Source organism: Emys orbicularis, chromosome 7 (assembly GCF_028017835.1).
Source record: "Emys orbicularis isolate rEmyOrb1 chromosome 7, rEmyOrb1.hap1, whole genome shotgun sequence".
Lineage (NCBI taxonomy): Eukaryota > Metazoa > Chordata > Testudines > Emydidae > Emys > Emys orbicularis.
In genome coordinates, this window is record NC_088689.1 from 77,622,536 (window position 1) to 77,909,361 (window position 286,826).

At 50.6% G+C, this 286,826-nt stretch overlaps 4 protein-coding genes and 1 non-coding gene across 5 annotated transcripts in view; 2 read left to right on the forward strand and 3 right to left on the reverse strand.

Annotated features, from left to right (window-relative positions):
- Positions 1–67,529: 67,529 nt before the first annotated feature.
- On the forward strand, positions 67,530–73,152 carry LOC135881771 (uncharacterized). The gene is made up of 3 exons (XM_065408478.1): positions 67,530–67,605; positions 71,020–71,619; positions 72,548–73,152. Exons 2-3 carry the CDS (start codon positions 71,067–71,069, stop codon positions 72,937–72,939), a joined length of 945 nt encoding a protein of 314 aa, XP_065264550.1. The 5' UTR covers positions 67,530–67,605; positions 71,020–71,066; the 3' UTR covers positions 72,940–73,152.
- Positions 73,153–124,140: 50,988 nt separating this feature from the next.
- LOC135881995 (U1 spliceosomal RNA) lies at positions 124,141–124,303 on the reverse strand. The gene has a single exon (XR_010561553.1). It is a non-coding gene; the product is annotated as a U1 spliceosomal RNA (small nuclear RNA).
- Positions 124,304–129,668: 5,365 nt separating this feature from the next.
- LOC135881555 (zinc finger protein 773-like) lies at positions 129,669–227,490 on the forward strand. Its single transcript, XM_065408218.1, has 6 exons — positions 129,669–129,946; positions 135,538–135,595; positions 136,241–136,367; positions 166,866–167,486; positions 225,811–225,928; positions 226,293–227,490. Exons 2-6 carry the CDS (start codon positions 135,554–135,556, stop codon positions 227,488–227,490), a joined length of 2,106 nt encoding a protein of 701 aa, XP_065264290.1. The 5' UTR covers positions 129,669–129,946; positions 135,538–135,553.
- Positions 227,491–242,195: 14,705 nt separating this feature from the next.
- Positions 242,196–244,341, reverse strand: LOC135880942 (probable protein BRICK1). Its single transcript, XM_065407353.1, has 3 exons — positions 244,172–244,341; positions 243,858–243,940; positions 242,196–243,267 (listed from the first exon to the last, which is right to left on the reverse strand). Exons 1-3 carry the CDS (start codon positions 244,287–244,289, stop codon positions 243,241–243,243), a joined length of 228 nt encoding a protein of 75 aa, XP_065263425.1. The 5' UTR covers positions 244,290–244,341; the 3' UTR covers positions 242,196–243,240.
- A 1,284-nt stretch (positions 244,342–245,625) lies between these two features.
- Positions 245,626–286,826, reverse strand: part of FANCD2 (FA complementation group D2) — a 183,633-nt gene continuing 142,432 nt past the window's right edge. Inside the window, exons 37-43 of the mRNA XM_065408219.1 lie at positions 285,535–285,606; positions 261,785–261,823; positions 260,933–261,007; positions 258,795–258,869; positions 250,241–250,387; positions 247,976–248,059; positions 245,626–245,706 (exon numbers count right to left, since the gene is read on the reverse strand). Of these exons, the coding sequence (XP_065264291.1) occupies positions 245,626–245,706; positions 247,976–248,059; positions 250,241–250,387; positions 258,795–258,869; positions 260,933–261,007; positions 261,785–261,823; positions 285,535–285,606 (573 nt within the window). The remainder of the gene's footprint in view (positions 245,707–247,975; positions 248,060–250,240; positions 250,388–258,794; positions 258,870–260,932; positions 261,008–261,784; positions 261,824–285,534; positions 285,607–286,826) is intronic.

Genomic DNA, 286,826 nt, shown 5'->3' on the forward strand with positions numbered 1-286,826 from the left:
GCCTGGTTTAACACGACCTTTTACAGCCGCCTGTAAAAATGGATGCCATGACCCCTACCATAAGGGAGTCTCAGATGGTTCATTCTTCCATTTTGTTCTTTTCGGCTTGAGATCTGTGTCTCAGACATGAGCAAAAACAGCTGACGCACGATATATTTACTCCCACCGGGCTACCGATGTGTAAGTTCTTAAAGGCCTCTAAAAAGGCATAGTCGAGCTGTTGAGAGATTTTCAGAAAAGAAACCGTGTAAGCACCGCCACTGCTTGTTTTTTAATTTACGCAACCCCCGGTTCCTAACCCATTACCCACCCCTCGTCGACCGTCGCTTCTTAATCATTCATTTTACCTGAGCGCCGTCTTTTCTGTTCGCCTTGTCCGCCGGTGCCTCCCCCGAGCCGCGATCACCTTCCACCTCTGAGGGGGTGGACAAAGAGAGGCCGTCACGCTCATTGGGATGCCTCACGAGGGTTTCAGGGTCGGGTTCTGGCGTATCCATCAACGGTTGGGTCAAAGGGTCCTCCTCGGAACTGTCGCTGTAGCGCTTTCTCCACACAAGTCCAAAGGTGCTCGGGGCTAAAACAAAGTCTGAAGTTCTCACGGGAGTGGTGAAGGAGTCCATGTTTCCTCTCAGCAGCCTTTCCGCGATTTCGAAAACATGTGTCCTTGGTAAGAGATGGCCGCCTCCTCTGTCTGGCGCTAGGACTTAGGGGGTAATGGTGCTGCACTCTGATTGGCGGAGGGCCTTGGGAGGAGTTCTTAGTGGGGTCACACGACTCACTTCCGGAGGGGTCACCCCAACCCGGAAGTCACCCTGATTGGTCAAAATCTCCTCTCGGGGAGGTCCTGTCGGGACGAAGCCCCTCCTGATTGGTAGAGGGGGGAGGGGGGAGCTCTTAGAGGGGTCACATGACCCACTTCCGGACGGGTCACCCCTGCCCCAGAAGTCACCCTGATTGTTCAAAATCTCCTCTCGGGGTGGTCCTTTTGGGACGAAACCCCTCCTGATTGGTAGAGGGTGGTGGGAGGAGTTCTTAGAGGGGTCACATGACACACCTTGCTTCCGGTCAGGTGGCACCTTGACCCCGGAAGTAATACCCCCATGGGGCGGGACTTCCGATGACAGGTGGGAGTGCCCAAGTGGTCAAGGGGCGGGGCTTAAGGGGTCAGGGGGCGGGGTTAGGGTTTGATTGACGGTAGGGCCCTTATACTACTTATGGACCTTGCTGTGTCACACCGGAGCTGTCAATCATGAGGTATGCTCTTAATTATCATTATTTTGAGTTGTTACCAGGAGTATTCGCAGCTGTTTCTTATTTGTCTCTTTGGCTCAATTCCTTATCTTGTCCTTGGGGTTTATGCCTTTGCTTTAGGGTCGTTAATCTGCCATTGGGTGATTGATAATAAAGTTGGTTCCTCTTGTCTCCTCCACTCCCTTCTTGACCATCTGGCCCAGTTGTCCTTTTTCAGTTAATTACCATACATTCTTCACTCACACCAAACAGTAAATAAGGCAGTTACAGCCATAAAACTTTTATTCTTTTAAGAACAAATGTTAACACAATCAGCAAAGAATAAACTTAGAACAATTTCTTCTTTCTAATTTAAGGCTACAATTTCTTTTTACTAATTCAAAGCTAGCAAAATGGAGTATAATGCAAAATGGAGGGCAATTTTACAAGACAATTTCTTTCCATTAGGCTTTTGGCCTACAAGGATGGGGACCATACACTATTCTGGAAAAACCTAATGCTAAAACTCACTTGCCAGAAGATGTTGAACACGGGAAGACTTATGTTTATCTGCAGAATGTGGGACAAACAACAGCTGTAATAAAGAGGAACCAGCATCTAGCTTCAGTTTCAGTAGTCTACAGCATGACTAGCATGCACAGCAACTTAAAATATTCTTCAGGACAAGAACTGAGGGATATGGCACAGGCCGATGCTGCTGTGCCAGAAGTGGACTTGAGTCAGGTAGCTGTGCATGACCCAGCTCAACTGAAGATACTGGAAGAATTGCTGAGGTGAAATGCAGAGGTATTCTTTCAAAATGATCTCGACTTGGGCTGCACTTTCACAGTCAACCATGAGATACCCCTGATTGATACTATTCCTGTGAGGCTACCCTATCGGAGAATACCTCCAGCACAATACCAGGAAGTCCGCAAACACTTTCAGGGGATGGCAGAGGCGGGAGCAATCCGACCGAGTCAAAGCCCTTATGCTTCACCAATGGTGGTGGCAAGGAAGAAAGATGGTTCTATATGAGTGTGTATTGACTACAGACAGTTGAATGCTAAAATCGAGATGCATTTCCTCTGCCCCATATTAAAGAAGCCCTGGATGCCCTAGGAGGATCCAGATATTACTCCACAATAGATCTTACCTCAGGGTATTGGCAGGTAGAAACGGCAGAGGAGGATAAACCCAGAACCGAATTCATCACCCCTATGGAGCTGTTTGAATGTAATCAGATGTCTTTCGGTCTACAGAATGCCCTGGCTACCTTCCAGAGGCTGATGATGCTTGTCTTGGGGCTTTAAACTTCTCAGCAGTACTGATTTACATTGATTATGTCATAGTGTTCTCCCATACCTTTGAGGAGCATCTGCAGTGCCTGGAGATGGTTTTTGATAGACTCCGTCAACACAATCTCAAGCTGAAGCCCAGGAAGTGTCACTTGCTACGAGAAGAGGTAGGATACCTTGGGCACATAGTGTCTTGCATACTGATCAATGGCAAAAATTTGAATCATGCTTATTCTAAGGGGTGTGTGACCTCCTTGAGATAAATAAAACCTGCACTACACCTTACCACCCGCGGTCAGACACACTGTTGGTGTCAGGAATCAGGGGCTGCAGCAGAGTCGGTCTCTGGGCAACCTAACAAGCGCAGCTGGCCTGCGATAGGCTGCCTGATTAGCTACACCACCTGACTGGTTGGAAGAGACAGCGGACCAGCTCTTAAACCCAGTTGCAGCAACAGTTTGGTGGCTACTCAAAGCATTTGCCCATGGTCGTGATAGCTCCTGCTCCTGCCTTGTTCCAGCCCTGCTCCTGCCTTGCCAAGTAACCGGCTCTGTCCTTTGGCTCCAATTCTTGACTTTTGACTTTGGCTCTGGCACCTGGCCTCTGGGTCTGACCCTGGGCTCCTACTCTCCTAATCCTGGCTACCAACTCCTACTCTAAGTAGTAGTCATGACCAGCCACACCCAGGTCTCTGCCAGGTGGACCGTCTGAACTGTACACTCGCAGCTATGTTGAAGATGCCAGTCAACAGAACTGGGACAGTTTTCTTCCCTAGGTCATGATGGCCTACATGACTAATGTGCAGTTGTCCCCGGGGTACACACCATATAATGTGATGTTTGGGCATTTGACCACCCTCCTAGCAGAATTGCTGGATGGGGAGGGGTAGCCATGACAGATGAGTATACTAATCCCACAGAATACCTAGCACTTGACAGGCATCCTCAGCACTGCTGTCCAAGCAGTAAAGCCTCACCAGGGTCACCTAGAGACAGAAGAAGCCCTAAGATTTAAGGGGGACTGCCCAGATATACCAGGAGGGTGAACTGGTTTGGGTCCACAGAAGGAAAAGGAGTTTGAGTGCTAAATTGCAGCAAAAGTACAGGGGCTTGTACAGGGTGGTCAGCCAGACATCAGAAGTATTTTGTGCACAATCCACTTCCTCAATGGAAACAGTTTTGTCCTCCATTACAACAGGCTAAAACCTACTTGGGTCCTTACCCAGAGGAAGATATGATCAACTTGCCACAGCAGGGCCGAGGCAATAATTGAGAAAGCCACAGTCAGCTGAGAGGTTGACTCCCAAAGCACCAGAGAGGACTAGGTCAGGGCGAACACTAGCATGTGTCTCATTGAGTAGCGGCAAACCATCATATGGCATATCCAGGTGTGGCCTTATCAGAAGGAACCGAAATGGATGACAAAGAGAACCACCAACAGTGGGAGGTGAACCTATAACAGAGATGGTAGAACCAGTGGGGAGAGAATTCTGTAGTCTGGGCTGAGGCGAGCCAATGAGTGAGCAAAACACAAAGACCCAGCAATACAGGAGAACCTGAGGCACAGGAAGAGCACAGCCCTCTGCTGGCACCAAGACTGCCAAATGGACTAGCACTATGTGTGAGGATGCATCCTTCCGCAGAGAGGAGGGTAACATGATGGATCTGCTAAACAGGGAACTACAAGTCCCATTGGCCACCTCCCAACTGCACTTGACACTTCCCTTTCCCCTGGTCAGGTAGGGGGAGAGATCCTGAACCAGGAAGTGGCCAGGCTATGTTGGAAAGCAGCAGACACATGGCAAGCGAGGAGCTGTGGAGAGGTTGTATGCAGAGAGGAACCCCCAGGAACTGTGGACAGAGTCCTGTGTGAAACAAGCTGCCAGACATTGCAGCTGGGGGCAGGTTGATGGTAGGGTTGCCAGGTTGACCGGAACATCCGGTCGAAAAGGGACCCTGGTGGCTGGTGCTGACCGGGCCATTAAAAGTCTGGTTGGTGGAACAGCGGGGGCCTGGGGCTAAGACAGGCTCCCTGCCTGCACTAGCTCCACGCGGCTCCTGGAAGTGGCCACCATGTCCTTGCGGCCCCATGGCTCATGGGTGACCAGGGAGGCTCCACATGCTGCCCCTGCCCCTAGTGCCGGCTCCATAGCTCCCATTGGCCAGGAACCGTCACCAATGGGAGCTGTGGGGGCAGGTGGTGCCTGCGGACGCGAGGGCAGTGCGCAGAGCCTCCCTGGCCACCCATGCATGTAGGGGCCACAAGGTCCTGGTGGCTGCTTCCTGGGAGCCGTGGTAAGCGCTGCTGGGACCCCGCACCCTCTCCCACACCCCAACCCCCTGCCCCAGTCCTGAGCCCCCTTCTGCACCCCAAACCCCTCATCCCCGGCTCCACCCCAGAGCCCACACCCCCAGCCGGAGCCTGCACCTCCAGCCAGAGGCCTCACCTGCCTCCCACACCCCAACCCCCTGCCCCAGCCCAGTGAAAGTGAGTGAGAATGGGGGAGAGTGCGCGACAGAGGGATGGGGTTGGAGCAAGCAGGGGTGGGGCCTCAGGGCAAGGGATGGGGCAGGGGTGTTCAGTTTTGTGTGATTAGAAAGTTGGCAACCCTAGTCGATGGGGGAGCAGCAGCAGCTGGGCAAGGAGCCCAATGAGAGACACTAACGGAGCCTGGCTGGAAACCTGAAAGCTCCTATTTGCTTGAACAGAGACTGCGCTGGAGAGGGTGTGCCAAGCACTAGCCCTGAAGGACCCTGAATCTTGCCTGGACTGCCCCAGAGCCACACAGCAACCACTAGGCCTCACTGGAAACTGTAACTGTTTAAGCCTCTGTACCTAGTGTACCTGCACCCTTTGCTGCCAGCCCTGACCCCATTCCCTTTCCCTGAGCCGTGTGTCTGAGTGGCTATTGAGCCCCAATAGGGCTAGCGCCTACAAGGCCTTGCTGCTGAAGGCCTAAAGTGCTTGCCTCCGAATCATAGTATGCCTGGTGCACTATTGGTACTTTGGGGCTTTGGTGTACTCCAGCTCTGAGGAGCCCAGATAATTACAGGATTGTTTTCCCTATTTAAGAAATGGAAAGCTGAGACACAGAGATGAAGTGACTTGCTCAAGGTCACACCTGGGATGTCTGCAGCAGAGTTGGGAATTGGTCCCAGATTTCCTGAGACCCAGGCCATTGCCTTAACCACAGACCATCCTGCCTCTTGCAATATTTAATGCAACACTAAGGGCTAAACTGAAGTTGGCTCTGCCCATCTGGGAGAATTGTGAGTGGAAGAGGAGAATGCACTGAGACCCTTCCCCACCCCTGGTACCACGTTAGTGCTGCTGCTGCTACTAGTGCACCCAGAGCCAAGGGGCTGCTGTTGGGAATGAGTCTCTAAGAGTATTGATGGGTGAGGGACACAAGCAAGGGTCTGATGCCTGAAGAAAATGCTGCTTCTGGATGTTCCCCATGAGCACTGTGGTCTCAGGTTAGAGGGGTGAACTCTTGCCAGGGCTGGCTCTAGGCACCAGCCTAGCAAGCGTGTGCCTGGGGCGGCAAATGGGAAAGGGCGGTCTTAGGGCGGCACTGCAGCGGCTTTAGGCGGCATGCAAGCGGCAGCTCCTCCAGCGGTTCCCTTGGTGGCGGCATGGCGGCGGCAGCTCCTCCTCTGGCTCCCTCATCGCCGGCATGCCAGCAGCAGCTTTTTTTTTCCCCTTCACTGCTTGGGGCAGCAAAAAGGTAGAGCCGGCCCTGACTCTTGCCAATAATTCCCAGGAATGTTGTTCTGCTCCCTCTGATGCTGCAGCCCCAGGTTAGCTCTCAGTTACCAGCCCCGTGTGTTCCTTGTGCTTATGAGGAAGGAAGAACCTGAAACGGAAGCTAAGATGTCACTGGTGAGCCAGTGGGAAATTCAGCCTCTCCAGCTGTGTTAGCTGAGCTATGGGGTCTGCTTAGTGCACACTGAAGGCAGAAAGCAGACCCATCCCCCATGCTGTTGTGCTGGGAGCCTTTATTAATGATCTGGATGATGGGATGGATTGCACCCTCAGCAAGTTCATGGGTGACACTAAGCTGGGGGGTAGAGGTAGATACGCTGGAGGGTAGGGATAGGGTCCAGAGTGACCTAGACAAATTGGAGGATTGGGCCAAAAGAAATCTGATGAGGTTCAACAAGGACAAGTGCAGAGTCCTGCACTTAGGATGGAAGAATCCCATGCACCGCTACCGGCTGGGGACCGACTGGCTAAGCAGCAATTCTGCAGAAAAGGACCTGGGGATTACAGTGGACGAGAAGCTGGATATGAGTCAGCAGTGCGCTCTTGTTGCCAAGAAGGCTAACGGCATATTGGGCTGTATTAGTAGGAGCATTGCCAGCAGATCGAGGGAAGTGATTATTCCCCTCTATTTGGCACTGGAGAGGCCATATCTGGAGTATTGCATCCAGTTTTGGGCCTCCCACTACAGAAAGGATGTGGACAAATTGGAGAGAGTCCAGCGGAGGACAACGAAAATGATCACGGGGTTGGGGCACATGACTTACGAGGAGAGGCTGAGGGAACTGGGCTTGTTTAGTCTGCAGAAGAGAAGAGTGAGGGGGGATTTGATAGCAGCCTTCAACTACCTGAAGGGGGGGTTCCAAAGAGGATGGAGCTCGGCTGTTCTCAGTGGTGACAGATGACAGAACAAGGAGCAATGGTCTCAAGTTGCAGTTGGGGAGGTCTAGGTTGGATATTAGGAAACACTATTTCACTAGGAGGGTAGTGAAGCACTGGAATGGGTTACCTAGGGAGATGGTGGAATCTCCATCCTTAGAGGTTTTTAAGGCCTGGTTTAACAAAGCCCTGTCTGTAAATACCAGGGGAGGAAAAATGAGAAACCAAAAAAGTTTGTTTGTGTCTTTTTGGTTTTATCCCAAAACTGGATTTTGAAAGGCCATTTTAACCATAATTACTTCAGTTTAAAACTGTCACCCAGCTCTAATACTAAATGTTGTATCATAAATAAACCCTTAAAATTCAGCAGTAGAGTTCTTTGGTTGATTCATTTACAACAGGCCAACGGAGGAGCACCTCTGCAGTACTCTTGGCCAATGATGTGTTTTGGAGATTTCTGGGTTATTGTACACAGCTGATGCATTCCCAGCCTCTTATAGGTTTTAAAATAATGCAGGTGTTAAACAATCCTTTGAAAGGTCCAAAGAAGGTGTCTTTCAAAACCTCTTTGGATTGTTTTCATTTTATGGCTTCCCTTCCAACAACTTAATGGACAAGGTCAAATGAAAGGAATTTGAGACCTTGGAGATTTAGAGGCTCATTCATGAACAAATTTTGAGACCTGGCTATATTAGAATCATAGAATATCAGGGTTGGAAGGGACCTCAGGAGGTCATCTAGTCCAACCCCCTGCTCAAAGCAGGACCAATTCCCAACTAAATCATCCCAGCCAAGGCTTTGTCAAGCCTGACCTTAAAATCCTCTAAGGAAGGAGATTCCACCACCTCCCTAGGTAACCCATTCCAGTGCTTCACCACCCTCCTAGAGAAAAAGTTTTTCCTAATATCCAACCTAAACATCCCCAACTGCAACTTGAGACCATTACTCCTTGTTCTGTCATCAGGTACCACTGAGAACAGTCTAGATCCATCCTCTTTGGAACCCCCTTTCAGGTAGTTGAAAGCAGCTATCAAATCCCCCCTCAGTCTTCTCTTCTGCAGACTAAACAATCCCAGTTCCCTCAGCCTCTCCTCATAAGTCATGTGCTCCAGACCCCTAATCATTTTTGTTGCCCTCCGCTGGACTCTTTCCAATTTTTCCACATACTTCTTGTAGTGTGGGGCCCAAAACTGGACACAGTACTCCAGATGAGGCCTCACCAATGTCAAATAGAGGGGAACGTCCCTCAATTTGCTGGCAATGCCCCTACTTATACAGCCCAAAATGCCGTTAGCCTTCTTGGCAACAAGGGCACACTGTTGACTCAGATCCAGCTTCTCATCCACTGTAACCCCTAGGTCCTTTTCAGCAGAACTGCTTCCTAGCCATTCGGTCCCTAGTCTGTAACAGTGCATGGGATTCTTCCGTCCTAAGTGAAGGACTCTGCACTGGTCCTTGTTGAACCTCATCAGGTTTCTTTTGGCCCAATCCTCTAATTTGTCTAGGTCCCTCTGTATCCTATCCTTACCCTCCAGCGTATCTACCATTCCTCCCAGTTTAGTGTCATCTGCAAACTTGCTGAGAGTGCAGTCCACGCCATCCTCCAGATCATTAATGAAGATATTGAACAAAACCGGCCTCAGGATCGACCCCTGGGACACTCCACTTGAAACCGGCTGCCAGCTAGACATGGAGCCGTTGATCACTACTTGTTGAGCCTGACGATCTAGCCAGCTTTCTATCCACCTTATAGTCCATTCATCCATCCCATACTTCTTTAACTTGGTGGCAAGAATACTGTGGGAGACCGTATCAAAAGCTTTGCTAAAGTCAAGGAATAACACATCTACTGCTTTCCCCTCATCCACAGAGTCAGTTATCTCCTCATAGAAGGCAATTAGGTTAGTCAGGCACGACTTGCCCTTGGTGAATCCATGCTGACTGTTCCTGATCACTTTCCTCTCTTCCAAGTGCTTCAGAATTGATTCCTTGAGGACCTGATCCATGATTTTTCCAGGGACTGAGATGAGGCTGACTGGCCTGTAGTTCCCCGGATCCTCCTTCTTCCCTTTTTTAAAGATGGGCACTACATTAGCCTTTTTCCAGTCATCCGGGACCTCCCCCGATTGCCATGAGTTTTCAAAGATAATGGCCAATGGCTCTGCAATCACATCCGCCAACTCCTTTAGCATCCTCGGATGCAGCGCATCCGGCCCCATGGACTTGTGCTCATCCAGTTTTTCTAAATAGTCCTGAACCACTTCTTTCTCCACAGAGGGCTGGTCACCTTCTCCCCATACTGTGCTGCCCAGTGCAGCAGTCTCGGAGCTGATCTTATACGTGAAGACAGAGGCAAAAAAATCGAGTACATTAGCTTTTTCCACATCCTCTGTTACTAGGTTGCCTCCCTCATTCAGTAAGGGGCCCACACTTTCCTTGACTTTCTTCTTGTTGCTAACATACCTGAAGAAACCCTTCTTGTTATTCTTAACATCTCTTGCTAGCTGCAACTCCAAGTGTGATTTGGCCTTCCTGATTTCATTCCTGCATGCCTGAGCAATATTTTTATACTCCTCCCTGGTCTTTTGTCCAATCTTCCACTTCTTGGAAGCTTCTTTTTTGCGTTTAAGGTCAGCAAAGATTTCACTGTTAAGCCAAGCTGCTCGCCTGCCATTTTTACTGTTCTTTCTACACATCGGGATGGTTTTTTCCTGCAACCTCAATAAGGATTCTTTAAAATACAGCCAGCTCTCCTGGACTCCTTTCCCCCTCATGTTATTCTTCCAGGGGATCCTGCCCATCAGTTCCCTGAGGGAGTCAAAGTCTGCTTTTCTGAAGTCCAGAGTCCGTATTCTGCTGCTGTCCTTTCTTCCTTGTGTCAGGATCCTGAACTCGACCATCTCATGGTCATTGCCTCCCAGGTTCCCATCCACTTTTGCTTCCCCTACTCATTCTTCCCTGTTTGTGAGCAGCAGGTCTAGAAGAGCTCTGCCCCTAGTTGGTTCCTCCAGCACTTGCACCAGGAAATTGTCCCCTACACTTTCCAAAAACTTCCTGGATTGTCTGTGCACCGCTGTATTGCTTTCCCAGCAGATATCAGGGTGATTAAAGTCTCCCATGAGAACCAGGGCCTGCGATCTAGTAACTTCTGCTAGTTGCCGGAAGAAAGCCTCGTCCACCTCATCCCCCTGGTCTGGTGGTCTATAGCAGACTCCCACCACAACATCACCCTTGTTGCTCACACTTCTAAACTTAATCCAGAGACTCTCAGGTTTTTCTGCAGTTTCATACCGGAGCTCTGAGCAGTCATATTCCTCTCTTACATACAATGCAACTCCCCCACCTTTTCTGCCCTGCCTGTCCTTCCTGAACAGTTTATATCCATCCATGACAGTACTCCAGTCATGTGAGTTATCCCACCAAGTCTCTGTTATTCCAATGACATCATAGTTCCTTGACTGTGCCAGGACTTCCAGTTCTCCCTGCTTGTTTCCCAGGGTTCTTGCATTTGTGTATAGGCACTTAAGATAACTCGCTGATTGTCCTGCTTTCTCAATCTGAGACAGGAGTCCTCCCCTCTTGCACTCTCCTCTTCGTGCTTCCTCCTGGTATCCCATTTCCCCACTTACCTCAGGGCTTTGGTCTCCTTCCCCCGGTGAACCTAGTTTAAAGCCCTCCTCACTAGGTTAGCCAGCCTGCTTGCGAAGATGTTCTTCCCTCTCTTCGTTAGGTGGAGCCTGTCTCTGCCTAGCACTCCTCCTTCTTGGAACACCTTCCCATGGTCGAAGAATCCAAAGCCTTCTCTCCGACACCACCTGCGTAGCCATTCGTTGACTTCCACAATTCGACGGTCTCTACCCAGGCCTTTTCCCTGCACAGGGAGGATGGACGAGAACACCACTTGCACCTCAAACTCCTTTATCCTTCTTCCCAGAGCCACGTAGTCTGCAGTGATCCGCTCAAGGTCATTCTTGGCAGTATCACTGGTACCCACGTGGAGAAGCAGGAAGGGGTAGCGATCCGAGGGCTTGATGAGTCTCGGCAATCTCTCCTTCACATCGTGAATTCTAGCTCCTGGCAAGCAGCAGACCTCTCGGTTTTCTTGGTCGGGGCGGCAGATAGATGACTCAGTCCCCCTGAGGAGGGAGTCCCCGACCACCACCACCCTCCTCCTCCTCTTGGGAGTGGTGGTCGTGGAACCCACATCCCTAGGACAGTGCATCTCATGCCTTCCAATCGGTGGAGTCTCCTTCTGCTCCCTTCCCTCAGATGTATCATCTACTCCACTCTCCGCATTAGTACCTGTGGAGAGAACATGAAAACGGTTGCTCACCTGTATCTCCATTGCTGGTACATGGACTCTTTCTTCTTCTGGAGGTCACATGCTGCCACTTTTCTTCACCGTCCCTCAGTCCCCTCAAGGCCCACCTGGAACAAAGCACTCCCAATTCACACTGTTCAATCAAACAATCAAGCACACGGTCAAACTGACAAACTGTCCCCTGCAACAGACACTCAGATACTCACCAACACAGCCCCTCCAACAGACACTCAGATACTCACCAACACAGCCCCCCTAATGCAGCACTTAGCGTACCTCTTCTCTGACAGATCCCAGGCAAACTCCCTCTGTTAGCCTCTGCTGTTCGCCGCTCAGCTGGTTCACTGCTGACTGCCTTTTTATACCAGTCAGGCCCACTCAAGGCCCACCTGGAACAATTATGAGAGGGTGATGCTTGGTCCAGCTAGTGACTATTATTTGATGGGAGACTAGTATACTAAATGTTATGGGTGGTTGGCACCAGGGGCGGCTCTATGTTTTTCGCCGCCCCAAGCATGGCAGGCAGGCGGCTTTTGGCGGCGCACCTGCGGGCAGTCCGCTCATCACGCCGATTCAGCGGCATGCCTGCAGGAGGTCCGCCGGTGCCGCGCCATCGGCGACCCCGCCGCCGAATTGCCGCCAAAACCGCGGGACCGGCGGACCTCCCGCAGGGATGCCGCTGAAAGCCGCCTGCCTCCCACCCTCACAGGGACCAGCAGGCCGCCCCCTGCGGCTTGCCGCCCCAGGCACGCGCTTACTGCACTGGTGCCTGGAGCAGCCGCTGGTTGGCACCCTCTGATGCTACTCCCTGCTAGTGAATAAAGTTTTCTGGGACACAAGTGTATTTTAAAATGTTCTGGGTAGATGGTGCCCTCTATTGCTTGGTTTGGCTAGTGAATGTTCGTAAGCTATGAACTTATTAAACGTGGTGATAGGACGCTGGTGCCCCCTGCTGCTTAGTCCTGCCAGTGCTAGGACTTCTTGCAACCAGAAGTCAACAACATAGTATAGAATTATAACATCCTACTTTTCCTACTCTTTCTCTTTTTTTATGCCAGTTAATGCTAGTATCAATTTATATGCTGGCTTCCTTGGGGTTATAAAAAGAGTCTGGACTCTTACCTATTCCTCTTCCTGTCTCAAATTCATAAATTACCTCTCCCGTCTTCTTTCTTGGAGAAATGAAATTAGTTGTTCCTTTCTAGAGGTTTGATTCTGCATATGTGGTCATAAATTAGAGCATTGCCATTGACTTTAGTTGGGTCAGGATTGGGCTCTAAGACTGTTGTAAATATGGCTGTGTGCATCCACCTCTTGTGTTATTGTAAGGGGGTTGTCCCCTTACAGCCTGATTGACAGGACAGGCAGGCTAATCAGGGAGTCAGGAGGCCAGGGTGGATCCCGTTCTCCATGTGAGCTGGAATTGCCTGGGTCAGACAGAGTGGGGCCCAGCTAAGGAGAGAGGAGGGGCCCAAGCTGAGCTAGGGAACAGAGCTGTGCCAGCCAGAGGGGCCAGAAAAGCAGCCCAGGAAGCAGGTCAGAGCTGGGAGCAGAGTCACGGAAGCAGCCCACAGAGCAGACCCTGTGCTGGGAGCAGGGCTGCAGCCACAGAGCCAGAGACACAGCCCAGGGAGAGCAGATCCTATGCTGGAAGCAGAGCTGCAGCCACAGAGCCAGAGGGGCCAGAGAAGCAGCCCAGGGGGCTGGAGGCAGAGCAGCAGCATCAGTGCCGAGGCAGAGTGGAGCCGGAGCTAGAACAGTGGAGCTGGGGCTGGAGCTGGAGCAGTCTGGAGCCGGATGCGGTGAGCAACTGGGGCCAGCCAAGGGGGGACCCTGGGCAAAGGGCCCAGCGCAGAAAGAGACCCACAGCCAAGGCTACTTGCAGGCCAGACTGGGAGGGGGATCTTAACCCAACGGGGGGCTGACGCTGGGAAGAAGGGTCCCACCACCCAAAGCCTGGAGGTGTGTGGCCACCACCAGAGCAAGTGTCCAACCTGCAGCATCCCTGCAGCACAGCCAGGGCCTGAGAAGAAGGCCTGGGACCTACAAGGAACAGACTGTGAACTGCCCTGACATTTCAAAGACACTGTTTGTAATGTTCCCTGCCACAGAGCGGTGTGATGTTTTTTCCTTTAACCTTTCCTATTTTTCCTTATTCTTTTTTTTTAAATTAATTGTTGATTAAATAACTTGTATTTGCTTTAAATTGTATGTAATGATCAGTGGGTCAGGGAAGTGTGTCCAGTGCAGAGAGCACCCCGGCGGGGGACACCCTAGCCCCTGTGACCACAGCAGGGTTGGGGGTCGAGCCCCCCAGGAATCCTGGGCCCAGCCTTGTTGGGGTTATGAGGACTCTGCCAGACAGGAGAGTGGAAGGGGAGTCCTCGAGGGCAGGGAGGCCTCTGGGTAAAGGAAGTGGGAGCGAGGACTCAGATCCTTCCGCTAGCCCATTTCACCGGGGTAGTGCAGAAGTCAGGAAAGTTCCCCACAATAGCGGGACCATTCCCCCACTTACATTATGCTGCTGAAGTACACTGATTCAGACATTTCTGTGTTTGAAACAGAAGGAAGAGGTGTATTCTTCACCCCGTGGAGAAAGATATCGGAAATACACATAAACCATTTATTGCTCTGTTTCTGTAGTTCTGAAAGAAATTGTGTTAAAGGGATATGCTGTTTACAGATGTATGTACATTTTTGGAGAACTCACATCTACTGTTTCTCTCTCTCTCTCACACACACACACAGACACACACACACAGAGCCGAGAGTGGTTTCCATCAATAAGTCATCATTTACCAACTGTTTCTGTACCTGTTGTAATAGCACCCTATTTCTCTGAACATGGAATTGGAAATAAGTGGGTGTCTCTGATGCCACTGTGTTAAATGTTGTTTTTTTATGGCAACCAGTCTATATCCCGTCAATGGGTACTATGAATGTTGCTGTGGCCCACTGTAATATGAACCTATGCCCCCCGAAGAGCCCACTCCAAGATCTCTAGAATACCTATTATAGGGCAGTCTCCTAATGGTCCCTAAGTGGGTGTTCTGCTGTAGACAAGTCACTGTTCCAACATTCCATGCACTCCATTCATACTTTGGAGCAAAGACATACAGACAAGCAAATCCCATTACTGCTGCTACCTATGGACAAACTTACACAACCCCTTTCTCCACATATATGAACAGTGTGGGAGGGGGGGAAAGGGAAGAGTCATTACAGGTGGGTCTGACGGCCGGCAGGACACATTGTATTTCCATGTGTGTCTCTCAAAAACTAACACTGACCACTGTGAACGTAGCGAGGCTAATTCCTGGTCCCACTGAAGTCAGTGGCAGATCTCTGACTGATGTAATTGAGACCAGGACTGGGCTCAGGGAGAGGAAGATATTTTCCCATTCAAGTTCTGTGTGTTGAATAGAATCATAGAATCATAGAATATTAGGGTTGGAAGGGCAGTGATCATGAGATGGTAGAGTTCAGGATCCTGACACAAGGAAGAAAGGAGAGCAGCAGAATACGGACCCTGGACTTCAGAAAAGCAGACTTTGACTCCCTCAGGGAACAGATGGGCAGGATCCCCTGGGAGAATAACATGAAGGGCAAAGGGGTCCCGGAGAGCTGGCTGTATTTTAAAGAATCCTTATTGCGGTTGCAGGAACAAACCATCCCGATGTGTAGAAAGAATAGTAAATATGACAGGCGACCAGCTTGGCTTAACAGTGAAATCCTTGCTGATCTTAAACGCAAAAAAGAAGTTTACAAGAAGTGGAAGATTGGACAAATGACCAGGGAGGAGTATAAAAATATTGCTCAGGCATGCAAGAGTGAAATCAGGAAGGCCAAATCGCACTTGGAGTTGCAGCTAGCAAGAGATGTTGAGAGTAACAAGAAGGGTTTCTTCAGGTATGTTAGCAAAAAGAAGAAAGTCAAGGAAAGTGTGGGCCCCTTACTGAATGAGGGAGGCAACCTAGTGACAGAGGATGTGGAAAAAGCTAATGTACTCAATGCTTTTTTTTGCCTCTGTCTTCACAAACAAAGTCAGCTTCCAGACTGCTGCACTGGGCAGGACAGTATGGGGAGGAGGTGACCAGCCCTCCGTGGAGAAAGAAGTGGTTCGGGACTATTTAGAAAAACTGGACGAGCACAAGTCCATGGGGCCGGATGCACTGCATCCGAGGGTGCTAAAGGAGTTGGCGGATGTGATTGTGGAGCCATTGGCCATCATCTTTGAAAACTCATGGCGATCGGGGGAGGTCCCGGATGACTGGAAAAAGGCTAATGTAGTGCCCATATTTGAAAAGGGAAGAAGGAGGATCCGGGGAACTACAGGCCAGTCAGCCTCACCTCAGTCCCTGGAAAAATCATGGAGCAGGTCCTCAAGGAATCAATTATGAAACACTTAGAGGAGAGGAAAGTGATCAGGAACAGTCAGCATGGATTCACCAAGGGGAAGTCGTGCCTGACTAACCTAATTGCCTTCTATGATGAGATAACTGGCTCTGTGGATGAGGGGAAAGCAGTGGATGTGTTATTCCTTGACTTTAGCAAAGCTTTTGATACGGTCTCCCACAGTATTCTTGCCGCCAAGTTAAAGAAGTATGGGCTGGATGAATGGATTATAAGGTGGATAGAAAGCTGGCTAGATCGTCGGGCTCAACGGGTAGTGATCAATGGCTCCATGTCTAGTTGGCAGCCGGTTTCAAGCGGAGTGCCCCAAGGGTCGGTCCTGGAGCCGGTTTTGTTTAATATCTTTATTAATGATCTGGAGGATGGTGTGGACTGCACTCTCAGCAAGTTTGCAGATGACACTAAACTGGGAGGCATGGTAGATACGCTGGAGGGTAGGGATCAGATACAGAGGGACCTAGACAAATTAGAGGATTGGGCCAAAAAAAAACTGATGAGGTTCAACAAGGACAAGTGCAGAGTCCTGCACTTAGGATGGAAGAATCCTATGCACTGCTACAGACTAGGGACCGAATGGCTAGGTAGCAGTTCTGCAGAAAAGGACCTAGGGGTCACAGTGGATGAGAAGCTGGATCTGAGTCAACAGTGTGCTCTTGTTGCCAAGAAGGCTAATGGCATTTGGGCTGTATAAGTAGGGGCATTGCCAGCAGATCGAGGAACGTGATCGTTCCCCTTTATTCGACATTGGTGAGGCCTCATCTGGAGTACTGTGTCCAGATTTGGGCCCCACACTACAAGAAGGATGTGGAAAAATTGGAAAGAGTCCAGCGGAGGGCAACAAAAATGATTAGGGGTCTGGAGCACGTGACTTATGAGGAGAGGCTGAGGGAACTGGGATTGTTTAGTCTGCAGAAGAGAAGACTGAGGGGGGATTTGATAGCTGCTTTCAACTACCTGAAGGGGGGTTCCAAAGAGGATGGAGCACGGCTGTTCTCAGTGGTGGCAGATGACAGAACAAGTAGCAATGGTCTCAAGTTGCAGTGGGGGAGGTCTAGGTTGGATATTAGGAAACACTATTTCACTAGGAGGGTGGTGAAGCACTGGAATGCGTTACCTAGGGAGGTGGTGGAATCTCCTTCCTTAGAGGTTTTTAAGGCCCGGCTTGACAAAGCCCTGGCTGGGATGATTTAGTTGGAAATTGGTCCTGCTTTGAGCAGGGGGTTGGACTAGATGACCTCTTGAGGTCCCTTCCAACCCTGATATTCTATGATTCTATGATTCTATGATCTAGTCCAACCCCCTGCTCAAAGCAGTACCAATTCCCAACTAAATCATCCCAGCCAGGGCTTTGTCAAGCCATGCCTTAAAAACCTCCAAGGAAGGAGATTCCACCACCTCCCTAGGCAAAGCATTCCAGTGCTTCACCACCCTCCTAGTGAAATAGTGTTTCCAAATATCCAACCTAGACCTCCCCCACTGCAACTTGAGACCATTGCTCCTTGTTCTGTTATCTGCCACCACTGAGAACAGCCGAGCTCCATCCTCTTTGGAACCTCCCCTCAGGTAGTTGAAAGCAGCTATCAAATCCCCCCTCATTCTTCTCTTCTGGAGACTAAACAATCCCAGTTCCCTCAGCCTCTCCTCATAAGTCATGTGCTCCAGACCCCTAATCATTTTTGTTGCCCTCCGCTGGATTCTTTCCAATATTTCCACATCCTTCTTGTAGTGTGGGGCCCAAAACTGGACACAGTACTCCAGATGAGGCCTCACCAATGTCGAATAAAGGGGAACGATCACGTTCCTTGATCTGCTGGCAATGCCCCTACTTATACAGCCCAAAATGCCGTTAGCCTTCTTGGCAACAAGAGCACACTGTTGACTCATATCCAGCTTCTCGTCCACTGTGACCCCTAGGTCCTTTTCTGCAGAACTGCTACCTAGCCATTCGGTCCCTAGTCTGTAGCAGTGCATAGGATTCTTCCGTCCTAAGTGCAGGACTCTGCACTTGTCCTTGTTGAACCTCATCAGGTTTTTTTTGGCCCAATCCTCTAATTTGTCTAGGTCCCTCTGTATCTGATCCCTACCCTCCAGCGTATCTACCACGCCTCCCAGTTTAGTGTCATCTGCAAACTTGCTGAGAGTGCAGTCCACACCATCCTCCAGATCATTAATAAAGATATTAAACAAAACCGGCCCCAGGACCGACCCTTGGGGCACTCCGCTTGAAACCGGCTGCCAACTAGACATGGAGCCATTGATCACTACCCGTTGAGCCCGACGATCTAGCCAGCTTTCTATCCATCTTACAGTCCATTCATCCAGCCCATACTTCTTTAACTTGGCGGCAAGAATAAGGTGGGAGACCGTATCAAAAGCTTTGCTAAAGTCAAGGAATAACACATCCACTGCTTTCCCCTCATCCACAGAGCCAGTTATCTCATCATAGAAGGCAATTAGGTTAGTCAGGCATGACTTCCCCTTGGTGAATTCATGCTGACTGTTCCTGATCACTTTCCTCTCCTCTAAGTGTTTCATAATTGATTCCTTGAGGACCTGCTCCATGATTTTTCCAGGGACTGAGGTGAGGCTGACTGGCCTGTAGTTCCCCGGATCCTCCTCCTTCCCTTTTTTAAAGATGGGCACTACATTAGCCTTTTTCCAGTCATCCGGGACCTCCCCCGATCACCATGAGTTTTCAAAGATGATGGCCAATGGCTCCGCAATCACATCCGCCAACTCCTTTAGCACCCTCGGATGCAGTGCTTCCTGCCCCATGGATTTGTGTTCATCCAGTTTTTCTAAATAGTCCCGAACCACTTCTTTCTCCACGGAGGGCTGGTCACCTCCTCCCCATACTGTGCTGCCCAGTCCAGCAGTCTGGGAGCTGATCTTATACGTGAAGACAGAGGCAAAGAAAGCATTGAGTACATTAGCTTTTTCCACATCCTCTGTCACTAGGTTGCCTCCCTCATTCAGTAAGGGGCCCACACTTTCCTTGACTTTCTTCTTGTTGCTAACGTACCTGAAGAAACCCTTCTTGTTACTCTTAACATCTCTTGCTAGCTGCAACTCCAAGTGCGATTTGGCCTTCCTGATTTCACTCTTGCATGCCTGAGCGATATTTTTATACTCCTCCCTGGTCATTTGTCCAATCTTCCACTTCTTGTAAGCTTCTTTTTTGCGTTTAAGGTCAGCAAGGATTTCACTGTTAAGCCAAGCTGGTCGCCTGCCATATTTACTATTCTTTCTACACGTCGGGATGGTTTGTTCCTGCAACCGCAATAAGGATTCTTTAAAGTACAGCCAGCTCTCCTGGACCCCTTTGCCCTTCATGTTATTCTCCCAGGGGATCCTGCCCATCTGTTCCCTGAGGGAGTCAAAGTCTGCTTTTCTGAAGTCCAGGGTTCGTATTCTGCTGCTCTCTTTTCTTCCTTGTGTCAGGATCCTGAACTCGACCATCTCATGGTCACTGCCTCCCAGGTTCCCATCCACTTTTGCTTCCCCTACTCATTCTTCCCTGTTTGTGAGCAGCAGGTCAAGAAAAGCTCTGCCCCTAGTTGGTGCCTCCAGCACTTGCACCAGGAAATTGTCCCCTACACTTCCCAAAAACTTCCTGGATTTTCTGTGCACCGCTGTATTGCTTTCCCAGCAGATATCAGGGTGATTAAAGTCTCCCATGAGAACCAGGGCCTGCGATCTAGCAACTTCTGTTAGTTGCCAGAAGAAAGCCTCGTCCACCTCATCCCCCTGGTCTGGTGGTCTATAGCAGACTCCGACCACGACATCACCCTCGTTGCTCACACTTCTCAACTTTATCCAGAGACTCTCAGGTTTTTCTGCAGTTTCATACCGGAGCTCTGAGCAGTCATATTCCTCTCTTACATACAATGCAACTCCCCCACCTTTTCTGCCCTGCCTGTCCTTCCTGAACAGTTTATATCCATCCATGACAGTACTCCAGTCATGTGAGTTATCCCACCAAGTCTCTGTTATTCCAATCGCATCATAGTTCCCTGACTGTGCCAGGACTTCCAGTTCTCCCTGCTTGTTTCCCAGGCTTCTTGCATTTGTGTATAGGCACTTAAGATAACTCATCGATCGTCCCTCTTTCTCAGTATGAGACAGGAGTCCTCCCCTCTTGCACTCTCCTGCTCTTGCTTCCTCCCGGTATCCCATTTCCCCACTTACCTCAGGGCTTTGGTCTCCTTCCCCCGGTGAACCTAGTTTAAAGCCCTCCTCACTAGGTTAGCCAGCCTGCTGGCGAAGATGCTCTTCCCTCTCTTCGTTAGGTGGAGCCCGTCTCTGCCTAGCACTCCTCCTTCTTGGAACACCATCCCATGGTCGAAGAATCCAAAGCCTTCTCTCCGACACCACCTGCGTAGCCATTCGTTGACTTCCACGATTCGACGGTCTCTACCCAGGCCTTTTCCTTCCACAGGGAGGATGGACGAGAATACAACTGAGGAAGTAATGATTCAAGATAATGTAAAGCAGAAAAAAGTATCATCGGAAGCAGTTTGTATAGCATTTTTTGCACCAGGTGCCATCAGAGCATGTTGTTAGCAAGAAAGAAGCTGCATTTTGCCAACCAGCTTTCTTTCTTTGTGAGAGTTCACCTTCCTGATTGTGGTACATGTTAATTTCTTGGCTCAAACAGACGTATTGCTCAACTTCTTCTATTTATTCTCCCTTGACTGTTATTTGGGCTTTTGGCAAGACATCAGACCACATCAATTTAGTTTTGGAGCGGTTCATTTTCAGTCTGACTTGGCCACTTTTTGTGTTGTGTTCTCGCAGCATTTTCTGTAGTTTGGTAGTATTTTCGGCGATCAACACGATATCGTCCATGAATCTGAGGTGGCTTAATTTCTCTCCATTGATGTTGATTCCACCCTTTCAATTCATCCGCCTCATTACCATTTCGAGGCAGGCTGTGAAGAGTTTCGGTGAAACCGTGTCTCCTTGTTTCACACTTTTTTTAACTGGGATGCAAAGGAGAGTGTCAATAAAAGTTATAAGGAATCCAGTGGCACCTTAAAGACTAACAGATTTATTTGGGCATAAGCTTTCATGGGTATAAAACCCACTTCTTCAGATGCAAGAGGTGAAAATTACAGATGCAGGCATTATTATACTGACACATGAAGAGAAGGGAGTTACCTCATAAGTGGAGAACCAGTGTTGACAGTGCCAATTCAATCAGGGTGGATATAGTCCATATCCAATAATTGATGAGGAAGTGTCAATTCCAGGAGAGGGAAAGTTGCTTTTGTAGTGAGCCAGCCACTCCCAGTCCCTATTCAAGCCCAAATTAATGGTGTTAAATTTGCAAATGAATTTTAGTTTTGCAGTTTCTCTTTGAAGTCTGTTTCTGAAGTTTTTTTGTTCAAGTATGGCTACTTTCAAATCTGTTATAGAATGTCCAGGAAGATTGACGTGTTCTCCTACTGACTTTTGTATGTTACCATTCCTGATGTCCAATTTGTGTCCATTTATTTTTTTATGTAGAGACTGTCCAGTTTGGCCAACGTTCATGGCAGAGGGGCACTCCATGCATCTGAAGAAGTGGGTTTTTTACCCTTGAAATCTTATGCCCAAATAAATCTGTTAGTCTTTAAGGTGCCACCGGACTCCTTGTTGTTTTTGTGGATATAGACTAACATGGCTACCCCCGATACTTGAAAAAAAGTTATATCTGTAGTGCAGTCAGAATTTTCTTCCTTTAGTAATTTGATGTAGTTTGTGTCAATGCCCTGCTCTGCAAGAGCTTTCAACACTGCAGTGATCTCTACGCTGTCGAACGCTTTTTCATAGTCGACGAAGGCAACGCATAAAGGGCATTTGTATTCCCTTGAGCGTTCCAATAGCTGGTTTATAGTGAAAATATGGTCCATTGTGCTGACATTCCTTTGAAAACCTGCCTGCTCTCTAGGCTGCTGCTTGTCCAGACTCTGTGAGAGTCGGTTTGTTATTATTTTGATGAACAGCTTGTAGACATGTGAGAGCAGGCATATTGGACGATAGAGCTTTAGATCTTTACGATTGCCCTTCTTGTGCAGAAAAATGGTGTTGGACTCCTTCCAGCTAGATTGTATCTTCTGCATTTCCAAGTAATGGCTAAACCTCTGTGCAAGGGTTTCCCAGAGGTCTTGGCCTCCAGCTCCTATCATTTCGGGTGTCAGTCCATCTTTTCCTGGGGCTTGCTTTTCCTTCCTTCATTTGGTAAACTGCATGTCGAACTTCGCTGACAAGAACTGGGAGTACGCACTTGGTCTGTTGAAGTGTTGGTACTGGAACATTTATTTGAGACGCGAACAGTTCGGTGTAGAAATCTTTGCAGACCACTTCCATCCCTGTTTTGTCAATTACTGCTTTTCCGTCTTTGTTCTTCAGTGCCATTATTGTTGATGTGTACAGCATCAATTCCCTTTTGCATTTTTTGAGGCTTCTGCAATCTTAAGCATTCTTTAACAGCCTTTCATTTCGGTATTTCTCGAAGTCCTCCTTTAGTCTTTTTCTTATCAACTTGCAGAGCAGGGAGTACTCAAGTTTGTCACCATCATTTCGCTTCATATTCCTCTATGTCTCTAGCAAGTTTCTCATTTCCTCTGAGATTCTTCCCTTCGCTCGTTTCAGTTTTTCTTTCTCGGCTAATTTCACACATTGCCTCAACTTATCAGCAAAGTTTTTATAATTCTCATTGCAGTTATCTATGAGACTCCATTCTTCTTTGGAAATGTTCGCTTTCAGGATTGCCTCATCGAATATTTTCAGCCACTGTCTCTGATTTGCCACCTGTAGCACTTTCTTCTCCATCTTTTTGTTGAAGTTGAGCCATACTCTGAACAAGCGATAGTCAATACTGGTGTTAAATCATGGTACTACTGAGATGTCTAGTACAATGCGCCGCTTATCAATCAGAATATGGTCAAACTTGTTCTTGTTATTCGCATTAGGCGTGATCCATGTCCACCTCCTCTTGGCCTTCTTCTTAAACCAGGTGTTACCAATGAGCATTTCTTTCGTCTCCGCCAGAGTTGCCAGTTGCTTCCTCGTGGATTCTGTTTGCCGATGCCATACCTTCCAATGAACTTTTCACCTTCTTTCCCTCTTCCGACCTTGGCATTGAAATCTCCCATCACAATCGTATATGTGGATTTTTGAGTGAGGATTTCCTTGAGCACCTGATAGAATTCTTCCACATCATTATCTTCATTTGTGCTTGTGGGAGCGTAGATCTGGATAATATTGAGGGTGCTGTTCTTGTTCAGATGGAGGTGTAGCACACTGATTCGTGATTATTTGAACTTGCAGGAGATGATTTTTGAAGACCATTCCTTGTTGATGATAAAACCGATTCCTCCAATGGTTCTCAGGCCTTCTCCTTTTCCCAACATGGTGTTTCCGTCTCTCCACTTCTCTTCCATCTCTTTCTTCATTGTGTTTCTCAGAGACCAAGGGCATAGCAGGCTGTCCTTGCCTTCTCCTTCATTAGATGGTGGATCAAGTCATCCCACATCAGTGTCCTGAAGTTGTAGGTTGTTACCTGTCAGCTCTGTATTCTTGGGGAACAAGGGCACAGAACCCAGCCTGTCTGACTCACGAAAGACCTTCCCCTCCCACAACCTCTGCTTGAACCAAAACTGATCAGAAGAAAGACTTACAAAAAGCAATGAAAAGGCAGTGGAAGACATACCTAAACCCCTCCAGACAAGGGTGACAGGATTAAGGAAACTCCCCTAGCCTCATTTGCATCGAAGATGGGACAGGGAGGCATCCCCATTAGCATACAGAATGGAGAACAGAGATTCCAAGGCAAGAACTGCATGGAACTCTGGGACCAGAAAAGCAGGGAAGCACTGCATCATGGGGGATCTCTGCTCCAGATGTTAATGAATCCATGCCTGCACACACCCAGCTCAGTAGTTATCAGACCAATTCTAGTAATAAATCCTTTATTGGTATCCAAAATACTGAAGCTGCCTAATTGCATTTGTAAGCAGAGTCAGGATGAGCTCTACCCTGACATCTGGTGGTGAATTATGGCGAGTGTGGAAAAGAACTCCAGGGGCTGATCTTGTTTGCATAGGCACACCCACTCGCTTGGCATGAAACAACAGCAACTGAAAGTGTTTACTTTGGCTGGTGTGGGATCCCCAGTTTCTCTATTATTGGGGCAGGAAGAATAAAGTTTTGTTACCCTGATTCTGTGAATCAAGGCCAGTGGAACTGTTGTGTGACAGAAGGACTGAGTGAGTCCTTCACCATTACCTAAGTAACACTTGCTTGACAAGGGGCATGGGTTACAAAACCCAGTGAAGGGAGAGAGGATGGGGATAGGTATTTGTACCCGATGGTATGGGCCCCCTCTGAGGGTTTGAAACACCAATTGCACCACCTCCTCTCTCCACTGTTGAATGTCAGAGCTAACTTTGATTCTATTAGGAGTCTAGTTACAGGCTGCTGAGCTGAATTCACTTTGGGCCAATGGTGCACCAGCACTGGGGCTCCCCTACTATACTATGAGCTGAAATCACAAAAGAGCTAAAGTTATTAAGAGCTGAGATCACTGAGTGCTGTGTTAACTAGTGGGGGAGCCTGAAGCTATATTGCTCAGCAGCTGGCGGAGCAATTTGTGGGGACGACTGGCGGAGCAGCGAGCGGCGCGGAGCCTTGCGGGGCCGGTTGGAGTGGCCCAAGGAACGGCGAGCGGAGCTGTTTGCGGGGACAGCTGGAACGGCTCACAGGTCGGTGAGCGGAGCGGAGCAGCTTGTAGAGCGGAGCAGTTCGTGGGATGGCAGGAAAGTGGACTGGCTCGTGGTGAAGGCTGCGGCGGAACCCCCACGAAGAAACAGACGGCTGGCCAGCCTCGGATCACGTAAGGTGCCCCTTAACACCCTGCGTGCCCCCCCTTTTACTCTGGGGCTGCACTGACCAGGGACAGAGACTTTGGGGGTTGTTGGACTTTTGGGACTTTGGGTGGTTGCTGGACCCAAGAGACTTTGGGGGGTGTTGGACTTTGGGGACTCTGGGTGATTTTTGGGTTGCTGGATTCAAGAGCCAAAGGGAAAGGACACAGCCCAATTTGCGGGGGTGGGTTTTGCTCATGGTTTGTGTTATGAATCCTGTTTGTGGTGTTTTTCCAATTTTATGCTGATGTCGTTTACCTCATGTTATTAAACATTTTCTGCTACACTCAGACTCCGTGCTTGCGAGAGGGGAAGTATTGCCTCTTAGAGGTACCCAGGGGGGTGGTATGTAATTGTCCCAGGTCACTGGGTGGGGGCTCGAGCCGGTTTAGCATTGCGTTATTGAAACGGAACCCCTAGATACAGAACCCGGCCCTTGTTGCTGCCAACTTAGATGGGCAGAAGGGTTACATTTTGGGGGCTCGTCCGGGATTCCCTGGGTCAGTACCCCTCGCAAGCACCTGTTGAGTGTTCCACTGCATTGGGAAACAATTGTGGTTATATTTTGAGGAAATTACTGTTTGTATAATGGCTAATATGTCAGGTTTGTTGGGCCCCGGCCCTGCAGCCTCTAGCTCAGGGGCCGCAGCCTCAGCCAATGATTGGGCAAAAGCACTGGGGCAAATATTGGAAAAGGTTGTGCTGTCCCAGGCTATGTTAAACTCTTGTTGTGAGTTAAGATTATTTGCTGGAGCAGAGGAGTTCGAACCCTGGTTGGAGCATACCACTGAAATGCTGCAGGAGTGGGCCGTACCTGATGCAGAAAAGCGAAGATGTCTAATAGAGAGCCTTAGTGGCCCAGCATTAGATGTGATTCGCACCCTGAAGCTCATTGACCCTGGGGTCAGTGTGAAGGACTGCCTAGAGGCACTTGATCATACCTTTGGGAGCGTAGAGGGCCCTGAAGACAGTTACTGTAAGTTCCTTAATTCCTGACAGCAAATTGGCAAGAAGATTTCAGCCTATATACAGAGGCTGGAGAGACTGCTTCAGAGAGCTGTCATGAGGGGAGCAGTGACTGCTGAACAGATGGATCGGAACAGATGGATCGGACCAGACTGGCTCAAATTGTAAGAGGAGCTCAGTATCAGAACCCGATTCTACTCCATCTCCGGCTAAGAGAACGACGGGAACATCCCCCAAGTTTTTCCCAGCTGATAAAGGAGGTCAGAGAAGAGGAAGAAAGGCAGGCTGCCAGCGAGTTTTGGGAAGCCCAAACATTGGAGCCAGCCGGCACAACACCACTGCAAACGGCCAGTGTACTGATGGTGAGCACCACAGAGGAACTTGCCCAACAAATGCAGGTCCTGACAGAACGGATAGCTGAACTGCAAAGCACCATTGACCGAGCTAAGACTTCCAGGAATAAGGCGCCTCTGACTGTGGCGATGGAGAAGTCAGCATTTAGAGCCACCATCCCACCTGGGCAAAGGGGGAAAGGACAATTCTTCTGCTACCGATGTGGTCAGGATGGACACAGTGCTGCCAAGTGCCATAATGAAGAAAACCCCTCCTTAGTGTATGGAAAGCTGAGGATCAGTTGGGAGAGATCCGGTAGCTGCCAGAGAGTCCGGGGACGGGGACCACCCAGGCCTGCAGGATTTGAAGATTCCCCCAGAAAAGACCGTCCAGCTGGGATCCCCGCAGGACTGATAGGGCCTCGAGCAGAGGTCATGGTGAAGATTGAAGGGGCGGAGTGTAAAGCCGTGCTTGACACTGGATCTCAAGTGACTATTATATTTCAGTCATTCTACCAACAGATGCTTAGGCACCTGCCTATACAGCCACTGACTGGCGTTGGTCTGTGTGGCCTCAGCATGGACGAATACCCCTACCAAGGGTATGTCATAGTGCACCTGGAATTCCCAGAGGAGGTTGCTGGGGTAAGAGAAGAGGTGGACACAGCTGCATTAATATGCCCTGACCCTAAAGGGACCTCTGATGTGTCTGTGCTGATAGGGACCAACTCCAGTCTCTTCAAGGTGCTCGCGGATTACTGCAGACGACGGGCTGGGGACCAGTACCCGAATACCCTGATGATCCATACGCTTTGTGCTGAAGCCTATAGGAAGATTGAGGGTGCTAAAAAGGAGACATCTGAGCTACCGATTGGGGCACTGAAGTACATGGGCACAACCCCCTTAGTAGTGCCTGCAAGGACGGAGCAAGAAGTGCTTGTCATGAGTACCCGGCTGAAAGGCAGTAAAGGGGCATTAGCAATGGTAGAGCAGCCAGTTGAAGGAGAGCTCCCGGAAGGAGTGCTGGTCCCCAGTGGAGTCATAACCCTACCTGCTGAAGCCCAGGAAAAGGTGACTATACTGATTGCTAATGAAACAAGTCGAGATGTTGTTGTGAAGCAAGGACAAAAGATAGCAGACCTCTTCGAGCCTGAATCAATTGTAAAACCCCAGTGTGAGACTCAAGTTCTGACAATAGACTCAGCAAAGTTTGACTTTGGAGATTCACCGTTGTCCGAGGAGTGGAAAGATCGCCTGAGGAGGAAACTTTGTGAAAGATCCAAGGTGTTCTCATTGCATGAGTGGGATGTGGGATGTGCAAAAGGAGTAGAGCACAACATCAGACTACATGACTCTCGACCTTTCAGGGAGAGATCTAGGAGGATTGCCCTCTCCGAGATGGAAGATGTGCGACAACATCTTCAGGAACTGGCTGCGAATGGCATCATTACAGAGTCCCGCAGCCCATACGCCTCACCCATTGTGGTGGTCCGTAAAAAGAATGGGAAAATCCGGATGTGTATTGACTACCGCACCCTAAACCGCCGTACTGTGGTTGACCAGTACACAATGCCCCGAGTCCAAGATGCCTTAGACTGTTTGCTAGGAAACCAGTGGTTCTCTGTGTTGGATCTTCGGAGTGGATACTACCAGGTCCCTCTGGGTGAAGAAGATAAGGAGAAGACAGCCTTCATCTGCCCATTAGGGTTTTATCAGTTTGAACGCATGCCCCAAGGGATTTCTGGAGCACCTGCCACATTTCAACGTCTTATGGAGAAAGTTGTGGGAGACATGAATTTACTGCAAGTGTTAGTTTATTTGGATGACCTGATTGTGTTTGGAAGAACCTTGGAGGAGCATGAAGAAAGACTTCTTAAAGTGCTTGATAGGTTAGAGGATTATGGTTTGAAGCTTTCAATTGACAAATGCCAGTTCTGCAGGACCTCAGTGAAGTATGTGGGTCACATCGTGTCCCAAGAGGGTGTGAGTACTGATCCCGATAAAATAGAAGCACTCACTACATGGCCATGTCCAAGTAACTACAGAGAACTCAAGACCTTTCTTGGGTTTAGTGGCTACTACCGCAGATTTGTGAAAAACTATGCTACGATTGTAAAACCTCTGAATGATCTTACCAGGGGATACCAGTCCAGCAGGAACAAATCTAAGACCAAGAATAAGGGGAGGTCCCCAAAGCCTCCTGTGCAGAGACACTATGGCCCCTTCGAACCATTTGGGCCACGGTGGGATGAGAGATGTGAAAGGGCTTTTCGAGAAATCATTACTTGCCTAACTCATGCTCCAGTCCTAGTCTTTGCTGACCCAAGCAAACCATTTATCCTGCATACTGATGCCAGTTTGGAGGGTCTGGGAGCAGTACTGTACCAGGAAGTGGAAGGAAAATGTAAACCTGTAGCCTTTGCCAGCTGAGGACTGTCTGATAGTGAAACTCGCTATCCCACCCACAAGCTGGAGTTCTTGGCCTTGAAATGGGCCATCACTGAGAAATTTCGAGACTACTTATATGGTGCTCAGTTCCAGGTGTGGACAGACAACAACCCACTGACCTATGTGTTAACAAGTGCTAAGCTGAATGCTACAGGGCAAAGATGGGTGGCCGCTTTGGCTAGCTATGACTTCAGCATTCAATACCGATCAGGGAGAAGCAATGTAGATGCAGATGCATTGTCCAGGCGTCCACAGGCACCAGGAGTTGCTGTGATACCCACAGATGGAGTGAGGGCTATTTGCAGTGTGAGTCGCCGGGAGGCAGAGTCCCATGAGAGTCTTCATGGATGTGCTGCAGAAGCTTTGGGCCTGCCCCCTGAATGCGTGCCTTCTGCTTCAGTGAACTATATTGCGTTGTACCAATCTCCTTTGCCCATGCTCAATGCGGCTGACTGGCAGGAAGCCCAGCTGCAAGATATTGACATTCGTGATACACTACTTGGCAAAAGGGAGGGGCGAAGCCCAGCTGTGGTTGTCCCACCTAACCCGGAGGGTAAACTACTATTGAGAGAATGGACCAAACTAAAACTGATTCAGGGAGTGCTACACCGAGTGACCACAGACCCTTTACAAAAGCAACGAGCACAGCTAGTGCTGCCAAAAGAGTACAGAGCCCTGGCCATGAGGGCCCTGCATGATGACTTTGGACATTTAGGGATGGAGAGGACCCTGGAACTTATTCGTAGTAGGTTCTATTGGCCTCGGATGGCTGAAGATGTTCGCAGGAAATGTGAGACCTGCGCTCGATGTGTTCAAAGGAAAACTCTGCCCACGAGGGCTGCATATCTGAAGAACATCACCAGCAACAAACCTCTGGAGCTGGTATGCATTGATTTCTTGTCTTTAGAAGTAGACAAGAGAAATATTGGGAACATTCTAGTAGTGACTGACCATTATACGCGATATGCGCAGGCATATCCCACACATGATCAGAGGGCCACCACTGTTGCTCGAGTACTGTGGGAGAAATATTTCTCAGTTTATGGATTTCCAGCCCGGATACACTCGGATCAGGGGTGGGACTTTGAGAGTCACCTTCTGAAGGAGGTGCTGAGGATAGCGGGAATTAAAAAGTCTAGGACAACGCCTTATCACCCTCAAGGTGATCCACAGCCAGAGAGGTTCAACCGAACCCTATTAGATATGTTGGGGACTTTGCGGCCAGAGCAGAAGGCAACCTGGAGCCAACATGTCGCATTTCTGGTGCACGCCTACAATGCCACAAAGAATGCTGCTACAGGAGTCACCCCGTATCTCTTAATGTTTGGGCGAGAACCAAGATTACCCATAGACCTGTGCTTTGGTGTATCAGAGGATGGAGATAGCTATGAAACTCATCAGCAATATGTATCCCGACTAAGAGAAAAGCTGCGGGATGCTTATCACTTAGCTACATCTGCGGCTCGGAAGAACGCAGACCGCAACAAACATCGATATGATGCTAGGGTACGTCTGCAAGAACTCCAGCCAGGGGACAGAGTCCTGCTGCGAAATTTGGGTATTACTGGCAAACACAAGATAGCTGACAGATGGAAGGCAATACCTTACTTGGTGATGGAAAAGCTAGGAGACCTGCCGGTCTACAAGATCAAACCTGAAGATGGTCCAGGGCAGACAAAGACAGTGCATAGAAACCTTTTGCTCCCTGTGGGGGAATTGGTAGACACCCCATATGAGATGGACCACAACAGGGCAACCGGGCGGAACGAAGGTGCTGGACCAAAGCTGCCCTCCAACATGGACAGCCAGCCCCCTGCAGCTAACCTACCCCTATGCAGCACATGCGAGAGTGAGTCTGAGGAGGAAGACACAACCATGGTGTATCCTGGGATGGAGACAAGATTTCAGTCTCGATCAGCATCAAAAGAGAGCTCCTCCTCTTCCGCCCTAAACCCCATGGCAGAAGTATTTAGGCCCATTCCTGACACCCCTGGGCCACTGGTGGGACCCCCATGTGATGACACACACAGGTTATTGGACAGTGGAGACATACAGGTGGAGGATGTCCTGGGCACCTTGGACCCTCCACTGTTAGAACTAGAACTGCAGGGGCCTATGCCAGTAGCCGAGGGGCCCTCAAAGGAAACCTCCCCATCTGTCATTCAAGAGGCTGTCCCCTCTACCATGGTAACAGAGAGTCTCAATAGACGAGACAGGGTAATAAGACCAGTAAAACGGTTGACTTATGATGCACCTGGGGTGACTAGTGAGGAACCAATATGTTTAGCACACAGGCTTGTGGAAGCTAAAGTGGGCTATCTGAGGCCCTTTGGAGGGAACCAGTGAGTTGGTATAATAGGGAGTGTGATTTGTCGGGACGACAAATTCTCGGCTGGGGGGAGGATGTAAGCAGAGTCAGGATGAGCTCTACCCTGACATCTGGTGGTGAATTATGGCGAGTGTGGAAAAGAACTCCAGGGGCTGATCTTGTTTGCATAGGCACACCCACTCGCCTGGCATGAAACAACAGCAACTGAAAGTGTTTACTTTGGCTGGTGTGGGATCCCCAGTTTCTCTATTATTGGGGCAGGAAGAATAAAGTTTTGTTACCCTGATTCTGTGAATCAAGGCCAGTGGAACTGTTGTATGACAGAAGGACTGAGTGAGTCCTTCACCATTACCTAAGTAACACTTGCTTGACAAGGGGCATGGGTTACAAAACCCAGTGAAGGGAGAGAGGATGGGGATAGGTATTTGTACCCGATGGTATGGGCCCCCTCTGAGGGTTTGAAACACCAATTGCACCACCTCCTCTCTCCACTGTTGAATGTCAGAGCTAACTTTGATTCTATTAGGAGTCTAGTTACAGGCTGCTGAGCTGAATTCACTTTGGGCCAATGGTGCACCAGCACTGGGGCTCCCCTACTATACTATGAGCTGAAATCACAAAAGAGCTAAAGTTATTAAGAGCTGAGATCACTGAGTGCTGTGTTAACTAGTGGGGGAGCCTGAAGCTATATTGCTCAGCAGCTGGCGGAGCAATTTGTGGGGACGACTGGCGGAGCAGCGAGCGGCGTGGAGCCTTGCGGGGCCGGTTGGAGTGGCCCAAGGAACGGCGAGCGGAGCTGTTTGCGGGGACAGCTGGAACGGCTCACAGGTCGGTGAGCGGAGCGGAGCAGCTTGTAGAGCGGAGCAGTTCGTGGGATGGCAGGAAAGTGGACTGGCTCGTGGTGAAGGCTGCGGCGGAACCCCCACGAAGAAACAGACGGCTGGCCAGCCTCGGATCACGTAAGGTGCCCCTTAACACCCTGCGTGCCCCCCCTTTTACTCTGGGGCTGCACTGACCAGGGACAGAGACTTTGGGGGTTGTTGGACTTTTGGGACTTTGGGTGGTTGCTGGACCCAAGAGACTTTGGGGGGTGTTGGACTTTGGGGACTCTGGGTGATTTTTGGGTTGCTGGATTCAAGAGCCAAAGGGAAAGGACACAGCCCAATTTGCGGGGGTGGGTTTTGCTCATGGTTTGTGTTATGAATCCTGTTTGTGGTGTTTTTCCAATTTTATGCTGATGTCGTTTACCTCATGTTATTAAACATTTTCTGCTACACTCAGACTCCGTGCTTGCGAGAGGGGAAGTATTGCCTCTTAGAGGTACCCAGGGGGGTGGTATGTAATTGTCCCAGGTCACTGGGTGGGGGCTCGAGCCGGTTTTGCATTGCGTTATTGAAACGGAACCCCTAGATACAGAACCCGGCCCTTGTTGCTGCCAACTTAGATGGGCAGAAGGGTTACACATTGTAAGCTCCCTCGAAGGAACACCGCCCATAGCCAGTAATGATCAGTTCCTATTGTCTAGTCTGAACAAAACAACTTTGGTATATTCCCTTGAGCCATTAGTTTACCCATAAACAAATCAATTGTTCACCCTTGAACCATTATTCTTTCGCTACAAAAATCCCTACCCACACTCAAGTAAGTGCTCTGATGCTTGGATCCAAAATCTGCCTCAGTTCCATTGGGACTTCATCTTCTCCTGACTGATCGTGCTGGGGACTCTGCCTGTCTCCAGCACTCCGGACCCTCAGCTACCACCACGACCTGGGACCCCCGATCGATTCAAGCTTCACACTGTGGTGACAACCCATCTCTCTCTCTCTCTAGCTATAGCCTTCTGACCATGACTTGTGTGATCAGTTATAGTTTTCTAAACCTGACTTTTATAATCAAATTTAAGTTAGATTTAATATTATAACTGTTTTGCTTTGTTTGGCTCCCCTATGGTTATTACCTGACAATAAATAACTTTCATGGTTAAGCTGGTTGCTTCTCTCTCTCTCCCTCTCTCCCTCCCCCATCGTGGGTGTTTTTTGGCTTCCTCATTCGCTCTGCAGTGTTGGAGAAAAACCTCCACAGCAGCAATGCTCCTTGTACCTAAGCTAAAAATCCTGTGGGGTTTGCTCATCAAGTGGGTTACTACCAGAACAATTGTAACGTGAAAGTGGGGATAGGGAGGTGCTGAACCTGGGGCATATGAGGATGGCAGCTTGGAAGTGATCCTCGACCCAGCCTGCTGAGTCCAGGGGCATATAAGGGGGTCAGATTGAAAGTGCTGCTCAACCCAGGCTGCTCAGGCATACTGTGTTCCAGTGCGGTGCCCACGGCATATGAGGGTGACAGCTTGGAAGTGCTGCTCGACCCAGCCTACTGAGTCCAGGGACATATAAGGGGTCAGCTTGAGAGTGCTGATTAACCGGTCCTCTCAGATGCGCTCTGTTAATGTTTGTGTGTGTGTGTCCGGCTGATTCTGGGGCTGGAAGAACCTAGGTCCTTTAGGATAGCTCCATTGGGAGGGAACTTGCAGAAGGGAGAAGTAGAACTCTGTATAAGAACACAAGTGACACAAGCAATACATTGATAGAATTACAGAACCCACCCCTCCCCACCAAAGAGTAACCCTAATAAATGAGCGTACCCCAAAGTAATAGGCAAAGCTGGTAATAAGGTACACACTGAGAGGGCTTTCATTTTTCTGGCTCCTGAGATTCTTAACTGCCTCTCATTAATCGAACTCCCCACCACTGCCGTAGAATGGACTGAGGAATGCACAAGGAACTGGGGCCCATTTATTTGTGTTGTTTTAGCCATTTCTTCAGGCTATGCTGTCAGTGGTATGTTTACCTCCTCAACTTAGCTAGCACCCAGCCTCAAGAAGGACAGCTGTCCCCTCCCTGGTTTGGCAGTCTGACACTTTAGTAGCATGGTAGGACCTACTGGAGAATACACTCCACTATCATCGCTGTAAGACAAGCCAGGGTTACTGCTGCGCCGGTTTGAGGCGTTGAGGTAGGATTTTGCAGCAGAAACTGTATATATCTCAGAAATTAAACCTTTTGTTCCAGATGGCTGATGGGTCAACTTCTCAAGTGTGGTTAAAGGTCTAGGCAGAGCCGTCTTGCTTCTAGATTTCACAGTAAAATATCTGACTTGTAAATATTGAAAATATGGGATTGCTATATTTACATTGGTAGATATCTCTGAGTAGGATTGCAAATCAGGACCCAGGAACAGCTGTCCAAATTGAGTTCTCTCAGCTCTTACCCACAATAAAATCATTTTCATATTTCCTAAGGATAAATTCCTGATAATTATTTAAGGGAGAGCACCTAAGTGACAAGAATTAAAAAAAAAATCTATCCAAAGACGTTAAGGTGGTCTGGTGATTTTTTAAAAATTATTTTTGGTGACATACATTTTCTTTTAATCCAACAATTACTATGAATAGCTATATCTGGGCTGCAGTCTTTTTTGGGTTTTCCCAGTGTTTGGATGGTCTATTGTTAACCCAACTGATCGCATCTTTTAATTGTGATGCATCATCATAATGATAAGCCAAATTAGGGAAAGCTAGTCCACCCCACTTGTAGGTTTATATAGAGAACTTTAGAACTGACCCCTTGATCTTTCCATATGAATTTTAATAGCACATCCTGCCATGTTTTTAGTCTCACATCAGGGCATCAGGGATACCAACAGGGATGCACTGAAACAAAAATAATAACTTTGGGAGGACATTCATCTTTACCAACGCTACCCTATCTAGCCCAGAAATTTTATATTGTTCCATTCCTCGAAGTCTTCTATTATTTTATTCCACATTGGCAGGTAACTTGCCTTAAAAAGATATTTATGTTTCTCCATATTTATTCATAACCATTTTGAAGATTCCTTTACGCATGTAAATGTATGTCGCTGACAGTTTGTTTTTCTTCTTTAGGGAATATTAATTCCTAAATTTCAGATTTATCATAATTTTTTTTGAAGCCTATCTACCCAAATTCCAAAATCAATTGTTCTATAATTTTTAATGAGGATTCTGGATCCTGCAAATATAACAAGACATCATCAGCATACAAAGGTGTTTTGTGTTGTAATCCAAAAGGCATTTTGATGCCTTTTACCAAGGAACTGTTTCCTCACATTTATTGCAAATGGCTCCATTGTCAAGCAAACGGGAGATAAGAGGCTACCCCATCTCATATCCCTTGGCAAGTTAAAAGGAGGGGATTGATGATCATTAACCAACGCAGATGCTAGAAGATGAGTATATAAGTCTGATATGCCCCTATAAAACTGATTTCCAAAGCCAAACCATACCAAAATTGGTCTGAGGTACTCTCACTCCAGCTGGATGAAGGCCTTCTAAGTGTCCAAAGAAAGCCGTGCACAAGAAGAATTGCTAGACTTAACATTATAATCCAAATTCACAGTTCTTCTCATATTACCAGATAGAAGCCAGCCAGCAACAAACCCAGAATGGTCAGGGTGAATACATTTGGGCGAGATGACAATCTGTTTGCTAGCACCTTGGCATAAATTTTAGTATCCACATTAATTAAAGAAACAGGTCTGTATGATGCACAGCTTTTCTTCTTTAGGAATTGCCACAATTTTTACCTTTCTCCATGAATCTGGTCTCATTCCCCTGCAATGTACCCATAATAGGGTTCCATTCACCACAAGAGTGCCTCCTTCTGGCCAGGTATGGCATTGCAGCTTCCTTCCCACATAGCGCCTCCTGCCGATGGTACCTCCATCACTGCAGTGGTCTCTTTTCCCGTAATTCACAATGCTCCCTCTTCAGGACCCAACCCTCCAGCCAGGTCACTGTGTGGTCCCTCTCCTTCAGGGTAACAAAGTCTTGCCAGACAAGCTGTCTGTATGCTGCCTCAGGCAGTCTTCTGTTCCAAGTCTAGGTCCTGTGCCACTTTGCCAGTGGCTGGTAGGGGAATCCAGGCCCACCTGCTACATCTGGTTCCAGCCCAGGGACCCTGTAACTAGCAATCTGGGTCTGCTCAGTCTCAGACCCTGTTGCTGTTTCCCTGGGCTCCTTCTTATCACATCTCTCTATCTCCTGGCCTATCTCTGGGTTTACCAGTAGAGCATCCTGTGCTCCCCATGGCTATGTCACCCCTATAGGCCTCTTGTCAGGGCAGGACCCCAGGGTTTATTCTTCCCTGGATCTTTTCCTTGACCCTGCCAACTCCCCTTCCCTCTAGGCAATGACTGCAGACCTCCTCCTGCAGCCCTCTGCTGCTACAAACTTCCTCTCTTTATGTCCTCCCCCAGCTGGGGTTCATCAGCAATTAGTATTTATAAATCCCTGGGCTTGCCTTCAGGTGCACCTGTGAAGGTTAATTGGCCTCTTCTGGGCCATCTTAACCTCTTTGGGACTGGTGAGGTGTGAATACCCCGTCACAATACCATTAAATAACTCAGTTACAATGGGGAGCACCTTTTGCTTTAGAGCTCTGTAATGCTCCGCAGAAAGTCTATCGGGACTTGGAGCTTTATTGGATTTTAAATTCTTAATTACAACTTCAACTTTCTCTGCAGCAATTTGTCTATCAAGAGCTGCCACCCTCCTGTTAGCTGAGGTAGTTTTACCCTTTTCAAACAACTATTTATAAGTTTCTCTGAGATCCCATAGATGTGTCTACCTCCAAAAACAGGAAGTTCTTTAACCCAACCCTCTTCGTGAAGAGCTCTTATTCATATGAGGTCCGATGCTTATTTATAAGGATCCCCCTCATTACTGGTTCTCCAGCATCCCAGAGAAAACTTCTTTTTTATTGATCCCTTCCATATCATTTTCTCCAGTATGTTTCTGAAAATTGTCTTCCAGCTCTTGAATTCTCAAGGGGTTATACAACAAAGCTCTATTCAACGGCTAGGTCCTTCGTTTTCCCACTGAGGTCTAATCTTTTAATCTAATGTATACTGGTGTGTGTGTGTGGGTGGGTGTTATCAGTCCAAGTTATAAACTTCCAGAAACACCCTTTTTGACCTAATTAGCTAGGGTCCTAGGAACAAAAAATCCTATCAATGTTGGAATAAAGATTCCTGAGCAGCAGAACAATATGAATAGCCCCTGACATTTGGATTCATCTCCTCCCATACATCCCCCAGATACTCATTTTCTGAGAAGTGCAACAAATTTGCACTTGCTCATCCTGAGTGCCCTCTATTACATTTGAGCAATCCAAAGTGGAATTAAGCATCTCATTAAAATCCCCCCTAGAATAATATCCCCTTCCCTAAAACTTCCCAAGTCCCAAAAAAACTGATCAAAAAAAGAAGCTTGCCATTGATTGGGAGCATATACATTGGCTAATGTGAGAAGTTTACTTTTCAAGGACCCCTTAATTAAAATACATCTGCCCTCTGTATCTATGAGTTGTGCCTCCAGATAATTCGCTTTTGTGCTACTTTTGTTACATGGTTCCCATAATGGCAGTGCCATCCCAGCTCATGTTTGCTTTTTGTGTTCAGTCATCTGATTAGTAATGGTAGATGTGGTACCTCCATTACACCAGTAATGTCTCCCACCCTTCAGTTCATGGTGTAAGGCCTGGGTGATCCTAGAAACTTTTGCCAATATAGTAATGTCTCTTATGGGTGTGGGTTTTTTCCCCCACAACATCTTTATATCAGCAAAAGCCATAGCGTGGACTCAGTTATACCAGTACAAAAGGCCCAGTGTAGACAGATATACTGGCAGAAATTTGCTTTTGCTGATATAGATTATTTAGTTCAGGGGACTGGTCTAAACTATACTGGAAAAAGTAGTCTGCTCCTGCATCTACACTGTGAAGGTTTACTGGTAGAGCTATCCTGGCAAACTGTTGTAGACAATGCGTAAGACTCAGCATTACCATAAGGAAGTAGCAGATGTAGGGCCTGTCTTTTCATTGACTCCAGTTGCTTTTTGATCAGGCCCTTACTGAATTCATACAGCTTTGCTACAGGTCTACACACTACTGGCTGCACATGCCCAGAGTATTCTGCCTCTGCATAAACCTTGCTAAAAACCTAGGATGGAGGCTTTGGGGGAACTGGAAATGGTTTACCCCAGATACCTGGGAAGGAAGTGGGAAGTGTTCTTCCTTGCACATTCCAACCAACAAGTGTTAAGATTGCATGATCAAAACAGAACATGCCCTGGAAACCACTTTAGTAAATCTCTGCATCTTTAACTGATAATTAGGATAAGATGCAATGCACAGAGACTATCCCAGCAAAATGCAGCTTCTTTCTTGCTAACAACATGCTCTGATGGCACCTGGTGCAAAAAATGCTATACAAACTGCTTCCGATGATACTTTTTTCTGCTTTACATTATCTTGAATCATTACTTCCTCAGTTGTATTCTCGTCCATCCTCCCTGTGGAAGGAAAAGGCCTGGGTAGAGACCGTCGAATCGTGGAAGTCAACGAATGGCTACGCAGGTGGTGTCGGAGAGAAGGCTTTGGATTCTTCGACCATGGGATGGTGTTCCAAGAAGGAGGAGTGCTAGGCAGAGACGGGCTCCACCTAACGAAGAGAGGGAAGAGCATCTTCGCCAGCAGGCTGGCTAACCTAGTGAGGAGGGCTTTAAACTAGGTTCACCGGGGGAAGGAGACCAAAGCCCTGAGGTAAGTGGGGAAATGGGATACCGGGAGGAAGCAAGAGCAGGAGAGTGCAAGAGGGGAGGACTCCTGTCTCATACTGAGAAAGAGGGACGATCGATGAGTTATCTTAAGTGCCTATACACAAATGCAAGAAGCCTGGGAAACAAGCAGGGAGAACTGGAAGTCCTGGCACAGTCAGGGAACTATGATGCGATTGGAATAACAGAGACTTGGTGGGATAACTCACATGACTGGAGTACTGTCATGGATGGATATAAACTGTTCAGGAAGGACAGGCAGGGCAGAAAAGGTGGGGGAGTTGCATTGTATGTAAGAGAGGAATATGACTGCTCAGAGCTCAGGTATGAAACTGCAGAAAAACCTGAGAGTCTCTGGATAAAGTTGAGAAGTGTGAGCAACGAGGGTGATGTCGTGGTCGGAGTCTGCTATAGACCACCAGACCAGGGGGATGAGGTGGACGAGGCTTTCTTCTGGCAACTAACAGAAGTTGCTAGATCGCAGGCCCTGGTTCTCATGGGAGACTTTAATCACCCTGATATCTGCTGGGAAAGCAATACAGCGGTGCACAGAAAATCCAGGAAGTTTTTGGGAAGTGTAGGGGACAATTTCCTGGTGCAAGTGCTGGAGGCACCAACTAGGGGCAGAGCTTTTCTTGACCTGCTGCTCACAAACAGGGAAGAATGAGTAGGGGAAGCAAAAGTGGATGGGAACTTGGGAGGCAGTGACCATGAGATGGTCGAGTTCAGGATCCTGACACAAGGAAGAAAGGACAGCAGCAGAATACGGACTCTGGACTTCAGAAAAGCAGACTTTGACTCCCTCAGAGAACTGATGGGCAGGATCCCCTGGGAGAATAACATGAGGGGGAAAGGAGTCCAGGAGAGCTGGCTGTATTTTAAAGAAGCCTTATTGAGGATGCAGGAACAAACCATCCCGATGTGTAGAAAGAATAGTAAATATGGCAGGCGACCAGCTTGGCTTAACAGTGAAATCCTTGCTGATCTTAAACGCAAAAAAGAAGCTTACAAGAAGTGAAAGATTGGACAAATGACCAGGGAGGAGTATAAAAATATTGCTCAGGCTTGCAGGAGTGAAATCAGAAAGGCCAAATCACACTTGGAATTGCAGCTAGCAAGAGATGTTAACAGTAACAAGAAGGGTTTCTTCAGGTATGTTAGCAACAAGAAGAAAGTCAAGGAAAGTGTGGGCCCCTTACTGAATGAGGGAGGCAACCTAGTGACAGAGGATGTGGAAAAAGCTAATGTACTCAATACTTTTTTTGCCTCTGTCTTCACGAACAAGGTCAGCTCCCAGATTGCTGCATTGGGCAGCACAGCTTGGGGAGGAGGTGACCAGCCCTCTGTGGAGAGAGAAGTGGTTCAGGACTATTTAGAAAAGCTGGATGAGCACAAGTCCATGGGGCCGGATACTCTGCATCCGAGGGTGCTAAAGGAGTTGGCGGATGTGATGGCAGAGCCATTGGCCATTATCTTTGAAAACTGATGGTGATTGGGGGAGGTCCCGGATGACTTGGAAAAGGCTAATGTAGTGCCCATCTTTAAAAAAGGGAAGAAGGAGGATCCGGGGAACTACAGGCCAGTCAGCCTCACCTCAGTCCCTGGAAAAATCATGGAGCAGGTCCTCAATGAATCAATTCTGAAGCACTTAGAGGAGAGGAAAGTGATCAGGAACAGTCAGCATGGGTTCACCAAGGGCAAGTCATGCCTGACTAACCTAATTGCCTTCTATGACAAGATAACCGGCTCTGTGGATGAGGGGAAAGCAGTGGGCGTGTTATTCCTTGACTTTAGCAAAGCTTTTTGTACGGTCTCCCACAGTATTCTTGCTGGCAAGTTAAATAAGTATGGGCTGGATGAATGGATAGAAAGCTGGTGGATAAGGTGGATAGAAAGCTGGCTAGATCGTTGGGCTCAATGGGTAGTGATCAATGGCTCCATGTCTAGTTGGCAGCCGATATCAAGCGGGGTTGGTCCTGGGGCTGATTTTGTTCAATATCTTCATTAATGATCTGGAGGATGGCGTGGACTGCACCCTCAGCAAGTTTGCAGATGACACTAAACTGGGAGGAGTGGTAGATACGCTGGAGGGTAGGGATAGGATACAGAGGGAGATAGACAAATTAGAGGATTGGACCAAAAGAAATCTGATGAGGTTCAACAAGGACAAGTGTAGAGTCCTGCACTTAGGACGGAAGAATCCCATGCACAGCTACAGACTAGGGACCAAATGGCTAGGCAGCAGTTCTGCAGAAAAGGACCTAGGGGTTACAGTGGACGAGAAGCTGGATCTGAGTCAACAGTGTGCCCTTGTTGCCAAGAAGACTAACGGCATTTTGGGCTGTATAAGTAGGGGCATTGCCAGGAATTCGAGGGACGTGATCATTCCCCTCTATTATAAGAACATAAGAACATAAGAAAGGCCGTACTGGGTCAGACCAAAGGTCCATCTAGCCCAGTATCTGTCTACCGACAGTGGCCAATGCCAGGTGCCCCAGAGGGAGTGAACCTAACAGGCAATGATCAAGTGATCTCTCTCCTGCCATCCATCTCCATCCTCTGACGAACAGAGGCTAGGGACACCATTCTTACCCATCCTGGCTAATAGCCATTTATGGACTTAGCCACCATGAATTTATCCAGTCCCCTTTTAAACATTGTTATAGTCCTAGCCTTCACAACCTCCTCAGGTAAGGAGTTCCACAAGTTGACTGTGTGCTGCGTGAAGAAGAACTTCCTTTTATTTGTTTTAAACCTGCTGCCTATTAATTTCATTTGGTGACCCCTAGTTCTTGTATTATGGGAATAAGTAAATAACTTTTCCTTATCCACTTTCTCAACATCACTCATGATTTTATATACCTCTATCATGTCCCCCCTTAGTCTTCTCTTTTCCAAACTGAAGAGTCCTAGCCTCTTTAATCTTTCCTCATATGGGACCCTCTCTAAACCCTTAATCATTTCAGTTGCTCTTTTCTGAACCTTTTCTAGTGCTAGAATATCTTTTTTGAGGTGAGGAGACCACATCTGTACACAGTATTCTGCATTGGTGAGGCCTCATCTGGAGTACTGTGTCCAGTTTTGGGCCCCACACTACAAGAAGGATGTGGAAAAATTGGAAAGATCCAGCGGAGGGCAACAAAAATGTTTAGGGGGCTGGAGCACATGACTTTTGAGGAGAGGCTGAGGGAACTGGGATTGTTTAGACTGCAGAAGAGAAGAATGAGGGGGCGTTCAATAGCTGCTTTCAACTACCTGATAGGAGGTTCCAAATAAGATGGATCTAGACTGTTCTCAGTGGTAGCAGATGACAGAACAAGGAATATTGATCTCAAGTTGCAGTGGGGAAGGTTTAGGTTGGATATTAGGAAAAACTTTTTCATTAGGAGGGTGGTGAAGCACTGGAATGGGTTACCTAGGGAGGTGTGGAATCTCCTTCCCTAGAGGTTTTTAAGGTCAGGCTTGACAAAGCCCTGGTTGGGATGATTTAGTTGGGGATTGGTCCTGCTTTGAGCAGAGGGTTGGACTAGATGACCTCCTGAGGTCCCTTCCAACCCTGATATTCTATGATTCTATGATTCTAAGCCAAAAGCCACTACTGGCTTGTGTATGCAATTGTTGCTGCCCTAGTAATTTTGTTTTTGCTATATTGCTGTTTGTGTAAAAGGCCAATGGTGACACTAGCCTCAGTGTCAGGGGAAGGGTAAGAACTTAAGTGGTGACCCCTTACAATGGGGTGTTAATTCGGGGTCAAGGAAAAAACTGTCCAATAAATGTCCCCCCAATGGGGTCCGCTGGGTCAGCACCAACATTGTATATTGCTAACGCCTTTATATGCATTGGAAAGTATCTTGGGAAGGGTTAAAGATGTAAGTGTGAAATAAAAAATTCCTTTGCAGGTTACAAAAAGCCAAAAAAAAAAAAAAAAGGAACGGGTTAACTCGACAGCCCAGCTAGGCCCAAAAATAAGGAACAAAACTGCAGCCCAAGGCCAGCACACACAAGCAAGCTCTCTGCTGCCAAACAGCCAGAAGCCTGTATCTCAACCCCAGCCAGCCATAAAAAAAAACAAAAAAACCCCTAAGCCTGACAGAACTGAAGGGGTTGCAAAACTAGTAAAATTGCAAAGGTCAATAAATTAAAAAACAACAGTCTCGCAACCCTGAAACCAGTGTGTTTTGGGGAAACTAAGGGAGCTGTGAAAGGCCGGTTTGGACTGGTACCAAGAGCACGGGGGACAAGGGTCCCTGAACAAAAATGCTCCCAAAAGAACCCCAGTCTTAAAACCCTCCCGAGAGCTAAAGCAAATCGGAGATTTACAGCGGACCCTAAACGACCTGTGCACAGGGCCGAACTCTTGTCTACCCTTTCCTCCCTCTTCTTCTTATGTTATACCCAGGCTTGGCCAGCCTTGGGTTGTGCATGTGTAAGTGTAAAATTGGGTTAGGGCTCGAGCACTAACGCTTTCTTCCTCCCTCTAAGTGACGTGGGGCGCGCCCAGCACTCACTGCTGTTATTTAATTAATAAAGCTTTACACTTAGTCACTTGGTGTGCTCCTTCATTTCCTCCCTAAAGATCCCGTGGCCTCAGACTGATCACCTGAAGCCCCAGGCAGATTGGTAACATAAATGTGTCACAAAATACCCTCTCTAGTTATGTATTATTAATTTAACATGGCCTGAGAATTTTTCCTGTCTCTCTCATTATACAAAATTAACAAAATCTTCTCAGATCTTTCCCTTTTTTTCAGATTCTAGAATATTGATACACAATCCTTCTCTAATTACCTAATGTTACCAAGAAGTTCACTCACATTTTACCACGTTACCTATTATCAACTTGGTACTAAATCCCTCGGATTTTCCCACTTTTCTCTCCTCTCTTCAAAACTGCACAAAATTCAGGGTGTAAAGAGAACAGTTGTCCTCAGTCCTTATCCCAGATGGGGGCTAGCTGGACAGGTGGGAAAGAGACAGACCCATTCAGCATCCCCAATCATCTGTTTAAAAGGATTCTGCTCTCCTCCCTCCTGGACCATGATTCTGGTATCCTGGAGGCCAGGATCAAGACAGAGTCACTGAAGGTGGCAGCTTGCTGCCCGTTGCTGGTGGCTCGAGGGGGAAGTAGCAGAGAGCTCCCCCTCCACTTTACCCATCCTTCCACATACCTGCCCTCCAGGACTGTGGCAGTGCCACCCAGCCTGCTAAGTTGCAAATGTATGTGCTTCACCTTTCCCCAGTTTGCACTGGGCTGAAAGTTCCCCGACCTGCCCAACGTGCCCTTTTTTACCCTCCCCCCAAATATGGTAATTTTGTTTCCCCACCTGGTATAGTTCTCTTTGGGTTTTGTGCATTCTTCCTCCCAGACCCCCTTTGCTGCTCCCCTCTGCCCAGCAGACCCTCATCCCACCTGGGGCCAGTCCCCCTCTCCCCAGTTCTTCCTTTTATTTCTCCCCACCCCACAGCCCTTTGCAATCCACTGCTCCCTGCCAGCCTTGTTCGCCCATGTGTGCTCGAATGCCAGCCCTATTCCCTCCCTTATGTTGATTGCGCCCTCACTTCCCTCTCTTTCGTATTTAGCCCATACGCTCCCAGCTGATCCCCTTCTGTTGTTCTTCCCTCTTCCACTATCAGACTGATTGCGTTATTCTGCATTTGCTCCCTCCTCCCAACCTAGTGGGGAGAAGCAGTTAGCCTCTCTCCTCCCCTTTTGTCTCAGGTGGGTAAACCCCATCTCTCCTTAATGTGGACCCGGCCATGGGGATAGCTTCATTCATAGGGGAGACTGAGGGAAGGATCCACTCATCACTATTGCTGACGCCCCACCACTGTAGTCACCATCAACATTGTCTGTACAGTGACACTGGTGACAGGCACAAGTAGGCACTACTGCCTTCAGCAGTACCTCTGTGGCTGGCAGAAACAGCCAAGGGAAGGGAAAGGGCCCAAAAGTGCCCATCTGCAGCCCTATCCCAGCTATCAGCCATGCCCCTTCCATCCCTTCCACCAACTGTGAAGTGCTGCTGCTCCAGTCGCCAAGGTGTGTGACCATGGTTCCATCTATCATATTACCACCACCTGCCATGGCCACTCTGCACACCACCCCTGCCTCCTCTTCATCCACCCAGAGTGGCAGGGCTCCTTCCCTGCCCTGACCAGGAGGCACAGCACCTCCTGCCTCTTGGGGGGCTGCTTTGACACACATAGAAGAGTATGAGGTCGCATCCAAGGTGCATGGGAAGGATCGTCTTCTTCCTGATATCAGGGGCCACCACCTGGGAGAATGGCACTTTGGTGGGGGCCCTTAGAGGACGTGGGTGTACAGGTGTCCTCATCTGCGTCCCTCCCAGTGCTGCTATTTTGCATCCCCTTTGTGCCTGGGGAAATGGGTTGTCCCCCAGCCCTCTCCCACTGGCCTCCGTGGACCTCACATTCCATCTTATGCTTTCTTTGGACCCTCAAGTCACCATCTAGTTGCCACCAGTGGTGCATGATGGGGCAAATCTGGAGAGCTCCTTTGTGGTGCTCACCAGCACGCTCTGCCAGATGCACTGCTTGTCAGAGGAGGATTGGTGCTGCTTTGGCTGGGCTTCAGGGCACATCTGGACGGACTGCTCCTTAGCCTGGCAAGGAGGGGTGCCATGCACCCTGAAACCCAGGAAGACATCATCTCCACCTACCCTGTGACCCTTCACCCTCCTTTCCCCACTCTGCATCCTCTACCAATTCATGATCCCACTCAGATGCTGGGAATGACCCCAGTTGTTCACACATAGCCCGGTGAGGTAGTAGCTGCCAGCAGGAGTGAGGTATGCAGCCATGCCAAACCTACAGGCAAGAGGAGGAGAGCTGAGCTGACACGAGCCTGAAAGAGGCTGGTTGTTTTCCCACCTGACCCAACACTTGTAGTCAGGTTTGGGTCAGGTTGCAGGGCTCTATCACAGTCCTCCTGCCCCATCCCTGCTGCCAATCCCTGCCCCTGCCTCCAAACCTTGGTCCTCCCCCACACACACCATCTGCCTCTCCTCCCCCATCCTCCTATTACTCACAGACAAAGCCTCATTGAGGCTACATCCAGGTGCCCAATTTCAGACTCTCCATCACTGGTGGGAGTGTGGGTGCAGGGCGATGACAGACCCAGGCACTGGGTGCCCAGTGACTGTGAGTGTTGCAAACTGCAGGCTGGGGCTCAGGGACTGAGATACAGGGTTCTGTGCACTTGCTCTCTGGAGAGAGACTGGATCAAATTAATGCCCCATCCTGGATCTGCTATAGGGGTTGGGGAGGCTGCAGTGGAGGGTCAGTTTATGTCCATCTCCCCAGTAATGATGAAACCCCTGAGCCAGTGAACCCCTGAAGGAGAACATGCTTCCAAATTCCAGTTCACTCCAGCTGATCTGCTAACTAAATGAGTTAATAAGGAGCTTCTTTCCTGTGCTGGGCAGGAGGCTGTGCTGGGAGTGTCTGACCCAGCCAAAGCAGTTAGTTGGTGAAGATGTTTTCCCTTTTAAACCCAGCTGCCTCAGGGCTCACCCCAGAGCACAGAAGCACCGCGTTACATGGTACTTATTCACTGTGAGGCAGTGTTGTGTGATCTGTGTTCCCGCTAAGATGCGCAGTTGTGTGGCCACCCAGGAGTGAATCAAGGACCGTGCACTTCATCAGCAGAGTTGTGCACATCTGGCAGCATATGTTCAGGTGCCCCTCACACACACACACACTGCTTTGCAGCCATGTTGCTCCTGCCCTCTGCCTTGGAGCCCCTGGGCAGCTGCTCCTGAGACCCTCCTGCTGGCTATGCAGAGCAGGGGGGAGGGGGGTGCTGATATCAGGGTGTACCCTTTCCCCACCCCTGTACCCCATCTCCACAGAGTGGGGGGAAAGGGGGACAGGGCTTAGGACCAGGAGAGCTGCTGCAATCTGAGGTCTGAATGACCCTTCCGGCAGTGAGTGAGTGCCTTAAAGAGACAGCGCACGGTCTCTCAGAGACTTCCCCAGCAGCCAGCACACTCACTCTGTCTTACACACACACACACACACACACACTCTCTCTCTCTCTTTCTCACACACACACACACACACTCTTTCACACTCACCTCCCAAAACATACTTGTATTGTTGTTGTTACTTCTTGGTACTTCCTGCAATGCACACATATTCTCTGTAATTTTATTCTTTCAAAGTGCTGTTATTTTAGTTTTTAGACTGGTCTATGCATGTCAATTTTTATTTCTCTCTTATGCTTAAATTGAATTCTTTTGAGTAGTGAGTTCTAAAATGCCTAACCTGTCCTGGCTGGAGTAATTATCCCTATGGTAACTTTTTAAAAATATATATTGTATCTAGGTTTTTTTTGTTTCTACTGATGGTGTACTTCTGCACATTACCTCGATATTGATGCACATAACAAAATTAATTCCGCACGTGGATGGAAAAAATTAGAGGGAACATTATGTGTGATCACTGTGCAGGGATCCTCATTAAACTACAGCCTCAAAGCCAGGGCCGGCTTTAAGCCAATTCGGCCGATTCCCCGGAATGGGCCCCCGCGCCTAAGAGGGCCCCACAACGTCCGGGGCTGCTGGCGGAGCGGGGGGGGGGGAAGCCACGTCCTGCTTCTCTCCCCTCCCTCCAGCGCTTGCACTGCGATACAGCTGATCAGCGCAAGCCTGGGAGGGAGGGGTGAGGAGGAGGAATACGGCGTGCTTGGGGAAGAGGCGGGGCCAGGGCGGGGATTTGAGGGGGGATCCAATGGGGCAGTGAGGGGGCAGGGCTGGGGGCGGGGCCAGGGCGGGGATTTGGGGAGGGATCCAATGGGGCAGGGAGGGGCGGAGTCAGGGCGGGGCCAGAGCGGAGTTGGGGGCGGGGGGGGCGCGAGACAATTCGCATCCCAGCGTGGGGCCCCGCACCTGCTAAAGCCGGCCCTGCTCAAAGCACACAGTACGCTCCACTATGGGATTACTGGAGACCCTCCTGCTAGACCAACCCGTATGACACAGACCATAGAACTTCCCCAACATAAATCTTGGAGCAGATCTTTTAGAAAAGTATATCTATAAACCAAACTTCTAATCTCATCAAAGAGAGAGAGATCAGATTAGTTTGACAGGATCTATTTTCCATAAACCTTTCTTGTTTAGCATTAATTATAGTATACTATTTCATTCTTTATTAACTGAGTCTCATATCAGATGCTCCATTATCTTGCCTGGGATTGATGTCTTACTTACAGGCCAGTAATGACCCTAAGTACAGTACAGGCCAGTGTGACCCTAAGATCATTCCTATGCCAGAAGGCAAGGGGCTCCCTGGTATATAGCAGTGAGTTTCAGATGGCCTGACCAGTCCAGTGTACCCCAGCTCACTGTTGTTCTAATTGGTATCTTAAAGATGTCACATAATATATCACTGGAAAACTGATAACTCACTGCTCATTAATATTCTTGCATGACATATATCTGGTTAATCCACAAAGGATTATACAGTGTGACAAAGTTCCTCCTCTATCTTGGTGGGTCCTGCGCTTACTGGCGGATTTTCTTGCCTCAGAGATTCACCATGTGGGTTGGGGAACAGCCCAGAGACCTTCCCCTCTGGGAGAACCCACAGTCCAGGTCAATTGGGAGGTTTGGGGGAAACCCGGGCCCACCCTCTGCTCCGGGTTCCAGCCCAGGGCCCTGTGGACTGCAGCTGTCTATAGTGCCTCCTGTAACAGCTGCATGACAGCTACAACTCCCTGGGCTACTTCCCCGTGGCCTCCTCCAAACACCTTCCTTATTCTCACCACAGGACCTTCCTCCTGGTGTCTGATAACGCTTGTGCTCCTCAGTCCTCCAGCAGCACACCCTCTCACTCTCAGCTCCTTGTGCCTCTTGCTCCCAGCTCCTCACACTCACACCACAAACTGAAGTGAGCTCCTTTTTAAAACCCAGGTGCCCTGATTAGCCTGCCTTAATTGATTCTAGAGGCTTCTTCTTAATTGGCTCCAGGTGTCCTAATTAGCCTGCCTGCCTTAACTGGTTCTAGCAGGTTCCTGATTACTCTAGTGCAGCTCCTGCTCTGGTCACTCAGGGAACAGAAAACTACTCATCCAGTCACCAGTATATTTGCCCTCTACCAGACTCCTGTACCCCACTGGGTTGGGTCTGTCACATATCCCTCCCCCCTGCTCAACGCCAAGGGGTTGGACGCCAAACAGTGCACACGTGACAAGCCATCGGCGTTGCCATGACGGCTCCCTGCTCTGTGTTGCACACGGAACTGGAAAGGTTGGAGGGATAAGAACCATCTGGTCACCCTTGTGTTCTTCTCCTTGTTCCGCTGCTGCCATTGAAGAGGGGCATGGTCGGTCACGAGGACAAAGCTGCGCCCGAGCAGGTAGTAGCACAATGTTTCCATGGCCCATTTTACAGCGAGGCATTCTCTCTCCACCACTGCATATTTTTGTTCCCTTGGAAGGAGTTTCCGACTGAGGTATAGAATTGGGTGTTCCTCCTCCCTGACCATCTGTGATAGAACGGCCCCCAACCCTACTTCCGATGCATCCGTCTGTAGGATAAACTCCTTGGTGAAATCAGTACGGGGTTATTGCAGAGGGCAGTCCGTAGGTCTGTGAACGCTTCCTCTGCTGCGTCAGACCATCTCACCAGATCAGGTCCACAGGCTTTCACTAGGTCTGTCAGGGGGCTTGCCCTTGTGGCAAAGTGTGGGATAAATCGTCGGTAATACCCCACCACACCTAGGAATGCCCGGACTTGTTTCTTGCGACTTGGTCGGGGCCAATTTTGGATGGCCTCTAACTTGTTCACTTGGGGCTTTACCAGACCTTTTCCCACAATGTAGCCAAGATATTTGGCCTCCGTAAACCCTACAGCGCACTTGGCAGGGTTTGCTGTAAGGCCAGCTCGCCTGAAGGTATCGAGGACTGCCTCCACCTTCTCCAGGTGGGTTTCCCAGTCTGGGGTATGAATGACCACATCGTCCAAGTAGGCATCAGCATAACTTATGTGGGCGTAATAGCTTGTCCATGAGGCGCTGGAAGGTAGCTGGGGCCCCATGTAGTCCAAAAGGGAGAACAGTATATTGGAAAAGACCCTCTGGTGTAGAGAACGCAGTCTTTTCCTTTGCGTCTTCTGCAAGGGGAATCTGCCAGTACCCCTTTGTCAAGTCTAGGGTAGTCAAGTACCGGGCATTACCCAGACGGTCCACTAGCTCATCTATGCGAGGTATGAGGTACGCGTCGAACTGGGATACTTCGTTTAGTCGCCGGAAGTCGTTGCAAAATCTTGTGGTGCCATCAGGTTTGGGCACCAGCACGATTGGGCTGGACGACTGACTATGGGATTCTTCGATGATCCCCAACTCCAGCATTTTTTTTACTTCTGCTTTTATTTCCTCCCTTTTTGCCGCTGGCACCCGATAGGGCCTCATTGTTACTCTGGCCCCAGGGTTCGTGACGATGTGGTGATATGTTCGACCCGGTTTTGTCGAGAACACATCTTGGTTCCGGAAGATCATCTCAGACACCTCATTCTTCTGGTCTGGTGTTAAATCGAGAGACACTCTCACCTGTTTGGAAGGCTTGTTTTCCTGGGTTAGGTCTTTTTGGACCGTTGTGCATGCCTCTTGTGCATGCCAGGGTTTCAGAAGGTTAATGTGATAAATCTGTTCTTGTTTTCTGCGTCCTGGCTGCCGCACCTTGTAGGTTACTTCCCCCACGGGTTCAACCACCTCATAGGCCCCTGCCATTGGGCCAGAAGCTTGCTTTCTGCCGTGGGTACCAACACCATAACCCGATCCCCTGGTTGGAACTGTCGCACTTTTGCCTGGCGATTGTAATGGGTTCGCTGGGCCTCCTGGGCCTTCTCCAAATGTTCCCGTACAATAGGGGTAACCCGGGCTATCCGGTCTTGCATCTGCATTATATGCTCTATTATATTTCTCCCCTCATTGGGTTCCTCTTCCCAGATCTCTTTGGCGATATCTAGTATGCCACGGGGGTGACGCCCGTATAATAAGTCGAAGGGGGAAAACCCAGTTGAGGCCTGTGGTATCTCCCAGATAGCGAACATAAGGTAGGGTAGTAGGGTGTCCCAATCGTTCCCGTCCCGACTTACCACCTTCCTTATCATAGCCTTGAGGGTTCAGTTAAACCTTTCTACCAACCCATCAGTCTGTGGATGGTAGACCGAAGTTCTCAGGGTATGTATATGGAGCAGTACAGAGGTCCTTCATTAGCTTCGACATAAATGGGGTTCCTTGGTCGGTTAATATCTCCTTTGGTAGCCCCATTCGGGCAAAGATCCCCACCAGCTCTTTGGCTATAGTTTTAGAGGCCGTGTTCCGCAGGGGGACGGCTTCTGGGTAGCGAGTATCATAGTCCAAAACAACAAGTATATATTGGTGGCCCCGAGCCGTCTTCTCCAGGGGTCCCACTAGGTCCATGGCTATTCGCTCGAAGGGGACCTCTATGATGGGAAGGGGTACTAAAGGTGCCCTCAAAGTGGGGACGGGGACTGTGCAGCTGACACTCCGGGCAGGAGGCACAGTACCTCCGCACTTCTTCATGTACTCCGGGCCAGAAGAACCGTCGTAGGACTCGTGCCAGGGTCTTCTCTACCCCCAAATGCCCCCCAAAAAGATGACTATGAGCAAGACTTAATACAGCGTTCTGGTGTTTTTGAGGTACTAGGATCTGCTGTACCTTCTGCCCCTGTACTGGTGCAACCTGGTATAAGAGATCCTTCTTCATTATGAAGTAGGGTCCTGGTCCCTGGGTTTTTCCTTCCACAGGGACCCCATCTATTTCAGTCACCTCCTTCCTAATGTTGTCATACCTGGGTCTCCTGCCTGGTCCCGTCCAAAATTTCCTCTCCCGGGGTTAATCTGCCCAAGATCTAGGGGCCCAGTCTCTGTTGCCTCTACTGGTTCAGAAGCATTAGGGTGGGGGGTCAGACTCAGGTGCTTCTCCCTCCTGCGTGGCCTCCTTTTCAGCTGCGCGGGTCCGCCTACCTACAAGAGCGACCCTCTGGCTTTGGGTCAGTATTCGGGTTCCCAAGGCCTTAGCTGCCCTTCTTTCCCTTTTTGTCTTTCTACCCTGTCTGGGAGTGGAGAACAAATCTGGGGATATTTCAGAGAAGATTGGGGGTTGACAGTCTGCTGTGGATGCCTCATCAATTTTAGGGTCCCCATCTTTCTCCAATCCCCCTACTGGGAGTAAGTTTCCAAACCCTGGGAAGTCCCTCCCTATGAGCACCGGGTATGGGAGTTTAGGGACTACACCTGCTGCTACCTCAGTAGTGTTCCCTTGGATCTCGATTTTTACTGGGATGGTAGGGTAGTAACTAACTGTCCCATGGACACATGTTATCCCCGTACGTTTAGCCTGCAGCAGCTGACTACGCTTCACGAGCTTCCCTGAGATAAGCGTGATAGCACTCCCTGAATCAACCAGTGCCGTAGTCCCTACCCCATTTAGTTTCACTGGTCTGGTATACATATGTGGGGTTAGTGAGACCCCCACAAGGTGGATTAGGGAGCACGGATCTGCCCAGTTCCCCAGGTTACACTGCATAGGCTCTTCAGCATTGGGACACTGTGCAGCTATGTGTCCCCATTCCCCGCAGGCATAACATCTGTATGGAGCCCTAGGTGTTCCCCAGTTTCTTGGTTTGAGCAGTCTAACATCACGATCCTCTTCTCCCTCAGTGCTCCGACTCTTTGTGGCCTCTAATGGGCCTTCAGCCTCTCTCTTTTTCCACCTGGGCCCTCCTGGTGGCCCAGTCACCCGAACTTTAGGGCTTGGTGCTGCTAGTTTAACCCGGGGTGCCTCTTCCTTAACTGGTCGGGTCAGCTCCCTCGCTGTCCTTTGCCTCTCTACCAGGGCGACAACCTCATCATAGGTGGAGGGTTCGTTCTGGCTTACCCAGGCACGAAGGTCTGGTGGTAGTCCCCTCATGTATCAGTCGATGACCAGAACCGCTAGTATCTCTTCCGGACTCCGGGACTCTGTTTGCAACCACTTTCGTGCGAGATGGTGGAGGTCATACAATTGGGACCGCGGGGTTTTGTCTTCATGGTACCTCCAACCGTGATACTGCTGGGCCTCCACTGCTGTCATTACCCCAGATCTGGCCAGGATCTCTGCTTTCAGCTGGGGGTAGTCTGCCGCAGCCTCTTCAGGCACATCATGGTAGGCCTTCTGGGCCTCCCCACACAGGAATGGGGCAAGGATGCCAGACCACTGATCTTGAGGCCAGGCCTCCCGTAGGGCTGTCCTCTCAAAGGCCAGAAGGTATGCCTCTACATCATCCTCCTGTGTCATTTTCTGCAGCCCATGGCTGGCCCGTATGAGCCGCGTCCCATCATGGCCGCGATTCAGCTCTATAAGGGAGTTTACCTGGTTTACCAGTTCCCGCAACATAGCTCGGTCTTGAGCAGCCTGGTCCATCAGCAGGCGATTAGTCTCTTGCTGCAGCCGCACTGCCTCCTGTTGGGCGGCTGCCTAGACACGGGTAGCCTCCTGCTGGACCGCCACAGCTTGTGTCAGTGCCCGCACTACGTCATCCATTGTGGTGAAAAAAAAATAAACCCTCTCCCTTTTTATTTTTGTTTTTTGTTTAAATCACCCTCCTTCTTCCGCCGCGCTGTGCACCCCAAGATCCCACTCTTAACACCAGTGTGACAAAGTTCCTCCTCTATCTTGGTGGGACCTGCGCTTATTGGCAGATTTTCTTGCCTCAGAGATTCACTATGTGGGTTGGGGAACAGCCCAGAGACCTTCCCCTCTGGGAGAACGCAAAGTCCAGGTCAATTGGGAGGTTTGGGGGGAACCCGGGCCCGCCCTCTACTTTGGGTTCCAGCCCAGGGCCCTGTGGACTGCAGCTGTCTATAGTGCCTCCTGTAACAGCTGCATGACAGCTACAACTTCCTGGGCTATTTCCCCATGGCCTCCTCAAAACACCTTCCTTATTCTCACCACAGGACCTTCCTCCTGGTGTCTGATAACGCTTGTGCTCCTCAGTCCTCCAGCAGCACACCCTCTCACTCTCAGCTCCTTGCCTCTTGCTCCCAGCTCCTCACACTCACACCACAAACTGAAGTGAGCTCCTTTTTAAAACCCAGGTGCCCTGATTAGCCTGCCTTAATTGATTCTAGAAGCTTCATCTTAATTGGCTCCAGGTGTCCTAATTAGCCTGCCTGCCTTAACTGGTTCTAGCAGGTTCCTGATTATTCTAGTGCAGCCCCTGCTCTGGTCACTCAGGGAACAGAAAACTACTCATCCAGTCACCAGTATATTTGCCCTCTACCAGACTCCTGTACCCCACTGGTCTGGGTCTGTCACAACAGCTATGCTGGAATTATGACTAAAATGTGTCTAAACCAGGCATGTCACGGGGGAATTGATAAACAGGTTTTTCCAGACAAAGGAATGCAGTTCCACCTGCTTGACTGTGTCTCCCATGTAAATTGAGCAAGGTGTGATCAAAGAAAAATAAAAGTACATTTTCTTGCCAGGCAAACAAAGCCAATGGGGGAATGGAGACTGCTCCTCCAGGAAGCCTTCCTGCCTCTTGAAGCAAGGTCAATGAAATGTGGGAGAGATACTTTTCAAAGGTTTACATGACTATAAAGAGAGGAGCAGAGAACCCTTAAGTTAACCTTCGCCTGAGTACACAAAGAAAACCAGTGCCATGGACTCTATTTGGATCCTGACTGAGAGCTAGTTAACCATTGCTGGGAATAGAAGCCTGGTGAGGTAACTACCTTGAACAAAGATTAGATAGCAAAAACAACGAGGAGTCCTTGTGGCACCTTAGAGACTAACACATTTATTTGGGCATAAGCTTTTGTGGGCTAGAACCCACTTCATCAGATGCCACAAGGACTCCTCGTTGTTTTTGCTGATACAGACTAACACAGCTATCACTCTGAAACCTGTCACCATTAGATAGCGTATTTTTACTTTTGCTTGTTTGTAACCCTTTCTATCTTTATCCTTTTTACTTGAACTCAAACACAATCTCTTTATGATTGAACAAATTTGTTTTACTTTGTATCTAAACCAAACCAGGGCTTTGTTTGAACTGAAGTGAGTGATAACAAGTTGCTGTTTCTATCTCTGTAAAGGAGCAGCGAATTTAATAGCCTCTGTGAGTGTTCCAGGAGACGGCTGGATGCTGCAGGGAGATAGTTTGGGGGAAATTCCAGACTGGGGAGGATGTTAGGATCATTCTTCAAACTGTAACTAGGTAGTGGAAGCCGGGGTGTGACTTGTATGCTGGCTGTTGGTGTCCAGGTTATGCACCACAGCAGTATAGCATTTATGGCACCCTGAGTTGTAGGGCAAGGGTTGACACAACCCCTTACAGGTCTAGGTTGATCCCCTTTTAAAATGTAGTGTCCCCTGTCCACCCGGTTACCTCCTTTAGCACCAAACTCCTTAGGGGTTTTGATGGACAGGCCTGGGTTCTTCTGGATCCCGCCTCCTACTCAGCAGCGTGTTACTTCTTTATTTTCTTCCCATATGAATTTATTTGGCAGTGCATCCATCCCCCTCACTCCTTCCTGGCAGGGTCACCAGGGCAGCTTGGGAGGAATTTCTGACCACAGGGTAATCCCCACTTACTTGCCAGATAGTTGGAGACTCCCAAGAAATAACACAAACACACACAATATATTCAGCACAGTAATTATATTAAACAGGAGGTAAATACAGTATAACACATGGTATAACACTATTCTCGGCATCACCAGTGCTCACGCTGATAGTAACAGTGAATTTCCCCTAAAAATCAGGGTCCCATTGGTACATGTACCTTGCAGGGGCCCTTGATTACCTGTGACCATATTACAGGGGTAGGCAACCTATGGCACGCGTGCCAAAGGCAGCAAGCGAGCTGATTTTCAGTGGCATTCACACTGCCTGGGTCCTGGCCACTGGTCCAGGGGGCTCTGCATTTTAATTTAATTTTAAATGAAGCTTCTTAAACATTTTAAAAACCTTACTTACTTTACATACAACAATAGTTTAGTTATGTATTATAGACTTATAGAAAGAGACCTTCTAAAAACATTAAAATGTATTACTGGCACGCAAAACCTTAAATTAGAGTGAATAAATGAAGACTCGGCACATCACTTCTGAAAGGTTGCCGACCCCTGCCGTATTATCTTCTGTGCAGCAGTTAGAAATGTAGCTGACTGGGTTCAGTACAGCCCAAAAGACTCACAAGTGGGATAAGGTGGCAAGTCCCTTTGCAGGTTTAACAGGCAGCACCTAGAGGACACAGTTCAGGGAGTAAGGGGGGGTCTCCCAAACAATTCCCCTGACTAACTAACTCACAACTCTGTAAATGATCCTCCGGTTCAAAGATGGCTCTGTACTCCTCAGTCCCTGCAGAGGGCTGATGGTCGCTGCTGACAAGCATCCTCTCCATGCAGGAGTCAGGCTGCGGCTGGTGCCAGGATTTCCCTCACCACAGAGGAGGGCGGGGCTCAGGGTGCAGGTTACAAAACTACTAAAATCCTAACTTTAGTCTCCCACCCCAGCGCTCAGACACACTCACAGCAGGTGGCAGCCCTGGACCAGTGGTCAGAGCAGAGCTGGCCATGTGGTGACTGATCTTACGTAGGGAGCTGGGGGGGGCTAACTCCGCTGGGCTGGCCGGGGGGAGTTTTCCCAATAAAACTCTCTAAACTGGGAGTCACCTTGGAGCAGGAAAGGCTCAAGCTGAGGGATGTGGCTTCCAAGACCCCAGAGGCCAGTTCTCAGGGGGAACCTGCATGCAGAACTAGACTCACCAGCCCCGCCTCCCACCAGCCAGTCCTGCCCTTTGCCTGCCTGTCTCCAGACTGCTCCAGAACAACTTCTTCCCCCTCCAGGCCTTCCAGGAGAGGGCATCTCACTTCCTATTGGTCAGGCTAGCTCTTCTTCCTGGGCTTTCCCTTATCAGTCATTTGACTCTGCCCCCTCCTCCAAGCAAGCATGCCTGCTATCCTTCCCCATGCCAACAGGGGCCCCTGTTCTACATAGCATCTCTCCTCTCTCCCTCTGGGTTGCCAAGCAGATTCTGAGTCTGCCCTTGGCTCCCCATCCCTACCAGGGACAACGTTCCTCTCCCTGAGTTACATGCACACAGCGCTTCAGGAACCTAGGTGAGCTCCTTGAGGTTACATAAATATTGGCACAACATTACCTTTCTTCCAGTCTTCTGGAACTTTTCTGGTATTCCAAGACTTTTTGAACATCAACATTAATGGTCCAGCAAGCTCCTCAGCCAACTCTTTTAAAACTCTTGGATGCATTTATCCAGTCCTGCTCATTTAAAAATGTCTAACATTTGTAGCTGCTGTTTAACATCTTCCTGAGCTATTAATGGACTACATCATCTGTTTTTTCCCAACTACTGAATAGAAATAGTTATTGAAAACATCTTGCCTTTTCTACATTATTATTAACGCTACCATTTCCACCTAGTAATGGATCAATATGATTGTTTGGATTTTTAAAGTATATTAAGAACAAAAAGAATCCTTACTATTCTCTTTAACTCTGCTGACCATAGATTTCTCCTTGTGACCCTTTGGTTCTCTTATTTATTTTTTACAATACCTAGCTTCTGATTGTGACCCATGGAACCCTTGGTGACAACTGGCAGAGGGCACAATGGGACGGGGGCATAGGGTTATCAGGGTATCTTCTGGGTTGGATATGTGCATAACATCTCATTGAAGGATGGGGTGTGAGGTCTCTCCCAGAGCCAGTAGCCCACTGGTTGTCATAATCATTGCAAAATATATGTATGGATAATATTTAAGAAATTATGTATCTATACTAAAATCTAGGTTCTTAAGATCCTGGAGTTAAGGCAGATCACCAGGAAGTGACGTCTCTCTGGAATGTTCCTTTCAGGCAGGAGGTTACACACACTTATCTTCCTGCCTGTCCATTGTTTAGTGTGTGTTGAATGCCTCCCACTTTATGTCTATTTGCATACTGAGCCAGGGAAAAATAAGAGATCACAAAATCTACAAGAGAGGAAATCTAAAGGATGAACCAAACAATAGGGTGTGTATGTCCCATTTATGAATAGAGACAAAGAATTCTTCTGGTGTACCTTGAAGTGCAAAGGACCACGCTGAATTCTTCAATGAGGACGCAAACAGAGATTGCACGTGTCTCATGAAAAGAGGGTTACATCCAGCCTGGCTGTAAAGTGCTTCAAGGATTTGGGTGAGCATTGCTCTACTAGACATGAAAGTATCTGGTTAATTAAGTCTAAGGATGCATGTCATTATTTATATGTAACCATTTGCTTCCAATACTTCTACTTGAGTGTCTGTGCTTTGTTAACCTTATCCATGAGTTCATAAGAAACTACGTGCTGGGTGGTAAACGAAGTGGTGATCTGTGGTGGAACTGCTAAGATGGGGTGTTCTGTTTCTTTACAATCAGCAATTCTGTGAACACTGTGAGTGTCCAGTGGACCAGGGGGTGGACACGCTACAGGGAGGGCTCAAGGGAAAGGGGGTGCCAGTCGCTAGCCTGTAGAGTAACGGCTGTGCCTGCAAGGCCTAGAGGGAATCGTTTGTGTTGCCTATGGCCAGTGGAGTTGGGGAACGGATAGACCAGGCTTCCCGCAGCTAAGGGCAGGTGGCAGCAGGTGCCTCACAACCCTGGTTTTTAACCAGTACGACCTTCTTCCTGAATTGTGATTCTTTTGGCTTCTAGTAAAGTGTTCTTCACCAATTCCCAGTTATCGTTCACATGTTTTTGATAAATTCTTCCTTCCAGCTGATTTGGCTCTGTCCCCGGCTCCTGGTATGGTCTTTTGAGAGGTCTCTCCTGCTCCTGATGGGCTCTACTTAGTTTGCCCCCGCTCAATGTAGTTCTTGGAACCTCACCTCTAATTAAGTCTAGCAGTCTGCTTCAGTCTCTTAGCTGTGTTCAGGGAGGCAGCCTGGTACAGGGGTGTGACGGGATCCCCGGGGTGCAGCCTGGGACTGTGAGACTGCTGTGCCCCCTTAACTCTCTACAGCCTGGGCTGTCTCTCACAATGCCTTGCTAGTGACCAGCAGCAAACTCCTCCAGGCGCTGTTATCACTCAGCACAACAGCATATGGAGACCCCACACCCAGCTAGATTGCATGAATGCTCCCAAAGCCACTCATGAATCACACAGAGAAAGGCACCATAGCCAAATCCCCGCAACTCCCAGCACTGTACCTCAGGAATATACCATCTTGCACTGCTCAAGATGGGCAGTGCAGATTTGTCAATTGGCTCACCACTTCATCAATGGAAAGTGGATATACACCAGCCTTGCAAAACCTGAGCAGATTTACCACACACTTCAGGCACACTTATTGGTAAAGATAAGCAGTTAAACAAATGTATTGACTACAAAAGATAGATTTTAAGTGTTATTAAGTGATAGGCAAAAAGTCAGAGTTAGTTACCAAAAGAAATAAAATATAAGCACGCAGTCTAAATTCTCAACCCTATTAGACTGGCAACAACTAGACTAAGCAGTTTTTCTCACCCCACTGAATATTGCAGTTCATAGTACTCAGATTTCATCCTTGAAAACTGGGCCAGTCCCCTCAGCTGGAGTCTTCAGAGTGTCCTTGTTGCTTGCAGCATAGGTGGGTGAAGGAGAAAGGCCCCACATGTGGACACCGTGTTCTGTTTTATAACCTCAGTCCCATGTGCTTGGGGAGCACAAGTCCAGGCACGTCTTGGGGCATTGCTGAGTCTCCAGGCAAGGTTGAGCAATTCCCCTGGTATGGCCCAATGCAGGTGAGTCATTGAATTGTAGCTCCCTTGCTGGACAATGATTGTTGATGGTTGTTCAACACTCCACCCAGGTGTTGGTTACTTTCCTTGCTGTTGCCTCTGGGGAGCTAATATCTGGCTGATTCCCCAACTTACAGCATGTTTTAGTGACAACCATACAACACAATTCTCATAGCTTCATATGCATTAATGATACACATATATGGATAGAGAAATTACTTTCAGCAGATCATATCCTTTCCCCTGATACCTTACAAGGCATGCTTTACTGTATTTGCAAGATCACAATTATATAAAAATGAGGAATATGGGGGTTACAGGATGCTCCCCCAAGGTATAGAATGTCACAAAGGATGTTGCCCTTTTGCTGTCCCAGGCCTTTCTGCCTCCTTTTCCTTTTCTGTACTCTCTCCTTTATAGCAGACCTTGTTTCCTCTATTGCAGGGGTTCTCAAACTGTGGGTTGGGACCTCAAAGTGGGTCGTGACCCTGTTTTAATGGGGTCACCAGGGCTGGCGTTATACTTGCTGGGGCCCAGGGCCAAAGCCGAAGCCCAAGGGCTTCAGCCCTAAGTGGTGGGGCTCAGACTTTGGCTTCAGCCCTGGATGGCAGGGCTCAGTATACAGACCCCTCCTCCCACCCAGGGCTGAAACCCTTGGGCTTTGGCTTTGCCTCCCCCCGCCCCCACCCTCCTGGGGCAGAGGGGCTGGGGTGAGCTCAGGCTTTGGTCCCCCTTCTGGGGATGTGTAGTAATTTTTGTTGTTAGAAGGGTGTTGCGGTGCAATGAAGTTTGAGAACCACTGCTCTATTGGCTGCAGCTGTGGGTGCCTGCCTCCATGATTGGCCGCTCTAGCAGCTGTGGTGGATGGTGGTCAAAATGCTTGCCTGTAAACAGGGGAGGCTCTCCTCCCCCTTCTGCCTATGCTCGGTATGAGGTTTGTAGACCTCATGACATCTCCTCCCCCGCAAGGCCGAGGCCCAGCCTTGACTGCCGTAGGCTAGATCCCTGGACAGAAAATTAGCATTAAAATGCAAACCTCCTGCTTGGTGTTGTATCCGGAAGGTGTACGGGTGTAGCGACAGGATCTCATGATCCTTGGGTTTATCTCATCCATCACATTTACTCAGCACAGGGGCATGTGATTGGTAACTAGCGTGAGTTCGTTTCCTAGGAAACAGTACCGCTGCAGGCTCTCTCTTGCCCATTTGGAAGCCAAGCACTCCTTTTCTATCACTGAGTATGCTTTCTCACAGGGGAAGAGTTTCCGGATGATATAGCCTTTTGGGTGTTCTTATCCATCTATGTCTTAAGAAAGGACTACCCCTAGTCCTATCTCTGCTGTGTGCATTTGTACTATGAATTCCTTTTCAAAGTGTGGGCTATACAGCACCTGGGTGTCTGCAGAGTATGGCCATGAATTTTTGAAAGACTCTTTCACAGGTGGGTGTCCACATCACCCATCTTGGGGCAGCATCCTTAGTCAAGTCAGTGGGGCGGCTAACTGAGCTCCCGCCAGACAGCACACCCATCGGATCAGCTCTAGTGACAGGCATGTCTGTTCTTCTTAGTAGGGAGCAGGGATGAAAGTAACTTACAGGACTTACCGGTACTGCCGGAGTCCTGAGGGGGGCGTGGCCTCATCCGGAAGAGGGCTCAATTTATCAATGGAAAGCTTCAGTCCATAGGCCTCCAACCTTTCAAGCACTTTAAGAAGTCTTTCTTCATGCTCCTCCAAGGTTCTTCCAAATACAATCCGATCATCCAAATAACCTAAGACTTGCAGTAAATTCATGTCTCCCACAACTTTCTCCATAAGACATTGAAATGTGGCAGGTGCTCCAGAAATCCCTTGGGGCATATGTTCAAACTGATAAAACCCTAATGGGCAGACGAAGGCTGTCTTCTCCTTATCTTCTGTTCCCAGAGGGATCTGGTAGTATCCATTTCAAAGATCCAATACTGAGAACCACTGGCTTCCCAGCAAACCGTCTAAGGCATCTTGTACTCGAGGCATGGTCTACTGGTCAACTACAGTGTTTAGAGTGCGGTGTGGTAGTCGATACACATCCGGATGTTCCCTTTTTTTTTTATGGATCACCACAATGGGTGAGGCGTATGGGCTGCAGGACTCTGTAATGATGCCATTTGCAATCAGCTCCTGAAGATGCTGTCGCACGTCTTCCATCTCTGAGGGCGCAATCTTGCTAGATCTCTCCCTGAAGGGTCGGGAGTCTTGTAGTCTGATGTGGTGCTCTACTCCTTTTGCACATCCCATGTCCCACTCATGCAGTGAGAATACCTTGGATCTTTCACAAAGTTTCTTCCTCAGGCAATCCTTCCACTCCTCAGACAATGGCGAATCTCCAAAGTCAAACCTTGCAGGATCTATTGCGGGAACTTCAGTTTCACACTGGGGTCTTACAATGGTTTCAGGCTCAAAGAGGTCTGCTATCTTCTGCCCTTGCTTCACAACAACATTGTGGCTTGTTTCATTAGCAATCACTATAATCACCTTTTCCTGGTTTTCAGCAGGTAGGGTTATGACTCCACTGGGGACCAGCACTCCTTCAGGGAGCTCTCTTTCAGCCAGCTGCTCTACCATTGCTAATGTCCCTTTACTGTCTTTCAGCCAGGTACTCATGACAAGCACTTCTCACTCCATCCTTGCAAGCACTACTAAGGGGGTTGTGCCCGCATACCTCAATGCTCCCATTGGTAGCTCAGACATCTCCTTTTTAGTGTTGACAATTTTTCTATAGGCTTCAGCACAAAGTGTATGGATCATCAGCGTGTTTCATTTTAGGTAAGACCAGGGACTCTTAGGGAGAGTCCACACCTGGCTGAGACACCTGTCCCCCTCCCTCTCTGCTTTCACAGGGGTCTGGCATTCGAGCCCCTGGCTTAACGGGGCCCTTTCAGCTGAGGGTGACCCCCTCATTTGGGACAGGTTAAGCACAGTTCTGCTCCCCTTTACTCAGACAATAAAGACAACAACATTGATAACAACATTTCACTACCCCTGCATTCAGTACTAAAGTGATTTGTAACCCAACACCAGCCAAAGTTGATCACTTGGAGCTACACATCTCCTGTCTGCTAGATACCTACGCAGAGCAGGTATGTTCATGTAAATACAGTTTGCTCCTGAAGTCTCTCCCCCTCCCCAACTAGCTGTCAGGGGAGAGTTCATTCAGACCCTGCTTACATCAGTATAGCAGGGCTAGCTGGGCCATGGGCTTAAACCCTTCTCTGCTGGTGTGGGGTCTCTCTGCCCCGTTACAGAGCCCTAAAATTAACAGTTTTTGGACAATGTGTGGGGTGCATTTTTCTTGAATTTTGAAGACGTTCCTCATGGAAATTCTGCCCTGATACCAAGACTTTGGCCTGCTCTTCACTTAAAAGATTTGCAAGCATAGTTTGGGTTGGGAGGAAAATCACATCCCTAATTGACATAGCTATACCAGCAAAATCTCTGGTATAGAATGTCAGGGTTGGAAGGGACCTCAGGAGGTCATCTAGTCCAACCCCCTGCTCAAAGCAGGACCAATCCCCAGGCAGATTTTTGCCCCAAATCACCCCCTCAAGGATTGAACTCACAACCCTGGGTTTAGCAGGACAATGCTCAAACCACTGAGCTATCCCTCCCGTCATAGTGGCAAAAAGACCACTTTACAAAAAACCCAAGGGAATTAAATGCCCATAAATATCATTAATGCAGAGTTAAGATTAACCAGTGTTACCTTGTGCCGCCCAGAACGTAGCTAAACTTAAACCTCTGAAAACCAGGAAATGAAGAATTAAAGCGCATTGTCACTCCTGCAATGCAACCTTAACTCTGCCCCCACTCCCTAACCCTAGAGCTGGCAATAGACACTGGGAATGGTTCAGGAAGGGTAGTGCAAAGTTTAATATACTACCCAGGGAAGAGCAGGATTCTTCATCTCTTCAATTCTACAAGCCAAGACTGGCTGCCTTTCAGGAAGATGATTTATTCAAACACAAGGTATTCAGCTCAATACAGCAGTAACTAGATGAAATGTTATGGCCTGTGGATACGAGGAAAGTGAGAGAACATGCCATTGTTTGTGCTGTGTTTAACACACTGCAATACCAGCATTGATCTGCATGCACTTCCTCCAGCTGTGTGCACCATGTCAGCTGTAGCTGTAACTGAAGGATAGAGGGATAAGCTGGAGCAGCTTGGTAGAGCTGTGACTGTGATATGAAGGAAGATGCATGTGAACCCTGAAGGACCAAGTCTCCCTCATAGCAGCGCTGAATGTTGTAGGTTGTATAAGTATACATGCACAAGAATGTGTTCTCACCAGGGGGATTGTCAGCAGTCTGGTACCATACATGTTAATTGTCACCAGGGCTTAGTGGGGGGTAAGTGATGGCAGTGACTCAGAAGGAATCCTCAGGGCCTGGCTAAAGTGGGGTAATGTTTTGCATCTCTGCGGGGGCATCTACACGGCAAAACAAAATAACCCACCGCAGCAAAACCACTACACTGTCTACACTGCAAAACCAAAAAAACCTATGCATCAGCGACTCTTAGAGTCTGTGTCTAGACACGTGGGTTGGAAGGTTCACACTGCAGCACTGAAAACAGACATGTAGATATTCCAGCTTGGGCTGGAACCTGGGCTCCAAAACCTGGTGAGGAGGATGGCTCTCTGAGCCTGGGTTCCAGTCCAAGCGGGAATGTTTATACTGCTATTTTTGGCCCCGGGAGCCCGAGTCTGTAGAGCAGGGGTAGGCAACCTATGGCACTGCGAGCTGATTTTCAGTGGCACTCACACTGCCCGATTCCTGGCCACCGGTCCTGGGAGCTCTGCATTTTAATTTAATTTTAAATTAAGCTTCTTAAACATTTTAAAAACCTTATTCACTTTACATAAAACAATAGTTTAGTTATATATTATAGACTTAGAGAAAGAGACCTTCTAAAAACGTTAAAATGTATTACTGGCACGCGAAACCTTAAATTAGAGTGAATAAATGAAGACTCGGCACATCACTTCTGAAAGACTGCCGATCCCTGCTCTAGACCTAGGCTCTGGGAGTCGCTGATGCGTGGGTTTTTTGGTTTTACAGTGTAGACACCCCTGAGATGATTTGTGTGGAGCACGGTCGGTGGTTAGCTGTGGGTCAGCTGTAAAGAGCTTCTATTCCCTCACTGGACTTAACCCCAAGTTTTCCCTTAGCAAAGAGAAGATATTAGACTTTGTGCTATCCTGTGATGTGCTCTGTTTCCAAAGTGTTCTGTAGCGGGGAGGGCAGAGCGTTAGCCTATGTGTCACTAGCATGTTGGCCTGATGCTGAAACAGGGCAGAGTTGAGGTTGCATTGTGGGAGTGACATGAACCTTAACTCTTCATTTCCCCTTCTAATATCCGAGGGGACAGGAATCCTTACCCAGCGAGGTCACGTTCTCATAGTTCTGCATGATGTCTCTGTAGAGGGCTCTCTGAGCAGGGTCCAGCACAGCCCACTCCTCCTTGGTGAAATACACAGCCACCTCCTTGAAGGTCACCAGCCCCTGAAAGAGCAAGAGCCCCCCACTCAGTACCTGCTGCCCCAGAGATAGCCCCCTAGTCACGGAGGAGAAGGGCCAGGAAAATGGAAGCTCTGGGAGGCACAGTCCCCACAGTCCCACCTCCTCCCTGCTCAGAGAAGCCAGGAGGCATCAGAGTGAGGAGGGAAAGAGAGAGCCCCTCGTCCTTCCCAGCAGACAGAGGGGGCAGGGTCTTCACATTCATCACACACCTATTAGCCAGAGGCTGACACAGCCGATGGAGCCCCTGGCAGGGTCCATGGACAGCCCCAGGGTAGGAATCCCAACACCCTCCCTATTGACAGCAGCAGCATGTGAGGAGACAGGACATGTCCCCTGTGCCGCACTGGTAGGTGCGCTCTTCATAGGTCATAGGGGCCTCTGGTTAGCAGGGTCAGGTGTCAGCACTGGAAGCCTGGTAAATTTTCCCTGCCCAGTCTAACAGATTTGTTTCCGGTTCCACAAATTAGGGAATTTCCACCCCCAAACTCCATGGGTCTGTTCCTAGAATCTAGGCTCCAGGTTAAACTAGTCCCAGCAGTTTTGTCACACCGTGTTCCCCTCCCTTTCTACAGCCTGTGTATTTCCTGCCCCCTCCCACTCATAGGCGGCAGGTTTGTATAATTTTTGGTGGTGCCCAAAATGGTGGTGCCCCCCCGCTCCCGCCCTGTAAGCCGATATAAAATGAAGCTACAACGCGTCGGCACTACAAGATTACAAGGGTCAATTAAAAGTGGAAAGTCAGAAGCAGCACTTGCCTGCTTCAATATACGGTATTATATTTTGTTGCACCTGTTGGGACAAAGTGAGAATGTTCTTAATGTTTTCTCTGAATACTGTGTGGATGCCTCAGTTTCTCCTGCAAGGTGCCAACTGAAGGTATTGGGGACAAAGAGATCAAGTGGCCTCCTTATCCAGAAGAGACACAAAGGCCAGAGGAGGGAGTGTCAATTTGGAGCTGGCTGGGGAAATGGGGAGAGGCCCAGAACTTGGGTCTGGGCTCCCCACCCCCAAGATGGACCTGACTGAGGGGTCCTGTTTTCTGTACCTACAAGCTCTGTTTTAGACTGTGTTCCTGTTGTCTAATACACCTTCTGTTTTACCGGCTGGCTGAGAGTCACGTCTGACTGCAGAGTTGGGGTGCAGGGACCTCTGGTTGCACCAGGACCTGCCTGGGCAGACTCGCTGCGGAAAGCACATGGTGTGGAAGGGCATGCTGAATGCTCTGAGGTCAGACCCAGGAAGGTGTAAGCTTCTTGCCCTGGAGACAGTATGCTCAGAGAGAGGAGGCTCCCCCAGAGTCCTGACTGGCTTTGTATGGAGTAGTTCCAAAGCATCCCAGCATCCCCTTCCACACCATGCGCTTCCCGGAAGTCCGCACAGGCACTGACACTCCCTCCTCTGGCCTTTGTCTCTTTTCCAGGCATTAGGAGGCCACCTGATCTCTTTGTTCTCCAACACCTTCAGTTGGCACCTTGCAGGAGAGCGGCCCAGGCCATCAGTTGCCCGGAGACAGGGTTTCGGCCATTCTCTGTGCAGATGGCATCACACTGGCCCTCTAGGGCTCTACAACAATCACACCCCCTTATCCCACCATCTAGATCCTTGAGAAATGCATAGGGGAAACTGAGGCACTCACACAGTATTCAGAGAAAACATTAAGAACATTCCCACTTCGTAACACCTGTATACGACCAGTTATATATTTTAAAGGGTGTAAAATAATCAAGTATTGTGCTAAACACAATGATACTCCAAACTGACCACCAAATTTAAATTGCACATTTTCCCCCTCAGGTTAGGGCTCTGGGGTGGGGCTGGGGATGAGGGGTTCACAGTGCAGGAGGGTGCTCAGGGTTGGAGTGCTGGGGGCACAGGCTCTGGGGTGGGGCAGGGCTCGGGATAAGGAACTTGGGGTGCAGACAGGCTGCCCCATGGCTAGGGCCAGAGAGGACTCCCCCCCACACACTGGCAGCAGCAAGCTCCAGGGGAGGGACCCCTCCTCTTCCCCCCTCCCCCCCCCCGCAGCACACTCACTCTGCACCACGGTCACTGCACATGCTCCTAGGGCCTCTCTCAGGTCCAGAAAGCCCACTCACCTCCCCTATGGTGGGTACCGGGGGGGGGGGGGGGATTGCCATCATGTGTGACCTCCCCTGCTGCTGCCCCTCACCATAGCCTCACTGGGGATGGGGCTGCCCCTTGCCCAGCATGGGGCAGGAGTGGGAACTGCAGGGTGGTGGCTTGGGGGGGGGGGTAGGGTGTCACAAAATTCACCCAAGCCCCAGCTGCTCAGGTCTAGGAAGCCCCCCACCCCCATCTCCCCTGTGGTAGGGTTACCATATGTCTGGATTTCCCCATCCGGGGGGAATTTCCAAAGAGCCGGACATGTCTGGGGAAATAGGGAGGCATAAGCCAGGGTCCGCCCAGCACGATCCGCCGGGTCCGCAGCGCAGCCCAGCTGCCCCAGCTACAATGCTCAGGCGGGGAATGGGGGGGCTCGGGCTTCCCTCGCGGGCGGGGACCCCCCGGCCACTGGGGGACCCTTCCTGTGGCCCCGTTGCCCCGCGCAGCTTGGAACCCGGCGCCGCGGGAGCTGTTTCCGGCGGGGACAGACAGGCCGGGGAACGTGCTCGGCGGCAGGAAGGAAGCTGCGGCCGGGGCTGCGTGCTGCTGAGCATCTGAAGCCCCCAGCAGGCAGAGGCTGCTGGGTGAGCAGGGGAACAGGGCAGGCGGGGGCATAGAGGCTGCATGGGCAGGGGGGTGCAGGGGCTGCAGGGCGAGTGGAGAGCAGGGGTCTCAGAGGCTGCAGGTGCGGGGGGCTGCAGGGGCAGGGCAGGCGGGGGGCGCAGAGGCTGCAGGGGCAGGGAGGTGCAGGGGCTGCAGGGCGAGTGGGGAACACGGGTCACAGAGGCTGCAGGGGCAGGGGCTGCAGGGCGAGTGGGGAGCAGGGGTCACAGAGGCTGCAGGGGCAGGGCAGGCGGGGGGCGCAGAGGCTGCAGGGGCAGGGAGATGCAGGGGCTGCAGGGCAAGTGGGGAACACGGGTCACAGAGGCTGCAGGGGCAGGGGGGTGCAGGGGCTGCAGGGCGAGTGGGGAGCAGGGGTCACAGAGGCTGCAGGGGCGGGGGGGTGCAGGGGCAGGGCAGGCGGGGGGCGCAGAGGCTGCAGGGGCAGGGAGGTGCAGGGGCTGCAGGGCGAGTGGGGAACACGGGTCACAGAGGCTGCAGGGGCAGGGGGGTGCAGGGGCTGCAGGGCGAGTGGGGAGCAGGGGTCACAGAGGCTGCAGGGGCGGGGGGGTGCAGGGGCAGGGCAGGCGGGGGGCGCAGAGGCTGCAGGGGCAGGGAGGTGCAGGGGCTGCAGGGCGAGTGGGGAACATGGGTCACAGAGGCTGCAGGGGCAGGGGGGTGCAGGGGCTGCAGGGCGAGTGGGGAACACGGGTCACAGAGGCGGCAGGGGCAGGGGGGTGCAGGGGTTGCAGGGCGAGTTGGGAGCAGGGGTCACAGAGGCTGCAGGGGCGGGGGGGTGCAGGGGCTGCAGGGCGAGTGAGGAGCAGGGGTCACAGAGGCTGCAGGTGCAGGGCAGGCGGGGGGCGCAGAGGCTGTAGGGCGAGTGGGGAGCAGGGGTCACAGAGGCTGCCGGGGGGGTGCAGGGGCAGGGCAGGCGGGGGGCGCAGAGGCTGCAGGGGTGGGGGGTGCAGGGGCTGCAGGGCGAGTGGGGAGCACGGGTCACAGAGGCTGCAGGGGCAGGGGGGTGCAGGGGCTGCAGGGCGAGTCGGGAGCAGGGGTCACAGAGGCTGCAGGGGCGGGGGGGTGCAGGGGCTGTAGGGTGAGTGGGGAACAGGGGTCACAGAGGCTGCAGGGGCGGAGGGGCTGCAGGGCGAGTGGGGAGCAGGGAAGCACTTAGCAACCCCCAACCAAGATCAGAGCGGGAGGGAGGAGGGGGAATGCAGGGTGCTCAGAGGAGGGGGCAGAGTTGGGGTAGGGGCTTTGGGGAAGGGGCGGGGTTGGGGCGGAGTTGGGGCAGGGCCAGGCCCCCGTGGAGTGTCCTCTTTTTTCAGTGTTGAAATATGGTAATCCTACCCTGTGGGGGGGGACGGGACTGCCATCACATGTGGCTTCCTTCCTCCCCTGCTGCAGCCTGCTGCCCCTCACCGGGGATGGGGCTGCCCCTTGCCCAGCATTGGGCAGGAGTGGGGGCTGTCGGGGGGAGGGGGTGGATCACAGGGTCAAACCTCATGGAAGCCCCAGCAGCTGCTCAGGTGAGTGAGGTCCACTCCAGATGTCCATCTCCTGGCAGAAAGTCCCCTTGGCGTTTCCTCCAGGTGGGTGCCGGGGGACAGGAGAGAGGGCTCCCAAGCACGTGCATGCCTCCTCCCCCCTCCTCTCTCCCCCTCCCGCTCCTGAGGTGCTCCAACAGTCTGCCGGCCTCTATAGCCTTAGGCAGAGGCAGTGGCAGGCAGCCCGCAGCACAAGCAAGGGAGAGAGGCACAGTTTTCTTTTGTTTTTTCAGGCAAGGAAGCGGGGGGGGGGGGGGGGCAGGGCCCGCTCCAGGCAGGGCCAGGGGAGAAACCCAGCTCCAAATATTGGTGGAGCACAGCCCCCAGCCTTGAATATTCCTGGTGCTCGGGCACCACGAGCCCATATAACCTGCCGCCCCTGCTCCCACTCCCACCTCCACACAAAGATCCCCATCATAAGTATTTACCTCTCCCTCCAGCAGGAACCTGCCAGCACCTCCCCCATAATCCCTACCTGAACTGGCTCCTTTGCAGCCATTTCTCTTCCTTGTTCCCTTAGAGGATGGGGTCATCTGGAGCAAAACATGGACATTGCTCTGCAGCCTGTCAGGGCAGGAAGGGCAAATGGGGAGATTTCAGAACAGGCTTTAGTTAATTTCACATCATAATTCCCCCCAGGCTTTTTCCCTGCAGACAGCCCTTCTAGATCTGCCATGCAAATAACAGAAATATCCCAAACACAAGACCTGCTGGTAATGGGGGGACCTGAGCTGCCCAGATATCTGTTGGAAAAGTAACATAGCCAAACACAAAATGTCCACTCAGTTCTTTGAATGCATTGGGGACACCTTTTTGTGCCAGAAGAAGTAACCAGGCTCACAGGGAGTCAGAGGTGCTGGCTTCCTCTGGGCCTCAGGGGTGCTCAACCCCCTGCTCCGCCCCAGGCCCCGCCCCCATCCAACCCCTTTCCCCAAGCCCCCACCCCCACCCTGCCTCCTTCTGCCCCCACTCTACCCCAGGCACTGCCCCCACCCCACCTCTTCTCCCAAGCCCCTACCCAGTTCTGACTCCTCCCCACAGTGCACCCCATCCCCGCTTCTCCTCCTCCTCCCCCAGCGCCTCCTGCACACCATGGAATGGCTGATTGTGGCAGCTGGAAGGTGCTGGGATGGGGAGGAGTTGATCGGTGGGGCCTCTGGCAAGTGGGAGACGCTGGGGGGCAAAGGGGGAGCTGGCTGCTGGTGGGTGCTGAGCACCCACTAATTTTTTTCCAGGTCTGGAGCACCCACGGAGTTGGTGCCTATGCAGGGAGTAACTGATTATGACCCTGAAGGTGGAAGGCAATTTGGGTGAAAGGGCTAATGAAATCAGCAGCACAGGAGCTAGCAAACAGATATTGATAAATGCCAGTTCTGCAGAACATCAGTGAAGTATGTGGGTCACATCATGTCCCAAGAGGCCTAGGTTTCTAGGTTTCTAGATATTTGCCTAGTTTTAAAACAGGCAACATAAAAAGCACTAGCAAAGTCAGTACAAATTAAAATTTCATTTAGGCCTGGTCTACACTACGAGTTTAGGTCGAATTTAGCAGTGTTAAATCGAATTAAGCCTGGACACATCCACACGACGAAGCCTTTTTTTTCGACTTAAAGGGCCCTTTAAACCGGTTTCTTTACTCCACCTCCGACTAGGGGATTAGCGCTGAAATCAGCCTTTGCGGGTCGGATTCGGGGTAGTGTGGATGGAATTCGACGTTATTGGCCTCCGGGAGCTATCCCACAGTGCTTCATTGTGACCGCTCTGGACAGCACTCTCAACTCAGATGCACTGACCAGGTAGACAGGAAAAGCCCCGCGAACTTTTGAATTTCATTTCCTGTTTGCCCAGCGTGGAGAGCACAGGTGACCACGCAGAGCTCATCAGCACAGGTAACCATGATGGAGTCCCAGGATCGCAAAAGAGCACGAGCATGGACCGAACGGGAGGTACGGGATCTGCTCGCCATATGGGGAGACGAATCAGTGCTAGCTGAACACCGTAGCAGTAAACGAAATGGCAAAATATTAGAAAAAGTCTCAAAGGCCATGAAGGACAGAGGCCATAACAGGGACGCACAGCAGTGCCGCGTGAAAATTAAGGAGCTAAGACAAGCCTACCACAAAGCCAGAGAGGCAAACGGAAGGTCCGGGACAGAGCCGCAAACATGCCGCTTCTACACGGAGCTGCATGCCATGCTAGGGGGTGCAGCCACCACTACCCCAACCGTGTGCTTTGACTCCATCAATGGAGAATCACGCAACAGGGAACCGGGTTCGGGGTACGAGGAAGATGATGATGAAGACAATGAAGATAGCTCCCTGCAAGGAAGCGGAGAAACCGGTTTCCCCAACAACAAGGATATGTTTATCACCCTGGACCTGGAACCAGTAACCCCCGAACTCACCCAAGGCATGCTCCCAGACCCTGAGGGCACACAAGGGACCTCTGGTGAGTGTATCTTTGTAAATATTACACATGGTTTAAAAACAAGCGTGTTTAATGATTAATGATTAATTTGCCGTGGTAATTGCGGCCAGTACAGCTACTGGAAAAGTCTGTTAATGTGTATGGGGATGGAGCAGAAATCCTCCAGGGACATCTCCAGAAAGCTCTCCTGGATGTACTCCCAAAGCCTTTGCAAAAGGTTTCTGGGGAGGGCGGCCTTATCCCGTCCGCCATGGTAGGACACTTTACCATGCCAGGCCAGTAGCAAGTAGTCTGGAATCATTGCATAACAAAGCATGGCAGCGTATGGTCCTGGTGTTTGCTGGCATGCAGACAACATCCATTCCTTATCTCTCTTTGTTATCCACAGGAGAGTGATATCATTCACGGTCACCTGGTTAAAATGGGGTGATTTTATTAAGGGGACATTCAGAGGTGCCCGTTCCTGCTCGGCTGAACAGAAATGTTCCCCACTGTTAGCCACGCGGTGGGGGTGAGGGGTGAAGTGATCATCCCAGAGAATTGGGTATGTGTGGGGAGGGGGGTTGGGTTTGTGCTGCATGTTAACCTGGAAACCGCAGCCCCTCCTTTTACATTGCAAACCCATTTTAAATGGTCAACCCAACGGGTGCTTGGTATGGGAAATGAGGGCGCTGCTGTTTGAAACCATTCCCACATGTTATGAAGGTTAAAAAAGCCAAAAGACTGTGGCTTACCATGGCTGCCTGCAAGCCGAATTCTGTTGCCTGGCACTGCGTAAGTGATCTCTCACACCAAACCGGCAGGCCCTCAATATAAGAGGAAAAATGCGACCTTGTAACGAAAGCACATGTGCTGTGTAATGTGAACAGCAAAATTTAACGTGAAAGAGTGTACCCATTGTTCTCTAAAATGTGTCTTTTTAAACCACCTCTCCCTTCTCCTCCACCAGCTGCAAATGTTTCTCCTTCGCAGAGGCTAGTGAAGATTAGAAAGAGAAAACGGCAGACTCGGGATGATATGTTCTCAGAGCTCCAGATGTCCTCCCACGCTGACAGAGCACAGCAGAATGCGTGGAGGCAGTCAATGTCAGAGTGCAAAAAAGCACAATATGAACGAGAGGAGAGGTGGCGGGCTGAATCGCGGGCTGAAGAGAGCAAGTGGTGGGCTGAAGAGGATAGGTGGCGTCAGCTTGCTGACAGAAGGCAAGAGTCAAGGCTCTGGCTGCTGGAGCATCAAACTGATATGCTCCAGCGTATGGTTGAGCTGCAGGAAATGCAGCAGGAGCAGAGACCGCCGCTACAGCCCCTGTGTAACCAACACCCTCCTCCCCAAGTTCTATAGCCTTCTCACCCAGACACCCAAGAACGCGGTGGGGGGGCCTCCGGCCACCCAGCCACTCCACCCCAGATGATTGCCCAAGCATCAGAAGGCTGGCCTTCAATAAGTGTTAAAGTTTTAAACTGCAGTGTGTCCTTTTCCTTCCCTCCTCCCCCACCCTTCCCAGGATACCTTGGCAGTTATCCCCCTAGTTGTGTGATGAATTAATAAAGAATGCATGAATGTGAAATAACAATGACTTTATTGCCTCTGCAAGCGGTGCTCGAAGGGGGGAGGGGAGGGTGGTTAGTTTATAGGGAAGTAGAGTGAACCGGGGTAGGGTGCGGGGGAGGGTTCATCAAGGAGAAACAAACAGAAGTTTCACACCGTAGCCTGGCCAGTCACAAAACTGGTTTTCAAAGCTTCTCTGATGTGCACCGCGCCCTGCTGTACTCTTCTAACCGCCCTAGTGTCTGGTTGCGCGTAATCAGCGGCCAGGCGATTTGCCTCAACCTCCCACCCCGCCATAAATGTCTCCCCCCTTACTCTCACAGATATTGTGGAGCGCACAGCAAGCAGCAATAACAATTGGAATATTGGCTTCGCTGAGGTCTATCCGAGTCAGTAAACTGCGCCAGCGCGCTTTTAAACATCCAAATGCACATTCTAGCACCATTCTGCACTTGCTCAGCCTATAGTTGAACAGGTCCTGACTACTGTCCAGGCTGCCTGTGTACGGCTTCATGAGCCATGGCATTAAGGGGTAGGCTGGGTCCCCAAGGATAACGATAGGCATTTCAACATCCCCAACGGTTATTTTCTGGTCCGGGAAGAAAGTCCCTTCCTCCAGCTTTTGAAACAGACCAGAGTTCCTGAAGACGCGAGCATCATGTACCTTTCCCGGCCATCCCACGTTGATGTTAGTGAAACGTCCCTTGTGATCCACCAGGGCTTGCAGCACCATTGAAAAGTACCCCTTGTGGTTTATGTACTCGGTGGCTTGGTGCTCCGGTGAAAAGATAGGGATATGGGTTCCATCTATCGCCCCACCGCAGTTTGGGAATCCCATTGCAGCAAAGCCATCCACTATGACCTGCACATTTCCCAGAGTCACTACCCTTGATATCAGCAGGTCTTTGATTGTGTTGGCTACTTGGATCACAGCAGCCCCCACAGTAGATTTGCCCACTCCAAATTGATGCCCGACTGACCGGTAGCTGTCTGGCATTGCAAGCTTCCACAGGGCTATCGCCACTCGCTTCTCAACTGTGAGGGCTGCTCTCATCCTGGTATTCTGGTGCTTCAGGGCAGGGGAAAGCAAGTCACAAAGTTCCATGAAAGTGCCCTTACGCATGCGAAAGTTTCGCAGCCACTGGGAATCGTCCCACACCTGCAACACGATGTGGTCCCACCAGTCTGTGCTTGTTTCCCAGGCCCAGAATCGGCGTTCCATGCCATAAACCTCCCCCAGTAACACCATGATTTGCACATTGCTCGGGCCTGTACTTTGTGAGAGGTATATGTCCATGTCAATTTCCTCATCACTCTTGTCGCCGCACTGCAATCGCTGCAATTGCCTCCTCGCCTGGTTTTTCTTTGGCATGTTCTGGCTCTGCATATACTCCAGGACAATGCGCATGGTGTTCATAGTGCTCATAATTGCTGCGGTGATCTGAGCGGGCTCCATGATCCCAGTGCTATGGCGTTGGGGCTGAAAAAAGGCGCGAAACTATTGTCTGACGGAGGGAGGGAGGGGCGAGTGATGACATGGCTTACAGGGAATTAAAATCAACAAAGGTGCCTGTGCATCAGGGAGAAACACAAACCACTGTCACACAGAATGGCCCCCCCAAAGATTGAACTCAAAACCCTGGGTTTAGCAGGCCGTTGATTTCACGGAGGGAGGGGGAAGCAAATGAATACAGAACAAATCTGGTCAATCTATCTTTTACATCTTAGGCTGGCAGCAGACGGTGCAGCATGACTGATAGCCATCGGCATCTTCTGGGTGCTTGGCAGAAGATGCTGTATTACGACTGCTAGCCATCATTGTCAAGACGGTTCAATAAGACTGCCGGCAGGACTGAGTCTCCAGGAGACAAAACATGTCTGCCCAGGTGCCTCTGACCGAACTCCTTGAGGAATACGACGACGATGGATACCAGTCGTAATACACCATCTACTGCCAAAAAGCAAGGAGCTGCAGCTGTATAGCAATGCAGCCCCACGTCTGCCAGCACCCAGATAGCTGATGATGGCTACCAGTCATACTGCACCGTCTACTGCCAAAAGGCAATTAGCTGCTGCTGTGTAGCAATGCAGTACCACGTCTGCTGGCACCCAGATGACATAAGGTGACGGTGAGCTGAGCTGAGCTGAGCAGGCTCCGTGCTTGCTGTGGTATGTTGTCTGCACAGGTAACCCAGGTAAAAAGGCGTGAATTGACGGAGGGGGAGGGGCCTGACGACATGTACCCAGAACCCCCTGCGACACTGTTTTTGCATCATCAGGCATTAGGATCTCAACCCAGAATTCCAATGGGCGGCGGAGACTGCGGGAACTGTGGGATAGCTACCCACAGTGCAACGCTCCGGAAGTCGACGCTAGCCTCGGTACTGTGGACGCAGTCCACCGACTTAATGCACTTAGAGCATTTTATGTGGGGACACACACAATCGACTGTATAAAACCGATTTCTATAAAACCAGCTTCTATAAATTCGACCTAATTTCGTAGTGTAGACATACCCATAGACAATGACTGTTTATACTGCTCTATGTACTATACCAGTGTTTCTCAAGGTGGAGGTGGCGACCCCCAAGGGGGTCATGGGATAGGTTTAGGGGGGTTGCAAGTGCAGGACCTGTATTGGGGGTGGCAAGCAGGGGCCCTGCCAATCTAAGATACATGCTGAAGCCCAAGCCCCACCACCTAGGGCTCAAGCCGAATCCCGAGTGCCGCCGCCTGGGACTGAAATCAAACTCCTGAAAGGGGTACAGTAGTCTGGAAAGGTTGAGAATTACTGGTCTAGTCCATTCCCGCACCCTGAAGCCAAGTATACCTAAACTATTCCTGACAGGTGTTTGTCTAACCTGTTCTTATAAATCTCCAGTGATGAGGATTCCACAGCCTCTTTGGATAACCTGTTCCAGCCCTGACCTATCATTATAGATGGAAAGTTTTGTCTAATATCAAAACTAAACTATCCTTTTTTGCTTTGGAGCTATGATAGGACCCAGGTACTCAGTTAAGGCCACTTCCTGTTTTCTGGTTTCCAGCAGTCAAGGAGGACAGAGCATGGCTCACAGGCAGCAGTCTGGCAAGGACCAAAACCTGCTGGATAATGCAGGGCACGTGGCTCGCCAGCTGTAGGACAGATTAGCAGACCTATTGCAGCTGCTTGGTGCAGGGGGTCGTGTGTTCCCTGTCCTGGACCAGAAGACAACTGGAAAGGTCAAGAAGGAGAGAGGAAAGCATAAGAGGCCAGGAAGGGAATCACATCCTAAATGGCAGGGATGGGGTATCTCCTGGAGCTGAGGCAGTCCATTCTGGATCAGTTTGGAGTCCTGGCAAACAATGGTCAGTCACATCCTGAGACACCCTCATCCCTGAAGCAGGGTGAGTTCACAAATAGTCGGGGCCCATTGGGAGGGCAAGGAGCAGGCCCCCCGTGGTCTGGCCACCTCAGTGGGTGTGTACCCTGCCCCACAGACTTTACTGCAGCAACCCAGCAGGTCTGCTAATGCTGGTCTGAATGTGGTCTCCTGCGCAGCCACTTCTGATCAGCCAGGGGCACATCTTCTCCAGCCAGCACATGAGAAGATAGGGCAGGCAAAGTATCTAGCCATTCTTTCCCTGCTGTTCCAAGAACCTCTACTGGAAAAGAGCGAGAAGGTTCAAAGGACAGAAAAAGATAGGATAAGAAGCCCTACGATAGAGAGGAATTGGGACAAGAGGCTTGCAGCCTACATCACCTATACTGAGGTAATGGGACAGTTATAGCTGGCAATATGTGGGCCCATGCTGAAGGATTTGGATATTACAGGTAGGGCACATAATATGTTTTCAGTCACCTCATGGCTCTTGTCCAATGATCACGTTAGAAGGAGGGCAGCACTGAACCCCTCCCTCTGCTAGGATAAAATTCATGAGTTCATCATCTCATTGCATAGGCAAGGGCTATTACCACCGAAAATAGCTAACTGGTTGGCTGGGATATCCTTTTACTGCAGGTCTGCTGATCATCTGGACCCCTGTCGGGCCCAAAATGTACTGGAGGATTGGGCCTGGGCTTCTGGGACATGGCATAAGGAAACGAGTGACCTCGCAGATCCTTAGGCAATTAGTCGAGGTTCTTCCACAGATCTGCCATTTGTGGGGGTGAGGCTGTATTCTTCAAGGCAACTTTGTTTTGGCCTTCTTCAGGGCCTTCCAGGTGGGTGAGCTGGTCCCTTCAATCAAGGGAGACGCTTTAGGGCGGGCTCTCAAACTCCAGGATGTGCAGCAGGAAAGTGACTATGGCTCAAGATCCACAGATCAAAAACCCATCAGCATGGGGTCGGCGAAGGGGCTGCTGTGCCCTGTTCGGGCGAGATGGACCGGTGTCCTGCGTGGGCACTATGGTCAGACGTGGCACTGTGGCAGTGAGGGCAGGGGTGCTGGAACAATTTGTATAGTGGGGATGCTGAGAGCCACTGAACCAACTGTAAACCCTGTATATGATAGAAACCACTTCAAGTGAGGGGCTGCTGCAACCCCCCTTTCCCCCCCCCCCACCCATAGTTCCAGCACCTATGAGTGAGGATCCCCTGTGCCTACAGGTGGAGGATAACAGACAAAGGGTCAATAATTTGAGAGAAAAGAGGGGGAGGGAAATAGACAGGGATTTTATATCTGTATCTGATCATTAGAAAGCAAAGGAGAAGAATCGGGGAGAGCTGTGTCGATATTTGAAACAACAATGGCAAAATCAGCACGGCTGTTATGCACTTTCATCTGTCACCTGCTCTGGCCCCCAGGAATTTCCCGACTGCACAGAGCAACGCCTACCCCATTGCACGCCCCCTTTCCCCTCCTCTATCCTTCTGGGCATCCCTTCCCTTCCGACACCACACCCTAGTCAAACAACGGGGAGAACCCCTGGGGCCCGCTCTCTTTCCCCACCCCGATCCTCCCCACTTTAACAGCCCTGCAGATCCAGACAGGAGCTGGGTGCAGAGCCAGGGCAGTGGCTTCACTGAGGCTAACCCAGCTCTGACCCCGCTGCTTTGTCACCTCTCCATGGGGGCAGGTCTGCAATTAACTTCTCTGCTTCCAGGGACAGGACCTGTGTCACTTTACTGCGTGGGGAGGCACCAGGGAAACTCGCACACTCACGGGCACTGTTCAGATAATAACTAAAGACACCATTAGTATTGTATTGTCATTATGTTATCCTACCCATGCCAGCGTGGCCCCTCTGCTGAGCAAGAGATGACCTGGGCTTGGCAGGTCGCTCCCCAAGGGAGAAGAAATCAGGGAACGGAGTCAGTCTTCAGGAAGATTGACCTACAGCCTAGTGCTGAAGAAAGGCCACAGTGATCCCCTGTAGTCCCCTGTCCCCCAGCGCATACCCCTTTCCATTATGGTGGGTGGGGGTTCTAGGTAAATTCACACAAATACACCAGCCCTGGAACAGAGGCAAACAGCACACGGGCAGCCCTCTCCTCCAGAAATCTTAGCACACACCAGTGCCTGCTTCCCAGGAACTACTCTGGGCCAAGCATTGCCTCTGAATGCAGAGAATACAGCAGAGCAAACTCTGCTGTCTGCCGCAGCTTCTCTCTGAGGGTATCTGCATCCCCGAACTCACACCAACAAGCTTGTCTTCTGTAGCCTAAACAGTTTTACATGTATAAGATGCATGCATTTGTCACAGACAACAGGCTCTTTTCCTAGGCAGATACTTAAGGTTAATTGAGAAAATGGAATTTGGTGAAACACAGACAGAAAATGTATTTAATACAGACAATGATAATTGAAATCCTAGGCAAGGACCAATAGACATAACAATTAGAACAAGCTAAGTACAGTGAAGTGGTTTCCTGCATTGTTCAGACTTACAGTCTTGCATTGTGCATATTTACAATTTATGGAGACCCCTGGAAACAGAGCTGGAAAGTGTCCCTGCCAGCAGGTATATGGGATCTTGGGGAGCAATTACCACACAGGTGGGGTGCCAATTAATTTCTTTATTAAAGGAAAAAGGAAGTGGTGGGAATTTAACAATGAAATACGATGGGATGGGGTGTATAGGGTGTTTACAATAGACAATGATGGGGGGGTTCTTCTAGTAAATGGGATAGGGGGTTTCAATAGTGGGGTACAATACAGTGGGGTACAATACAGTTGGTAACCAATTAACACTGAAGTATAAATGTAACAGGTAGCTAACAATTTCTATGTAAAGAGTGTGTCACAGCAGCATATAACCAACTAACAGTATGGGTAAAATGGGTTAAATAACCAACAACTTTAGGTAAAAATGTGTCACAGTGGTGTAAATGTAAAATGTGAGGTGTGTTAGAGAGAAAAGGGGTGACCAATGGGGTTTTATGCTAGAAAGAGAGAGAGAGAGAAAGAAAGTGGTAGAGAAGTGAGGTTGGGGGATGGGGGAAGAGGAGCACGTGGTGGAGGGAGATTTAAACTCAGGGAGACACAGAGAGCAGACAGGCTGCAAGTTGAAACAGCAGAGAGACAATTATACAAAACACAGCAAAATCTTATCTATGATTTAACTTAACCAAAACTACACAAATTAGCAAGTAACAAAACACAATGCAACAGTTCTTTAAGCCTAACTTACAGGGTACAATGCAAGCAATTTTCTAAACCTAACTTAACTACAGCTATGCAAAATGAAATTACAACTTATCTAGACTAAAGGACAAAATCTAACCTAATGGGTGCACCTTATACTAGGGGTAGTTCCAGAGGGCAGAGTGGTGTGTGCCCAGGATACAGCTCCAAGGGGGGAGGGGGATTTAACTAGTGGTGGCTGCAAGCTGGCAGCCCAGGATACAGTCCAGGAAGGCACAGGCTTATTTCTAGCAGCAAAGGCGCTGCAAAGCAAGAAACAGATTACAGATACAGACCAAGGAGTTTAAGAGAGGTTTTAAGACACAGACCAAGGTTTAGCTTTAGTCTGTGTGCTGGGGAAACAGAGCCAGCAGCTAAAGTAATAAAAGTATAGAAAGTTTCACAGAGGGATTCTTACCAGTCCCTAAGGCAGCAGCAAAGGCAGAAGCAGCAACAACATCAGAAGAAGCAAGGAGGGCTCGGTACGGTCTTGATAATCAGGAGGTCTCTCAGGCAGCAATTCGTTCTTCGTGGGGGGGGTGTTAAAAACGGGGGTACGCTCAAAAATAAAACGAGAGCGGAGAAAGGACCCCCCAGAACTCCTGGCTGATCAGACCAGGTAGCAATGCAGGAACCTTTCTGATCTTTGTTTCAAAAATGCCTGTTCTTAAAGGCAATCTCAGGCAGTTTCCCCACCAGTAATCCTGATAGGCTCCTTCTGTCACAGGGGAGGAGATACAGGGAAAAACTGCAGGTGAGCATAGAGACATGCCTGGGCAGAGTCCTGGACCATAGGCGTGAGTTCCCACCTCAGGACTCAAAAGCACATGAGGCCTATGACTCATGCCCAGGATCTTAAAAACACATCAGGTCTTGCAGCTCTGGACATTGCCTACCCTACACCGAGCCCAGGTTTAACAAGGTGATAACAGGACCAACCCTTTGAACAGGGCAGTAATCCCACTTAGCATGTAGCACAAGTGGCCATCCCTTTGAGAAGGGCAATGGCTCTTGGTAAACAACTTAAGGGGCCCTCCCTTTGAGAAGGGCAGTGGCCCTGGTAAACAACTTAACAGCCAGGGAGGGGCGGCCACAGGAGGAGAACAAAAACAAAATGGAGTAAGGGGACAGCTGTAAGAAACAAAATGGAATAGGGGGAAAGCTGTAACAGACAGAAAGGAAAGTAAGTGGAGCCCATCAGAAGAGAGCTTCTGATTCAGTTTATGACAAACTGGAGAAACGGGAAGGGAGTGTGGTATTTTATACCCTTCCTTATGGTAATAGTACGGCTATATACCATCATTGCTCCTTTACCGTGATTATAATAAGATCCATAAGTGCCCTTATCCATATATGGCCTTTGGGGTGTTCATAATTAAGCATCAAGTATTAATATTCATGATTTACATTACTTATTCCTTAATAGTCCCTACACATACCTGTGATTTAACTGCTTAGATACTGCATAGCAACCTAATGGCTAAAGCCCCCCCAAACTCCCTTCTTGCAGAATCCTGTGGCATACCATGTCCATTTGTAGCTATCAGACCTGGGCGTATCGTCTTAGCCCTCCACTACTCAGCTAAATCCCAGCTCTTAACATAACTACTCCCTCGAAGCCTTAACCTAGCGTAACAGGCTTAATAACCCAATTCCCTATGTTCACCTGTTTGCTCCCCATGCATGCTCCAAGCTAATGAGCAATACATCCGTCAGTCTTATACTCCAGAAATGTCATTTTACCTCTAGCAAGCATAAAATTACCCACGAGACATGCGACAGGGTCGTAGGTCATAGAATCATAGAATATCAGGGTTGGAAGGGACCTCAGGAGGTCATCTAGTCCAACTCCCTGCTCAAAGCAGGACCAATTCCCAACTAAATCATCGCAGTCAGGGCTTTGTCAAGCCTGACCTTAAAAATCTCTAAGGAAGGAGATTCCACCACCTCCCTATGTAACCCATTCCAGTGCTTCACCACCCTCCTAGTGAAAAAGTTTTTCCTAATATCCAACCTAAACCTCCCCCATTGCAACTTGAGACCATTACTCCTTGTTCTGTCATCCTAAACCTCAGAGCAGGTCAGGGGATGCACACTTCCAAAGAGACTGAGGTCATGGCTACACTTGCAGATGTAGAGCGCTGTGAGTTAAACCAGCCCTCGGAGACCACAGCAGGGAAAGCGCTGCTATGTGTTCACACTGTCAGCTGCAAGTGTAGTGGCGTGGACACATTTGCGGCACTTGCAGCGGCATTGGGAGTGGTGCATTATGGGCAGCTATCCCACAGAGCACCTCTTCCCATTCTGGCGCTGTGGCTTGTAGGAAGGGGAAAGGGGTTGTGGGGCATCCTGGGTCCTGTCCCAATGCCCCGTGATGCATTGCTTCGCATCCCAGCAATCCCTGTGCTTCCGTCCACATTTGGCCCCATCTTTCAATGGTTTTTGTACTGCGTGCTCTGTCTTCCCTTTCGGTCTGCGGGAATGGATTCTGAACTTGTGAGGAATATGCTGATGGGTCTTGCCAGCACGTCACGAATTGCAGTCGTTACTCCTTAAGCTACAAAGTGACAGTGAGGAGTCCGACAATGATGTCGACTCGCATAACGCATACAACACAAGATTGCTTGTGGCATTCACAGACATGCTCACCACAGTGGAACACCGCTTTTGGGCTCGGGAAACAAGCACTGAGTGGTGGGATCACATCGTCATGCAAGTCTGGGATGATGAGCAGTGGCTGCAGAACTCTCGGATGAGGCAAGGGACTGTGTGCTGAGCTCGCCCCCGACCCTGCGACGCAAGGACACGAGATTGAGAGCTGCCCTGCCGGTGGAGAAGCGCGTGGCTATTGCAATCTGGAAGCTGGCAACTCCAGACAGCTACCGATCGGTCGCTAACCAGTTCGGAGTGGGAAAGTTGACCACTGGAATCGTGTTGATGCAAGTTTGCAGGGCCATTAATTGCATCCTGCTCAGAAGAACCATGACTCTGGGTAACGTGCATGACATTGTGGCTGGCTTTGCACAAATGGGTTTCCCTAACTGCGGAGGGGCGATAGATGGGACGCATAGTCCAATTCTGGCACCAGATCACCTAGCCTCTGAGTACATAAATCGGAAGGGGTATTTCTCGATGATTCTCCAGGTGCTTGTGGATCACCATGGGCATTTCATGGACATTAACGCAGGCTGGTCCGGAAAGGTGCACGACGCACGCATCTTTTGGAACACTAGCCTGTTCAGGAAACTGCAAGCTGGGACTTTCTTCCCAGACCAGAAGATCACCGTAGGGGAAGTTGAAATGCCCATTGTGATCCTTGGAGATTCCGCTTACCCTTCAATGCCATGGCTCATGAAACCATACACAGGGAGCCTTGACAGCAGCAAGGAGCGGTTCAACAACAGGCTGAATCGGTGCAGAATGAATATTGATTATGCTTTTGGCCGTTTTAAGGGCCGCTGTCACTGTCTGTATGGGAAGCTGGACCGGGCCGATGACAGCATCCCCACAGTTATAGCTGTGTGCTGTACCCTCCATAACATTTGTGAAGGGAAGGGTGAAAGCTTCATTCAGGCATGGACCATGGAGGTTCAACACCTGGAGGCTGAATTTGAACAGCCAGAGACCAGGGCTGTTATAGGGGCCAAGCACAGGGCTGAAAGGATTAGGGATGCCTTGAGGGAACAATTCAATGCTGAAAGTCACCAGTAATGTTTGGTGCCCTGCATGGGAGTGAAGTGCAGTGGTTCCAATGCTTTTAGGCATCTGTGTGTGCTATGTATGATGTACTGACTTGCAGTGCCTGTTGCTTTCCTGGGCTACGCTATCTTTTACTTAATGCAATAAAGAATGTTTGCAAAGCCAAAAGAAACAGAACTGCTGGGGAAACACACATGGCATGACACAGCTGTGCTGTGTGGGAGGAGGGAAAGGGGCAGGATGCGGAACGGGACAATCACAGATTTGCATATGTCCTGTTATCATATTCAGCCTTCCTGTCTGGAGTGCCGTGCAATGAGTGCTGCACTTCAGGCTGGCTAAAATGCATGGTGATGGGGGTTGAGTGCAGTGGGTAAGGGTTGTAGTTTGCAGAGCTGGGTGGTGAAGCTATAGGTGTTGGAGGCAGCTGGTGGCGATAAGAAACTGGATGTTGGGAAAAGTGGATTGGCGGTGACATGGGGGCACAAGGGAAAGAGTTTTGGGACAAGGGCTGCAGGGTGCGGGGGCGGATCTGCTCTGTCTGGAGTGCTATGAGTGCCTGCATCAAGTCCACTTGGCGCTGCATAATGCTTAGGAGCCACTCCGTGCTTTGGTGCCGGCGATCGCCATTCTGCAGGAGGAGCCTCCTTTTGGTATCCTGCCACTCCTGTACTTTTTGATTTTCAGTAAGGGACTGCTGCATGACTTCATGCAGAAGGTCCTCCTTGCTTCTTCGTGGATGCTTCCTGATTCTTTGCAGCCTTTCAGCTCTTGATAACAAGGACAGCTGGGATCTCAAGGTTGCATCTGTAAAGTCGAAATGCAACACTTAACAAATGCAGCATTGTTCACACTAGACAGAGCAATGATTCGGCTGAACTTAAAGACAAGTACAATGTACACAATAGCAGAAAGTGTCTGTCCCAAAGCGAGTGCACATAACCCACAAGAACCCCGAAATGGTGAGTAAGCAAAGGGGCAAAGGGCCTGATTGTTTCAGGGCCGTACCGTCCTCTGGGGTTCTGTGCCTTGGGGAGAGTAAATAGCTGCAGGGGGCCCCTATACTGAACACTGTCCACACATTTTCCACAGGATGAGTTCATCCTGGAAGATATCTCGCTGCTGAGGGTGACCTGGGAAGCAAGGGAGGGTCTTCTACTACAATGCGGCTTCCGCCCTGGCCCTTATGCTGCTTGCCTGTGTGCAGAAATGGTCCCCCCGCCCGTCACGGCACAGTGGCGTGGACATGTTAGCCTTACTAGGACAAGGAGCACAGTAGCTCTTCCAAGGAACCTGCGCAAGCGGATTGTCCAGCTTCTGCATGAGCCCTTTGATGAGATCACTGAGGCCGATTACCGCGATGTGAGAGAGCACATCAACACCCTATTCTGCATCTAGGCATGCATGCAGCCCTAATCCTTCTTTCTGCAATCCTCCTCACCCCAAGAGCCCACACCAAATAACTACCTTCCCAAAATAAAAGCCGCTTACTGGGCACCTCCGCTGCTGTTTGTTCCTCCACAAGCACCATCTGCTGCGACTGGCTACCTTCCTCCTATCTCGAAAACAGCTCCTGGCTGCATGCATCTAGGGATGCCGGGCCGTCCTCTGGCTCTGGGCCCCCTTCCTCCTCAGCAACCTCGCTCCCGCTTTCCTCCTCCTTCTTGTTGAACTCTGGGCTGCTACAGCCTCTGAAGTGTCCATGGTGCTCTTTGGAGTGGAGGTGGGGTTGCCCCCAAGTATCTCATCCAGCTCTTTGTAGAAATTGCAGGTCGTGGGCGCAGCACCGGAGCGGCGGTTTGCCTCCCGCACTTTGTGGTAGGCATTCCGCAGCTCCTTCACTTTAACCCTGCACTGCACTGCGTCTCAGTCATGGCTCCTTTCTATCTTCCCGTAGATATCTGCCCATAGGTATCGTAATTCCTACGGCTGGAGTGCAGCTGGGACTGGACAGCTTCCTCCCCCCAAACACTGATGAGATCCAGCACCTTGCCATTGCTCCATACTGGGGATCGCCTGGCACGTGGAGGCATGGTCACCTGGAAAGTTGCGCTGAGAGCACTACACGCCTTGCTGAGCAAACAAGGAAGGGGAATTTCAAAATTTCCAGAGAATTTAAAGGGCAGGTCTGACGGTTGGTCACCTGAGGGCAGGGCAGTAGAGTTCAGAGATGTGCTCCAGCTGGGGCGCAGCAAGCTTTATGCTTCTCGTGGAGGTGAGTTACCAGGGGCGCTCCAGCCGCAGAGTCCGGGCGCTCTACGTCCCTTGCCAGTGTGGACACCTCAGGAGTTAGGGCGCCCGGGGCTGATTTAATGCGCTCCAACTCGCAAGTGTAGCCAAGGCCTGAACATTTGCTTGCATGCTAAGAAGAACCTGTCTGCCTGTGGAGCTAGCAGGGCCATCTGCTGCCCCCCACCATAATACAAATTCCTGGAGAGGAGGAGCCAGACACTCTTGGGCGAGAGGAGAGTTCAGTCTCCAGATCCCATTGAGCCGGGGGCTGCCCTGCCAGACTGTGGCGCGTGTATCATCAGTGGCAGGCGAGGAGGCCAGTTCGGGGATAGTTACTGTGATTCATCGGAGTTCTGTAACTGCGCTCAGGTGCCTCCCAGAACTAAGGTGGGGAGTTGGTTCCTAAACATGGTTTCTTCTTCCAAAGCCCCTCTGTGCTCTAGAGTTCAGATCTGGGGTTTAAAAGCGGCCTGCCCTGTCCCTCCCCTGCTGAGTCTGAGTCCCCAGGCATCTCTGGCAGGAAATGGGCACAGGGATTCTGAATTCAACAGGGAGTTAGGGAAGCGATTTTCCTCAATTTGGGGTACTGACTTAAAGTAAAACCCCTGAGCACCTCCACCCCTGCTGTCCCTGACAGTGACACCTCTTCTGTCTCTCTGCGGCTTGGCCAGAGGTGTCGGGGAACTAGGTGTTACTAGTTTGTTAAATTGCATTCAGCCTGCAACCCTTACCCCCAGCACAGAAATGTCTCTGTGCCCCCTACCTTCTGCCAGCTGGGATCAGGGGGCTCCTCCATGGGGGCTGGGGGAGCATCTCTTTATGCAATAAATGAAGCAATAGAAACAGTAAAGTACGTGGTTTAGTGATTGTTGGGAATTAGTTACAGAAATAAAGATTTTTCAGTACATTTCAATTAAGGGGGCAGGGGAGAGTCCAAAGCAGTATTGAATGTTATAGGCATATGGATGTTATAGGCATATGGATGTTTTAGAAGAGGTAACAGCAAAAGTATGAGGGTAGGCCAAAATCCACAGAGGTATATCAAAGGAAATTCAGAGTCTAACTACACTTATGGATCTGGTCCTAATCCACTCTGAAGGCTCAGGAACAAACGTAAAAAGAACCCCAAATTATTTCTTTTTAAAAATTTCATGCCTTTGGGATGTATAACTCCTGATTTTTGAATTCTTGTGGTCGTCAGTTTCTCTTGGAGTTGTAGATCTATTTTCAGTAAAAATGACAGTAGTAGAACTTTGCCTTTGATAAGGATTTCATATGAAATCAGTCAGTTGGGAGGCTGTTTGTAACAGTTGGTAACTCAGACCCTCCCTTGCTTCTTTTCCCAACTGTGCTTCTCATCGGCACTCCAGCTCATCCCTCCTGGTATTGCCAATGTCCCGTGATGTGTTCTATGCAGATGTCCCTTGACCACCTGATGGCATCTGACACCATGAGTTGCCGCATCAGCCGAGCATAGCATTGACCGACTCCACATTCTCTCAGCTCTCGCACATTACCGGGGTCCCATGCGCCCAGGGCTCCGACATTCAGCATGTGAATTTGGACCTCATAGCCCCTAGCTCTCAGGGTGTCAGCCAGAGGGGTGGATTTCTCCAGCTTTCAAGATTGGGCATCGTGGAAAGCCGGGGTCCTGTTTTCAAAGGGCACTGTGACGTCCACCATGATGATTTTCTTCTGGTCCTCGTTGGTGATGACGATATCTGGTCGCAGTTGACTGTCGGTTCCGGAGATGGTGGAGTTCATCATGACGACCTTCCCTGCGGGTGGTGGGATGGCTCTACCAGGCAAACTTGGATGGCATTGTGTCGCAGCTGCCAGGCTCTGGAATGGGGCTTGCAGCTACACAGGACGTGGGGTAGTGTCTCGTTGGCGTAGCCGCACTTCCTGCATCGCTTGTCCCAATTCCCATGGCGGACGACTCCATTTAGTGGGACACAGTTGAGCTGGGCCCTGTGGATGAACCTCCAGTTGGCAAATCGGGTAAAGCTGCCCCCGGGGGAGGAAGTAGTTGTTGGCATCCCACTTGCACATCACCTCGAAGGCCTTGCCCTGGTCCGGCTTCAGTTTCAGGTTTTCCATATATTGGCAGCGATGGCATCCTTCAGGGTCCTTTCCAGCACACTTCTGGCTCTTGGAACGATGATGGTGCGCTCCGTGTTCTTCGCCTGTGGCACCAGGACTCCCAGCTCCTGGAATTCCTCGCACCACATCCAGCAGCAGCCGATACGCTTCTCCAGTCATTGCGTAGCGTTGTGGGCATGAGTCCAGAGTGAAGCAAAGTCTCCCCCGTCTCTTCCAAATTCGCCTTCCAGCAAGCCGCTCAGGTAGGTGGCAACATCTTGGTTGGAGGGGGTCCTGGCGATTCGCTTCATGACGGCATCCTGCAGAGCACTCTCTGCGATATTCCTCACCGTGGAGTCCAGGCACGTCAGAAGGCAGAAGGCGTAGTGATCACAGCAACGTTGCACAGATCACCCATTCGAGGGACATTGGCGCCACCCTGCCTGTGCGAGATGTACACCAGTTCATTGCTGGCCCTCTGAGGAAGAAACATTCACTTCTTCACCAGCTGCTGGATGGTGCTGTCTGCCTTGTTCAGAGGTACCTTTGCCACAGCAGATCCCCTAAGGATGAATGAGATACGGGGGATCAGGAAGGTGTTCAAGGCGTTGATCTTCTGCCACAGTGCCAGTAGGAAGGAGTCAATCCTGGCCACATCTCATAGGATCTCCGCGATGGTATCCTCAGGTGTCTGCTGGATGCGGAAACCCGTCGGCATGCTGAGATATTGGTACACTTGCCCATCCTCTAAAAAAATCATGGGTTCGCCCTGGATCTGAAATGGTGTCGCCTGAACCAAATCCCTTCTACTGCCATCAATAGGCAAGGATGCACACTTCCTGGCATTGAAGCGGAATCCCATCCAGTTGGCAGCCTGGCTTGTGATGTCGAGCATTTGTTGAAGATTCTTGGGTTTGTCTGTGATCAGGACCAGATCGTCTGCATAGGCCACGATATTCACGCTGTTGTCATATTGCTTGAAACTGCCTACACTGCTGGAGATCGCTCGAATGAGTGGCTCCATGGCTAAGGAAAACGATGGGGCTCAGGGGGCAGCCTTGCTTCACACCACTACGGCTAGGAATTTTGGGTGTCTCTCCTTCCATGGAGCGGATGGTGGGGTGCAGCCTTCATACAGTTCCTGGACCAGTTGGAGAAAGTTTTCAGGCATCCTGAACTCTTGCAGCATGTCAAAAATGTGCTGGTGGGGCATCGATCCAAAAGCATTAGCCAGGTCGAGCCATGCTATGGCACATTGCCTCCGTGCCCTCCTGCCGTGTGGATGGCAGTCTGAAGGACAAAGTTGTGTTCGTAGCAGCCTTTGCATGACATGAAGCCTTTCCAGATGGAGTTGATGGCTCCTCTGTCACTGACCAGTCTGTTATCCTAGCCATGAGGCAGCTGTCATGCAGTTTGTACATGGTGGAACAGAGAGAGATGGGTCTCCAGTTGTTGGGGTCGTCTCGCTCATCTTTCTTGTAGACGAGCACTGTCACTGACTTAATCATAGAATCATAGAATATTAGGGTTGGAAGGGACCTCAGGAGGTCATCTAGTCCAACCCCCTGTTCAAAGCAGGACCAATTCCCAACTAAATCATCGCAGCCAGGGCTTTGTCAAGCCTGACCTTAAAAACCTCTAAGGAAGGAGATTCCACCACCTCCCTAGGTAACACATTCCAGTGCTTCACCACCCTCCTAGTGAAATTTTTTTTCCTAATATCCAACCTAAACCTCCCCCACTGCAACTTGAGACCATTACTCCTTGTTCTGTCATCTGCTACCACTGAGAACAGTCTAGATCCCTCCTCTTTGGAACCCCCTTTCAGGTAGTTGAAAGCAGCTATCAAATCCCCCCTCATTCTTCTCTTCTGCAGACTAAACAATCCCAGTTCCCTCAGCCTCTCCTCATAAGTCCTGTGTTCCAGCCCCCTAATCAGGAGTGGAACTGCATGCATTTGTTGAAAATGGCAGTTAATACCAGGCAACTGGGGTCTCGTTTTTTCAGGAAGTTGTAGCAAATGCCATCTTTTCCTGGGGCTGTGTTTTTGGTCTTTGTGAGTCTGGTCTCTACTTCCTGTGATGTAAAGTCTTGTTCCAGGTCCTCTGCATAGTCAATCCGGGGTGGAGGATGAAGGCACTCTGGATGCTTCGTGTCGTTCTGAGCTAAGCGGTCAAACACCCCCTTGAAGTACGAGAATAGTCTCTCGGATGGGATTGCGCAGTAGGATGAGGGCCTGTCGAGGATCTCTCTCATAGCCTTAGGGTAGTTTGACCAGTAGAGCTTCTGGATCCTGGATGCTACTGCTGGGTCATAGCAGCGACTGATGTTCCTTCTCCTGGCGTCCCTCATGTTGTTGTGGTTCTGTCTGGACACAGGAGCTCTGTGCACAATCAGTGTGTTCTCCGGAGTTCCCTTCCTCTCAGATATGATTTCTGCAGACAGATCTTTCGTGAGTCTGTCTACAAGGAGGTCAAAGTCCTCGAAGGAAGGTGTCTTCACCAACTCCTCCATCCAAGCAGCTTGCCATGGTGTGGTGGCCCTCACCCTGGGCTGCTGCTCTTCCGTCTGTGCAATCTCCGCAGGCTCAGGCTGGAAAACTGCTGTGGAGTTAGCCCGTTGCCTTTTTCCCTCCCAGTGTTGAGAACTCCATCTGGTGAGATCTTCCGGAACGAGGGCAGTGTCTTCCCTTACGGATTTTAGAGCAGCACTGGTGGACACTTTTAGAGGCAGCGGTCCTTTTAGGGATGTGGTCTTGCTTGGGAGTTTCCGGAGCAACGCCGGTCCTTCTGTGGGTGAGTTCTGTCTGAGGGGTCTTTGATGCAGTGTGAGACCTTCTGGGGGCAAGGTCCCGTTGGGTGGTCTTGGAGGCCGTGCTGGTCCGCCTAGGGGCGGGGTCCTTTTGCATGGTCAGAGCAATGGAAATAGCTCCTCCACTGTCTGAGTCTCGCTGGGTGGCCTGTGAGGTAGTGCTAGCTCTTCCGATGACAGGATCCCATGGAGTTACCTGGGGTGGGGAACGCTGATCCTTCTGACGATGACGTTGTGCTGGATGTACTGTCTGGAGATGGAGTTGCATAGATACAACCTAGATGGAGCTACTATAAGGTGGGTGCATAACTGATTGGAATATGGTTCCCAGAGAGTAGTTATCAGTGGTTCACAGTCATGCAGGGATCAGTTCTGGATCCGGTTCTGTTCAATATCTTCATCAATGATTTATATAATGGCATAGAGAGTACACTTATAAAGTTTGCGGATGATACCAAGCTGGGAGGGGTTGCAAGTGCTTTGGAGGATAGGATTAAAATTCAAAATGATCTGGACAAACTGGAGAAATGGTCTGAAGTAAATAGGATGAAATTCATTAAGGACAAATGCAAAGTACTCCATTTAGAAAGGAACAACTAGCTGCACACATACAAAATGGGAAATAACTGCCTAGGACGGAGTGCTGTGGAAAGGAATCTGGGCGTCATAGTGGATCACAAGCTAAATATGAGTCAATAATTTAACGCTGTTGCAAAAAAAGCAAACATCATTCTGGGATGTATTAGCAGGAGTATTGTAGGCAAGACATGAGACGTAATTCTTCCACTCTACTCCGCGCTGATTAGGCCTCAACTGGAGTATTGTGTCCAGTTCTGTGTGCCACATTTCAGGAAAGATGTGAACAAATTGGAGAAAGTCCAGAGAAGAGCAACAAAAATGATTAAAGGTCTAGAAAACATGACCTGTGAGGGAAGATTGAAAAAATTGGGTTTGTTTAGTCTGGAGAAGAGAAGACTGAGAGGGGACATGATAACAGTTCTCAAGTACATAAAAGGTTGTTACAAGGAGGAGGGAGATAAATTGTTCTTCTTAAACTCTGAGGCTAGGACAAGAAGCAATGGGCTTAAATTGCAGCAAGGGCGGTTTAGGTTGGACATTAGGAAAAACTTCCTAACTGTCAGAGTGGTTAAGCACTGGAATGAATTGCCTAGGGAGGTTGTGGAATCTCCATCATTGAAGATTTTTAAGAGCAAGTTGGACAAACACCTGTCAGGGATGGTCTAGATAATACTTAGTCCTGCCTTGAGTGCAGGGGACTGGACTAGATGACCTCTCGAGGTCCCTTCCAATTCTATGATTCTATGATTCTATAAGCTGTGAGGGAGCACCGATCCTCCTCTTGGCAGGGTCCAGCTTATGGATTTTTGAGGAAGCACTTTCTCTTTCAATGGTAGTATCCAGTTGGATGGTCCCAGGGGCAGGGATAGTCCTTCCCTCATTAGATGGTTGGACTACCCTTTCATGCTGTGGCTCTGGGGGAGTTGGTTGGGATGCAATAGCCGGAGTGTTTGGGGAGTCGGAAGCCGGAGCTGGAGCAGGTGGTGTTTCTGCTTTCAGAGCAGAGATGGGGTGGCGGCAACATAGACTGGTAGAGTTGGACTCTTCCGGTTTGAGATGTCCTTTGCAGGTGACTTGATGAGACTTACATTTCTTCAGCGTCTCGAAAGGCAGGTCACAGAGGGCACATTGAAAGGCGATCCACTTGCTATGGATTCTCTTGAGGTGTCTGCTGAGACCGCCAATGTACTGGAATCCTCGGACCGGATAGCAGAAGGGGCAGAGGAGCGTGTCCATAGGGAGGGGATACTGGAGGTAGATGCAATCATTCTCCTTTTCTTCTCCCTCTGTTGGATTGACTTCAGTCGTATGAGCGGATTCACTAGATGGTTCTCGTTGCTCTGGGAGAGTAGTGTGGAGCGGTTCGGCGGGGCAGGCATCTAGTGAGATGTTGCGATCCCGCTGGGTGGTTTCTGAGGAGAGGCTGGTCTCGCTGGTTGAGGTACCTTCCAGCACAGCAGGACAACGACCAGCATGAGGATCCTGGGCAGTGGAGGAGATGGGAGAAGTTCTTGTGGCATCCTTATTCTGAAGAGCAGGCGAGATGATGTTTGTCCTGGCTGTGATGTCCCGGAAGGCCGTCCTCGAGGTGCAAGATCTCCCTGCAGCAGTATCTCTACGGGTTTTCTTCAAGGAGGTGCTGCTTTTCCAATTGATGCTGCTCATCTGCAATGTCCTGGAAGCGCTGAAGGTCTTCTTAGAGGCTGTTCCCCGATGGACGTTCCGTGGAGCAGCAGCGGTCCAAGCGGCAGTTGAAGGTTTCTGTGAAATCAGCAAGGGAGCGATCATCTTCTCAGTTTGTCCTGGAGTCTCTGAAGTAGCACGAAGATTTTCTTTTGAAGCAGCGGCAATAGCATCCATCTCCAAAGCAGTAGTCTTCCTCAGGATAGCAAGCTGAGTCTTCTAGAACAGTGGTTCTCAAAGCCGGTCCGCCACTTGTTCAGGGAAAGCCCCTGGCAGGCCGGGCTGGTTTGTTTACCTGCCGCGTCCACAAGTTCGGCCGATTGCGGCTCCCCCTGGCTGCGGTTCGCTGCTCCAGGCTAATGGGGGCTGCGGGAAGCGGCGCGGGATGTGGGATGCGCTGGCCGCCCTTCCCTCAGCCCCCTTTGGCCTGGAGCGGTGAACTGCGGCCAGTGGGAGCCACGATCGGCTGAACCTGTGAACGTGGCAGGTAACCAAACCGGCCCGGGCCGCCAGGGGCTTTCCCTGAACAAGCGGCGGACCGGCTTTGACAATCACTGTTCTAGAAGGTGTAGTTTCTGCTTCAGTAATTAAACTGATAAGAACAGATATTAGCTTAGAAGATAATGTTTGTGTTTCATGCTCCAAGAGACAGAGACAAGGCTTTCATCTTGGGGCCTGTAGACGTTCCGGGGTGGGGCTCGTCCCTCACAGGGGCGGCTGGGAGCCAGGCCTCCTCGCTACACGAGGCTGGGAAGCAGTTCAGCCTTGCACGTCCAGGCCTAGGTCGAGCGGGCAGCCAACCGTAGTACAGGGCTCAGGCCCTTAGGCAGGGGCTGAGCAAACAAACAGTAAGTTCAGGGGCTCAGGCCCTCAGGCAGGGGCTGAGCAAACAAACAGTAAGTTCAGGGGCTCAGGCCCTCAGGCAGGGAGGAGGAGAGACTGCCACCCGGCGTGGGGTGGCAGGGGGGAACACAAGCCCACCCACTCCATTGTGTTCCAGCCCGGGGCCCTATCAGCAGCAGTCCGTCTGCTGCTGGGTCAGTGGGGATCCTGACCGCAACACACTGACATGGGTTCGGGGTCTGCTATCCCCGGGCCACTTCCCATCTCCTCCTCCATGGGTACCTGCACATCCTGAGCCTCGTCTGCCGTGTCCCAGACCATGGGCTCCTCCGGGCACCGAGCGCTGTGTAGGTTGGTCGGTTCCTCCGGACCCTCGGCGGGGGGAAGCTCAGGCCGCTCCTCAGGATACCGGGCTCTGGGCAGGCTCGGCCAGTCCTCCTCAGGATACCGGGCTCTGGGCAGGCTCGGCCAGTCCTCCTCAGGATACCGGGCTCTGGGCAGGCTCGGCCAGTCCTTCTCAGGATACCGGGCTCTGGGGAGGCTTGGCCCAGCGGGAGCTCGGGCACCAGCGTCTGTCCTCTCCCGCGGCCGGCCAGCAACTGAGCGCTGTGGCTTGGCCTTTATACTTCCTGTCCCGCCCCTTGACTTCCGGGGGGCGGTGACAGGCGGCGGTGACTCCGCCCACTCTGGCGGCTGTTCTGGCTCGCTACACGGCCCCCCCCCAAGGCTGGCTCCCGGGTACTGGGGCCAGACCCTTCCATACCCCCCAGGCGGGAAAGGAAGTCGGCGTTTGCGTGGTCCTTCCCGGCCTGATGGCGAACGGTGAAGGCATAGGGCTGCAGCACCAAGTACCACCGCTGCAGCCGCATATTATGGTCCTTCATGCAGGCCAACCACTGGAGAGCAGAGTGGTCGGTGACCAAGATGAAAGGGGCTCCTAGGAGGTAGTAGCGCAGGGCGTCACAAGCCCACTTCGCGGCTAGGGCTTCCTTTTCCACCACCGCATAGTTTTTCTCTCGGGGGAACAGCTTCCGAATGATGTAGAGGACCGGATGCTCTTCCCCACCGACCTCTTGGGAGAGGACCGCCCCGAGTCCCATCTCCGAAGCGTCCATTTGCAGGACAAAGGTCTGGTTAAAATCGGGGCTATATAAGGCTATGTCTACACTACAAAATTAGGTCGAATTTATAGAAGCCGGTTTTATAGAAACCGGTTGTATGCAGCCGATTGTGTGTGTCCCCACATAAAATGCTCTAAGTGCATGAAGTCGGCGGACCGCGTCCACAGTACCGAGGCTAGCGTCGACTTCCGGCGCATTGCACTATGGGTACCTATCCCACAGTTCCCGCAGTCTCCGGCGCCCATTGGAATTATGGGTTGAGATCGCAATGCCCGAATGATGCAAAACAGTGCCGCGGGGGGTTCTGGGTACATTGCGTCAGGCCCCTCCCCCTCCGTCACAGCAACGGCAGACAATAGATTCGCGCCTTTTTACCTGGGTTACCTGTGCAGACAACATACCACGCCAAGCATGGAGCCCGCTCAGCTCAGCTCACCGTCACCATATGTCTTCCGGGTGCCGGCAGACGTGGGACTGCATTGCTACACAGCAGCAGCAGCTAACTGCCTTTTGGCGGTAGACGGTGCAGCATGACTGGTAGCCTTCATCGGCGATCGGGATGCTGGTAGCTGTGGGGCTGGCAGCCGTAGGGCTGCATTGCACCAGCCCCTTGCCTTTTGGCAGTAGATGGTTTATTACGACTGGTAACCGTCCTCGTCGGACAATCATGGATATCAGTCATAGTATATTATTTTCTGCCAAGTATTGTCTGCTGAGCACCCAGAAGAGGCTGAGGGCGATCTGGGTGCTGGCAGACATATGGCTGGCACACGTGGGGCTACATTGCTACACAGCAGCAACCCCTTGCCTTTAACCGTCCTCGTCGGACAATGATGGCTATCAGTCGTAGTATACTATTTTCTGCCAAGTATTGTCTGCTAAGCACCCAGAAAAGGCCGAGGGCGATCTGGGTGCTGGCAGACATGTGGCTGGCACACGTAGGGCTACATTGCTACACAGCAGCAACCCCTTGCCTTTTGGCAATAAATAGTATATTATGATTGGTATCCGTCATCATCATACTGGTAAGCGCCCAGTATTTGCTGCCAAGCACCCAGAAAATGCCGAGGGCTATCAGTCATGCTGCACTGTCATCTTAAGATGTAAAAAATAGATTTGTTCTGTATTCATTTCCTTCCCCCCTCCCTCCGTCAAATCAACGGCCCGCTAAACCCAGGCTTAGGAGTTCAATCTCGGGGGGGGGGTGCATTCTGTGTGACAGTTGTTTGTATTTCTCCCTGATGCACAGCCACCTTTCTTGATTTTAATTCCCTGTACCTGTACGCCATGTCGTCACTCGCCCCTCCCTCCCTCCTTCCCCATGTCTTTCAGATACTAGTTTCGCGCCTTTTTTCAGACCAGACACCATAGCTATCACTGGGATCATGGATCCCGCTCAGATCACCGCGGCAATTATGAGCACTATGAACACCACGCGCATTGTCCTGGAGTATATGCAGAGCCTGGACATGCCAAAGCAAAACCGGGACCAGCCGAGGAGGAGGCGATTGCAGCGCGGCGACGACAGTGATGAGGAAATGGACATGGACCTAGACCTCTCACAAGGCACAGGCCCCAGCAATGTGGAAATCATGGTGTTACTGGGGCAGGTTCATGCCGTGGAACGCCGATTCTGGGCCCGGGAAACAAGCACAGACTGGTGGGACCGCATCGTGTTGCAGGTCTGGGACGATGCCCAGTGGCTGCGAAACTTTCGCATGCGTAAGGGCACTTTCATGGAACTTTGTGACTTGCTTTCCCCTGCCCTGAAGCGCCAGAATACCAGGATGAGAGCAGCCCTCACAGTTGAGAAGCGAGTGGCGATAGCCCTGTAGAAGCTTGCAACGCCAGACAGCTACCGGTCAGTCGGGAATCAATTTGGAGTGGGCAAATCTACTGTGGGGGCTGCTGTGATCCAAGTTGCCAGGGCAATGAGAGACCTGGTGATATCAAGGGTAGTGACTCTGGGAAACGTGCAGGACATAGTGGATGGCTTTGCTGCAATGGGATTCCCAAACTGTGGTGGGGCGATAGACGGAACCCATATCCCCATCTTGGCACCGGCGCACCAAGCCACCGAGTACATAAACCGCAAGGGGTACTTTTCAATGGTGCTGCAAGCCCTGGTGGATCACAAGGGACGTTTCACCGACATCAACGTGGGCTGGCCGGGAAGGGTACATGATGCTCGCGTCTTCAGGCACTCTGTTCTGTTTCGAAAGCTGGAGGAAGGGACTTTCTTCCCGGACCAGAAAATAACCGTTGGGGATGTTGAAATGCCTATCGTGATCCTTGGGGACCCAGCCTACCCCTTAATGCCATGGCTCATGAAGCCGTACACAGGCAGCCTGGACAGGAGTCAGGACCTGTTCAACTACAGGCTGAGCAAGTGCCGAATGGTGGTGGAATGTACATTTGGGCGTTTAAAAGCGCGCTGGCGCAGCTTACTGACTCGCTCAGACCTTAGCGAAAAGAATATCCCCATTGTTATTGCTGCTTGCTGTGCGCTCCACAATATCTGTGAGAGTAAGGGGGAGACATTTATGGTGGGGTGGGAGGTAGAGGCAAATCGCCTGGCCGCTGATTACGCGCAGCCAGACACCAGGTCGGTTAGAGCAGCACAGCAGGGCGCGGTGCGCATCAGAGAAGCTTTGAAAACTAGTTTTGTAACTGGCCAGGCTACGGTGTGAAACTTCTGTTTGTTTCTCCTTGATGAAATCTCCAGCCCCCCCACCCACCCGGTTAACTCTACTTCCCTGTAAACCAACCACCCCACCCTCCCCCCTTCAAGCACCACTTGCAGAGGCAATAAAGTCATTGTTACTTCACATTCATGCATTCTTTATTAATTCAGCACACAACTAGGGGGATAATTGCAAAGGTAGCCCGGGATGGGTGGGGGAGGAGGGAAGGAAAAGGACACACTGCACTTTAAAACTTTAAAACTTATTGCTCTGGAAATCATCTAGGCTGGAGTGACTGGGTGGCCGGAGGCCCCCCCACCGTGTTCTTGGGCGTCTGGGTGAGGAGGCAATGGGACTTGGGGAGGAGGGCTGTTGGTTACAGAGGGGCTGTAGCGGCGGTCTCTGCTCCTGCTGCCTTTCCTGCAGCTCAACCATACGCAGGAGCATATCAGTTTGATGCTCCAGCAGCCGGAGCATCGACTCTTGCTTTCTGTTTACAAGCTGATGCCACTTCTCCTCTTCAGCCCGCGATTCAGCACGCAACCTCTGCTCTTCAGCCCGCCACCTCTCCTCTCGCTCATATTGGGCTTTTCTAAAATCAGTCATTGACTGCCTCCACGCATTCTGCTGTGCTCTGTCAGCGTGGGAGGCAGTCTGTAGTTCTGTAAACATTTCATCACGCGTCCTTTGCTTCCTTTTTCGAATATTCACTAGCCTCTGTGAAGGAGAAACATTTGCAGCTGGTGGAGGAGAAGGGAGAGGTGGTTAAAAAAGATACATTTTAGAGAACAATGGGTACACTCTTTCACGTTAGATTTTGCTGTTCACATCACACAGCACATGTGCTTTCGTTACAAGGTCGCATTTTTCCTCTTATATTGAGAGCCTGCAGGTTTGGTGTGAGAGATCACTCACGCAGTGCCAGGCCACAGATTTCAGCTTGCAGGCAGCCATGATAAGACACAGTCTTTTGGCTTTTTTAACCTTGTTAACAAGTGGGGATGGTTTAAAACAATACTGCTCTCATTAACCATACCAAGCACCCGTTGGGTTGGCCATTTAAAATGGGTTTGCAATGTAAAAGGAGGGGCTGTGGTTTCAGGTTTAACATGCAGCACAAACCCAACTAACTCCCCTCCCCCACACACCCAATTCTCTGGGATGGTCACTTCACCCCTCCCCCCCACCACGTGGTTAACAGCGGGGAATATTTCTGTTCAGCAGAGCAGGAAGGGGCACCTCTGAATGTCCCCTTAATAAAATCGCCCCATTTCAACCAGGTGACCGTGAATGATATCACTCTCCTGAGGATAACAAAGAGCGATAAGGAATGGATGTTGTCTGCATGCCAGCAAACACCGGGACCATACGCTGCCATGCTTTGTTATGCAATGATTCCAGACTACGTGCTACTGGCCTGGCGTGGTAAAGTGTCCTACCATGGCGGACGGGATAAGGCAGCCCTCCCCAGAAACCTTTTGCAAAGGCTTTGGGAGTACATGAAGGAGAGCTTTCTGGAGATGTCCCTGGAGGATTTCCGCTCCATCCCCATACACGTTAACAGACTTTTCCAGTAGCTGTACTGGCCGCGATTGCCAGGGCAAATTAATCATTAATCATTAAACACGCTTGCTTTTAAACCATGTGTAATATTTACAAAGGTACACTCACCAGAGGTCCCCTGTGTGCCCACAGGGTCTTGGGTGAGTTCGGGGGTTACTGGTTCCAGGTCCAGGGTGATAAACATATCCTGGCTGTTGGGGAAACCGGTTTCTCCGCTTCCTTGCTGCTGTGAGCTATCTATGTTCTCTCCATCCTCATCTTCCTCGTCCGCCGAACCCGCTTCCCTGTGTCTTTCTCCAGTGAGGGACTCATAGCACACGGTTGGGGTAGTGGTGGCTGCACCCCCTAGAATAGCATGCAGCTCCGCGTAGAAGCGGCATGTTTGCGGCTCAGCCCCGGACCTTCCGTTTGCTTCTCTGGATTTGTGGTAGGCTTGCCTTAGCTCCTTAATTTTCACGCGGCACTGCTGTGCGTCCCTATTATGGCCTCTGTCCTTCATGGCCTTGGAGACCTTTTCTAATATTTTGCCATTTCTTTTACTGCTTCGGAGTTCGGCCAGCACTGATTCATCTCCCCATATGGCGAGCAGATCCCGTACCTCCCGTTCTGTCCATGCTGGAGCTCTTTTGCGATCCTGGGACTCCATCACGGTTACCTGTGCTGATGAGCTCTGCATGGTCACCTGTGCTCTCCACGCTGGGCAAACAGGAAATGAAATTCAAACATTCGCGGGGCTTTTCCTGTCTACCTGGCCAGTGCATCTGAGTTGAGAGTGCTGTCCAGAGCGGTCACAATGAAGCACTGTGGGATAGCTCCCGGAGGCCAATAACGTCGAATTCCGTCCACACTAACCCAATTCCGACCCCCTAAGGCCGATTTTATCGCTAATCCCCTCGTCGGAGGTGGTGTAAAGAAACCGGTTTAAAGGGCCCTTTAAGTCGAAAGAAAGGGCTTCGTCGTGTAAACGTGTCCAGGCTTAATTCGATTTAACGCGGCTAAAGTCGACCTAAACTCGTAGTGTAGAACAGGCCTAAGACTGGCTCTTGGCAGAGGCTCGTTTTGAGGGTTTGGAAGGCCTCGTCACACTCGCGGGTCCAGACCACTTGCCGCGGGCTCTCCTTAGTCAAGAGCCCCGTTAAGGGGGCGGCAATCGCCGCGAATTGGGGAATGAAGCGTCGATAATACCCCGCCAGCCCCAGAAACTGGCGTACCTGCCGTTTCGTGGCGGGCGGGGGGCAGGTTACAATGGCCTGAACCTTGTCCACCAGTGGTTTTACCTGTCCATGTCCGATAGCGTACCCCAGATACTTGGTTTCTTGTCGGCCGATGCAGCACTTCTTCGGGTTGGCCGTTAGCCCGGCCACCCGCAGGGACCTCAGGACGGCTGCGACCCTGTCTAGATGGTTCTCCCACTGCAGACTGTAAATGACCACGTCATCCAAATAGGCCACAGCGTAGTCTTGGTGGGGTTGGAGGAGGCGGTCCAACAGGCCCTGAAACGTGGCCGGGGCCCCGTGGAGGCCGAAGGGCATTCGGGTAAACTGGTATAGGCCCGTAGGGGTGGCGAACGCAGTCTTCTCCCTGGAAGCAGGTTCCAGGGGGATTTGCCAATACCCCTTGCTAAGGTCAAGGGTCGTGATGTAGCGGGCTCCTCCTAACCAGGCCAACGGCTCATCTATCCGGGGCATGGGGTAGGCATCGAACTTGGAGATGGCATTCACGCGCCTGAAGTCGATGCAGAACCGTTGGGAGCTGTCGGGCTTCGGTACCAGCACGACTGGGCTACGCCACTCGCTGTGCGAGGGTTCAATCACCCCCAAGTCCAGCATCGCCCGTACCTCCTCATCCACGACGCATCTCCGGTGATACGGCAAGGGCCTGGTCGCGCCCCGAATCACCACCCCCGGCTCAGTCTGGATCCTATGGTATACCAGGGTGGTGGATCCCGGTTGGGCCGTGAAGGTGTGGGGGAAGGCTCATAGGAGGCACCGGGTCTGCTTGAGTTGGTCCTCCGTTAGGGTCTCCCCAAGTTGGGGTTCCTCAGGGTCCTGGGTATGGGTTATCTGGGGCCCTAGCTCGGGTTCTGGTGGGTAGGGGTTAATCAGAAGCCCTTCCCGTTCTCGCCAGGGCTTGAGAAGGTTGACGTGGTACCGCTGTATCCTCTTCTTCCGATCGGGCTGGTCGATCTCATATGTAACCGGGCCCACCTTCCGGACCACCTCATACGGCCCTTGCCAGCGAGCCAGAATCTTCGACTCGCTGGAGGGGAGGAGGAGTAATACCCGGTCTCCGGGTTGAAAGTCCCGTGTTTGGGCGTCCCGGTTGTACGTCTGGGCTTGCGCCTCCTGGGCGGCTTTCAAATTCTCTCGTGCCCGGGCTCCAGCCTGCTTAAGACGTTCCTGGAGCTGGAGCACGTACTTTAAGAGGCCCTGGGCCGGTGAGGGGGTTTGCTCCCAAGTTTCCCTCATTAGGTCCAATAGGCCCCGCGGTCGACGGCCGTACAGCAGTTCAAACGTCGAGAACTTAGTCGACGACTGAGGAATCTCTCGGACCGCCAGGAGCAAGGGCGGGAGTAGCTGATCCCATCGACGAAGGTCCTCCTGGGGAAACTTACGGAGCATGTCTTTTAGGGTCCGGTTGAACCTCTCGACCAGCCCGTCAGTCTGGGGATGATAGACTGACGTTCGCAGTTGCTTGACCCCCAGAAGTTGACACACCTGCCGGAGCAACCGCGAAGTAAAGTTAGTCCCCTGATCCGTAAGGATCTCGCGGGGTAGGCCGACACGGGCAAAAACCTTCACCAGCTCATCGGCGATGGTGCGGGCTGTAACGTTTTGGAGGGGAATTGCCTCGGGGAACCGGGTGGCATAGTCCAACATCACTAAGATGTATTGAAATCCCGCACTGCTCTTGGGAAGAGGCCCCACCAGGTCCATGGCCACGCGCTCGAAGGGAGTCTCGATTAAGGGCATCGGGACCAACGGGGCCTTGGGAGTCCGTGCCGGGGCGGCCAACTGGCAATCCGGGCATGAATTACAATAATTCTTTACCTCCTGGTACACCCCTGGCCAGAAGAAGCTTCCCAAAATCCGGGCCAGGGTCTTCTCATGACCGAGGTGTCCAGCCGCGGGGTCGTTGTGGGCCAGCTTCATGACGGCCCGTCGATGACACCGGGGAACGAGGAGTTGGGTCCGGGTCTCCCCCGTGTGGGGGTCCCGTTCGACACGATACAGGCGCTCCTGCCGCAACTCAAAGTGGGGCCACTGGGCCGCTCGACCGGGGTCAAGGACAGTCCCGTCCGCAATGGCCAATTGTTCGTACACCCGCTGAAGTGTGGGGTCGGCCCGTTGGTCCCGGCAAAAGTCCGTGGTGGGCGAGAGATCCTCCCCCGCCCCTGGGGGAGCGTTCTCTGGTTCTCCCGTCGACCTGGTAGTCTCGGGGGCTTCTCTCTCCACTCCCTCGCTCTCGGGGGCCCGCGGGTTGTCCCCTGCGTGGCGGCGGAGGATTGCTGGAAACTCCGGCCAGTCCCGACCCAGGATCACTGGGTATGCCAGTCGCGGGGCCAGTCCCACCACCATTGACCGGGTGACCCCCTCAATCGTCAGTTGGGCCCGGGTACTCCGGTAGGGCCGTATGTCTCCGTGGATGCACTGCAGCCGAATTTCCCCCAGTCGGGCGTCAGCCGGGGGACCGAAGTGTCGGCGGACTAACGTCTTTCCGCAGCCCGAGTCGAGGAGGGCCACCGTCGGGTATCCCTCAATGACCACGGGTACGGTGATCTTAGCCGCTTGTGAAGGACGGGCACGAGCCTCCCCTGCGCAGACCTGACCAAAGGTACACTCCAGTCCCGGGCAATCCCGCTGGAGATGGCCGTACTCCCCGCAGGAGAAACAGGGCCCCAGGGTTGCCCGTCCTGTCCGTAACCGAGTCCCAGGGTGGTTTCCAGGCGGACTCCGGTGGTCTCTTCGCCCCGCGGAGATCGGGGTCCGAGCAGGTCGCCCGGGTGCCACCGGGGCACGAGTCCAGGAACCCCGTAAATCCGCTCGAGCGGGTGTCCCTTTCTTCTCGGGGTTAGGGCGCTCCGCCCCTGGTGGGGCTACTCGGACGCCCGAGCCTATCGGCGTCTCCGCCGCGAGGAAGTCCTCCATTAACGTAACGGCAGCGGCCAGGATCGCTGGCCTGTGGCGGAGGACCCAGGCCCATCCCCGTGGTGGAAGAACCTGGGTGAACTGCTCTAGCACCACCTGCTCCATTAGCTCTTCCGACGTTCGGCGCTCGGGCTGCAACCACCGCTTGCAGGTCTCCCGGAGTTCCTGGGCCACCCGCCGAGGCCAGGCCCCGGTGGGGTAGGTCAGACTCTTAAACCGCTGGCGGAAAGTTTCGTGACTCACATCCAGGGCGTCCAGAATGGCAGCCTTTACTTGGCTGTAATCTTGGGCTGCTTCCACCGACAGGCCTCGATAGACTGTCTGCGCAGTCCCAGTCAAGTACGGGGCCAAGATGGAAGCCCATTGCTCCGGGGCCCAGACAGCGACGACTGCCACCCGCTCGAAGGTGACGAGAAAGGCTTCAGGGTCGTCGCCGGGTACCATCTTCGTCAGCTGGATCGGGGGGCTGGGCCGTGTGGTCCCGGCTGTGCCTCCCGGCTATGCCTCCCCAGGTCGGGCCAGCGCCGCTGCGAGCTGCTGGAGACATTGCCGCTGGAAGTCCTGGTGCTGGGTGACTAGGTCTTGAACGAGCTGGTTCTGTTGTGTTCCCAGCTGCTCCACGAGCTGCTGCTGCTGCTGCAGCTGTGCGGCCTGCTGCTCCTTTTGCTGTTGCGACTGGGCCGCCTGCTGCCGCTCCTGGGTTTCCGTCACCAGGGCCAAGAGCTGGGACAGATCCATCTCTCGGGAGGGGGATCTTTCTCCCCCGGCCCCTCTCTCCCCGGGGTCGAGGGTTCGCGCCCACATCCTGGGCGGAACTCCTCAGAGAAGGCACCACGTGTAGACGTTCCAGGGTGGGGCTCGTCCCTCGCAGGGGCGGCTGGGAGCCAGGCCTCCTCGCTACACGAGGCTGGGAAGCAGTTCAGCCTTGCACGTCCAGGCCTAGGTCGGGCGGGCAGCCAACCGTAGTACAGGGCTCAGGCCCTTAGGCAGGGGCTGAGCAAACAAACAGTAAGTTCAGGGGCTCAGGCCCTCAGGCAGGGGCTGAGCAAACAAACAGTAAGTTCAGGGGCTCAGACCCTCAGGCAGGGAGGAGGAGAGACTGCCACCCAGCGTGGGGTGGCAGGGGGGAACACAGGCCCACCCACTCCACTGTGTTCCAGCCCGGGGCCCTATCAGCAGCAGTCCGTCTGCTGCTGGGTCAGTGGGGATCCTGACCACAACACACTGACATGGGTTCGGGGTCTGCTATCCCTGGGCCACTTCCCATCTCCTCCTCCATGGGTACCTGCACATCCTGAGCCTCGTCTGCCGTGTCCCAGACCATGGGCTCCTCCGGGCACCGAGCGCTGTGTAGGTTGGTCGGTTCCTCCGGACCCTCGGCGGGGGGGAAGCTCAGGCCGCTCCTCAGGATACCGGGCTCTGGGCAGGCTCGGCCAGTCCTCCTCAGGATACCGGGCTCTGGGCAGGCTCGGCCAGTCCTCCTCAGGATACCGGGCTCTGGGGAGGCTCGGCCAGTCCTCCTCAGGATACCGGGCTCTGGGCAGGCTCAGCCCAGCGGGAGCTTGGGCACCAGCATCTGTCCTCTCCCGCGGCCGGCCAGCAACTGAGCGCTGTGGCTTGGCCTTTATACTTCCTGTCCCGCCCCTTGACTTCTGGGGGGCGGGGACAGGCGGCGGTGACTCCGCCCACTCTGGCGGCTGTTCTGGCTCGTCCCTCACAGGGGCGGCTGGGAGCCAGGCCGCCTCGCTACAGGACGCCTGGTGCTGGAGCTCTTGCTCCCTTCTCCCTCCTTCTCCCCCCCTGGCTGCTGCTGCTGCTGCTGCTGCTGCTACGCGGGTGAGTGCGTGAGTGAGTGCGGTGGGGGGGCCTTGCCGGCCTGCCCCCCCCCCTCGCCCCTCGCCTCGCCTCCGGAGGGAGAAGCCCCGGCCCCCCCCGACACAAATATCGTCGGGGGCCCCCCCCCTGCTTATTTGCTTGCTTGCCTGCCTATTTGGCTGGCCGTCTGCCGCTCGCCGTTGCTGCTGTTGTTCCTGTGTGGGAGCCACTATCTCCGTTGCGGAGTCGGAAGAGACTGAGTTCCTGGCTCGGGAGACTGTGGAGGGGTTTGTGTGAGGACTGTGTTTGGAGTGACTTTGCCAACTTTGCTCCCGGGGTGGTGGTGCCTCCGGTTGCTTTCGGAGGGTGGACGGAACTGAGCCTCTCGCTCGTAATTCCCCGGAGTGGAAGCCATCGCGTGCGAGGAAGCTCTGGGGTGGACGTGGGATCCTTCTGTCCCGTCCACTGTCGCGACGCCTCTGGAGTGTAGACGGTACCGAGTCTCTCGCACGTAATTCCTCGGAGTGGAAGCCATCGCGTGCGAGGAAGCTCTGAGGTCGCCGTGGGATTCTCCTGTCCCGTCCCCTGTAACGGACTGTTGAAGAGGGCGCGGGGGGTGGTGCGGTGCCCCCCCCTTCGACCATCTGCCCCCCCCCACTACCACCACCCCCACCGCCGACGACCCCTCCACCGCCCCGCGTGTCACCTGGACCTGCTCTTCGCCCCTCGGAGGGGCTGTATGCTCCCCCCGCTTTTTCCACCGTCCGGGACTATTTGTTTGCAGCTGTGAGCGGCTGAGCCTCCACTTCAGGAGCGCTGTGGGTGCACCCTTTCCCCCCCCCTGCTGCGTTTAGCTGGGGGGGTCCCCTCCCTATAGCCCCCCTGTATTAGTTGGCCCTACCCTACCCCGCCCCCCCCCTTTTTTTCAGCCCCTTCGGTTTGTTCTTTTGGTGCTCCTTCCCCCCCCTCTCCCTCCCCCATTTCCCCCCCCCACGGTTTCTAGCCTGCTGGCTGTGTTCTCGGCCTTGTCCTTGAATTGCAGCTGGCTGAAGTTTTTGCAGTTGGCTGGGAATTTGTTTTTGTCCCTGAGCCGCTGCTCTGGTATACCCCCCCACTTTCCCCCCGCGCGCGCTCGTGCCCCTGTTTTGTTGCACCCCCTTTTTGCACTGTTTACACCCCCTTATATTGTTGTTATAGTTTCCCCCCCCCCCCCAGTGTAGCCGGAGGAGCCGGCATTTCCCCAGAGGCGCCCTCCTCCCCTCCTTGTAGCTTTCTAGGAGGGTGTGGTTAGGCCCCTCCCCCCTCTTTCCCTTTTTCCCCGCCCCGTTTGCAGCTGCAGGTTGTTATGGCGGGGGACTCTGCTCCTGGTTCATTCCCTGCCCCTCCCCCCGCCACCGCCCCTGCCCCCGCCCCTGCCCGTGTTCTTGCCCCTGCCCCGCTCTCTTCCTCTGCCCTGTTGCCCCCGCCCGCCCCGGTGGCCGGCCCCTTGGCCGGCCCTGCCCTAGACAACGCCGCTGCCATGGCTGCCTCCTCCACCGGCAGGAAGGGCCAGGAGAGGAAGAAGGGCAAGGGCCCCGCCCGTGGGACCAAGCCTCCTGCGAGCGGGGCTGTGATCCCCGCCGCGGCCTCGACATCGGCCGCGGCCCCTCCCTCTCCTGCCGTCCCTTTCACCGGCTCTGAGAGCGCTTCCTCTCGAGCCCCCAGAGCGTACGCCCAGGTGGCCGCTGCCCCTCCGCGTACCGCTGCACCTTTCGCCCCGACCGCTGCCTCCGGACCCATCTCCGGCGGCCTGGGCCCCTTCCCCTCGCTGACTAGGAGGCATGGCGTCCGCTGCCACCTCGTGCCTGCCTCGCCCCACATCGAGACCTACGTGCGGGCGTTGGCGAGGGTGGTGGGGCCCACGGCCATCGTGGCGGCCTCCAAAATGTATGGGAAGGCCGTGTTCTTCCTGGCGTCGGAGGCCGCCGCGCAGGAGGCGGTGGAAAGAGGCCTGGCGGTGGGAGGCGTGTTTGTTCCTTTGGAACCCTTGGAGGACCTGGGCGTACGGGTGGTCTTGACCTCCGTTCCGCCCTACCTCCCCAACGCCGCCCTGTTGCCTGCCCTCTCCGCCATGGGGAAGCCCATTTCTATTCTAAGCCCTCTCTCGTTGGGCTGTAAGGACCCCACCCTCCGTCACATCCTGTCGTTCCGCCGGCAGGTCCAGCTCCAGCTGCCGCCGGCGGCGGGTGCCGGAGCGGTGCTCGAAGGGTCCTTCCTGGTGCCCTACCAGGGGGCCCACTACCGGGTACACTATTCGACGGGAGAGGCCCGGTGCTTCCTATGCCGAGCGCCGGGGCATGTCCGGAGACACTGTCCCCTGGCCCGATCTGGAAGGGCGTCCGAGACCCCCGGGGCCCGAGAGGGTGCCGGCCCTGTCGTCGCCGACGACCCTAGCGGTTCGGCCACTGCTGCTGCCGCCACTCCTCCTCCTTTTGCCGTGACTCCCACTCTGGCCGCGGAGACGGCCGAGCGGGCGGGCCTTGCCGTTGCCGACCCTGGATCGGCGGGGCATGTGGTGGAGCGAGCGGGGGGCTTTCGCCGGCCGCGGGGCAGGGCCCATCCCAGGGGGAGGTTTCCCCTCCCCCTGGTGGCCCTTTGCCCCTGCCACCCCGAGCCGAATTATTGCCCTTGCCCTCAGACCCCGCCCCTGCTGACCAGCCCTCCACCTCCTCTTCCACCTCAGGGGGCTGGGTGACCGTCCGGGGGAAGCGCAGAGCCCACAGATCGCGGGCTCTCTCCCTCCCCTCCGATGAGGAGGGGGAGCTAACCCCCCGAAAGATGTTGCGGGGGGCCGAAGTTGCTGGTTCTGGTAACGCGCCCCCGGACGGTGCCCAGCAGGAGGCGCTGGCCATGGAGACCGTAGATGCCGTGGCAGCGGCTGGGGAACCTCCTGTCCCTATTGTTGAGCCTCCACCTGAGGTGGCTTCGGTAGCGGTTCCCCCGGTCCTTGCTTCGTCCGTGCCTCCCGCCGCCACCGCCGATGCCGGGGCGGCTTTTGTCCCTGTGACTGGCGGGGAGGTCGCCGGGGCCGGGGGGACCGCTTTCGCCTTCTTTTTTGATGAGATCGAGGCCCTGGGTTTGACCCCGGTTACCCAAGGGGAGGACACTCTTCCACCGGCGGGGCCCCGATCTGGGTGCTGATTTAGTCCCGCCCCCCCCTCCTACTCCCGGTTCTGCCACCCCCGATTTAGTTTTGGGGGAATCTTTAGCCCTACCTGCCAGCCCGGCCGCGACTACCGTCTCGTGCACAGCCGCCGAGCCCCTAAGGGCGACGGCTGTTGCTGAGCGGCCGGTTTCTGCCCTTGATCCCGCCCTTTCCAACTTACCTGCCCCTGAAGCTTCCCCTGTCCCTGCTGCCTCCGTTGGTTTGGCAGCGGGAGAGGGGGAGCCCGATATGGCCCCTGGTCCTACCCTCTCTTCTGTCCAGCTCCCTGTTTTTGTTCCCGAGGTGTCTTCTCCTGCCACCTCGGGTCCCCCTGCTACCCCAGGGGTTGTCGCGTTTCCGTTGCCTGCGGACGACCCTCGGGGAGCAGCTTTTATGTTTCCCCTTCCCGCCACTGTGGGGGCTGTTTTGTTCCCTCAGCCGCCTTCTCCTCTGCCGGGGCTGGGGACGGGCAGCCCGGCGCAGCAGCGTCGGAGCTCGGCCCCTTGTTTGTCCGTCGAGGACCCTTCCGGGGCCCTGCCGGAGGTCGGCGGCGGCTCGGCCGCTGCCTCCCCCTCTGCGCTGCGGGATGAGCTGCGCCTCTTTTTATCTGATTTCCGTGGTTCCCAGGGTAAGGTGCAGATCGCCCTTCGGCGCTGGGGGGACTTCCATCTCGTTCTTCGGGCCGTGAGGGCGCTTTTGGGGGAGGGGCGAGGGTCCGATCGGCAGGACTTCGCGGCCTACCGGCGGGCCCGCAGATTCCGCAACTCCTTGTTGGCCTTCGGGGTCGAGAATGGAATCTTGCGAGGCCCGCTGGAGGCCGTCGATCCCTCTGCCAGTGAGGATCTGCCCCAGCCCTCAGCATGACAGTCACCACGTTTGCTTCGTTGAACGCCCGGGGCTGTAGGGTGGGTTTCCGCAGGAGCCAGGTGCTCTCCTTCCTTCGAGAGGGGGGGTACTCTGTGATTTTCCTGCAGGAGACCCACGCGGCCCCGGCTGTCGAGGCTATCTGGCGGCTGGAGTGAGGTGACGGGGTTTATTTTAGCCACCTCAGCGCCCACTCGGCTGGGGTGGCCACCCTGTTCTCCCCGGGGCTGCGGCCTGAGGTGCTGGGGGTCGCCGAGGTCGTGCCGGGCCGCCTGCTGCACGTCCGGGCCCGTGTGGAGGGGCTGGTTTTGAATTTGGTCAACGTTTATGCCCCGAACAAGGGCCCGGAGCGCGTGCCTTTTTTTCAGCGGGCGGCAGCCTTCCTCGGCACTCTGGATTCTCGCGAGTGCCTGGTCCTGGGAGGGGACTTTAACACCACCCTCGAGGACCAGGACCGCTCCGGGATTGAGTCTTCCCAGGCGGCCGCGGGCGTCCTCAGGAAGATTGTGGATCATCACTCCCTGGTGGACGTCTGGCGCGACCACCACCCGGACGACGATACAAACTTCACCCATGTCCGGGTGGAGGCCGACCGGTCGCATCACTCCCAGTTGGACCGCATCTATCTGTCCCGCTTTCACCTGGCCCGGGCCCATACCTCCAGCGTCCGGCCGGCCCCGTTCTCGGACCACCATCTGGTGTCCGTGACCGCCTCTCTTAGTTCTGAGCGGCCGGGGCCAGCCTATTGGCATTTTAATAATAGTTTGCTGGAGGACGTGGACTTCGTGGCTTCCTTCCGGGTGTTTTGGATAGCCTGGCGGGAGCAGCGGCGCGCCTTTCCCTCGGCACGGCGGTGGTGGGACGTGGGGAAGGTCCGTGCGCGGCTCTTTTGCCGGAACTACGCCCGGGGCGCCAGCCGGCGGAGGGGTGCGCTGATAGGGCAGTTGGAGCGGGAGGTCTTGGAGCTGGAGAGGCGTCTGGCCTCCGGCCCCGAGGATCCACCCCTCTGCGCGGCGTACCGGGAGAAGAGGGAGGAGCTCCGGGCCCTGGAAGATCACCGGGCCCGGGGCGCGTTCGTTCGATCCCGCATCCGTCTCCTTCGGGAGATGGATCGCGGCTCCCGCTTCTTCTACGCCCTGGAGAAAAGGAGGGGGGCCAAAAAGCATGTCACCTGCCTCCTGGCGGAGGACGGCTCCCCCCTCACGGATCCGGAGGAGATGCGTGGCAGGGCCAGGGCCTTCTACGCCGCTCTTTTCTCCCCAGATCCGACCGACGCCGAAGCCTGCAGGGTGCTCTGGACCGAGCTCCCGACGGTCAGCGTGGGCGACCGAGACCGGCTGGAGTTGCCTCTCTCCCTGGCCGAGTTCTCGGCAGCCCTCCGGCTCATGCCCACCAACAAGTCGCCGGGCATGGACGGGCTGACCGTGGAATTCTACCGCGTGTTCTGGGATGTCCTCGGCCCGGACCTCGTCACCGTCTGGGCCGAGTCCTTGCAGGGCGGGGTCCTCCCTCTCTCGTGCCGGCGAGCTGTGCTCGCCCTGTTGCCGAAGAAGGGGGACCTCCGTGATTTATGGAATTGGCGTCCCCTCTCGCTCCTCAGCACGGACTATAAGGTCGTGGCGAAGGCCATCTCGCTGCGGCTGGGGTCCGTGCTGGCGGACGTGATCCATCCTGACCAGACCTACACCGTTCCGGGCCGGAGTATCTTTAACAATCTATACCTGGTCCGTGACCTTCTAGAGCTGGGGCGTAGAGATGGTCTGTCGTTCGCCCTCCTGTCCCTGGACCAGGAGAAGGCGTTCGACAGGATGGACCACGGGTACCTCCTAGGCACCCTGCGGGCTTTTGGTTTCGGGCCCCAGTTTGTTGGCTTTCTCCAGGTGCTGTACGCTGAGGCGGAGTGTTTGATCAGGCTCAACTGGACCCTGACCGAGCCGGTCAGCTTCGGGCGGGGAGTGCGGCAGGGGTGCCCCCTCTCGGGCCAGCTGTACGCTCTGGCGATCGAGCCCTTCCTCTGCCTCCTCCGTCGGAGGTTGGCGGGGTTGGCACTTCGGGAGCCGGAGCTGCGGCTGGTCCTGTCGGCGTACGCCGACGACGTGCTCCTCGTGGTCCAGGATCCGGAGGACCTGGTGCGGGTGGAGGCCTGCCAGGCCATTTACTCGGCGGCCTCCTCCGCCCGGGTCAACTGGGTCAAGAGCTCTGGCCTGGTGGTCGGGGACGGGTGGCGGGCGAGCTCCCTCCCACCCGCGCTTCAAGCCATCCGGTGGAGCGCAGGTCCGCTGCTCTATCTCGGCGTCTACCTTTCCGCCACGCACCCTTCTCCGCCGGAGAACTGGCAGGACTTGGAGGCCAGGGTAGGTGAGCGGTTGCGGAGCTGGAAGGGACTGCTCCGGTGTCTCTCCCTGCGGGGGAGGGCGCTGGTGCTGAACCAGCTCGTCCTGTCCATGCTCTGGCACCGACTCAACACCCTGAGCCCTACCCCGGGACTCCTGGCCAGGCTCCAGAGGTTAGCCCTGGAGTTTTTCTGGCCGGGACTGCACTGGGTCTCTGCAGGGGTTCTGAGTCTCCCCCTGGAGGAGGGGGGACAGGGCCTGGTCTGCCTTCGTAGCCAGGTCCATGTCTTCCGCCTCCAGGCCCTGCAGAGGCTCCTTTATGGTGCTGGTAGTCCGGCATGGAGCACGTTGGCGCACGCCTTCCTCCGCCGCCTTCGAGGGCTCCGCTATGACCGGCAGCTCCTTTTTCTCCACCCGAGAGGTCTTCTGCGAGACCTCTCGGAGCTGCCGGTCTTCTACCAGGACCTTCTCCGGACATGGAAGCTTTTCTCGGCGACCAGGTCCACTGTGGCCACCGAGGGCGCAGATCTCCTTGCGGAGCCCCTGCTACACAATCCTGCTCTCCGTGTGCAGGTGGCGGAGTCACCCTCGGTGAGCCGGAGGTTGATCCTGGCGGGAATCACTAGGGTCGGAGACCTCCTGGACTACGCCGGAGGGGACTGGGTGGATCCCCGCGCGCTTGGTCGGCGCATGGGGCTCTCCACCCTCACGACCCCTCTGCGTGTGCTCCAGGAGGTGGGCGCTGCACTGTCGCCTCCCGCTATCAGCTTCCTGTGGCGGGCCCTGCGGGAGGGAGTTCCCCGCCCGCCCCTCACCCCGGGCCCTCCGGATCTTTTTATCGGGCCCCTGCTCCGTGAGCCCCCCCAGCTCCCACAATCCCATAATCCGAGCCGGCTGCATGCTTTGCAGCTGGTCCGGTTTCGAACCGCGCCCAGAGACCACCTGTACACGCTCGTGCTCCGCACGTTGCATTTTCTCACCCTCGTGTCCCGCCCCGACACCAAATGGCGGGACTATTTGATACCTGTGGAGGGTGAGAAACCCCGGTGGGCCAGTCTTTATTCCACCTTGATTCCACGGCCCGCCGGGGATGTTGGTTGGCGGCTTCTTCACGGAGCCGTGAGCACGGGCGTGTACCTAGCGAGGTTCACCCCCATTCCCGAAGCCTGCCCATTTTGCGGCATACGGGAGAACCTGGCGCATGCTTACCTTGAGTGCGCCAGGTTGCAGCCCCTATTCCGGCTCCTCCAGAACCTCTTGTTGAGGTTCTGGCTGCATTTTTCCCCTCACCTGTTTATTTATGCTCACCCTATTCGTGGCCCCACGAAGTCGCGGGACCTCCTCGTCAACCTCTTCCTGGCTCTAGCCAAGCTTACCATCTATAATACCAGGGAGAAGATGTTGGGCGAGGGGGTGCTCTGCGACTGTTGGGCCTACTTTCGTACCTTTTTGGTTTCACGTCTCCGGGCGGAGTTCCACTGGGCAGCGTCCGCTGGCTCCCTTGCCTCCTTTGAGGAGCAGTGGGTGCTGTCCGGGGTTCTTTGCTCGGTGTCCCCATTTGGTTCCCTGATTTTGAACCTTTGATTGTCACCTCATTTCCTGTTTTTTTATTAGTTGTCCCACGGAATTACTTGGTTCTGGGTCCAGTGGTCCCTCCCGCTAAGTTGGGGGAGGGGCCTTTAGCAGTGGGCGGGTGAGCCCGCCCACCTCCCGGTTAACCAATATGGCCTCGCTACAGGACGCCTAGTGCTGGAGCTCTTGTTCCCTTCTCCCTCCTTCTGCCCCCCTGGCTGCTGCTGCTGCTACGCGGGTGAGTGCGTGAGTGAGTGCGGTGGGGGGGCCTTGCCGGCCTGCCCCCCCCCCTCGCCTCTTGCCTCGCCTCCGGAGGGAGAAGCCCTGGCCCCCCCCCCGACACCAATACCATCGGGGGCCCCCCCCTGCTTGCCTGCTTGCTTGCCTGCCTATCCGGCCGGCCGTCTGCCGCTCGCTGTTGCTGCTGTTGTTCCTGTGTGGGAGCCACTATCTCCGTCGCGGAGTCAGAAGAGACTGAGTTCCTGGCTCGGGAGACTGTGGAGGGGTTTGTGTGAGAACTGTGTTTGGAGTGACTTTGCCAACTTTGCTCCTGGGGTGGTGGTGCCTCCGGTTGCTTTCGGAGGGTGGACGGAACTGAGCCTCTCGCTCGTAATTCCCCGGAGTGGAAGCCATCGCGTGCGAGGAAGCTCTGGGGTCGACGTGGGATCCTTCTGTCCCGTCCCCTGTCGCGACGCGTCTGGAGTGTAGACGGTACCGAGTCTCTCGCTCGTGATTCCTCAGAGTGGAAGCCATTGCGTGCGAGGAAGCTCTGAGGTCGACGTGGGATTCTCCTGTCCCGTCCCCTGTAACGGACTGTTGAAGAGGGCGCGGAGGGGGGTGCGGTGCCCCCCCCTTCGACCATCTGCCCCCCTCACTGCCACCACCCCTGCCGCCAACGACCCCTCCACCGCCCCGCGTGTCACCTGGACCTGCTCTTCGCCCCTCGGCGGGGCTGTTTGCTCCCCCCGCTTTTTCCATCGTCCGGGACTGTTTGTTTGCAGCTGTGAGCGGCTGAGCCTCCACTTCACGAGCGCTGTGGGTGCACCCTTTTCCCCGCCCTGGATTTTTTTTTGCCCCCCCCTACTGCGTTTAGCTGGGGGGGTCCCCTCCCTGTAGCCCCCCTGTATTAGTTAGCCCTACCCTACCCCGCCCCCCCCTTTCTTTTCAGCCCCTTCGGTTTGTTCTTTTGGTGCTCCTCCCCCCCCTCCCTCTTCCCCCCCCCCTCGGTTTCTAGCCTGCTGGCTGTGTTCTCGGCCTTGTCCTTGAATTGCAGCTGGCTGAAGTTTTTGCAGTTGGCTGGGAATTTGTTTTTGTCCCTGAGCCGCTGCTCTGGTATACCCCCCCACTTTCCCCCCGCGCGCGCTCGTGCCCCTGTTTTGTTGCACCCCCTTTTTGCACTGTTTATGCCCCCTTATATTGTTGTTATAGTTTCCCCCCCCCAGTGCAGCCGGAGGTGCCGGCATTTCTTTTTGGCATCTGTGCTTTCCCCCCCTTTCCCCCTCCGTTGGCACCCTCCTCTCCGGCTTGCAGCCTAGCGGAGAGGAGTGGTTGCTTTTTCCTTGTTTCCCCGTTACCCACCCCAGAGGCGCCCTCCTCCCCTTTCTGTAGCTTTATAGGAGGGTGTGGTTAGGCCCCTCCCCCCTCTTCCCCTTTTCCCCCGCCCCATTTGGTAGACCCTCCCTTTTTGTTGTTTGCCTAGGGGGGAGGAGCAGCTGCAGATTGTTATGGCGGGGGACTCTGCTCCTGGTTCATTCCCTGCCCCTCCCCCCGCCACCGCCCCTGCCCCCGCCCCTGCCTGTGTTCTTGCCCCTGCCCCGCTCTCTTCCTCTGCCCTGTTGCCCCCGCCCGCCCCGGTGGCCGGCCCCTTGGCCGGCCCTGCCCTAGACAACGCCGCTGCCATGGCTGCCTCCTCCACCGGCAGGAAGGGCCAGGAGAGGAAGAAGGGCAAGGGCCCCGCCCGTGGAACCAAGCCTCCTGTGGGCGGGGCTGCAATCCCCGCCGCGGCCTCGACACCGGCCGCGGCCCCTCCCTCTCCTGCCGTCCTTTTCACCGGCTCTGAGAGCACTTCCTCTCGGGCCCTCAGAGCGTACGCCCAGGTGGCCGCCGCCCCTCCGCGTACCGCCGCACCTTCCGCCCCGACCGCTGCCTCCGGACCCATCCTCGGCAGCCTGGGCCCCTTCCCCTCGCTGACTAGGAGGCATGGCGTCCGCTGCCACCTCGTGCCTGCCTCGCCCCACATCGAGACCTACGTGCGGGCGTTGGCGAGGGTGGTGGGGCCCACGGCCATCGTGGCGGCCTCCAAAATGTATGGGAAGGCCGTGTTCTTCCTGGCGTCGGAGGCCGCCGCGCAGGAGGCGGTGGAAAGAGGCCTGGCGGTGGGAGGCGTGTTTATTCCTTTGGAACCCTTGGAGGACCTGGGCGTACGGGTGGTCTTGACCTCCATTCCGCCCTACCTCCCCAACGCCGCCCTGTTGCCTGCCCTCTCCGCCATGGGGAAGCCCATTTCTGTTTTAAGCCCTCTCTCGTTGGGCTGTAAGGACCCCACCCTCCGTCACATCCTGTCTTTCCGCCGGCAGGTCCAGCTTCAGCTGCCGCCGGCGGCGGGTGCCGGAGCGGTGCTCGAGGGGTCCTTCCTGGTGCCCTACCAGGGGGCCCACTACCGGGTACACTATTCGACAGGAGAGGCCCGGTGCTTCCTCTGCCGGGCGCCGGGGCATGTCCGGAGAGACTGTCCCCTGGCCTGATCTGGAAGGGCGTCCGAGACCCACGAGGCCCGAGAGGGTGCCGGCCCTGTCGTCGCCGGCAACCCTAGCGGTTCGGCCACTGTTGCTGCCGCCTTTCCTCCTCCTTTTGCCGCGACTCCCGCTCTGGCCGCGGAGACGGCCGAGCGGGCGGGCCTTGCCATCGCCGACCCTGGATCGGCGGGGCATGTGGAGGAGCGAGCGGGGCGGCTTTCGCCGGCCGCGGGGAAGGGCCCGCCCCAGGGGGAGGTTTCTCCTCCCCCTGGTGTCCCTTTGCCCCTGCCACCCCGAGCCAAATTATTGCCCTTGCCCTCAGGCCCCGCCCCTGCTGACCAGCCCTCCACCTCCTCTTCCACCTCAGGGGGCTGGGTGACTGTCCGGGGGAAGCGCAGCGCCCGCAGATCACGGGCTCTCTCCCTCCCCTCCGATGAGGAGGGAGAGCTGACCCCCCGAAAGATGTTGCGGGGGGCCGAAGTTGCTGGTTCTGTTACCGCATCCCCGGACGGTGCCCAGCAGGAGGCGCTGGCCATGGAGACCGTAGATGCCCTGGCAGCGGCTGGGGAAACTCCTGTCCCTATCGATGAGCCTCCATCTGAGGAGGCTTCGGTAGTGGTTCCCCCAGTCCTTGCTTCGTCCGTGCCTCCCGCCGCCACCGCCGATGCCGGGGCGGCTTTCGTCCCTGTAACTGGCGGGGAGGTCGCCGGGGCCGGAGGGACCGCTTTCACCTCCTTCTTTGATGAGATCGAGGCCCTGGGTCTGACCCCAGTTACCCAGGGGGAGGACAATCTTCCACCGGCGGGCCCCGATCCGGGTGCTGATTTAAACCCCCCCCCTCCTATTCCTGGTTCTGCCACCCCCGATTTAGTCTTGGGGGAATCTTTGGCCCTACCTGCCAGCCCGGCCGCGACTACCGTCTCGTGCACAGCCGCCGCGCCCCTAGGGGCGACGGCTGTTGCTAAGCAGCCGGTTATTGTCCCCGATCGCGCCCTTTCCACCTTACCTGCCCTACCTGCCAGCCCGGCCGCAACTACCGTCTCGTGCACAGCCGCCGAGCCCCTTGGGGCGACGGCTGTTGCTGAGCGGCCGGTTTCTACCCCCGATCCCGCCCCTTCCACCTTGCCTGCCCCTGAGGCTTCCCCTGTCCCTGCTGCCTCCGTTGGTTTGGCAGCGGGAGAGGGGGAGCCCGTTCCGGTCCCTGGTCCTACCCCCTCTTCTGTCCAGCTCCCTGTTTTTGTTCCCGAGGTGTCTTTTCCTGCCACCTCGGGTCCCCCTGCTACCCCCGGGGTTGTCGCGTTTCCGTTGCCTGCAGACGACCCTCGGGGAGCAGCTTTTGTGTTTCCCCTTCCCGCCACTGTGGGGGCTGTTTTGTTCCCTCAGCCGCCCTCTCCTCTGCCGGGGCTGGGGATGGGCAGCCCGGCGCAGCAGCGCCGGAGCTTGGCCCCTTGTTTGTCCGTCACCGTGAGCCGCGAGGACCCTTCCGAGGCCCTGCCGGAGGTCGGCAGCGACTTGGCCGCTGCCTCCCCCTCCGCGCTGCGGGATGAGCTGCGCCTTTTTCTATCTGATTTCCGTGGTTCCCAGGGTAAGGTGCAGCTCGCCTTTCGGCGCTGGGGGGACTTCCATCTTGTTCTTCGGGCCGTGAGGGCGCTTTTGGGGGAGGGGCGAGGGTCCGATCGGCGGGACTTCGCGGCCTACCGGCGGGCCCGCAGGTTCCGCGACTCCTTGTTGGCCTTCGGGGTCGAGAATGGAATCTTGCGAGGCCCGCTGGAGGCCGTCGATCCCTCTGCCAGTGAGGATCTGCCCCAGCCCTCAGCATGACAGTCACCACGTTTGCATCGTTGAACGCCCGGGGCTGTAGGGTGGGTTTCCGCAGGAGCCAGGTGCTCTCCTTCCTTCGGGAGGGGCGGTACTCTGTGATTTTCCTGCAGGAGACCCACGCGGCCCCGGCCGTCGAGGCCAGCTGGCGGCTGGAGTGTTGTGACGGGGTTTATTTTAGCCACCTCAGCGCCCACTCGGCTGGGGTGGCCACCCTGTTCTCCCCGGGGCTGCAGCCTGAGGTGCTGGGGGTCGCCGAGGTCGTGCCGGGCCGCCTGCTGCACGTCCGGGCCCGCGTGGAGGGGCTGGTTTTGAATTTGGTCAACGTTTATGCCCCGAACAAGGGCCCGGAGCGCGTGCCTTTTTTTCGGCGGGCGGCAGCCTTCCTCGGCACTCTGGATTCTCGCAAGTGCCTGGTCCTGGGCGGGGACTTTAACACCACCCTCGAGGACCAGGACCGCTCCGGGATTGAGTCTTCCCAGACAGCCGCGGGCGTCCTCAGGGAGATTGTAGACCATCACTCCCTGGTGGACGTCTGGCGTGACCACCACCCGGACGACGATACAACCTTCACCTATGTCCGGGTGGAGGCCGACCGGTCGCATTACTCCCGGTTGGACCGCATCTATCTGTCCCGCTTTCATCTGGCCCGGGCCCATACCTCCAGCGTCCGGCCGGCCCCGTTCTCGGACCACCATCTGGTGTCCGTGACGGCCTCTCTTAGTTCTGAGCGGCCGGGGCCGGCCTATTGGCATTTTAATAATAGTTTGCTGGAGGACGTGGGCTTCGTGGCTTCCTTCCGGGAGTTTTGGCTAGCCTGGCGGGGGCAGCGGCGCGCCTTTCCCTCGGCGCGGCGGTGGTGGGACGTGGGGAAGGTCCGTGCGCGGCTCTTTTGCCGGAACTACGCCCGGGTGCCAGCCGGCGGAGGGGTGCGCTAATAGGGCAGTTGGAGCGGGAGGTCTTGGAGCTGGAGAGGCGTCTGGCCTCCGGCCCCGAGAATCCACCCCTCTGCGCGGCGTACCGGGAGAAGAGGGAGGAGCTCCGGGCCCTGGAAGATCACCGGGCCCGGGGCGCGTTTGTTCGATCCCGCATCCGTCTCCTTCGGGAGATGGATCGCGGCTCCCGCTTCTTCTACGCCCTGGAGAAAAACAGGGGGGCCAAAAAGCATGTCACCTGCCTCCTGGCGGAGGACGGCTCCCCCCTCACGGATCCGGAGGAGATGCGTGGCAGGGCCAGGGCCTTCTACGCCGCCCTTTTCTCCCCGGATCCGACCGACGCCGAGGCCCGCAGGGTGCTCTGGACCGAGCTCCCGACGGTCAGCGCAGGCGACCGAGACCGGCTGGAGTTGCCTCTCTCCCTGGCCGAGTTCTCGGACGCCCTCCGGCTCATGCCCACCAACAAGTCGCCGGGCATGGACGGGCTGACCGTGGAGTTCTACCGCGTGTTCTGGGATGTCCTCGGCCCAGACCTCGTCACCGTCTGGGCCGAGTCCTTGCAGGGCGGAGTCCTCCCTCTCTCGTGCCGGCGAGCTGTGCTCGCCCTGTTGCCGAAGAAGGGGGACCTCCGCGATTTACGGAATTGGCGTCCCGTCTCGCTCCTCAGCACGGACTATAAGGTCGTGGCGAAAGCCATCTCGCTGCGGCTGGGGTCCGTGCTGGCGCACGTGATCCATCCTGACCAGACCTACACCGTTCCGGGCCGGAGTATCTTTAACAATCTATACCTGGTCCGTGACCTTCTAGAGCTGGGGCGTAGAGATGGTCTGTCGTTCGCCCTCCTGTCCCTGGACCAGGAGAAGGCGTTCGACAGGATGGACCACGGGTACCTCCTGGGCACCCTGCGGGCTTTTGGTTTTGGGCCCCAGTTTGTCGGCTTTCTCCAGGTGCTGTACGCTGAGGCGGAGTGTTTGGTCAGGCTCAACTGGACCCTGACCGAGCCGGTCAGCTTCGGGCGGGGAGTGCGGCAGGGGTGCCCCCTCTCGGGCCAGCTGTACGCTCTGGCGATCGAGCCCTTCCTCTGCCTCCTCCATCGGAGGTTGGCGGGGTTGGCACTTCGGGAGCCGGAGCTGCGGCTGGTCCTGTCGGCGTACGCCGACGACGTGCTCCTCGTGGTCCAGGATCCGGAGGACCTGGTGCGGGTGGAGGCCTGCCAGGCCGTTTACTCAGCAGCCTCCTCCGCCCGGGTCAACTGGGTCAAGAGCTCTGGCCTGGTGGTCGGGGACGGGTGGCGGGCAAGCTCCCTCCCACCCGCGCTTCAAGCCATCCGGTGGAGCGCGGGTCCGCTGCTCTATCTCGGCGTCTACCTTTCCGCCACGCACCCTTCTCCGCCAGAGAACTGGCAGGATTTGGAGGCCAGGGTGGGTGAGCGGTTGCGGAGCTGGACGGGACTGCTCCGATGTCTCTCCCTGCGGGGGAGGGCGCTGGTGCTGAACCAGCTCGTCCTGTCCATGCTCTGGCACCGACTCAACACCCTGAGCCCTACCCCGGGACTCCTGGCCAGGCTCCAGAGGTTAGCCCTGGAGTTTTTCTGGCCGGGACTGCACTGGGTCTCTGCAGGGGTTCTGAGTCTCCCCCTGGAGGAGGGGGGACAGGGCCTGGTCTGCCTTCGTGGCCAGGTCCATGTCTTCCGCCTCCAGGCCCTGCAGAGGCTCCTTTATGGTGCTGGTAGTCCGGCATGGAGCACGTTGGCGCACGCCTTCCTCCGCCGCCTTCGAGGGCTCCGCTACGACTGGCAGCTCCTTTTTCTCCACCCGAGAGGTCTTCCGCGAGACCTCTCGGAGCTGCTGGTCTTCTACCAGGACCTTCTCCGGACCTGGAAGCTTTTCTCGGCGACCAGGTCCACTGTGGCCACCGAGGGCGCAGATCTCCTCGCGGAGCCCCTGCTACACAATCCTGATCTCCGTGTGCAGGTGGCGGAGTCACCCTCGGTGAGCCGGAGGTTGGTCCTGGCGGGAATCACTAGGTTCGGAGACCTCCTGGACTACGCCGGAGGGGACTGGGTGGATCCCCGCGCGCTTGGTCGGCGCATGGGGCTCTCCACCCTCACGACCCCTCTGCGTGTGCTCCAGGAGGTGGGCGCTGCACTGTCGCCTCCTGCTCTCAGCTTTTTGTGGCGGGCCCTGCGGGAGGGAGTTCCCCGCCCGCCCCTCACCCCGGGCCCTCCGGATCTTTTTATCGGGCCCCTGTTCCGTGAGCCCCCCCCGGCTCCCACGATCCCATAATCCGAGCCGGCTGCATGCTCTGCAGCCGGTCCGGTTTCGAACCGCGCCCAGAGACCACCTGTACACGCTCGTGCTCCGCACGTTGCATTTTCTCACCCTCGTGTCCCGCCCCGACACCAAATGGCGGGACTATTTGATACCTGTGGAGGGTGAGAAACCCCGGTGGGACAGTCTTTATTCCACCTTGATTCCACGGCCCGCCGGGGATGTTGGTTGGCGGCTCCTCCACGGAGCCGTGAGCACGGGCGTGTACCTAGCGAAGTTCACCCCCATTCCCGAAGCCTGCCCATTCTGTGGCATGCGGGAGACCCTGGCGCATGCTTACCTTGAGTGCGCCAGGTTGCAGCCCCTATTCCGGCTCCTCCAGAACCTCTTCTGTTCTGGCTGTTTTTCCCCTCACCTGTTTATTTATGCTCACCCTATTCGTGGCCCCACGAAGTCGCGAGACCTCCTCGTCAACCTCTTCCTGGCCCTAGCCAAGCTCACCATCTATAATACCAGGGAGAAGATGTTAGCTGAGGGGGTGCTCTGCGACTGTGGGGCCTATTTTCGTACCTTTTTGGTTTCACGTCTCCGGGCGGAGTTCCACTGGGCAGCGTCCGCTGGCTCCCTTGCCTCCTTTGAGGAGCAGTGGGCGCTGTCCGGGGTTCTTTGCTCGGTGTCCCCATTTGGTTCCCTGATTTTGAACCTTTGATTGTCACCTCACTTCCTGTTTTTTTATTAGTTGTCCCACGGAATTACTTGGCTCTGGGTCCAGTGGTCCCTCCCGCTGGGCTGGGGGAGGGGCCTTTAGTAGTGGGCGGGTGAGCCCGCCCACCTCCCGGTCAACCAATATGGCCTCGCTACAGGGCCAAAAGACCAAACACATCAAAACACTTGATCAGAGCCTTTAATAGGCCAAGAGACTACTTACACTTGATCTTACCTCCAAGGAGCAGAGAAGCAATACTTTTACACCCCAACACTACACAACCCTCCTGCTCCCACCTCTTTCTACATCCCAATGAGGACAGACATGAGGCAGCATTAACATAACTCTCAAAACTATGTAACTAAGTGGCAATCACGGCTCCGAAATGACTCCGATGGATGCAATCATTCCAAGCAAGAACTCCCCACACAGAATTCTGCTCACAGACATAGAATTCTTTCCACCTGTTTGTTTGGGTCATCTGGCTGGTTTCCCTGGCTGCTGCCAGACACTGCTCACGTGCATAAACCCACCCACTTACATGTAACACCATCTGTCACTGTCAACTCTTACAGCAACAGGTCAAAGAAACTCTGTGCCAGCGCTCTGCCGGAGCCCCATGCTCCTTTCTGCCCTGGCCCAGCTACCTGAACCATTCCATCAAGAATGCCTCAGAAACTTACTTACAGCTTCACTCAACACAAGTCCAGTTCCTTGTCTAACCACTGCACATATGCCTTCCTTGTGCTGACCCCCAGGTTTTGCACTCAGCTCAGGAAAATAGGAATTGAGAGCCCTCTTGTGTAGGGAAGTCATATTGAGGGTAGTTTTCTGGTTGGGGGTGGGTTTAGGGTGACAGAATTTCTGATCCCTAAAAATGGGGGGCTGCCAGCACCCAACCCGTGGCCCCGCCACCCCTCCACCCTGAGGCCCCACCCCCACGCCGCCCCTTCTCCCAGGCCCCTGCTCCACCCCTCCTCCGAAGGCTCCACCCTCACAAGGCCCATTCCCCCAAACCCCTGCCCTCGCGCTTCTCCTTCTCCCCGATCTCCCGCCCTTGCCCCGCCCCTTCCCCGAATCCCCACCCCGCCCCTTTCCCCAGGGCCCCGCCCTACCTCTTCCCCAAGACCCCACTTCTGCGCCACCTCTTCTCCCTAAGCCCCTGCCCCGCCCTTTTCTCTGAGGCCCCGCCCCTGTCCTGTCCCTTCCCCCCGAGGCCCTGCCTTCCTGCCACCCCTTCTTTCCAAGCAACCACCCTCGTGCAGCCTCTTCCCCCGAGGCCCCACCCCTGCGCCCGCAATGCCCCTTCACCCTAGTCCCCGTCCCCATGCCGCCCCTTTCCTTGAGGCCCCGCCCCTGCGCCGCCCCTTCCGCTGAGAGTCCACCCTCACAACACCCTTTCCCCCAAGACCCTGCCCCCCCTCACTCTTCTCTGCCCCTGCCCCCGTCACTCGCCCTTACGGATGGTAAAAAGTGGTGGGGGTCATGGCCCCTTGCCCCCCTCTTCCGACGCCCCTGGGTGGGTGGCACGACTCATTCCAAAGAATGGAGTAGTAGGGACAAATAACTACATTAGATTGAAAATAGAGTCTGATAAGTTTATGAGTGGGATTGTATTATGTGATTGCCTGCGATGGTGAGGGAGCAGGGATGGAACAGGTGGGGCTAGGGTCCCATCACTTTCAAAAGACAGAGGGCATACCCCTCCCACTTTTTACCGGCAGTAAAGATGAGCAACAGGGAGGGGGCAGAGAGGAGTGAGCCGGGGGCAGGATCTTGGGGTGATGGGCGGTGCAAGGGCAGGGCTTCAGGGGGAAGGGGTGGTGCGAGGGCAGGGACTTGGGGGAAGGGGTGGCATGGGTTGGGGCCACGGTTCAGGCACTGGTGGCCCCTCCCCCACTTTTAGGTAGCTTCCCTCACCGTTGGTGAGCGGCTGTGGCGCTCCCTCATCTCCTCCTGCTGGTGCCTGGAGCCCCGGCTGCTCCTCAGCTCCCCGCCACCCGTTGACTACTTGCATTCTTAAGAACCACCTGGGGTGGGGGGGATCGGGGCTGGCAGAACCCTCGGGGTCCAGCAACTGCATGGGGTAGGGCCCAGGAGCCCGGGCTGCACTGGGTCAGTCCAGGCGGCTGTGGGGAGACTGGAACCTTTCCACCTGCCCTGGGCGGCACACCTTGGTGGGCGAGGACATGGACCGGGGGGCTGCTCTCAGGCTCCCCAGGACCGAGCTTATTTCTGCCCTGCTGCTGGCTACAGGGCTGCCCTGCCTTCAAAGCCAGGAAGCCGGAGAGCAGCGGCTCATGGCAGGGTACCCAGCTCGAAAGGCAGCACCGCAGAAGAAAGAGTGGAGAGTAATGTAACAAACGGGTGTATATGGGGAGGCTAAAGCAAATTCTGGGACAGCCATAGCCCGCCCTCCCCATGGCACCCCCCATCCTCCCCACAGCACCACCCCTGCCTGCCGTAGTTCCAAACTGGACTCAACAACTCCTCGGAAGGCAGACCAAAGAAGGGGCACAAAGAACCTAGGACAGCAGGAGTCAGCAGCTGAGAGGAGAGCACTCACGGCAGCGCCCACAGCCCCCTACTTTCAACACAGATTCTCCCACCCCCCCCGACTGCCTTCCATCTGCTCCACCACCACCTTCCCAAGGCAGACGTTCTCTGGCTCTCACAGACCTTGAGGTTCATCTGTCTTTGCATGAGCAAACCAGGGGAAAGCACAAATGCAGTCCCCCACTACCACAAATTATGCAGTTGAGTTTCCAGCATTCGGGAAATAGCAGGGGTCAGCACACCCACAGTGCAATGGATGAGTCTCCCCATGGGAAAACCACCTTCATGATCATGGTATCTCCCTTGCCAAGTAAGTATGAGTTGCTCAGCCCCAGTCGCCACCCACCCTCACTCGCCCCAAACTCTCAGCACATGGCCACCTCAGCCCTCCCGCCATCCCCGCCCACACTAGCTCTGACTGCTACAACCAGCCCTGCCACGGCCCCAGGCCCAGACCCTGGCCCTGCTCGGCAGCCTCCTCCTGCTCCCACAATGCTTTGCACACAGATCTGCATACGTGCACACTTGGCCCTGCCCCTCCCGCAGCCCACCCACACCAGGCCCCTCCCCTTGCCAGCCCCGCTCCCAGCCTAGCAGCAGCTGCCCCCAAGCTCGGGCCTGGGCGCGTTCTCCCCGGGCTAGGCAGGCAGGCAACTGCGGGCTGCAGAGCAGAGCACAAGGGCCCGTCAAAGCTGTCTGGCCTGGAACTCAAGCAGCTGCTGGGGCCAGAACTCAGGGGACACCAATGTGACTTCCAGCCTCCATCGCCCCTCCTCCCCCAGCTGGCTCTGCCGCGGTTCTGAACCAGGCTGCTCAGCAGCTGGAGTAGAGAAGGGGCAAAAGGACATGGGGGAAGCAGGAGCGTTTCAGAAGCCAGCCACAAGAGGGGGAACAGGAAAATCCCTAAGGAAAAGCATCCGGCCTCTGCCCCCTGCTCTGTCACAGACTTTCTTGGGCAAGTCACTCAGTCTCTCTGGGTGATGTGCCTCAGTTCTCCGACCATGCGTGAGCCTTGGGAGAACTACACTGAAGATTAGGAAGATGCTCAGATACTGGAGTAATGGGGCGCAGGATATTAGCACCGTTGTTTGGTATGGAGTCTGTTTGGAAAGAAAACAGTTCCCTAAAGTCTGAAAACATCCGTGTTCAGAGATAACGTTCTGAAATATGTCATGGAGCATAGCGGTTTTCCCCCTGTGTAGCCAGCCCCTCAACCTCGTGCCAGCCCCCGCTCTGCCCTCAATCCGGCCCTTCTTCCTTCCCCCCAATCATCAAACCCCGCCTCCCCCATGGCTCCCCTTAAACTCCAAAATCGTATCGGGAGGAAAAATAATATAGAACATTACCAAAGACTTACCACTTATAATAATAAATGATATGTTACCAATACATTAACCTTTGTGAGCTTGTACACGCTACTCTTTCTCAGTCTGTGCAGTTAATACCCAATGTACCGTTATTAACAAGAAAAAAAGAGATTACTCAACAATAGACAGAGTCACTTCCTCCCTTTGGCTGTAAGTCTAGCTCCACTCTCCTTAGATTTGATGTTCCTGTGGCTCTACCTCTTTGCACCCAGTTTATCCACAAGCGAGATTTCCTCACGTAGTGGGCCCTCGCTTTTCCATTAGACCCCTATTGACGAACTGTATTCGTCAATAGACATTCAAACGGTCATTCTCTGTGTTCATTTACTTTGGGTCCTTAGTGGGTGGGCTTCTTGTTTACGGTTTTCATCTAACACAGCTTTTTGATCAATTCCCTTTTTCACCAACTATATTTCCTTTCAGTTTTTGCCCTTGATACTCTCTCTCTCTCTCTGGTACATCTGTAGATTTTATTTCCCTCTCATTCCCTTCTCTAATAGTGTCTGCTCACATTCACAGCTCTATTTTTTTTCTGCTTCTCCTGACTTGAAACCTTCCCTATTTTTCTTCTTTCCTCTTTTTCACTTCCCAGTCACCTACTTCTAGTCTCCAGTTCTTCTTCTATTTTATCACCTCCCTCACCTCCTACCCCAGCATTGGTTCATCTGCTAGCTCAACATCTCCATTCTTCTCTTCCCTCCCTCTTCGCTCACAGCTTTTTCCAACTGCCCCCTTTGGGCAGATTGTGAATCCCCTCTCACTGGCTGTCTCTCTCCCTGGGAACACCATTCTATGCTGCTGCCTCACAGCCACAGCAGGTGCTAGTGCCAGTGTCAGAAATAGCTACCCATTGGAAGTAGCTCCTGGCAGCAGTTTCTGGCAGTATGCGTATCAGGTAGGGCTTGTGATTAATTTGCATAAGTCTAGTCAAGTAGTGTCAGGCTAAGCAGTTTTAGGCCTCAACCTTCTGGAAGTTGTAAGAAGCGAGTACAGTTGAATCCTGCAAGCATAAGCATAATCTAGCTAGGAAGCTTTATAGACTAAAAAGGAAACTCTGTAAAGGTAGATACAGACTTGTGGTTACTATGGTCTGCAACCAAATACCTCTTTAAGCTAACTCAAGCATTTTTTAGTCTAGAAAATTGACCACAATTAGCGGCATAGAGTAGAGATGAGATGAGCACAGGTGCACAGTTCATAAGTTCAAAACAACCGCAAATACCACACTGAAACATTTGGCCACCTTCATTGGTTGACCTGTTTTGAAACACGGCCAGCAAATACCGTATAAAAAAGGTGCAAAGACGCAAGTGTGTGTTGACCTAAAAGAGATCACTCTTTGTCAGGTTCACATACACCCACTGAACCAAAGGGACTTGCGCTTCACTGACTATCTGTGCCTGGCCAATGCAGGAAATGATCAACTGAAGGTAATGTATCTTTGGAAGAACGCAGGGTAAGGCTTTGGAGTGAAGAGGTCTGGTTGTGCTCGAGCTAGTTAATCTTAAGTCTGTATTAATACTATAGTTTAATTATATTAGTAAATTGGTTAAGTTGTTTAAAAATAGTAGTAGTCAATAGTTAATCAATATATAGTAACTGTACATGTTTTGTGCCTTGCTGGAAGCAGGTACAGCGCTGGTGATGCTAGTAGTTTATCAACCATAATAGCTTTACAAGTCGCTGAGCCTGTCTTCACTATAAGATCAATAAAAGTTTATAAGTTGTTATATAAGGTTATAGGTAGGTTAAGGTTAGTAAAATATAGTTAATCAATGTATTAGTATTGTATATAGAATTGTATTTGTTGAGGGTGGTTACAGTACATGTGAAGTTGCTAGGCAATCAGTAATAGTAGCGTTGCATGTGCTTGTGACTATTTTCAGTATTATTTACCTTTTATATGTGCACTTATAGGAATAGGTAGTTAATGCATAATATTACTTGTACTTGTGCTTGTCTCTAGTATAACTTGCCATTTGTATTAATCCTCACTCAGTGCTGGTCTTTAATTCTGTTTTTCTTATTCTGTCTATGTTGCCATTATGGTCGTAAGTCATTAAAAATCTTTCTTGAGGAATAATTAGTTGTTTAGTTTCTCTTTTGCAGACACTACTCAACCTCATTACATCTGTGTTGGGTGGTGGGAAGTAGCGATCACCCAGAGCCCCACTAGGGCCCTGACGTGAACCCCCCTAGGGCTCTGACGTGTGCCTCCTCCTTCCATTAATCTCCACAGGGCTGTCAAGTGATTAAAAAAATTAATTGCGATTAATTGCGCTGTTAAACAACAATAGAATACCATTTATTTAAAATATTTTTGGATGTTTACTACATTTTAAAATATATGAATTTCAAATACAACACAGAATACAAAGTGTACAGTGCTCACTTTATATTTATTTTTGATTACAAATATTTGCACTGTAAAAAACAAATAAAAATATTTTTCAACTCACCTCATACAAGTACTGTAGTGCAATCTCTTTATCATGAAAGTTGAACTTACCAATGTAGAATTATGTACCAAAAAAACTGCATTCAAAAATAAAACAACGTAAAACTTTAGAGCCTACAAGTCCACTCAGTCCTACTTCTTGGGCAGCTAATCACTCAGACAAACAAGGCTGGTTATAATTTGCAGGAGATAATGCTGCCTGCTTCTTGTTTACAATGAGTGAGAACAGGCATTCACATGGCACTATTGTAGCTGGCGTTGCAAGATATTTACGTGCCAGATGCGCTAAAGATTCATATGTCCCATCATGCTTCAACCACCATTCCAGAGGACATGCTTCCATGCTGATGACGGGTTCTGCTTAATAACGATACAAAGCAGTGCAGACTGATGCATGTTCATTTTCATCATCTGAGTCAGATGCCACCAGCAGAAGGTTCATTTTCTTTTTTGGTGGTTTGGGTTCTGTAGTTTCCAAATCAGAGTGTTGCTCTTTCAAGACTTCTAAAAGCATGCTCCACACCTCATCCCTCTCCGATACTGGATGACATTTCAGATTCTTAATCCTTGAGTTGAATGCTGTAGCTATTTTTAGAAATCTCACATCGGTACCTTCTTCGCGTTTTGTCAAATCTGCTGTGAAAGTGTTCTTAAAACTAATATATGCTGGGTCATCACCTGAGACTGCTATAACACGAAATATATGCAGAATGCGGGTAAAACAGAGCAGGAGACATACAATTCTCCCCCCAAGGAATACAGTCACAAATTTAATTGATGCATTATTTTTTTAACAAGTATCATCAGCATGGAAGCATGTCCTCTGGAATGGTGGCCGAAGCACGGAAGGGGCATAAGAATGTTTATCATATCTGGCATGTAAATACCTTGCAACGCCGGCTACAAAAGTGCCATACGAACACCTGTTCTCACTTTCAGGTGACATTGTAAATAAGAAGCAGGCAGCAGTATCTCCCATCAATGTAAACAAACTTGTTTGTCTTAGCAACTGGCAGAATAAGAAGTAGGACTGAATGGATTTGTAGGCTCTAAAGTTTTACACTGTTTTGTTTTTGAGTGCAGTTATGTAACGGAAAAAAAAATCTGCGTTTGTAAGTTACACTTTGACAATAAAGAGATTGCGCTTCAGTACTTGTATGAGGTGAATTGAAAAATACTATTTCTTTTATCATTTTTACAGTGCATATATTTGTAATAAAAAATAATAATATAAAGTGAGCACTGTGCACTTTGTATTCTGTGTTGTAATTGAAATCAATATTGAAAATGTAGAAAAACATCCAAAAATATTTAATAAATTTCAATTGGTATTCTATTGTTATAAGTGCAATTAATGACGATTAATTCTTTTGAGTTAATTGCGTGAGTTAACTGGGACTAATTGACAGCCCTAGTATCAGGGTTTGTTTGCTTCGCTATCAGAATGAGCTGCCCTCCCAGCTTTCTCCCATGGGTAGCTCATTCTGACGGGTGGGGTTGCTGTAAGGTCTAACTCTGAAGTATGCATACCCCTGACAGGCTTCTTTAAATAATTTTATGATAAGATACAGTATAGATACACCAGCATATGCCTATATATTTCAACCTTAATTCAAAACCCAGCCCATACATTAATTTAAAGATAGGCACATAGAGACTAGTTGTATAGTTTATGGCTACTTGCAGCTTGGATCCCTCCTGCATGATCTCCTTAATGGTGCCCTTTTTTTAGTCTTGGGCCTCCGGAGAGAGTCCCGCCCCCTGCCCAGTCAGTGCTGCTGCATCCGGGTTGGTGCTGAGGGCACAGGAAGCGGCTGCAGCAGCTGAGAGCAGGGGCGGGACACTGGGAGGAGGGAGGCCGGAACCGGGGAGGACAAAGGCAGATCGATACTGCGCAACCCCGCCCAGGCTCAGCACGGGACGCTGCTGCCTCCGTGTGATCTGGGATCCCGAGCTGAGCCACTGCTGCTTCCCCGGGTCCTCCTGTCCTTTCCCTGCTTCCTCCTGTGCCCAGCCTGCGGTGGGGGAGGGAGTTTCTCCAGCGGGAACCAGCCCCGGGCTCTGCCGACCCCAGCCCCTGTGCCGGAGACTCCAGGTGAGAGAGGCCTCGGGGACAGCGCTGGGAGCGGCAGGAAGGTGAGTCTCTAGCTCTGGGGCACTCGGAGCTCGCAACCGGGGATCTTCTTCTCGGTAACTGTTAGTGCCCTTGCAGGCAGGGTCGGAGCTGGGTTAGCCTCAGCGAAGCTGCTTCCCTGGCTCTGCAGCCAGCTCCTGTCCGGGTCTGCAGGGCCATTAAAGTGGGGAGGATCGGGGTGGGGAAAGAGAGCGGGCCCCAGTGGGTTTGGAAGGGAGGAAAATAAGCCAGCGATGGGGGGGGGGAAGGGAGAGAGAGGACGCAATGGAGTAAACTGAGCTCTCTCCGCAGGCAGGAAGTGCCCGGGAAGAACAGCAGGTGATGGGGGAAGGGCTCCTCTGTTCTCTCCCCCGCCCTTATCAAGTATGGCTGTAACCTCCATGCAGATCCCCCTGCTCTCGAACGACTAGGGTGACCAGATGTCCCGATTTTATAGGGACAGTCCCGATATTCAGGGCTTTGTCTTGTATAGGCTCTTATTACCCCCCATCCCGTCGTGATTTTTCACATTGGCTATCTGGTCACCCTATGCATGACTGACCCTTTAGCAGGGGTGAAAGTAACTCCAGACTTATCGGTAAGGGCCGGGGCCGACTCTGGCCCCTGGAAGGGGCAGGGGCTTGGGTGGAAGGGGTGGGGCTGGGGGTCAGCATCCCCCAGCCAGCCCTTCCAGGCCGCCTGGCCCGCACGGCCCAGGGCTCCAGTGGCAATTTAAAGGGGCCGTGGTAGCAGCATCCACAGCCCTGTGCCCTTTTAAATCACCGGCCCCGGGGAAGCTGCTCCCTTTGCCCCCCCTGCCCATCGGTGGCCAAGGGGGGGGCAAAAGGGGGAGGGATGTTAAAGTGCTGCTGGGTACTTTGCCGCGGCAGCACTTTAATGTTGCTGCCCCGCCCCCGTTGGCTGCCCTGCCGGTATGGACCCTACCAGCAGGGCTGACAATGTGGGAGGCAAAAAGGGCAGAGACATTAAAACACTGCTGCGGCAGCGCTTTTAATATGGGCTGCATATGGGCAGGTGCAGGTTCTTACCGGAATGCCGTACTGGGCCCATACCGGCTCACTTTCACCCCTGCCCTTTAGCCAATGTTGCCCCATTTTCTCTCTCCTCCTCAAACGTCAGTTTAAATTCTCACCTGAGTTGAGCTGCTTTTCCACCCATTTTATCTGCGGCACTTTGCCCTCGCTTAGGTGGGAAATTGTTGCCCTGAGTCATTCCCCAAATGGGAAGGAGGTTGGTGAGGTGTGGTGGGGAGAGCCTGAGACACGCTGCCTCTGGGGTGGGGAGAGGGTGGCCATTTTTTGCCATTAACAGGGCATGGAAGGGACACAGCAATGGAAGGCAGGAGCAAGTTTCTCTAATGGAGTATCTGCTCCGAGCTGCTGCCCCTCCCTGCCATCCACCCAATGCACCTCCCACCTTCCCCTATCTCTGTCCCCCTCCCCCAGGGCCAGGGAGCCTGCCTGCTCCACACCCATCTTCAAAGCAACTTTGCAAAGGGTCCCTGCTGCCCAGGTGAATGGTGGTGAGAAACCACTACTTTTTCTGTGGTTATTGAACATCCATACACAGTCCTCTCAAACTTTCCCTCTAATTATTAAATATCCCCCAGAGCTTGGTGCTTTCCTCTCCTATTATCAGATATTTAGTTTTTAACCCTTTTTCTCCCCAATTCTCAAAGACTGAGATAAAAGTACCCTAAAGTCTGCCCCATTTTCTCTCTCATTATCTATTACTAATGTATTATGAGATTATCCTGTCTCTAATTACAAAATGTTAACATAAAATCTGTTTTTGCTCTTTCCTTTCACTCTTGATATAAAATCCCTGGAACTGTTTCTCCTTTTCTCTCTTTATCAAATATTGATAAGGAAATTCACTCAGATTTTACCTCTTTACCTATTATCAACTATTGATATAAATACCTCACATTCTCCTACTTTCCTCTCTAACTTCTGAAGATTGATCTAAAATTCCTCAGAGTTCCACCCTTTTCTCTTTAATTACTGAAAACTGATATCGAATCTCAGAGTCAGCCATTTCCACTAATTATCAATCAGGCTACGATTTAGTCACAGTTATTTTTAGTAAAAGTCATGGACAGGTCATGGGCAATACACAAAAATTCACGGGCCTTTGACCTGTCCATGACTTTTACTAAAAATACCCGTGACTAAATCTTAAGGGGGTCGCTGCTGCGGGGTGTGTGTGGAGGGGTGCTGGGGTTGCTGCTGGGGGACGGTCGCCCCAGGGGGCTGTTGCTGGCGGGGGCCAGGGCCAGCCATAACAACAGCTGCCAGTGGCTGCCGGCAGCAGCTGCCCTGGGCACCTGGGTACCGCTGCCAGAGGCCACCCGGGGAAGCAGCTACTCCAGCCGCCTGGGGACTGCCTCTGGGGGCTGCTGGCAGCGACTGCACTGGCCGCCCAGGCACCACTGCTGGCAGCGACTGCACCGGCCGCCTGGGCACCACTGCCGGGGGGCTTCCCAGGGAAGTGGCTACTCCAGCTGCCTGGGGATCGCTGCCGGCAGCGGCTGCACTGGCCTTCCGGGGACCGCTGCTCAGGCAGTCTTTGCGGCCAGCCTCACTGGCCGCTTCTCGGGCAGTCCCCAGAACTAGGGCCTGAGCAGTGGCCGGTGTGGCTGGCCCCGGAGCCACTCCATCAGTGGCTGGTGTGGCTGGCTGTGGGGCTGCTGGAGCAGCTGGCTGCAGAGCTGCTTCACAAGCAGCCCGTGTAGCTGTCCCCAGAGCCAGCTGCTTGAGCTGACTATATGACCAGAAGTATCCCCATCCCCCATGTGGGATTGCTTCCCCCAGCTCTGAGGTGCAGCCATCTCTGGGGTTGGTCAGTGGCCATTATTTTCCAGGGACAGGCCAGGAAATGCTTAAATATGTTGGCTCCTCCATGCCGTCCTTCTGTTAAGGAAGCATCACACAGGGCTCCCAGCTGCCAGTGTGAATGGCCGGCGGGCGGGAGGTGGTAACTTTCTATCCATTTACCAAACACTAATGTGAAATCGCCACAGATTTTGCTTTTCTCCCTCTATCAAAACTGCAAGAACTTCTGGTTTTGGATGGAAACTGTTGTTCAGAGCCCTTCTCTCAGATGTGGGGAGGGAGGAAGGTGGGAAAGGGGTTACCCTGTGTCACAGCTACTCGCTGTGCTGCACTGCCCAACCCATTTGGATTGTCTCTTCCAATATACACACAGGCTGTTTCTTTTCCCCATGTGCATCTTTAATCTTTATATTCCCAGCACTGCAGAATACAGTATAGGCATGTGCCAGGAGGAGCCTTCCACCCAGCCCACTCTATTACACCCCACTCTCACTGAGCTTCCTGGTACATCCTGTTCCTCCCAATTAGTCTTCCCCTTATTGTGCTAATCACCTCGTTAGCCAATGATCTCACTATAACAGGTTAATTGTCTCTGGTTAAGCCAGTAATTTTCTTTGTGAGGCAATTATCTGAGAGACCAGGGTGCTATAGCTAGCCCTCCGCAGGCCCCACACAGTGATCTGCCTAAAAGGGGCCTGGCCTCCTCCCTTCTGAGCTTTGTTCCTGGTCTCATTGAGACCAATATTAATCCAGAGTCATGGCAAGGAAGGACAAGGAGTGACTCCAGATTAAAATAGGGGCAAATGAGATCCACATCCTCCCTGTGGGGAGGTGATTTCATAAGCTGCTCTCACCAGAGAGCTCTGGTTTTTGATAAAGAAGGAAAGGCTGCTCCATAAGCAAGTTAAAGAAGTATGGGCTGGATGAATGGACTATAAGGTGGATAGAAAGCTGGCTAGACCATTGGGCTCAACAGGTAGTGATCAATGGCTCCATGTCTAGTTGGCAGCCGGTATCAAGCGGAGTGCCCCAAGGGTTGGTCCTGGGGCCGTTTTTGTTCAATATCTTCATTAATAATCTGGAGGATGGCATGGATTGCACCCTCAGCAAGTTTGCAGATGACACTAAACTGGGAGGAGTGGTAGATCTGCTGGAGGGTAGGGGATAGGTAACAGAGAAACTTAGACAAATTAGAGGATTGGGCCAAAAGAAATCTGATGATGTCCTTGTTGAACAAGTGCGGAGTCCTGCACTTAGGACAGAAGAATCCGATGCACTGCTACAGACTAGGGTCCAAGTGGCTAGGCAGCAGTTCTGCAAAAAAGGACCTAGGGGTTACAGTGGACGAAAAGCTGGATATGAGTCATAGAATATCAGGGTTGGAAGGGACCTCAGGAGGTCATCTAGTCCAACCCCCTGCTCAAAGCAGGACCAATCCCCAGACAGATTTTTACCCCAGTTCCCTAAATGGCCCCCTCAAGGATTGAACTCACAACTCTGGGGTTAGCAGGCCAATGCTCAAACCACTGAGCTATCCCTCCCCCCTCAGTAGTGTGACCTCATTGCCAAGAAGGCTAACGGCATTTGGGGCTGTATAAGTAGGAGCATTGCCAGCAGATCGAGGGACATGATCATTCCCCTCTATTCGGCATTGGTGAGGCCTCATCTGGAGTACTGTGTCCAGTTTTGGGCCCCACACTTCAAGGAGGATGTGGAAAAATTGGGAAAAGTCCAGCGGAGGGCAACAAAAATGATTAGGGGGCTGGAGCACATGATTTACGAGGAGAGGCCGAGGGAACTGGGATTATTTAGTCTGCAGAAGAGAAGAATGAGGGGGGATTTGATAGCTGCTTTCAACTACCTGAAAGGGGGTTCCAAAGAGGATGGATCTAGACTGTTCTCAGTGGTAGCAGATGACAGAACAAGGAGTAATGGTCTCAAGTTGCAATGGGGGAGGTTTAGGTTGGATATTAGGAAAAACTTTTTCACTAGGAGGGTGGTGAAGCACTGGAATGGGTTACCTTTAGGGAGGTGGTGGAATCTTCTTCCTTATAGGTTTTTAAGGCCTGGCTTGACAAAGCCCTGGCTGGGATGACTTAGTTGCGGATTGGTCCTGCTTTGAGCAGGGGGTTGGACTAGATGACCTCCTGAGGTCCCTTCCAACCCTGATATTCTATGATACTACCTAGCCAGTTATTACCCATTATTATTTTTCCTTCCTAAAAGTAGTACTTTGCATGGGTCTTTACTGAAATTCATGTTGTTGATTTCAAACAAATTCTCTAATTTGTAAAGGTCATTTTGAATTCTAATCCCATCCTCTGAATTGCTTGCAACCCCCTCCCAGCTTGGTGTCATCCACAAATTTTATAATCATACTCGCCACTCCTTTATCTAAGTCTTTAATGAAAATATTGAATAGTGCCACACAGGACAGATGCCTGTGGGACCCCACTAGATATGATCTTCTAATTTGGCAGCAAACCATTGATGATAACTCTTTGAGTATGGTCTTTCAACTAGTTATGCACCCACCTTATAGTAATTTCACATTTTCCTGGTTTTCTTCTGAGAATGTTGCGTGAGACTGTCAAAAGTCACCCGTGCATGGCAGAGTCTAGAACATCTGTCTACAGGGAAAGAGCCTGGGGGGATGGAGGGGAACTTGATGTGAAATTAGCTAAAGGCAGTTCTGGAATCTCCCTAGCTGCCCTTCTTTCCCTGACAGGCTGCAGAATAACATCCATGTTTTCCTCCAGATCGTCTCATCCTCCCATGGGACACGGAAAAGAAATGGCTGCTGTTGAGCCAGTCCAGGTAGGGATTTTCAGGGCGATACGGGAGGAAGAGGGACAGTAAATATTTAGGAGGTGGGAACTTCTTGGGGGTTTGGTCTAGAAAGGAACAGGAACAAGGTGTGACAAACCTGCTGGGACTAGTTTACCTTGGGCCTATATTCTAGAAACAGACCCATGGGGGCCAGAGATGGAAATTACCTCTTTTGTGGAACAGGAAACAACCCCCCTGGATAGGGCTGGGAAAACTTACCAGATTTCCAGTGCTAGAGCATGAACCTACCAGCCATAGGCTGGTAGGAGATACGAAGTCGGCACCCACCAGTGAGGCTAAGGGGAGATGCCCCATCCCCTCATATCCAGCTGCTGGAAATGGGGAGGATGTTGGGATTCGTACCATGGGGCTGTCCTTAGCGCCCCCAGCAGGATCCATCTCCTGTATGCTCTGGCTAGTAGGTGTGTGATGAATGTGAAGACCCTGCCCCCTCTGTCTGCTGGGAGGAACAAGGGGCTCTCTCTTTCTCTCCTCACCCTGATACCTTCTGGGGGTGGGACTATAGTGACTGTACCTCCCAGAGCTTCCATTTTCCTGGCCCTGCTCCCCCCCGTGACTAGGGGGCTGTCTCTGGGGCAGCAGGTACTGAGTGGGGGGCTCTTGCTCTTTCAGGGGCCGGTGACCTTCGAGGAGGTGGCTGTGTATTTCACCAAGGAGGAGTGGGCTCTGCTGGACCCTGCTCAGAGAGCCCTCTACAGAGACGTCATGCAGGAGAATTATGAGAACGTGACCTCGCTGGGTAAGGTTTCCTGTCCCCTTGGTTATTAGAAGGGGAAATGAAGAGTTAAGGTTCACGTCACCACCACAATGCAACCTCAGCTCTGCCCTGTTTCAGCAACAGCCCGACGTGCCAGTAACACACATGCTAACGCTCTGCCCTCCCCGCTACAGAACACTTTGGGAACAGAGCACATGACAGGATAGCACAAAGTCTAACATCTTCTCTTTGCTAAGGGAAAACTTGGGTTCATTTCCATTGTAGCAGACAGAAGCTACCTACCCCGGGCTAAACACTGAGCCTACTGCACACAAAGCATCTCAGATTAGCAAAATGTTACCACCCCTTTGCCCTTGCACTCAGGATTCCTTCTGAGTCATTGCCTTCACTTACTCCTCACTAAGCCCTGATGACAGTTAACATGTATGGTACCAGACTGCTGACAATCACCATGGCAAGAACATAGCTTGTGTGCCTTTACTGACACAACCTACAATAGTCAGCACTGAAATGAGGCAAACTTGGTATGTCAAGAGTCACATGCACCTCTCTTCATATCAGTCACAGCTCTGCCAAGGGATCCAACTAATCCCTCTTTTAATTACAGCTACAGCTGACACAGTGCACACAGCTGGAATGCATGCAGATAAATACTGGTGTTCAACTCTGTGGAGCACAACACAGATAATGATATGTTCTCCCAGTCCTTCCTTGTATCTATTGTAGATTGATAGATTTTGGGGGGAGGGATAGCTCAGTGGTTTGAGCATTGGCCTGCTAAACCCAGGGTTGTGAGTTCAATCATTGAGGGGGCCACTTAGGGATCTGGGGCAAAATCAGTACTTGGTCCTGCTAGTGAAGGCAGGGGGCTGGACTCGATGACCTTTCGAGGTCCCTTCCAGTTCTATGAGATAGGTATATCTCAATATATATAAGGACAGGAGGGTCCTTATTAGGTCATCTAGTCTAACCTCCTGTGTAACACAGACCACAGAATTTCATCCAGTTGCTATTGTATTGCTGAATACCTTGTGTTTGATTAAATCATCTTCCTGAAAGGCAGCCAGTCTTGGTCTGAAGACTTCAAGAGACAGAGGGTCCTCTACTTCCCTTTGTAGTTTATTAAGATTTGTACCACCTTTCCTGAACTATTCTCAGTGGCTATTGAAGCTCTAGGCCAGAGGTCCTCAACGCGGTGCCCGCGGGCACCATGGCGCCCGCCTACTGGCCACGGAAAAAGTAGCCGCCGAGAAGCGGCAATGTCAAGAAGTGCTACTGCCGAAATGCCGCCAACGGCGGCGACGCCTCTTGACATTGCTGCTTCACGGCGGCATTTCGGCGGCGACGCCTCTTGATGTTGCCGCTTCACGGCGGCATTTTGGCGGCTGCTTGACCGACGGCCACAGTCCTCGGCGGCTAGTCATCCAGCGCCCGCCTCACAGAAAAGGTTGGGGGACCACTGCTGTAGGCTTAGGGGTGGGGGCAGAGTTAAAGTTGCATTACAGGGGTGACGTGGTTTTCAGAGGTTTAAGTTTAGCCACCATCCACATTCTGGGAGGGCATGAGACAGCACTGAACAACCTTAACTTTGCATTCATGTAGTTTATGGGCTTTTAATTTCCTTGATTTATTTTAATGGACTTTTTTTGCCACTATAACTGTGTCTACACAGAGCTTTTGTTGCCATAGTTATGTTGGCTGGGGATGTGATTTCACCCCCCCCCCCCCCCCCATAACCAACAGAACCATGCTGGCAAATCTTTTACATGCAGACCAGGCCAAATTTGGCATGTGGATTTTAGTGCACTTTGAAATATTGTTCTTAACCCAGAAATGTTGGTATCAGGGCAGAACCCAAGAAAGGTGTGCAATACATGTCTTCAAAATGTCCCTGGTAGGGCTCATACTCAAATGCATGGGTGTAGCTTATTTTCAGTGGCCACAGCATGCCCCCTCTAGCCAAACAATTACTGTGACAGCTGATTGTTGGAAACACTCTGGCTCTTAACAGAGCCTTAGTCTTGGTGTCCATGTGCATTTCAGTCTCTTTGACTTTACAGTTTGGCTCATGCTGATCTAAAATTCCAAACTCTAGTTATTAAACTTTTTCAATACTGCTTGCCCAAAGAGGCAGTGCTAGCTGAGATAAAGACCAAGTGCCTGAGATCAGTTGGGGGACAATGAGAACCACAGTTTGAGCCCCAGGTGGGTGCAAGGAAATGTTATAAGAGCATGGTGAGTTTGTAAAAAGCTGCTTTTGGGGATAGGGGTGTATCTCAGGAACTTCTTGATCAAATAACCCCACATTTGTGTGTGGTTGCTGCTGGAGCGCAAGTACTGTTCTTGGAGCTTCAGTGTTAGCTGCAGTAGCAGACAGTGCAGCATGTTCATTCAGCAGAACTCGATGTTATTCATAAGACCACAGGCTCGGTTCAGTGGTGAAGGAACTACAGGAACACTAACCTATGTATGCCTGTGACAATTGTACTAGCTCAGTCAGTGCACCAGGACACTGCCCCCTAGGCTGGCCAAAGGTGCCCCTCCTATGAACTTCTCCTTTTATACATTGATAGAAACAGTTACGTATCACACTCCTGACGTGGTTAGTTACCAGACCTACACCTGGTACCTGCTAGTTGGAACCAAACATCCTCATCCATTATCCTGTCATCCCATCCTTATCTTACAAGGGGGTTGGTGTGTCCTTGCACCATCTCTCAAGAATGTGTTTATGTGGTTACTTGGGAACTCGGGTGTTCTTCTACCATCCTCTCTGGTCAGGAATGTGCTTGCTTGGTCAGCCAATACCTAGTGTTATTTTGCCAAGGCCAGGCCTGCTCTGGTTCCCAGCCTTTGGTTCACTGTTTGTAATTGAGGTAGGCCTTGCTGGAGCATAACTAACTCTTCCCTTCTCCGTCATAAGCAACATAATTCTAGACAATCTGAGTAGGCGTGTGGAGTTTAGAGCAAACAAAGAAATGTTGAACCTTAACTATAGCAGAGCTGGCACGTTACTATAATAACTTCCCAAGTGTGTTGAGCCTGTGACAGTCAGGTGGGCTCATCTGTTGAAAGAGACAATGTGAAGTTCCTGTTTAGGAGTCCTTGGGAGGAGATAAGGCAGAGAGCAGTGGGAGGGGAGACGATCGGGAGCTGGTGCAGGGAGGGTGAGAGTAGTGGGAGGAAGTGAGGGGTTTGGGGAGGATTAGAGAGAATCAATGAGGGTTGGGTGAGGAAAAGGGGAGACTGGGACTGCAGCTCCTGGGAAGTGGTCATGGGGTGGGCTGGGGGAATGGGAGACTTGGAATTAGGAAAAGGGGGTGGAGCTGTGGTGCTGTTGGTGGGGCACGATTGGATAGGCAGTCCAGGTTATGGGGGGCTGGGGGAACTCTGGGGTAGTTGGAACAGGAAGTGGTTGGGAAATGGTCGCTCTAGTGAGCGGGGAGGGTCTGGTGGGAAAGGGACGATGGGAAGATTTCATGGAAAGATTTGGGACAGTCTCCAATGACCTATTGTGATGCTTTGGCGTTCCACCCACATCAGGGAGGGTTGTCACTGTCTGCCCTGTAACCTTGGGTGTCTGCTGTGCTGCTTTGGCTCAGAGCCCTGCTACAAGCAGCATGCTTACAGTGCAACAGCTTCACTCTGGCTTCCACCAGCCTGGGTTACTCTTTGCAACGTGACCTCAACACCCCCACCCCCAGTCCTGAACATCTCCTCCACTGTCTGCCTGTAGACGGGTTTCAGAGGGGTAGCCGTGTTAGTCTGTATCAACAAAAACAATGAGGAGTCCTTGTGGCAGCTTAGAGACTAACAAATTTATTTGGGCATAAGCTTTTGTGGGCTAAAACCCACTTCATCAGATGCATGGAGTGAAAAATACAGTAGGCAGGTATAAATATTACAGCACATGAAAAGATGGGAGTTGCCTTATCAAGTGGGGGGTCAGTGCTAACGTGGCCAATTCAATCAAGGTGGAAGTGGTGTTACACCCCAATGGCCCCCTCCCTCAGGGAGTCCCCGGGGAAGGCAGATCAGCATTGTATGTGGCTAACGCTGTTGCAAGCATCGCAAAGCATTTTGGGGAGGGTCAAAGGTGTGTGAGTGGGGAATGGAAGATTCCTTTACAGGAGTACGAGAGGCCAAGAAAGGGGGGGGAGAGAAAGAAGGATAGAGAACGGGTTAACTCCACGTTCCTGCTAGGCCTGAAGATAAAACGCTCAAGGCCACAGCACACCTCTGACTCTCGGCTGCCAGCCAAGAATGAGGGGAGCCCGGAATGGAACAGACACAGACCTGCAGAGCCAGCCCATAACAAGCGAGGCAAGCGGAGGCTAGCACAGAGGAAAACAAAGAGAACAACAGAGTTTAGCCAGTGTGTTTTGGGGAAAGTCGAGGAGACCACAGAAAGCCGGTTTGAACTGGCACATAAAGCACCAGGAACAGATGTCGCTCCAGGCAGCTTGGTAATGAAAATCTGTCACAGTTTTGGTGGAGAATGAGGGCATCGATCTCGCTATATCTCGCATTAGAAAGCATTAGAGCCCCAAGCTCTAACCTGCTTTCATACACACACACTACCCCAAAGCTGGCCAGGCTTGGGTGTAACATAAGAAGAAGGGGGCGGGAGGGATGTACGGAAGTGCTGTCCTGGGCCCAGGGCGTCCGAGAATCTGCTGTGCTCTCCGAATTGCTCCAGCTCTCAAGAGGGTTTTAGAGACGCATACAAAAACTCTCTAAATTATTAGTTGTCCCGTTACTTCAACCCATTTCTTTATCTGTTGCCTGCCTGCTTGTCTGGGCCCGATCCTTTTTCTCTTGCTGCATTGTCCCTTTCCATGGGCACAGGCTTTGTTCCGCTACCAATTTAGCAAGGAGGGTGGGCTCCTTAACTAGCCCCCACCCCTCCTGGTCCCTTTTCTTTCTGTAATCACCCCACGGGGTGCTTTTCCTTGTGGTTGGGGGAGGGGGTGCCGTACATTCAACCTTCTCCCCCTTCACCCGCTATAATGGCTGCCACCTGGACAGAATGCACGGCCAATTGGTGTTTTAACTGTTTAATTTCCTTTTCATGACAAGCACACTGCTGTTGCGGCGTATGCTGAGCACAAATGGTCAAATTTTTGATGAGTCCCTGAAGGACAGGTACTTGCTTAGCCAGTGCTTCCAGGTGGGTGCGTTTCTCCTTTTCCGCCTGGAAGTCCTGTCTCAAGGCTTGCAACTTGTCCTGGGCATAGGCTTGGGTTGCAGCCTGGTTAGTAATTTGCACTTTCAGTTGCTCAATTTCCATCAACTGTCGGGTAAACCCTTCTCCCCAACTCCTCTTTCTGTCCCAACAATGTCTGATACCACATGGCTGCCGCAGTCCAAATTAATCCCACAACTGCCCCTAGGTTTTTACCCTTCAGCTTTTCATACTCGGCATACAGGTCTAACAAATCCTGTTAAGTCAACACTCTTTTCTGGAGCTCTGCCACGGAACCCCAGGGATTGTATCCCACCTTGGTGAGAGCCCTCTCCCACCAGGAGAGGTTTTCACACACACCCTTGGAAAGAGGTAGCAGGGTCCTATCCCTCTTTGCTGTCTCCCCCGTGGCTTGGGCATCAGGTTCACCTGCCTCCCATGGTACCAGCTAACTGGGCAGCTGGACTTGCATGTCCACACTCCCTACAGCCCGTATGTTCGGCCTAGAACCCATCGCTGATGCCATCGCCCACGACTGCGGGACTCCCAAGTCCGTAGCTATACCCTTCTGTTTCCTGAACATCATGTCATAATCCCTTAGTACAACTCTTAAGATCTTTCAATCACTTTCATTTATTTCTGTATTAGGTTGTCCTGTAGCTGGTATCGGCTTTTTCTGATTTTCTGAAAGACAAAAATAACATTTTTCTACCCCTTTTGGGGTGGCACTGATTATTGCTTAAAATATTCCTTTCTTTTACAAATACCCTTGTTGATTTCAGACAGAACAAGAGGAATTACCTCCATATTTTCCTGTGTTTTTATTCTATAGGCAGGCCAGGTTTTAATGGCTTGTATCTTTTAAGAGTTATGGGGAAATTATTTTACTGTTCAGTCACTAAATCCATGAGGTGGTGTACCTCAGTTTTTCTTATACCACAGACCAAGTTTATAATGTTTTTCGTGCTGTGTTAAGCTTTAAGTTTACTCACAGGTAATAGCTGAGGAGTATAATAATTAATTAATGGAGATATCCCATCTCCTAGAACTGGAAGGGACCTTGAAAGGTCATCGAGTCCAGCCCCCTACCTTCACTAGCAGGACCAAGTACTGATTTTGCCCCAGATCCCCAAGTGGCCCCCTCAAGGATTGAACTCACAACCCTGGGTTTAGCAGGCCAATGCTCAAACCACTGAGCTATCCCTCCCCCCCCCCCCAAGTATCATTACCATATTACCTTAAAGGATTTTTCCAAAAATCATACACACTATACATTGTTACAGGGTACTTATTAACATTACATTTATCCTAATGTTTAATATTAACAATAACATTAGCATTAAATCTATTAAAGGTATTATACCATGCCTTTTATTTAGACAGTTTGTTTGCTGACCAGGAATGTCCTTTATTTGCAGTTTCTTTGTGCTGGCAGTTGTTTCCTTCATCAATCAGTTAGGTAATTTGCATTAACACAGGCTTGGCTATTGGATTCAAAGCCATCAGCAGCTCAGAGACTCTTGTCTTAAAAGGAATACAATTAATTTCCACCAGAGTTTTGATTACTTTTAACTCTTGCTTCCAAAACACACAAAGATCTGAAAAAGAAAACACAATCTATTGTAGCTCCTTTGGAGCCCTAATAGAATTTTAATTGAGTAGCATGTTTCGTTTGCATTTCTTTCACCCCTTCTATAATATACACTGCACATGTCCTGGGGAAAATGCACCTTCCTTCTATAGTTTAACTTCTATACATATCAATTTTTTTTTACGTAAGGTGTAACTGTTTCTTTTGTTCTTACAGAGTTTTCATTTACCCTTATCGAAGTGACAGTCTGATTACACAGAGCCATCTTAAGGCTCAGTGCTTCTAACATTGCTTCTTTTTATTTTGTGCACCTCACCCCTGCTGTTGCTTCAGAGGGGCACTGTCTTTTTGTTTTTGTTTTAAATTTCTTACTCTTTTACTACAGCTCTCATCTGCTATTTTGTTACAAAAAACAAACAAACAAAAAGAATCCACAATCTTTCCCTATTCTCCTGATTTTGACTGCCCTGCTGCAGCCATGACTTTGTCTTTATTTAAAAACATTTTAAATTTTGTAAAGAATCAAGTTACCCCGTAAGGGTTAAATACCAAATTCCAAAGCCAACCAACACTGATTACCTGTGTCTGGCAAAAAGGTCTGTCAGTTTTGCAACTTTGAATTAAAGAGTCAAATGGATTTTTAGTGGCATTATTAAAAACAAAACAAAACCAATTTATCTTACACCTACAAAACAGGATTTTACAAGTCAGGAGTGTTGGCCTAGGTCCCTAACACTCCACACATTTACACAATATATCTATACACACACAGATATAAACATACTCTTCCGCTTAACATCCCTTACACTGCTTTAATTTTTACACAGCTGTACATAGATTACATTTGCTATACATTATATTTGGGGCAGTTAAGTTCCAATAGAACCCCCCTATGTTCTTTTAGCGAATTTGACTAAATTGTTCAGTCAAATGATTCAAAGCAGATTGTCTTTCTCTCTGGCTTATTTACAAACATTCCTTTGGAAAAGGGCCCCATTTTTCCTTCAGAATGGCTGCAAAGAAACCAAGAATTCTTTTTCTATTAACACTTTCCTTTGCTAACATTTTTACAAGGTTCAACTGCTTAATTCCCTCCAGCCTCTGTAGAGTTAACTTCTCACTCTCTTTCCTTAACTCACTTTCTTATCTCCCAAAATGACACCTTCAACTCAGATTTCACCATTCCAAGTATTGTCCCAGCATCTGAAATCCCCATGCCTGTACTTACTCTTTTCCTTACTCCTGCCACTATGCCCCTCAGGGTTCCCAACCTGTTTTCCAATCTCTTTATCTGTTTCCTGCCTGCTTGTCTGGGCCTGATCCTGCTTTTTCCAATGAACCTTTCCTTTCCATGGGCACAAGCTTTGTTCCACTACCAATTTAGCAAGGAGGGTGGGCTCCTTAGCTAGCCCCCACCTTTCCTGGTCCCTTTCCTTAAACATTGTTCAAAACTGTGAAATGACCACAATATCACACACAAAATACTACACTGCCCAAACTCCTATATGCTTCAGAGATTGGTTTAACAGAACAGGATCTGGATCTTATGTTTGCTCGTGCCAGTGCCGGGGCTTATGATTTTAACCCACTCTGGGCCAGAGGGAGAGATGCTAAGCTTCCCTCTGTATTGCTTGGGCTTCTACCACCAAGAGTTCATACAACAAACATAAAAACCCCTCCTAGGGGCAGAGCGAGAAACCCTAAGTTCTCCTCTTCTCCTCAGTCATGCTACGACCCAGGGTTTATGCACCTTCTCTTGAACATTTTTAAAAGCTTGTTCAAACTTTCCTGTTGCTCCTGACACCATTCAGCGAGTGACACAGCCTAGATTCTGAAATCGTAGCTTATTAAATTCCCTCGTCACACCTGACACAGGTCAGCGAGTGACAGCCTAGATTCTGAAATCGTAGCTTATATTTGTTATTTTCCTGCTTCCTATCTGGAGGCCAGCAGGTTTGGTTAACCAGATCGTATTGTGCCAAGTTTACTCGGTGCACACCAATATTTAAAATAACTGAGGTACTTTACCAATATTCCCCCTTTCGCAATTCTCCACCAATTATGTTACACTAATAAAATAATACCAACAGGATCTTATAAGAGGGATAAGGCAAAATGCCACATTTATTGCAAATACAACAGACAGTTGTTACATTCATTCATTCACACGAACACTCTCATAGGTTCTGCATTAATCAGTTATAGTTACCAGCCTGGAAGTTGCTCGTGACAGAATACTGGCCACGTATCCTGTCCACGAGAGTGGAGCCGAGTCTGTGTCAGATGCGCACCTAGTGCTCCTGGAGGGTGGTAGCAGAACCAGAGACTCAAAGTCCTTAGTCTTTAGAGTCCATTTTTATAGGAATTTATTCCTATGTCAGTCTATGGGAATTGCTTCATCCTGCTGTTGCTGAATCAATCAGCAGGTGGCACATTCCTGATGGCTCCGTGCTGTCAGATGTTGGTTTTTCTCATCCTTTGAGATGGTGGGGTGGATTTCAGTTTGCCCTCCGGGGGTCATCTGGTTGTTCCCACTTGATGCCTTCTTCGGCTGATGGATTCTGCATTCCTAGGCTGGCACCTCCCTGATCATTCATGTAAACCAAGCATTCATTCACATACATTCCTTCTTTTAATCACATTTATTTTACTGTCTCCACCACTTTTGGGATGTTACTAATTTATTTGAGACTCCCTGCCCTTTGAGGGAGGGGATTTTTTTCTGTGCTGCCTCTAAGAGCAGTTGGCGTTACAATATATCATTTTGAGTGGAGAGTTAATTAACGGCTTACCGCGTTTGTTTACAAAGTATCAATTACAGAGCATGCTTAGAGAACACAGTCAATTGACTGTTTGCAAGTTTTACATAGCAATAAAGTATCTTTCTGAGAACAGATGCAATCAATGGCTTACAAGTTTTACACAGACAGTAGCTTGTAAGTTAACAATAAATCCAAGAGATCTTTTACTTGGTAATGCTATGAGATTTAAATTATGGGGGAGCAATTATGGGGAATCACTTTCATTTCTAATATAAACCTTCTTTAATATCCCTACACTGCTACGAGTGGGGGTGTATGCACCGAAAATTATATGTATGGAGCGAGACTCCCTGAGTCCTCCCCTCCTATTACCCAGACTTCTACAACCGGGAGTGTACCCACCTGCACCCTATCACCGCCAACCGGGGTGGAGAGAGGAATGCTAAACCCCTCTCCGGTTCTCAGACCTACTACGGCTGAGAGTGGGCACACCTTTAATCAGAAAATCCTCAACATGTAATACCAACAGTGCCAGACAGAGCAAACATGAAATACCAATGGCGGACCAGTTGGTGCGTGCCATAGGGCTCCCCGCCTCCACAATTCTCCACCAAAATTGTGACAGATTTTCGTTACCAATCTGCCTGGAGCATCAGGTGATCAGGCTGACGCCGCAGGATCATTTGGGGAGGAGATGACGAAACGCATCAAGTGTCTAGATTTTAAAGCTTTATTGATAAAATAATAAAATCACAGCAGAGAGTGCTGGGAACGTTCCCACGTCACTCAGGGGAAGAAAGAAAGCATTAGAGCCCCAAGCCCAAACCAATTTCATGCTCACACACGCACTACCCCAAAGATGACCAGGCTTTGGTGTAACGTAAGAAGAAAGGGGGAGGGGAGGATGGATGGGAGTGCTGTCCTGGGCCCAGGGCGTCCGAGAATCTGCTGTGCTCTCTGAATTGCTCCAGCTCTCAGGAGGGTTTTAAGTCTGGGGCTCCTTTGGGGGTGTTCCATTCCGAGACCTCTGTTCCTGGTGCTTTTTGTGCCAGTTCAAACCGGCTTTCTGTGGTCTCCTTGACTTTCCCCAAAACACACTGGCTAAACTCTGTTGTTCTCTTTGTTTTCCTCTGTGCTGGCCCTCGCTTGTTATGGGCTGGATCTGCAGGTCTGTGTCTGTTCCATTCCGGGCTCCCCTCGTTCTTGGCTGGCAGCCGAGAGTCAGATGTGTGCTGTGGCCTTGAGTGTTTTATCTTCGGGCCTAGCAGGGCGTGGAGTTAACCCGTTCTCTGCCCTTCTTCTTTCTCTTCCCCCCCCTCTCTTGGCCTCTCGTACTCCTGTAAAGGAATCTTCTATTCCCCACTCACACAACTTTGACCCTCCCCAAAATGCTTTGCAATGCTTGCAACAGCGTTCACCACATACAATGCTGATCTGCCTTCCTCACGGACTCCCTGAGGGAGGGGGCCATTGGGGTGTGACAGTGGCCCATTCCCAACAGTTGACAAGAATCGGTGAATATCAAAAGAGGGGAAATTACTTTTTGTAATGACCCAGCCACTCCCAGTCTTTATTCAGGCCTAATTTGATGGTGTCAAGTTTGCAAATTAATTCCAGTTCTGCAGTTTCTCATTGAAGTCTGTTTTTGAAATTTTTTTTGTTGAAGAATGGCCACTTTTAAGTCTGTTATTAAGTGTCCAGGGAGATTGAAGTGCAAGAGATCCACTTCCTGGACACTACAGTGCAAATAAGCGATGGTCACATAAACACTACCCTATACCGGAAACCTGCTGACTGCTATACTTACCTACATGCCTCCTGCTTTCATTCAGAACACATCACATGATCCATTGTCTACAGCCAGGCCCTAAGATACAACCGCATTTGCTACAATCCCTCAGACTCATAGACTTTAAGGTCAGAAGGGACCATTATGATCATCTAGTCTGACCTCCTGCACAACGCAGGCCACAGAATCTCACCCACCCACTCCTGTAACAAACCCCTAACCTATGTCTGAGTTATTGAAGTCCTCAAATCGTGGTTTAAAGACCTCAAGGTACAGAGAATCCACGCTGCAGAGGAAGGCGAAAAACCTCCAGGGCCTCTGCCAATCTGCCCTGGAGGAAAATTCCTTCCTGACCCCAAATATGGCGATCAGTTAAACCCTGAGCATGTGGACAAGACTCACCAGCCAGCACCACCAAGAATTCTCTGTAGTAACTCAGATCCCACCCCATCTAACATCACATCACAGACCATTGGGCATATTTACCTGCTAATAATCAAAGATCAATTAATTGCCAAAATTAGGCTATCCCATCATACCATACCCTCCATAAACTTATCAAGCTTAGTCTTGAAGCCAGATATGTCTTTTGCCCCCACTACTCCCTTTGGAAGGCTGTTCCAGAACTTCATTCCTGTAATGGTTAGAAACCTTCGTCTAATTTCAAGTCTAAACTTCTTAATGTCCAGTTTATATCCATTTGTTCTTCTGTCCACATTGGTACTAAGCTTAAATAATTCCTCTCCCTCCCTGATATTTATCCCTCTGATATATTTATAAAGAGCAATCATATCACCCCTCAGCCTTCTTTTGGTTAGCCTAAACAAGCCAGGCTCTTTGAATCTCCTTTCATAAGACAGGTTTTCCATTCCTCGGATCATCCTAGTAGCCCTTCTCTGTACCTGTTCCAGTTTGAATTCATCCTTCTTAAACATGGGAGACCAGAACTGCATACAGTATTCCAGGTGAGGTCTCACCAGTGCCTTGTATAACAGTACTAACACCTCCTTATCTTTACTGGAAATACCTTGCCTGATGCATCCCAAGACCGCATTAGCTTTTTTAACGGCCATATCACATTGGCGGCTCATAGTCATCCTGTGATCAACCAGTACTCCGAGGTCCTTCTCCTCCTCTGTTATTTCCAACTGATGTCCCCAATTTATAACCAAAATTCTTGTTATTAATCCCTAAATGCATGATCTTGCACTTTTCACTATTAAATTTCATCTTATTACTATTACTCCAGTTTACAAGGTCATCCAGATCTTCCTGTATGATAGCCCGGTCCTTCTCTGTATTAGCAATACCTCCCAGCTTTGTGTCATCCGCAAACTTTATTAGCACATTCCCACTTTTTGTGCCAAGGTCAGTAATAAAAAGATTAAATAAGATTGGTCCCAAAACCGATCCCTGAGGAACTCCACTAGTAACCTCCTTCCAGCCTGACAGTTCACCTTTCAGTATGACCCATTGTAGTCTCCCCTTTAACCAGTTCCTTATCCACCTTTCAATTTTCATATTGATCCCCATCTTTTCCAATTTAGCTAATAATTCCCCATGTGGAACCGTATGAAATGCCTTACTGAAATTGAGGTAAATTAGATCCACTGCATTTCCTTTGTCTAAAAAAGCTGTTACTTTCTCAAAGAAGGAGATCAGGTTGGTTTGGCACAATCTACCTTTTGTAAAACCATGTTGCATTTTGTCCCAATTACCATTGACCTCAATGTCCTTAACTACTTTCTCCTTCAAAAATTTTTCCAAGACCTTGCATACTACAGATGTCAAACTAACAGGTCTATAGTTACTCGGATCACTTTTTTTCCCTTTCTTAAAAATAGGAACTATGTTAGCAATTCTCCAGTCGTACGGTACAACCCCTGAGTTTACAGATTCATTAAAAATTCTTGCTAATGGGCTTGCAATTTCATGTGCCAGTTCCTTTAATATTCTTGGATGAAGATGATCTGGGCCCCCAGATTTAGTCCCATTAAGCTGTTCGATTTTGGCTTCTACCTCAGATGTGGTAATATCTACCTCCATATCCTCATTCCCATTTGCCATCCTACCATTATCCCTAAGCTCCTCATTAGCCTCATTAAAGACTGAGGCAAAGTATTTGTTTAGATATTGGGCCATGCCTAGATTATCCTTAACCTCCACTCCATCCTCAGTGTTTAGCGGTCCCACTTCTTCCTTTGTTTTCTTCTTATTTATATGACTATAGAACCTTTTACTATTGGTTTTAATTCCCTTTGCAAGGTCCAACTCTACATGGCTTTTGGCCTTTCTCACTTTATCCCTACATGTTCTGACCTCAATAAGGTAGCTTTCCTTGCTAATCCCTCCCATCTTCCACTCCTTGTAGGCTTTCTGCTTTTTCTTAATCACCTCTCTGAGATGCTTGCTCATCCAGCTTGGTCTACAACTCCTGCCTATGAATTTTTCCCCCTTTCTTGGGATGCAGGCTTCTGATACTTTCTGCAACTTTGACTTGAAGTAATTCCAGGCCTCCTCCGCCTTTAGATCCACAAGTTCTTCAGTCCAATCCACTTCCCTAACTAATTTCCTTAATTCTTTAAAGTTAGCCCTTTTGAAATCAAAAACCCTAGTCCCGGATCTATTTTTGTTTATCCTTCCATCTAGTTTGAACTGAATTAGCTCATGATCACTCAAACCAAGGTTGTCCCCTACAACCATTTCTTCTATGAGGTCCTCACTACTCACCAAAACCAAATCTAAAATGGCATCCCCTCTTGTTGGTTCTTCAACTACTTGGTCAAGGAATCCATCAGCTATCGCATCCAGGAAAATCTGAGCCCTATAATTATTACTAGCACTTGTCCTCCAGTCTGTATCTGGGAAGTTAAAGTCTCCCATGATCACACAATTCCCATTAGTGTTTACTTCATTAAAAACATTAAAGAGGTCTCTATCCATATCCAAATCGGATCCCGGCAGTCTGTAGCACACCCCAAGCACTATCTCAGGGGAGGCTCTAGTAGCTTTCTTTCCCAATGTGATTGTTGCCCAGACAGACTCTGTCTTATCCATTCCATCACTTCTTATTTCTTTATAGTCTACCTCATCATTGATATACAATGCTACTCCACCACCTTTGCCTTTATTTCGGTCTTTCCTAAACAGCACATAGCCTTCAATACCTATACTCCAGTCATGACTACTATTCCACCATGTTTCTGTTATCCCTATAATATCCGGTTTCACTTCCTGCACCAGTAGCTCTAGTTCCTCCATTTTGTTACCTAGGCTCCTCGCATTAGAGTGCAAACATCTTAATTTTTGCCGTTTGGCTTCACTGACATTCTTTACCCGATTAGGCACAGACATTCTACCACCAGTATCACCTATTAGACCGGTATCTACACTACCCTTCCTCCTTATGTCCATTCTCATACCCATGGCTGTATCCTTTCTTACTTTGTTTTCTTCCCTCTCAATGTTAAATTCCGGTGTGGAGATTACCTGGACATCTCCCAACCATCTCCCCCAAATTCCTAATTTAAAGCTCTCTTAATCAGTTGTGCCAGCCTCCATCCTAGAAGTCTATTTCCCTCCTTACTCAGGTGAAGTCCATCCCGAGAGAACAGTCCTCTGTCCATGAATGCCTCCCAGTGGCCATACATCCCAAAGCCCTCCTTATAACACCACTACCTGAGCCATCTGTTGATCGCCATAATCTTGTCACACCTTTGTTGCCCTTCTCTAGGAACAGGCAGAATGCCACTGAAGATCACCTGAGCCTCGATTTCCTTAAGCGTCTTCCCCAGCCTGGCATAGTCTCCCTCGATATGTTCCAGCGAGAATCTAGCCGTATCATTTGTTCCCACATGAAGGACAATCAGCGGATTCTTTCCCGCTCCCGTTAGGATCCTTTTAAGCCTCAGGTCCACATCCCGTATCTTAGCACCCGGCAGACAGCACACCCTTCTGTTCTCCGGATCAGCTCTAGTTACAGGCCTGTCTATTCTTCTCAGTAAGGAGTCCCCAATCAAGTAGACCTGCCTTTTCCTGGTGATGGTGCGATTCTCTGGTCTATCCCCTGTTCCCTCTGGCTCCAAGTCCTCTCTATTTCTATTGTCCCTTGCAATCCTCCGCAATCCATCCCGTATCCTCCTGGGGTTCATATTTGGTGGTGTTATCTCCATTGACTCTTCCCCTCTTCCTATGGGACTAGCTGCTCTTCTCTTCTTCCTTGCCCTCTCACCTTCAGCGACCACCTGCTGTGCCCCTTCTTCATTTTCCAACTCTGCAAACCTGTTCCTGAGCTCTATTTCTCCTTCACTAGCCCATCTTTTCCTGTGCCTGGTTCTCTTAGTCACATGCTTCCACTGTCCACTTTCCTCACCCAGCAGTCTCCCCTCAGAATTCTTTGGTCCTGCTTCCATCTGCAAGTCTGAGCTTTTCCCTTCAGCCTCCTCATGTCCTTGCTCCATCATCTGCTCGAACCCCCTTCTAAACTGAACCAGAGTTTCCACCTGCATCTCCAATCCTCGGATCTTTTCTTCCATCAGCTCTATCAGGCAGCACTTCATGCAGACGAAACTCTTTTCAGGTACCCCCTCCAGGATGCCGCAGCTTCCACATCCAGTCATCCTCATTGTGTCTTCCACTGCTGCCTCTGTATCGGTCATAGCCTTCCCACCTAAAACCTGTTAGTCTGGGAAACACAAACCAAATCAAACCACCACCACCCACAGCAAAACAAACCCCCAACAGGCACCAGAACACCACCCACTCCCTTCACTAGCCTGTCTATTCCTCTGCCTAGGTCTCTTAGTCTCCCCCGCAAACTCCCACTGAAACTCTTCAGTTTACAGCTCTGTTTGCTGGCTCCTGTGCCGCTGCAGCTGTCTATGCTGCTGCCTGACTGGCTGGCTACCTTTATAGGACCCCTAAACAGAGAAGCCCCGCCCCCTAATCAGGGCTCAGCTTCTCTCCCAGCACACTGCCCCTACCAGCCTCCACACATATAACTTCTCCTCAAACACCTACAGGATCTCTATCAAGTGTTCTTAAAACTACAATACCCACCTGGGGAATTGAAGAAACAGATTGACAGAGCCAGAAGAGTACCCAGAAGTCACTTACTACACACAGGCCCAACAAAGAAAGTAACAGAATGCCACTAGCCATCACCTACAGCCCCCAACTAAAACCTCTCCAGTGCATCATCAAGGATCTACAACCTATCCCTCACTCTCACAGACCTTGGGCGACAGGCCAGTCCTCGCTTACGGACAGCCCTCCAATCAGAAGCAAATACTTACCACACAACAAAAATACTAACCCAGGAACCAATCCCTGCAACAAATCCCATTGCCAACTCTGTCTGCATATCTATTCAAGGGACACCATCATAGGACCTAACCACATCAGCCACACCATCAGGGGCTCGTTCACCTGCACATCTACCAATGTGATATATGCCATCATGTGCCAGCAATGCCCTTCTGCCGTGTACATTGGCCAACTGAACAAAAGAATAAATGGACACAAATCAGACATCAAGAATTGTAATATTCAAAAACCAGTAGGAGAGCACTTGACTCTCCCTGGAATGCAATAACAGACTTAAAAGTGGCCATTCTTCAACAAAAAAACTTCATAAACAGACTTCAACGAGAAACTGCAGAACTGCAATTAATTTGCAAACTTGACACCATCAAATTAGGCCTGAATAAAGACTGGGAGTGGCTGGGTCACTCCAAAAAGTAATTTTCCCTCTGTTGATACTCACACCTTCTTGTCAGCTGTTGGGAATGGGCGATATCCACCCTGATTGAATTGGCCCCGTTAGCACTGATCCCCCACTTGGTAAGGCAACTCCCATCTTTTCAAGTGCTGTAATATATATACCTGCCTACTGTATTTTCCACGCCATGCATCTGATGAAGTGGGTTTTAGTCCACGAAAGCTTATGCCCAAATAAATGTATTAGTCTCCGAGGTGCCACAAGGACTCCTCGTTGTTTTTGTCTGCCTGTAGTGTCCAGCCCGCTCCTGGAACTCTCGCAGAAGTTACTAAGTTCACTGCTCTTCTAAGGAGACAGTAAACAGCAACTCATTAATTTAACTGGGGTTTGACACTCTTATTTCAATCACAGCACTGTGTTAGTTTATATTAAAAGTAAAGCATGTTTATTAATCAAAAAGGCATAGATTTAAGTGATATCGAGTATAATAAAGATAGAAAGGGTGACGGAAACAAAAGCAAATATACCCTCCTAAGACTGAAACCTGATTTAACAAACTAGAGTCTTTTGGTCAAAAAGGAGTCTTTCTCAGCAAGTCTCTCTTCCAGCAATGGCTTACAAGCTCCTCTGGCCTTGATCCTTTACAGAGTTCAAAGTGCTCAGTTTCGATGTCTCTTTAACTAAAAGGATCATTCAGGGGTTCTCTGACCATTCCTTTATAGTCCAGTAAACCTTTGATGTGTATTCTTCTGAAATGTATGCCTCCATACCCCCTTTTCTCCTGCGGGGAAGAGACGTGATGTGGTCTGGCGAAGGCTTCATGCTGGTTCCTCCCTCTGGTGATACTGAGTGGTTATCTCCTCCCCTTGCTAGCTTGGTGGCTTTGTTTACCTTTTCTGTAAATGGATTTCCAGTGTCTCTCAAGTTACCTTGGAGACACATGCAAACAGGTGGAACCACATTCCTTTGTCTAGGGTGGGTACCTTACGTTCTGCCTGGCACACAATTGAGAACCTAATTCCACCATGTTTGTAATTTTGCATGTCACCCATGTGGTTAGATGTTGATAGATGTTTGGCTGCATGTGTGTTCCCTCTGCGTGCCGCCCCAGCCTTGCTCAGACAGCTGGCATGGCAGACCTCAAGCAAACTACCCAATGACCACAAGATCCGTTAAGGGACGAAGGCACCCGGCCAGGTTTATTGTCGACGAAGCACTGTACTAGTATCCCGCAGACTCTACTGGACCACTAATACGTGAATGCCATAACAATGGACCAGCTCAGCGAATGGCGGGACTTTCCGTTCCTCCCTAGGCCAGACAAAGATACTCCCTCTGAGATACATCTTTATACCCCAATACAAGCAAGTAAGTACTGCCCCTCTGACATAGTTACTGTGGTTACTGCCCCCTGATGTGGCTAGTTATCACTTATTACCTTATACGTGTTGGTCTGATCAAAACAGCTCTATTACGTACTGTCATCCTGACCTTATCTTTTAGGAGGGGTCAGTGTGTTCCTCTTATCCTTGGGGAATGTTTTTGTACAATCCTTGATATTGGGATGTTCTGGTACCACTTGATATCTGGATGTGTTTGCATGAGTACTCTGTACTTAGCACTTCTTAGGAATATGTATTTCTGCAATATCAGCCCTGTTCTTGCCAGATTCTGTGAGCAGGTCCTGCCTCATACCAGGCCTCTGATACAAGGGCTTATGTCTCAGGCTCTCTTCCTACTACAACCCATACATGCCCCCCCCGACCCCCCACAATAGTATTAATGATCAGTGAGTTCTGAGTTCTTCATCAAGTGCTTGCTCATGTCCATTCAACTTAGTGTGTGTGCTCACCACGTGCACTGGTGCCAGAAGTTTTTCCCTCAGCAGTATCCATAGGGGACCGGCTCTGCACCCCCTGCAGTGGCGCGTACGTGCCGAGATATATATGGCGCCACCGGCTCCCCCCACTCTCAATTCCTTCTTGCTGCCAGTGATGGTACTGGAACTGTTGCTGCTTCAGCTAGTGCTATTGCTGCTCGTTCGTACAAACTAGTTAATTCTTGTATTATAGTGTATATAGTTTTCTGTTAGTGTTTGTAAATCCCTCAGTTATAGTTAGGGACTTCATAGGTCCCGAACAAGACTTTACCTCAGGACGAGGCATGCCCCAGTCCCCAGGCTTTAAGCCCTGTGATCGCTGCAAGAAGCCCATGCCCATTAGTGATCCACACAGCAGTTGTCTGCGTTGCTTGGGCGAAGGGAACATTAGTGAAAAGTGCAAAATTTGCAAGTCCTTCAAGCCAAGGACTAAGAAGGAACACGATATTTGTTTAAGAGTGCTCCTTATGGAGTCGGCCCTCACCCCAGCACTGAAGCTCCGACTTGGTGCCGAGCACTGTGACCTCGGTATGCAGCGCCCCACCAGGACCGGCACCGGCACCGGTCCCCATCTGTGGCTCCGACCAAGAAGCCCAAGAAGACAGTGCTAGGTCTGTCTCCAACCTCCCACAAGGGGAAGGATAAGACTGGGTGCGAGCAAGGTCCCAGGCTGGGCAACTCTTCACCCCCATCGGGATCTCAGGCCCAAGCTCAGCCCGCTCCCTGCCGCCTTCCCTGGATAGTGGAAGAAGCCTCCATCAACTCCAGATACCGTCCATGCCAGAGGCCCTGCAGGCGGCACAGGAGATAAGGTCCCTCCTAGTGCCACCCACACTGGCTCCTGTGGTTACCCGGTCACGGGGTAAACCCACGTTCGGACCACTTCAGTCCCCACCTCAGCAGCACCGTTCCCCGTCGTGGGGGACGTCCTACCAGCGCTTGCCCTCCCGTAGCCGCCATGCCTCTGATTGTGAAAGGCAGACGCACCGCAGCCCCATTGGGTCCTCAAACCTTGGGCATGGGTAGAGAGGCTCAAGACCCAGCTCGCCGGCTACTGGGTGCAGACATTTGGAGGCATGCACCCACCCACCCCGGCAGGAGTACCAGTCCTGGCACCCAGTATGTCCGTACCGTGGTACCACTCCAGGGACCCGTCGAGGAATCGACGTTACCATTCCTTGGACCATCGTTGATCCCCTAGGAGGGCATTACTGCGTGCAGGTGCTTTCTGGCACCAGGCCCATTCTGACTCCCGGTCCCGCTCCTCATCCCGGTACCATTCGTCAAGCGCGAGACATAGATTGCTGGCTTCAAGCTATCACGGATCCATCAAGCACCACCAGTCCCTAAGACCCTGTGACAGGTTGGATCACAGAAACCCCCTTGGGAACTGCCAACTGATGTGCCAATACTACTTCTGCCCCTGCCTTCTCTGCCCTGCCAGCTTGGGACTCCAGCACACTGTCTTGTTGAGCCAGACACGCCAGTCTGCTCCAGCACAGACCCAGGATCTGACCCACGTGCCCCAAAGCTGCAGACTTAACTGAAAGCCACTTAAGAAGTGTTCCTGTCTTTAACACTCAGATGCCCAACTCCCAATGGGGGCCAAACCCCAAATAAATCTGTTTTACCCTATATAAAGCTTATACAGGGTAAACTCATAAATTGTTCACCCTCTGTAACACTGATAGAGAGATATGCACAGCTGTCCCCCTCTCCCCCCAGGTATTAATACATACTCTGGGTTAATTAATAAGTAAAAAGTGATTTTATTAAATACAGAAAGTAGGCTTTGAGTGGTTCCAAGTAGTAACGGACAGAACGAAGTGAATTACCAAGTAAAATAAAATAAAACACGCAAATCTAAGCCTAATACAGTAATAAAACTGAATACAGATAAAATCTCACCCTCAGGGATGTTTCACAGACTGGACACCTTCCTAGTCTGGGCACAATTCTTTCCCCTGTTACAGCCCTTGTTCCAGCTCAGGTGGTAGCTAGGGGATTTCTCATGATGGCTCCTCCTTTGTTCTCTTCCACCGACTTATATATCTTTTGCATAAGGCGGGAATCCTTTGTCCCTCTCTGGGTTCCCACCCCCGCCTTCTCAATGGAAAAGCACCAGGTTAAAGATGGATTCCAGTTCAGGTGACATGATCACATGTCACTGTAAGACTTCATTACCCACTTGACAGCACACACATATACAGGAAGACTTACAAGTAAAACAGAGCCATCTACAGTCAGTTGTCCTGGTTGATGGGAGCCATCAAGATTCCAAAACACCATTAATGGCCCACACTTTGCATAATTACACTAGGCCCTCAGAGTTATATTTCATATTTCTAGTTTCAGATACAAGAGTGATACATTTATTCAAATAGGATGACCACTCTCAGTAGATTATAAGCTTTGTAATGATACCTTACAAGAGACCTTTTGCATGAAGCAAATTTTAGTTACATTATATTCACACTCATCAGCATACTTTCATAAAATCATATAGAGTGCAACGTCACATCCTCCTCCTGAACTTACTGCCGGAGACTTGGACACTGACTATGGCGGAGGCAGTATACCTAAAATTCCTCTTTGAGCTCCCCTCTGGGGCAGACACTCCTGTGTCCCCCAAAAGGGAAAGAGACCCTGATCCAGCTGTGGGCTCACAGCTACCAGCTATGACAGACCTTTCACTGGCCAGCAAAATCCCCCCCCTCCCCCCTTCACTCAGGTTGGGCTTGCTTCCAGCTACAAAGTCCTTGAGGTCTGTTCCCACCGCAGCAGTCACCAGGACCCCAACTTCCAGCTCCAGGACACATGTCTCTGTGCACCTCTTCCACTCCATTACAGCCAGTTCGTGCTTCTGGGTTCTTTTAAGTCCAGGGTTTGCTGGTGGGCAGCCTTTTCTTTTTCCAGAGCAGCCTTTTCCTGGGCAAATTGCACATACATTTCCATTTGTTTTCCCTTTAGACCGTCACTCGATGAGCTGGGATACCACAGAGAACCCCCTCCTGCCAGAATAGGCACCCCTCCACTCCTGTCTTGCTAAGTTAGACACTACAGTCAGCACAGACACAGGGGTTGGGCCACACCTGTCTGCAGTTCACTGAAACTGAGATGCACTCAGCTCAAGGGCTTCTTAGTTAACAGAGACTTTCCCAGTGCCCAGTGTTCAGCCTTTCTGGGTAATTTGCAACTTGTGTAGTTCTAGCTTCTTCTGATCTTCACTCTTACTAATTTTGCTTTCTTTTCTGTCCCTATTTCCCTTACCCAAAATAAGTAAACAGAAAATAACAAACCAGTAACCACGTTGTCTGTTCTCCAGCCACCACACTTAAAACTCACTTAAAATCACTACCACTATCTCAAAGCAATCAGCTGTTCACAGACCCTGCTCGACTACGCCACAATTGACTGTGGATGGCTCTGTTTGCAGGCAGGCCTTCCTGTGAGTCAGGCTGGGAGGAATGAAGGCTTGGAGTTTTACAGTGACATGTGATCATCTTTAACCTGGTGTGTTTTTCCATTGAGAAGGAGGAGTGGGAACCCAGAGAGACAAAGGATTCCCCCCTGACAGGAAGGCGTCCAGTCTGTGAAATAAACTTATTGAAACATCTCTGAGGGTGAGATTTTATCTGTACTCAGTTTTCTTACTGTATTAGACTCAGACTTGCGTGTTTTGCCTTCCTGCAAACTGAGCCATCCACAGTCAGTTGTCCTGGTTGATGGGAGCCATCAAGATTCCAAACCACCACTAATGGCCCACACTTTGTATAATTACACTAGGCCCTCAAAGTTATATTTCATATTTCTAGTTTCAGATACAAGAATGATACATTCATACAAATAGGATGAACACACTCAGTAGATTATAAGCTTTGTAATGATACCTTACAAGAGACCTTTTGCATGAAGCATATTCCAGTTACATTATATTCACTCTCATTAGCATATTTTCATAAAATCATATAGAGTGCAATGTCACAGACCCCACTCCAGATCGGACTCCAGGCGGAGTGACCGGCACCAGTTGGGACAGAGCCACCATTCCGCTCTGTCCTGGTCGCCTGGGAACAACCGCTCAGGATCCAGCCCTGGTTTGGAGTGAGGTTCCCTGACGGCAGGACAAGCTCCGGTACCGGCTACACTGTCAGCACTGAAACCGGCCCCGTGGCCTCGGGCACAGTGGCTGGCGCCGTGGTACTCATGGAACCTGTGGGGGTTCACCCAGCCCTCCGAGGCCACCCGCTCGGTGTCCGGAGCCTCGGAGAGACCAGCTGTCCTGTCCTCCTCTGGTGCACGAAGCCTTGGGCGCAAGGACCCCGCAGGCTCAAAAGGGAACAGGGGAGCAAGCCGCTGGGCCACCAATGGTTGTGGAGGACCCTACGGTACCGGCATATTCCTTGTCGTCGCCAGACGAGGCTATAACGGGGCCCCCTCCCCCGGTTCTTCCGGATGACACTAAAGCGCACCAGGAACTACTGAAGATGGTCGCTGCCAACCTGGGTCTCCAGGCGGAGGAGTTAGAGGAGCCTTCAGACTCTCTTTGATGTCCTCTGCTCCACAGCACCAGGCAGGGTGGCTTTACCCCTTCATGAAGGGGTCTCTAAAATCAATAATGCCCTGTGGCAAACTCCCTCCTCCCTGCCACCCATCTCCAAGAGGGCGGAGTGCAAGTACTTTGTGTCATCCAAAGGCCACAAGTACCTGTACACCCACCCTGCTCCCAACTCCCTAGTGGTAGAAGCAACTAACCACGGGGAGCCACAAGGTCAACCCGGGGCTACCCCTAAGAACAAAGACTCCAAAAGACTAGACTTGTTTGGATGTAAGATTTATTTGTCCTATAGCCTCCAGTTGAGGGTGGCCAACCATCAAGCCCTCTTGGGACGCTATGACTTTAACATGTGGCAAGCCCTGGCCAAGTTCGAGGGTTCTCTTCCTGAGGCTTCTAGGAAGGAGTTCTCAGCAATTATGGAGGAGGTCATGATTGCGGCCAGGGCGACACTCCAGGCAACGTCGGATGCGGCGAACACTGCCGCCCGAACCATGGCCTTGGCTGTGGCCATGCGCCGGGCATCCTGGCTGTTCCTCTCTGGCTTGTCCATGGAGGCTCAGCAGTCGATGCAAGACCTTCCCTTCAATGGGCAAGCCCTGTTTGCAGAACAGATGGACAATAAGCTCCATGGCCTAAAGGACTCCCGCACAACACTTAAAATGCTCGGCTTGTATGTTCTCAGCCCTGCCCGCAACCAGTTCAAGCCACAGCAGCCTCAGGGCCAGGGGAGCCACCCCCGCCAGGAGCCTCCCCATAAGAAATCCAGAGACTACAAGAAGCGTCCTAGCCAACAGCCTTCACAGGCTTCTCAGTCGAGCTCGACCTGCAATAAGCAGGCGGGCAAGCGCTCGTTTTGAGGGTACACCCGAGGGCAACCTACTGGACTGTTCCCAGGATCCTTCCTCCCTCCCCTATTTTTACCAACCAGCTTTCTCCTTTCCTCCCTGCATGGGCATTTATAACATCAGACCGATGGGTCCTCAGTACGGTGGCATGGGGTTACACCCTTCAGTTGCTTTCTACCCTTCCTTCCCACCCCCCACTCCCCCGTCCCTCTTCAGGGACCCTTCTCACGAGGGGTTACTGCAGCTAGGTGCGGTGGAGGTCGTTCCTCCAGAGTACAGGAACAAGGGGTTCTATTCCCATTACTTTTAATCCCAAAGGCCAAGGGCGGTCTGCAACGTATCCGGGACCTGCGAGACTTGAACCGCTTCCTAACGAAGCTGAGGTTCCGCACTGTCTCCCTGGCCTCCATCATCCCCTCCCTGGATCCGGGAGGCTGGTACGCTGCCCTCGATCTGAAAGATGCGTACTTCCACATCGCCATCTTCGAGGGACACAGCTGCTTCCTCTGGTTTACAGTAGGTCCCAACCGCTATCAGTTTGTGGTCCTCCCATTTGGCCTAGCGACAGCACCGCGGGTATTTACCAAGTGCATGTCGGTAGTGGCGGCTTACCTCAGACATCAGGGTGTCCAGATCTACCCATACCTCAACAACTGGCTGGTCAAGAGCAGCTCCAGGTCCAAAGGCATGTCACGATGCTCTTAGCCACTTGCAATCGCCTCAGCCTGTTGGTAAATGACAAAAAATCCCCATTAGTTCTGGTACAATAGAGTGCATTGGAGCAATGCTCGACTCATCCTCTACCAAAGCGTTCCTGCCATTGGAGAGATTCAGGGCATTGCCGGACCTCATCGCGGAAGTCGCCGCATTTCCCCTGACCACGGCCAGGGTTTGTCTGCACCTCCTAGGTCACATGGCACCATGTACATATGCGGTGCACCATGCCAGGCTCCGGATGCGACCCCTGCAGCAATGGCTGGTGATGGTCTACTCCCAGTATAGGGACCACCTGGAAAAGGTTGTTACCATCCCCGCGACAATACTTACCTCGCTGCAATGGTAGACCGACCCCAGGAAAGTCCTGGAAGGAATTGCCTTCATCAGCACTCCTCACTCAGTCGAGTTGGTTTCAGATGTCTCAGACCTCGGATGGGGAGCGCACCTTGGCACCCTCCAGATCCAAGGTATGTGGTCCCCACAGGAAACAACGCAACACACAAACGTCAAAGAGCTCAGGGCGGTGCGCAGAGCGTGCACGATCTTCTTACCTCACCTGTCAGGCAGAGTGATCAGTCTTGATGGACAACAGAGCCTCGATGTTCTACATCAACAGACAAGGGGTGGCACGATCCTCGGCCCTCTGCCAAGAGGCACTCCATCTTTGGACCTCTGCATCGACTACGGAATCCACCTAGAAGCGTGTCACCTTCCGGGGCCCAGGAACACACTAGCAGATCACCTAAGAGGGACTTTTCCTCTCACCATGAGTGGCTGCTCCACCCGGAGGTAGCCGATACGATCTTCCAGAGGTGGGGACCTCCCCACGTGTATTTGTTTGCCACCAGGCAGAACAGGAGGTGCCACAGGTTTTGCTCCAGACAGGGTCTGGGTAAGGGCTCCCTCTCCGATGCCTTCTTCCTGGCGTGGGCAGGAAGCCTGATGTACGCGTTTCCTCCAATTCCACTCATCAGCAAATTCCTAGCGAAAATCAAGAGAGACAAGGCTCAGGTTATCATGCTCCCCCAATGTGGCCTCACCAGCACTGGTTTGGGACGTTCTCGAGCCTGTCAGCGATCCCCCCGTGGCCCCTGCCGAACCTACTGGACCTGCTGTCACAGGATCATGGTTGACTCTTGCACCCCAACCTTGCATCCCTCCACCTCATGGCGTGGATGTTGCGTGGCTGAACCCTGAGGAACGGGCCTGTTTAGATGGGGCCCAGAAGGTCCTCTTCGAGAGTAGAAAGCCCTCGACTAGGCGGACCTACCTGGCAAAGTGGACGAGGTTCTTCCGCTGGGCAGCTGAACGGGGCATCTCCCCTTTGCATTCTTTGGTGCAGTTGATCTTAGACTGCCTGCTTCATTTGAGGAACCAGGGCCTGGCGCACTCCTCTATCAAGGTGCTTGTGGCAGCCATTTCCGCCTTTCATCCGCCACTCCAGTGGCAGACGGTGTTCTCCCATGATATGACGGTTAGGTTCCTCAGAGGTCTCGAGAGACTTTTTCCTCAAGTTTGGTCCCCAGCCCCTCAGTGGGATCTCAACTTGGTTCTGTCCAGGCTCACAGGTCCACCCTTTGAGCCTTTGACCTTGTGCTCCCTGTCTCACCTATCATGGAAGGGAGCTTTCCTGGTGGCGGTGACATCGGTGAGGCGAGTCTCCGAGCTGCGAGCCCTGACCTCAGAACCACCATACACAGTCTTCTGTAAGGACAAGGTTCAGCTCCGGGCCCACCCGGCCTACCTTCCCAAGGTGGTATCTAGTTTCCACATGAGCCAGGACTTCCGGTCTTCTGCCCTGAGCTCCATGAGACTAGTGAAGAGAGGCACCTTCACGCTTTGGGTGAAAGAAGGGCCCTGGCTTTCTACCTAAATAGGACACAGCCTTTCCGTAAGTCGACTCAGCTTTTCATCTCTACAGCTGTTAGGATGAAGGGCCTCCTGGTGTCCACACAGAGGATTTCTAATTGGGTCACCTCTTGCATTCGGACCCGCTACTAGTTAGCGGGAGTCCCTCTGCCGCCAATCGTCAGAGCCCACTGGACCAGAGCACAGGTATCTTCGGCAGCCTTCCTGGCACACTTCCCGATCCAGGACATCTGTGGAGCTGTGATGTGGTCCTCGGTGCACACGTTCATGGCCCACTACACCATCACTCAGCAGGCCAGGGACGACGCTGGGTTCGGCAGAGTTGTGTTGCAATCTACACGTCCATGAACTCCTTACCCGCCTCCAGGGGTACTGCTGGGAGTCACCTAAGTTGAATGGACATGAGCAAGCACTCGAAGAAGAAAAGACAGTTACCTTTCCATAACTGGTGTTTTTTGAGATGTGTTGCTCACGTCCATTCCACAACCCACTGGAAACTCCAACCGTGGGGAAGAAAGACAAGAAGGAACTGCGGGTGGAGGGAGCCGGCGGTGCCCTATATACACACACACCATGTGCACACCACTCCAGGGGGCGCCGGAGCCAATTCCCTACGGATACCACTGAGGGAAAAACTTGCAGCACCGATGCATGTGGGGTGAGCACACACACCTAAGTTGAATGGGCATGAGCAACACATCTTGAAGAACATCAGTTACAGAAAAAGGTAACTCTTTTTGGGGGGGGGGGGGTTTCAGGGATACATTACATGATGCCCTTGGGAAAATATCACACCAACAGTGTGCCAGATAGCACTGTGATGCTTTTAGGGTCACAGCTCTCCCTAGGCAAAGCTCAGAACCAGCACTCCAGCCTCACCCTCCTTGACCTGTCATCTGCATTTGACACCACTGACCAGGCTCCTCCTCTTGAAACCTTGTCTTCTCTTGTCGTCCCCTGGTTCCCCTCCCACCTCTTTAATCATCCTTCAGAATGCTCTAGGAGGATCCTCCTCACCCCAACTCATATCCATTCAGAATGGTGCTGGAGAAGAAACATCCATAAGGCTACCTCATTATCCTCAAACATGAATTGTGAGGAAAGGTTGAAAGAAATGGGCATGTTTAGTTTTGAGAAAAGAAGATTGAGAGAGGACCTGATAAGTCTTCAAAGATGTTAAGGGCTGTTAGAAAGAGAATGGTGGTTGTAGCGGGGTGGTCACCTGCTCCTGCCCTGAGGGGTTTAAGACAGCCCTGGGAGAGGGCTGTTGCAGGAGAAAGCAGCTACGAGGCTGATTGGGGAAGCAGCCGCAGCTGGGCCACACCCAATACTGAGCTGGAGCCGGTTCACATCGGTTCCCGGGAACCGGTTGTTAAATTTAGAAGCCCTTTTAGAACCGGTTGTCCTGCGTGGGACAACTGGTTCTAAAAGGGCTTTTAAATTTAACAACCGGTAAAGCTCCCCGCCCCGCCCCCGGCCCCAGCTCACCTCCGCCTCCTCCCCTGAATGCTCCGCCCCGCTTCTCCTCTTCCCCCCCCCCCCCCGCTTCCCGCGAATCAGCTGTTTGCGCGGGAAGCCTGGGAGGGCTGAGAAGCAAGCGGCGGCTTCACACTCAGGCACAGGGAGACGGAGCGGAGGTGAGCTGGGGCGGGGGGCGCGAGGAGGGCCATGCGCCGTGGCAGGTAATCCCCTGCTCCCCCCCTAGCTACGCTACCCCGCACCTAGGAGCCAGAGGGACCTGCTGGATGCTTCCCGGGAGCCGCCCCAGGTAAGCACTGCCGGAACTCCCCACCTCGCCCCCCGGCAGGTCCCTCTGGCTCTTAGGGGCGGGGCGGGCACCCACTACCGTGGCCCACGAGACCCTCCTGCCCAGCCCCTGAGCTCCCGGCTGGGGAGGTTAGTCCCCGGCTGTTCCCCCTCCCCTGCAGCTTCAGCTCGCCCCGCCGCCGGCGCATGCTCTGGGCAGCGGGCTACGAGCTTGGCCTGACCCGGTGCTCCAGGCGCTGCGAGGCAGCGGCGCTGCGAGGCGGCCTGGCCTGTCCCGGCTCCAGCCGAGCGGCGCAGCTGTAGCGCCGCCAGCCACCTCCAGGCAGCGCGGTCAGGGAGCAGGGAGGGGGTGTTGGATAGAGGGCAGGGGAGTTCGGGGGTGGGGGGGGGTGGATAGGGGTCGGGGCGGTCAGAGGGCAGGGAACAGGGGGATTGAATGGGGGGCAAGGGTCCTGGGGGGACAGTCAGGAAGGAGCAGGGGTTGGATGGGGTGGTGGGATACAGTCACGGGCAGGGGTTCCAGGGGCAGTCAGGGGACAGAGAGAAGGGGTGGTTGGATGGGGCAGGGGTCCCGGGGGGCCATCAGGAATGAGAGGAGGGGTTGGATGGGGCGGCGTGGGGCAGTCAGGGAGCAGGGGTCGGGGGGGGGGGGGAGTCAAGGAACGTGGGGGGTTGGATGGGGCAGGAGTCCCGGGGGGTGGGGGCGGGCCACGATCCCCTCGTGGGGTGAGGAGGGAACCGGTTGTTAAGATTTTGGCAGTTCATCACTGGCCATGCCCCAATCAGGCCTCAGCTGGCCCTATATAAGAGGTTGGGAGACAGGAGCTCAGCAGACTCCCTCTAGCTTCTGAGAGGGAGGGACCTGGCTGCAGGGACCTGAGTAGAGCAGGGCCGGGGAAAGGCAGAGGAGCTGGGAGCTCCAGCCTGGAAAGACCCAGGCTGCGGCCTAGCAGAAGGCCAAAGGGTACTGGGGGTTGCAGAGGGCAGCCCAGGGGTAGGCAAACGCAGCAGGTCCAAACCCAACCTTGCCTGTGATGAGTGGCTTATACTGCAGTCTGCCCCAGGACGCGGGGGCTAGACGATGACTGGCAGTAGCGTTATACTGAGGCGAGGTGGGGATAGTGGGTGGGGGTTCCCTGGGGAGGGGAGACCCTGAGAAGGAGGGGTGTACGGCCAGGGGGCAGCACCCCAGATAGCGGGGCACCGGCTCTGGGAGGGACATAGGGGCCAAGCGGCAGTGGGTCACGGGCCTGCAGAGGGCGGTCCTGAGGCTGGATGAGCTAATTCCCGGAAGAGACCAGCAGGAGGCGCCGCAGGGGTGAGTCCCACATTGCTACAGTGGTCAATTGTTCTCCATGCCCACTGAAGGTAGAACAATAAGTCAGCTTACTATGCAGCAAGGGAGATTTAGAAAAAACTTTCCAATCTGGGGTTAAAATAATAGGTGGTGTATGTGTGACAGTGCGTGTGACAAATGTCCCATGAATTCACTGAATTTCCCCTGTTTTCTTTCCCCAGAGCAGGGTTTCCCATTCCAAAGCTGGTCTGATCTCCCAGCTGGAATAAAGGGAAGAGCTATGGCCAGTCTACAGTGCTCAGGGCAGAGATCTGTCATGGCTTCCTCCCCATCCTGACTGATGCATGGCAGTGGCTCCTTCCCTGACCTCCCATTCTCCTGAGTATTTCGATGGCAGATCTGATATCCTTCTCTCTCCCCTATGGGGAGGAGTGTAGGGGAATGCAGTTCCTGATATTTTTCTGTCTTCACAGCACTTATTTTGGTTTCCTGTCCCCTTTTCCATCCCTGTTTTTGATGTTTCTCTCTCTCTCTCTCCCAGCAGGTGACTGGATGGTGAGTGAGAATCAGGAGCAGAATCCTCAACAGGCAGATGCTAAGCAAGTGGAACTGCACAGAGCATTATCACAAAGATCTAAAGGAACTGTGTCCAGGAGTCGTGAGCAGGGAAAAGTTTGTGAGATTCAGCACAGGTCAAAGAGGCGAAACCAGCCAGGGGAGAAACTGAGTAAATCTACAAATAGTCCAGGAACTCACAAGCACCTCAAGGAAACCAGAGCCCAGCAAAGAATCCCCACAGGAGAGAAAAACAACACATGCACTGAGTGTGGGAAAAGCTTCAGTAGCCCCTCAAAGCTTATTAGGCATGAGAGAATCCACACAGGAGAAAGACCCTATACCTGTTCTGAGTGTGGGAAAAGCTTCAATGATATGTCCCCCCTTATTAGACATGAGAGGGTCCATATAGGAGAAAGACCTTATGAATGCTGTGAGTGTAGGAAAAGCTTCACTCAGAGTTCAGCACTTATTAGACATCATAGAATCCACACAGGAGAAAGACCATATGAATGCTCAGAGTGTGGGAAAAATTTCAATGACAACTCGCACCTTCTCAGACATGAGAGAATTCACTCGGGAAAAAGAGCCTATAAATGTTCAGTGTGTGGGAAAACCTTCACTTACCGCTCGGGCCTTATTACACATCAAAGGAAACAGACCCTATGCATGCTGGGAGTGTAGGAAAATCTTCACTGACTGACCAAGGCTTATTTGTCTTCAGAGATTCCACACAGGAGAGAAACCCTATAAATGCTCAGGGTGTGGGAAGAGCTTTTATGTGTACTCACACCGTGTTGAGCATCTGAGGATCCACAAGAGTGATAAACACCATAAAAAACTTGCCTAGGGCTGACAAAATATGTTTTCTTTAATACTTTGGTTAATTCCCACATAGTGAACTCTATGGTTATTTGCACCATTTGGTTCGCCATGGTCTGTCAGGTCCCCCGGATGAGTTACCTGCTTTTGCACACGTACAGTGGTTGAAGTTTTCAAATACATTTCTGCATAAAGTAACCTGACCGCCACCATTTTTCCTAGTTTAAAGAACCCAGGAGTATCACTTTTATACTATTCCTCCCACTGCAAAGTGATTGTTAGTCACCGAGTTCCCTCTTTGGGGACAGATTGTCTCATTCCCAGTTGTTCTCATGTTACCCTGGGTTGTGCAGAGCAGCATTCCTTTTTTGTATTGTTTTTCTCATTTAAAATATATTTAAATATAACCAAGAGCAGGGACAGACAAAAGAATGTTGTTTCAGCTTCTGTTAGACCGGAAGGTGATAGTGTGAGTTGGAGGGATTCTCTCCTTCCCCAACACCTGAGTAGTGTCAGCTTCTGTCTGAGCCATGCAATATTTATCTTCTCCACATTCTAATCCTCCTCTAATCCTCAAGTGTCACATGATGCCGTATGCTCAACTCTGTGATTCAGAATTGTGCTTTGAAATCAGACTCAATAGTGCTGCAGATGAATGTGTCACACATCTGGAAGGGAAATTTGAATGGATCCCAAACAGAATGTGATCATTTTTAGTCTAAATCCCAGTTTCCGTGTGTGTGTGTGTATGTGTGTTTTCTCTCCATGTGATGTCCCAGCTCTGTGCAGGTAGCTGACCCAGTAGACATTGATAGAACTATGTAGAAAGAGCAGAGACTCGATTCGGTGGTGAAGGCGCTCGGCCAGGTTTATTGTTAATGAAGCACAGTCCTAGCACCCCATAGATCCTACAGATATGCTAACACATATATGCCCGTTACAAGAGACCAGCTCAGTCAACAGTAGGACTTTCTGCTGCCCCTGTGGCTGGACAAAGGGTTAAGGCGAGATACCCCGACATTTATAAACTGAGACCCAACTGGGATAAACAACTTACGTACCATCTTACAAGTTTCATTACATTGCTTTGTTACCTCCCCTTGTTTCTGATATCTTGGACAAAACATCCCCATTCATTATTTTGTCAAACCATCTCATCGTGTATTTGATTGGGATGTATCTGTACTAGCTGGAATATATTTACATAAATATCAAGTATGTTATTATGTTGCCAAGGCCAGGCCTCCTCTGGTTCACAGCTTTTGGTTGAGGCCTCAGATCTTGCACGAGGCCCAGTGCTCCAGGCACATGCTCGTGCTCTTTCTCTCTCTCTCTCTACTACCCCAGGTACTAGCTAGGCCACTTCGTGACTTTTTCCTGCTTGGTTGGAATTGTTTGCAGATGGGAAGGTTGGCTGCTTTTTCCCCATTATGATTGTTAATACTTTTGTAAATTACACAACTTAATAATAATGAGACAGTGCTCAGTGAAGTAGGTATCAGAGGAGAAGACAATGGAAGAATCATGTAACCTGCTCTGGAATTTTACTTTATATGAAACTGGAAGTGTCTTACACCTCTCTGAGATGTTTTTTCCCCCCTCTTTCCTGAAGGCCATTTGGTCACATAACTAGATAGTAGTTTTGTTTGATAGATTGTAGCTCAGATTTATTGGGAATTTTGAGACAAGCGACCATTTGCTAAAATAGTCATTTCTTACTTTGTTTTTCTTTCTCCCCGTCCTTCCATGATGGCATGGAGAAAAGGTGAAGTGCAGTTCAGTGAAGAGAATACTCCAATCTATTGGACCTGCTACGCAGGACTCATTAATATTTTTTAATCTCCAATCTGAAATGATGAACAACAGCAGACTCCAATAGTACAACTAACTGAAGTAACTGCATATGTTCACAGTGTAGTTCGATTGTGTAGGTCAATATTGTCAGATCCTCCAGGGACCGACTGAATTACGCAGTAAGTGACTTGAAACTAGGCAAAATGTCGGTCTTTGATTCCCAAAACAGTTATAATTCAGGTCTCACAGCAGGTTACCCATGAAGCTAATCTCCTAAATAATCTTATTATTTGGAAAATGATATCCCTAACTATGCAGATGTAAATAGAAATGGTGTGTTTGCTGAACTCATTCTTTGTATGTGCTGCAAATATGGATAAAATGACATCTTTCTTGAAGCAGAAAAATAACTATTATGATAGATTTCAGAGTAGCAGCCATGTTAGTCTGTATCCACAAAAAGAACAGGAGTACTTGTGGCACCTTAGAGACTAACAAATTTATTTCATGGGCTACAGAGAAATCACGTCTCTGGTAGCTTACAGAGATTCTGATCCAGGCCTGTACATAGTTCCTAATTTTTGACATGTGGCATCATATTAAAGAAAGAAATTAGGTATATGTCTGGGGAATCCATTCTTCACTAGCACTACTGAAATTGTGGGTGGTTTGATAAGGAATTCTAGTACAGAGAAGTGTAAATTTATCCTGCCCTAGGCCAAGAACCTAGAGAGAAATAGCAGCTGTCTAGTTGTTTGTTTTCACCCAGGAGAAGGAAGCTGTGGTTTAATGTGGCACAGATAAAACTGTTTACAACGTCACTGTGTAGTTGAGTGGCACTGATTACAGCCCCAAAGGATGCCATGGTGAGATTGGGAACAATTGTCCTTTATTATTTGGATCCAATGTTTCATGAGGCAAAGTGAGAAAGAGTTGATGCCTTCAGAGGACATTCCTTCCCCATGGGTCCCAATCTGGCTGCCTTCCATGCTGGGCAAGTGGTGATAGCCAATGAGGGAATGAATGTGTCAGACTGCAGGATACATGAATTTTGAGTCCTGATTCTATGTGTTGGTTTCTTAGGCTATGTCTACAGTACAGAGTTTTGTTGTCAAAAGTTATGCCTCTTTAATTAAAGCACTTTAATTAAACCACTGTTGCGTGTCCACACTACGCTCCTTGTGTCACTGAAGCGCATCCACACTAGCAGCTCTTGCATCGACACAGAGAGGTGCAACTGGCCACGGTGCTTTGGGAAGGGTTTGCAATGCTTCATGGGGCAGGTACAGCATCACATGATGGAGGTTTCTCAATCCCATCCGTTTCATGGGCATCCTACTAGATTGCCAGCTGCTTTTCAACTGAAATGGGGGGTGGGACAGAGGGAGGAGTGTGTGACATGGAGTGTGTGTGGTGGGAAGAGAGACCGAGTGTGTGTTGTGGAAGTGGGGGGGGAGGAAATATGTATGTGAGAGACTGTGTGTGTGTTGGGGGAGAGTGCGTCGGCATGCTCTTTAAATTCAGATAGCAGCTAGAGCAGGGGTCTCAAACACGAGGCCCGCGAGCCCCTCGCAGCCACCCCGCCCTCCCCCAGAGTTTACCTACAGCGGCTCCGGCCGGACGTGCACCGGGGGCAGGCAGGCAGGGAGCCTGCCCTGCCCTGCCCCACGCCGCTCCGGGAAGAGGCTGGAACGTGGGGAAGGGGGGGCGGAGGGGCTGTGTGTGGCTGTTACTTTAGGCAGCGCCCCCAGCAGCTCCAATTGGCCGGGAACGGGGAACCACAGCCAATGGGAGCTGCTGGAGGCGCTGCCTGAAGCAACATCAACACACAGCCCCTCCACCCCCTCTTCCCCACGTTCCAGCCTCTTCCCGGAGCAGCGCGGGGTAGGGCAGACAGACAGGCAGGCAGGGAGCCAGCCCTGCCCCCGAACCCCTCCTGCAGCCGAACCCCCTGCCGCACCCTGACCCCCTGCCTCACCCCACACCCCTCCTGAACCCCAACCCCCTGCCCTGAACACCCTGCTGCACCCCAACTCCCTGCCCTGAACACCCTGCCTCACCCCAACCCCTTCTGAATCCCAACCCACTGCCCAGAGCCCCATGCTGCACCCCGACCCCCTGCTGTACCCTGCACCCCTCCTGCACCCTGACCCCCTGCCCTGAGCCCCCTGCCGCACCCTGCACCTCGACCCCCTGCCCTGAACCCCCTGCCTCACCACACGCCCCTCCTGCATCCCAACCCACTGCCCTGAGCCCCCTGCCTCACCCCAACCCCCTGCCTCACCCTGCACCCCTCCTGCATCCTAACCCACTGCCCTGAGCCCCATGTCGCACCCATCCTGCACCCTGCACCCCTCCTGCACCTTGACCCCCTGCCCTGAACCCCCTGCCTCACCACACGCCCCTCCTCGTCCCAACCCACTGCCTTGAGCCCCATGCGGCACCCCTCCTGCACCCTGAGCCCCCTGCCGCACCCCACACCCCTCCTGCATCCCAACCCACTGCCCTGAGCCCCCTGCCGCACCCTGCACTCCTCTTGCACCCCAACCCCCTGCCCTGAGCCCCCTGCTGCACCCTGCACCCCTCTTGCACCTCAACCCCCTGCCCTGAGCCCCCTGCCGCACCCTGCACCCTGACCCCCTGCTGTACCCCTCACCCCTCCTGCACCCCAACTCCCTGCCCTGAGCCCCCGCCACACCCCACACCTCTCCTGCACCCCTAGGGGGCAGAGTTGGGGTGGGGATTTCGGGGAAGGGGTTGGAATGGGGGCAGGGAAGGGGTGGGAAGAGGCGGGGCAGGGGTGGGGCCTCATGGAAGGGGTGGAGTGGGGGCAGGGCCGAGGGCGGGAGGTGTCAGTAATGCGGCCCTCTGGCCAATGTACTAGTCCTCATGCGGCCTTCATGGTCATTTGAGTTTGAGACCCCTGAGCTAGAGCAACCAATTCTGAGGCGTGGGAGGGAGATTGCACAGCAGTCTCTCCATGTACCCCTCGCAGCAGCAGCCCGCTCTGCCAGGGAGAGCAACATTCCATATTAATGGTTCTGATTCCCTCTGAGTTCTCCCACAGCCTCCCCTTTTTGAAGTTAAATGCTACTGTGGTGGACTTCTTTGGTATTTCCTCCCAACAAGGATGTTAAATGTAATTACATCATGGTCGCTATTACCAAGGAGTTCAGCTATATTCACCTCTTGGACCAGATCATGTGTTCCATTTAGGACTAAATCAAGAATAGCCTCTTCCCTTGTCAGTTCCAGGACTAGCAGCTCCAAAAAGCAGTCATTAATGGTTTCTAGAAATTTTATCTCTGCATCCCATCCTGAGATGACACAGAATCGTAGGACAGGAAGGGAACTCGAGAGGTCATCTAGTCCAGTCCCCTGCACTCATGGCAGGATTAAGTATTAGCTAGACCATCCCTAACATGTGTTTTGTCTAACTGTTCTTAAAAATCTCCAATGATGGAGATTCCACAACCTCCCTGGGCAATTTATTCCAGTGCTTATCCACCCTGACAGTTAAGGAAGATTTTCCTAATGTCCATCCTAAACCACTTTTATTGCAATTTAAGACCATTGCGTCTTGTCAGTGGTTAAGGAGAACAATTTTTCTCCCTCCTTCTTGTAACAAACTTTTATGTACTTGAAAACTGTTATCATGTCCCCTCTCAGTCTTCTCTTCTCCAGACTAAACAAACCCCATAGGTCATGTTGAGATGACATGCACCTAGGCACTATGGGGATAGTTTAGTCTGGAGAAGAGTTATTGAGTTTTCTGTATTTTTTATTTTCAATGTCAGCTGTTAAATCTCTGCTTATTAAAGCATTGAAAATGTCTGTATCAGTGTTAGAAGGGAGAAAGTGCCTTTTTCTTGAATTTTTTCTCAGAGAAAAATATTCCCTATGTATTCAAATGTGTAATGAGGTGTCACATTCTCCTCCCCATTCACCAGGAGCAATGTGGGTGATAGGTTTTCACACAGAAGGTTCCCTGACAAGATATTTCCAAGTCAGGCTCAGGAGTGTGGAAGTGGGAGAGAATCCCAGAGATGTGTGAAGAGAAAATGGGAATGATTCACCCACAAGCTGCCCAGCCACAGACACTGTGTCAGGTCATGTTAAAACCTGTTATGTCAGCTGGGAAAAGGGCCACACGAGGGCAGTTGTTTTAAGATTCACTAGAGGATTTGCCAGCCGGGAGGCTGTAGGTCACAGGATGCCACTGGGGTCTAGCCAGGGGCTGCAGTAGGGGGAGTCTGGCACTTGGTTAAAATGAAACTGGAAAAAAAAACTCGTTTCAGCAAAAGACTTGTGTTTGTCACTGAGGCCCCTCCCAGACTTAATCCTCTTCTGTGAAAATCTCCATCTGTCCTGGAGCTCAGAGAGACAACCCCCTCCCTCCCTGCAGATTTTCAGGTTTTGCTCATTTTTCTTGGTCTTGCACAAATATTTTTGTGATCGCAACAATCAGAGAAATTTAAAGAAGAAAAAAGAAACCCCTCTGTGACGGGTTGGATCACAGAAACCCCCTTGGGGCTGCCAATTGATGTGCCCAGACTACTTCTGCCCCTGCTTTCCTGCCCTGGCAGCTTGGGACTTCAGTCCCCTGCCTGGTTTGAGCCAGACCCTCTAGCTTGCTGCAAACCCAGACCCAGGTCTGAACCACGTCCCCTAACAGTTGTAGGCTTAATTGAAAGCAGCTTAAGAAGTGTTCCTATCTTTAACACTCAGATGCCCAACTCCCAATGGGGTCCAAACCCCAAATAAATCCGTTTTACCCTGTATAAAGCTTAAACGGGGTAAACTCATAAATTGTTCGCCCTCTATAACACTGATAGCGAGATATGCACAGCTGTTTGCCCCCACAAGTATTAATACATACTCTGGGTTAATAAGTAAAAAGTGATTTTATTAAATACAGAAAGTAGGATTTAAGTGGTTCCAAGTAATAGCAGATAGAACAAAGTGAATTATCAAGCAAAATAAAATAAAACACGCAAGTCTATGCCTAATACAGTAAGAAAACTGAATACAGATAAAACCTCACCCTCAGAGGTGTTCCAGTAAGCTTCCTTTTACAGACTAGTCTCCTTCTAGTCTGGGTCCAGCAATCACCCACACACCCCCTGTAGTTACTGTCCTTTGTTCCAGTTTCTCTCAGGTATCTTTGGGGGTGGATAGGCTATCTCTTGAGCCAGCTGAAGACCAAATGGAGGGGTCTCCCAGGGGTTTAAATAGTCTTTCTCTTGTGGGTGGATACCCCTCCCTTCCCCTGTGTAGAATTCCAGCTACAAGATGGAGTTTTGGAGTCACATGGGCAAGTCACATGTCCATGCACGACTCAGAACTTACAGGTAGCAGCCATGGTTCACATGCTACCTTGAACGTCCTCATGTAGACTTCTTATGTGGATTGGAGCCTTCCAAGATCCATTGTCCGTTAAGTGCTTCTTGATTGGGCACTTAACTTGCAAATTCCTTTCTAAAGAAGATGACCAAATGCCTTACTAAGATTATTTAAGTATACAACCAATATTCATAACTTTGTATACACATGCATACAAATAGGATGAATGTATTCAGTAGATCATAACCTTTATATAGATATGTTACATGGCATATGTAGCATAAAACATATTCCAGTTATGGCATATATACATTCATAAGCATATTTCCATAAAGTCTTATGGAGTGCAACATCACACCCTCTTCTACAGTGGATTTGTTTTCACTGAAACGTCTAGCCACTAAAGCTCAGCACTGCACTGGCCAGGAATCAAACCATTGCTTTCTGAATGCCAGGGGAACGTCAGCACTGAACCACCAATGCTGTAACTATGCTGCTCGACTATTTCCAGCTCTTCATTGCTCAGTATTCCATGCAGATTTACTTTTTAGCTAAAATTTCCCCTGTGGGGCCTCAGCCAAGACATGTTTCATTCTCCCCTTTCCAGAGGCAGCTAAATCCCTTGAAACCCTTTTGAATTTGCCATGCACCTGAGGAGCCCCTTTTGGCCTCTGAGTAAAGCATGAAAAGGAAAGAAATGTGTTGCCCACCCTCACTGAAGTGTGAATTCAGCACCTGCAGGTCATGAGACTGACACTGTACAGCACTGAGCTGGTTCTGTGGTGTCATGGTGTGCATCCTGGTCTATGAATTCAGAGAGCTAAGCTCAACTCTCAGTGCCTGGATTTCTGCCTGTACTTCATTCAGTTTTAAAGAAAAGCGCCCAGGAATCAGTGATCCACACTTTGTAATCCCCATCCCTGTCCCAAAAATCACTGAAAATACCTGCCAAAATGATGGGGGAGCGACAATGACTCCAGAGTTAAGGTGGATGGATCTGATCAGTTATTGAGCACGCTGACTCTCTATAGATTGCTTTTTAAAAGATTGAATGGATTGCATTTTATTTGAAATTATTAATTCTCAAAATAAATGAAGGTCTTTTTTATTTTATAATAGGTGAATATTATTACACTTGGATATTTTTCAGCATCTTAATTATTGATAGGACAATCAATCAGCTCTGTCTTTATCATCCAGATCCCCCTGGAAAGAGAAGCCAGTTCTCAGGTGTCTCTGAGTCCCTGTGAGAGGATCAGCCACTTTCTCTGGGGACATTTCCTATGTATCAGTATCAACAGATTCAAGCAGCAGCAGTCCATAGTGGGAGAAAATTCAGGGGCAGAATTGCAGTTTGAACCTGGCTCAATTGTTTGCAAAGCAGCACTTTGCCTCATTACACCAGCACAGGGACCTGCTCTGTATTGCCTGGGCTTGGGGTTAAATTCTCCCCTGGGATGTGTCAAATCCCTCGTAGGCTAAATGAGTTAGCTCTCATTGAATGTTCCCTTGTTCTTGCATTAAGAAGAAGAGCAGCAGATCACTTTGATATTATTTTATTTAATGTCACTCTGGACGTTTTCATGATTCCTGTAACTGTCAGCTCTTTTCCCTGAACTGGGCTGAAGTCTCAGGCCTCAGTAACGCACTGGAGCAGGGAGTTAAACAGGTTCATGTTCACCAGGGATTCACCCACCTGATACAAAGTGTGCAAGGAGTGTGCATATTCAAAGCTGTTTCTCCTTGAAGTGAGCTCTGGATTCTCCCTTTCTTTTTCTTTTCATTAAGAAGTCAGCTGAGGCTTCACACCAGCTGCTAGGATGTATTTTTTTAGCATCATCAACCATGTCAAAGTGTCTGACCATGTGGCCCAATGGAGAAGGTATCTGACTCCTCAGCAGGAAAGTGATGGTTTGAGTCCTGGTGTGGGGGTGTTCTTTGCCTCACAGCTTGCCTCTGCTGAATGGCTTCAGGATCCAGCTCTGGAAAGAGGAATGAAAGAAATGGCTGGGGAAGATGAAATACCCCCAAGGCACCTTAGGATGTCTATGTAAGTTCCTTGCACTCTGGGCCCACTGGGTACTGTGGCGGGGGGATGGATATATACCCCAAGAGCATCAGTGCCTGCCATGTCTCTCCCATCAACCAGGCCCCTGTCTCTGTGAGCTGTGGGGCCATACTGGGCTCCTGAGCAGACGTCCCATGCTCCCTGAGGCCCAAAGGCAGCAAAGCCAGCATGGTGTCAGTGTGTGGGGCTAGCATTTGGGAATGTGCCAGGACAGGGGTTGCTGTGATGGTGCCTCTGGCTCTGCAGAGAAGGGGTGGCGGTAACAGCATCCCCCCCACCCATGTGAGTGTTTTTCCCCTAGCCCAATCTCCCCTCTAAGTACTGACCTCCCCCAACTCATCTGAGAGCTGCTCCCCCTCCCTCTGAGCGCCAGGTTCCCCCTGGCTCAGAGGGTGGGATCAGACCCCCCCTTTGGCTCTCAGAGCTGCCTTTCCAGCAGCACTGGGAGTCTGTGGAGGCAAATTGGGGATTCCAGGGATCTGTGACACCGGTCATCTGGGATCTAATGGGGTGAAGCCAAGGGATTCTGGGGGAGGGAGGGGGACTAGTGGTTTCCTGCTTTAAAAATGTACTGTTAGTTTTTGCATCTTTAGCAAGTTGCTTCTCAAATTCATTCTTGGCCTGCCTTGTTATACTTTTACACTTAACCTTCCAGAGTTTGTGCTTCTTTCTATTTTCTTCATTGGGATTTGACTTCTATATTTTAAAGGATTTTTTCTCTAATTGTGACAGACTGTACCCCACGTTCACCACTTTTACAAGACCATGAAACATTTTGTACAAAGTATGTCTTGTGAGGTATCATTTAAAAACTCATAATCTGCTCACCATTAGTGTCCCAGTAAAATATGTGTGGCGCTATTATATGTAAAGTTCTTCTTCAAGTGCTGTCCCGGTGGGTGCTCCACTCCAGGTGAAGGTGCGTCCCGGCGCTGTTGATCGGAGATCTTTGGTAGCAGTGCCTGATCGGGATGCATGCACCCAGCTGCTGTCTTGCAGCGTCATTAGGGTCTGTCTGTGCGCGTGTGTCCCGCACCCCACCCCCCCAGTTCCTTCTCAACTGTCCTCGGCTGAAGACGGAACTCAGGGCAGTGCTCATCTCTTCCCTGGTCACTTAAGGAAATAAGTAGAAATAAATAGAAATAGCTAGATAGAAATATCCCAGTTCTTTCCCTTCCATTAGAATAATTTGTTAGTTTAAAAAAAACAAAAAAAAACTTTTTTCTCTCATGTTCATCTCCCGTTGAGACTCTCCCCCCAGGCAATCATAGCTCCATGATGCCGGGATCCCCGAGATTCAAGAAATGTGGCTCCTGCAAGGAGCCTATGCCCTGGTCTGACGGACACTCACTGTGCGTGAAGTGTCTTGGCGAGACACACGTCCCTGCTAAGTGTGTCCACTGTAATAGCCTGAAAACCAGGGCTCGCCGTGACAGAGACTTGCTGCTGAAAATGCTCCTTATGGAGAAATCTCTGCAGCTGCCAACGGAGACCGGCACAAATAAACCCTCTCCCTCACACTCCCCTGCTAGGTCAGAACCGACCAGGAGCGCGGCGTCACCCTCTCAAGCGAAGAGGCAGGAAGCCTCAACCTCTCCACACAGAGACCTGCAGAAGCGTAAAAGGTCTCCACCAAAATCTCTCCCCCCGGTGCTGACAGTGTCAAAAACCGGCGCCTCTGACCGCCCCAGCACCTCAGCCATGGCTCAAACGGGGCGCAGAAGCAGGGATCCGACTTCCCACAGTGGGCAGCTCTCCTCGGCACCAGTCCCGCCGGCACTGAGGATGCACCCCAGTGCCGACAAGAACGTCAGCACCAAGCCTGACGATGACCCCCGCAGCAGACGCAGAACCTCCACAGGGCACATATAAACAGCTGTCAGCTAAGCAAAAATCGCTGCCGACATCGGCTCACACTCCACGACCCGTGGCACCGCAGCCCACAGAGCAGCAACAGTTTTTAAATCAAGCACTCCGTGGCCCCAGAGCCTGACTCTCCTCTCCTAGAAACCGAGTGCTCACTCTTTGAACAGCCACTCTCGCCACCCGACCTGGCTGCCCTCAGAGCCAGCTTTAGGAAGTGCGGGGCCCAATTCGAACAGTTTCGGCGGGGCCCCGGCAGGGATGACTTTAAAAAAAACCTTTCATTTCTTCCATGTATTATTTACTTTCCATGACTATATAAATAATAACAAAATTATATATTACATACATTGCATCATATATTATAAATATCAAGTTCATTAAGAGGAACTGTATTGTACACCTCACCTATATGTTTTTAAAACTTTATCTTCCTTGCTTTTTGTTTGACAAAATCTTTCAGTGTGTTGCCTAACTCTAAGCTCTTCATTACTTCGCATTCAATTGACATGATTGCCAAATTGTTTAATCGGTCTTCCTGCATTGTAGCTTCTCAAAGTTAAAATTGATAAAAACATATCTGCGTTCAACAATGGCGCAAGAGACTTGTTGGACTTGTCACAATGTCAATAGAGCATGAAATAGCTGGAAAACTGGATCTAAAAGAACTAGTGATTGAATTTTCAAAACTTAAAGCAAGAAAAGATATGTTTTAAGAGCACAGAGTGTTTTTTTTATTCGGAGTGTTTTGTAAATGCAGGTTAACTCTCCTGCCAGAAACCCCCATGCCCGCCCCTAGAACCCCTGCTGGCTCACTGCTCACCTCTTTGCCCACCCGCCGCTTGCCCACCCGCTCGCCCCCGACTCGTCGCTTGCCCCCCCCCCAAGTATAAAGCCTCATTCAAAGACCCAGGGGTCACTATATTACTGCACACAGCAGTCAATCAATGCAGTTGTAGATAAATCTCTGCATTATGCATTTTTGTATAACTTTTATATGACTTTGTATTGAACCTTGGTAATATGTTATAGCGGGCCCCTAAGGTAGTATAATTAAGGTAAAAGAAAAATGTCTTTTTGCTAGAAGTAGAATAAGATCTTCCCCCCACTTTGTAATCAATTGCCCAGTTGAATGAATGAGGTGTGAATGAGGAAGGTGTGGAAGGCAGGCACTTCCAGACAGCTGCAACCCTTGGAGAGGGGCTGGGAGCCAGACCAAGGAGAGCTTTGCCCAGGGCTAAGTGGGACGGAGTTTGGGTGCTGGGTGCAGGCTCCGGGCTGGGGCACGGGGTGGGGTGCAGGATGGGTGGAGGGGTGCAGGCTCTGGGAGGGAGTTTGGGGCCGGAGAGAGGGTGGTGGGTGCTGGGGGGGAGGGGACTGCCATCACATGTGGCTTCCTTCCTCCCCTGCTGCCCCTCACCATCGCCTCAGTGGGGGATGGGGCTGCCCCTTGCCCAGTGTTTGCAGGAGTGGTGGCTGGGGGGAAACCCAGTCAAATTCTGGTTTTACTCTTTCGTCGATGGGTCACTTTAACCCCTTACAGACCCCTTCCCGCCTCTCTCACCCCCCTTTTCTACTGGGCTTGTCTGATCTTTTCGGTGGAGCCAAATGAAAATCACAAACCCCAGCAAGAGCAACAGGCTGGAAGACTAGACTGAACCCACCAGCCAGCCTAGTCCATCCCAGACCCCAGGACTGAGGGCAAATGTCCCCCCACCCCCGGGCCACCTGCTTCCACTCCTGGCCTCTCCCAGCATCGCCAGCGATTCTGTGTGGCTGCATCGGGCGGGATTTCAACTGGACCCCCCCCACTAAATTCACCCCTGTTTTGCGACCACTCTGCACCAAGAGCACCTTCCTTCCCTGCCCTAGAGCTGCTGGATGGCTAGAAAGCTGAGCGGGTGTTTGATCGATCCGGAATATTATCGTGCCCCCCCCAAAAAAAACTTAATGTCCACACAGCTTTGGGGGGGGAGGCTATTCCTCCCCCCCAAAGCCGGTCTATTTTATTGTTGCAGGGCAAACGAAAGAGCCAGAGTTTAATGGAAATATTCAGCCCCTACAGCGGTCTTGCAGGGGAAGCAGAGTTGATGGGAAGGGAACTGGTTTGGATAGGAAGGGCTTAGGAATAGAGGGAGCAGGACAGAGGGGAATAAAGGAGGGGGGTTGACATTACCGTATCGGAGGTGGAAGCCAAACTTGAACAGCTAAACGGGACTAAATCGGGTGGACCGGATGATCTTCATCCGAGAATATCGAAGGAACTGGCGCCAGAAATTGCAAGCCCCTTAGCGATAATTTTTAATGAATCTGTAAACTCGGGGGTGGTACCGTTGGACTGGAGGATAGCTAATGTGGTTCCTATTTTCAAGAAAGGGAAAAAAAGTGACCCGGGTAACTACAGGCCTGTTAGTTTAACATCTGTAGTATGCAAGGTCTTGGAAAAATTTTTGAAGGAGAAAGTAGTTAAGGACCTTGAGGTGAATGGCAATTGGGACAAATTACAACATGGGTTTACGAAAGGGAGATCGTGCCAAACCAACCTGATCTCCTTCTTTGAGAAAGTAACAGACTTTCTAGATAAAGGAAATGCGGTGGATCTAATATACCTCGATTTTAGTAAAGCGTTTGATACGGTACTGCATGAGGAATTATTGGTTAAATTGGAAAAGATGGGGATCGATATGTAAATCCAGAGGTGGATAAAGAACTGGTTAAAGGGTAGACTGCAGCGGGTAGTACTGAAAGGTGAACTGTCAGGTTGGAGGGAGGTCACCAGTGGGGTTCCTCAAGGTTCGGTTTTGGGTCTGATTTTATTTAATCTATTTATTACTGACCTCGGAACCGAATGTAGGAGTGGGCTGATAAAGTTTGCGGATGACACAAAGTTGGGAGGTATTGCCAATTCGGAGAAGGATCGGGATATCCTGCAGGGAGACTTGGATGACCTTGTAAATTGGAGTAATAGTAATAGGATGAAATTTAATAGTGAGAAGTGTAAGGTGATGCATTTAGGGATGACTAACAAGAATTTTAGTTATAAGCTGGGGACGCATCGGTTGGAAGTAACGGAGGAGGAGAAGGACCTCGGAGTCCTGGTTGACCGCAGGATGACTATGAGTCGGCAATGTGACGTGGCTGTGAAAAAAGCTAATGCGGTCTTGGGATGCATTAGGCGAGGTATTTCTAGTAGGGTCAAGGAGGTGCTGCTTCCGTTATACAAGGCGCTGGTGAGACCTCATTTGGAGTACTGTGTGCAGTTCTGGTCTCCTATGTTTAAAAAGGATGAACTCAAACTGGAACGGGTACAGAGAAGGGCCACTAGGATGATCCGAGGAATGGAAAACCTTTCCTATGAAAGGAGACTCGAGGAGCTCGGTTTGTTTAGCCTAACCAAAAGAAGGCTGAGGGGAGATATGATTGCTCTCTTTAAATATATCAGAGGGATAAATACCAGGGAGGGAGAGAAATTATTTCAGCTCAGTACCAATGTGGACACGAGAACAAATGGATATAAACTGGCCGTGGGGAAGTTTAGGCTTGAAATCAGACGAAGGTTTCTAACCGTCAGATGGGTGAAATTTTGGAACAGCCTTCCGAGGGAAACGGTGTGGGCAAAAGACCTCTCTGGCTTCAAGATTAGGCTAGATAAGTTTATGGAGGGAATGGTTTGATGGGATAACATGATTTTAGTCAATTAGGCAATAACGTGTCATCGCTGGTAAAATGAGGGTCCGGCTGGAGAATCTTGCCTGTATGCTCGGGGTTCTACTGATCGCCATATTTGGGGTCGGGAAGGAATTTTCCTCCAGGGTAGATTGGCAGAGGCCCTGGAGGTTTTTCGCCTTCCTCCGCAGCATGGGGCAGGGGTCGCAAGCTGGAGGATTCTCTGCGACTTGAAGTCTTTAAATCACGATCTGGAGACTTCAACAGCTGAGTTAAGGGACAGTGGGTGGGTCAGCTTTTGTGGCCTGCATCATGCGGGAGGTCAGACTAGATGACCATAATGGTCCCTTCTGACCTTAAAGTCTATGAGTCTATGAGTCTATGAGATAGGAGCCCCCGTCCCCCTCCTTTGCAAAATAATTTGGGGAGGGGAATCAGATCACTCCATGCCTCAGTTTCCCCTCTCTCGGGGGGGGGGGGGGAGGGAGATAAAAGTCTCAGCCTGCCTGTTGCAGACCTTTCGCATTCTCCCCTCTTGATGTATTTTATTTCCTCGGCCAAACCCCCCTCTCTCTCACCTGGAATTCACAGCACTAACTACTGGCTCGGGGCTTTCTTCCTGGGTTTATTGGGTTACATGATCCCGAGTTTAGTTTTGAAACAGACACAGGCAGGCACAAACTCATCCTCAAACAGCAACACCACCGAAAAGCACAAAACCAACCCAATATTACAAACCTATGGGGAATCACGGGGTCAAACACTCACCGACCGAAGCCCCAGCAGCTGCTCAGGTGAGTGAGGTCCACACTGCAGAGATTCCTGTCTCCCACCGGACCGGAAGCCCCCTCGGCATCTCCTCCAGGTGAGTGCCGGGGGGAGGGGAGGGAAAGGCTGCAAAGCACATGTGCCTTCTCCCCCCCTCCCCGCTCCCGCCCTGCAACAGCCGCTGCCTCTGCCTCAGCCCTCTGCCGGCCAGCGTCTCTGGTTGCCTAGCAGCAACAGCTGCTACTTCAGGGAGAGCGGCACAGCTCTGCACGGGGCCCTCTTAGGCGCGGGGCCCAATTTGGGGAAATCGGCGAAATCGGCCTAAAGCCGGCCCTGGCTGCCGTCACTGTCAGTGAGAATGACATGCAGCAGCAGGCAGAGTTTTCCCCGCCTGACTCTCCTCCCCCACCTGAGCCATATCTATCTCAAGGCACGGAACCTCACAAGAACCAGCCACAGTTTCTCTACTTTGTCCCCCCAGGAGTGGCGCCCTACCTTTCCTACCCTATGCACTGGCCTCAGTGGTACCCTTGGTCGGCCCCTGCTGCCACTCCTCCTCGTGGTCCCTCCACCAGGCCGCAAGTCCGCTCTGCACCTCTATCTCCAGCTCCATCTACATCTAGAGCTCCTGAACCCCCCCTTGAAGATGTGGGCTACAAACCTTTCCCTGAATCACCTGCTCCTAATTCCCCATCAGCTGCAGATGAAGCTCTCATGCCACCACCGCCACAGAACGTGGACGATTTTAAGCAGTTCCAGGAACTTTTCAAGAGGGTGGCACTCAGCCAGGACATTCCTTTAGAGGAAGTGCAGGAGACACAACACAGACTCCTCAAAATCCTCCAACCCTCTGCACCCTCAAAGATCGCACTACCCATAAACAAAGCCCTCCTGTAACCCGCTGACACTCTATAGCAGACCCCTGCCTCCATCCCACCAACATGCAAAAAGGCTGAACGTAAATATTATGTACCTGCTAAGGACGTAGATTTCTTATTTTCCCACCCACATCCCAACTCTCTTGTGGTGGATGCAGCGATGCACAGAACAAAACAGCCACAATACCAGCCCACTCCGCAAGACAAGGACCTCAAACGGCTTGACCTCCCGGGCTGCAAGGTTTATACCTCCTCCACTCTGCAATTCAGAATTGCAAATTACTCCGACCTCCTCGCAAGCTATGACTACGACAACTACAACAAGCTATTTGATTTTACCTCCCATATCCCGGAGGACAGAAGAGCGAACTTTAAATCAGTCCTTGTCAAAGGTCACCTGGTGTCTAGGACGGCACTACAAGCATCCCTGGACATGGCGGACACAGCAGCCTGCACTACCGCCACTGCGGTGGTGATGCGCAAGTCTTCCTGGCTGTCTGCATCTAGTATCCCCAAAGATCTGCAGACCAAAGCGGAAGACCTTCCCTTTGATAAAGATAAACTTTTTTCCAAAAAAAACGATGAAGTCCTTCACACCATGAAAGACTCTAGGGCCCTCTGCACAGACTGGGGATATACCCGTCCCTTCCCAGGAGACAACGGTATCAACCTTATCAGAGGCCCCGCGCATAACAATATCACTGGCCCCAGTCCAGACTGTATGATATTGGGAGGAACCGCAACAGACCTCCCAGGCTCCAATAAAATCATGCACAACCAACTACATCCCACACATCGGGAAACAAATAACAATTTTGAAGCTTTGGTCGGGAGTCTGTGCAACCATCCCTTGGCACCACCGCCTATTTGCCCATTTGGCCACCGCCTCCAGTTTTTCCACCATGTCTGGCAACAGGTCACACAGGACCGCTGGGTCCTGGAAATAGTTCAATGAGTCTACTCCATCCCTTTCTTATCATGCCCGTCCACCCTTCCCCGTCCCTCTTCAGGGACCCCTCTCACGAGCACCTGCTTCAAGCAGAAGTGACTCATCTTCTACAGCTAGGTGGAGTGGAACCTGTACAGGTGCAACATCGAGGAAAAGCGTTTTACTCTCACTATTTTCTGACCCAGAAGAAAGGGGGAGGATGGCGACCTATACTAGACCTACCCCGACTGAACAAATTTGTACATGTACAGAAATTCAAGATGGTCACATTGGGCACAATAATACCCGCGCTGGAACAAGGGGACTGGTTCACAGCCCTCGACCTACAGGATGCCTGTTTTCACATATCCATTCACCCAGCACACAGACGGTTCCTGCGATTCACATTCGCACACAACCACTTTCAATACAGAATGCTACCATTTGGACTCTCCACAGCACCGAGTGTGTTCTCCAAGACTCTAGCAGGAATGGTGGCCCACCTCTGCAAACACGGAATTATACTTTTCCCCTACCTAAACAACTGCCTTATCAAAGGCGGTTCATACAACGAGACATTAAAGGACACTCGTTTTACCATCGCCCTCTTCCACAATCTAGGCCTGCAAATAAACTTCCAAAAATCCACCTTGATACCCACACAGCAAATCGAGTTCATCGGCACTCACCTGGACTCAATTCTGACCAGAGCCTCGCTCCCACACACCAGATTCCTTGCCATTATGCACCTCAAATGCACGCTCTCCATTCGCCCCAGAATACAGGCATGAACATGCCTGCAGCTTCTTGGCCCCATGGCAGCCACCACCTTCGTGGTCAAATATGCCAGGCTACATATGAGATGCCTTCAGGGTTGGCTCAGCTTCAACTACAAACCCAGATGACAGCTTCTGTATGATGCTAACTCCTCCAGCAAAGGTATTGGCCTCCCTACAACAATGGTGGACAAAAACAGAAAACGTATGCACGGGCGTCTCCTTCCATCAAAATTCCCCGGTGCTCATGCTCACGACGGACGCTTCCCTGATAGGTTGGGGAGCGCACCTAGGAGATCACACGACACAGGGCCACTGGTCCCTATCAGAGACGCGTCTGCACTTAAATCTTCTAGAGCTCAGAGTAGTCAGATACGCCTGCCTTCGCTTTCTCCCCATCATAAGGAACAAATCGATTCGGGTCTTGACAGACAATATAGTGTGCATGTTCTACGTCAACTGACGGGGGGAGCACGATCATACTCCCTATGCACAGAAGCCATGCAACTATGGAATTGGTGCATACAACATCACATAGAGATCACTGCTTCCTACCTGCCTGGGTGTGACAACACTACTGCTGACACGCTCAGCAGACACTTCTCTCAAGAACACAAATGGGAATTGCATCCCACAATACTACGACAGCTCTTCTCCCACTGGGACACCCCGTCAATAGACCTGTTTGCCACAACACAAAACCGCAAATGCCATCTATTCTGCTCCAGAGCGGGACTTGGGACCGCGTCCCTAGGGGATGGGTTCCTCATTCCGTGGAACAAGACACTCATGTACGCTTTTCCACCGGTCCCAGTGATACACAGAGTCCTATGCAAGATCAGAGAGGACAAGGCCGGGCCATACTTATTGCCCCAGCTTGGCCCCAGAACCTGGTGAGGAAAAGGTATCGGGCCCACCACGACCAGACCCTGATTTTACACAAGCTGCCCAGGGCACACCACGCCTGGCAGCAGTAGCAAGAGGAGCCTCCCTCTGAGGCAGGATCAGGCCCCTGGAAGTCCCAATTTGCTCCCATGGCTCTCTCCTGACAATGGCTCTGTCTAGCTTTCATGCTGGGACAGCAGGAGCTGCTGCTGCCCCTCCAGAAACCCTCATAACTCCTTCCACTCCCAGACGATCTTCTGCCTCTCAGCCCCCATCTGGTTGTGATTCGCAGGGAGCAGGTGGCTCAGTAACAGGGGGAGAATCATAACTGTGCCTCCTGGCAGGTAGGGGAGTTATTTACCAGCCCACAGGATCTCGTGCAGTGGGGGATGGGAAGTTAGTTTAGGCCAGGAAGGCTGGTGGGGGGGTCAGGGCAGGGTTTGCTGTACATAGCTAACGGGGGACTTTTCTCCCCAAAACCTCATCAAATTGCATAAGTCAAACTCCCCGTCTCTCCAGGTCACATTTCCTCTACTTCCTCCCCATCCTCCCTAGGTGCTAGAAAGGATCCCCAGTCATTGTAACATCCAAACAGCCCGTGGGCCGGGTCTCTCTGGGTGAATACACAGACTGACACTCGCTTGCCCAGCAGCCTTTTTCACCCTACGTTTATAACGGTCCCCACACGTCTGACCCTGCACTCCCCATGGGCTCCAGTCAGGATGGTTTCCTGGCTGAAGCTGGCAGGATGGGCCCTGCATTCACCTTGTCACTCAGGGCACTGTAATCCCAGGCAAACCTGAGAGGCAGGGGCCCTAGGCACCTCCTCGCCTTTGGCTGCCTCTCTCTCTTCGCAGATGGGCCAGGCGCTCTGGCGGTGCCTGCTGGAAGAAGCAGGGGAGGGGCTAAGTTACCAGCTGCTAAAAACAGCCTTCCAGCTGCCAGATTTCAAGGCCCATCCTGTCCTGCAGAGTCCCTGGGACTCACTTAGATTGTTTTTATTAGGCCTAGTTCAACCTCACTGAGGAAGATCTGAGAGAGGCTGAAAGGGGGACCAGGTTTTCCAGAGAAAATGCTGGCCCCTGGTGAAGTGACAGAGTGCACCCCAAAACCCCAGCCACAACTAGTTCCTGGCTCCACCTACATCCCAAACAAACAACTTCAGACATTCCCCTAGCTGTCTCAGCTACAACCCCCAACACACCTAAAGTGCTGAACCTGGGGACAGACACCCCAAATACCTCACAACCCCCCAGCACTGAACACCACCCCTCACAGCAACATATCAAAATTTTCAGCTCCAGACAGCCTCTTCAATCCCCAGCTCCAGCCATTCATCACACCCAGGGCCCCAGCGCTGAAGCCCCCAGATCCACCCACCCCCAGCTGCGACCATCCCCTCGCTCTCAGGCCTCAGCCTGGGCTCCAAGCTCTACAGCAGAGCTGGGTTCTGGTCCTCTCCTGGAGTTCCCCAGCCCAGTCGCTCCGTGGCTCAGTCACACAGACCCTGCAGCAGGGGCTGTGCCTCTCTGCACAGTCTGTGACACTCTCCTGTCCCTTCCCCCCAGACCCCTGCAGCCCCAGACAGCCCCTCTCCGGCTCATGGGTTGCTTGGGGACCGGGGCAGAGGGCAAACCAGGCAGATGGGCCCATTGGTGCTGGAATTAGGGGTGTTGGGGGTGCTACTGCACCACCTAGCTTGAAGTAATAATAACAAACACCAAAAACATGGTTTCCATCATCAGCACCTTCACTATACAAATTGTTCCAGCATCCTGGATGGGACCCTGACCCTCCCAGCAGGAGAGTGTCCACTCTGCCTGTCTCCGGCCCGCACTCCCCCTTTGCCCCAAAGGGGGCACACTGCCTGTGGGCTGGAGCAGCCTCTATGCTGGGCTCCAAGCCCAGCCATGGCTCGTCTGCAGATACAGAGGGCTCCTGGGTTGGGCACATGAAGGGGCATCTCCTGCCCAGGACTGGCCCTGCCCCAGGCGGGCCCCTCACAGGGTGTTTGTGACCAGGGCCGTCCTTAGGCATACACGGCTGCATAGGGCACCTGAAAATTTTGGGCACCACTGGATCTTAGTGTCCACCCTCCCAACTCTTCCTATCTCTGTTCTGACCCTTCCTGCAGGCTCCCACAGCCAGCTGCTGCAGCCTGGTGACTCTTACTCCGGAGGGGATCTAGTAACTTAGGCCTGGTCTACACTACGAGTTTAGGTCGAATTTAGCAGTGTTAAATCGAATTAACCCTGCACCCGTCCACACAATGAAGCCATTTACTTTGACATAAAGGGCTCTTAAAATCGATTTCTGTGCTCCTCCCCAATGAGGGGAGTAGCGCTGAAATCGACATTGTCAGTTCGAATTAGGGTTAGTGTGGGCGCAATTCGATGGTATTGGCCTCTGGGAGCTTTCCCACAGTGCACCATTGTGACCGCTCTGGACAGCAATCTGAACTCGGATGCATTGGCCAGGTAGCCAGGAAAAGCCCTGAGAACTTTTGAATTTCATTTCCTGTTTGCCCAGCGTGTAGAGCAAAGGTGACTACTCAGAGCTCATCAGCACAGGTAACCATGCAGTCCGAGAATCGAAAAAGAGCACCAGCATGGACTGTACGGGAGGTACTGGATCTGATCGCTGTATGGGGAGAGGAGTCCGTGCTAGTAGAACTACGTTCCAAAAGACGAAATGCCAAAACATTTGAAAAAATCTCCAGCGGCATGATGGAGAGAGGCCACAATAGGGACTCATATCAGTGCCGCGTGAAAGTTAAGGAGCTCAGACAAGCGTACCAGAAAACCAAAGAAACAAACGGAAGGTCCGGGGCAGAGCCGCAGACATGCTGCTTCTACGCTGAGCTGCATGCAATTCTAGGGGGGGCTGCCACCACTACCCCACCCCTGACCATGGATTCCGAGGAGGGGGTACTCTCAGCCATGCCTGAGGATTTTGCGGACGGGGAAGATGAGGAGGAGGAGGAGCTTGCGGAGAGCACACAGCACTCCATTCTCCCCAACAGCCCGGATCGTTTTCTCAGCCTGACTGAAGTACCCTCCCAACCCTCCCAAGGCAGTATCCCAGACAATGAAGCCATGGAAGGGACCTCTGGTGAGTGTACCTTTGTAAATATAAAACATGGTTTAAAAGCAAGCTTTTTTAAAAGATTAATTTGCCCTGAGGACTTGGGACGTATTCGCGGCCAGTACAGCTACTGGAAAAGTCTGGTAACGTGTCTGGGGATGGAGCGGAAATCCTCCAGGGACATCTCCATGAAGCTCTCCTGGAGGTAGTCCAAAAGCCTTCGCAGAAGGTTTCTGGGCAGTGCAGCCTTATTCCATCCTCCATGGTAGGACACTTGACCACGCCATGCTAGTAGCAAGTAATCTGGTATCATTGCATGAAAAAGCCTGGCAGTGTATGGTCCCGGTGTTTGCTGGCATTCAAGCAACATCCGTTCTTTATCTTGCTGTGTTATCCTCAGGAGAGTGATATCGTTCATGGTAACCTGGTTGAAATACAGGAATTTAATTAAGGGGACAGAGGTGGCCGTTCCTACTGGGCTGTTTGCCTGTGGCTGAAAAGAAATCCTTCCCTGCAGTTAGCCAAGCAGTAGGGGCAGGGGGGGCATTGGCGCTGAGCTTTTCGCGTTTGGCTAGCAGGGATCTTCCCTGATACCAGCCACGCGATGGGGGGAGGGGTAAAACGATCATCCCAGAGAATTGGATGGGGTGGGGAGTTAGTTTGGTTTCTGCTGCTGCACGTTAACACGAAAACTGCAGCACTCAACAGGCTTTGCTTGGTATGGGAAAGGAGGGCGCTGCTTTTATGAAGGTTGCAGAAGCCGAAAGACAATGGTTTACCATGGCCGCATGCAAGCCAAATTCTGTTGCCCGGCCCTGCGTCTGTGATCTCTAACACCAAAGCCGCAGGAACTCAATATTAAGATGCAAAATGCAACCTTGTACCAAAATCACATGTGCTATGTAATGTGAATACTGTTGTTCACCGTGAAAGAGTATAAGCATTGTTCTGTAAAATGTATCTTTTTAAATACTTCTCTCCCTTTTTTCCCTCCCGCAGCTGCAAATTTTTCAAGCCTCTCTCCTCCGTCCCGAAGGCTATCTCAGATAAGGCGGCAAAAAAAACGCACGCGAGACGAAATGTTCTCAGAGATCATGCAATCGACCCGCGATGAAAGAGCTCATCTGAATGAGTGGAAGGACATGGTATCAAAGTACAGGAAAGCTGCCAATGAACATGAGGACAGGAGAGACCAACGTGAGGACAGGAGGGGTGAAAGTGAAGAGAGGCGGGACGCTCAAGATGAAAGGTGGCGGCAGGAAGATCAGAGGAGGCAGGATGCAACGCTGGGGCTGCTGCGTGATCAAATGGACATGCTCCGGCGTCTGGTGGAGCTTAAGGAACTGCAGTAGGGTCACAGAGTGCTGCTGCAGCCCCTGTATAACCGCCCTCCCCCCTCCCCAAATTCCATAGCCTCCTCACCCAGACGCCCAAGAACGTGGGATGGGAGGCTCTGTGCACCCTGCCATTCCACCCCAGTGCACAGCCCAAGCAAAAGGCTGTCATTATTCTGAACTTTTGAAGTGGCCTTTTCCTTCCCTCCTCCCCTCCTCCCAAACCCCACCCGGGCTACCTTGTCAGTTCTTTCCCTATGTTTATAATCAATGAATAAAGAATACATGATTTTTAAACGATAATGAGTTTATTTCCTTTGAAAGCAAGCTGTGATCGAAGGGGGGAGGGTGGGTTGCTTATAGGGAATGAGTCAATCAAGGGGGTGGGTTTTCATCAAGGAGAAACAAACAGAACTTTCACACCGTAGCCTGGCCAGTCATGAAACTGGTTTTCAAAGCGTCTCTGATGCGCAGCGCTTCCTGGTGTGCTCTTCTAATTGCCCTGGTGTCTGGCTGCACGTAATCAGCGGCCAGGTGATTTGCCTCAACTTCCCACCCCTCCATAAAGGTCTCCCCCTTACTCTCACAGAGATTGTGGAGCACACAACAAGCAGCAATAATAATGGGAATATTGGTTTGGCTGAGGTCTGAGGGAGTCAGTAAAGTGCTCCAGCGACCCTTTAAATGTCCAAATGCACATTCTACCACCATTCTGCACTTGCTCAGCCTGTAGTTGAACAGCTCCTGACTACTGTCCAGGCTGCCTGTGTATGGCTTCATGAGCCATGGCATTAATGGGTAGGCTAGGTCCCCAAGGATAACTATAGGCATGTCAACATCCCCAATGGTTATTTTCTTGTCTGGGAAGTAAATCCCTTGCTGCAGCCGTTTAAACAGATTAGTGTTCCTGAAGACGCGAGCGTCATGAACCCTTCTCGGCCATCCCACGTTGATGTTGGTGAAACGTCCCTTGTGATCCATCAGTGCTTGCAGCACCATTGAAAAGTACTCCTTGTGGTTTATGTACTGGCTGCCCTGGTGCTCCGGTGCCAAGATAGGGATATGGGTTCCATCTATCACCCCACCACAGTTAGAGAATCCCATTGCAGCAAAGCCATCTACTATGACCTGCACATTTCCCAGAGTCACTACCTTTCGTAGCAGCAGCTCAGTGATTGCTTTGGCTACTTGGATCACAGCAGCCCCCACAGTAGATTTGCCCACTCCAAATTGATTCCCGACTGACCGGTAGCTGTCTGGCATTGCAAGCTTCCACAGGGCTATCGCCTCCCGCTTCTCAACTGTGAGGGCTGCTCTCATCTTGGTATTCTGGCGCTTCAGGGCAGGGGAAAGCAAGTCACAAAGTTCCATGAAAGTGCCCTTACGCATGCGAAAGTTATGCAGCCACTGGAAATCATGCGGGTACTATGCGGTCCCACCAGTCTGTGCTTGTTTCCCAGGCCCAGAATCGGCATTCCACGGCTAGAACCTGCCCCATTAACACCATGATCTCCAAAGCGCCGGGGTCTGCGGTTTGACAGAATTCTGTGTCTATGTTCATGTCCTCATCACTCTCGTCGCCGTGCTGCCGTTGCCGCCTCCTCCTCGCCTGGTTTTTCAGGTTCTGGTTCAGCATAGACTGCACGATAATGCACGAGGTGTTTACAATGTTCATGACTGCTGTATTGAGCTGAGCGGGCTTCATGCTTGCCATTGTATGGCGTCTGCACAGTTCACCCAGGAAAAAAGGCACGAAACGGTTGTCTGCCATTGCTTTCACGGAGGGAGGGGGAGAATGTACCCAGAACCACCAGCGACAATGTTTTTTGCTCCATCAGGCATTGGGATCTCAACCCAGAATTCCAATGGGCGGGGGAGACTGTGGGAACTATGGGATAGCTATGGGACACTCCAGAAGTCGACGCTAGCCTCGGTACATGGACGCACAGCGCCGAATTAATGTGCTTAATGTGGCCACATGCACTTGACTTTATTCAATCTGTTGCCAAAAATCGAATTCTGTAAAATCGGAGTAATCCCGTAGTGTAGACATACCCTTAAAAGTGAAAAAGCCTTCCAGCCTGCCAGACCTATTAGCACAACATTGAGACTGTTAAAGAGCTATTCAAGTGGTAATGAAGCCATTTAACAGGCATTTGCCAACCCCCAGGTATATACTGTCAATTTCTGAATTTACTGACAAAAACAGTTGTGCATTATTGTAATATTTACTCAGAACATGTTAGTCTACAGGACCTTAGTTTAAAATTTGCTTTAAAATATTTCATTAATGAGTTGGTGAAGATTATAAAATCACATCTCTAAAAAATCCTTGCATAGATTTGTAGATGCACAATCATCTTTAGCCTTAAATGCTTGGATCTTCAGACATATCGTTTTTTAAATAAACCCTTCAGAAGACCACCCTTATCTAAAATACACATTTTAATTTTAATTACTATAGTAAAAAAAACTTGCTTCCAAAGTCTTCCTGTCCATCCCTTTCTCCCTTCACCCCTGCCCCCTCACCCGTTGAAGAGAGCCCTTAAAGGAACAACAAACACCCCTTTCCTTCCAGATAGCTGGACAAAAAGTTTCCCTTTCTTTACTTCGGACTATCTGATGAACTAGTTTTAAAAGAACCCTCCAGCAAAATCAGTACTGAGTAAGATATAAAATCCTTTGTTATGCCTAAAATCTTTGGAAACATATTTTTTAAAGTTGGTGAAATTTCATAAACATGTCTATTGTTATGGAGATCACACAATGTAAATTAGTGTTCCCTTTTTCTAAAAGCAATGAACATTGTTATGAACACACTAAACCTCTGTGACTGATTAATTTAAAATAATGTCTTTGTTTCAGTGAGTTAAATATGTAGTAATCTGGAATGATTACTTTATGAAGGCTTAAGAGTACATTTAAAATATAAAATCAGCTTAGAAATACTGATTAAGAAAACGTAAAACAGAGAAGAGCTGCATCATGTATTCCATAATATTTAATGTTGTATTCAGCAAGACAGCTGACTCGCCCTTACTTCAAAGTTTTTGCAAATAAATCTCTGACAAACTTCAGGGCATATAAAAAAATCTGTGACTGACATTTTTTATTCCCAGATTTAGTGATTTTAATTAGGTACCTACTGCATGTCCAGCCTTCACCATCTGGCATGCAGTGGAAAACATGCTCTATTTTCTTTAGAAAGAAATTGCAGAAGAGTATTTTTTTCAAATGTCATTTGCTTTATTTGGGTTCTTGGATTTGACCTGAAGGGGGTGAGCAGGGTGGGGGAGGGAAGAGAGGAGGGAGACAGTGGGGAGAGGGCAGAGCAGGCGTGGAGTATGGGTGGGGCCAAAGGCAGAAGAGGTGGGCTGGGGAGCTAGCCTCCCCAAGCAGCAGCTTCACCCACTGCCCATGACAGCAGGTAAGGGCAGGTTGGTTCCTGCACACCCAGCGTGCGCTGAAGTGTCCTTAGGGAGAGGCTGTATTCACAGAGTCGAATGTGCCGGTGCCGTGCATGCTGCATGAGGGAGAGGGTATGGGGATTTCTGTGGGGAACTGTAACTCTCTGCCGCCATGAGGCAGGCCGGGCATCTTGGTAACCTTTGCTGCCTTGTCCCTGGTCCGCCCCACCCAGGCTGCAAGCCCGGGCTGCCATCAGGCATAGGGGTACCAGTTTAATAATACTGCGTAGGGCCCCATAAATCCTAAGGATGGCCCTGTTTGTGACACACAGGTGTAAGCAGGGTCTGAATGTGCTCTCCCCTGACAACTAGCTGGGGAGGGGGAAAGGTTTCAGGACCAGACTGTATTGACATGAACACACTCACTCTGCCAGCAGACAGAGCTGTTGTCCAAGTGATCAGTGTTGGCTGGCATCAGGTTACAAATTACTTTAGTACTGATTGCAGGGGTAATGAAATGTTGTATCTGTATTGTACGAGTAAAGGGCAGCCAAACTGTGCCTAGCCTGTCCTATTGAGGGGGTCACTCGCAACTGAACTGCACTCGCTAAGCAGGGAGCTTGGATGCCATACCCCTGTGAAAGGGAAGAGGAGGTGTGGGCTCTGCCTAAGAGTCCTAGCTACAGTTTAACCTGCCCCTCCCCACTGTTCAGAGATAGAGCTAATTAAGGCCCCATTAGGACTCTTTTGTTTTGTTAAGTGAGCACTAGGGCTGAAATCACCTGTTGGGGGACAACGTTTCTGCCCAGCCTGCTGCAGCAAAGAGCTGGGTGGAATCTCAAGAGACTGACCTGCAGAGGTTACAGCAGAGAAGCAGGTGGCTGGTGCAATGGCCAGAGCAAGTACTCAGATGGTGGAGTGAGCAAGGTGCCTTCTCTAGTCTCCCCCACCCCCCAGCATGGGAGGTGAACTCACACAGATGTACCTCTGAACTGTGAGTGGGGTGTGGTGAGGGAGTAGAGAGGGGCACAGAAAAGGAACTTTTGGTTGTAGAACTCAATATCGTGAGGCAAAAGACACTGCCCCACGTGCTCTGGGGAGGGTGTTTTGTTCAGGGTTGAATCCTTCTGGCAGTGTTTTCCCAAATTAATGCCAGGTGACTTTCCTCCTTTCATTAAAAGTTTCCTTTCTACACACACACTCTGTGCTTTTGAGAGGGGAAGTATCGCCTCTCAGAGGTGCCCAGGGGTGGTGTGTAATTTCCCCAGGTTCCTGGGTGGGGGCTTGAGCTGGTTCTGTGTTGTATTGTTGAAAAGGAACTCCTAGATATTGAACCTGGCCCTGGTTGCTGCCAACTCCACTTGGCAAAGGGTTACATGGGGAATCGAGCTGTGGCTGAGAAAACCCTCCTTAGCCTGGAGGGGAGACTGGAGACTGGAGACCGTGAGCCCAGGCAGCGAGGGGGGCATGTACCCATAGGGGTCCCCAACACAATGGGACACTTTGCTGGGACTGAACATGCCCCTGCCAACTCAGTAACATTTGCTGTAGCTGCTGCCCTCGCTCTGCCTCCCTTGGGGTGACCACCTGCTCCCTGCTGCTCACGGAGCTTGTCAAGGCTGCTTCCCCACTTTGAACTTTAGGGTACAAATGTGGGGGCCTGCATGAAAACTTCTAAGCTTAACTACCAGCTTAGATCTGGTCCGCTGCCACCACTCCCAAAGTGCTAATTACCTTCCCTGGGTAGCCTTGAGAGACTCTTCACCAATTCCCTGGTGAATACAGATCCAACCCCCTTGGATCTAAAAACAAGGAAAAATCAATCAGGTTCTTAAAAAGAAGACTTTTAATTAAAGAAAAAGGTAAAAATCATCTCTGTAAAATCAGGATGGAAAATAACTTTACAGGGTAATCAAACTTAAAGAGCCCAGAGGAATCCCCTCTAACCTTAGGTTCAAAGTTACAGCAAACAGAGATAAACACTCTAGCAAAAAGGTACATTTACAAGTTGAGAAAACAAGATAAAAACTAACACGCCTTGCCTGGCTGTTTACTTACAAGTTTGAAATATGAGAGACTTGTTCAGAAAGATTGGGAGAGCCTGGATTGATGTCTGGTCCCTCTTAGTCCCAAGAGCGAACAACCCCCAAAACAAAGAGCACAAACAAAAGCCTTCCCCCCCCCCCAAGATTTGAAAGTATCATGTCCCCTTATTGGTCCTTTGGGTCAGGTGTCAGCCAGGTTACCTGAGCTTCTTAACCCTTTACAGGTAAAAGGATTTTTGGAGTCTCTGGTCAGGAGGGATTTTATAGTATTGTACCCAGGAGGGCTGTTACCCTTCCCTTTATAGTTATGACACGCCCCCCAAATCACAGATAGTGTTGGACAGCCGGTTCCACACTGGCTGTGATTTTTTCCTGGAGCTCTAAGAGAAAACAGAGTTAATAAGACACATGCACCTTTAGACATACTACTGATTATATAAAAACTAACAATATGTCCCACATTCCAAGAACAATTTTTAACCAGTTGATTCTGGGAAACTTTCCCGGGAGAGTGCATCAGCCACTTTGTTAGAAGCTCCTGAAATGTGTTGTATTTCAAAATCAAAATCTTGGAGAGCTAAACTCCACCAAAGAAGTTTTTTGTTATTCCCCTTGGCGGTATGAAGCCACTGTAGCGCAGCATGGTCTGTTTGTGGTTGGAAACGCCGTCCCCAAACGTATGGGCGTAGCTTTTCCAGCGCGTACACAATGGCGTAGCATTCCTTTTCGCTGATTGACCAGTGGCTTTCCCTCTCAGACAGTTTCTTGCTGAGAAACACAACAGGATGGAATTCTTGATCCGGTCCTTCCTGCATTAAAACTGCTTCCACGCCCCACTTGGATGCATCTGTGGTTACTAGGAACGGTTTGTCAAAGTCTGGGGCCCTTAGCACAGGGTCAGACATGAGTGTTGCCTTAAGCTGGTTAAAGGCCTTTTGACACTCATCAGTCCACCGAACTGCATTTGGCTGTTTCTTTCTGGTTAGGTCTGTCAGCGGGGCAGCGATTTGGCTGTAGTGTGGTACAAATCGCCTATAATATCCAGCCAAGCCTAAGAAGGATTGGACCTGTTTCTTTGACTTTGGAACCGGCCACTTTTGGATAGCATCCACTTTGGCCTGTAGGGGATTTATAGTTCCTTGACCCACCTGGTGCCCCAGGTAGGTCACTCTGTTTTGGCCTATTTGACACTTTTTAGCCTTAACAGTTAGTCCTGCCTGCCTGATGCGCTCGAAGACTTTTTCTAGGTGCTCCAGGTGTTCTGCCCATGACTCAGAAAAAATGGCCACATCATCGAGGTAGGCAACTGCAGATTCTCCCAATCCCACTAGGAGACCATCTACAAGTCTTTGGAAGGTGGCGGGTGCATTTCGCAGCCCGAAAGAGAGTACATTAAATTCATACACCCCTGCCTGTGTGACGAAGGCTGACCTTTCCTTGGCGGGTTCATCTAGTGGTACTTGCCAGTACCCCTTGGTTAAGTCTAAGGTAGAGATGAATTGGGCATGTCCCAATTTCTCCAATAGCTCATCTGTCCGTGGCATTGGATAGTTGTCAGGACGAGTTACAGCATTTAGCTTACGGTAGTCCACGCAAAAGCGTATTTCCCCATCTGGTTTGGGAACTAGAACCACTGGAGATGCCCATGCACTGTTAGAGGGGCGGATTATACCCATCTGTAGCATGTCCTGGATCTCCCTTTTAATAGCAGTTTGGGCATGAGGTGACTCCCGGTAGGGTGGGGTTCTAATTGGGTGAGCATTACCTGTGTCAATGGAGTGGTATGCCCGTTCAGTCCGTCCTGGGGTGGCTGAGAACATTGGCGCAAAGCTAGTGCACAGCTCCTTGATCTGCTGCCGCTGCAGACGTCCAAGGGTCACGGAGAGGTTCACCTCTTCCATGCCACCATTACTTTTTCCTTCGTAGTAGACACCTTCGGGCCACTCCGCGTCATCTGTTTCCTGGGCTGTAAACTGGGAAACCTTTAATTCTCTGGAATAAAAGGGCTTAAGAGAATTAACATGGTATACCTTAGGCTTTATGTTGGAGGTGGGGGATGCTATGAGATAGTTAACAGCTCCTAGGCGCTCCTGGACCGTGAATGGTCCTTCCCATGACGCTTCCATTTTATGGGCCTGGAGCGCCTTTAAGACCATGACTTGGTCTCCTACTTTGAAGGACCGTTCTCTGGAATGTTTATCATACCAGGCCTTTTGCTCTTACTGAGCATCCTTTAGGTTTTCTTTAGCAAGGGCTAAAGAGTGTCGGAGGGTGCTTTGTAGGTTGCTTACAAAGTCTAGAATGTTAGTTCCTGGAGACGGCGTAAAGCCCTCCCATTGCTGCTTCACCAACTGTAATGGCCCCTTAACCTCACGGCCATACACAAGTTCAAATGGTGAAAACCCTAAACTGGGATGTGGTACAGCCCTGTAGGCAAAAAGCAACTGCTGCAACACTAGGTCCCAATCATTGGAGTGTTCATTTACGAATTTACGTATCATGGCCCCCAAAGTTCCATTAAACCTCTCCACCAGGCCATTGGTTTGATGGTGGTAAGGGGTGGCAACCAAGTGATTCATCCCATGAGCTTCCCACAGGTTTTTCATGGTCCCTGCCAGGAAATTAGTTCCCGAATCTGTAAGGATGTCGGAGGGCCAACCTACCCTGGCAAAAATGTTTGCTAATGCCTGGCACACACTTTTAGCCCTGGTGTTGCTTAAGGGTACTGCTTCCAGCCATCGGGTAGCAAAATCCATGAAAGTCAGTATGTACTGCTTTCCTCTGGGTGTCTTCTTTGGGAAAGGACCCAGAATATCTACAGCTACTCGCTGAAATGGGACTTCAATTATGGGTAGTTGCTGGAGAGCGGCTTTGACTTGGTCTTGGGGCTTTCCCACTCGTGGGCACACCTCACAAGACCGGACATAATTAGCAACGTCCTTGTCCATTCCCTCCCAGTGGAAGGACTTCCCCAACCGGTCTTTGGTTCTGTTCACCCCAGAATGGCCACTGGGATGATCATGGGCTAAGCTCAAGAGCTTTACCCGATACTTAGTGGGAACTACCAACTGTCTTTGAGGATGCCAGTCCTCCTGGTGCCCACCAGAAAGAGTCTCCTTGTATAAAAGTCCTTGTTCTACAACAAACCGGGATCGGTTAGAAGAGCTGAGAGGCGGTGGGGTGCTCCGTGCCACCGCCCAAGTTTTCTGAAGGCAGTCATCTGCTTCCTGCTCGGCCTGGAACTGTTCCCTTGATGCTGGAGACATCAGTTCCTCCTTGGACTGTGGACTTGGGCTTGGTCCCTCTGGAAGCGATGCAGGTGCTGGGGCTGTTTCCGTTGACTGTGAACCGCTGTCCGCTGGTGCACTATGTTGTATTTCAGGCTCTGGCTGGGTCTCTTGGGTAGGGTTATCTGCTGCTTCTGCCAGTTCAGGCTCGCTGGTGCCCTCTGGTGTTGGAGTTGTAGATGGGTTTGCAAACGCTGTACTCAGTGCTGGCAATGGTTCTGGCGTTGGTTGTGTTGCCAGTTCCGGTTCTGGGACTGGCTTTGGCTGGGTCTCTGGGATTGGATCCACTACGGCTGTTGCAGTCGTTGGCAGGGGATCCGGTTCCACCACCTTTGTCTGGGTCTCTGGTAACACAGACGGGGCCCTGGTGGACGGCTCAGGAACAGGGATGGGGGTGAAAGCTTGCTTAGCCTGGCTGCGGATGACTATTCCCACCCTCTTGGCTAGCTTCACATGGTTGGCCAAGTCTTCCCCCAGCAGCATGGGGATGGGATAATTGTCATAGACTGCAAAAGTCCACATTCCTGACCAGCCCTTGTACTGGACATGCAACTTGGCTGTAGGCAAGGTTACAGACTGTGACATGAAGGGTTGAATTGTCACTGGAACCTCCGGGTTGATGAGTTTGGGGTCCACTAGGGATTGGTGGATAGTCGACACTTGTGCCCCAGTGTCCCTCCAAGCGATAACCTTCTTTCTGCCCACTCTCAAGGTTTCCCTTCGCTCCGAGGGTATGAGAGAGGCATCTGGGTCTGGGGATCTTTGGTGTGATTGTGGTGTAATGAACTGTAATCGGTTGGGGTTCTTGGGGCAGTGAGCCTTTATATGTCCCAGTTCATTACATTTAAAACATCGCCCTGCTAAGGTATCACCGGGGCGATGTTGGTTGGTGGAGACTGGTGTGGTGGGGTGAGAAGGCGTCTGGTGTTTCCCTTGGGATGTAGGTGGGGCCTTGGGTTGTCCCCGGTGGTAAGGTTTTGTTTGCGTTGCCCCTTCTGATATTCGCTCCAACTGCTACTAGTTTTTTTCTTTTCTGCCACCTCCACCCATTTGGCTCCAATCTCCCCCGCCTCGGTTACAGTTTTGGGCTTCCCATCTAGGATGTACCTTTCTATTTCCTCAGGAACACCCTCTAAAAACTGCTCCATTTTCACTAGGAAAAACAGATCTTCCAGAGATTTAACATTTGCTCCTGATACCCAGGCATCACAATTTTTGTCAATGTGGTAGGCATGTCGGTTAAATGACACGTCTGGTTTCCACCTTAGGGCTCTGAACCGCCGACGGGCATGCTCGGGTGTTAACCCCATTCTGATTCTGGCCTTGTTTTTAAAAAGTTCATAACTGTTCATGTGTTCCTTAGGCATTTCAGCCGCCACCTCTGCTAAGGGTCCACTGAGCTGCGGCCTCAGCTCTACCATGTACTGGTCTGTAGTGATGCTGTACCCAAGGCAGGCCCTTTCAAAATTTTCTAAGAAGGCCTCAGTATCATCGCCTGCCTTGTAGGTGTGGAATTTTCTGGGATGGGAAGTGGTACCTGGAGAGGGGTTGCTAGGATTGGCTGGTATATCCGGCCTAGCCCGTGCTAATTCCAGTTCATGCTTCATCTCTTTTTCTCTCAGCTCCATAGCTCTCTTGTGGGCCTCCTCTTTGGCTTTTTCTTCTCTTTCATGGGCCTCCTCTTTGGCTTTCTCTTCTCTTTCTCTCTCCTCCATAGCAGCTTCTTTCTTGAGTTTTTTTAATTGGAGCAGTCTCTGATGTTTCTTTTCATTTTCTTCTGCTTCTAGTCTGACCAGTTCTAGTTTGTTAACTACGTCACTGGTACTCATTTTCCTGTTTTCTTGTGCTGGGTCACACCCCCTCTGCAGTTCACTGAAACTGGGATGCACTCAGCTCAGGCTGCTCAGGTAACAGAGACTTTCTAACTAGCTATCCCCGAGAGGTAGAAAGAAAAAAAAAACAATTCAGCTTGTAAATTCCTTTTGCCAGCTGTTTGCTCACTGCTTGACTCCTTCTCTTAACAAAGACCCTTGTTAAAAAAACTTAACACCTCTGCCTTCAGGCAAGGAGAGATAAGATATGCATCTACCTTCAGCTCTGCTTTCCAAGCAGCTAGAAAGGAGAAAAAAAAAATCTTACTGGCTTTTGGTTTAAAATGATCCCACCACTCTGCCACCATGTCAAGGCTGCTTCCCCACTTTGAACTTTAGGGTACAAATGTGGGGGCCTGCATGAAAACTTCTAAGCTTAACTACCAGCTTAGATCTGGTCCGCTGCCACCACTCCCAAAGTGCTAATTCCCTTCCCTGGGTAGCCTTGAGAGACTCTTCACCAATTCCCTGGTGAATACAGATCCAAACCCCTTGGATCTTAAAACAAGGAGAAATTAACCATCCCCCTCCTTTCTCCCACCAACTCCTGGTGGATCAAGATCCAACCCCCTTGGATCTAAAAACAAGGAAAAATCAATCAGGTTCTTAAAAAGAAGACTTTTAATTAAAGAAAAAGGTAAAAATCATCTCTGTAAAATCAGGATGGAAAATAACTTTACAGGGTAATCAAACTTAAAGAGCCCAGAGGAATCCCCTCTAACCTTAGGTTCAAAGTTACAGCAAACAGAGATAAACACTCTAGCAAAAAGGTACATTTACAAGTTGAGAAAACAAGATAAAAACTAACACGCCTTGCCTGGCTGTTTACTTACAAGTTTGAAATATGAGAGACTTGTTCAGAAAGATTGGGAGAGCCTGGATTGATGTCTGGTCCCTCTTAGTCCCAAGAGCGAACAACCCCCAAAACAAAGAGCACAAACAAAAGCCTTCCCCCCCCCCCCCCAAGATTTGAAAGTATCATGTCCCCTTATTGGTCCTTTGGGTCAGGTGTCAGCCAGGTTACCTGAGCTTCTTAACCCTTTACAGGTAAAAGGATTTTTGGAGTCTCTGGCCAGGAGGGATTTTATAGTATTGTACCCAGGAGGGCTGTTACCCTTCCCTTTATAGTTATGACAGGGCTAGAGGGGGCAAATCAGAGGGGAGGGATGGGCACAGTCTGTCCAGGGGCCAAACTGGAGGGTTAAAGAGCTGGTGTAAGGGAAGGAGAGGGGCCAAGGGGCAGAATCAGGGGCAGGGGATAGGAACCAGGGATAAGAAGGCAGGTGCGTGAGATGTGCTGCCAGACTGTGGCAGAAGGGAGACCTGGGATAGGGTGGGACAGGCGAGATAAAAGTTACCCCAGAGGCATAGGCGGCAGGTTTCTATAATTTTTGGTGGTGCCCAAAATGGTGGTGCCCCCCCCGCTCCCGCCCTGTAAGCCGATATAAAATGAAGCTACAATGCGTCGGCACTACAAGATTACCAGGGTCAATTAAAAGTGGAAAGTCAGAAGCAGCACTTGCCTGCTTCAATATACGGTATTATATTTTGTTGCACCTGTTGTGACAAAGTGGGAATGTTCTTAATGTTTTCTCTGAATACTGTGTGGGTGCCTCAGTTTCCCCTGCAAGGTGCCAACTGAAGGTGTTGGGGACAAAGAGATCAAGTGGCCTCCTTATCCAGAAGAGACACAAAGGCCAGAGGAGGGAGTGTCAGTTTGGAGCTGGCTGGGGAAATGGGGAGAGGCCCAGAACTTGGGTCTGGGCTCCCCACCCCCAAGATGGACCTGACTGAGGGGTCCTGTTTTCTGTACCTACAAGCTCTGTTTTAGACTGTGTTCCTGTTGTCTAAGGGTATGTCTACACTACAGGATTAATCCGAATTTATATAATTCGAATTTAGGAAACCGATTTTATAAATTTGAATGTATTCGGCCACACTAGGCACCATTAATTCGGTGGTGTGCGTCCAAGCTACCGTAGTAGCATCGATTTCCAGAGCGTTGCATTGTGGGTAGCCAATAACATCTAATTGCCAATAACATCCAATTGCGGCCACACTAACCTTAATTCGGATTAACAATACCGATTTTGACGCTACTCCTCTCGTCGAGGAGGAGTACAGAAATCGAATTAAAGGGCTCTTTAATTCGAATTAAATGGCTTCGTTGTGTGGACGGGTCAAGCGTTAATTCGAATTAAAGCAGCTAAATCCGAATTAAAGTCGTAGTGTAGACCAGGCCTAATACACCTTCTGTTTTACTGGCAGGCTGAGAGTCACATCTGACTGCAGAGTTGGGGTGCAGGGATCTCTGGTTGCCCCAGGACCTGCCTGGGCAGACTAGCTGCGGAAAGCGCACGGTGTGGAAGGGCATGCTGAATGCTCTGAGGTCAGACCAAGGAAGGTGTAAGCTTCTTGCCCTGGAGACAGTATGCTCAGAGAGAGGAGGCTCCCCCAGAGTCCTGACTGGCTTTGTATGGAGTAGTTCCAAAGCATCCCAGCATCCCTTTCCACACCATGCGCTTCCCGGAAGTCCGCACAGGCACTGACACTCCCTCCTCTGGCCTTTGTCTCTTTTCCAGGCATTAGGAGGCCACCTGATCTCTTTGTTCTCCAACACCTTCAGTTGGCACCTTGCAGGAGAGCGGCCCAGGCCATCAGTTGCCCGGAGACAGGGTTTTGGCCATTCTCTGTTCAGACGGCATCACACTGGCCCTCTAGGGCTCAACAACAATCACACCCCCTTATCCCACCATCTAGATCCTTGAGAAATGCATAGGTGCCACCAGACTCCTTGTTGTTTTTTTAGGGGAAACTGAGGCACTCACACAGTATTCAGAGAAAACATTAAGAACATTCCCACTTCGTAACACCTGTATACGACCAGTTATATACTTTAAAGGGTGTAAAATGATCAAGTATTGTGCTAAACACATGATACTCCAAACTGACCACCAAATTTAAGTTGCACGTTTTTCCCCTCAGGTGAGGGCTCTGGGGTGGGGCTGGGGATGAGGGGTTCACAGTGCAGGAGGGTGCTCAGGGTTGGAGTGCTGGGGGCACAGGCTCTGGGGTGGGGCAGAGCTGGGGATAAGGAACTTGGGGTGCAGACACGCTGCCCCAGGGCTAGGGCCAGAGAGGACTTCCCCCCCCCCACTGGCAGCAGCAAGCTCCGGGGGAGGGACCCCTTCTCTTCTCCCCCCCCCCCCCCCCCAGCACACTCACTCTGCACCACGGTCACTGCACATGCTCCTAGGGCCTCTCTCAGGTCCAGAAAGCCCACTCACCTCCCCTATGGTGGATACCGGGGGGGGGGGGGGGATTGCCATCATGTGTGGCCTCCCCTGCTGCTGCCCCTCACCATAGCCTCACTGGGGATGGGGGATGGGGCTGCCCCTTGCCCAGCGTGGGGCAGGAGTGGGGACTGCAGGGTGGTGGCTGGGGGGGTAGGGTGTCACAAAATTCACCCAAGCCCCAGCTGCTCAGGTCTAGGAAGCCCCCCTCCCCCATCTCCCCTGTGGTGGGTGGGAGGTGCTGGGGGGGGGCAGACTGCCATCACGTGGCTTCCTTCCTCCCCTGCTGCAGCCTGCTGCCCCTCACCGGGGATGGGGCTGCCCCTTGCCCAGCATTGGGCAGGAGTGGAGGCTGTGGGGGGGAGGGAGGGGATCACAGGGTCAAACCTCAGGGAAGCCCCAGCAGCTGTTCAGGTGAGTGAGGTCCACTCCAGATGTTCATCTCCTGACCAAAAGTCCCCTTGGCGTTTCCTCCAGGTGGGTGCCGGGGGACGGGAGAGAGGGCTCCCAAGCACGTGCATTCCTCCTCCCCCCTCATCTCTCCCCCTCCCACTCCTGAGGTGCTCCAACAGTCTGCCGGTGTCACCTGCCGCTGCTCTCTATAGCCTTAGGCAGAGGCAGCGGCAGGCAGCTGGCAGCACAAGCAAGGGAGAGAGGCACGGTGTTGTTTTGTTTTTTTCAGGCAAGGAAGCTCCCGGGGGGCAGGGCCCGCTCCAGGCAGGGCCAGGGGAGAAACCCAGCTCCAAATATTGGTGGAGCACAACCCCCAGCCTTGAATATTCCTGGTGCTCGGGCACCACAAGCCCATATAACCTGCCGCCCCTGCCCAGAGGGAGTGAACCAACTGCAATGTTTGCAAAAATAGAGGTTGGGGGCAGAGGGGCTTTTTTCTCCTCCTCCCGCTCTTCAGGACAGTATATCTCAGCACCTGCTTCCCACGGCTGTGTTCTTAAATCCCCAGTGCTTCCCAATACCTGGACAAAGCAGCTCTTCCCTACTTGAAATGGCGTACTGAGCTGCTAAAGGAGACTTGATTCAATGAAATATGTTACATACTCCATTACCCCAGTGAAAATATAATTGTCATATAGGCTTTTAGTTTTTAAAAGAGTCCATTATAAGTTTGTGTGCATAAAGCCTCATTGCGGTTCCCAAATGTCTTGTATTCTGTTTTGACTCCCTGAATTGTACTGCCTTTCTTCTCATCCACTGTAAATGTAGTGTTGCTCCTTTTAATTGTTTAGTTTTTAAAAAGTTATTATTCCTAGCTCCTCAGCATCTATGTTTGTTAACATTGAGCAGATGGATGTTCATTGTGCTATTTAATTTATATTTTGACAGCAAATAATAATTGAAAATATTAATAGTTGCTAGTAGATTTAGCAATGACATGTCAAATTATCTAGTGTGACACTTCCTATTTTATCATGATTTTGTAATTTGCAATTGTTTGTTCTATTTTTTGTTATGTGTATATATATATATAGGACAAGTTTATTCTTTTGGAACACGTGACTTCAAAACTGACTTCAAAATATCTTCATTTGCACTTGATTCCCCAAGGGGGATTGTCTTTCTCAAGTGATATTTCACCTCTCAATCTAGCAACTTAGTGCTTTTTCACATCACCTGTGTGTAGAACTTGGTTCCCAAAGATTCACTAAGGGCAGTCTATGGTCTCATATGAAATCCTTCTCAAAGGCAAGTTTCTACTGTAATTTTTATTGAGCACAGATCTACAACCCCAATGTAGATTGATACCCACAAGAATTTAAAAATCATGAGTTATACACCTAACATGAAGAATTTAAAAATAAATAAATAATTTTGAGTTCTTTCTATTTCTCTTTGTTCCTGAGCCTTTAGGGGGCACTTGGGCCAGACTCACAGAAGTATTTAGGCTCTTAACTTCACTGGCAGTTAGAAACCTAAATACCTTTTGTGGATCTGGGCCTACTCTCATACTTTTGCCGTTCTTTTTTCCCAAATAAATCCATACCGCAAATGTTTGTACACTCCTATAACAGTCACTGCTATTTCAGACCTCCTCCACTTGCTTTCAATGAAAATTAATTAAACCTCCTTATTTCTGTAAGCAATTTCCCCATCCTGCAAACACTGAAGCACATGCTGTCCCCCTCCTATTACTTCATTTGCTGCACACTTCGATGTAGATTTTTCTATGGAACAGTTTACATTTCTATTGGCACACTTCAGTGTTAGAGCCGTTAGGTATGATACTATGATACTCTGCTATGATATGTTTCAGCAATGTTCTTCATACTGACAAATTTACTGTTTTGTACAGCCAAATCAATAGATATTTTACACAAATTATTCTGTTACTCCTTTGGGGTGGGGGCATAGTGATGCTGACCTCACCTATTTTGCCTTTCAGTAAGACTGAAGTGCCTTGTCTTTACTATATTTTTACAGTGGTACATGTTAGTTACCCTGTGTAACTAACAAATTCTTACCAGCCACACATGAAGTAAGCCTTATCTTTTTCTGGAGGGGTACAGGCTGCTCCCCCATCCCCCAGCAAGAAGCCCCCCGATCCCAGCTGGCAGAAGGTAAGGGGTACAGAGACCTTTCTGTGCTGGGGTTGAGGGTCAGATGTAGTCTTACCAATCCCAAACCATTCAGAAATCATGAGTCAGTCCTCCTGCCCCCCACCAGAAAAAGTGACATTTTAAACACACCAAGTTTGGGGCCTGTTTGTTTCCTGCCCAGCTCCAGCAGCTCCAGCTCCCTGCCCCTCCTGAGCCAGGTCATACTCAGCTTCCCAGGGACACGCCCTGGGACGCTGCAGCTCAGGGTGACACTCCCCTCCCATCCCCACCCCCTATCAATGACCCAGGTTGGGAGATTTCTGACATCTCTGGGCACTGCCGGAGAGCTGGGGAATGAACTATCCACAGACTGTTACTGGCTCAGTCAGGGGAGATGGGACCTTGGGGGCTGCTCTGCCCTTCCTTCAGACAGGAGAGAGAGATCTGATCCCCTTAGTGGGGCCAATACCCTGTACTGTCACCCCAGGTGTGCCATGGCTCAACCCCAATGGATCAGCATCGGCACCTGGAGAGTGGGACAGGAATATTAGCTCCCAAAGCTCATTCATGCCTCCGGGACCCTGTGGGGGGCCCAGTGATTCCTGCTCATTCCCCATCTGGTCCCAGGGGAGCCCCCTCCGCACCTGTGCCACACCCTTTGATCTCTCTGGGTCAGGGGCTGGGGAAGAGGAAGCTGCTGAACAGACACTCAGACCCTGAGCTCTGGATGTGTCAATCTCCAGCTGGGGGTTCTCTGGACACTCATAGCACTGAATGGGAGAACTGGATTCTGGCTGGTTTGTGGGGTCTCCTCTGTCCCCTCATCCCAGCCCCACGCAGCCTGGTGAATCCCCCTAGAGTAAAATTTCTGTATATTGATGGCAACTCCGCCCAGGGGGCCCCACTATAGTAACGCCTAGTTCTCTGACAACAGAGAGCCTGCCGGAGTGCCAGGGACAGCAGGGGTGGAGATGCTCAGGGGTTTTACTTTGTCGGGACCCCAAAGTGAGGAAAATCGCTTTCCTAACTCCCTGTTGAGTTCGGAATCCCTGTCCCCGTGTCCCTTGGGGACACAGACTCAGCAGGGAAGGGAGGGGGCAGGCTGCTTACAAACCCCAGATCAGAACCCTAGAGCACAGAGGGGCTTTGGAAAAAGGAACCATGGGTAGGACCCACCCCTCATCTGGGCCCTGAGGGGGGCATCTGAGCACGACTACAGAGCTCCAATGAATCACAGTAACTATCCCCCAAATGGCCTATTTGCCCCTCACTGACGATATGCACCATAGTCTGGTAGGGCAGCCCCCGGCTCAACAGGCTCTGGAGACTGAACTCCCCTCTCCGCCAAGAGCTCCTGGCACTTCTCCTCCAGGGATGATTGTTATGGTGTGGGAGGGAGCTGGTGGCCCAGCTAGCTGTACAGGCAGACAGGGTCTTTGCTTAGCCTGTAAGGAAATGTTCAGTCCCTTTGGTGGACAAGGTTGTTGTGAGTTTGGGGATGCAGCTGTCCTCAGAGAGAAGCTATGGCAGACAGCAGAGTTTGTTCTGCTGTATTCTCTGCATTCAAAGGCAATGCTTGGCCCAGAGTAGCTAACAGGGAACCAGGCATTGGTGTGCACTGAGATTTCAGGAGGAGGGGGCTGCCTGTGTGCTCTTTGCCTCTGTTCCAGGGCTGGTGTATTCATGTAAATAAAGCAAATCTCACTTGGGATTTACCCAGACTCTGGGCACTGATTTCTCCTCCCCTGGCCAGGCCCAGGCCAGCTCTTGCTCAGCAGAGGGGCCATGCCAGCATGGGTAGGATAACATAATGACAATACACTACTAATGGTGTCTTTAGTAGGGCTGTCAATTAATCACAGTTAACTCACGCGATTAACTCAAAAAATTTAATCGCGATTTAAAAAATTAATCACGATTAATCGCAGTTTTAATCACATTGTTAAACAATAGACTACCAATTGAAATGTATTAAATATTTTGGATGTTTTTCTACATTTTTATATATATTGTATTCTGTGTATATTATTTTTTATTACAAATATTTGTACTGTAAAAATGATAAAAGAAATATTTTTCAATTCACCTCATACAAGTACTGTACTGCAATCTGTTTATCATGAAAGTGCAACTTACAAATGTAGATTTTTTTTATTACATAACTGCACACAAAAACAAAATGTAAAAACTTCAGAGCCTACAAGTCCACTCAGTCCTACTTCTTGTTCAGCCAATCACTAAGACAAACAAGTTTGTTTACATTTATGGGAGATTGTGCTGCCCGCTTCTTATTTACAATGTCACCTGAAAATGAGAACAGGTGTTCACATGGCACAATGGCATTGCTAGGTATTTACGTTCCAGGTTTGCTAAACATTTGTATGCCCCTTTGTGCTTTGGCCACCATTCCAGAGGACATGCTTCCATGCCGATGATGCTCGTTAAAAAAATAATGCATTAATTAAATTTGTGACTGAACTCCTTGGGGGAGAATTGTATGTCTCCTGCTCTGTTTTACCTGCATTCTGCCATATATTTCGTGTTATGGCAATCTCGGATGATGACCCAGCACGTGTTGTTCGTTTTAAGAACATTTTCACTGCAGATCTGACAAAACGCAAAGAAGGTATCATTGTGAGATTTCTAAAATTAGCGACAGCACTTGACCCAAGGTTTAAGAATCTGAAGTGCCTTCCAAAATCTGAGAGGGACGAAGTGTGGAGCATGCTTTCAGATGTCTTAAAAGAGCAACAGTCCAATGTGGAAACTACAGAACCTGAACCACCAAAAAAGAAAATCAATCTTCTTGGTGGCATCTGACTCAGATGATGAAAATGAACATGGGTCATTCCGCACTGCTTTGGATTGTTATCGAGCAGAACCCATCAACAGCATGGAAGCATGTCCTCTGGAATGGTGGTTGAAGCATGAAGGGACATATGAATCTTTAGCGCATCTGGCTCTTAAGTATCTTGCAACACCAGCTACAAAAGTGCCATGCAAATGCCTGTTCTCACTTTCAGGTGACATTGTAAACAAGAAGCAGGCAGCATTATCTCCTGTAAATGTAAACAAACTTGTTTGTCTGAGCGATTGGCTGAGCAAGAAGTAGATCTGAGTGAACTTGTAGGCTCTAAAGTTTTACACGGTTTTATTTTTGAGTGCAGGTTTTTTTGTACATAACTCTAAGGCCTTGGCTACACTTGGCAATTCACAGCGCTGCCGCGGCAGCGCTGTGAAGCGCGAGTGTAGTCGCGCCGCCAGTGCTGCGAGAGCTCTCTCGCAGCGCTGTAAGTACTCCACCTCTCCGAGGGGAGTAGCTTGCAGCGCTGCGAGCGAGTGTGCAGTGCTGCAGACGCTGATTACACTGGCGCTTTACAGCGCTGCACTCGCTGCGCTCGTGGGGGGGGGTGCGTTTTCACACCCCTGAGCGCAGCAAGTTGCAGCGCTGTACAGCGCCAGTGTAGCCAAGGCCTACATTTGTAAGTTCAGTTTTCACGATAAAGAAATTGCACTACATTATTTGTATGAGGTGAATTGAAAAATATTATTATTATTTCTTTTGTTTTTTTTACAGTGCAAATATTTGTAATAAAAAATAAAGTGAGCACTGTACATTTTGTATTCTGTGTTGTAATTGAAATCAATGTATTTGAAAATGTAGAAAACATCCAAAAATATTTAATTATTGTTTAACAGAGCGATTAATCGCGATTCATTTTTTTAATCTCTTGAACAGCTCTAGTCTTTAGTTATTATCTGAACAGTGCCCGTGAGTGTGTGAGTTTCCCTGGTGCCTCCCCACGCAGTAAAGTGACACAGGTCCTGTCCCTGGAAGCAGAGACGTTAATTGCACACCTGCCCCCATGGAGGGGTGACAAAGCAGGGGTGGGCAGTGGCGGCAGCAGCGAGGCCGGTGCCTGGCATGAAGCAGACCCCCCTGTGAGATCCCTGGGGCGACAGGGGGGTCTGTGACGCTCAGCCCAGGGTGATGCAGTAAAAGAGCTGGGAACCTCCCTCCCCGTTTATTTCTCCGTCTGGTCCTCTCAGTTTCTCTCCGCTTTCCCTGTATATCCCCTTCCCCCTCTGGCCGGGAGAGCCAGTCACTTCCCGCGAGCTGGACTGGCTCCTGCTGCGACGCGCGGAGACGGGGCGGGTTCCAGCAGGAGCAAGCCCGCGGCTCAGCAGCTCTGCAGCCCGGGCTGGTGTTGAAGGACACAGGAAGTGGCTGGAGCAGCAGAGCAGGCTGGAGCGGAGGGTGCTGCTGGGAGGAAGGAGGCAGCAATCGAGGAGAACAAAGAGCTGAGCTGGCTGCTGCTTGCGTTGGGGTCAGAGAGCCGGGCTAAGCAGCTGCTACTTCTCCTGTGCTGGGGGAGACCTCCATTGCAACTTCCGAGGGGGGCTTTCTCCAGCGGAAACCAGCCCCCTGAGGCAGCCCAGGGCTCTGCCCACCCCAGCCCTGAGCCGAAGACTGCGGGTGAGTGACCTCGGGGACAGGGGTAATATTGACTCTACACAAACAGCCCCTCTTGGGAGCAATTGCAGGAGCGGATCCAGCCATGGGCGAGGGAAAACCCCAAGAATGGGGCTGTCCCAGTCAGAGGGAGGGGGGCAGGGGATAGAGGAGAGAGAGCCTGACAGGGTCAGGGGGAGAAATAAGTGGGGAGGGAGTGGCCCAGATCTCTCACCTGCCCTGACACGTGTATTGCAGATTCACAGTCCTGTGGGCAAGGTGAGGAGCAGCCAGTCCCTGCCTCTCCTGGTTCCCCTGGGGCTATGGCAGGGGACTCCCCCAAAGTGCCTCCTTTGGTTCTGTTCTTTTCTAGCAGTAGGTTCAGAGATGGTGTCACACTGGGAGGGTTTAAACATGTCTCGGTGGTGGGTTCAGTCCTGGTGGAGGGGCTGTGGCTGTGCTGGGTTAAAGTTTGTTCCCAGCATGGCAGAATCTGGAACATCTGTCTGCAGGGAAAAAGCTGGGGGGTACTTGTGATGCGGAATTAAGCAAAGTCTGTTCGGAAATCTCCCAAGCTGCCCTTCTCGCCCTGACAGGCTGCAGAGGAGCGTCCCTGTTTCACGCCGGCTTGGCTCAGCCTCCCATGGGACAGGGAAGGGGAATGGCTGCAGTGGAGCCAGTTCAGGTAGGGATTGTTGAGGAGTTCCGGGAGAAGGGCAGTAAATACACAGGAGGTGGGAGCGTCTGGGCAGTTTGCTCTGGAGGTGGGAGGGGGCAGAAAACATAGAAGATGGAGATGGGGGGAGGACAGAGTGTGACAGACCTGCTGGAACTAGTTTAACCTGGGCCTAGATTCCAGGAACAGACCCATGGGCGTTGGGATAGAAAATCCATGATTTGAAGAACAGGAAACAACCCTCCTGGACAGGGCTGGGAAAACTTACCAAGCTCCCAGTGCTGGAGCGAGAACCTGCCAGCCAGAGTCTGCGATGAGATACGAAGGGGGTACCCACCACTGCGGCTTAGGGGAGATTACTTGTCCCCTCACATGCTGCTGCTGGCAATAGGGAGGGTGTTGGGATTCCTACCCTGGGACTGAACCTTGACCCTGCCAGGGGCTCCATCGGCTGTGTCAGCCTCTGGCTAATAGGTGTGTGATGAATGTGAAGACCCTGCCCCCTCTGTCTGCTGGGAAGGATGAGGGGCTCTGTCTTTCCCTCCTCACTCTGATGCCTCCTGGCTTCTCTGAGCAGGGTGGGGGTGGGACTGTGGGGACTGTGCCTCCCAGAGCTTCCATTTTCCTGGCCCTGCTCCCCCATGACTAGGGGGCTATCTCTGGGGCAGCAGGTACTGAGTGGGGGGCTCTTGCTCTTTCAGGGGCCGGTGACCTTCGAGGAGGTGGCTGTGTATTTCACCAAGGAGGAGTGGGCTCTGCTGGACCCTGCTCAGAGAGCCCTCTGCAGAGACGTCATGCAAGAAAACTATGAGAATGTGACCTCGCTGGGTAAGGATTCCTGTCCCCTCGGCTATTAGAAGGGGAAATGAAGAGTTACGGTTCATGTCACTCCCACAATGCAACCTCAGCTCTGCCCTGTTTCAGCAATGGCCTGACATGCCAGTGACACACATGCTAACGCTCTGCCCTCCCCGCTACAGAACACTTTGGGAACAGAGCACACAACAGGATAGCACAAAGTCTAACATCTTCTCTTTGGTAAGGGAAAACTTGGGTTCATTTCCATTGTAGCAGACAGAAGCTACCTACCCCGGCTACAGTTAAATACTGAGCCTACTGCACACAAAGCATCTCAGACTAGCAAAACATTACCACCCCTTTTCCCTCCCCATGGGGATTCCTTCTGAGTCATTGCCTTCACTTTCCCCTCACTGAGCCCTGGAGACCATTAGCATGTATGTCACCAGACTGCTGACAATCCCCATGGTGAGAACACAACTTTGTGCACCTTTGAAGGTTGGGTCAATAACACTCGGCACTGAAATGAGGACTTGGTCCCTCAAGGTTCATTTGCACCTCTCTTCATAGCACAGTTACATCTCTGCCAATCTGCTCCAATTAATCCCTGCACTATTCAATTACAGCTAGCGCAGTGCACATAGCTGAGGTGCATACAGATCAATGCTGGCATTGCAGTCTGTGGAACACAACACCAGTCTTTTCTCATATCTGTTATAGACTGAGATTTTATGGTCAAAAGGGACAAAGGTCATCTAGTCCGACCTGTAGCATAATACAGGCCATAGAATTACATCCACTTACCAGTTTATTGAGCTGAATACCTTGTGTTGACTAAATCATCCTCTAGAAAGGCATCATATCGTGATTTCAAGAGATGGAGAATTCTTCACATCCCCTGGTAGTTTGTAAACCTTTGCACCTTTACTGAGCTATTCTTAATGGCTATTGCCAGCTCCAGGGCTAGGGGGTGAAGGCAGAGTTAAGGATGCATTGCAAGGGTGGTGTGTACTTTAACTCTGTTTCCTGGTTTTCAAAGGTTTAGCCACCATCAGGGCATGAGGCAGCACTGGGCAATGTTAAACGCTGCATAAAGGAAATTTATGGACATTTAAAGTCTTTGATGTTTTTTTTAAAATGGACTTTGTTGCCACTATAACTGTGTCTACACCAGAGCTCTTGCTGCCAGAGCTATGTGGGATAGGGATGTGATTTTTCACACCCCTCACTGACATAGCTATGCTGGTGAAGCTTTTAAGGGCAGGCCAGGTCAAAGCCTGCCTGTGGATTGTAGAACACTTGAAAATATTGCTCTCAATTGAGAAATGTTGGTATCAGAGCAAAACTTCCACAAGGAACTCCTGCCAACACACACTGTCTAGAAGCTGTCAGACGTAGGACTCAAACATAAGGATGTAGCTCAGCATCAATGGCCACAGCATGTCCCTTGAGCCAGTTCTGTGAGAGCAGATTGCTGGAAACTCTCTGGCTCTGAACAGAGTCTTGGTCTTCCTGCCTGTGCATTTCAGTCTCTTTGACTTGTCTGTTTGGCTCATGGTGATCTGAAATTCCAAACGCTACAACTATTAATGCTAACTCGGGAAGTCTTTACAGAGAAGCACCATCTCTGCTATAATTAAATTTCAGCATTGCTTTCTGTTTAAAGGCTGACCATTCTGACTGCCCTAAAATCCACATGCTTATTTGGATTGGCTTGAAATATGCTGCTGTTCATGGGGGTGCTCAGCAGGGGTAGTGGCCCAAGGATGGGGTTATTTGACAAAGGGGTCTTGAGACAGAGACTCCTCCAAAGCAGCTTTTTCCAAAATCAGCTTGCTCTTATAACATTTTCTTGCACATACCTAGGACTCAGACTAACCTGAGGGGGCCCTTCAATACTGCATTCTCTAATAAACACTGGCTTGTTGTGAAGAGTCTCTCTTGCATTGCTGCAGATACCTACTGTTTGCATCACCCCTTAAAGAGAGGGGACTCTCTTGGACTCACTGGAGAGCCCTGGTGAGAAAAGGGGGTGCTGCCACCAGGCCCACACTCAGAGAAGTGGAGCTGTGGGGTTTACTCTCCAAGAACTAAGCTTAGGGTCTAGCACATTAAAGGGAGCAGTCCCAAAAGAGACCGTAGAAAGGCTGTGGTGTCTCACGCTCTGTAAATCCATGGCATCCCTCTCTCTGAATCCCTCCATTGGTTCCCCCATCTCTGTCCCCTCAAACATAAGCTGCTTATCTTCAGTGGTAAGTCCTTTCGCAGCTTGGCTGCATCTGACGTATAATTTCTGATTCAGCACTGAGATGCCAGCTCCCACCTGTGACCCACCAGGGATGCCAGCCTCCATCACCCACTTGTTAAATGTTCAAACTATCTGCTTCGTGCTTTCGCTCATGCTGGGAGGAGCTCTCCATACACCTCCAGAAAGCTACCTCACAATTCTCCTTCAGGGTCCAGCTGGTGGCAGGCTGGAGAGAGGAAGGCTTGGGGTAAAGAGCTCTTGTGAGTTGGGGCTGGGACCAGGGGGGATGCCCTGGATCAGCTGCTGTAGGGAGTTCGGTGCCATGGAGGGCTAGGAGCAGTGGGAGGGAGTTGGATCAGGAGCTCAAGAAGCTGGGAAGGTTGAGGGTGTGAGTAAAGGGAGGGTGGATGCCAGGTGCTCCAGGAAAGGGGGGTGCTAGCAGTGGGAGGGAGGGGCACTTTTTGGCAGGAGCAAGGAACATTTAGAACGGATATTGGGATGGGAAGTGGTTGGGGAGCAGGAGACTTGGGGGAACGGGTACCGAAGAGGGCTGTGGGCAATAGGAAGGGAGGAGAGAACACAAGAAGCGGGTGCTCCTGTCCCCAGGTGTCCGGGACTACAGATCTTGAATGCTGGTCCACTGGGCTCTTAGCAGCTAGTAAGTTCCACCTGCCACCCAGGGACCTGCTAGCAGTTGTCAGACTAGAAGCTGAACCCTGACAGAGGACTCCAGCTGATTGGTGGAACGTTGGGGGTCCTGATTGGTCCCCATCTTCTACTTAACCCAAGCACAGACACAAGAAATTGTCCCTGCAGCTGGGTTTCCCCTGCTGAGGGCTGCTTCCCCTGTGATACCTGCTCCAACTGTCTGACTCTGATCACTTGGTAACTGACCCTGCTGCCTCCTGGCACTTGACTCCTGGTTTTGCCCTCTGGCCAGTCTCAGCATCTGACCTCCTGATATCTGACCCGGTCTGATGCCCGATTCCTGGTCTGACCATTAGGTCATAGAATCATAGAGTATCAGGGTTGGAAGGGACCTCAGGAGGTCATCTAGTCCAACCGCCTGCTCAAAGCAGGACCAATCCCCAACTAAATCATCCCAGCCAGGGCTTTGTCAAGCCTGACCTTAAAAATCTCTAAGGAAGGAGATTCCACTACCTCCCTAGGTAACCCATTCCAGTGCTTCACCACCCTCCTAGTGAAAAAGTTTTTCCTAATATCCAACCTAAACCTCCTCCACTGCAACTTGAGACCATTACTCCTTATTCTGTCATCTGCCACCACTGAGAACAGCTGAGCTCCATCCTCTTTGGAACCCCCTTTCAGGTAGTTGAAGGCTGCTATCAAATCCCCCCTCACTCTGCTCTTCTGCAGACTAAATTAGCCCAGTTCCCTCAGCTGCTCCTCATAAGTCATGTGCTCCAACCCTCTAATCATTTTTGTTGCCCTCTGCTGGACTCTCTCCAATTTTTCCACATCCTTTCTGTAGTGGGGGGCCCAAAACTGGACACAATACTCCAGATGTGGCCTCACCAATGCCGAATATAGGGGAATAATCACTTCCCTCAATCTGCTGGCAATGCTCCTACTAATGCAGCCCAAAATGCTGTTAGCCTTCTTGGCAGCAAGGGCACACTGTTAACTCATATCCAGCTTCTCATCCACTGTAACCCCTAGGTCCTTTTCAGACTGCCTGCATCCCGGTTGTGACACTGGGGGTGGGTGGGGGGAGAGCTTAGAGCAGTGAGAGGAAGGGGAGTGAGTGTCCTAGTGAGTGACAGGTCTAGCTGCACCTCTCTCTCCTTCCTGGTCTCTCTGAGTGCTCCCCTTCAGCTGTCAGGCCTTCCGCCTTTCCTTCTGGAGTGGAATTCTGCTGTTCGCTTGCTCCTAGATCGGGCCCTAGGCTGCAATACCCTGTGTATCAGCCATGTTTACCCAGCAGGCTAGGCTGAGTGGTGACACATTCTGCAGTCTAGGGTCAGTGGTGCACAGTGACAAAACAGCCACCTTAAACACTGCTGTGGTTTGATTTTGCAGGAGGAAAAAAAGTATAAGAGAAAAGGATTTTAAAATAACAAATAGGCTTCATGCATGCCTGCCGTCCTAAAGGCTTACCATCCCCTGATGGCCACCTAGGCAGGTCTAACTTCTGCTGATTCCCTAGCGAGGTCCCTGTTTCTGCCTCTTTCACTTTATCACCTAACCAGCTGTCCCCTTTTTGGGAGCGAGTCCCTTTTTAAACTGCTCCAGTCCTTTTGATCTTCTTGGCTCCAGGCCTTGGCCCTGCTCAGCTAACCCGATTCTATAAGTTTGCTGGAGCCAGGAGGTAGAATATTCCAAGCTAATATTTCAGGCATTGTCTCTTATCAACCCTTAAGCAATTAATAAGGGGTATCTCACCTTGAGCCACTCTTCTTCCTTTCCTGCTTGTTTTCCTTGCAGTGTCCCTATTAAACTAAACCAGCATAGTAATACAGTCAATATCCCAATAGCCAGGCCAGGGTTCAGTATTCATCAGTACTACAGAGCAGCTCCAGCTCTGTCACAGGGGGTGTGCAGAAATAGGGCTGAGGCTGTGTCTACACTGCAGTGTAAGCTCCAGTTCAGACTCAGGCTCGAGCCCAACCCCCATTCCTTCTACACACAGTTCTATCTGACCCAGGCCAATAAGCTCACAGGACCTGGGCCCTTGGACCTGGCCAGGGCAGTGATTCTGAGCCCAAGTTCCAGAAACGCCATCATTTTGCAGTGTGGAAGCAATTCAAGTCCAGGTCCCCCGACTCATATCCTGAGCATCCAGCAATGCTATCCCACAATCCCATGGGCTAGTGTTCCTTGGCCTTTCTGTCTCAAGACTAGCCAATCAACTCCCAGGAAATGGAAGCACGCCCCTGGTTCAAGTACAACTGCACATCCTATAACCCTGCCATTTTACTCTGACCACTGAACTGCAAACAGCTCTGGCCAGCGACAACAGCTTTTGCGGTGGCCACCAACAAGACGAGCACTTTGCCCAGCGTGCTGCTGCATGGCCACAGGACTACTGTCAGATTCTGGTGAATCTCTGGGGCGAAGTGAGCAAGACATTGGACTTCAGTAAAAGCATCAAAAACAACAATGTGCACCAAGAAATAGCAAACAACCTGGCAGCACTGGGGATTACATGGACCAGTGACCAGTGCAGGGAGCAGAGTAAGAGGCTCAAGAGCAACTACCAGAAAGCCAGAGAACTGCATCTCTGGGAACTCCCCATCCTCCTGTCTCATTTACAATGACTTTGACCAGGTGCTGGGTGCTTTCTGAGCACTGAGACCCCAGAAGTTCACAATAGTCTGGTCAGCTGGGATGACAACCTTCTGATGCTCAATTTCATAGAGCTCCTGAGGGGAGCCAGCAGCCACCAGATCAGGCTAGCAAAGTGTCTCTGGTGCTCCGACCAGTCCCTGAGCAGCTAGCTGCAGCATGTCCTGGGTCCATACTCAGAGGAGCTGTTTGATGACCCCTTGGAGGAGTAATCTGCTGTGGAACTCACAGCAGAAACAGAAGAGGCCAAAGTAGTCCTGGAGCTTGGTAAGTTTCTGGCTCTATGTCAGTGGTTATTAATGTATGAATGGGAGGGATTTCTGGACTATGACCAAATGCAATTTTTATTACAAGTTGCAGGTGTAACGAAGCTGCCTCTGGCGGGACACAACTGAGAGTTTCAATTCAGGACAAATTGCTTAGAGCAGGACAGTCACAGCCCAAGGGCTGGGGTTCCTTTACTATTAAGGCACACCAAACCAGCCAAACAGAGAGGATTTTGGTTTTACCCCACTGGCTAACAAGAAGTGATACAAGCAGTTCCCTCAGATACTCCAGTTCCCTTGTATCACCACCAGCACCACTCCTTATGGGGCCGAATGGTTATGAAAACCAATACCCCAGTAAAAGAAAAAAAAGGTTATTCCAATCCTAAAGGACCAAGCCCTAGACCCAGGTCAATATACAAGTCAGATCTTACCCACAAATCATGCTGTTGCCAATCCTTTAGAATCTAAAATCTACAGGTTTATTCATAAAAAGAAAGAAATATAGATGAGAGCTAAAATTGGTTAAATGGAATCAATTGCATACAGTAATGGCAAAGTTTTTGGTTCAGGCTTGTAGCAGTGATGGAATAAGCTGCAGGTTCAAATCAAATCTCTGGAGTACATCCATAGCTTGGATGGGTCATTCAGTCCTTTGTTCAGAGCTTCAGTTTGTAGAAAAGTTCCTCCAGAGGTAAGAAGCAGGATTGAAGACAAAATGGAGATGATGCAGCTGCCTTTTATAGTCCTTTTGCCAAGTGGTTTGTGCTTCCCTTGTTCCAAACACAAGCTACCCAGCACATGGCATGGAAAAACGTTAGTTCTCTCCGTAGGCATGCCCTGCATGCCTTGCTGAGTCATAAGGTGAATCTGCCTTCTCTCAATGGGTCAGTTGTATAGCTGATGGTCCTTAATGGGCCATCAAGCAGGCTATGCAGTGCTGATGCCAAATTGTCTGGGTTGTCACCCAGATGCATAGCACAAGTTTGAAATACAGACAGTATAGAGCCAATACTTATACCTTTAAATACAAAAAGATACCACAATCATAACCAGCAAATCATAACCTTCTCATAGACACCTTATTTGACCTCCTTTGTACAAGATTTGGTACCACTATAGGACCTTGGTTGTAACAATGATCTATATGGTCACAGTTTATGTCAATAACGTCACAGCAGGTATCAGCATATATCTACTTATGGCCGAACGCATGCCAGTGCCTTGGCATCTCTCACCCCCCCCCCCAACACCATGTGGAATTCAGAATAAGACTGGGAAGAGCAAACAACAGAGTAACAAGCATTTAACATTAATTTTTTACTATATACTCGCACATTCTTACAAAGATGCGCTGAAGGGTTAAAAGTAAGATCCTTATATTGCCTTCCCTTTTAGTATGCCACACTGTACAGATTGGCCATGCCATAGCATAACAAGCCATCTGTAAACTGTACTGGGCAAGGGGGAAATGTAGTGTATTCACTTTCCAAAATATGGCAGGGAGTTTGTAGAGAGTCCAGGGAAAGGGGTGGGGGGTAGATGTACTCAGAGCAGGGTGTATCATAAGCCATAGGAAGGCAGTAATCCATGCGGACACTAACCTAACCCAGCCTCCTGTTGATTCCCTCATGAATTTTGACCCAATCCCAGGTGCTGATGGTTGCAAACTTTTCCCATAGGAGGAACTCCAGATAAGTAGTCACATTTCGGGGAAGGGTGTATTTCCCGGGCCTTCCTCTATAGAACACCAGCCAACTCCACTCATAGATGTGTTGCTAAGTCACCATAAGCTTGAAAACCTCTGTGACAGACACGGCTGGCTTGTCACCGGTACCTTGGAATAGAATGTCCTTTTGCCATTCACGAACCTCCAGGATTTTGGTGTCCTCCAGAATGTGGAATGCCTGAAAGGACTAAGAAAGATTAGGAGGTAAACCACAGCAATTCCCACCCACCCCCCAACTTCCTTGTGACATACTGGGGTACAATCCAGACCAGTTGGGGTTTGTGTTACCCCTGCCCTGTAACCCAGGGTGCCTTGCAATGCCTTGCTGCTGTAGCCTCCAACCTGGACTGCTCACAAACAGCCACCAGCATGCTGGTCACGCATGTGTTTGTGGAACTGCAGCCTGCCAGTCATACCCCAGCTCTCACCAGCCACGGTTGTACTGCAGGGTGACCCCATCACACTCCCAGTCCCAGATTTCCCCCCAGAAATGTATGTCCTGTATAGCCCAGCCTGAACCTGGGAAGTCCAATTATATTATATTAAGTCCATTAGTCCTTTAAAGCAGGGCTGGCCAACCTGAGCCTGAGAAGGAGCCAGAATTTACCAATGTACATTGCCAAAGAGCCACAGTAATACATCAGCAGCCCCTCATCAGCTCCCAGTGCCTCCCACCCACTGGCAGTACCGCTGATCAGTGCCTCCCCCTCCCTCCCCGCACCCACCCAATCAGCTGTTTCATGGCATGCAGGCGGCTCTGGTGGGGAGGAGGAGGAGTGAGGGCACGGTGACTCAGGGGAGGGGGCAGGAAGGGGTGGAGTGGGAGCAGGGCCTCCTGCAGAGCCAGGGGTTGAGCAGTGAGCACCCCGCGGCACATTGGAAAGTTGGCGCCTGTAGCTCCAGCCCTGGAGTCGGTGCCTATACAAGGAGCCGCATATTAACTTCTGAACAGCAGCATGTGGCTCTGGAGCCACAGGTTGGCCACCCCTGCTTTAAAGGAATAAATACATAAAAGTTTATTACCTTAAATAGAGTTATCCAGACACTGTAACTTAAACACACTGGATTAGATAAAACAGTAACACAAGTTTATTAGCTACAAAGAGAGCTTTTAAGCGAGTACAAATAATGAGGCTAAAAAGTCGGAAATGGTTACAAGAAAAATAAAGATAGGCACTAGAAAGTGTTTTAACTTATCAAACTATATTAGATTGGAGCAAAGTTTCTCACCACATGCTTCCAGCAGTGTTACTGACCAAACTCTTCAGGTCAGGATCCCTCCCCCAGATTCCAACAGCTGTTTTCTGTGTCTTCTCAGGTGCAGAGAACTGGAAGGTCTGAGAATATACTGAATCTGAGTTTTACAAAGTATCATTTTTTCAGCCTTGACATTCCACGGGTGCTTTTTTCTGGAGATGCACTGAACCTTTTCTGAGACAATAATGAACTGTTTGATGTCTCTTCTCATGCCTGTCCACCTTTGTAGCTGAACCCCAGTCCAGTAGAAGCCTGGGATAGAATCATAGACTCAGAAGATTAGGGTTGGAAGAGAACTCAGGAGGTCATCTAGTCCAATCCCCTGCTCAAAGCAGGACCAATCCCAACTAAATCATCCCAGCCAGGGCTTTGTCAAGCCAGGCCTTAAAAATTTTCTAAGGATGGAGATTCCACCACCTCCCTAGGTAACCCATTCCAGAGCTTCATCACCCTCCTAGCGAAATAGTTTTTCCTAATATCCAACCTAAACCTCCCCCACTGCAACTTGAGACCATTGCTCCTTGTTCTGTCATCTGCCACCACTGAGAACAGCCGAGCTCCATCCTCTTTGGAACCCCCTTTCAGGTAGTTGAAGGCTGCTATCAAATCCCCCCCACTCTGCTCTTCTGCAGACTAAATTAGCCCAGTTCCCTCAGCTGCTCCTCATAAGTCATGTGCTCCAACCCTCTAATAATTTTTGTTGCCCTCCGCTGGACTCTCTCCAATTTTTCCACATCCTTTCTGTAGTGGGGGGCCCAAAACTGGACACAATACTCCAGATGTGGCCTCACCAATGCCGAATATAGGGGAATAATCACTTCCCTCAATCTGCTGGCAATGCTCCTACTAATGCAGCCCAATATGCCGTTAGCCTTCTTGGCAACAAGGGCTCCATGTCAAAGTGTCATGGCGCAGTCACAGAGAAAGCATGTCTGTGATGAGCTTATGATGGACATCCTGGACAGGGCCAACAAGGAGGAACAATACCGAAGGGGAAAGGATTCGTGGCACATGGAAAGGCAAAAAGCAGGCTGCTGAGCATGAGAAGAAGTGCAGCATGCAAGGAGAGACTTGCAGTGCAATCTCTGGAGTGGAAACGTTCCCTGAAGGAGGAAGATAGAAAGCAGCAGAAAGACGTGTTAGAGAGGCTGCTTGAGGTCATGGCTGGTAGAGTTCAGGCTCCTGCTCCCACCCGCACCATGTCCTGAATCCCCTCCATGGTACCACGTCCTGCAGACCAGGAACTCATTGGACAGCACCAGGGCTGGGTGGCCCGGCCCATGGTCACCCTCATGCATATGACCTGATGCTGGAGGGTCAGGGCTAGTTACTCACAAAGCTCCAGCAATGTAGCTTTCTTCATGCAAAAGTGCTGAACCCACTGCTGGTCCTTGCGGGTCTGCATGATGATGTGATCCCACCAATCTGTGCATGTGGCCCTGCTCCAGAAGCACCTGTCTGCATAGCGAGCACCAGTGGCTATCACCGAGAGTGGTGCGCAGTGTCAGCCAGTTCCAGGCTGCCATATCTGTGTCATCATCATCCTGTGACGGGTGCCTTCAGTAGATCAGAAAATGCCAGTGAAATGTTCACCAGTGTCTCATGCATATTCTGCCTATTTCCTGACACAGGAGTGAAAGCACAAGCAGGACAAGTTCTTCCCCTGGCACAAATGGGCACTTTCTTGGTGATGTGTCAGGTTGGCACTGAAATTTCTAAGAAATCAGAGAATCTCACTCCCCTCCTCCCCATCTGCATCAGCCACAATCTCTCTTCCTTTCAGGGTTCTTGAGTCGTTTAGTCAGTCCTTCCCAAGGTCACGTGGTCTTATGCTTTTATTCACAGTCTCCTTTTCCAGAGGAATGAGCATCCTGAGCTTAGCATCTAATTCCCCAGCCTTCTCCACATGAGACTTTTCATATACCCTGAGCTGCTGCATTTGGTGGCGTCCCCCACTCCATCCTGTTCCATACTACGCTGAACCCTGCCAGCCCATTCTTACTGGTCCCAGTTTCCCTATGACCTTTCATTGTCTTTGGGCCTCTCTCTGTTAGCAAGAAGCAGTTTCAGGGTGACTAGAGTCTTCGCCTTCTGGGACATGGAGTTATCGTCTCTGTGTTTTAGGAGCCCTCTTGTCCATGAGTATCTGGCTGTGTGTGTTCCCAGCAGAGATGGGGCTAGCTAAATCTCTCATAAACAGAGCCACCTGCACCTTTGAGAATTGGTGGAACTCACCCTGACATCTTATTGCTTTAAAATGGGCTGGTGTTTGTGACGGGTTGGATCACAGAAACCCCCTTGGGAGCTGCCACCCAATGTGCAAAGACTACCCCTGCTTCTGTTTTCCCTGCCAGCTCAGGATTCCAGCACCCTGTCTTGCTGAGCCAGACACTCCAGTCTGCTCTAACAAAGACTCAGGGTCTGAATCACTTGTCCCAAAGCTGCAAGTTTACCTGAAAACCAGCTCACAGGAGTGTGCTTGTCTTTAGCACTCAGATGCCCAACTCCCAATGGGGTCTAAACCCAGATCAATCCGTTTTACCCTGCATAAAGCTTATGCGAGGCAAACTCATAAATTGTTCGCCCTCTATAACACTGATAGAGAGATATGCACAGCTGTTTGCTCCCCCAGGTATTAATACATACTCTGAGTAAATTACTAAATAAAAAGTGATTTTATTAAATACAGACAGTAGGATTTAAGTGGTTCAAAATAGTAACAGACAGAACAAAGTAAGTCACAAGCAAAATAAAATAAAATGCGCAAATCTATGCCTAATCAAACTAAATACAGATAATCTCACCCTCAGAGATGCTTCAGTAAGTTTTTCTCAGACTGGACACGTTCCAGGCCTGGGCACAATTCTTTCCCCTGGTACAGCTTTTGTTCCAGCTTAGGTGTTATCTAGGGGATTCTCCATGATGGCTCCTCTCTCCTTCTCAGTTCTCTTCCACCCCTTTATATATCTTTTGCATAAGGCGGGAACCCTTTGTTCCTCTGGGTTCCCACCCCCTCCCCTCACTGGAAAAGCACCAGGTTAAAGATGGATTCCAGTTCAGGTGACATGATCACATGTCACTGCAAGACTTCATTACTCACTTGCCAGCACACACATATACAGGGAGACTCACAGGTAAACAGCCATCTGCAGACAATGGGAGTCATCAAGATTCCAAACCATCATTAATGGCCCACACTTTACATAATTACAATAGGCCCTCAGAGTTACATTTTATATTTCTAGTTTTAGATACAAGAGTGGTACATTTCTACAAATAGGATGATCACACTCAGTAGATTATGAGCTTTGTAATGATACCTTACAAGAGACCTTTTGCACAAAGCATATCCCATTTGCATTATAGTCACTTATTATCAAATTTTTTATAAAACTATCCCAGTTACATTATATTCACTTATTATCATGTTTTTATAAAACCATGTAGACTGCACAACGTCACAGTGTTAAAATAACAGAACTTTTTTTCCCCATGACTTAAGCTGATCTTCCTGGTTTTCTTCCCCCCAAGCAGGGTTTCCAGTTTCCAAACTCGATGTGATCTCCCAGCTGGAAGAAAGGGATGAGCCATGGGTCTCAGATCTCCATGGCTCTGAAGAAAGAGAGATCCCGAAAGGTGCCTGCACAGGTGAGGAATCATGAAATCAACTCAAAAAGTGTCAGCGCCTTAAAGAAACAGTTGGGATTCCGTACAAAGACCTTGTGAGCTCTCCGAGTTCAGAATTGTCCCCATCAGGGGCTGCATCCTCAGGGCAGATATCACTCATGGCTTCCTAGGTGTCCTGACTGACTCCTGGCAGAAGCTCCCTCCCTAACCTCCCTTCCCCTGTTTGGATGAGATGCAAAGGCAGATTTGATCCCCTCCTTTCTCCCTTATGAGGCAGAGTTTGGGGAAGTACAGGGCCTGATTTTTTTCCTTTCTCCTCAGCACTTACTTTGGTTTGTGCTCCCCTTTTCCATCCCTGTTTCTAAGGTTTCTCTCTCTGTCCTGGCAGTTGAGGGGATGGTGAATGAGAACAAGGAGCCGAATCCTCAGCCAGAAGAGGCTGAGCAAGTGGAACTGCATGGGGCATTAGTGCAAAGATCCCAGTTGATTGTGTCCAGGAGTCGTGAGCAGGGAAAAGCCTGTAAGAGTCAGCACAGACCAGAGAGGCAGCAGGGAACCCAGCCAGGGGGAGAAATGGGTAACTCCATTAATTATCGGAGAGTTTACAAAGACCGCAAGGAAACCAGAGCCCAGAAGAGAATCTCCCTGGGAGACAGAAACAACACATGCGCTGTGTGTGGGAAAAGTTTCAGTAGCCACTCACACCTTACTAAACATGAGAGAATCCACACAGGAACCAGGCCCTATGAATGCTGTGAGTGTGGGAAAAGCTTCACTCTGAGCTCACACCTTACTAAACATGAGAGAATCCACACAGGAGCCAGGCCCTATGAATGCTGTGAGTGTGGGAAAAGCTTCACTCTGAGCTCACACCTTCTTATACATCAGCGAATCCACACAGGAGACAGGCCCTATGAATGCTGTGAATGTGGCAAAAGCTTCACTGACAGCTCAACCCTTATTAGACATGAGAGGGTCCACACAGGAGAGAGACCCTATGAATGCTGTGAGTGCGGGAAAAGCTTCACTCAGAGCTCAGCCCTTGTCACACATCAGAGAATCCACACGGGAAAAAGACCCTATGAATGCCATAAGTGCGGGAAAAGCTTCAGTCGGAGCTCAACTCTTATTACACATCAGAGCATCCACACAGGCGAGAGACCCTATGAATGCTGTGAGTGTGGGAAAAGCTTCAGTCAAAGCTCATCGCTTATTACACATCAGAGAATCCACACAGGAGAAAGACCCTATGAATGCTGTGAGTGCAGGAAAAGCTTCAGTTACCGCTCAGACCTTGTTACACATCAGAGAATCCACACAGGAGAGAGACCCTATGAATGCTGTGAGTGCAGGAAAACCTTCTCTCGGCGCTCACACCTTATTACACACCAGAGAATCCACACAGGAGAGCGACCCTATGAATGCTGTGAATGCGGGAAAAACTTCCGCCAGCTCTCAGCCCTTATTAGACATCAGAGAATTCACACAGGTGAGAGACCCTATGAATGCTGTGAGTGCAGGAAAAACTTCCGTCAAAGCTCAGCCCTTACTGCACATCAGAGAATCCATACAGGCGAGAGACCCTAGAGATGTTCTTAGTGTGGGAAAAACTTCCATCAGAGCTCAGCCCTTATTTATCATCAGAGAATCCACAAAGAAGACAAACACCATTAAAACCTTCTCTAGGGCTGACAAAAAAAAAATATTTTCTTTAATGCTTTTATTAATTCCCATGTAGTGAACTTTAAGGCTGCTTGAACCATTTGTGTCACCATGGTCCACCAGGCAAGCTGCTTGCTTTTGCTTTTTAAATCTCACCATTCTTTGAGGTGAATCTCTTTGATCTTTCTATCAACTCATTTGAATTATGAGTCATGGGAGTGTATGTGTTCCTCCTACCAGGAATCTCCATCAGCCCCAGGTTGGGTAGAAAAGGGGGAATTTTAATGAATCCATAAATTTGGGGGTCATACCCTATGACTGCAGAATTGCTAATATAGAACCTACTTTTAAGAAAGAGGAAAAAAGTGATCTGGGAAACTAGAGGCCTGTTAGTTTGACCTCAAATATATGCAAGATCTTGGAATTAATTTTGAAAGAGAAAGTAGTAAATCACAAAGAGATAAAGGGTAATTGGGATAAAATATATCATAGTTTTATAATATGGTAGATCATGCCAGATCTATCTGATCTCTTTCTTTGAGAAATAGAACTGGTTTTTTAGACAAAGAAAATACAGTAGATCTAATCTATGTGGATTTTGGTAAGGCATTTGATACAGTTCCATATGGGGAATTACTAGTTAAATTGGAGAAGATGCAGATTAACACAAGAATTGAAAGGTGGGTAAGGAACTGGTTAAAGGAGAGACTACAATGGGTCATACTGAAAGGTGAACTGTCAGGCTGGAGGGAGGTTACTAGTGGAGTTCCTCAGGGATCAGTTTTAGGATCAGTCTTATTAACATTTCTATTACTGATCTTGACGCACAAGGTGGGAGTGTGCTAATAAAATTTGCGGATGACACAAAGCTGGAAGGTATTGCCAATACCGAGGCGGACCCAAATATAATACACAAAGATCTGGACGACCTTGAAAACTGGAGAAAGAGAAATGGGAAGAAATTGAATAGTGCAAAGGGCAACGTCAGGCACTTGGGGACAAAACAACACGAATTTTTGCCATAAACTGGAGCCTGATCAGTTGGGAGCAACAGAGGAAGAGAGAGACCTGGGTGTATTGGTTGATCATAGGATGACTATGAGCAGACAATGTGATGTGGCCATGAAAAAGGCTAATGCAATCCTAGGGTTTTACCATCAGGTGAGGTATTTCCAGTATAGACAGGGAAGTGTTAGTACTATTACACAAGGCACTGGTGAGACCTCATCTGGAATACTATGTGCAATTCTGGTCTCCCATGTTTAAGAAAGATGAATCCAAACTGGAACAGGTGCAGAGAAAGGCTACTGGGATGATCCGAGAAATGGAAAACCAATCTTATGAGAGAAGACTCAAGGTGAAGGCTGAGGGAGATATGATTGCTCTCTATAAATACATCAGAGGCATAAATACTGGGGATGGAGAGGAGTTACTTAAGTGCCAATGTTGAAACAAGAACAAAAGGATATAAACCGGCCATCAACAGGTTTAGGCTTGAAACTAGATGAAGGTTACTAACCATCAGAGGAGTGAAGTTCTGGAACAGCTTTACAAGGGGAGCAGTGGGGGAAAAAACCTAACTGACTTCACGATTGAGCTTGATAAGTTTATTGAGGGGAGGGGATGGGATGATAGGCCTGCCTACAATGCCAGGTTGCCCATCTGCAACTGCTTATAGCAAATATCCCCAATGACCAGAGATGGGACACTAGATGGAGAGGGCTCTGAGTTAACTACGGAAAATTCTTTTCTGAGTGGCTGGTAGGTCTTGTCAATATGCTCGGGGTCCAACTGATTGCCATATTTGGGATTGGAAAGGAATTGGCAGCTTGGTAGAGATCCTGGGTTTTTTTCCCACCTTCCTTTGCAGCATGGTCATTTGCAGGTTTAAATTAGAATAAATGGTGGATTCTCTATAATTTGAAGTCTTTAATCATGATTTGAGGACTTCAGTAACTCAGCCAAAGGTTAGGGGTCTATTACAGGAGTGGGTGAGCAAGGTTCTGTGGCCTGCAATGTGCATGAGGTCATACTAGATGATTATGATAGTCCTTCAAGTCTATGAGCTACAGTGAGGTAAAATCTACCAGTTATTCTCATGTAAAATACAGCTATTCTTGCAGTAATGGCAGAACCATGGCCACTGTACACAGGCCAGCTAGCACATTTCCTCATGACCTGAACTAAGCTCCATCCCTTCTCCTAGTCCAGGGGTAGGCAACCTATGGCATGCGTGCCGAAGGCGGCACGCGAGCTGATTCAGTGGCACTCACACTGCCCCGGTCCTGGCCACCAGTCCGGTGGCTCTGCATTTTAATTTAGAGGGATTCCCTTCTCCCCCATCTCCTCAGCATTGCTACCTTCTGTCTGAGCCGTGTAGAGCAGGGGTCTCAAACTCAAATGACCACGAGGGCCACATGAGGACTAGTACGTTGGCCCGAGGGCCGCATTACTGACAACTCCCCCATGCCGCCCTCGGCTCCGCACCCACTCCATCCCTTCCATGAGGCCCCGCCCTTGCCCCACCTCTTCCCACCCCTTCCCTGCCCCCATTCCAACCCCATCCCCAAAATCGTCACCCCAACTCCATCCCCTCCCTGCCACCAGGGGTGCAGGAAGGATGAGGGGTGTGGCAGGGGGTCAGGGCAGGGGGTCAGGGTGCAGGAGGAGTGCCGCAGGGGGCTCAGGGCAGTGGGTTGGGGTGAGGGGTGCAGGAGGGGTGCGGCAGGGGGCTCAGGGCAGTGGGTTGGGGTGCAGGAGGGGTGTGGCAGGGGGTCGGGGTACAGGATGCGGCAAGGGGCTCAGGGCAGGGGGTTCGACTGCAGGAAGGGTTCAGGGGGCGGGCTCTGGTCCGGCGTGCACCGGGGGCAGGGCAGTCTCTCTGCCTGCCTGCCTGCCCTGCCCCCGCGCTGCTCCGGGAAGCCGACGGAACCTGGGGAAGGAGGGGCGCAGGGGTGTGTGTTGCTGTTGCTTCAGGCACCGCCCCCAGCATCTCCCATTGGCCAGGAACGGGGAACCACGGCCAATGGGAGATGCTGGGGGGGCGGTGCCTGATGCAACATCAACACACACCCCTGTGCCTCTCCTCCCCTAGATTCTTTCTGGAGCGGTGCGGGGGCAGGGCAGGCAGGCAGGGAGCCTGCCCTGCCCCCGGTGCACGCCAGGCCAGAGCCGTTCTAGGTAAACGGCGGGGGGGCTGTGAGGAGCTCGCGGGCTGCAGAAAATAACCTCGCGGGCTGCATGCGACCCATGGGCCGCGTGTTTGAGACCCCTGGTGTAGAGTTTATCTTCTTCACAGTCTACCCCTCCACCTCCCAAAGTGGTTTGATTCCTTTAATCTTAAATTAGACTCATTAGGGCAGGAGATGAAAGTGTCACAGACCTGGAAGGGGAATTCAAATTGATCTGAAACACAGTGGGGTCATTCTGAGTTTAAATCACTGTTTCTGTCTATTGGCAAAGTCACTTCTGGGTCTTTTCTTGCTGAGTTGGGCTGGTTGGCAGATGGGAAGGTTGCCTGTTTTCCCATTATGATGATGATAAAACTTTTGTAAATAACATGACAATAATAGAGGGAGTGCTGAGTGAAGTGATTTTGAATGGCTCAGAGGAGAACACAATGGGAGAACCTGTTGTCCTGATTCTGTGTCATATGCAACCTGCTCTGGAATGTCACTTGATATGAAATGGAAAGTGTCTTATTCTTCTCTTTGTGGGTTTTTCTTTCTTTTCTGAAGGCCGTTTGGTCACATGACTGGATATTAGTTTTATTTTACAGAATGTAGCTGAGATTTATTGGGGACTTTGAGACAAATGACCATTTATTAAAATAGTAATTTCTCAGGTTATTTTTGCTTTTCCCCCATCACTCCATGTTGACATTGAGGAAGTTCAAATTCAGTTCATTCAGCTGGAGAGAATACTCCAATCTCTTGGGCATGCTACCAAGGAAATCTCCATTCTGAAACGGTGAACAACAGCACATCCCAATTTGTGCAACTAACTGAAGTAACTGCATATGATCACACTGTTGTTAAATTCTTTCGGTCAATATGGTCTCAGATGACCCAAGGAGAGAATTCCACAGTAAGTGACTTGGAACTAGGCAAAATGGCCTTGTATCTGGGGCCCTAAGAACATAATAATGGCCACATTGGGTCCGACCAATAGTCCATCTAGCCCAGTATCCTGTCTTCTGAGAGTGGCCAATGCCTGGTGCTTCAGAGGGAATGAACAGAACAGGGCAATCATCAAGTGATCTAGTCACAGGATCTGGCAGTCAGAGGTCTAGGGATAATCAGAGCATGAGGTTGCATCCCTGACCATCTTGGCTAATAGCAGCAGTAGCTGTGGTCCAGGCCCTATAGGCATTTACACCTGACAATATCACCTAGATAATCCTATGACTTGGGAAATACTGTGACTATCTATGCAGATGTGGAGGAAACCAAAATGGCATTTTGCTGAACTCATGTTTTGTAGATGCTGCAAATATGTATAAAATGAAATCAGTGCTGAATGTGGGACAGCAGCAGAATATCTGTTTCTGAAGATACCTCACCACTGGGGGCTTACAGGGATTCAGATCCAGGCCTTTTTCTAATCCCTCATTTAGATCCGTGCCACATTAAAGAAACAAATTGGGCATTTTTGGGGAATATTCCTCACTATGATGACTAAAAACATATTTGGGTTAGTAAAGGATTTTACTTCAGTGAAGTGTAAATTTAGCCTGACCAAGGCCAAGGATTTGGCAACAACTACAGTATTAGTACTGGGAACAAAGTGGTTGGTTCTCATCCAAGATAAGGACACTGTGGTGATGTACGGCCCAGGTAAAACTGTTTTTGGAACCCCGCTCCATAGTTCAATGGCATTTATTATGGTCCCAAATGATGCCATGGTTACACTGGAAACAATTGTCCTTTACCATTTGGATCCAAAGTGTCATGAGGAAATGAGAGAAGCAATTGGTGCCCTCTGAGGACATTCCTCGCCATGCATCCCAGTCTGGCTCCCTTGTGGAACAAGGACATTCATGCTGCAAAAGTGATGGCTCCATGTTCAGGCTGCAGGATACCTGAATGTTGAGTCCTAATTCTATGGTTTTGTCTCAGTTTTGCACTGGACTTACAGCACTAGTTTTCATCACTTCTCCTTCACCTCCTGCTACTTTGAAAGATTAAAAAGTCTAAAAATAGACTAGAGTGACTTTTTCTTGTGATGCAAACCTTCCCACTGAGTGTGAGACCCCCTTCCACCAACACTTATGGCTGAAGAGCCAGAGACCAATAAACTCACAGTAGTGGAAGGCACCTATGTTGTTTTACACCAGGGCTCATTTTGTGGAAATAGGGATTAAAAGAAAACTAACATGTATGATAAGATTTCGTGATTTTTGAAAATGTTATTGTTACCAGTGAAAATGAAATTAAACAGGAAGTTAAATATTGGTTAAAGACTAAGAGACTAATTATGTAATTACCCAAATTATATTGGTAAACTGAAAGTTATATTGTTTTTCTTTTTGTTAGTAATATAGAAAATGGTGGCTAATCTTGAGTTTATTTGATGTAATTTACCCCTTTGGACCAAGGAGTTCTGAAATAACTCCTTGCTCCAAAAGCTGGGGTGGGGGAATCTGTGATAGGAACAATGTATACAAGACTACAGCCCCATACAGGATTTAGTTAGTTCCAATTCGAATGGAAATTATTTCGCTACACTTAACAGTAAATTTTCTGTTCAGAGGAAAACTACATAAGGAGACAAGTAATGTAACATTTCACCAGTGAGGCTGTAAGGGTCACTGAGAGCCCCGCTTCTCTTGTTTGCAAGGGAAAGACCTGACATCTATCATGAGATGTCCACAGTTGTTTTAAGAAGGGTAATTGGTGCATGATGCTCTGGGTAGTTTTTCTGTTAAAAACATTTCCCACCAGTTATTTTTATGGGTACTTTTCCTTCTGAGGAGGCCAGATGTTAGAGCACACCCATTGAACCCTGAAGCCAGGCTCTGGAAACCACCACAGAAACGGCCTCATGTTCCTTTCATTTTTGATATCTTTGGTGTTCGAATATTTACACTGTGTGTAGTTTGCAACAACAGATAAAGAAAATTGTGGGGTTAAGGGAGATTTTTGTAGATCGGCATGAGCCCAAAGTCTGCTTCACTCCAATTGGATCAGGTCATGTCTGTATCCAAGCCCTATTCCACACCTGATTTTTCCAGAGACCTCTGAGGGGGTCCTGTAATGTGGGGTGAGTTGGAATCGTAAGCCATAAAGAAAAAGGTAAAGGATGAAGTCCTTTGCCTTTCAAGTCAACAAGCTGTCTCAGAGAGATTGACATTCCAGGACCCCAAGATTGATACCCTCTAGGGAAGAAAGTTTTTACATCAACATCAGGTGCCAGCAAGCTTGGTGAGTTTCCCTGTACCCAAAAAAGCCTCTAACTTGAAGTACTCGGCAACTACACCATTGCTTGGTTCCTAAGCTCCTACTATGTGGTGAGTCCAAAGCCTGAGATAGCTGCAGAATCTGTTATGGGGATAATATTTAAAATGTTATTTTCCCCTTTTCTATTTTTAGTTTTGTGTTTATTACCTGAGACACAACTGGCCTTTTTATTATATTAGGGTGTGAAAGGGTGGCTCACTGCATGAAAATCTACACAGGGAAGGCATCAGAATAGGTCGCCAAATCTAAATAGCTCTAAAACTCTGCCCTGCGAAATCATTGGATACTTGCTGCTTTTTCTGTGAAATGGTCAAAGAAACTAAGCTGTCAGCTATAAATTGCTAAGCCAGAGCTGTTAAACTTCTGCTTGTGAAAGTCTCTATAAGGTATGTATCTGTGCTGAGGGGCAGGGAGGAGAAGGATTAGCTGAGGCAATAATGAAATCTGAGGAGGAAGCTTTAAAGTTATGGCTTAAACATGAACTGCTAGTTGGTTTCTATATTGAATAATTCAACTAGTTGTGTGGATTGCACTGCCTGGGTGAAATTCTCTGGGGTTCAGAACTAAATGGACAGCCAGTTCCTTGGATTCCAGTTTTAGGACTTTAAGAGCTGATTATCTGCTGTCTTAATCTGATGATTTAACTAATTGATGACTTGAGTCCAATGCAGTATCCGTAAGTCCTTGATTTTGAGATTTGATCTTAACTTGATAACTGTGTTGTTTAACTCTTAGTTTAGTACTGTTTATAGTAGCTCAGCCTTAGTGATATTTTGTTTGTTTACCAACCCTATAGATGCCTGTTCAAGCATCTGCTTTGGTTAATTGTCAGCAATCCCTGCTTAATTTGTCTAGAAAGAGCCACTTGGTAAAGGGCATCAAAACAGCGGGTGGATTAGAACACAAAATAGCTCTGTATGCGGAAGATGTCTTGTTATATTTGCAAGCAGCCTCATTAAAAATTCTAGAACAATTGATTTGGGGGATTTAGACAAGTATCGGGCTTCAAAATAAACTGTGATAAATCTGTCAAGTATCAGGGGGTAGCCGTGTTAGTCTGTATCTACAAAAACAACAAGGAGTCCGGTGGCACCTTGTTGTTTTTGTGATAAATCTGAAACTTTAAGAATGAATATTCCCCAAAGGTCCAAACAAACTGTTGTCAGCTACATATATTTAAATGGGTAATGGAATCTTTAAAATGTTTAGGAATAGTGTGGCAAAATCTTTTTAAGGTAAATTACTCTGCAGTGTGGAATCAAATAATAAAAGACATGGAGAATAAAATTAATGTGAATTTTCTTGGCTAGAGCAGGGTAGCCTTGGGAAAGATGAATGTCCTCCCAAAGCTATTGGTTTTGTTTCAAAAACAACAAGGAGTCCAGTGGCACCTTAAAGACTAACAGATTTATTTGGGCATAAGTTTTCGTGGGTAAAAACCCCACTTCTTCAGATGCGTGGAGACACCTTTGTTGGTATCCCTGACATTAAAAACATGGCAATATGTGCTATTAAAATTCATATGGAAACATAAAAAACAAATGTTAAGTTTTAAAGTGCATACCTACAAAGTGGAATGGGCTAAATTTCTCTAATTGGGGTTATTAATATTATGCATCATAATTAACAGATGTGATCAAGTGGGTTAAACTCAAACAAGACTGGAGCCCAGATATAGCTATTCATAATAATTGTTGTGTTAAAAAGAAATTTAGGTCACACACAAAAAAAAATTGTCCAATAAGCCAGACCACCTTTATAGCTTTGGAGAATTTGTTTAAACTCCTGTTGCCCAGGCCCTCTCCCTTAGCTACTTTCATTAATAATCAGGAATGTATCCCTAGGAAATAGCAAAGTGACTATTAGTTGTGGGTAAGAGCTGAGATTACTCAATTCCGAGAGCTGTTCCTGGGCCCTGGTCTGAAATCATAGCCAAATCTATGTAAAAATATAAAGCTCCAATATTTTCAGTATTTACAAGTCCAACATTTTATTGTGAAATCTGGATACAAGATGCTTCTATCTAGACCCTTTAACCATGTTTGAGGAGTTGTCTAAAGAGCAAGTTGGAAGAAAAGGCTTAATTTCTAAGATGGAGACAATTTTGATGGAGAAAGAGGGATTTGGACAAAAATTGATCTGGCTGAGTGGTTCTTTCTGTAGGAAAGGCCAGGGACTGTGCATCTTCCGTTTATGTAGTTCATAAATATATTTTTTGTAAATGACTGTGTAGCTGGCATTTAGATCTAATGCCAGTTAAGATACATCATATTTCTGTTATAGGGAGGTGCTCTCTTGGAGGAGTTGTGGGGAAAGGGTTAAAAAGAATTGTAGTTGTGTCCAAACATGAGATGGTTTTGGGAGGAAATTATTAAACCCATTCATCTTATAACAAAATGCAGATCCCCTGATCTGCTTACTTAATGCTCCAGTAAAGGATACGCCTTTTAAACAGGACAGCAGATTATTTCATGTTTTTATTGCTAGCAGCTAGGCTCCATATTGAACAGGATTAGAAAAAATGTGATTCCCTCCTTCTGCGGAATTGGGTATATAAAAATATGGATTATTCTTGTCATAGAAAACATTCACATCAACTAAAGCAGTGCCAAAAATGGATAGGTATGTAGAAATCTGGTCACCCATTTTATCAGCCTCCGAGCAGGACAACTCCCCCCGCCAGAAGCCAGAATCTTTAGCCATGGTCTTGGAATATTAGCCTGACCTTGAACACATGACGTACGATGTAGAACGTTAACATTTTATTGTAACTTTGCCAGAATAAAAAGTTTTTAAAAAACAAAAAGGCTATCGAGTCATGTCATTTTCAATATAGAACATGGGCCACAACCGCTGTGACGCTGAGTGGCGATTGGCCAGTTCACCTCGGAGCCTAGTCCACTCTCTCTAACTTAACCCTTTAGTTCTCACAAGGGAGCAGCTGAGGGGGACACTGATCTCGGCTCCAGTTGCATGCAGGGGGGGCTCAGAGCATTGTAAGGGAAAATGAGCTCCCTGCACGCAGGCTTTCAGGAATAGGGATGGGTGGGGCAGTGTGGCTGAGTAAGGAGGGGGTGGTGCCTCTGAGTAGAGGTGTGTGTGTGTGTGAGCTTGCACTGCAGTCACTGGTGTGACCGAGCCCAGCCTAGGCCCCCATCTAGCATGCCCTGGGAGTTGCACCTGGTGAGGCCCAGCTGACCCTGGGGGGCTGTTTCAAAGGCTTTTAAATGCAGATGAAGAGTTTGAGCATTTCAGCCACTGTGCTATTGACAGAGCAAACTTGGGGTATGTAGTGGGACCAGTACTGGGGTATGTAGTGGGACCAGTAATGGCACCAGTATGAAGGGGGTCTTAATGGGACCAGTACTAGGGTATGTGCTGGGACCAATATGCAGGTGTGCCTGTGACCTGTACTAGAGTTTGCACAGGTGATTATATCTGCAGTCACTAGTCTTGGCCTGCTTTTGTTCTTAGAGGCTCCACATTTGAGAAAAGCACCAGAGGTAATTGTCATGCTGTTGAGCTTGAACCTGCAGCAACAGGAGCTGAACCCATAGTCATTAAATACAAACCTACCAAATTCAATTTAAACAACAAAAAAGGCTACAAAACAGCATGTCCTTGGGCCCGGGAAGGAGGCACCAACCCCTGTAACTGAAGGCACTGTTGCAGATGTCAGCTGCCACCATTTTGCAGTGGAACAAAGGACAGATCCCCCCCAGTGCACATAAGAGGGTGTCTAGAGCAGGGGCAGGGTCTCATCCTGAGGCTCCTCTAACATACTAGAAACACTCCAGGGGCCAGCAAGGCGGGGGGGCCTCAGGACACCTGGCTTCAACCCCGCCCAGGGTGGGGAGGGCTCAAGGCTCCCTGCAGTTCTGCTCCAAGTTTCAGCCCCATGGCCCCTCTGAAACCAGCTTGTCTTCCTCCAGGGGGGCTGCAGACCTCTGGTTGAGAACTGCTGTCCTAGAGGGGGCCCCAGGAAGGGAAAATGGGGAGATTTTTTTTTTGTCTAAGACAATGGGCGATTGTATAGGAAGGCTCCTATGGGAAAAACCAAAAGCCCTGGGCAGCCCTATAAGCAGTTGGGTGTACCACCCAGCAGTATGGGGAATTAACAGTGTTAGCACATGATTGTCCTTTTGATGGTCACTTGTGCCAATCTGACCTCTCTGGAAAGCATTGATATCTGCAGTGCATTAACACCAGGTGAAAGGGTACAGGTGTTTGTGCTGCAAAAATACAATCTGTTTTCTAACAAGCCAGGGAAGACACACTTGCTGACTCATAAAATCATTACAGAAGAACCACAGCCACTGACCAGAAGACCCTACAGGGCCACTGGCAAGATGCAGGAATGAATTTGTACAGAAATACAAAGCATGTTCGACCTAGGAGTAATTAAAGCGTCCAACAGCTCTTGGGCATCACATAGCCCTAAGAAAGACAACACGGTGAGCTTGTGTTGATTATAGAAAACTCAATGCTGTCACAGTACCAGATGTGTATCCCATGCCTAGAACTGATGATATGCTGGGCTTTTTAAGCAAAGTTAAATCATAGGACTGAAAGGGACCTCAAGAGGACTCCAGGACTCCAAGAGCAAGCATGGGTCCAGCCGGAAGAGGGCACTATAAGAGAAGCCCTAATCCATTACACAGAAATCTTGCTGTTGAAACTGAGCACCATTTTAACTAGAATATATATATATATAGAATATTAGGGTTGGAAGAGACCTCAGGAGGTCATCTAGTCCAATTCCCTGCTCAAAGCAGGACCAACACCAACTAAATCATCCCAGCCAGGGCTTTGTCAAGCCGGGCCTTAAAAACCTCTAAGGATGGAGATTCCACCACCTCTCTAGGTAACCCATTCCAGTGCTTCACCACCCTCCTAGTGATTCTATATTGAATAAACTCTTTTGTTGTATAAAGTGTAGCCTCAGAGATCCACAGAGGCATTTTTAACATGTAATATCTGTCCGTGGAATTCTTTTAAGGGCTGAGACAAATCCCTTTCCCATGCTTTACAAAGAACCCCAGATTAATGGAGTTCCTCATCATTAACATTAATTCTGGGGGAATTCTGCACCAAAAAATTAAAAATTCTGTGCACAATATTTTAAAATTCTGCATATTTTGTCAAAACAACACAGTATAATCATGCCAGTTTCAATTACTTTGGTAATTTAGTTAAACTACAATACAATGAATGGAGAATGGGAGTGGGGAGCATTGGAGGAAATCCCCAAACTCCCTTTGTCTAATAGTAACATGGCTAGATTTGACCGTTTGTTTCTGGTTATTAGTCAACAAATATATGCAGCCATATGCTCAGTATTACATCATAGGCAACTGAAGAGTAAGTGAGGGCTGGGAAATCAAGCTCACAATTTATACTGGCTACTGACCATCTCCGGAAAGATCAGTAGTAAACAGTTCATGGAGCACATTATGATAGGAAAATGTTTCAGTCCAAAAATTTAGACCAGTTCTAATCAGTAATCCCCTTAAACATTTATAAGGCCATACTGTCATTTGCAATAAAGCTCCTTTACACGACTCTGGCAATGCTCCTGGGAGAATTCACAAAGAACAATGGGAACAATTCACTATGTAGGCAGGCTGCTACATTCTATTCTGCCTGAGGGGACAGAGCCTGCCCCACACCTACCTCCTCAGAAACATCCCGAAACCCTGCCCCTCCATGCCAGGCATCCCACAATAGCGAGCGAGAGGGACAGAGTCTCTCTTGTTTGTGCACATCCGCAGCAGTGATTGATGTCTCCCGACACACGCCTAGTCCTGTCCCCCCTCCACTCCCCAACAGTGATATGCCTCTCCGCTGGCTGCTCTGGGCGCCTGAAATGACAAGCCTGCGTTGCCGGGGAGTGGCTTGTGACCGCTCTTGCGGCTTCCCTTTGCTTCCCTGTCAGAAATCATTTTTCTGCAGGGAAGCAAAGAAATCTGCGGGGGATGTGAATTCTGTGCATGCGCAGTGGCACAGAATTCCCCCAGGAGTAATATATAGTGGACAAGGGCCTGGAGTGTTTATGAATTATTTTTAAAGTTTCCAATAGTTCTGGGGCCTTTGGCAGTCCTAGGGCATCTGGCCAAATTGATGTTAGCAGCTGCCTTAGTTGTAAATACTGTCACTCTGCTGCGGCTGGCAGGTCATAGCATTTCCTTAGCATTAGAAAAGTAACGAAGCCCTCATTGTCTAACTGGGAAAATTCATGTGATGCCCCACGTTTATCCCCACAACTTCTATTGGGAGGCTGTTCCAGAACCTCATCCCTCTGACGGTTAGAAACCTTGTTCTAATTTCCAACCTGAATTTGTACACTGCCAGATCATCTCTCTTTGTTCTTGTGTCAACATTGTCCTTTAGCTTAAAGAGCCCTTCCCCACCTGGTGTTTGCTGCTATAAATATAGCAAGGGGTAATCAGACCCCCTTCTCTACTTTCTTTCTGTTAGACCAGGGGTCTCAAACTCAGATGACCCCGAGGGCCGCATGAGGACTAGTGCATTGGTCCGAGGGCCGCATCACTGAACCCCCCCCACGCTGCCTCTGGCCCCAACCCCACTCCACCCCTTCCAATTAGGCCCCGCCCCTGCCCCACCCCTTCACTGCCCCAATTCCAATCCCTTCCCTGAAGTCCCCACCCCAACGCTGCCCCCAGGGGGTGCAGAAAGGGTGCAGGGAGTTGAGATGCAGGAGGTGTGCAGGGTGCTCAGGGAAAGGAGCTGGTGTGTGGGGTACAAGAGGGGTGCGGCAGGGGGTCAGGGTGCAGGGTGCAGCAGGTGGCTCAGGGCAGGGAGTGCAGGAGGGGTGCGGGATGCGGCAGGGGGCTCAGGGCAGGGAGTTGGGGGTGCAGGAGGGGTGTGGGATGTGGCAGGGGGCTCAGGGAAGGGAGTTGGGGGTGCAGGAGGGGTGCAGGATGTGGCAGGGGGCTCAGGGCAGGGAGTTGGGGTGAAGGCGGGGTGTGGGATGTGACGGGGGCTCAGGGCAGAGAGTTGGGGATGCAGGAGAGGTTCAGGGTGAGCTCCAGCCTGGTGCTGCTTACCTAGAGCGGCTCCGGGGTGGCAGCGGTGCTCACGGGGGCCAGGGCAGGCTCCCTGCCTGCCTTGGCCCCGGCTCCATGCTGCTCCGTTCCAGGAAGCAGCTGGAACCGTGTCCCTGCAGCCCCTGGGGGAGGGGCTCAGGCTTCCCTGCTTCCCCTCTTGTCGCTCTTCTAGGTACCTCCCACAAAGCTCCCATTGGCTGCGGTTCCCTGTTTCCGGCCAATGGGAGCTGTGGGGGGGCGGTGCCTGGCAGGAGGCAATGCCCGCGCCCTCTGCCTCCTCCCGCCTCCCCCCCCGGCCCGAAGGGGCGTGCTGCCGGCTGCTTCAGAGAGCAGCATGGCGCTTGCAGCATCAGGAGGCAATCCCAAGGGTAGGCAGAGGGGCCGGGGGGCGTGGGGAGCTTGGCGGGCCACACACAAGAGCCCTGCGGGCTGCGTGTTTGAGACCCCTGTGTTAGACTAAACAAGAGAACAACATATTAGAAATACTTTCCTGAAGGCTACCAAAACAGTAGGATAGCAGGAAAGACTTGGGCCTACCAGAGCAACTAGACTCTTCCCTCCATTCCCCCTTATGAGCACTCCTCCCTCTCAGGGTGACAGAAACCACCATCAGCCTGGAATGGCCCAGCTCCCGGAATCTTGGGATTAGGGGATAATTCAGCTTTAATTTAAAACCCATCAGTTTCGAGCTCTGTTTGTTAATGTGACCAGTCAGCCCCAAGAAACCAGGAGGCCAAAGATACCCGTGAGCTCACCAAAAATCTCATGACTTTCAGATGGGACCCACAGCACCACTGGCTGCTTCTGTCTGCAGAGAGCCCAACAGTGACTCAGTGGGGTGAGCACCCCTGTTAACAGGATTGGAGTGTTAACACTCAAACTTAGTGCATTGGCACCATTAACTATTTCATCACTAATCATTTTAGGGGGGTAGAAGCAAAGCCCACTGGGGCAGGAATTGGTGGAGGAGGGAAGGAAGAGAATAGCAAAAGGCAACTGCAGCTGTTACAGTAACAGGCCACTGTCACTTCTCTTGGCCAGCTGCACTCCATGGCCACGCTCCTGCCCCGGCATCCCGGACAATGCACTCCAGCTATAGATCAGCTCAGATCCCATCAGCAGAGGCAGTTTATTGTTGAAACACAAATGGAAGACACCCCCATGTGATACTACCGAATACAAAAGATACAGAAAACTCTGAAACCCACCCTGCCCAGAGAGTTTAATCTTGGCACATTAGCCATTCCCCTGCCTCCTCTCCCCGGTCCAAACACACACAGCACATCTACTGCTCTGTTTGCAGACTGGAAGGATGGATATACTTGACATTTTTGCTAAGAGATTTAAGTTGCAGTGTTTGCTAAAGCAGGGGTTCTTAACTTTTTTCTTTCTGAGTCCCCCCCACCCCCGCTATAAAAACTCCACAGCCCACCTGTGGAACAACTAGTTTTCTGCATATAAAAGCCAGGGCCAGTGTTAGGGGGTAGCAAGCAGCGCATTTGCCTGGGGCCCCATGCCACAGAGATTCCACCGAAGCTACATGGCTCAGGCTTTGGCTTCAGCCCCTGGTGGCAGGGCTCAGGGCCCCAAGCTTCAGCCCCATGCAGTGGGGCTTTGGCTTTCTGCCCTGGGCCCAAGTGAGTCTAATTGGCACTGTTTGGAGGACCCCTGAAACCTGCTTGCAGCCCCCAAGGGGTCCCCAGACCCCTGGTTGAGAACCACTTTGCTAAAGGAACTGAAACCACCAGTGGAGTGGCCCATGAACAGCACGGACACTCTCTTCCTCAGCTGGTCAGCTCCCAAGAGAAGTTTTCTTTCCACAAAGTGACCTTTGGTCAGAGAGATTCTGCAGCTACAAAGTGTTGGAGTTCTACATGCACAGCTGGGAATTAGAGAGAGATTAAGGGGTGCAGGAGTATTTGACAGCTGTACGAATCTGTCTGTATAAAATCACTTAATCCAACATGCTCATTTGCATTTTATCAATTTCCTCTGGAGTCACCCTGGAGCCATGCACTGAAGGCAGGGATACTGCATTGCAGGGTGCAGAAACAAGCTGAAGTCCTGTTAATAATAAGTAATGAAGAAATCAGATGCCTGACAGTCAATTCTGGCACAGCCGCACAATCTTCTCCAGATCAGCTCCCTAGTTAGGTCAGAGTTTCGCCCTTTGTTACCTGCCAAAGAAGAGCACAGCCTGCAGTCACCAAGGGCTATCCAGTGTGCCCACTCAGGGAAAGTTAATGAGCTCCCGTACACTGGGAACTGGGTAAAAGTCATCCCTCACAGCAAGGCTGGGCCCAGGCCAGTGTCACTGATTCACCAAGATCTCAGTTCTATCTCCAGCCCTGTTGGCCAAAACCAATGCCCCAATGTAAGTACTGCTGGGATGCCCACCAGAGCGTGCAGGGGGCAGGAGCTCCAGGACTATTGTTCGGGAGAAAGGCCTGCACCACCACCCCACAGTAAGAACTAGCACAGCGGGGCTCTGTGTGGGAGTCCCACACATCCCCCCACTGTGTAAAGAGCAGATTAGCTGGCGGGTGGTGCTGGCACAGCGTTACTGCCAACGGGGGGGGGGGAGGATAGCAGGGCAATACGCACTGGAGATGGGGTAAAAGCCGCAGGGGGGCTTGAACAGCAAGGCCCCGGCTGTCCCTGAGCTGCTAAGTGTGGGCTGAGCCCTGCACCGAGCTACTCGCAGGGCAACCCCTCCTCCCACGCCGGGGCTGTCCCCTGGTGCCACCTCCCCTGCTCTACCCCTCACCCTGGCCTCGATGTACTCGATCCGTCGCTCCAGCGCGGTCAGCTTCTCGTTAAGGGTGGCGAGCCGGGAGCGGCAGGACATGTCTGCGGGAAGAAGGGTCGGGTCAGGGGCTGCACCGGGCTCAGGCCCCGCGGTACCCGGCCAGGAGCCCCCCCATCGCCCATGGGGGAGCCCCAACCCCAGAACCCGCCCGAACAGAGCGCGGCGGGGCGGAGCCGGGCGGGGGGGGGGGGGTCGAACTGGGGTGAGGTGGAGCCGGCCTAGGCCTGGTTGGGGGGAGGGGGGTGCTGGAGCCGGGCCGGGCGCGCACGCACCGAAGGAGTTGAGGAAATCCGCGATCTTCTTGATGGAGCTGGTGATCACTTCGATGTACTCGCGGTTGGCCCAGTCCTGGTGGATCTCGCGCTGCACCGGGTCCTCTTGCAACGACATGGCCGCCGCAGTCACCCCGCACCCAGCCCCACCCTCCGCGGCGCCGCCCGCGCGCCCAGTCCCCTGCCGCACTGCGCATGTGCGGGGTACGGATCGCAAAGGGACACAGGATGCAGCCCCACCTTCGCGAGCCCGAACCTTGGGGAGCCCGCGGGAAGCCCGGATCCGCCCGCCCCAGCGGAGACCCGCCTCGGGCACCCCGCTCTGGGAAGAGCACAGGAGGGCGAGGTTAGCGACGGTCTCTACACCCCTACGGCCACCCCTTCGGGCCCCCAGCCCCCTCTGCAGCCCCCCCGACTTCGGGGCCACCCCCCCCGTCTACAGCCACCGCTACCCTCTAGCCACCCCTAACACCCGCTACTCTCCTTATAGCCACTGCTACCCCACACGATATAGGCACCCCTCTCACACTCCTGATAGCCAGCACCCCCTCCCCCCCATACCCTCTGTAACCATCACAGCCATGGCTGCCCCACACACACATCCAGGCTAAGCTCTGGAAAAGGCATGTTAGTCGGAGCTGTTAGACCCCCAGGGAGCTTTTCCCACAAGGAGAGCTTTATGCTGTACCCATACAATACGCAGTGACTGATTCCACATGCCCAGGGCAGGGATTTCAGTTTATTCAATGAGTTAGTAAACAAGACATCTGGCATTAAGCTGTTTTTTGTAATTTACAACTATAACAAGCCTTTCTCTCACCATTAATGAGCACTTTATGTTACCACTAATGAGGGCATTTGGATTGCTCTCCCATTGATTCTTCTGTCCCAATAAATGGCCAATGCAAGAAGGTAATTCTCACGAGGGCTCCAACGGCTGGACTGTTGAGGGAAGGTGGGTTTTGTGCAAATATTTCATTGATACTGTACAAGAACAGGTTCTTTCTGTAAATATCACTTCTCTCACTTTGGCAACTAATCCAAACTTTCAGTGCGTTTCTAGACAGAAAGCCACAGAGTTTCCCCTTGAAATCCACTCCCTAGAGCAGCAGAGAAGGAAAGGAATTCGTATGGAAAAGAGTTTAGTAGGGAGTATCTGGAGGCAAGAACAAATAAAAATAGTTCTAGGTCTGACTTTTTTTCAATATGTCTGGGTGCAAAACACCCAACCGATATAGACTGCACAACCAACACTAAATGGGGACTAAATACCATCTATAAAGACCTGGCTACAAGTGAACCTTCTTTACTGTTGCACAGTATTAACATCTCATCATGGGCATACAGCCTCCAACCCACAGAGTCTATTCAGCTGTGACAGGTGTGGATTGTTTTGGATAATACCAAGCTTCTATGCCATGGTGAGCTAACAGAATGCTGGGAGGCTGCAAGGTCTACTCAAAGCTCTCTTCATCATCATCATCATCATCATTGTGCTCGGATCCACCCTCGCTCCCTGAAATGTCACCTTCCTCCTGGAAAAGAGAAGAAATATTTATAGAACCAAGGACTGGATGTAACCTTGGGGGCCTGCAGACACAGACTGCATACAAGTCCTCCTAAGTGATCATTGGCAGGCCAGAAATGTCAGTATTCAAACAAAAAAGGGCCTGATTCTTCTCTCGTGTAGGTGTTGTCTGCACTACAGAGCTGAATGATTTGTACTTCATCAGCCATCTTGTACATTTGTTCCACCAACCACTCAGTGCATCTATGCTGCATAGCTTTAAGAAGCCCTTAAATTTCACCCCATATCCAGTCTGCTAGCATGCCAATAGTACTCTGCTGCACTGATCTGAGCCACAAGGTCCTCTGGGACTGTATTTCTGTTTACTGCACCCCATCAGTCCATTCTCAAACATTTTTTGCCAAGCATTATAGGATTCCTCTGGTTTTGGAGAATTGTGGGAGCAGAGGTCAAACTCCCATGATTCCTTGTAAGAATCCTATAACTCACCAGCTTGCACAGCATTTCCAAGCTGTTTTAGCAACACAGTGGATACCAAGGAGTGCTGAAATGGTTGCATAGGGCTGAGAGGTGTGTGAGTGGGTGGTGGTACTGACCCAAGGAGGAGAAACTGGATGTGGAAGGGAGAGTGCAAAGAATCCTGAGGGAAGTGTCTTGAGGGGAAAGAGAGCAGAATCTCCTGCCTGATCCTCCAAACCTGCCTATTGTGTAGCTCTGTCCTGCTGTCTCTGACCCTGGAGGACTAGGCACTGCCACACCGACTGGGATAGGGAAGTTAGCTGGCAGAGGAAGAGGTGCTGGGTGGCAACAAGAATGATTAAAGGATTAGAAGACATGCCTTATAGTGACAGACTCAAGGAACTCATTTGAGTTAGCTTAATGAAGAGAAAGTTAAGGGCTGACTTGATCACATTCTATTAGTACCTACATGGGGAACAAATATTTAATAGGCTCTTCAATCTAGGAGAGAAAAGCATAACACTCTCCAATGGCTGGAAGTTGAAGCTAGACAAATTCAGACTAGAAATAAGGTGTACATTTTTAACAGCAAGAGTAATTCATTGTAATTGGAGTCATTCTCCATCAGTGACAATTTTAAACTCAAGATTGGCTGTTTTTTCTAAAAGATCTGCTCTAGGAATTATTGTGTGGCAGTTCCCTGGCCTGTATTTTACAGGAGGTCAGAGTAGATTATCACACTGGCCATGGAATCTATGAATCTATGTTGTCAACAAGGTTTGGTTGGAGCTCATGCCCTGCAGCTTGGGAGGACTGCTTGAGAGCGCTGCTGGGGAGAGTCACTACAGCAAGACACCAGCAAAGGCCTGCCTTCCAGGGGTGGGAGAGAGACAGAGAAACCACTGTTCTAAGCAGCAAGATCACTCAAGCCAAAGGTGGGGAAACAGGCAGATTAAAAACAGAGAGAGAGAGTGAGTGTGTATGTGTAAGAAAACGGCACAAGCTGCTGGTGACTGGGAAAGGGCTCTTAAGGGTGTGGGGCTGTTGGGAGTCTGCACTCCTGCCTACAGAAGCAAGTGGGTGGAGCTACCCACTAGCTGCCTCTGGAAGTATGCTGTAGGGAACAATCCTGCCCTTACCAGCGCAGTAGGAAGTGGGATAAAATGGGACCTAATAAGGCATTTCCAGCTTTCACTTCAATGACTGCCCAGGGGACCCCAGTATTCTTCCCATTCCAATGGACACAAGAGGGAGCTGGAGTGTCTTTGCTTCCCAGTAGCCAGAAAAGGAAATAGTCTGGTTGATTTGGGGTCCCAGTTTTGATTCATCTGGACTTTCTTTAGTTTAACTTCAGTCCAGGAAGTACCCCCAGCCTCTGCCCAGCTCATCTGAAGCAAAGCAGAGCACTCCCTATTGATTTATCTACTGTGGCACAGGGCCGTCTCACCCTACCAAGAGGCTGTGCCTCATCTTGAACTCAAAATAGCAAATGTTTAAGAAAAAACTGCATTTGGTGAGAATAGCAACAAGACTGATTCTGCTTGCAGGGCTCAGGTTATTAACTCAGTCAAGAAAACCCAAGGGCTTTGCTGTCTGCATTTTTTTAAGATAGATTTTTTTCAGTAGGCAGCAGGACTCTAATACGGTGAGGAGAAAGTGCTGTCATGGAGCTGAGCAAGTGAGAGAGATGGTCTCTGCTCCTGCCCTGCAGAGAGAGCAGACACAAAGGTCATCACAAGTGTAACTCAACTGAAATACCACCAGGGATGCTCAGGAACCATAAAAGCAATAGGCACTGCTGCCGTGTACAGAAATACCTCAGCAGGATCTTCTCTGGGGAGCTGGGAAACTCCCTCCCCTGGGTCATTCTCTTCAGAATCCTGAGACAGGATCTCTTCTCCCTAAAGTGAACATGGTAAATACTTTATGAGGCAAATTCATGCATGGAGCAGCAATAGTGACCCCCTGCTGGAACAGAAATGCACTGCATTTGGTTGCAAATAAGATTTCGCTGCAGAAATGAGCTGCCCCTTCCCCCCCCACACACATGTCCTGCTTCACTGCAGTGGGGGAGTAGGGGTGGGGAAAGAAAATGGTCAGGCTTGGCCTCTTTTAAAAAAAAAAAAAAAAATGAAATGAGGCTTGGCAGTTTTGGGGCCCCCAACTGCCCCTTGTCCTTTTTGGAAGTCGAAGTGCCAGCCATCAGAAAGAAGGGAAAAGGCAAGAGGCAGTCAGGGCCCTGAAATGTCAAACATTGCAAAAATAAAAACTGTCCATTCGCTCTTGTCTCTGGACAGCATTTCTCGGTGCACGGGGCCCCAAACAAGCCTGGGCACCAGTTATTCTCCATCCCAGCCTGCAGAACAGCAGTGAAGTGGTGCACAAGGACCTCTGAATTTCATCCAAGTGAGGATCAGTAAAAAATGAATGCTCTCTCAACTTAAAGAACTAGTGCAAAAATATACAGCATCAATTCCACTAAAAATGCACAGATACCCTCTGATATTTCTCTGAACAAGCATGCTTGTAGTGCAGGCAGTTAAACCAAAAGTAACTCTCATTTTTTAAAATGAATAGGGCCTCACGTGACTCTGGGTTCTTTCTATTTACACTACTGTTGGTGAAGACCAGTTGCAAGGGGAAAGGCTTGTGAGAGCAGTGTCTTTCTGTCACTGACTTCAGTACAAAAAACTGGCAGGAGAATATTAATGTTACAGTGAAGCACTCAGAAGCCAGTAAATACCAAAAAGTTAAGGCTGCCTGTACAATCTTAACTCAAAAACACCAGGGGCAGAGTTATTACATCACAGTTTCTGAATGACTTGGTCACATACTACAGTTCTGCAAGACCGCTGTCTCATTCAGTGCACAGCCAAGAGGGCAGGAGTAAACAGTGAATGACACAGGGGTCTACAGAACTCCTGCCTCATTCGGAGTCAAATTCTATATGCTGACAGTATTGGAATTACTCTGGATTTACCCTGGTACAACTCAGATCAGAATCTGGCCCTGACTACATAAGCTAGCTGGTGTTCAGTGAACGAAGCGGAGGGATGCTCACTGAACGATGAGAATAAACATTACTATAATACACTTACAAATAATTCATTTTATTGATTGAAAACATTTACACTTAGAATTTATATTTTAGTTTTTAAGTGTATTTAAGGTGCAGCTCTACCCTGAAAAGCGACCATGCAAGAACGATTCCTTCCTATCTGCAAACTGTACGAGAGGCCGATCGGCTGACTTTGATGACCAAAGTAAATGTATACTTCATCTTACTGATGATGATGATCTACAAGATGAAAAGACCTAACTTGTTTCACAGTTTCCAGGCTGAATTGCAGGGCTGGACATTAGGAAACAAAACATTGTTTTCTTTGTAATCTGAGCATATTCGATTTGGAGTCAAGAGACACTCAATACCTAACCATACCATTAGGTTTTTTAGAGTCACTTTTCCAAGCAGAGTAATGCTTTTGTTTAATTTAATACAAACAATTATTTTTAGATGGCAAATAGCAATTGTATTGTGGGCACATCTACTCTGTTTCTGTTCTAGTAGGTCATTATTTATCAGTAAATGTCAGATTCTTACCAGAAATCACCCCAACCTCAACAAGGGTTTGGCATCAAAGTCAGCAGATCGGCCTCTCGTACTGTTTGCAGATAGGAAGGAATGTTTTCTAATGCATGTAGGTTCTTTTATTGTTTTTAACATTTTCTCTGTAATGCTTTCTCCTTAGGAATAAACATGCTTGCTTGGAAAGAGCTGTATGGTAACTTCACTGCGGGAAATTACACTGTTTATAACCTCTGAGGAGAAGGCAACGCAGGCTTGTTTAGCCAGTCTGCCTTGCTGGGGAACTCACAGTGCAGGCACAGGAGTGTGTGGCCTGGAAATATCCTGGTCAGGTGGGAGAGAGATGCGGGTCTTCAGCCAAGAGAGGCGACGGCTGGGGAGCTGGAAGCCTGAGAGTGGGTGCCCATGCTGGACCATGGAGAGGGAATACAGGTGCAATTTTCCTGAGCTGTGACAATATCCAAAGCAAAAGGACTGGCAGTGCTGTGATCCTTACCTGCAGGTCCCTGTTTTTGAGGATGCCCACCCAGAATGCTTCCTGGCAGTGGTTGAAGGCCAACATGGCTTTTACTCGGTATACAAATTGCTCCAGGGACTTTTTCAATAATGGCACGTGGTTGGTCAATCCTAGGTCTTGGTGAATCTAAATATGGGACACAAACACAATGAAATTACACCTAATTCTTGCTGTTTTTTTTTTTTTTTTTAAATGGAGATATCCTATCTCCTAGAACTGGAAGGGACCCTGAAAGATCATCGAGTCCAGCCCCCTGCCTTCACTAGCAAGACCAAGTACTGATTTTGCCCCAGATCCCTAAGTGGCCCCCTCAAGGATTGAACTCACAACCCTGGGTTTAGCAGGCCAATGCTCAAACTACTGAGCTATCCGTCCCCCCTGAAGGCTTCTCCTGTTATTTAAAATCTATGCAGTGAGGCATCTTGGTGTAAAGAAGAGATGCAAAAGCAACCAAGGATCTTGTGTGGCTGGAATAGTCCGAGGAGAATGCTGCCATCTCTAGCCCCAAACACTTTTAAGCCGGATTTATATAAAAAAAAGATTAAAAATCTTTGCAACCTTATTTTAGCCTTTTGTGCAAGAGGAGACAAAATTACTCCCCTGAGCAACCCAAAATTCCTATCCAATATGGAGAAAGGCCCAGTGAGCCCAAACGTCCCTGTCCAGCCCCACAATGACAGCTGGTAACTCCCCCACACAAATCCAACTCATTCCCCTTTAATCTGTTCAGTTCTGTGGAGGGCCCAGTTTCTGCTGGAACCCATCTGCTCAGCCAGGGGCCTGTTCCAGCAGTTTAGCTGTGTACATCAGTGATATAAAACTCTTCTGAGTAGATCACATCCTATTGTCTTTGCTCAAGGCTCCTTGTTTTACCAGTTTCCTCTCAGAAGGAATCACAGTCACCCAGTGTCTACCATACACACATTTCCTCTCACTAAAATGTACTGTCCACCAGGTAGAGTGATAGAAGCTGCATACTCTGCACACAGTGCTTTAGAAAGAGGGAGCACAAGATCCTAGGATTCAACTAAGAGGCTATAAATTCCTGCTCCTTGGCTGGCTGCCCTCCCAAGCTCCTCTCCCTTGGCAGTGCCCTTCCTCCCTGTCATAGAATCATAGAATATCAGAGTTGGAAGGGACCTCAGGAGGTCATCTAGTCCAACCCCCTGCTCAAAGCAGGACCAATTCCCAACTAAATCATCCCAGCCAGGGCTTTGTCAAGCCTGACCTTAAAAACCTCCAAGGAAGGAGACTCCACCACCTCCCTAGGTAACACATTCCAGTGCTTCACCACCCTCCTAGTGAAATAGTGTTTCCTAATATCCAACCTAGACCTCCCCCACTGCAACTTGAGACCATTGCTCCTTGTTCTGTCATCTGTCACCACTGAGAACAGCCGAGCTCCATCCTCTTTGGAACCCCCCTTCAGGTAGTTGAAAGCAGATATCAAATCCCCCCCCCCCATTCTTCTCTTCTGGAGACTAAACAATCCCAGTTCCCTCAGCCTCTCCTCATAAGTCATGTGCTCCAGACCCCTAATAATTTTTGTTGCCCTCCGCTGGTCTCTTTCCAATTTTTCCACATCCTTCTTGTAGTGTGGGGCCCAAAACTGGACACAGTACTCCAGATGAGGCCTCACCAATGTCGAATAAAGGGGAACGATCACGTTCCTCGATCTGCTGGCAATGCCCCTACTTATACAGCCCAAAATGCCGTTAGCCTTCTTGGCAACAAGAGCACACTGTTGACTCATATCCAGCTTCTCGTCCACTGTGACCCCTAGGTCCTTTTCTGCAGAACTGCTTCCTAGCCATTCGGTCCCTAGTCTGTAGCAGTGCATGGACTCTGCACTTGTCCTTGTTGAACCTCATCAGGTTTTTTTTGGCCCAATCCTCTAATTTGTCTAGGTCCCTCTGTATCCGATCCCTACCCTCTAGTGTATCTACCACGCCTCCCAGTTTAGTGTCATCTGCAAACTTGCTGAGAGTGCAGTCCACACCATCCTCCAGATCATTAATAAAAATATTAAACAAAACCGGCCCCAGGACCGACCCTTGGGGCACTCCGCTTGAAACCGGCTGCCAACTAGACATGGAGCCATTGATCACTACCCGTTGAGCCTGACGATCTAGACAGCTTTCTGTCCACCTTACAGTCCATTCATCCAGCCCATACTTCTTTAACTTGGCGGCAAGAATACTGTGGGAGACTGTATCAGAAGCTTTGCTAAAGTCAAGGTATAACACATCCACTGCTTTCCCCTCATCCACAGAGCCAGTTATCTCATCATAGAAGGCAATTAGGTTAATCAGGCACGACTTCCCCTTGGTGAATCCATGCTGACTGTTCCTGATCACTTTCCTCTCCTCTAAGTGTTTCATAATTGATTCTTTGAGGACCTGCTCCATGATTTTTCCAGGGACTGAGGTGAGGCTGACTGGCCTGTCTCAATGGCCTCTCCCGTCAGAGTTCCAAAGAGTCCCTACACAGCACACAGGCTCCACTGGGATTCCTGGCTCCAAGCATTCTCACATGGGTTAAAAACCTAAGGAAATTTCCTGGTAAAACATATTGCTAGGCTGGAGTTAAGCTTGTAACTGTCAGGTACCAAAGAGAAAAACTGAAGAGAATGCTGATGCTGTTATTAGTTTCCTCAAAAGAGATTCAAACATGGTCTTGAAAGGCACAGTTAGGGCCATCCACTCTGCTGTTACTCTTCTTCCTCTGCTAAAATAGACCTTCCAAGCACCAGGCCTTCAAGCAGAACCTGCCAGGAGCCATGGGACAGCCAGAGGAATGGGCAATGGGATTTTCCTGGGACAGGAACATCAACGTACCAGATCCTGGGCAGTCAGTCAGTCTGAGGCAATTGAACCTTCTCTGCTCCTCTGCCAGCATTGAGATAGGCAGAGGAGCTCTGCGTGGCAGTGTGGGGTAGAAGTCAAGACATGGATTGGTCTATTTGATGTGTAGTGAGGTGGAGTGGCCTCCCCCCCACTTGAGAGCAAGGGACCACTATGGATGAGAAAAATGTCCTCTGCCCTACCTTGACCTCTCTGTGACGGCTGCAGAACTGATTCAGCTGAGAGCCAAGCTCTGCAATGAACAGAGGGCTGGGATGCCTCCCACTGAATAAATCAGGTGAATTACTTGCTTGAAGTGGAAGCATTCCCTGCAGGAGATCCTGCTGGTTGAGCTAGTCTGTCTCCTAAGCAAGATGCCAAGCAGGTGAGATTCTGCCCAGAGGAACAGGTTTTTTTGTCTCCTTGGCTGGAGATCTGCTTCTTGTGTTTCCTCTTGTTAATGTAGGCTAGAGCTGACATCATGATTTCTGTTCACAATCCCTGGCCCAAATGAGACAGGAAGGCTGCTCCTCATACTTTTCTACTAGTATCTACAGAGATAACCATGTGCTGGGATCTCTCGGGTCGCTCCTCTCCATCAGGGAGGGAGGGAGGGGTATTCCACCATCTCAGGGAAACATGAGGCTGCATCCAAAGCAATTCTGTTCTTGTAGTCACCTTCCTGCAGGCTCCGTTGAGAGAACAGATATATCAGAGGAATAAATACCAGGGAGGGAGAGGAATTATTTAAGCTCAGTACCAATGTGGACACAAGAACAAATGGATATAAACTGGCCATCAGGAAGTTTAGACTTGAAATTAGACGAAGGTTTCTAACCATCAGAGGAATGAAGTTCTGGAACAGCCTTCCAAGGGGAGCAGTGGGGGCAAAAGACAAATCTGGCTTCAAGACTAAGCTTGATAAGTTTATGGAGGGGATGGTATGAGATTGGTCTTTGACTATTAGTGGTAAATATGCCCAATGGCTTGTGGTGGGATGTTAGATGGGGTGGGATCTGAGTTACTACAGAGAATTCTTTCCTGGGTGTCTGGCTGGTGAGTCTTGCCCACATGCTCTGGGTTTAGCTGATCGCCATATTTGGGGTTGGGAAGGAATTTTCCTCTAGGGCAGATTGGCAGAGGCCCTGGGGGGTTTTCGCCTTCCTCTGCAGCGTGGGGCACGGATCACTTTCTGGAAGATTCTCTGCATCTTGAAGTCTTTAAACCATGATTTGAGGACTTCAATGGCTCAGACACAGGTTTGATACAGGAGTGGGTGGGTGAGATTCTGTAGCCTGCGTTGTGCAGGAGGTCAGACTAGATGATCATAATGGTCCCTTCTGACCTTAAAGTCTATGATTCTATGAACAGGGAGAGCATAGAGGTCAAGCATGTTGCTATGCCCAGGGTCCTATAACGGAAGCCATAATTCCCAGTGGCTGCAGGACCTCTGAGCTTAGTCCTCCTCAAGTCCTTAGCCTTTGACAGATGATGCTTTGCGGGGAGCACAATCGCTTCCTCCCTACTAAAGGAAGCCCCAGATGTGCTAGTTGCTGCGATGGGTCCGGCACTCTGCTCTTCACTGGTGACAAAGCCTGAGGAGGGAAGGCATTTGTGCCAGTGTGGAGTCTCTTGTGCTACTCATGTGCAGCTGATCAATAGCTGAGTTAGGGAGTGATCTGGATCTTTCAATGCTTGAGGGTGGCTGCTGCCACAATCAGCAGCTTGGAGGATACCTAGGAGGCTGTGCATAATGAATAAGCCTACAGTGAGAAGGAGTGGGAGAAGTAGCTAGCCTAGGTCCTGGAGTCCCAGTGCAAAACCTCATGGTGGTAGGCAATATAGTCTGCAAGCTTAATATACTAAAATCTCTTTCCAAGGCAAGTTAGTGATAGAAAGGTAAGGGAAGTGTCATTTGATTCATAAAAATCTACAGAATCATAATTTCAATAGTGCCATCCTCTGTGGCATGGCAGGGGGAACTTGCTGCCCCATCCACCTGGCTCCCAGCTCCATGTCCTCCAGTTGGTTGAAATTTTGATAATACAGTGTTGTTGGAAATGGGTTGAGTTGGGTATCGTTGAAAGCTCCTTCTCCCATGAACGTAATGGTACTAAACATGAGAAACCTAGAACAATTCTGTAGATAGATATTGGAGAAAATGTTTAAAAATCAACTTTTTTATGAAAGCATAGTTGAACACAGGCATGCCAAACATGCAGCCCTCGCAAGTTAAGTTGTGTCCCTTGGCTGCCAGTCTGTGTTATCAGTTAATGCTCAGAATAGGACACCTGATTAGTTTTTTTAATGTTACAGATTTCTATAAATGGAAGGAGTGCTTCAAGCTGATTTGCTATCATCAGCAAAAAAGTGGTTCAGTGATATTGATTATCAGCTTTGTTTATTATGCCAAGAGTGGTAACAAGGCACTGGTTAAGACATCAGTATCGGGTCAGAAATTACTGGAATCTATCTCCAAACAGTATGCACACAGCTACATAACATACATTACATAACATAATTAATTACACTCCCAAACTAATTTATTACAAAATCCTTGTTTTTACTTTGGTCTTAATCATTTTTAGGCATCAATGGGGAGACAAAGAGTACCGACTAGCAGCTGAATCTTTGGAGAATACCACCGCGGGGGACCTGGCTAAACACAACATTTGGTGGCACCTTATGTGCTATAAGAAGTGGGCCCATAAACTGAATTTGGAAGGTTGGTGAGGAAGCATATTGAGCATCAGAAAAAAGTTGAAGGTGCTGGGACAAGTGCCAGCTGTGGCATGCATTTCGAGAAGAACACCTGCTTCTTCTTCAGTAAGCCAGAAGCCATCCTCTTAAGCACAGTTTCAACACTTAAGAGAGGTGTGAAACTCTATGAAGCAGTCACTCTTAGAGAGAACATTGATAACACTGGATATCATCACACTGAGTGCTACACCAAGAATGCATGTAATATATTGTGTCAAAAGATAAACACAACATAACCAAATATTGATTGTACTACTGCAAACTGAGACTCAGCTGGAGTTCATTGCTTCACAGAGGCTCTAGTGCAGTGGTTCTCAAAGCCGGTCTGCCGCTTATTCAGGGAAAGCCCCTGGTGGATCGGGCTGGTTTGTTTACCTGCCGCACCCGCAGGTTCGGCCGATCGCGGCTCCCACTGGCCGCGGTTCGCCGCTTCCGGCCAATGGGGGCTGCGGGAAGCGGCGTGGGCCGAGGGATGTGCTGGCCACCCTTCCCGCAGCCCCCATTGGCCTGGAGCGGCAAACCACAGCCAGTGGGAGCCGCGATCGGTCGAACCTGCGGACGCGGCAGGTAAACAAACTGGCCTGTCCCGCCAGGGGCTTTCCCTGAACAAGCGGCGGACCAGCTTTGAGAACCACTGCTCTAGTGGATGGGAAAGTGGTGGTGATGTCCAAAGCAGAGGCTATGAGCAGAGAAATATGTGCTTTGAATGGGACTGAAGAGGCGCAAATGCTTAGCAGGAAGGCTCTTAAAGCACTTACTGAAGATGAACCGCAGGATATGGACGTAGTTTTTAGCAATCCTATCCACTGAAATGAATCACAGAGCATATCCTTAAAAGCTGCAAAAGAAGTGGCACTATCAAAAGTGGAAGAAAGCACTAATCTCAACAGTAATATGAAGACTGTTTGTAGCTGCTAAATTTTTACAGAAAAGCATTTTGTCCTGCAGTACCTGGGCATTTCAGGCATCCATAGCTGATGCCAAACCTGAAAAAAATAACAGCGTGTGACCTATAGTACTACTTCTTTAAGTGGTGCGTTGGTGGTTGTAGTGACTTCAGCAGCAGCAAATATGACAGTAAGAAAGCAGAGCACAAGGCTGCTATTTTACTGCAAAGCCTCATGTATGAGTGCTTGAGTGAAACAGGTTTCCAACACATACACAACAACCATGAGGCATATGCATAATCTACCACTACAAGTGGCTGTTGGTTTAACAATTCATTCCAAAACATTCAGCAAATTCCTCAAGCAGCTTTTGCACAGCAGCTTTGACTGCTCCACTTACAACTACAGAGTCCTCTGCCTGGACACTGCCACTGCAAACAGTGTTCTTTGCCTCTTGGAACTGAATGAACGTTCCCCCAAACCTCATCAAGGGTAGGTGTATATTTTGTGCTGTGAATAACTTAAACTTCCCTGAAGATACAGGAGATAGCAAAGGTACCCTTCATGCTGCTGTGATGGTCTGCTATCAGGAGTGTATTAATGGGGAGCAGTCCCAGCCTCAGGTCAGAAACGTTTTCCTATCACTCAGATCATTAAGTGCCACTGCACTGCCAAGTTTCCAAGCCCTTTCAAGATGTGACACCACCGGAAGGTTGGCTGGAAAGGCCAAATTATCATATTGGAAGGCACTGGATTCAGCCTTCATAGACTCTCTCCTCACTCTGAAGGTGCTCAGAACGGCTGAGGCGGCTGATATGGTCATAAATGCACTGGAGGCGTTGATATGCCAAGTTTACCATTTGAAGACCAACATTACGACACTTGCAGAGCTACATTGGTGATGTTTGCCAAGAAGCACACAACAGGAGAAAAATTGCCACCAAAAAGGGGTGCATTTATACCTGCTATTAAGAGGGCAAATTATCAAGCAGTGAAATGGCTCCAGGATAATCGAGTGCATCCAAAACTACCCTTCCTTGTCAGGAATGGATTGGTCTTGGAGGATGGACTGATCACACTTGTGTGTGAAATACTATGTGCTCCCGAATCAATCCTTCAGCTAATCAAATGCTCGTGTGCAAAGACCAGATGCTCACCTCCCTGCAAATGTTTGGCCAGCAGCCTGCCATGTACCGAGATGTGCAAATGCGGCACTGACAAGGATCAGTGTGACACTGTATCTAGCAGTGGTGCCCTAGACGGAGACAACACTGATGATGACTTTGATGAATAAATGTTTTCAGTCCTAAATGCCAAGTCTATCTTCCCTAGCATTACCAAAGAGCAGTGTCTTTTTTATGTAAGCCATGCATCCCTGTGTTAAAGTATAATTAAACAACTGCTGATTTTTAAACCTTTTCTTGAATATATATCTATAGAATTGTTCTAGGTTTGTCATGTTTGGTATTATTGTGTTTGTGGGAGAAAGGGCTTTTGAGTGATACCTAACTCAACCCATTTCTGACGACATTGTATCAGCAACATTTCTACCAACTGGAGGACCTGGAGCTGGGAAGGGCTGTAGGGGGGAGTGAGTCCCACTTGCCAGGCCACAGAGGATGAGACCATTGAATTTATGATTCTGTAGATTTTTATAAATCAAATGACCCTCCCCTACCTTTACATCATTAACTTGCCCATGGAATTGCATACTCTCCCAGACTAATGGGCCTGGACAACAGAGGAGACCAAGCAGATGAGTAAACCTGGGAAGTATATTCCCTGGGACAGCTACAAGGGAGTGCAGAACAATTTGTAGGCGTCCATCTGTGCTTACTGAACCCAGAGCAGCATTGCTGTCAGGACACTTCAACCATGACGGGACCTTTATCCTGGTCAAATTCCTGTGAAGAGGAGTCCTGTGTGGGACCCCTGGAGACACCATGTGAGGAGGCAGTGGTGACAGACACACACAGAAATCAACACAGATTAGTAAGGCTTTGCAAATACAAGAGCTAGTGTAAACTCTAGAGTCTCCCTTACCTTTGAATGACCACACATGTGATGAAGTTGTCTGGTGCTCAGCTGTAAAGTTTTCAGCAAACTCTGCACGTCTTCCTGTAATGAAAAGGACCCCTGAGTCACTGGTACTGAATTTTCAAATCTATAAGAATTTGCTACCCATCACAAAGGATAACTTGGAAGCAAGAATATCACCTCTCCTATTCATCCTACCAGTGCTGCAGAGATATTAAGACATACCTCTGCCCACTCCACAGAAAATACCCAACAAGTTAAGACACGGCAGCCATAAGGGAGCTGAACTCTGTGCATAGTCTCATAACCAACAAGAGAATGTGCTCACCAGATGTATCATGTTCCACAGCTCTGCAAAACAGCCAAGTAAAGCCAGACATTTTGAGCTGAATCTGTTCTCTATTCTCTAGCACAAAACCCGGCACCTATAGGATCAAGGTGCCTTGGGGGTGGGGAAATCAGCTTTTCACAAGCAACTTTACCCACTGGCTGAAATGCCATTGCAGTCACAGAGCAGCCAGCCCCACATTGCAGCCCAGGCAGCAATAACATGTAGTCTATAATGCCCCCACCAAGCTCAGAGACTGAGACCATCATCTTCAAAAGTTTGGATAGCCACAAGTAGCAATTTGGGGCCTGTCTAGAGACTCTAGTGGGGACTATGCACCCTAAGGATCTTCAAAGCTGGCATTTGAGCACACTCACACTGTCCAAGTGCTCTGGGGCTTGAGCTCTTCAAAGGGGTAGGGTGGTCTCAGATATGGCAGCCTAGGAGAGAGCGAAGAGAGAGCACGCTCCTGCCTCCAGAAGCAAGGGGGCAGAGCTTCCTAGTTCTCTGCAGCCTGGGGAGGACACTCCAGGAGAAGCGTTTAATCAGGCACAGACAGGCTGATGTCAGACGAGTCTGGTTCGTTAGCACTTACCATAAACTGTCCTTCCAAAGACTGCTCAGAGACTGGCAACTGAGACACCACATCCAGTGTGGCCACAGAAGCCCCTGGAAATGTCAATGTTTTGGTGCCCAAATGATTTTTTTATATGCATTTGGGCTGCATCTCAGTCCCAGTCATGATACCTCGAAAGCCTCAAATTCTAGGCAACTATGGAACATACTTTCTCCAGTGGGCCAGACAGTCATGGTGCAGACCGCAGCATGTGAACATGTCATTTTCAGCCAAACTCTCAACTACTCTGAGGCACTCTCCTAGTTCAGCAAGAATCTCCAGCAAGGGGTGGCCAACCCTCTGCCATGTTGGGTACAACCCAATGGTCTTAGGGCATCAGCCACACCACTAAACCCCATGGTCACAGTTTGGGGATGGAGGCAAGAGAGAGGAGCAGCAGCAGGCAGGAGGTCTGCTGCCAGCACCCTAAGGCCAGCGGCCTAATGATCTGATGCTGCTTGATGTGGTACAGAAGGAGCCAGCCAGGACTGATTGAAGAAGTGCTGGTTGTGGCTCTGCTGTTAGGTTGCTTTGGTGCCAAAACACTGCAAGCTCCAGCTGTTCCTGTGCTCTGCACATGTGATGTCCCAGCAATCAGTTTCCAGGCCAGAGGATTCTGTGTGTGTGAAAAAGGGTCTGGCCTGGAGATTACTTTCCACTCTAGCAGACATAGGCCAAGCGACAGAGATCCATGCCATGAGATTTGTGACCTCCAGCTTCTAATATTGTAGTGCTCGGTACCGGAGAATGAAACCAGGCAGGAAAAACTCCACCTGGCACAGACCACAAAAAGCCACCTACTGACCTACCAACAGCACTCTGCTACCCTGTTCATTTAACTGGCTACTCACCAACCTGCATGCATGTCTCCTAGCCCATCGTTTGATCTAATGGGCTGGAGGACATGACATAGGTCATCTCAAAACTGCCAAAGTTCACAAATGAGGGGCTTGCTTTAATCCCAGTTGTGTTTAGATGACTACACAGCTGACGTGATGAAGATGGCTATTCTCAAGTCTGCATTGGCCAGGAGGCTGCAAACATTATTTTTGGATGTAGACTATGTAAGTATGATCCATGCTTTTGTCCTCTCAAGACTGGACTACTGCAATGCACTCAAGAAGCCAGCTGCTGCATTCTGCTCTTACTTCAGCTTCCAAATGGATTTCAGGCAAATCTCTGTGCCTCTGAAATTCTTACCCTGTGCTTTTTAAAGCTATAATCCAAGAGAGGCATGGCAAGCTTCAGGAAGGCTTCCACAAAGAGGCGGCCGTACTGTGAATGCAGAAAGATGATAAATAAATACATCACACACTTTTTCTTATTGCATTTGGCTATTCCACCAACCAAACTTTAAATTCCACTTTGAGTGAGCCAAGGGCAATTCCACATTAGCAAGGAGTTCAGGTAAACAGGAAAAGGTTCCTCTCTTTTAGGGCAATCTCTTCTAAAGGTCCATCACAGATCTCTCCTGCTTAAGGGCTAGATTTGGATCTCCATTTCCTGTGAGGAGTCACACTGAAATCCAACTGCAAACAAGTCTGGTAGCTTTAGAGGCAGGGACATTTCCTTTTGCTAGTGATTAAAGTTCCTGTCATGCACAGGGGCTATATCATATCACTAGGAATACAAAATGAAACAATAATAATAAGTACACAGCAATGAAGCAGCCAGTGTGTGAGGTCCCAGCTGGAAAGGGGAGGGCCATGGAGGGACACACACTGCTGCCTTCTGGGCTCAGCGTGAAAACTGCCTGTGGCTGCTCTGTGAGCCCTCACTGTAGTTGTTGTGTGTGTAGGATTCCATAGGCAGCAGAGGCCGGGGAAGTAGCAGCAGTGGAGCTCCAATGGAGTCATGCTGTTAGGCAGTCTGGGCCAAATGAGGGCAGAGAGTCCAAGAGCCAGTGCATTTGGGCATGAGATAGAGGCAGATCTGCTGCCTGACCTAATAGAGAAGAGGAACTCTGTAACCGCTCCCCACCCCACCGAGGGAACAATTCCTGAAAGACCACAATCAGGCTGCCATTCTCTGCAATCTTGAGCTCTCACTTACCTTCAGGCAGACGCTGAGCACGGGCCTGCTGTCAAACACCTGCTCGGAGAGAATGAGAGAGCCAGTTTAGCCCCACCGGGATGGGGGAAGGAACAGTGGGAACAAGAGCAAGCAGGTAAACTAGCACTTAGCTGATGGCATCCCCAGTGTTAGGGGTAGCAGTGGGAAGCCAGGCTCAGCTGGAACCCATTCCCCAATCTAAGCAGGGGGGAGGGGAGGTTTGTGTGAATAGTGTGGGGAGCTGGATGCTTATCCATGTGGATAGGAAAGAGCGGGGTGTGCAAGGTTCTGTGGATGTGTAGGGGGTACATCAGTGTGGCAGAAAAGAAGAAGAGAGAATGATATTGTAACCAAACCTAAATAAACTAAATCGTCATTGGATGAAAAGTGCTATCCAAGGGTCAGAAACTGGCTAGGAAATGAAAAGTTTCAGTGGTCAGTTTTCATCATGGTGAAAAGGTTAACATCAGGAGTTCCAAGGTACGGTGCTAAGAGGGATGTTTAATAATCTACAAAGGGACGAGAGTAGGGAGGTGGTGACGTTGGCAGATGACAAAATTATTTAGGCAAGTCTGCAGTTCCTCACAGTTTTCTCCAGTCCTGAGAGACCTAACCCAGCTAGGGGACTGGGCAACAGAACAACATACAAAATTCAGTATTGACAAGTGCAAGGAAATGCACTTTGGAAGGAATAATTTTAAACTACTCATATACCTTGCAGGATTCTAAATTAACCGCATCCATTCTGCTCAATGTGCAACTGCAATCAAAAATCAAACAAAACGTTGGGATGCATAAGGAATGGGACAGAGAATGACTGGCAAGCTTGCAAAGGTTGTAAACTCAACGGCATTTCTGTGTCTGTCAATAACATAATAACTTCTGAATGATGCATTGGCTCAAAATTCCAGGGAACGTTTTAGGAGTCAATGACCAGAACCCTACTGATTTAGGGGAAAACTATAAGGGGAAAAATGGAGGAACACACCACACCCCAGGCATCTGTTTAGCACAGCCACAGCTTCAATTCTCTATCAAACAACTAGTTGATGGTACAACTAACACCAATACCCTTAACTCACCCTCCCAATAGAGTTCAACATGTTGATACACTGACAATTTTATCTCCCAGGCAAATAACAGTGTTGGTGAGGAAGGGGACATGAGGGGACTGGGAGCGTGCACACACAGCCCCTGGCACGGAGGAGAGAATGGAGGAGATGGAATGGGAGCAGACAGAATCTCTGGCAGAGAGGGAGACTGGGGAACCCTGGTATGGGGGAAACACAGAGTGCCTGCCATGGGCGGGCAAGGAGGAAATGGAGGACATGGAGGGAATGCGAGTGCACATAGGGCATCTGGCATGAGGAAGAATGGGGGACTGTTGAAGAAGGGAATGGGGAGCAACAAACCTCTGGCATGGGATGAGTGGGAAATATGGGATGCACAGAACTGTTGGCAGGAGGGAAATTAGGGGGAGTTACAGATAATGTCTGTAATAGAAGGGATGGGATGGGAGGTTGGCACATTGGAGCTTGTGGAGGGGAATGGAGGAAAGCAAGGAGCCCCTGAGGTGTGCAATGCACTCGGCTCACACTAGCTACAAAGTGAGCGAACACTCACACAGAAAATATAACACCACAATTTTATAAACCAATGGTATATCCTCCTCTAGGATGCTAGTTCTGGTCACCCCATCTCAGAACAGAGATAGCAGAATGGGGTTCACAGACAGGAAACAAGAATGATTGGGCAGTATGGAAAGAATCCTCATATGCAGAGAGACTGAAAAGGTATATTAACTGAGTACATGTCACCTCAGGACAGGATACAGAGGTAAAGTTTCTAGACACCATGAATCACATGACATCTGTTAAATACATCAGAAGCAGGAAGCCGGCCAAACAGTCAGTGGGGCCACTAGACGATCGAGGTGGTAAAGGAGCACTCAAGGAAGATAAGGCCATTGCAGAAAAGCTACATGAATTCTTTGCATCAGTCTTCACTGCAGAGGATGAGAGGGAGATTCCCACACCTGAGCCATTCTTTTTTAGGTGAGAAATCTGAGGAACTGCAGAACTAATAAGTGTGCTATGTAACCTATCACTTAAATCAGCATCTGTACCAGATGACTGAAGGGTAGCTAATGAGACATCAATTTTTTGAAAAGGCTCTGGAGGTGATCCTGGCAATTACAGGCCCAGAAGACTAATTTAAGTACCAGGCAAATTGGTTGAAAATATAGTAAAGAACAGAATTAGGAGACATAGATTAACACAATTTGTTGGGGAAGAGTCAACACAGCTTTTGTAAAGGGAAATCATGCCTCACCAATCTATCAGAATACTTTGAAGGGGTCAACAAAGAAGTGGACAAGGGTGATCCAGTGGATACAGTGTACTTGGACTTTCAGAAATCCTTTGACAAGGTCTCCCACCAAAGTCTCTTAAGCAAAGTAAGTAATCATGGGATAAGACGGAAGGTGTCTCATGGATCAGTAACTGGTTAAAAGACAGGAAACAAAGGATAGGATTCAATTATCAGTTTTCAGAATGGAAAGAAGTAAATAATAGTGTCCCCCAAAGATCTGTACTGGGGCCAGTGGTGTTCAACATATTCATAAATGATCTGGAAAAAAGGGTAAACAGTGACGTGCCAACATTTGAAGACAATACAAAATTGCTCAAGACAGTTAAGTCCAAAGCAGACTGAAGAGTTACAAAGGGATCTCCAAAAACCTAGGTGACTTGGCAACAAAATGGCAGACGAAATTCAGTGTTGATAAATGCAAAGCAATGCACTTTGGAAAACATAATTCCAACTATACATTGAATCATAAAAGATTAGAGTTGGAAGAGACCACAGGAGGTCATCTAGTCCAGTGATTCTCAAACTTTTGTACTGGTGACCCCTTTCACATAGCAAGCCTCTGAGTGCGACCCCCCCTTATAAATTAAAAACACTTTTAAATATAATTAACACCATTATTAATGCTGGAGGCAAAGCGGGGTTTGGCGTGGAGGATGACAGCTCGCGACCCCCCACGTAATAACCTCACGACCCCCTGAGGGGTCCCGACCCCCAGTTTGAGAACCCCTGATCTAGTCCAACCCTCTGCTCAAAGCAGGACCAATCCCCAACTAAATCATCCCAGCCAGGACTTTGTCAAGCCAGGCCTTAAAAACCTCTAAGAATGCAGATTCGACCACCTCCCCCAGGTAACCCATTCCAGTGCTTTACCACCCTCCTAATGAAATAGTTTTTCCTAATATCCAACCTAAACCTCCCGCACTGCAACTTGAGACCATTGCTCCTTGTTCTGTCATCTGCCACCACTGAGAACAGCCTAGCTCCATCCTCCTTGGAACCCACCTTCAGGTAGTTGAAGGCTGCTATCAAATCCCCCCTCACTCTTCTCTTCTGCAGACTAAATAAGCCCAGTTGCCTCAGCCTCTTCTCATAAGTCACGTGCCCCAGCCCCCTAATCATTTTCATTGCCCTCCATTGGACTCTCTCCAATTTGTCCTCATCCTTTCTGTACTGGGGGGCCCAAAACTGGATGCAATACTCCAGATGTGTCCTCACCAGTGCCAAATAGAGGGGAATAATCACTTCCCTTGATTTGCTGGCAATGCTCCTACTAATGCAGCTCAATATGCCGTTAGCCTTCTTGGCAACAAGTCCAATACATCCAATCCATACTTTTTTAACTTGCTGGCAAGAATACTGTAGGAGACTGTATCAAAAGCTTTGCTAAAGTCAAGATATATCACGTCCACCGCTTTCCCCATATCCACAGAGCCAGTTATCTCATCATAGAAGGCAATCAGGTTGGTCAGGCATGACTTGCCCTTGGTGAATCCATGTTGACTGTTCCTGATCACCTTCCTCTCCTACAAGTGCTTCAAAATGGATTCCTTGAGGACCTGCTCCATGATTTTTCCAGGGACTGAGGTGAGGCTGACTGTCCCCCGATTCTCCTTCTTCCCTTTTTTAAAGATGGGCACTATATTTGCTTTTTCCCAATTGTCTGGGACCTCCCCCGATCACCATGAGTTTTCAAAAGGTAACGACCAATGGCTCTACAATCACATTAGCCAACTCCCTCAGCACCCTCGGATGCATTAGATCCAGCCCCATGGACTTGTGCATGTCCAACTTTTCTAAATAGTCCTTAACCTGTCCACTGAGGGCTGCTCACCTCCTCCCCATACTGTGTTGCCCAGTGCAGCAGTCTGGGAGCTGACCTTGTCTGTGAAGACCGAGGCAAAAAAATCATTGAGTACTTGAGCTTTTTCCACATCATCTGTCACTAGGTTGTCTCCCCCATTCAGTAAGGGTCCGACACTTTCCCTGACCACCTTCTTGTTGCTAACATACTGTGACAGACCCAGACCAGTGGGGTACAGGAGTCTGGTAGAGGGCAAATATACTGGTCACTGGATGAGTAGTTTTCTGTTCCCTGAGTGACCAGACCTATTGGGATCCAGGAAGTGGGCGGGCAAAGCCCGCCCACTGCTAAAGGATCCCCCCCAGCCTAAGGGGGGGTCCACAGGACCTGGAGACCAAAAAATTACGGGGGACAACTAATAAAAGAACAGGGACAGGAGTGAGGTCAAAGGGTCAAACGAAGCGAACCAGATGGGGACACCAAGCAGAGAACCCCGGACAGCGCCCACTGCTCCTCGAAGGCGTCAAGGGAGCCAGTGGACGCCGCCCAGAGGAACTCTGCCCGGATACGTGAAAGAACGGAGGACCTGAAATACGCCCCACAGTCACAGGAAACTCCATCGGCCAACCTCCTCACTCTGGTTTTATAGATGGCCAGTTTCGCTAGGGCCAGAAGGAGGTTGACCAGGAGGTCCCGCGACTTTGTGGGGCGACGGATAAGGAGTGCATAAATAAAAAGGTGAGGAGAAAAGTGCAACCAAAATATTAACAAAATATCCGTGAGGAGACGGAATAGGGGCTGCAGCCTGGCGCACTCCAGGTAAACATGCGCCAGGGTCTCCCTCACGCCGCAAAAGGGGCAGGTGTCTGGGATAGGGGTAAACCGCGCCAAGTACACGCCCATGCTCACGGCTCCGTGAAGGAGCCGCCAACTGATGTCCCCGGTGGGTTTCGGGATCAGAGCAGAATAAAGGCTGGCCCACCGGGGCTCCTCACCCTCCAGAGGTGGCAGAAGGTCCCGCCACTTCGTATCGGGGCGGGACGCGAGGGTGAGGACATGAAGAACATGGAGCACGAGCGTGTATAGATGTTTCCTTGGCGCGGTCCGGAACAGAACCGGCTGCAGATGGTGCAGCCGGCTCATGGCAAATGGACGGGGAGGGGGCTGGTTGGGTCCACGGGGCAGGGGCCCGATGAAAAAGTCTGGAGGGCTCGGAGTGGAGGGTGGGCGGGGCGTGCCCTCTCGCAGGACCCGGTCGAGATAGTCCCGAGCAGCGGGCGGCAAAGCGGCCCTCACCTCCTGAAGTACGCGCCGGGGAGTACGAGGTCTGGAGAGCCCCATGCGCTGAGCGAGCGTCAGGGGATCCAGCCAGTCTCCCCGGTCGTAGTCTAGGAGGTCTCCGACTTTGGTGACTTCTGCCAGGACCAACCTCTGGCGCACCATGGGGGACTCCGCCACCTGCACACGAAGCTGGGGGTTGTGTAGCAGGGGCTCCGCGAGGAGATCTGCCCCCACGGTGGCCGCCACGGACCTGGTCACTGAAAACAGTTTCCAGGTCCGGAAGAGGTCCTGGTAGAAGACCGGCAGCTCGGAGAGGCCTCGCGGAAGACCTCTCGGATGGAGACAAAGGAGCTGCCGGTCATATCGGAGCCCTCCGAAGCGGCGCAGGAAGGCGTGCGCCAATACGCTCCACGCCGGACTACCTGCACCATAAAGGAGCCTCTGCAGGGCCTGGAGGCGGAAGACGTGGACCTGAGCGTGCAGACACTTCAGGCCCTGCCCTCCCTCCTCCAGGGGTAGATGGAGAATCCCCGCAGAGACCCAGTGCAGTCCTGACCAAAAGAACTCTAGAATCAATGTCCGGAGGGTGGTCAGGAAGCCCGGGGCCTGGACCAGGGTGTTGAGCCGGTACCAGAGCATGGACAGGACTAGTTGATTGAGCACCAGTGCTCTCCCTCGAAGGGAGAGACACCGGAGCAGTCCTGTCCATTTCCGGAGCCGCTCCAACACCCTGCCCTCTAAACCTAGCCAGTTCTCCGGCGGAGACGGATGCGTGGCAGAAAGGTAAACGCCGAGATAGAGCAGCGGACCCGCACTCCACCGGATGGCCTGAAGCGCGGGTGGGAGGGAGCTCGCCTGCCACCCGTCCCCTACCACCAGGCCAGAGCTCTTGACCCAGTTGACCCGGGCGGAGGAGGCCGCCGAATAGATGGTCTGGCAAGCCTCCACCCGCACCAAGTCGCCCGGGTCCTGGACCACGAGGAGCACGTCGTCAGCGTACGCCGACAGGACCAGCCGCAGCTCCGGCTCCCGCAGCACCAACCCTGCCAACCTCCTACGGAGGAGACAGAGGAAGGGCTCGATCGCCAGAGCATACAGCTGGCCCGAGAGGGGGCACCCTTGACGTACTCCTCGCCCGAAGCTGACCGGTTCGGTCAGGGTCCAGTTGAGCCTGACCAAACACTCTGCGGAGGCGTACAGCACCTGGAGAAAACCCACAAACTGGGGCCCGAAGCCAAACGCTCGCAGAGTGCCCAGGAGATACCCGTGGTCCACCCTGTCGAACACCTTCTCCTGATCCAGGGACAGGAGGGCGAACGACAGACCATCCCTACACCCGAGTTCCAAGAGGTCCCGGACTAGATACAAGTTGTCGAAGATGGTGAGGCCCGGGACGGTGTAGGTCTGGTCTGGGTGGATCACGTCCGCCAGCACGGACCCTAACCGCAGCGAGATGGCCTTCACTACGATTTTATAGTCCGTGCTGAGGAGCGAGATGGGACGCCAATTCCGTAAATCGCGGAGGTCCCCCTTCTTCGGCAATAAGGCGAGCACAGCTCGCCTGCATGAAAGAGGGAGGACCCCGCCCTGCAAGGACTCGGCCCAGACGGTGACAAGGTCCGGGCCGAGGACGTCCCAAAACACGCGGTAGAACTCCATGGTCAGCCCGTCCATGCCTGGAGATTTATTGGTGGGCATGCGGCGGCGGGCTTCCGAGAACTCGGCCAGAGTGAGAGGTAGCTCCAGCCGGTCTCGGTCGCCCGCGCTGACCGTCGGGAGTTCATCCCAGAGCATTCTGCAAGCGTTAGGATCGGTCGGATCCGGGGAGAAAAGGCCTGCGTAGAAGGCCCTGGCCCTCCCGCACATTTCCGCCGGATCCGTGAGGGGGGTGCCGTCCTCTGCTAGAAGGCAGGTGACGTGCTTCTTGGCCCCCCTCTTTTTCTCCAGGGCGTAGAAGAAGCGTTAGCCGCGATCCATCTCCCGAAGGAGGCGGATGCGGGATCGAACAAAGGCACCTCGGGCCCGATGGTCCTCGAGGGTCCGGAGCTCTTCCCGCTTCTCCCGGCACGCTCCGCAGAGGGATGGATCACCGGGGCTGGCGGCCAGACGCCTCTCCAGCTCTAAGACCTCCCGTTCCAACTGCCCTATCGCCGCATCCCTCCGTCGGCTGGCGCCCCGGGTGTAGTCACGGCAGAAGAGCCGGGCGCGCACCTTCCCCAGGTCCCACCACCGCCGCGCCGAGGGAAAGGCACGCCGCTGCCCTCGCCAGGCCAGCCAGAACTCCCGGAAGGACGCCACGAAGCCCACATCCTCCAACAAGCTATTATTAAAGTGCCAATAGGCCGGCCCCGGCCTCTCCGCGCAGAGAGAGGCTGTCACGGTGGCTAGATGGTGATCTGAAAAAGGGGCCGACCGGACGCTGGAGGAGTGGGCCCGGGAAAGATGGAAGCGTGACATAGATGCGGTCCAACCGGGAGTGGTACGACCGATGGACCTCCACCCGGACAAAAGTGAATGTCGAAACGTCATCCGGGTGGTGGTCGCGCCAGACGTCCACCAGGGAGTGATGTTCGACGATCTCCCGGAGGACATCCGCGGCGGCCGGGTGCTGCTCGGTCCCCGAGCGGTCCCGTTCCTCAAGGGTGGCGTTAAAGTCCCCACCCAGGACCAGGCACTCGCGAGGATCCAAGGTGCCGAGGAAGGCGGACGCCTGCTGATAAAAACACAACCTCTCCGGGCCCAATGTCGGGGCGTAAACATTGACGAGATTAACCACAAGCCCCTCCATGCGGACCCGGAGGTGCAGCAGGCGGCCTGGCACAGCCTCGGCGACCCCCAGCACCTCGGGCCGTAGGTCGGGGGAGAACAGGGTCGCCACTCCAGCCGTACGAACTGTGAAGTGGCTAAAATAGACCCTGTCCCCCCACTCCAGCCGCCAGCTAGCTTCAGCGGCCGGATCCGTATGGGTCTCCTGCAGGAAAATCACAGAGTACCCCCCCTCCCGAAGGAAGGAGAGCACCTGGCTCCTGCGGAGACCCATCCTACAGCCCCGGGTGTTCAATGTTGCGAAGATGATCGGTGCCGTGAGGAGGGCTGGGGGGGATCCTCGCCGGCAGAAACGCCCACGGCCTCTGTCGGGCCGCGCAACAATCCGTGACCTACCCCGTAGGCGATTAAGGAGTCATGGAAGAGGCGGACCCGTTGGTAGGCCGCGGCGGCCTGCCTCCCGGTCCTCTTACCCTCCCCCATGAGGGCCCTCGCGGCCCGGAGGATCTGATGAAAATCCCCCCATCGCTGGAGTGCAAGCTGTACCTTGTTGCGGGAGCCACGGACGTCCTCAAGGAACTCTCGTAGCTCCTCTCTCAGCGTATGGGGGGGTGGGGTTACCGATCTATGGCTATCCCCCAGCGGGGCCCCTGTCACAGCCTCGTGGCCCACCGAGACGGGCAAGCAGGGGGCAGACCCTCGACGTGGCGTCCGATGGGCCGGCGCCACATGGCCCGCCTCAGACCCTGGCTCAATGGGGGGCGGCGGAGGGAAAATAGCAGCCCCTGGTGGGTCGGGACAGGGAAAAACAAAGGCCGCTTCTTGGGGGTCGTCCTCTGGGATATGGAAGGAGACAGCCCCAGGGGCGGCAATAGCATCACAGGAAGTGGATGGGATAGAGACGGGGTCGGTGTCAGGGGCAGGGTCGGAGTCAGGAATAGGGACAGGGGAAGGGGCGATAGTGGGATCAGGGGCCCCAGCAGCTAGGCTCCTGGGTGGGGGGGGGTGGCACCCTGCAAATGGGCTCAGGGATTTGCGGGGAGGGAGGTGGGCCCTCCGTGATGCCGGGCTCGTGCTCCAAGGCAGATGGTAAGGCCACGGCATCCATAGGTGGAGAATCAACGACGGGGCCCCCACCCAGGAAGGAGGTCGGCTGCCCCTCAGCCACGAGGGAGTCCCCTGGCGACTCGGGTCCCGGTTGCATGGCACTGGCCGTCGCCTCAAGAGGCTCGGCGGCCGCTAGCGGGGTGCCATCTGCAGCCGGGTTGGTGGAAGAGTCCAGGGGCTCCTCGGAGGTGGGAGCGGAAGCAGTGGGTAAGGGGACAGAACATGGGGAAAGGGAGGCTGAGGCAAGGTCGCTCAGATCGAGGCCCGCTGGCAGAGGGTCGTCCTCCCCCTGGGTAACCGGGGTCAGACCCAGGGCCTCGATCTCCTCATAAATGGAGGGGAGATCACCTTCCACCACCCCAGGGCTCTCCCCGCCTGCACCCGAAGTGACGCTCGCCTTGGTGCATGCAGGGGCTTCAGATTGTAAGGGGGCGAGAGGGGCTCCATCCGGGGCTTCCATAGGAAGGGACACCGGAGGAGGAGTAGTGCTTTCCTCCGATGCTGCCACGTCTTCCCTAGCCGGTAATGGTGGACAAAACCCACCCGGGGGCAAAGCGGAAGGCTCAGCATCGGTGCCCCCCTTCCTGGTCTTCCGGGGGGCTACCGCATCAGGTGGGAGGAGCGGAGCTCGAGCCTTCCGCTTGCCCCGCTTCCCCTGTACTAAGGACCAGCCCTCCATGGCATCATCCGGGGTTTGGCTAACAGGGGTCGGGTCAGGGAGCAAGGACGAAGGCTCAGGGACTCGGGGAGGCAATGGTGGGGCAGCATGTAGGAGGGAGGAGCCACCCTGGGGCATGCCCTTTTCTATGCCCGGCGGTATCCCTACCTCACCCTCCTCCACAGGCCCCGCCAGATCGCAGAGCGGGAGGGCCCCGCCTCTGCCGCCATCTGGGCACACTAGGGGAGATACCCCTTGGGCCCGAGCGGGAGCGTTGTTGGGCCGGAAAGGAGGAGGAGGGGCGGCTTCGGGCGCCGGGCAGCCAGGGGCGCCGGCGATGACGGGGCCGGCGCTCTGCCGGGGCTCGGGGGTCCCGGATGCCCCTCCGTGCCGGGCCAAGGGGCAGTCCCTCCGGACGTGCCCCATCGCCCAGCAGAGGTAGCACCGGGCCTCCCCCGTTGAATAATGCACCCGGTAGCGGGCCCCCTGGTAGGGGACCAAAAAGGACCCCTCAAGCGCCTCACCGTCATGTGCCGCCGGCGGCAGTTGTAACTGTACCTGCCGGCGGAACGAGAGGACATGACGGAGGGCGGGGTCTTTGCAGCCCAACGGGAGAGGGCTGACCACAGAGATCGGCCTCCCCAGGGTAGAGAGGGCAGGTAACAGGGCGGCATTAGGAAGGAAGGGAGGGACAGAAGTCAGGACCAGTCGGGCGCCCAGGTCTTCTAGAGGCTCCAGGGGGACGAACACGCCCCCCACCGCCAGGCCCTTCTCCACCACCTCCTGGGCGGCGGCCTCCGATGCTAGGAAGAAGACAACCTTTCCGTACATCTTGGAGGCCACCACAATGGCCGTGGGCCCCACCACCCTCGCCAACGCCCGCACGTAGGTCTCCACGTGGGGCGAGGCGGGTACCAGGAGGCAACGGACGCCGTGCTTCCTAGTCAAGGTGGGGAAGGGGCCCCGGCCACTATAGATGGTAGCAGAGGCGGTGGTTGATTGAGATGATGATGCAGCGGCAGGCGGGGGGGCCGCCGCTACCTGGGCATATGCCCTGGGGGCCAGGGGAGGGACACCTACAGAGCTGGTGGAGGGAACAGCGGGGAGGGATGCCACGGCCGATGTCGGGGCCGTGGCAGTGGGGGCAGCCCCCGCCATGGAGGGCCTGGCCTTCTTGGCGGGGCCTTTACCTTTCTTTGTGTCCTGGCCCTTCCTGCCGGCTGGGGGGGCTCCCCCAGAGTTGGAGGGAGCGAGGGACGTGGCAGCAGCGGAGGTCACCTCGGTATCTGCCGCTGCCGGCGCTCCAGCAGGGGCGTTAGCAGGTGGCACGGCAGCGGCGGTTGAGGTAGAGGCTAGGGGGGACGATGGTGGGGCGGGTGGAGGAGGGGCAGCAGGGTCTGCCCGAGAGGTCCCACTCGCCTCGTCCCCTGCCATAATGAGGACAGGGGCAGAACAAACACCGGAGGGGGCAGGGAGAGGGGAAGCAGGTCAACCACTTCTCCCCGCTAGGCTGCAGGCAGGGGAGGAGGGCGCCAAAAAGGGGTGGGCTGGATGGGAGCGGGACTATCAAGGGCTAGGGGTCAGTCACTGACTCGGGGAGGGTTTCCGGCTCCTCTAGTCGCACCAAGGAAGGGGGAATATAACAGCATTGGGGGGTGCAGTGAGACAAGGTCAAACTAAAACGGGAAGGGGCACAAGCGCAAGGGAGGGGACATGGGCGCACGAGGGGAGGGGCTAATCAATGCAAGGGGACCGCAGGGGAAGGGGAACAATCAGGATGGGAGTGGGGCAGAGGAACCACGGGGTTAGCTTCAGAGGCTGGGGCGGGTCAAACAAACAAAGGCTGCAGAGGGAAAGGGCGGGGCAGGCAAACAAACTGGAGCTAGCAAGGGGCTGGGGCAAGGGGGAGGGGCAAAAGGCAGCAAGGGGCAAATGGGTAGGCAGCAGGGGCAAAGCTGGGGGCTTGCTGCAGGGGGGAGGGGGTCAGTCCAAAAGGGGGGGGAACGTGCACCCACGTGCGCTTGCAATGAAAATAAAGTATTTTAAGGTTGGCTGCTGTTTCAGGCCCAATGGTGGCAACAGGGCATAGCAAGCCTAGGTGAGCAGCTGAAATCCCAGAGGCAGGAGCTCAAGGTAGATGGTAAGTAGCCAGTGGGGGTGGTGGAGGGGGCAACGATGATGGTGGTGGTGGGGACTGGGGGGGGAACACAGATGGACCAGGGGGCAGGCTCCACGCCACACCTCCTGTGTCTCCACAAACACAGTCTAGATCCCCACCACAAGAGTACAGTTCAAAAGTTACTCAGTCCGGGAGGGCCCCCTCCACGGTGGTCTGTAGAATTCCTACGCGCTCCCCCACTGGCAGATGGTCCTCTTCTTCTCCTCAGGGCTCCAGCAGCTCCCCAGCAGCAAACGCAGCAGCTCCAGGCGGCAGTCTGGTGGCCAGCAGGAAGGACCCTTCTCAGGTGGAGGTGGTGGTGGCATCCCCAGCAGTAGGAGCAATGGCTGGGGTCTCTCCCTCCCCTCCTCTGGGGAGTGGGCCAGCAGTCCCCCCCCCCCAGGGGCTGTAGCTGGAGCAGCAGCAACCAAGGGTGTGGGTGGGTCTAGCAGCCAGCCAGCAAGCAGGTAGCAGAGAAAGAGGAGGAGCAGCCCCCTCCCTCCAGGCCAGAGGACTACAGGAGAGTGATCTATTAGTCCCAGGTCAGACAGGGTTTCTATTCCCTGAGTGACCAGAGCAGGGGCTGCACTAGAGTAATCAGGAACCTGCTAGAACCAGTTAAGGCAGGCAGGCTAATTAGGACACCTGGAGCCAATTAAGAAGCTGCTAGAATCAATTAAGGCAGGCTAATCGGGGCACCTGGGTTTTAAAAGGAGCTCACTTCAGTTTGTGGTGCGAGTGTGAGGAGCTGGGAGCAAGAGGCAAGGAGCTGAGAGTGAGAGGGTGTGCTGCTGGAGGACTGAGGAGCACAAGCGTTATCAGACACCAGGAGGAAGGTCCTGTGGTGAGAATAAGGAAGGTGTTTGGAGGAGGCCATGGGGAAGTAGCCCAGGGAGTTGTAGCTGTCATGCAGCTGTTACAGGAGGCACTATAGACAGCTGCAGTCCACAGGGCCCTGGGCTGGAACCCGGAGTAGAGGGCGGGCCTGGGTTCCCCCCAAACCTCCCAATTGACCTGGACTGTGGGTTCTTCCAGAGGGGAAGGTCTCTGGGCTGTTCTCCAACCCTCATGGTGAATCTCTGAGGCAAGAAAATCTGCCAATAAGCGCAGGATCCACCAAGATAGAGGAGGAACTTTGTCACAATACCTGTAGAAACCCTTCTTGTTACCTTTCACATCCCTTGCTAGCTGCAACTCCAATTGTGCTTTGGCCTTCCTGATTACACCCCTGAATGCTCGAGCAATATTTTTATACTCCTCCCTAGTCATCTGTCCAAATTTCCACTTTTTGTAAACTTCCTTTTAGTGTTTAAGCTCACCAAAGATTTTTCTGTTAAGCCAAGCTGGTCGCCTGACATATTTGCTATTCTTTCTGCACATGGTTTGTTCCTGCAACCTCAATAAGGCTTTTTTAAAATACAGCCAGCTCTCCTGGACTCCTTTCCCCCTCATATTAGCCTCCAAGGGGATCCTGCTCATCAGTTCCCTGAGGGAATCAAAGTCTGCTTTTCTGAAGTCCAGGGTCCGTATTCTGCTGCTCTCCTTTCTTCCTTTTGTCAGGATCTTGAACTCGACCATCTCATGGTCACTGCTGCCCAGGTTGCCACCCACTTCTACTTCCCCTAACAATTCTTCTCTGTTTGTGAGCAGCAGATCAAGAGGAGCATGGCCCCTAGTTGGTTCCTCCAGCATTTGCACCAGGGAGTTGTCCCCAACACTCTCCAAAAACTTCCTGGATTGTCTGTGCACTGTTGTATTGCTCTCCCGGCAGATGTCAGGGTGATTGAGGTCCCCCATGAGAATCAGGGTCTGTGATGTGGAAACTTCCGTTAGTTGTCCAAAGAAAGCCTTGTCTACCTCATCCTCCTGGTCTGGTGGACTATAGCAGACGCCCACCACAACATCGCCTTTGTTGCTCTCGCCTCAAAACGTAACCCAAAGACTCTCAACAGGCTTTTCTCCAGTTTTATACTGGAGCTCTGAGTAATCATACTGCTCTCTTACATACAGTGCAACTCCTCCACCTTTTCCCCCCTGCCTGTCCTTCCTGAATAGTTTATATCCATCCATCCATCACAGTGTTCCAGTCATGTGAGTTACCCCACCAAGTCTCTTTTATTCCAATCACATTATAGTTCCTTGAATGTGCCAGGACTTCCAGTTCTTCCTGTTTGTTTCCCAGGCTTCTTGCGTTCGTGTACAGGCACCTAAGATAACCAGCCGATTGCCCTACTTTCTCAGTATGAATCAGGATGCCTCCCCTGTTGCACCCTCTTCCTTGTGTTTCCTCCCGGTATCCCACTTCCCCACTTACCTCAGGGCTTAGATTTCCATCCCCCGGCGAACCTAGTTTAAAGCTCTCCTCAATAGGTTAGCAAGCCTGTCTGCGAAGATGCTCTTCCCTCTCTTTGTTAGGTGGATCCCATCTCTCCCTAGCAATCCTTTTTCCTGGAACAACCTCCCATAGTCGAAGAATCCAAAGCCCTCTCTCCAACACCACCTGCGTAACGACGCATTTACCTCCACAATTCGATGGCCTGGGCTCTTTCCTTCAACGGGGGGATGTAGAATCATAGAAGTGTGAGACTGGAAGGGACCTCAATAGGTCATCTAGTCCAGTCTCCTGCACTCAAGGCAGGACGAAGCAATAACTAGACCATTCCTGACAATTGTTTGTCTAACCTGTTTTTAAAAACCTGGAATGACGGAGACTCCACAACCTCCCTAGGCAATTTGTTCCAATGTTTAACTACCCTGACAGTTAGGAAGTTTTTACTAATATCTAACCTAAACCTTCCTTGCTGCAACTTAAGCCCATTGCTTCTTGTCCTATCCTCAGAGGTTAATGAGAACAATTTTTCATCCTCCTTCTTGTAACAACGTTTTACGTACTTGAAAACTGTTATGTCCCCCCGTCAGTCTTCTCTTCTCCAGACCGCTAAACAAATCCAATTTTTAAAACCTTTCCTCATAGGTCATGCTTTCTAAACGTTTAATCAATTTTGTTGCTCTCCTCTGGACTTCCTCCAATTTGTACACATCTTTCCTGAAATGTGGCACCCAGAACTAGACACAATACTCCAGCTGAGGCGTCATCAGTGTGGAGTAGAATGGAAGAATTAATTCTTGTCTTGCTTACAACATTCTTGCTGATACATCCCCAAATTATCACTTTTTTTGAAACAATGTTACACTTTTGACTGACATTTAGCTCTAACTTACAAAATGATTGGATCTAAATTAGCTGTTATTGCTCAATGAAGTCATTGAATAGTTCTTTGAAAACACCTGCTCAATGTGCAGTGGCAAGCAAAAAACCTAACAGAATGTTTGGAACCATCAGGAAAGGGTAGATAGTAAGACAGAAAATATTATAATTCTACTATATATCCATGGTACCCCTACATGGTATGCCCACATCTTGAATACTGTGCACTGTTCTGGTCACCCTATCTCAAAAAAGATATATTAGAATTGGAAAAGGTAGAGAGAAGGGCAACAAAAATTATTAGGGGTATAGAACAGCTTCCATCTGAGGAGAGATTAAAAAGACTGGGACTTTTCAGCTTGGAAAAGGGTTGACTAAGAGAGGATATGATAGAAGTCTATAAAATCATGACTGGTGTGGAGAAAGTGAATAAGGAAGTGTGATTTACTCTTTCACATAACCCAAGAACCAAAGGTCATCCAACAAAATTAATAAACAGTAGGTTTAAAATAAAAAAAAGGAAGTACTTCTTTGCACAACGCACAGTCAATCTATGGAACTTGCTGCCAGAGGATGTTGTTAAGATCAAAACTATAATAGATTCAAAAACAATTTGATAAGTTCCTGCAGGATAGGTCCCATCAATGGCTATTAACCAAGATAGTATGGGATGCAACCACATGCTCTGGGTGTTCCTAGCCTCTGACTGCCAGAAGCTGGGAGTGGAATACAGAGAATGGATCACTCAAAAATTGCCTGTTCTATTCATTCTCTCTGAAGCACCTGGCATTGGCCACTGTTAAAAGACAGGATACTAGGTAGATGAACCATTGGTATGACCCAATAAAGTTTTTCTTATGTTAGTGAAGCCAAGAGCTCAGTAGAGTTTAAAGAAGGATTGAACATTTCTGTGGATAACAAAAATAGAGTTATAGTAGGAAGTACTAAAAAACAAGAGTTTTGGAAGGAACTAAACCCACTTGTTTCATGCACCAGCCTCTATCTAAGAAGGTTAGTGTGACAGTTATGGCAATTTCCTGCACTATCTTTGGGAGACCTTACTGTATTAAGTTTGTGTGTCATTGTGGGCCACAGATTGTATGTAATTCCATGGGGGAGAGTTAGCACAGTCTTTCAGGAATTAAGAACAGTGGTGTGCGATAAGGCAAATTCACTCAGATTGTAACACCATCAGAGAGGTACCACCACCTGTAGCAGCTCACATATACTGGTTCAAACTGGGTTCCCCAGAGACCCACAGACAAGAAAAGGACTTTTGGATAAATAGCCTGAGTTTAAACTAGTATCAGAGGGGTAGCCGTGTTAGTCTGAATCTGTAAAAAGCAACAGAGGGTCCTGTGGCACAGGACCCTCTGTTGAGTTTAAACTGACTCAGGATCTTCTTTCTGAGGCCTGGTCTACACTACCCGCCGGAATCGGCGGGTAGAAATCGACCTCTCGGGGATCGATTTATCGCGTCCCGTCAGGACGCGACAATCGATCCCCGAATCGACGCTCTTACTCCACCAGCGAAGGTGGGAGTAAGAGCCGTCGACGGGAAGCCGCGGAAGTCGATTTTGCCGCCGTCCTCACAGCGGGGTAAGTCGGCTGCGATACGTCGAATTCAGCTACGCTATTCGCGTAGCTGAATTTGCGTATCTTAAACCGACCCCCCCCTGTAGTGTAGATGTAGCCTGATCTAACAAACAGACAAGACCATCTGTCCCAGTGGGCCCTAATCCCTCCTAGGAAGATGTGACCCCAAGAACCCCTCAAATCCAACTGGCAAAGGGTTCACTGTTCTGTCAGCAACTCCTAGCAAGCCTGACAAACTCACTACACTTAACACACTGCTGTCATAGTATTTATCTATAAAGAATGTCATGTGACGTATCAAATGAAAGCCAGTGACACACTGGTCAATAATACCATTGTTAAGTATACGCACTAACACTATATTTGGCATTATGTATATCTACTGATGTTGTGCTTTGAAGTCTGTAATCAAAGAAATGGAGAAACAGGTTTCTTCCAGACGCAAGAGAAGGTAGTTATCTCTCTGTCATATGTAAATTAAGTAGGGCTGTCAAGCGATTATAAAAATTAATTGCGATTAATCGCACTATTAAACAATAATAGAATATCATTTATTTAAATATTTTTGGATGCTTTCTACATTTTCAAATGCATTCATTTCAATTACAACACAGAATACAAAGTGTACAGTGCTCACTTTATATTTACATTTGATTACAAGTATTTGCACTGTAAAAAACCCCCCCAAAAAAGGATTTTTCAGTTCACCTCATACAAGTACTGTAATGCAATCTCTTTATCATGAAAGTTGAACTCACAAATGTAGAATTATGTACAATAAAAACTGCATTAAAATAAAACAGTGCAAAATTTTAGAGCCTGCAAGTCCACTCAGTCCTACTTCTTGCTCAGCCAATCGCTCAGACAAACAAATTTGTTTACATTTGCAGGAGATAATGCTGCCTGCTTCTTGTTTACAATGTCATCTGAAAGTGAGAACAGGCATTCTCATGGCACTGTTGTACCCGGCGTTGCAAGATATTTATGTGCCAGATGCGCTAAAGATTCATATGTCCCTTCATGCTTCAACCACCATTCCAGAGGACATGCATCCGTGCCAATGACGGGTTCTGCTCGATAACAATCTAAAGCAGTGTGGACCGACGCATGTTCGTTTTCATTATCAGATGCCACTAGCAGAAGGTTGATTTTCTTTTTTGGTGGTTCGGTTTCTGTAGTTTCCACATCGGAGTGTTGTTCTTTTAAGACTTCTGAAAGCATGCTCCACACCTCGTCCCTCTCAGATTTTGGAAGGCACTTCAGATTCTTAAACCTTGAGTCGAGTGCTGTAGCTATCTTCAGAAATCTCATTGGAACCTTCTTTGCATTTTGTCAACTCTGCTGTGAAAGTGTTCTTAAAATGAACAACATATGCTGGGTCATTATCCGAGACTGTTATAATATGAAATACATGGCAGAATGAGGGTAAAACAGAGCAGGAGACATACAATTCTCCCCCCAAGGAATTCAGTCACAAATTTAATTAACGCATTTTTTTTTAAATGAGCATCATCAGCATGGAAGCATGTCCTCTGGAATGGTGGCCGAAGTATAAAGGGGCATACGAATGTTTAGCATAACTGGTAGGTATGCAATGCCAGCTGTAGGGCCATGTGAAACCTGTTCTTCACTTTCAGGTGACATTGTAAATAAGAAGAGGGCAGCATTATCGCCTGTAAATGTAAACAAACTTATTTGTCTTAGCAATTGGCTGAACAAGAAGTAGGTCTGAGTGGACTTGTAGACTCTGAAGTTTTACATTGGGTTTTTTTGAGTGCTGCAAAATCCTACCTCAATGCCTCAAAGTGGCGCAGCAGTGACCCTGGCTTGTCTGACAGCGAGGATAGCAGAGTGTATACTTCAGTAGTTTCAACCATGCTATTAAGGGGTCAGACTACCAACCCAGGGAGAGGACAGCTGTCCTCCTTCTTGAGGCTGGGTGCTAGCTAAGTCGAGGAGGTAAACGTGCCACTGACAGCGTAGCCAGCGGGTGGATGAAGAAATGTATAAAACAACAGGAATAAATGGGCCCCAACTCCTTGTGCGCTCCTCGATCCGTTCTACGATGGTGGTGGGGAATTCAGTTGATGAGAGGCTGTTAAGAATCTCAGGAGCCAGAAAAAGGACTGCCCTCTCAGTGTGTACCTATAACTGCAGGACACAGATGAGAGACAATTCGATCAACCATCTAATGGAGCAGAAGGCAAACACAGCCTGCGACATCCTTGGTCTCTGCGAAACACGACGAAGAATGGAGATGGAAGTGAAGTGGAGAGATGAAAGTACCGTCATGTTGGGAAAAGGAGAAGGTTCGAGAACCGTTGGAGGAATCGGCTTCATCAACAAGGAATGGTCTTCAAAAATCATCTCCTGCAAGTTCAAGTCATCACGCATTGGAGTGATGCACCTCCAACTGAACAAGAACAGCACCCTCAAGATTATTCAGATCTATGCTCCCACAAGTACAAGCGAAGATGATGATATGGAAGAATTCTATCAGAAGCTCGAGGATACCCTCGCTCAAAAATCCAGATATACGATCACGATGGGAGATTTCAACGCCAAAGTTTGGAAGAGGGAAAGAAGGTAAAAAGTTCATTGGAAGGTATGGCATCAGCGAATGGAATCCACGAGGAGAGCGACTGGCAACTCTGGCGAAGACTAAAGAAATGTTCATTGGTAACACCTGGTTTAAGAAGGCGGCCAAGAGGAGGTGGACATGGATCGCACCCAATGTGAAGAACAAGAACAAGATTTGCTATATTCTGATCGATAAGCAGCGCATTGTACAAGACATCTCAGTAGTACCATCATTTAACACCGGTAGTGACCATCGCTTGCTCAGAGCACGGCTCAACTTAAATGAAAAGGTGGAGAAGAGAGCACTACAGATGGCAAATCAGAGATAGCAGTCAAAAATATTCGATGATGCAATCTTGAAAGTGAACATTTCCAAGGAAGACTGGAGTCTTATAGATAACTGCAATGAGGATTATAAAAACTTCACTGATAAATTGAGGCAATGCATGAAATTAGCCGAGAAAGAAAGACCGAAAAGGGCGAAGAGACGAATCTCGGAGGAAACGCAGAACTTGCTAGAGAAGCAGAGGAATATGAAGCGAAATGATGGTGACAAACTTGAGTACTCCCTGCTCTGCAAGTTGATAAGAAGACGACTAAAGGAGGACTTTGACAAGTACTGAAATGAAAGGCTCTTAAAGACGGCTGAAGATCGCAGAAGCCTCAAAAAATGCAAAAGGAAATTGACATTGTACAGGTCAACAATAATGGTGCTGAAGAACTGGAAGGAAAACTAGCAATTGACAGAACAGGGATGGAAGCAGTCTGCAAAGATTTCTACACCGAACTGTTCTCAGATAAATGTCCCAGTACCAACACTGCAACAGACAAAGAGCATTTACTACCAGTCCTTGTCAGCGAAGTTCGATATGCAGTTCACCAAATAAAGGAAGGAAAAGCCCCAAGGTAAAGATGGACTGACAATTGAAATGATAAGAGCTGGAGGCCAAGATCTCTGGGAAACCCTTGCTCAGATGTTTAGCCGTTACTTGGAAATGCAGAAGATACCATCTGGCTGGGAGGAGTCCAACACCATTCTGCTGTACAAGAAGGGCGATCGTGAAGATCTAAAGAACTATTGTCCAATATGCCAGCTCTCACATGTCTACAAGCAGTTCACCAAAATAATAACAAACTGACTCTCACAGAGTCTGGATGAGCAGCAGCCGAGAGAGCAGGCAAGCTTTCGAAGGAATTTCAGTACAATGGACCATATTTTGACTATAAACCAGCTATTGGAACGCTCAAGGGAATACAAATTCCCTTTATGTATTGCCTTCATTGACTATGAAAAAGCTTTAGACAGTGTAGAGATCAATGCAGTGTTTAAAGTTCTTGCAGAGCAGGGCAACGACACAAACTATTAAAGGAAGCAAATTAGACTGCACTATAGATATAACTTTATTTGATACTCCCCTTCGCATCCCAGTTAAGAAATGTGTGAAACAAGGAGACAGTTTCACCAAAACTCTTCACAGCCTGCCTCAAAATGGTAATGAGGCGGATGACTTGGAAGGGAGGAATCAGCATCAACGGAGAGCAGTTAAACCATCTAAGCTTTGCGGACGATATTGTGTTGATTGCCGAAAATACTGTCAAACTACAGAAAATGCTGTGAAAACTCAACACAAAAAGCAGCCAAGTCGGACTGAAAATTAACCGCTTCAAAACGAAATCTATGCAGTCTGATAGCTTGCCAAAAGCCCAAATAACAACCAAGGGAGAACAAATAGAAGAAGTTGAGCAATATGTCTATTTGGGCCAAGAAATTAACATGCACCACGATCAGGAAGGTGAACTCTCACGAAGAAAGAAAACAGGTTGGTGCACATTCAATTCTATCAAGGATGTCCTCCAAGGAAAAATCAACAAAGCAACCCATGCCAGCCTCTTCAAGTCAACAGTACTGCCAACAATGTTGTACGGCAGCAAAACATGGGCACTGACAAAGACAGAGGAGCAGCAACTGTCTGTCACGGAGAGGGCAATGGAAAGAATTCTGGGAATTTCAATCCATGACTTCATCCCCAATGAAGTGATCAGACAGCAGAGTGGAGTGCAAGATATCGTTGTTGAGAGCAGGCATAGTAAAATGTGATGGGCCGGGCATATAGCGAGGCTCACTGACAATCGATGGACTGCAGCTGTCACCGAGTGGCACCCATGGGAACTGAAACGACTACTCGGCCGACCTCCAAAGAGATGGGAAGATTTTATTGTGAAAAGACATGGCCACACATGGAAAAGGAAGGCCAGGATACGAGAAGAATGGAAGACGTGTTGTGATCGGCGCAATCTATATGAGGGCTGAAGGACCTATCGATCAAGGTATGATCAAGGTGATGTAACAACAACAAAAAATATCTACATTTGTAAGTTGCACTTTCATGACAAAGAGATTGCACTACAGTACTTGTATGAGGTGAACTGAAAAATACTATTTCTTTTGTTTATCATTTTTACAGTGCAAATATTTGTAATAAAAAATAATATACACTGATTTCAATTACAACACAGAATACAATATATATAAAAATGTAGAAAAACATCCAAAATATTTAATAAATTTCAATTGGTATTCTATTATTTAGCAGTGTGATTCATCACGATTAATTTTTTTGAGTTAACTGTGATTAATCAACAACCCTAAAATTAAGCATTGTGTGCAAAAACAATGGGAGCTACATTTTCATGTAAAGTCAACAGGAAAAACAGGTTGTGGGGTGATATGAACTCAAGATGGTGCCACCACACTGAAGAACAAACTACAGGAATGCCTTTCAAAAGTCTACTGGACTATAATAGGGGGTGCAAAGACAAGATCCTGTTATCCATTTCACTGCAGACCACCCTTGGAGGAGTGGGGTGATTCATGAAGGAATGGATCCTGGATTGACTGAAAACCAGCAAGCTCTGTAGAAAGACTTTGTGGGTGAGAAAATGCTTTAGTCAAGGTTGTAACTTGGTAAGTTTTAGTCTCCAGAAAGCATGTCATTCTCTTATTTTATTTATAACCATTTCTGTTTCCATTATTCTTACTCAATACTTATTTGAATCTGTGAATCTGTTCTTTGTTAATAAATTTATATTTGTTTTCACCATAGATTGATTACAGTGCTGTGTTGCGATAAAGGATCTGATCCTGAATTGGAACCTTCTAGCTATGTGTTCACTGTCTGTTTGGGGACAACTTACCTGGTAATTACTGTGAGTGTCCAGTGACTGGGGTTGGATACTACAGAGGGATGCTTCTCAGGAGTTTGGGGACTGGGGTACACTAAGTGTTAGTGTAAGGCAAAGTGAGGGCTGGCAAAGTCCTGAGGAGTGTATCTGGGTGGTGAACTGGCATACAGTTTAACACCAGCAAGTCTCTCTCTTGCTGAAATAGGGGGGTAGCACAGTGATCTACACAGTGGACACCCTAAGAAAGTGTCACAGAAGGATTGGAAGGATTTTGTTTTCTCTCTAATGCTTTCACTTTAAGAATAAATTTGCTTGTTTAGAAAGAACTGGATGGTAACTTATAACTGCAGGCAATTACACTGTTTATAGCCTCTGAGGAGAAAGCAAAGTGCAGATGCTGTCCAGTTTAGGCAGTCTGGCTTGCTGAGGAATTCACAGTGTAGGCAGGGATCTGTGCAGCCTGAAAAGCCCCAGTCAGGATGGAGAGAAATGTGGGTCTCAGCCCAAGAAAGGTGACAGTTGAGGAGCCAGGAGCCTAAAAATGGTTGCCCTTGCTGGACCACAGAGGAGGAATACAGGTGCAATTCTCATGAACTGTGACAATTAGCAGGAAGTGTCCCTGGGGTCAGGTTATCCTAGAATTGCCTACTGCAGGTTTCTGGATCTGCCTCTGAAGCAGCTGGCACTGGCCTCTGTCCGAGATAGAAGACTGCACTGACTGGACGAAGAGTCTGATACAGTTGGATAATTCCTGTGTTCCTGTCCTCCAGGGCCTCTCTGCTTCCTCCTGCCTTTGTCTGTATTATTTGTCCATACAAAAAACTATGCTACTAGAATGCTAAGGCTACAAGAGTGAGGACGTGCCAAAGTAAAGGTTGAATGTGCCACCCCCATAAGTACACATTGCAGTTGGCTCTGATTACATGATCACAGACCATTTCTCCAACATAGTGTAAGTCACATTGTTTTCCTTGCATACTCAGGTATGGATGGGTGGGACTCTGCTGGGAAGGTGAAAGGAAGGAAAGATGAATGTGCTTACCTTGACCAAGTTAACAAGAATATGGAAATCCCGCACAGCCATGTTCCAGTGCAGCAGCTTCTCTAGCTGTACCTGGGGAGTGACAACACAATAATTCAGTCCCGTTATCCACACAGCCATTGCATTTCCCTTCATATTACTGGGTGCTACTACAGTACCCACGGTGCCTGCACAGAGAGGGTAAAAAGTCCAGATCCTGCCAGAGCCCAAGGCATCACTGCTGTCAAAGGGGAAAGGACAGGTTCTTAAACAGAAACAGTGTTTGAGATCCTACATCTTAAAAGACTCTACAAACATTTACCCGTGAAAGTCAAAATCATTCAGTAGCAATTCCAGCTTTCCTCACCTGCCAGATTTATACTCTCTCCATATGATAAATGTATCTTTCCATTCACCCTGGAAACAGCTGGGGAGAAACCACTTTCCCGCTCACGAGCAGAGTCCACAGTCACACATTCAGCCATGTGGCCATTCAGACACAAAACACAACCCTCCCTCACGCCATTTGCTAGAACTGCTAGATAAGTTTGTTGCCCATGAAAACACAGAAGACAATGTCTGGAAAGAAGCAAGCTCTGCCAGTGACCAGGCCCATAAAATCACTGGGAATTAATCATGTACAATCCACCTACCAGTACTTGATCATAACAGATGCTCCCTATTCAATAATTCCTTCTTACTCCTAGGTTGGGTGCAGGACCTACCTATTCCACTTAATTTTATTAAGTTTAGTCCTGTTTTCTGGCAATGCATGTTTTCAAAGATTCTGAGGCCAGAAGGGACACTGTGATTATCCAGTCTGACCTCCTGTATAATACAGGCCAGAGAACTGCCCCAAAATAATTCCTAGAGCAGAGATTTCAGAAAAACAGTCAATCTAGATTTAAAAATTATTATATAAGTTCCATGGTTAATTACTCTCACTTAAAAATTTATGCCTTATTTCAAGTCTGAATTTGTCTAGTTTCAACTTCCAGCCATTGGATTGTGTTATACCTTTCTCTGACTGATTGAAGAGCCTATTATTAAATATTTGTTTCCCCATGTACATACTTATGGATTGTAATGCAGTTACCCCTTAGCCTTCTCTTTGTTACGCTAAATATATTGAGCTCCTTGAGTCTATCACTATAAGGCAGGTTTTCTAACCCTTTAATCATTCTTGTGACTCTTCTCTGAACCCTCTCTAATTTATCAACATTATTGAAATGTGGGTACCAGAACTGGCTGCAGTATTCCAGGAATGGTTTGCACCAATACCAAAGAGAAAGGTAAAATAACCTCTCTACTCC

Excerpts from the sequence above, each read along its gene's own strand:
- LOC135881771 (XM_065408478.1), top strand. The coding sequence starts at position 71,067 with ATGATGGAGTCCCAGGATCGCAAAAGAGCACGAGCATGGACCGAACGG. Across the intron at positions 71,620-72,547 it reads GGGCACACAAGGGACCTCTG|CTGCAAATGTTTCTCCTTCG; the intron begins GTGAGTGTATCT and ends CTCCTCCACCAG.
- LOC135881555 (XM_065408218.1), top strand. The coding sequence starts at position 135,554 with ATGGGACACGGAAAAGAAATGGCTGCTGTTGAGCCAGTCCAG. Across the intron at positions 135,596-136,240 it reads CTGCTGTTGAGCCAGTCCAG|GGGCCGGTGACCTTCGAGGA; the intron begins GTAGGGATTTTC and ends TTGCTCTTTCAG. Across the intron at positions 136,368-166,865 it reads TGAGAACGTGACCTCGCTGG|CAGGTGACTGGATGGTGAGT; the intron begins GTAAGGTTTCCT and ends TCTCTCTCCCAG.
- LOC135880942 (XM_065407353.1), bottom strand. The coding sequence starts at position 244,289 with ATGTCGTTGCAAGAGGACCCGGTGCAGCGCGAGATCCACCAGGACTGG. Across the intron at positions 243,941-244,171 it reads GGATTTCCTCAACTCCTTCG|ACATGTCCTGCCGCTCCCGG; the intron begins GTGCGTGCGCGC and ends TTCTTCCCGCAG. Across the intron at positions 243,268-243,857 it reads TCGAGTACATCGAGGCCAGG|GTAACAAAGGGCGAAACTCT; the intron begins GTGAGGGGTAGA and ends CTTCTTTGGCAG.